The 276225-nt window shown below is 39.4% G+C and overlaps 4 protein-coding genes across 5 annotated transcripts; 2 read left to right on the top strand and 2 right to left on the bottom strand.

The window, feature by feature from the left end:
• The first annotated feature begins 10423 nt into the window (after positions 1 to 10423).
• mapre1b (microtubule-associated protein, RP/EB family, member 1b) lies at positions 10424 to 20301 on the top strand. Its single transcript, XM_063015774.1, has 7 exons — positions 10424 to 10467; positions 13443 to 13565; positions 13725 to 13870; positions 15156 to 15354; positions 15822 to 15928; positions 16685 to 16837; positions 18742 to 20301. The coding sequence occupies exons 2-7, from the start codon at positions 13445 to 13447 to the stop codon at positions 18790 to 18792; spliced, it is 777 nt and encodes a 258-aa protein (XP_062871844.1). The 5' UTR covers positions 10424 to 10467; positions 13443 to 13444; the 3' UTR covers positions 18793 to 20301.
• A 31724-nt stretch (positions 20302 to 52025) lies between these two features.
• On the top strand, positions 52026 to 211403 carry lama5 (laminin, alpha 5). Its single transcript, XM_063016164.1, has 80 exons — positions 52026 to 52313; positions 57681 to 57833; positions 91904 to 92021; positions 94622 to 94740; positions 94923 to 95093; positions 96089 to 96186; positions 107487 to 107602; positions 108931 to 109049; positions 109146 to 109236; positions 109381 to 109515; positions 110393 to 110455; positions 110536 to 110676; positions 111367 to 111504; positions 111662 to 111796; positions 111894 to 112028; positions 114209 to 114346; positions 114463 to 114515; positions 115596 to 115695; positions 115808 to 115860; positions 115957 to 116062; positions 116158 to 116257; positions 116374 to 116530; positions 118805 to 118943; positions 120729 to 120871; positions 121007 to 121110; positions 121494 to 121647; positions 121743 to 121906; positions 122778 to 122886; positions 123191 to 123288; positions 124484 to 124685; positions 125346 to 125472; positions 125753 to 125892; positions 126710 to 126825; positions 127039 to 127250; positions 127711 to 127912; positions 128968 to 129112; positions 130856 to 130996; positions 132891 to 133052; positions 137369 to 137476; positions 140797 to 140880; positions 142746 to 142976; positions 143141 to 143254; positions 143976 to 144106; positions 144585 to 144665; positions 147511 to 147725; positions 147877 to 147977; positions 148062 to 148245; positions 150169 to 150309; positions 151202 to 151353; positions 151488 to 151598; positions 152969 to 153080; positions 153175 to 153345; positions 154848 to 155044; positions 156760 to 156876; positions 171920 to 172074; positions 172174 to 172315; positions 175115 to 175217; positions 179600 to 179713; positions 179817 to 180002; positions 180103 to 180245; positions 180321 to 180497; positions 181370 to 181506; positions 182548 to 182695; positions 182953 to 183086; positions 186604 to 186766; positions 186952 to 187086; positions 188324 to 188481; positions 189109 to 189241; positions 190203 to 190352; positions 193887 to 194017; positions 194144 to 194323; positions 194395 to 194518; positions 200754 to 200914; positions 201001 to 201190; positions 202004 to 202153; positions 202265 to 202409; positions 204351 to 204481; positions 204565 to 204658; positions 208422 to 208541; positions 211131 to 211403. Exons 1-80 carry the CDS (start codon positions 52059 to 52061, stop codon positions 211277 to 211279), a joined length of 11055 nt encoding a protein of 3684 aa, XP_062872234.1. The 5' UTR covers positions 52026 to 52058; the 3' UTR covers positions 211280 to 211403.
• A 1725-nt stretch (positions 211404 to 213128) lies between these two features.
• On the bottom strand, positions 213129 to 219282 carry adrm1 (ADRM1 26S proteasome ubiquitin receptor). 2 transcript variants are annotated; one of them, XM_063016161.1, is made up of 4 exons: positions 219006 to 219282; positions 214942 to 215099; positions 214755 to 214857; positions 213129 to 213286 (listed from the first exon to the last, which is right to left on the bottom strand). In XM_063016161.1, the coding sequence occupies exons 1-4, from the start codon at positions 219040 to 219042 to the stop codon at positions 213180 to 213182; spliced, it is 405 nt and encodes a 134-aa protein (XP_062872231.1). In that variant the 5' UTR covers positions 219043 to 219282; the 3' UTR covers positions 213129 to 213179. The 2 variants fall into 2 exon arrangements, with proteins under 2 accessions (XP_062872231.1, XP_062872233.1); XM_063016163.1 differs by lacking the exon at positions 219006 to 219282 and adding an exon at positions 216385 to 216445.
• An 8664-nt stretch (positions 219283 to 227946) lies between these two features.
• osbpl2b (oxysterol binding protein-like 2b) lies at positions 227947 to 265403 on the bottom strand. Its single transcript, XM_063015679.1, has 14 exons — positions 265316 to 265403; positions 252951 to 253081; positions 250151 to 250274; positions 249887 to 249962; positions 249662 to 249796; positions 246941 to 247038; positions 244023 to 244205; positions 243774 to 243881; positions 243479 to 243568; positions 242715 to 242841; positions 238958 to 239083; positions 238707 to 238830; positions 230126 to 230216; positions 227947 to 229639 (listed from the first exon to the last, which is right to left on the bottom strand). Exons 2-14 carry the CDS (start codon positions 252985 to 252987, stop codon positions 229537 to 229539), a joined length of 1422 nt encoding a protein of 473 aa, XP_062871749.1. The 5' UTR covers positions 252988 to 253081; positions 265316 to 265403; the 3' UTR covers positions 227947 to 229536.
• Positions 265404 to 276225: the final 10822 nt, after the last annotated feature.

Genomic DNA, 276225 nt, shown 5'->3' with positions numbered 1-276225 from the left:
TATACGTATATATATATATACAGTGTATCACAAAAGTGAGTACACCCCTCACATTTCTGCAAATATTTTATTATATCTTTTCATGGGACAACACTATAGAAATAAAACTTGGATATAACTTAGAGTAGTCAGTGTACAACTTGTATAGCAGTGTAGATTTACTGTCTTCTGAAAATAACTCAACACACAGCCATTAATGTCTAAATGGCTGGCAACATAAGTGAGTACACCCCACAGTGAACATGTCCAAATTGTGCCCAAAGTGTCAATATTTTGTGTGACCACCATTATTATCCAGCACTGCCTTAACCCTCCTGGGCATGGAATTCACCAGAGCTGCACAGGTTGCTACTGGAATCCTCTTGCACTCCTCCATGATGACATCACGGAGCTGGTGGATGTTAGACACCTTGAACTCCTCCACCTTCCACTTGAGGATGCGCCACAGGTACTCAATTCAAGTCAAGTCAAGTCAACTTTATTTATATAGCGCTTTTTACAATAGACATTGTCTCAAAGCAACTTTACAAAATCCAGGACCAACAGATACAAAAAAAAACCCTGTTGAGCAAGCCGAGGGCGACTGTGGCAAGGAAAAACTCCCTGAAAATTACAGGAAGAAACCTTGAGAGGAACCAGACTCAGCAGGGCCTATCCTTCTTGGGTGGCCAGGAGGATACTTTAAATAAATAAACAATTTACACAGAGCATACGAACCCAGAATTAAATGATCTAAAAGTTATAACTGGTAATAAATAGATAAATAATAATAGAGTTGTTCTTCGCTGTAGTCTTCAATAATGTCTGTAGTGATTTCTTGTCATTCTTGGTGCAATTACTCCAGACCAGTCACATCCGGCAGGAGCAGCATCGTTGTCACGGCAGTCTCGACTTTAATCCTTAACCTCGGCGGGTGAACAGGTTTCCATCAGAACGCCTTTGGAGTAAAACAACAAAGAATGTAGTTAATAATGTACAATGCTAGTTGAGTAAAACAGTTTTACAGAGAGTTTTAGACTCCGGCAGCCCTAATTATTACAGCATAAAAGGGAGAGCGAGCAGGTAACAAGGTCATGAAGGCTTTCACAGGACATCAGCGTCCACCTCTCCTACCCAAACCTGAGTGATTGGACAAGAGAGGCAGAACGACAGCAACCCAACATCCCTGATCACCACAAGTTTCTATGACCAAGAACCCCCAAGCTCTGCGCCTTTGTCTATACTAATCAAAAGCCTGAGAAAATAAATATGTTTTCAGTCTAGACTTAAACATTGAGACTGTGTCCGAATCCCGAATAGAGGCAGGAAGATTATTCCAGAGTTGTGGAGCTTTGTAAGAAAATGCTCTTCCACCAGCTGTGGTCTTTTTAATTTTAGGAACTATAAGTAATCCTGCATCTTGTGAATGAAGTGGACGCGCTGGATTGTAGTGATTAATAAGTTCACTCAGATACTGTGGAGCCAGACCATGTAGCGCTTTATAGGTTAGTAAAAGTATTTTGTAATCAATGCGGAATTTAACTGGCAGCCAGTGAAGAGATGATAGAACAGGACTGATATGATCAAATTTTTTAGTTCTAGTTAGCACTCGAGCTGTTGCATTTTGAACTAACTGGAGTTTGTTTATGGATCTACCAGAGCATCCAGTTAGAAGAGCATTACAATAATCTAACCGAGAAGTTATAAACGCATGGATCAGTTTTTCAGCATCATTAACAGATAGTATATTTCTTATTTTAGAGATATTACGCAAATGATAGAAAGCAACTCTAGTAATGTTATTAATGTGTGTATCAAAGGAAAGATCTGAATCTATTGTGACACCCAAGTTTTTTACATCTGGGCTGGGAGTAACAGAGAAAGTGTTTAGGTTTAGCACCAGGTTAGACAACTTGTCTCTTGCAGCTTTAGAGCCAACAAGTAAAACCTCAGTTTTATCTGAATTAAGTAAAAGAAAATTACACGACATCCAGTTTTTTATGTCGTTTACACAATCTTCTATCTTACTGATTGTGTCAGTATCATTTGGTTTGGCTGATATATACAGCTGTGTGTCATCTGCATAGCAGTGAAATTTTATGCCATGTTTATGAATAATTTCACCTAGTGGAAGCATATAGAGTGTAAATAATAGCGGTCCAAGTACCGACCCCTGTGGAACACCACACTTTACTTTTGTAGTTTCCGAGCATTTATTATTTACATAAACAAATTGCGAGCGGTCAGTCAGATATGATTGAAACCAAGAGAGTGCGAGTCCTTTAACACCTACTGTATTTTCTAGCCTCTCCAGTAAAATGTTATGATTGACCGTATCAAACGCTGCGCTAAGATCTAATAGAACAAGAAAAGAGACACATCCATTATCAGAAGATATTAACAACTCGTTAACTACTCTAATTAATGCGGTTTCGGTACTATGGGTCTAAATCCTGATTGATTAAGAGCATAACTGTTTGGAAACGACTTTTTCTAATATTTTAGAGACAAAAGGAAGGTTTGAAATTGGCCTATAATTAGCTAGTACATGTGAATCAAGATTAGGTTTTTTAATCAGGGGTTTAATAACGGCACTTTTAAACAATTTAGGTACGTACCCAAGGCTAAGGGATGCATTGATTAATGTAAGCAGGGGCTCTACAATAGCTGGGAGTAAATCTTTAAGTAAACGAGTTGGAACAGGATCGAGTATACACGATGATGACTTTGATGATTTAATCAACATAGTTAGTTCATTTTGGGAGATTGGATTAAAGGAATTTAGTTGGATTAACTCGTTACTATTATCACCAATGCTGCTCGGAGTGAGTCCATACTTAACATTGGCAAGTGACACACTTTGACTCTGAAGTCGTATTTTTTCTATCTTGTCATTAAAGAATTTTAAAAAATCATCGCTGGTACAGTCAGGCGGTATATTAGATTCAGTTTCATTGACGTTTTTAGTTAATTTGGACACTGTCTCGAAAAGGAATCTGGGATTGTTTTTATTTTTCTCTATTAGGGACAAATAATATGAAGATTTAGCTTTTATAAGTGTATGTTTATACTCAGTTAGAGCATCTTTCCAAGCAATCTTATACACCTCCAGTGTAGTGTGACGCCACTTGCGTTCTAATTTCCGTGCTGCTTGTTTAAGTGCGCATGTGTGGTCATTGTACCAAGGAGCAAGTTTTTTCTCCCTAATCAGTTTAGTTTTGAGTGGGGCTACGTTATCTAAGGTTGTGCGCAGTACGGTTTCTAGGTTTTGAGTTGCCTGATCTAGTTCTTTAGGTTCTGATGCTGGTATATTTGGTAATTCTGGTAGGCAGTTTATGAACGCTGCTGCAGTTGCAGATGTAATAGTGCGCTTACATTTAAAACGATGTGGTTGCTGTATATTATTGGACAGGGACACTTCATATATCAGTAGGGAGTGATCAGAAATTAAGTCATTCTGTGGTACAATTTCCAGGTTGTCTATGTTTATACCATAAGTAAGTATTAAATCTAAGGTATGTTTACAGCGGTGAGTGGGTCCTGTTACATTTTGGGTTATGCCTAAGGACTCTAAAATAGAATCAAACGCAATTTTGAGTGGATTACACTTATCCTCATAATGAATATTAAAGTCACCAACAATTAAAGCTTTCTTAGTTGATAAGACTAGTCTAGAAAGAAAATCGGCAAATTCGTTAAGAAATTCTGAGTAAGGACCAGGAGGTCGATAAACAGTAACCAGTTTAAACATACTAGTTTTATCAGATGAACATTTATTGGTTATGTCAGAGATAAGAACTTCAAACGAGTTTGTTATGGGAGATGATTTTACAGTAAGACCTACAATGTCTTTATCATAAATTGTGGCTATTCCTCCACCACGACCGCTAAGATGTGGCTTATGTTCATAACTGTAACCCGGAGGAGATGCTTCATTTAAACTTAGATACTCATCAGGTCTAGCCCAGGTCTCGGTTAAACAAAGTGCACTAAGACTATTATCTGTAATTATTTCATTTACAATTACTGTTTTGCATCAAGTGACCTGATGTTTAGAAGTCCTAACTTTAGTTTAGCCTTACTAGGGTTTTCATGATGCTCATTTAGATTAATTTTAATTAAGTTATTATGACATACTTTTTGATTTTGTTTTGGCTTACACCTGCCACGGTAAACAGACACAGTCTCAATGGTTTGTGACCTAAGGATTCCGGGTGACGTCCGATGGCGACTCGCAGACAGTCGGTTAGGCCTGTTTGTCTGCTGCCTGGTCTTGGCTCTGGATAGTCATTTAACACTATCTGCCGCTACACTAACGCGGTGGTAAAGCCTGTCACCTATGCTGCAAGAAATGCGAGCAGCACCCTCCCACGTGGGGTGGACACCATCCCGCTTCAAAAGACCAGGCCTTCCCTCAAAGGTGGACCAGTTATCTACAAAATCAATGCAGTTTTCTGAGCACCATTTAGACATCCAGCGGTTCAGCGACAACAACCTGCTGTAGGTTTCGCCACTGGGTCGAATCGGTAAGGGGCCAGAGCACACTACTGCCTCAGACATCGACCTCAATTGGGTTTAGTCCATCACCTTTACCTTCAGCTTCCTCAGCAAGGCAGTTGTCATCTTGGAGGTTGTGTTTGGGGTCGTTATCCTGTTGGAAAACTGCCATGAGGCCCAGTTTTCGAAGGGAGGGGATCATGCTCTGTTTCAGAATGTCACAGTACATGTTGGAATTCATGTTTCTCTCAATGAACCACAGCTCCCCAGTGCCAGCAACACTCATGCAGCCCAAGACCATGATGCTACCACCACCATGCTTGACTGTAGGCAAGATACAGTTGTCTTGGTACTTCTCACCAGGGCGCCGCCACACATGCTGGACACCATCTGAGCCAAACAAGTTTATCTTGGTCTCGTCAGACCACAGGGCATTCCAGTAATCCATGTTCTTGGACTGCTTGTCTTCAGCAAACTGTTTGCGGGCTTTCTTGTGCGTCAGCTTCCTTCTGGGATGACGACCATGCAGACCGAGTTGATGCAGTGTGCGGCGTATGGTCTGAGCACTGACAGGCTGACCTCCCACGTCTTCAACCTCTGCAGCAATGCTGGCAGCACTCATGTGTCTATTTTTTAAAGCCAACCTCTGGATATGACGCCGAACACGTGGACTCAACTTCTTTGGTCGACCCTGGCGAAGCCTGTTCCGAGTGGAACCTGTCCTGGAAAACCGCTGTATGACCTTGGCCACCATGCTGTAGCTCAGTTTCAGGGTGTTAGCAATCTTCTTATAGCCCAGGCCATCTTTGTGGAGAGCAACAATTCTATTTCTCACATCCTCAGAGAGTTCTTTGCCATGAGGTGCCATGTTGAATATCCAGTGGCCAGTATGAGAGAATTGTACCCAAAACACCAAATTTAACAGCCCTGCTCCCCATTTACACCTGGGACCTTGACACATGACACCAGGGAGGGACAACGACACATTTGGGCACAATTTGGACATGTTCACTGTGGGGTGTACTCACTTATGTTGCCAGCCATTTAGACATTAATGGCTGTGTGTTGAGTTATTTTCAGAAGACAGTAAATCTACACTGCTATACAAGTTGTACACTGACTAAGTTATATCCAAGTTTCATGTCTATAGTGTTGTCCCATGAAAAGATATAATGAAATATTTGCAGAAATGTGAGGGGTGTACTCACTTTTGTGATACACTGTATATATGGCGTAATGCTACCCACTACGCCATGCCGTCCACCCGGCATTCATTATTTCCAAAAAGAGTTAAGGGTGGAATTGTCCGAAGACATCACACCCTTCAAATTGAGCACAGAAAAGGATGTGGCTTTTCTGGATGTTGTTGATGCATGGCTTCTGTCTTGCATATTACAGTGCATCTGTAAATTCAGTAACAAACTTTGTTAACTAACAAGTGTTTTCCGAAGTATTCCCGAGCACATATGCATATCAATGCTATGAACTTTGAATAGTAAAATCTCAAAGTGTTTTGCAGTCGTACATTAAGAAATTTTGTTTCCATACTGTGGCAAACCTTGAATCATTCTTGTTCCTGAAGGACTAAGATTTTTTGGGATGTGTTGTAGGCACTAAATTAGAAATAAGCATAGGTTGCTTTGTTTTTTAATCATTAAATGTAAAAAAAAAAAAAAAAAAAAATGTTTGAAAAAAAGCATACACTTTTTTGCTTTATCCTAATCAGGGTCATGACAGGTCCACCCTGCCCCCTTTTTTACATGCCCTGCAACTCAATATCCCAAAAATGCAATGACACACATAATCTTACAAGTGTGTTTTTAACTTTGATTTAACTTTAACTAATCAAGAGTAGCATATTGACTGTTCTAATTTGTCTTCCCATTTTGCAAAGTATACTTTAGCTCATTTGTTTTAATTGTATGGGGTTGCATTAATGTCCACAGCATTGGTGACTTGCATATGTGTAAAGCTACCAGTGCAGTGGAGGCATTTAATGGGATTTTAGACACATATGCTTTTATTGGACTTACATATTTTATTGGGAAGTCCATGATTATTATAGCAAGACATTGCCAGGCCTCATTCTGCATGCTCTACAACAGCATGGCTATGTAGACACAGAGTGCCTGTGCTTGACTGGCCTGTCTGTATGTGGGTCAAAGATGAGACGTAACTTTTTAGTGTCCCCACTTGATAAATAATATACAATTATATTAATATAAGTGGATATACCTTCAATCTACTCCATTTGTACATCTTTACTGAAACCTAAAGTAATTTTTACGGAAAATGTATGATTTTTGAAAAAATAACCCTTGAAACCCCCAAAATGTCATTCAGTGCAACGGTCCTCATACCTCTTTAAGTAATAAAACATTAAGAAAAAACTAATTAATCTTAAGTAAAACTTAACATTTACTGCTTTGGCATAATTGTACAGTACAAATGTCATGTGTGACATATTAAATAATATTCAATCAGATGTGTTTTTTAATATTAATAATATTCAGGATACTTTCAGTCCCCATTTTCCCAATCTTCAGTTGTCATTCAGTACAACGTTAATAAAAAGCCTTATTTTAATATGCAATCAAGCTACTGCAGTCATGTGACCAATTATAACAACAAAAGAAGACTCCTGGGGACCCTTCAGCACACACACGAGGTCAATGCATTTTAACATTATTTGATAAAAATGTCTTTTACTGACACAGTACATTAAAGAACAAAACTGAGTGTCATTCAGTACAACACAGAAAACTTAATATTATGGTTAATCTTGTAAACAAACAAGGTTATTAACATTTAAATGTGAATATGTGTAGAAATGTCTTTGAGCTAAGGTCAATGTTAGCTTTTGCTAACCACTGGGATATCTGTAAAATGTGCTAAAGTAAAATTTCTGTCATTCAGTACAACAACAGTCATTCAGTGCAACAGAATTTCACTGTTGCACTAAATTGACAATGACATTGTTATACTGACTTTATAATGTTTTAAAATTATTTTTAAATATTAAAACCACTTTTTTCCATTCTAGTCTTCCTTAATAAGAGCAGTAATTACAATGAATATTAATAATTATGTTTTTGATGAAGTGGTCCCTGAGATTTTGTTATTGTCAAGTACGATGACCTGCCATTCGTTGGGCAGGTACTGCTGTCTGTAGGAGATGAGGTGCAAGTTAGCTGCATGCTACAAAATTGAAACAGAAATTCCTTTGTGTGGCCAAATCCACCTGATGAAATTTACTACCTTAAGTCTGATGTCAAAATCATAATCGCAGCACCAAAGCCATGTACAGCAAGAACCTCAAGGTTAACAACAAAAGACTGGAAAACATTTGTTCAGTTCATGAAATAAAATGCGACTTCAAATGGTTTTCACGGCTGAATGAATTTAGATTTACTGCAGCAACTTTTTCACGTGTTATGACACAAATTCCACACTTCCACACTGTTCTGGTGCCTTACAAGTTGTTATGATGGCTTCATTAGCTATGTTTTTCATTGCCTTACTTTTTTTATGATGTAGTAATATTATAACACATACATACTTGCCACTGGTGTGGCATATTTTCATTCTACTACTGCTACTTTAATCAATAAAGAACTTAAAAACAAATTAAGTCATGAATATTCTGATGTAACAGGATAATTTAGAGTATGTCATTCAGTGCAACATAAAATCATCATACAGTGCAACAAAAACATTTGCTTAAAATAACTGTAATAAGTAATTATTATATATTTTTTTCATGTGAATGCAAGAGAATCCAGGCCTGCTTCATAGAAAACAGAGTTTGATTAGGTTTCAAATAGAATAGAATGTGTAGCAAAAACATCTTGTATACAAATAAACAAAATCCCAAGACGCATTAGAGTACAAACAATGCACAGAAAATTCAAAACAGAGTAAGTACAGTTTCTTCTGAGGTTTTAAATCTTTTGTAAGAGATACACTAAACTTATAAATTTGAAATGGCTAAGATTGTTCCTTGTGTGTGTATTTTGTCATAAATTAGTCGTTGCACTGAATGACATTTTTGTGCCCTTGTTGTGTGTCAACAACACTAAAATTATCAAATAAGCTAAATGCTGAGAAAAAAAATACATATTTACATAGGTGACACATTTGTGCACAATATTAAATTAAAAAATTATACAATTTAACCATTTTATTTTTTTGGTACCTATTCGTCTTTCACCCATGTATGGAGTGGATGAATATTCTTAGCATTGCAATTACACAGTAATAACATAGTAGTGTGTGTGTTTTTCTATTGATATAAGGTGTGGACTGTGTCTTGTGATCAGAAAGTGCTCACTAATAAAGAACTATATGAAAATTAATACACACTGTGAATGAAAATCTCTAGTCTCTTACTGTACTGTGTTCTTAAAGAGGCCTGTAAGTTTAAACATTATTTGGGTGGCGCAGCAAGTACACATGTCGAAAGAGGCGTGTACAGCGACGTGCTCTCCTCGGATGCAATCTGGTATCTCTCAGCAGTGAAAGACAAAATTGAGTGCGCTAAATCGGGGAATGGGGAGGAAATTTAAAAAACAACAACATTATTTATCAATCCCAACCCTGCTGCATGTGATACACTCATACCAAAACAACACATACTATCAGGTGATTACCACGTTAGTGTTATTGCAGTGCTGAGAATGATCCACCACACAAACATTATCTGGTCAGTGAGGGGCCCTTTTCGATTGACGATTGGGGTACAGGTAGGGTGTCCATACGTCCTTTGGAAGCTTCATATGCTTGTAACTATCATAATTAGTTTGCCTGTCATTGGCTTATGAACATGTCAAGAGAAATGACTTGTATTTAATTGGTTTAAAGATACCACTTTTCATGAAGACATCCACCACTTTATTATGGAACATCCAGCCTTGAAATGCTAGATAATTACCCAGTTGTAATAACTGTTCACTCTGTCGACATGCCAAAACGAAAAACAACGTACAGCTCTGAGTGGTCGGCTCAGCACCCTTTCATTTGGAAGAGAAGAAAAGATTAATTTTATAATTTTTGTACTAAAGTATCACAAGCAGACTCTAAATGTGGTGAGTAGAACATTCATTAATATGGTAACTTTCTAGTTCATTTGGTTGCATCACAATTATATAAATACAGTGGTACCTTGTAACTCAGCGTCCCCAAACTCGAAATCTTTAAAACTCGACGCCCTTCATGGAGAAATTTGTTCTCTTTAACTCAATGTTTCCCTTAAACTCGACATGTGTGTGACTGCCGTTTTGTTCAGTGCGGTAAACGTCAACAAAGTGTGAATATATTTGTGTGGAATAACGGTCAAATCCACTCTGAAAGCATCCGCATGCATCTGTGTTTAATAGAATTTTCCTCCTGTTTTACTTTTAAACTTGTGTGTTAGCTCGGGGTGCTGAGAAATGGTGAGAATCAGCTTTTCCGAGAGAGTCTAAAACGTTTATTGTTAAAACAAAAAAACCTAATGTGACTTAATGTATTATAAAAGAACGACATGGGAACACTAAATCTTTATTAATTATTACTGCTCATAAGTTCTCTCCACTAATGAAATTCCTCACTTGTTTATTGAACAGAATACAGATCAAGCATCTCCACGATTAAGAAGCATAGGAAAACAATAAAGAATTTAAGATAAAGAGCAGGTTTTGTTAGTATTTAACTCTTTTTCAAGTGTACAGTGTTTTTTTATATTATATTTTTTATTTTCAGTGTATAAGTGTCAAAAACAACCCCATTTCTTTACATTAGCCTAACACTCCGTGAATGTGTAAATACTGAAGTAATTACATTCATTTTTACTGTAGTTAATTTTGTAAGTCTTTTAATTTGGCAGATGCCTCCCATCCATGTGCACCTTTTCCCCACTGTCTTTCCGGTTCAGACTGTTACGCCATGACGTCACCTGCCTGAACAGACCGACGCAAGATCAGAAAAAAGGGAGCGCCAGTCGGCACAGAAGAGGTAACATACAATTTAGTTACAAAATATGCCTTTTCTATGCTTCATATATTCAACTGATATATTAAATAGCTCGAGTATTTCAAAAAGAATAGAATTTATGTTATTTTGGCAATTGTGGACGAAACTTAGTGTACTTATGGTGGAGGAAGCTCCAGCTCGCTAAATACAGGAGTGAGATGATTGGGTGGGACAAAGCATATAAGTGTTGTCTAGAAATTTGTCGAATAAACACGTTCTGATGCCACGCTCGCATTAGATGTTGATAATGGCTATTAGAATTATTCCGATTTTGTCGGATTAGTTTGTTTACCATTCCGAAATTTCATCAAACTGGCATGTATGGCGTTAAAACGGGCTAACTAGTTAGCGCCGTTATTCACGTAGGCTAGTGTGAGCTAGCTACTCAGCCGGCGTTTCTAATTAGACGTGCTTTAATGCTGTGTTCCAAACCGCAGGCTATTTACTAAATAGTGTACTACGTCCGACTAGTAACGACACTATTAGTGCGCTAATTTGATGTACCATTTAGTGAAATTAAATGCTGTTTGGGACGCAGTTTTTGCTTGCTCTGTATGCAGCTGGCAAACATTACTTCCCTTTTCTATGTGTAGGAATTGCTTTGCTGTGTCGCCATTTAAACAGAGCAGTTAGCTAGCTCGCTGTTTGCAGTTCCTATGTTGTTTTTTTATTTTTAATAAATCAGAATAGTCATGTTTGGCCCTTTTTAATTGAAAATGCTGGTGTAATATCAGAGCTTTAAAACATTGTTTCTTTATAACCATAAATAAATCATTGTATCAAACGGTAAAAACATAGTATGCCGTTGTCCTTGCGTATTACACATTCATGAATGCCATTTTTCCATTTAACTGGCGTTGACTGGCTTTGTCTTGCAAATAATTTGATTACACTAATGCAATTTTGGTTTTAAATAATAGCAATTGACATTTTGAGACAGTGGCAGGCTAGTCGGTAGAGCTGTGGGTTGCCAAATGGAAAGTTGTGGGTTCGAAATCCGGCTTTGCCATGTCATATGTATACATAACAAATAAAGGCATTCAGTTTGCCCAAGATTATCGTTATGGCTCCAATAATAAATAAAAAAAAAGCCAAATGTGACTGCCCTCCAATAAAAGTGCTTGTTTTTTCGGACCAGACTTATACTATCAACAATGTGTATTTGATAGGAGACAGAGGTAAAGTTGTGGGGGTTACCATTATAATAAAAGAATTAAAACGACTTGTACAAATACATTATAGGCAGTTTTATGGTATGTAGCGAAAAAATTGTTGTATGGTCTCCAATGCTTAGTTAATGTCTTACCTGCATTTTAAAGTCTGTTTTATTTAGTGATTAAGTGCTTTTAAAGTTACAAGCCAGTAATCACTCTAATCTAAACAGGAATACATACATTGAAGATCAATTTTAGCCCTACATTAACAGTCCTTTTTTTGTTTTTTACTGCACTGCGAGCAAGAGATTCTTTGTAATGTTTTTAAAGTGCAGAATGTATTGCAAATACTTTTTTATGCATCCCTGTGTAAACCAAGCAAATAAAAATCTTCTTATGTAAATTGATGCCTTTTCCTACAGAGTGGCATTCATGCAGTCAGCGTTATGTTAAATTTTACTTTAATAATACCTTAACGAATGTGTCTAATTAATACATAACATGTTACAGTAGGTTTAGTTTCAGCACAAACTTAAGAAACTTGACTTCAGCTGGTGATATACAGTAGAGGTAAAACAACAGAATGCCTTTATATATACATATACAGGTGTACAGTACTACAAAATTCTTTTTTTTTTTCACATATCCCAGCTTGTTTGGAAGCTGAGGTCAGAGCACAGGGTCAGCCATTGTGTGGTGCCCCTGGAGCCGAGAGGGTTAAGGGCTTTTCTCAAGGGCCCAACAGTGGATTCGAACTCTCAACCTTTTGATTGACAGCCCATAGCTCTACCCACTAGATTACCACTGTCCCATGAAATGTACGCTTGTTACCCTAGCTTGATCATTTTCATTATGTGAATTAATTTTGTAAACCCATTTGCTTAATAAATAATCATATAATGAATTTTGCACAACAGATCGGCTGTTTGCTCAGGATATATTACTAAACTATTGATAATTCAGTGAGTCAATTAAGCAGGTTTCTCATATTTTAAACGAAGAAAAAACACAATTTTACAATTTGGCTTTGTTTGATTATTATATTATACAATATAACTATGCTTTTAGTGTAACCATTTTTTCAAGTGAGTATTTTTTAGTGAGTTTATTCCTTGAAGCTGCCTGTCAAATAAATCATGATTTAATAAGGAACCTATGACAGATCAGCTGTTTGCTCTATCTGTTTGCTATGTCTGCTCTCGTTGATATCAGGGTTAACCTTCACTGACACAGTGTACCATACCAGTGTAGAGTGTCTTAAAAATTCACTCTTCCTTTTTCTTTATTGAGTTGCCGCATATTAGGTTTTCCCATTTCCAAAAAATACTGCCAGCTCAATTGTCTGTGTTATTTTGGACCCGTAATAGAAAAAGTAATGAGATGGGGAAGTGTCTGAAGGATTACTATTACTTAACATTCTTAGCTGCTGGAAGACTTGCTTTCAATATATTCAAAAACTTCTACACAGCTTATGTGATTCGTTTCGAGGGAGCAAAAAAAGTGTCAACACAACCAACAGCTTCTGCTTTTTGGCACAGCTTTATTATTTTGACCGTTGTAACGATCACAAGAAGCCCATAATGGCTTAGAACAACTAAACTTTTTGAATTTTGAATATTGGTTAAGATGGACTGTTTGTTCTTCACTTGAAGGACAGAAATAACATTAAAATACAACCATATGTTCAAAAGTTTGTGAACCTCTGACTATTAGCTTGTTGTGTATTTTTCTCTTAGTTATTGACTGATCAAATGTGGTTCAAACTGTTTAATCTAGCTTTCTTTTTCTCTGTTTATTTGTAAGAAATGGCTGTAAACGTGTACTCCACTTCAGTGACAAGCGACAACCTGAGTCGCCATGATATGCTTGCATGGATCAATGAGTCTTTACAGATGAACTTCACAAAGATTGAACTTCTATGTTCAGGTATGCTGATCTGTGCTGTGCGCCTGTGTTGTTTGTCACATAAGCATGCCAAAAGCTGCTTTGTTATATTAATTATTTTAATATTTTATTGCCACCTGACAATGGGTGTTTGTTCAAGATGTCTAGAACAATTTAAATTATTTTTTATTTGTCTCACAGGTGCTGCATATTGCCAGTTTATGGACATGCTCTTTCCTGGTTGTGTTCCTTTGAAGAAAGTAAAATTTTCAGCAAAGTTAGAGCATGAATACATTCACAATTTTAAGATATTGCAAGCTGGATTTAAGAGGATGGGTGTTGACAAAGTAAGTAGTCTCCAGAATTTTACTTTATTTGAAATTCATGTTTTAGGAATGTTAATAATTAACCAATAAAGATTTATAGTCATTTCATTCATGCAGTAAGTTAAAAATGTTAAATTGCTGAATTTAGACTCACCCTAAAAGCTTTAGTTACTACTAGTTGTAAACATATAATGTGTGCTGCAGTTCTAACCCAAAATGCATTTGTGTTATTTGAATAAATACATGTTAAAATCACCAACAGACAAGGTTTTAAGTCAGTATGGAGTCTGACTGAATGTTAAACTTTGCACTCATGGAGACCTTGAAGCTTTATCACCTTTGTATACCTACACTAATATTGTCAGGATGTGCTTTAAGGTACAGGCTGTGTCTTGTCTTAATTAGCAAGTGTAGTTAGTTCTTGTAATGAACTGTTTGTCATCAGCTTCCATTCAAATTGCTGGTGGTGAAAAGGTGTTTTTTATTAAATAAAGCTTTGTTGATGGGACACACTAATGCGAGTTCTGTATGCTTTTTGGTGAGTGGTTAGCTCCCAATTAATAATAATTGGTCTAAAGGAATCGGCAAACTTTGCAACCCTATTTTCATGCATTTTTTTTCTAAATTTCATGCCAGAGGGCACACAGTGCTGTCTAAACCTACTAAGCTTTGCTGACGATAGTTAGCTACATAATTAAACATTTATAGTTAGGTTTGAGCAATACCAGTAGTGGGTTCATGTTTGTATTTCAGTGGCTGCACGTTGGCTTTTGGGTCTATAGTTGTAATTAGTTAAACAACATTGTTATTCATTAAGAAGAGTTGTAATTACATAAAAAATATTTTCATAATAAGTTTCCACAGATCCAGGGTGTTGCAGATCTGAGTTTGACTAACCTCCAGAAAGCTGTTAGGTGGATTGAATGTTCTAATTGTAATAATAAATGGGTGATGGCCCTGCAAGGGATTTTTGTGTTTACCTTAGTTAGCCTGGCTGCCAGATCACCAGTCAGACAGTCTAGTGTTTGTTCAAGGAATTAAAAATTCAAGATGGGAAGCAACAAAGTTTCACAGTGTGCAGAGTTGGCTTTGACTCCTGGTTAACTCGTCTTTGCAAGGGAGCTGTGTTTGTACTCTCTTTTTATAAGATTTTTTAAAAATATGTGTGATGTTGGCAGTGCAGGACACAGGAAATAACAAGCATCGCTAAACTTTCCTTGATTTTTTTTTTCCAAAGCCTGAACATTCTATCTTTTTGTATGATAGTTGGCTAATTGGATTTTTGTTTAACTCTCTTCTGGTTTAGATCATCCCTGTTGACAAGTTGATAAAGGGCAAGTTTCAGGACAACTTTGAGTTTGTTCAGTGGTTTAAGAAGTTTTTTGATGCCAACTACGACGGCAAAGAGTATGACCCGGTGGAAGCGCGCCAGGGTCAGGACTCCGTGCCAGTCCAAGCCCCACCCATGCCTGCCCTCAACAAGCCCAAGAAGATCATGAATGCAGGTTGGTTTCCATGGATGAGATTATGAATTTAGACTAAAATAGATGTAAAATAATTTTTTCTTAGGTTGTTCTTATAATTAATACGTCTGGGGCACACTGCATACATGAATACAGGCTAACACTAAGCACACGCTCCACTAAGTGCTTACTTTAAGAAACTAAAGGCCAAGTTGGAATGTTTGCCCTGTAAATAATTTTATCAGCAACAGGAAACACGGCCTATGTGTTTATTGTCAAAATATACTGTGGTTGTGTGGATGTACCTGTCTAGCACATCAGAGTAAAGAAAGATAGTTATAGTGTTTAATAGACTATTCCTATTTTACTTAGTGTGACTTAATTATTCGTTCCTTGTAACGTTCTGGGGCAAATTCAGATGCATTATTGGAGATGTACTGTTCTGTTACCTTTATGTTCCCTTTTGAAACACTTAAAGTAAAATGTGCATATCATTTATTTCCTTTCAGCACCACCGAGGGCGGCTGTTGCTAAGGTAACGCCCAAAATGGCTCCCAGTTCTGCGCGAAGGCCAGGTGCTGGTGGGGATGATGAACGAGCAGAGCTTATCCAAGAGGTACATAGATAATACAATTCTTTCTTTCTTTCTTTTTTTTTTTTTTCTTTTTTTTTTTCTTTTACAGAACCACAATATAATGGTGTATAATATGTGATTTAGGCAACTTAGAAAATTGACAATTTAAATGAGAGATCATGTCTAGGGTTTAAAAAATACATCTGTGTACTATATGATGGTAGAAATGTTTCTGCTGCAAGAGGTTCTAGCATTAATTACTTTAGTAGAGCAGAGATTTAATACACAACTGTCAGCAGACTGAACACCACACCAGACTGGACCAAAGGTTTCATCTAACAATGTTAAAATGAAAAAAGCTAAATTATTAGTTAAGATACAGTGATATTGAAAAGATTTGTATGTCAAAGCCAGTCACCCTATATGACATATTTAGATTGATGAAACGTCTATTAATTAAAGCAAACAGTGACTTTAGAAGTACCTAGTATTATTACAAGTACTTGGATTTAGTGTTGTACACCAAAAAAAGGAAACATTTTGAGAACTGCTTTTGGTCTGCTGTTTTTAAGTTCTCATCAATTGTGCAGTTTGAATCGCACATTAGGCATGGCACAGATAGTTGAATTTAGAGGCATACCATATTATACTGTGTGGTAACGCACACTCATGGGAGTAATATGCTAGCTCAACACCGCCAAGTGTTATTGATCTGTCCCAGGTGCTCAAAAGAGACAGTTAGCAGTGTATCAGGGAGTGGAGGCTGACACTAATATTTTTTTGTCTTCACTCATTTAGGTAAACATGCTGAAGTCTACAATCCAGGACATGGAGAAAGAGCGTGACTTTTACTTCGGCAAACTGAGGAACATCGAGCTGATCTGTCAAGAGAAGGAGAGTGAAGGAGACCCCACCTTACAGAGGATTGTGGATATCCTCTATGCCACAGATGTGAGTTTATTCATAGCGCAGACTCAAATGACTGCTGTGGGGTGCGCCTGTGTGTGCGCACATAATGCATTTTAAAGTAGCTACATTAACAAGGTCAAGTTTTCATGTTTCAGCTTGTAGTTTGATCAGTATGTGTTTAAAATACCCTTAAAGGATAGTCAGAAGGTTTATGTTTATATTACACATTGACTGGCACCTTAAGCTATCTAATACAGCCCTTACTGTATATCATGTTTTCCTTAAACCTTTCACCCTGCTTATCAGTATGATCCCTTCAAGGCTGTCCTGTAAACATTAGTGTTGTGATGTATACTAGTATGGTGGCACATAACAAAGTGTAGTCCAGAGCATTTGGGTTTTATTCTCTCTTCCAAATACTGGTCTGTAAAAAAAAAAAAAAAGAAAGAAAGTTTCTCTTTGTCCACATGGGTTTTCTTTGGGTAATTAGTTTTCACCCTCCTCTTAAAATGTCAAGAAGAGCATTACCTTTAGGTTTAATGAAGTACCAACAATTTCTAATTTGGTATTGTTACCATTTCATTTCTTCTTAAAATTGAAAATGGGTCTCTTCCCACTACTTCTGTGGTATGCAATATTTGGGACTGGTTCAGTCGCCTGCACGAGGTGTGGGGAGTGGGGGTTTACATGGAGCCTAGTCCATGTGGAACCCAACACTGGCAGATGATAAGAAGCAGCTGCAGATTGGACATGTGTCAGTGAGGGCATGTGGTGAAACAGCACTTCTTGATCAGATTAGGGGTTGTGCCAGTAGCAAATGTACATTCAGGAAATGGAAATGACCAGATTGGGAGATAAAGCAGTGCTATAAATCAGGGCCAGGAGCAGTGTCACTCTTACCCACCCTCAGTGCTCATGTTTAGAGTTTCTATCATTTTAACCTGAACAGTAATTTTATGAGCACTGGAACTATTGTGCATTAAAATCCAAAGCTGTTTTGCTTCAGTATGAAGTCTGACTGCACATGTGAATGTGTTTTTGTTGTTGATGATTTTGCATAAAGTTAGGACTTATAGTAACTATACTGCTGTTGACAAGAAAAGCTGTAATAAATCAAGAGTATCTGATGTAAATGATAAACATTTAAAATCTACCTTGATTAACTAGTTTTGCGCAGGGTTTTTTCTACTGCATTAAGCTGTTTTTCATTAAATTAAGCATAAAGACTTACTATGAAGCTCAGCAATGTAATTTTGGTAATACACTTAGTAAGACCCTACCTAGTTCGCGCTTGTAAAAATCACTTTACAGATCGTAAAATTACCCGTTTTCTGTGTGATATGTAATTTGCTGTTAAATTCAAACTTTAGGGTTTGTGTTTAGTGATGCAACTTTTTTCATTTGCGTAGCCTTGAAGTGCCTCACGTTCACTGATTCATTTGCACTATGAGGCAATCCTACGGCAATTCAGTTGAGAATTAAGACAGAACCGCCTCACACCGTTGCTGGATGTTTTAGGTTTACATTCAGCTATTAAGGTAGGCTGTGCTGTGTGTTGTAGCTTTTCTTTAAAAAAAAAATCTGTGAAATCTGTGATTTTTGAAAAACAAGGTCTGTAAAATTAGGAACATTTTCCCGTGAATTTAGTAGGGCCCTAGCTATAAGCTTGTAGGCTGACTCTAAACCATAGACTAATGTCGAATAGTCAATTGTTAAAAGGAATTACTTTGCAGCCCTGTTTTTAATATAACCTATAAGTAAATCATTGCTTTTAAGTCAGAGCAAGTAGGCGTAATGCTAACTATTGCTTTGTTGATTGGAATCATTTTAGATAGAAGCACCCTGTCATTCTATAGAAAGGACCATGAGCTTTTATATAAAAGTAATAGCATATATAATTTACTAGAAGACCTTTAATTAATACTTTTTTATGCTTTACTTTTTAGGAGGGCTTTGTTATACCAGATGCTGAAGGAGAGGACCAGGAGGAGTTTTAATATATAACCTGATTCAATTCTGCCCTGTCTTCTCCCTCATCTCTACACATTCACTCCCTCCTGCTGTCTCCGATCATTTTATGCATTTTGGAATCAACGGACACTGTATGGAAAGTTATTCGGGTTGCATACAGAGATAAAAGTAGCTATGTTTGAAGAACCTTCTCTGGCAGCTCAGAAAAGAGCGCACTATGGCCAGCGAGTCGACCCTGCATGGTTCAGAAGCGGCAGAGCATTTGTTTTCAACATTCAGCGTTGTCTTAAGTTCCTGAAACTTCAGGGGAGTTCGCAAATGTATTCATCATGTATAACGCCTGGTTTTTGACACTGTTTTTATTTGCCACTGATTGAAGAGGTTAGAAAAAAGTTTCTTTCTACCTTCACACATAAGTTGGCATGTGCTTCACAACTATGCTATACTAATCATGTTTTGCCTAGTTAACATTTTTGTTTGTATCTAAATCTTTTTTACTCTTGATTCAGAAATGAATTAGTAAGAATGTTGTTAGAAACATGCATCATTACGCATCATCTGTATTTGTATCAGTTTGAATTGCCTTTTATTTTATTACGATCAATTTTCTAAAGGCTAGTAGCAGTCACTTTTTTCCTTCAGCTTTGAGCCTGTGACTGTGCCTTATAGACTGAGCAGAGGGAGTACCAGTCTAGGAATTTGTGTCATTTGTTTGTGTATGTATTTGTTTGTCTGTAGAAATACTTTTGCCAGAAAAAAAATGGTCCAAAAAAAGGGTTAGTTAATTCTGACCGTTCCAAATTTACCACAAACTGCCGTAATTGTTATCAGCAATGTAAACTTCTCTTGGTGCTTTTTTGGGATGCTGGTGTTACTGCGACGTCCCAAACTCAGCTGCAAAACTCAAACTCTTTTGTAATTTTACATAGCATTTTAACCGTTTTCTCCTTTTACTTTCTTCATTGGAAGAATTGATTGCATTTTCTATCTGTAAATTTTGTTTAAAGCAAAATTTAAATTTTCTGCTTTTTTTTTTTATTAGTGTTTGACCAGGTTTTGGTGCAGATTTGTTCACTCTAATCTCTCTCACCAAGATAAAACAACTGTTTAATAATTATAACTATTGTCCATTGTTTAAATTGTTTTCTTTTTTTAGAGACTACATTCCAAACCTCACGGCAAATAAAAATCTAACTGCAGTTAATTAATACTGATGCAAATGTTTAAACATTCAAAATCCCAGTTCATGCTGATTGCTGGACCCTATCACATCCTAAATGGATAAGGCGATTTTTTTTAGCCTTTTTAATTAGGTAATTAGTCATTTTTGATTGTACAAAATGTGTTGTGGAAATTCCGGAACTACTAATTCTTGTTGATCACTGTGCCAACTGTGTTCTTACCCTTCAACTACCATGTAGCAGTAAATTGTATCAGCACTTCTGCTTTTATTTACTGGTTGTTGTTTTATTTGCTGATTTGTTTTGAGCAGATCTTTTAATGTGTACTTAATAAATCCATTTATTTCTTGGCAATGTTACATACCATTTCTTGCTTATCTTTAATGAGTTTGGGCCCCAGTGTCACTAACGTCTTGTGTTTTCGTGAAACACGTCCAGACTCAATGACTTCAGCGATTCTTTTGCACCTGTATAACAGCTTGTTTTTGCTTAAAGTAATAATTTTATTTCATTAGAGTATAAAGATGATCAGGTTCTGCTAATGCTACGATGCTTTTAAAAACTTCGTTTATCAATCTGACCATGACATCCTAAAGCGATGTTTTGTTATGGAAATAGCAATCACGTTACTGATTATTGTACTCGACTTATCTGATGCTGAATACTTTAAAAATATTTTGTCATCCATACAAAAATCAGTGTGCAAATAATACACACCTCTAGCCTTAGAGTGCAACCTATACTGTGAGCTCAGTGCCATTTTCTTAGTTGTATTTTTCCTTAATAGTCTAAATTACAGGTTCTTCAGACATGTCTGTGTGGTTTTTCTCTTTTCAACTGAAATTCTCTAGTCAGTTTCATGAAAATAAAGCAGTATTACCTTTTTTATAATCATTGTTTTATTGCTTTTGTGTCCTTTTTAACAATAGCAGTAATTATCGCAATCGTCATCTTTTTTATATATATTGTTCTTAAATAACCCAAGGCAGCTAGCAATAAATAAACATTACACAACTCAATCTCAATTAATACACATGTAGGAGACATGTACACTGAAGAGCCAAAACATTAGGACCACCCACAGAATGTTCTGTCAAAACAGCTCTGACCCGCTAAGACAACACTGTTAAGTTCTATCTGGTACCAGGACATTACCAGTAAGTAGTTCTTCCCGCTCCTGTATTTGGCAAAGTGGATCATGCTACAGTGCCTCCTGGTGTCAGCTCTTTTCTGGGCTAGCTGTGGGCCCAGCCATCCAACTGATTGTGGACAAAACCAGATTCTTTGAACTAGTTAATGTTCCTTTAATGTCCAGATCCAATGCCTGTGTGCACATTGTAGGTGCTTTGGACAATTGCCAGGGGTTAGTACAGGCACTTCGGCCTGCAACTATGCAGCACAGAAGGGTTCTATGTGCTGTGAACAGAGTTGTGACACATTCACCTAAATACCAGTATTAAAATGATTGTTAATTTTAGCCAGTCTGTTGGGTCAAACCAGACGCTAAGCCTTAATGTCCTCTAGCATAAATAAGTCTTGGCCGCCCAACATCCTGTCGGAAACTTCTTTTGTCCCTTTTGTCCCGGTGGGTACTATTCACGGCTTTGGATTGCAAGAATTTGCCCAACTGTTCCTGTATTGTTGCTGTTAAACATACAAAAGAAACGTACATAAAAAAGAAAATGTTACAAGCACAGTCTTGTATTTTTACTTTTCAGAGTGTTTGCAAACTTATAATTTGTATGTCTAGATGTGTGCTCACCAATTGGTTTGTGTCCTGACTATGTTAAACAGCAAAATTTAGTGCACAGCTTACTTGGTGGTGCTTCACAGTGAACTGATGCCAACAAGGAAAATAAAAAGAAACATTGTGACTTATTTATTATTAGTAGTAGTAGTAGCATTATTGATATTACAATTATTCTTTATTGTAAGAGATTTGACTATTGTGTATGAGATTTGTGAACTGGGAAGCTTAAATATTTGTTTGTAATAGGTTATTTTGAGTCATTAAATGAGTTTTGTATTAAAGAGAATTTTGCAACATCCAACCAAAAACCACAGCACATCAAACTTCAATTCAGCTAAAATTTGGCCAAATTTTTTTATGGGGCATTGTCATGTTTAAACAGTAAAGAGCCTTTTTTAAACTTTTTTTTTTGAGGGCCAGATGGAGTAAAAAATGTGCAAACACAGGCCACAGACTTTTTTGTAATAAATTAAAATATAATAGACCTACTGTCTGCTGGTGGGGATCCCTGATTTTTTGCAGTTGAGGAGGGTATATTGCTGCTCACACCTCCAACGACCCGCGCACAGCCATTAATGGAACCCTTTTCCACCCATGCACTCTGCACAGGCACCTCTATCAGGCAATTATGGTCCTTACACAGCATTTGAAGACCCCGCCCACATATTTCGGTCATCTCTCCATGCAGGCACTGCCAATTATGCCCACTAGATGCACACTGAGGAGTTCAGAATCTTACCTGGGCGCCCCGAAGATTTCTTATTTAATTATACATACACACTTCCCTCTCAGTGAAAAAAATATTCACTTTCCCAGTGCATCTGAAATCTTCTGCATTCCGCTGTCTAGTTTTTAAGAGTAATGTAGATGTAACGTTAATGTTTTAGTTTTGTTTTTTTGCATTTTTCCCCAATTTACCTCTTAATCTAGTTGCATCCAATCATCCTATTGCATTACGCTTCCTCTCTACTAATGTTAATCTCCACCCTGATTGAGGAGAGCCGTGACTAACACACGCCCCCTCCGACATGTGTGCAGTAGCCGACTGCATATTTTCACCTGCATGAGGCAAGTTCATATGCAGATTAGCGTAGTGTACAGTGAGCCACACCCTGATCGACGCATTATCCATAACCTCTGTGCAGGCGCCATCAATCAGCCAGGAGAGGTCAGTTTTGAGGTCCCGTTTGGCACCCACCCTGTATGAACAACAGCCAACTGGATGGCAGAGCTGAGTTTCAAGCCAACAATTTCGAAATGTCAGCTCGGGTGTTAGCATGTTTTAACTGCTGTGCCATGTTAATGTTTTAAGTTGGGGGAAGAAGATGGGAAGCGTTTTGTATTTGTTTTATGTGATAGCAACACCCAAAGTTTTAAACCTGCTTAAATAACAGGCTAACTTAAATTTTATTTCTAAAATGCCTCACAAAACATTTTTTTTTTAAAGTTAACGGGCCGCAAATGACCCACAGTAGTGTGCGAAAGCTATGGTGATTTAAATGGACTGTTATGCAGAGCAGGTCATTCTGACGGTGTTGTTACTACGCTATAAAAGCCTCAGTGTTCGGAGAAATGCCTCAGTGCTGAGACAGTTAAATAAAAATGGTATGTGGCTTATGGCTATTTAAAGAACAAAAGCAGCAGTTAAATCAGCCCCGGTTCTGGACTGCTTTGCTTGGGGGGGCAGTAAAACCTAATGAGGGGGCATGTTGATAGTCATGTTTTTGAAGCCAGAAATATATTCAAGGCTTGATTTGTGCATGAATGATGACAGCCAAGCTATTGATACTGGCTTAAAGTGATGTATGAGGTAAAGAAATAAAAATGCATGTTTTCGAACTTAAACTTAAAACCCAATAATTAAAAAATACATGTTGATTATGTAAATGGAGAAAAAAGATTATCTAATTGTATTTCATTTTAATACGCCCCCTTAATTAAATTGCCATTACTAATAGAACAACTCTATTTCTTGAAAGGCTTTAATACAAATTTAAGTCAAAGCTGACAAATGTACCTACACACAGACTGAGAATATTCAAACGTGGAAATAGGAATGAGTGAGAATATTTATATTATTGGGAAATTAAAATATAAAGAAAACAAAAGAATACTAATTCTGTAAAAAAAAAGTGTTTACCAGTATACCTGCCTCTCGCTCACACTAACAGAACATATACTGCCGAACTGAACTGTTTGGGGCAGTCTGCCGATTTTTATATGACTCAAAGAGCCAATCAGGAATAAGCAAGGAAATATCTTCACACTGTAAAACAAAATGCATTTTTGTGATTGGTTCAGAGATAATTTTAAAAATAGCCGTTGCTTGCATTGTGCTTGGGGGGGCAAAGACACAATTTGGGGGGGCAATGCCCCCCTCAGCCCCCCCCTAGCGCCGGCCCTGAGTTAAATGGTCAAACATGACACATGCAAAATGAACAACCCAACACACAATTGCACAATCCTCTGTAACATTGTGTGTCTCAGAATTCTGCTCACAATTTCCAAACACACTGACCTTATTTTACCCCACCAGATCTAGATATGGTTTCTTCCATTTTTATTCTTGGCATATGTTAAAATGCTGAATATTATTCTGTTAAAATTATAAAGATACTAGTGTTTTTTTAATATAAACCCAATTCAGAAGAAGTAGGGACAAGATAGCTGTCTTTTTAGTCATTTGATGTCTACAACAGCGGCCCCCAACCTTTTTTGCACCATGGACCGGTTTTTATATAAGATTTAACAAACTGTGAGAAACAGACTCCATGAGGGTGGCATGAGAGCCCAACATTCTCTAGTGAGACCTGTACTCACAGCTCAGCACCGTGCAGCTCGATTGACATTCACCAGTGAACACCAGAATATGCAGGTCCACCATTGGCACCCCATCATCCAACATGACTGGTTTGGTGGTGGGTCAGTGATGTTCTGGGGAGGCATATCCTTGGAGGGTCGCAGCCAACGGTACCCTGAATGCTGTTAGGTACTGAGATGAAATCCTTAGAGCCACTGTCAGACCTTACGCTGGTGCAGTGAGGTTCCTCCTGGTGCAGGATAATGCCCGGCATCATGTGGCCAGAGTGTGTAGGCAGTTCCTGGACGATGAAGGCATTGATGCCATTGACTGGCCCACACGTTCCCCAGACCTGAATTGAGAACCTCTGGGATTTTATGTATCAGTTCATGCGATGCCGCCAAGTCGCACCACAGACTGTCCAGGAGCTTACTGATGCCCTGATCAAGGTCTGGGAGGACATCCCCCAGGACACCATCTGCCGTCTCATCAGGAGCATGCCCAGACATTGCTGGGAGTGCATACAGGCACGTGGGGGTCATACACACTACTGAGTAACATTATGAATTGCCGTGATGAAATTCACAGAAATTGGATGAGCCTGTGATTTCAATGTTTTACTTTGATTTTTGGTATGGATTTGAATCCAGACCTCCATGGGTTGATGATTTTGGTTTCCATTGACTGTTATGTTATTTTGTTCTTAACTAATTAAACAATTTATATCAGTAAAGATTCTCAACTTCTGTCATTGAGATCCGATGTGTAATTTAAGTGTTCCCTTAATTTTTTTGAGCAGTGTATATTGGGGGGACTTGGCCAATACAGCTGTACAATATGTTCTGCTTAAATATACTCAAAATTCCCCCACCTATATATAATATGGCCCCGGGGGGGCCCTGGCCCAAAACATTTTGCGATGCCTATCAACATTTATGATACAATATATTTTTATTTCCGAGGGCCCTCCATTTTAAGGATCCTCTGACTATTAGGGACTTTGACCCCAGGGCCTCTTGGGGGCCCTAGCCATGCTTTTGGGGCCCCTAGCCATGGTTTTGGGCCCTAGCCATGCTTTTGGGGGCCCTAGCCATGCTTTTGGGCCCCTTATGAAAATGGATGAGGCGTTGTGGCACTGCTCTGACTTCGACTTCTGGCTATTAGGGGTCCTAGGAAAGAGGGGGGCATATTTTTAGTGGTTATGAGAGCCCCTACCAGGGGGCCCTAAAGAAGAGCAGGGCATACCATTAGAGGGCCCTTGATCACGAGGGCCCCTGCTATGGGGCCCTTGACTTCCATAGAAGTCGTTTACCATGGCTCCTTGACTTTCTAGGGACCTACAAATTGCCAGGCAAGCTACCATATTTCATAACAGACGTTTTGTTGCAAATATGCGATTCAGGCCCTTACTTAATGTTTCTGAATTTGTATTGTTTCAAAATTATTATGTTCAATTTCTATTAAGTGCAGAGACACAAATTAATTTAGCAATTTTGCAATTATTTAAATTTAAGACAAGCAATTTGTCTGATGAATGCTATCTTTGACACCGATTAAATTGAGTGAATTTGGCCAAGGGTGTGATTTCACTTATGTGAAAACAACAAGCCATTTGACTAGTTTCATGTTTCCCCTTTAATAAACAACAGTAAAGAGACCAGTGGTCACTCTAGCTCTAAAGGAATGCATGAAAGGACAGAACTGCAACAGAACTGCAAGCTAATTTTACTGAGTAGCACAATTTTGGTTTGGTGACAGATGATGAAACAGCAAGTGGTTTTGTTGTAGTAGCTGTGGCTGCGTATGCGTGTAACCCTGATATTTTGTTTGATGATTATTTATTGGAAAACATATTTTATTCAGCTTGTTATTCAATGACTATTCAATGACAGTTTGACATGACTTGACATGTTTCAAGGCAGTGTGAAGGGGTCTCGACAATAATTAAACTTGATTTAATATCATTAACACAGCATTTTTAATATACTCAAAACCTTCCCCCTGTCTCCCTCTCCATGCCTCTCTCTCTCTCACACACACACACACACACACAAAACAGCATTTTTTGTAGTAGATAGTGGCTGCCCCTGCCCCACTCTCTCACTCAGTGGTGAAAAATTGTTACATTGCCCAAAATTCCCACGGGGGCTGAGCCAATCAGGTGTTGCAAGAACTTCCAAGTGAATATGCAAGATCTATATAAAACCCCCTGCCAGTATCAAAACTCCTCACATTCAGACAGTTCAGCTTGCGAACTTGCTCTGTGCTTTTACTACAACTTTTACCTTGCTATTACCAGATCAGCAACCAACAGCCTTTTTAAAGGCTCATTGCCCTTTATACTGCATTATATTATTTTATAATATATATAAATATTTTTATATTATATTATACTATACTATATTGCATATATTCTGTTACATTCTTTTCATAGTCTTTTCAAAGGCTTATATATTATATTATATTATATTACATGATATAACATTATATTACTATATATACTATATTAAACTTTGAAAGGTTCACAGCCTTTTTCAAGGCTAGTGTAACGTTGCTAACTAGCAACTCACAGCTTTTTTAAAAGCTTATTGTTATTTGCATATTACATTATTGATAATAGTAGAAGTGTAAGCTTTATAATATTAGTACATACAGTGTATCACAAAAGTGAGTACACCCCTCACATTTCTGCAGATATTTAAGTATATCTTTTCATGGGACAACACTGACAAAATGACACTTTGACACAATGAAAAGTAGTCTGTGTGCAGCTTATATAACAGTGTAAATTTATTCTTCCCTCAAAATAACTCAATATACAGCCATTAATGTCTAAACCACCGGCAACAAAAGTGAGTACACCCCTAAGAGACTACACCCCTAAATGTCCAAATTGAGCACTGCTTGTCATTTTCCCTCCAAAATGTCATGTGATTTGTTAGTGTTACTAGGTCTCAGGTGTGCATAGGGAGCAGGTGTGTTCAATTTAGTAGTACAGCTCTCACACTCTCTCATACTGGTCACTGAAAGTTCCAACATGGCACCTCATGGCAAAGAACTCTCTGAGGATCCTAAAAGACGAATTGTTGCGCTACATGAAGATGGCCAAGGCTACAAGAAGATTGCCAACACCCTGAAACTGGGCTGCAGCACAGTGGCCAAGATCATCCAGCGTTTTAAAAGAGCAGGGTCCACTCAGAACAGACCTCGTGTTGGTCGTCCAAAGAAGCTGAGTGCACGTGCTCAGCGTCACATCCAACTGCTGTCTTTAAAAGATGGGCGCAGGAGTGCTGTCAGCATTGCTGCAGAGATTGAAAAGGTGGGGGGTCAGCCTGTCAGTGCTCAGACCATACGCCGCACACTACATCAAATTGGTCTTCATGGCTGTCACCCCAGAAGGAAGCCTCTTCTGAAGTCTCTACACAAGAAAGCCCGCAAACAGTTTGCTGAAGACATGTCAACAAAGGACATGGATTACTGGAACCATGTCCTATGGTCTGATGAGACCAAGATTCATTTGTTTGGTTCAGATGGTCTCAAGCATGTGTGGCGGCAATCAGGTGAGGAGTACAAAGATAAGTGTGTCATGCCTACAGTCAAGCATGGTGGTGGGAATGCCATGGTCTGGGGCTGCATGAGTGCAGCAGGTGTTGGGGAGTTACATTTCATTGAGGGACACATGAACTCCAATATGTACTGTGAAATACTGAAGCAGAGCATGATCCCCTCCCTCCGGAAACTGGGTCGCAGGGCAGTGTTCCAGCATGATAATGACCCCAAACACACCTCTAAGACGACCACTGCTTTATTGAAGAGGCTGAGGGTAAAGGTGATGGACTGGCCAAGCATGTCTCCAGACCTAAACCCAATAGAACATCTTTGGGGCATCCTCAAGCGGAAGGTGGAGGAGCGCAAAGTCTCGAATATCCGCCAGCTCCGTGATGTCGTCATGGAGGAGTGGAAAAGCATTCCAGTGGCAACCTGTGAAGCTCTGGTAAACTCCATGCCCAGGAGAGTTAAGGCAGTTCTGGGAAATAATGATGGCCACACAAAATATTGACACTTCAAGAACTTTCACTAAGGGGTGTACTCACTTTTGTTGCCGGTGGTTTAGACATTAACGGCTGTATATTGAGTTATTTTGAGGGAAGAATAAATTTACACTGTTATATAAGCTGCACACAGACTACTTTTCATTGTGTCAAAGTGTCATTTTGTCAGTGTTGTCCCATGAAAAGATATACTTAAATATCTGCAGAAATGTGAGGGGTGTACTCACTTTTGTGATACACTGTACATACAATACATTTACAATAACTATTGAAGTTTCAAGTGTTTATTCAGAACGAAAACGAAACTTACACAGAAAAAAAACATACAGGGCGTCACCAGGTGGCAGCACTTCACATTCTTGACCTCCATTGTGAAATTACTGAATTACAACACTCCCACTTAATTTTACAATGAAATTAAGAGGTTTTTTTTTTTGTTTGTTTTAATAAACCAAATTCTATCACTTAGAATTGTTAAACCTGAACACTTTTGGAACAATAAGTCCTATTAACTAAACTTAGAAAGATTTCCCCTTCTTTACAGTTCTTACAGTTCTCTTAACTTAGTAAACAGTACAATCAGTACAATTTATCAAAATTACACTGCGCAAAGTCCAATCTCTTTCCTAAGATACTCAAACTTTTGCTTTGCTAATGGCTTGGTCAAGATATCTGCCTTCATGTCATCTGTAGGACAATATTGTAGTTGAATTTGTCCATTCTGCACACATTCACGAATGTAGTGGTAACGAATGTCTATGTGCTTTGTCCTTGAATGATCAACTGGATTTTTCGCGATGGCAATAGCTCCTTGGTTGTAGAGCGACGGTCATCTTGATCTCCAGTCCAGTCAGCATCTGAGAACCCGACTAAAGTTTTAGACTCTGAATGCTCATACTTGAGAGCGAGGTCCAAAGTCCCCTTCAAGTAGCGAAGAATTCTTTTCACAGCAGTCAGATGTGCAGTATTTGGATCTGCATTGAACTTTGACACAACACTCACTGCTTGTGCAATGTCTGGTCTTGTAGCCATTGCAGCGTACAGCAAACGACCTACAATGGACTGATAGGTACTTGGGTTCACTGGCTTACTGATGCCATCATTTCTTTTTAACTTCACATTTGTGTCAGCTGGAGTTGTAACTGGATTGGTTTTATCCATTCCATATTTCTGAAGAATAGCTTCAATGTAATGCTTCTGATGAAGAAACACACAGTTCCTTGTCTTGTCTTGGACAACAGAGATGCCCAATATGTAGGACAGCTCACCCATGTCTTTCATCTTGTAGCGGTTCTTCAGAGCAACTTTCAACTTATTCATGCTTTCAATTGATTCTGTAATCAAAATCAGATCATCAACATCAACAGCCAATATCTCTAGTTCCTGTCGAGATCTCACAAACACACAGGGGTCTGATGTGCTCTGTTTAAATTCAATATCCTTCATGAACTCTGTGAAAGCCTTACTCCTATTGTCCTAGTTCTCTGGTCCACTCAGCTTCTCTATAAACAGCTTATCTTCCATTGTGAATCCCACAACACCGTTTATATCACACAAACACCGTGTAAAACAGCTGTTTTTAAACTACATGACTGGGCCCATAACCTATTGAAGTTTCACGTGTTTATTCAGAACGAAAACGAAACTTACACAGAAAAAAAACATACAGGGCGTCACCAGGTGGCAGCACTTCACATTCTTGACCTCCATTGTGAAATTACTGAATTACAACAATAACAACAATTTATAGCTAAATAGTTATAGGTCAGCCTTTTTTTATTACATATTGTATCTGGTTCTACAATTTTGTGATTGTATTTTTTTCCTGAACATACAACATAGAAACAACATAGTAAGTATTGGATAGGAATAGGAATTTGCAAGACAAGCTTCTATATTTGCATCTTAAGAAACACTTGCCATTAATAACATGGATCCCAAACAAAAAAGTGGTGCCTCAAAAAGAAAAGCAAAAAAGATTAAGGAAGCAAATCAGGCAGATTTCCTGAAAAGCGTTCCTTTGATCTCAAACTTCTTTGAGAAACCGCTGGATATGAGTGAGACAAGTATTGCTGATGTTAGCAGTGATCAGAGTTCTAGCAATGAAGATGTGATCACCACTGGCTTAGTGTCACCTGTCAGTGACTATGTACCTTTGCAGACCCAGTCAGGTGCAGAGCAGGAATGCCAGCCCTGCCAGGCTACCACAGACCAGCAGCAGAAAGACCATGAAAGGAAAGTTGCAGGTGTGTCAGACCCACAATCAGACCAGCCAGCTGCATCGTGTGAGTGTCGTTTTTCAAATGAGGAGGGCAAGGACCCCAACTCCTGGTGTGAAACGGTCAACGACCCTGCTTTATGGCCCAGTACCATTACCGACCAAGCCAAGTCGATTCTTGTTAGTAGAGGAGAAGCTGCATTTCAAAACAGAAGTGCTAAGTACCCAGCCTCAGTCAGGGATAGAGGCATTGGGGGTACCAGTAGGAGCTTTACAAATGCTCTACTCAGTTGCTCTCTACCCAACGGGCAAACTGTGACTAGGCAGTGGCTACTTTACTCTCCTTCAACTGGCTGTGTGTATTGTTTTGCTTGCAAACTGTTTTCCAGTAAGCACAATACTTTTGTTCATGGATTTTCTGACTGGAAACATTCAGAGCGGATTGGTGAGCATGAGGGGAGTGTGGAGCATAGGGCTTGCATGCTAGCATTATATAATCGCTCCAGAGGCACAGCAACAATTGATTCTGATATTGTCAAACAAATTCATGCAGAAAGACAATACTGGCGGGAAGTTTTGAAAAGAGTTGTTGCAGTCATCCAGTTTTTGGGGGAGAGGGGACTTGCTTTCAGGGGAGATGATGAGCTATTAGGATCAGCCCACAATGGTAATTTTTTGGGCATCATAGAACTCTTAGCCAAATTTGACCCATTCCTAGCTGAGCACCTCCAAAGGTTTGGAGGTAAGGGAAAAGGTTCTGTGTCCTATCGACAGTGTGTGAAGAATTTATCCATTTGATGGGACAGAGAACAAAGCAGGCAATTGTTAAAGAATCAAAATACTTCTCTGTTACAGTTGACTCCACTCCAGACCTTGCTCATGTGGACCAACTTACTTTTATTTTCAGGTTTGTTAATAATGACGGACAAGTAGTTGAGCGTTTTCTAGCTTCAGAGCCTATTGAAAACCATAGTGGGGACAGTTTGGCAGAGTGTGTCGTTGCTATGGTGGAGAATCTGGGCCTAGACTTATCCAACTGTAGGGGCCAGTCATATGATAATGCAAGTAACATGTCGGGAAAGTACAATGGAGTCCAAGCTCATCTTAAACAAAGAAACCCTTTGATTTGTTATGTCCCCTGTGCAGCACATTCACTGGATTTAGTTGGTGTCAATGCTGTTGACAGTAGCCCAGAAGCTGGACGTTTTTTTTACTTTGTACAGGCAATGTACACATTTTGTGCATCATCTACACACAGGTGGGGAAACTCACTTGATATCAAACTCACACTGAAATCACTGTCAGGTACTCGATGGAGCGCACGAGCTGAGTCAACTAAGGCTCTTTGGAAATATTATGCACAACTGAGAGAGGCATTGAATGATATGTCTAAAGATATGGAGGAGAAATGTGTAACTCGAAGTGAAGCCTCTGCACTCTGTGACAAATTGGACACGTTGGAGATGGCCTTCATGGCATACTTCTGGGACACAATACTACAGAGGTTCCAAGCCACAAGCCTGCAGCTGCAGAAGCATGATATTGACATATGTACAGCTACACAACTTCTCTTGTCTTTACGAGACTTTGTGGCAGCACAGAGAGATAACTTTGAGGTGTTTGAAGGGGCAGCTTTAAATGTCACCACTGCTGTCTCCCAAGAGTACAGGCATGACCTCCAGCGTACAAAGAAGCGCAAAATTATGTCTGATGATAGTGCAGAGCCAGGTGTAGCATTTAACGGAAAGGACACGTTTCGGATCGAAACTTTCAATGTTGTCATTGACAAACTTGTGTCCTGTCTCAACCACCGTTTGAATGCATACACACACTTAACTGAGCTATTTGATGTTCTTTTCATGCCTGACAATATGTCCAACAGTGAGCTCACTTTAAAGGCTAACTCACTCGCTGCAGCATATCCTTCAGATCTGAACATGAGCCTGGCAGATGAATTGATACAATACAAATCATTCATAACAGAAAAAGAAAAATGTCCTAGTAAAATGCTCAAAACCATGATAAGTTTGAATTTACAGTCAACCTTTCCAAATGTCTACATAGCACTTAGACTTTTTTTGACTGTGCCTATCACAAATTGTGAAGGGGAGCGTTCATTCTCCAAACTGGCTCGTATTAAGAATGAACTCAGGATTAGGATGCGCCAAAACCGCCTGAACTCACTGTCACTTCTGGCCATTGAATCAGATTTGGTCAGACAGCTTAATTTTGATGAATTAGTGGATGACTTTGCAAGAAAGAAGAGTAGAAAGAAACTTATATAAAATAGATTCTTGTGTTAGGGTTAGTTATTGACAGGTTGTTTAATGTATTAATTTATTTAATTAATACATTAATTAATTGCCCAGGGGCCCAGACTATCCTTAATCCGTCCTTGACCAGAGCTCCCGGAGTACACGAGGAGAACATGCAAACTCCTCTCAGAAAAGGACCCGGACCGCCCCACCTGGGGTTCGAACCCAGGACCTTCTTGCTGTGAGGCGACAGAGCTGCCCACTTAGCCACTGTGGAAAAGTATGTTACAAGCAGATGGAAAATGAGTACTAGTCAGACGTTAGACATATACCGTAGTATAAGAGATGAGTCAATTTTTCTTGATATAATAATTGCCTATTTGATCAGATATTGTCAATACTCCATATCTGAACATAATCGTAAGAAGTACCAGTTGTTTACTGATAATATTTCTTTAATGTTCAATCTGGTTCGTTTAGTGAAAAAAGAATGAGAGTGCAAGGATGCTGACAGGGCAGTAAGAGCAGGTGACATGGAGGTGAGTGAAAATGGAGCCAATATTAAAGAAGAGATTAGAATATAGGACTATATGTCTAGTCAGACGTTAGACATATACCGTAGTATAAGAGATGAGTCAATTTTTCTTGATATAATAATTGCCTGTTTGATCAGATATTGTCAATTCTCCATATCTGAACATCATCGTAAGAAATAGCAGTTGTTTACTGATAATATTTCTTTAATGTTCAATCTGGTTCGTTTAGTGAAAAAAGAATGAGAGTGCAAGGATGCTGACAGGGCAGTAAGAGCAGGTGACATGGAGGTGAGTGAAAAATGGAGCCAATATTAAAGAAGAGATTAGAATATAGGACCAGAGAAGAGGAGGAGAGAGGGCTGGAGAGAGGAAGACAGGTTGAGAGGAGAGCAGAACAGAGCTGATGTCCCTGCTGCCCACCCAGGTGTACTTTTTTGTAAATAAAAACAATAGTTTCCTAAACCTGGGTCACAATAGCTGCACTTTTATTCATTTAACAATGCATTGATTTCTGTTTATATGGTTATGGCTGTACTTTATTAATCCATTTTCTCTGCCTTTACAATTGACTATTAAACATAACTTTTTTTTATTTTTATGTTAGTGAATTTGTCATGTCAAATCACCACTCTGCCCTAGCGCTCTCACCTACTTTACTTTAGTTAGTATCTTTTACTAACTACATTTGGGCAGCACGGTGGCTTAGTGGGTAGCACTGATGCCTCACAGCAAGAAGGTCCTGGGATCAATCGAACTACTTGTTCTGTCATAAATGTAACCAAAGTGTGTACAGCTCAGCATGACATTAAAATCCTAATAAATAAATAAATAAATACTAACTAAATTAACATCATGTTTGGTCAACTTTTGGGAAATTCAATAAATGGACGTCTTTCTTTGGCTACTGCATCTTTTGCAACGACTGACTTGTCCACGGTTCCTCAAGAAAGTTCACTCAGCAAAGGTTATTCTTTCTGTTGGAACCTAAACAGAAGGCCAAGGAGGAATACTTTCGAGAGGCATTACCCCAAATATATATCCACCCATCTACTTTACCAGCAGGGGAGGGATTCTTTTTTGTGGGAAACAAGGACAGGGTCTTGTGTTCCTGAATTGACTACAAAGGCTTTAACAAGATAACCAGTAAAGACTCATGCATTTGATTAACACTGCGTTTGAGTTGCTGCAACAGGCTTTAATTTGTACCTAGCTGGATCTTCTTCGCAGTGCTTACAACCTACATCTTTGCTACATGCATAAAGGGATAATGTTTAGAATATCAGTAGTCTATAACCGATTATGTATCTGTTAAAGAATCTGTTATTTTGGTAAGGATTTGCCATTAATGTTTGTACACATATGAAAATAAGCAATTGAATGTTGGACAATAACTATTTAAAAGTGCTTAGATATCCGCTAGAGGGAAGCATGGCTTTATTCTAAAACTAATAATATTTAGTCATCATCAGTTATACGTTAGAGTTACAGTACATGAGAACAGTTGATTTTAATATGTTTAGATATATAAATTATTGATTAATCGACTAGACTAGATACACATATGCCTAATTATTACCAGCATGTTAAATCTAAACATAACAAAATCGTTTAAGCAATGTGTAGTTGGCTAAAAGGTCTGTTACTTACACTGTAACAGTGTACAATAAAATATTACTGCTTTCCTATGTATCAGTGTTACATTCTGCTCTTCAGGACAGCAAGTAAATGAATTTAATACACTATATGTCTAAAAGAATGTAGTCACCTGACCATAAAGTTATTAGAGCACCCATTACCAATGATGGGCATTAATATGGAGTTGGAAATTAATTAGTAATAATACATTTATAAATAGGAGCCACATACTTAAAAAATATAATAATTGTTATTATTATTATTATTAATTTATTCATTCATTGTCTAAGTGTTAATCAAATCAAGTGTTATTGTAATTTATCGGGCAAAAGGAAGGAAACACCAGTCGCCAATCCATTACAGGTCAAACACACTTACACACACTTGCGGGCAATTTAGTATCTCCAATTAGTCTAGCTGCATGTCTTTGGACTGTGGTAGGAAACCCACACAGACACAGGAAGAACATGCAAACTTCACACAGCAAGGACCCAGACCACTCCACCTGGGAATCAAATCCTGGACCTTCTTGCTCCGAGGCAACATTGCTATCAACCAAGCCATTAATTAATTAATTAATTAATTAATTAAGTCCCTTAGTCTCACTCAATCCTCCCACCCAATCCATCCCATCTCCCACTTCATCCATCACTACATCTGCCTCATTCTTCCCAACCCTATTCTTCCCAAACTCCTACCCTATCCATCCCAACTAACCTACCCATCCCGAATAATACATCCATTGTTAAACTAAACCATCCATCCAAACCAATACCCATTTCCCAAATCAACACCAAAGGCACCCTTCAGTGCCACCCACCTTCAACTCTGGAACCTTGCCATTTACTACCTAGGTAACCACACAGCATGCAATAATTTCAATCATGCTAGATGGTTTGCATGATAACGCAAGTCCATACCGGGACACGGCCACATACTTTTAAGTTGCCCAACACCCAACACAAAAAATCATCTAAAGTAATATCAACCACACGCCCAGGTGGTGCAGCGGGATATTCCGCTTGCACATCAGCACTAAGTTTCTGAACTCCCCGGTTGCCACCGGTCGGCTGGGTGCCATCTAGCGGGCATAATTGGCAGTGCCTGCAGCAGATACTAATTGGCCACCGTATCTGCAGGGTAGGGGCCGGACAATGTGTGGGTGGGTGTGTCTTCATACGCTGTGTAAGGACCCTGATTGGCGGAAGAGACGCCTGTGCAGAATGCAGGGGCGAGAAGAGGAGGGCTGTGCAAGAGGCGTGTACAGAGACGTGTACAGGCATGTACCACATCTATCAGCAGTGGAAGACAAAAATTAAGTGCGCTGAATTGGGAGGAAAATGGGGAGAAAATGCATTATAAAAAAAAAAGTAATATCAACCAAAAGCAACACTTCTACTCTTTCTACTGACTTCACCAACAATCCCAATCACTCATTATTAGCTATCTGATTCACAGCCTCACCCTCAGCACCCCTAAATACAAATACCCAGAGATATCCAAAGGCTTATGAGCGGCCTATTCACTCACCATTCATCAAACCTATAATTACAGTCACACATTAATACTCCCTCACAAGAGGATCACCAATAATCCCATTAACCTTTAACATCCCTCTCACAAGTTTCTCCTTTTTAGGCTTGAATCAGCATCCAGATATAGCCCACCAGACCACACGCTTCTTGTTTAAGCACTATAATAATGAAACCTCAAGTGTTTAATACTTTTGTGCTCTATTTATTTATGGCTAATTGACTATGTGCTTTAAAATGATTTGTTAATTTATTTTGTGTAAACTTATTTTTTCATACAGAGGCAGTAAAAACCTGCAATATGATAAAAGAAATTTAAGACCATCAAGCCATGGGGAAATTTTGCTCCATTTCCCCTCTGATTTTCACTATAAAGAAGAGTTTTAGCCGTTAATCAGCAGTTATGAGTGAACACTAATAGTAGGGCGCTGAGTAATGAGAGGGCTTAGGGTGATGCTACAAAACCTAAACAGTCATCATCAGTGAGGAACTGCAGCTGGATCACAGGATGGTTTAACTGGGACTTATCTCCATCCGCTCTGCATTTCATCTGCCATAAGCCAAGTGTTCTGGCAAAAGTACAATAATATTAATAATCATCCTTCTCCCTTTCCTACTTCAAGGATGTCATTTTGTTTTGCTCTCATGGACCATTAAGTTCTGCCTTTTTCTTAAAATGTCTCTATAAAAATAAATAAATAAATAATAATAATAATAAAACATGACCATGTTTTTGTAATACTCCTCATTTGGAAGTCGTTGAGTAGTCAGTTATTACACACATACAACTATGTGTGGACATGTCAATTTAAAAAAAATGTTTCAACCATTTGGTAGGATAACTTTTTTATAGCTAACAAATGACACAAGTAAAAATTGCATTACAGGTAGCATTAACATATTTAACAATCCATATTTAGATTTCCTCCAGTATAGCTGTAATAGGACAGCTAATTTAGCTAGTGTAATCTATCATTAAATGACTGCCTTGGTCTAATTTTGACATTTAGCATATTGTGGTTTTAATAAGTCAGTTGGAGATTGTGTGTTTTTATCTCTTTTAGTTTAAAGAACTAATACATTATATTTAAATTATTGTTCACTTGAATCCACAGCCAAGTGTATATGAATTAATAATCTGTGACAAAATTACCAAAAACATAGGGTTAGGGTTTTTTTGTTTTGTTTTGTTTTGATTTTTTAACAAAAACTGTCAGAAATATATCTGACGTTTGCCATTTGTCTATGCCACTGAATAAAAACAATCATGAGCCACAAGTATTTGCCAAAATGTAAATATTTAGTAAATGAAATATGGTAATTTAAAGAGAATTAATAGTCTAAAACACATTCCTTGCTTCTATTCTGCATTTTTGGTTTAGTTTACATTTGCAGCATTTAGCAGACGCTTTTATCCAAAGCGACTTACAGTTGTGACTAAACAAGACTTGAGCAATTGAAGGTTAAGGACCTTGCTCAGGGGCCCAACAGTGGCAGCTTGGCGGTGGTGGGGCTTGAACCAGCCAGCCCCTGATAAGTAGTTCAGTAACCACTGATCTACCAGTTTATTTAGGTGATTGTCAAATGGAAATGAATACTAATTCTGCTATTACTTTTTATCCCATATTGTGTGTACCTGTACCAAACAAATCACAAGGTTACCCTTTTATTGTTCTAGGAAAGTTACTTATAGGGCATGAAGGTATAGTATTTTAAGCAGGGGCGGCTCGTTCCTTAGGGCGATCGGGCGACGCAACACCAAAGGGCGAAAGGGAGGAAATTTTTTTTATCACATTCAACCATTGTTAAACTAGCTGTGACAGTCTGTCTTGCCTCAGAATATCGCAGTCCAATCAGCGTCGAGCTGTGTTCCGTACAGTACCGCCCATTTTGGGGCGACTTCAGTCTGACTGAAAATCGCCCCGGATTGCTCTCATAGACTCTCATGTTAAGGCTCTTTTTTTCGAACTGCAGGCACTGCAATGCATTTTGAATGAGTTCTGGGAGGGCTCGCACTTACATGCTTGCGTCACACGTAATCGTTCCTTATTTGGAAACTAAACGTGGTGTTCCGTATTTTTATCAATGAGAGAGAAATGCTGCAGAGTAGACTGAGACAGGGCGATATGTATGAAACAGAAGGAAACTGCTGCTACCATGGGAATTAGAAAGCGTTTGGTTATTATTTTTAGTAGTGTTCACTTTTAGTCTTAGTAACGCCGTGTGTGCCCAGGCATATCAGCGTAACAACCTGTTACGTATTTTTCCGCACTAGGTTCGAATCCGGCTTAGGGCGAAAGTAAAGTAACACAAGCAGGGCCGGCATTTTTCTCACTGCCCCCTAAGCAACGCAGTCCAGAACCGGGGCTGCATGTCAGTGTGAAGATGGATTATGTAGAATATTGTTTGCACTATTGAGAAAAAATGTTACATGATGTTCTTTATGTTGTTTTGCCTAAAATATGGTTCTGATTAATTATTATAAAGATTGAAAATAATAAATGTTAAACAGCCTAGATAAAACATTTTGATAATGTTCCTATGACTGTGTAAGACCCTAACCGCCTACCCCCCGCTCCCGCTCAGGTAAACACCCGCCATACCACCCCCCACCCTATGCCTTCCGCCAACCCATCAGCCCAGGGTGTTAACATGTTAATTATTTAAGCTTTAATTTACCCATTGAACGGGTCATCTTGGCCATCATCGCAACAATTGAGAGATTTGGCAGGAGTCGCCACAGATTTTAAGGTTGTGTTGTTACTCCTGTTTTATGGTCTGTTATTTTTATATTAGAGCACTTTTATAAACCATTTTTGATGGTAAATCACTGTGGACAAAGCAAAATTTGTGCATTGATTGAAGTAACTGGTGTTTTGTGTGGTATATTTCTTTGAAAGTGCTAAAATGTACTAATATTTTTGCATAATTACTTGACATACTGGCACTTTGCTAATGTCACAAACTGATAGAACATCTAAACAGCAGTAAGAATAACAAAACAGAACCACAGATACTGCAACAGTGCTTGTTAAGCAATGCATGTTAAGTAAAGAATGTTAAGTAACGTCCTGGCTGCCCAACCATACTGTTTAAAGATTCTGGACTGAATGATTACAGACCTGTAGCCCTGACATCTGTAGTCATGAAGGTCTTCGAACGCTTGATCCTAGCCTACCTGAAGACCATCACAAATCCTTTACTGGATCCCCTGCAGTTTGCATACAGAGCAAACAGATCTGTCGATGATGCAGTCAACGTGGCCCTGCACTTCATGCTACAGCATCTCGACAGTCCTGGAACCTACGCTAGAGTTCTGTTTGTGGACTTTAGCTCGGCTTTTAACACCAGAGTGCCAACTGTGTGTGCCGGATGCCATCTGCCGGTGGATCATGGACTTTCTGACAAATAGGACACAGCAGGTACGGCTAGGAAAACACATTTCAGACCAGCGGAACCTAAGTACTGGTGTACCACAAGGCTGTGTGCGTTAACCCCTTCTCTTCAGTGTCTATACAAATGACTGTGTTTCTAAGGAACCAGCTGTAAAGATCCTTAAGTTTGCTTATGACACCACTGTGGTGGGCCTCATAACCGATGGTGATGAGTCTGCCTACAGAAAGGAGGTCAAGCTGTTGGTCTCCTGGTGCAGCGACAACCACCTGCTGATCAACACGCAAAAGACTGTAGAGATGGTGGTGGATTTCAGGCGCAACGTGCCGGGTCTGTTAAATATGTTCTATGTTACATGTCATACATGTGTAATTATCTGTACTATTATGTGTATTGTTTGTACTACTGTGTGGACTATTGTGTGTATTATTGTGTGTATCACCAAAGCAAATTCCTCGTATGTGTACCATACCTGGCGAAATAAAGTGATTCTGATTCTGATTAACTAACAAGCTATAACATTGACAGTGTCATGACATTAGTCATAAATAAGGTGAAAACGAAATAATGCATACTCTATTCAAAATATTTTGCCACATCTGAAACTGCTAGTGGAAATTAATAAATGCAAGTAAATGTCTGGAACATTTATGTAGTTTTTGACAAACTGCTGACCTGTCCTTGACTATTAACTTGACAATAAACATGCTGGCCATTTATGTGCTTTAGCGTTAGCACCATCACTCTCACTTCAGAAAAGTTTTCATAAACAGATTATAAAACCTAATCTAATTCATCAAATTCAGTCCAGAGGGGTTAAAAATAGTTAATAAGTTTAAACAGTTTGCTCAACTTTACAGTTTTTGTTGCCCTCCATCACAAGCAGTGTATAATCTGGAAATACTGTACAATACTTTCATTAAAATGCTTGTTTTGTATTTAAAAAGCCCCATTTAAAGGGTAAATAGAAAATCTTCATACTTCTTTGAAATATTAACTTTTTTGTCTTATAGCCTGAAAAACTCACAAAAATATTTTGACTTACATAATTTAAGTAATAAAAAAGGTGGTAATTGAGAACTACACTACAACACTTGAGCCCTTCTATTCTTACATTGCACCAGTCATAAATTCTTGACCATGGCCTATAAGTTGGTGTTAGATAGACAGACAGGCAGATAGATGGATAAATGGATGGATGGATGAATGAATGAATGGATGGATCATTATACAAATCACCACATTTTATTTTTTATTTACATTTTACCCACTGCCCCAACCTATTTGGAAATATGTTTGTACAGAAGCTGCTTCTAGGCATACCATCATTAAAAGAGGGATGGTTCTGTATTGGATATTAGTAAATATTTACAGACTGTTATTTTAGTGAGCAAAGGCTTGGAGATGTTGTGATGTTCTTTTCACATTTTCTAGATCATTTGATCATATGATCATTTCCTCTTAAACTAATCAAACATAACATCACTGGACCCCACACCTGAAGCTTTATATTAAATTATTAAATGGATCATTTGAGCATACAATATTATCTCTGCCATGATTACCAGACAAACCATTTTACAGACATAATTCAAAAGAGCAATCACTTATCACAGCAACATGCAGGCTGTGATGTCATACAACTGTGATGTTTTACATTGATGTGGACACTGATATCCCCTTTGCTTATCAGATGTCTGTTCTTATGCTAAGTGCTAGTATTGTTTGTGTGTGAGCTGGTGTGGACTCTTTGATGTCTGGCCAGAACAGCAGGTACTGGCATGTTGTGTTTGAGCTTTTTGCTTGCCCTGTGCTACTAAACAATTTCTTTTGCCATCATTGTGCTCTCACCCCTTCTATCTCGTTCTTTGAAGCTCATTGCATCTGAAAGGAGACAAAGAAAATTCAGGGATGTGTAATAGAGTTCTCAGGTTGCAGAAAGAGAAGTGCATGTTACAAAGAGCATGCAGAACACACTGATTACTAATTCTATTAATTTTAATAGAACATGAGGTACCTTTAGATAAGCGTTTCGTCCACACTACGATTAATACATTCAAAAAAATGTTTTTCTTTTTTAAATATACTATGTTAACTGTAAATCCCAAAGGTGTATAATTATCATCGTCATTATTATTATTATTATTGAGTTATGTTTATGCCACAAAGTAAATATATATTTATATATATATATATATATATATATATATATATATATATATATATATATATATATATATATATATATATATATAGTTTTAATATTTATTACTAATGTTGGATGAAATATCCTGCCTTGCATTTTACATTCTAATACATCTCGAAGGTGTCCGTTGGGGTTGAGGTTACGGCTCAATAGATGAGTTAACACTGCCTCCGGGCATAGAGAGTAGGGGAGTGTAGGGTGATCTTTTCCGGAAATGGAGTTTGTATATACCTGTTAGCAATGGGTGTGGCTGAAATACCTGAACTCAATAGTTAGGAGGTGTGTCCACACATTTTAGGAAGTCAATAATTGAAAGGGCCTTAACAATGGGAGCTTGATAAACTTCTAATCAATAGTCCTGCTGAGCTAACACTAATCCTCAGACATAGAAGGTGGTAGATTGTGGGGCTACTATTAAGTGTTGATACTGTACATCAAAAAATAATGTTCCGTAAAGTTATATAATGGAGCTACTTTGCTTTACTGGGTCACTACCATTACCACATTGTACCACATTGTACCACATTGATCAAAGACCCTTTGTTTTCTATTATCTGTGCCCAGTGACGGGATAGAGATAGACCTTGGATTTACTGTGATCATAACTTTGCCATATATTTAACATCAACTGCTATTTTCGGATTTCCAGCACCCATGTTTTATAAAGTAATTCTGAACTCAAAAAATTATTGGGAAAGGTGATGGAACACAGAGATAATCATGCTTCTCTGTAGTGTGTTATAGGCATCAAATTCTTCTTCTTTCATCAGATCAATAAAGATTCAAGAGAATTACCAAATTACAGATTCTTGTTTTTACAGCATTTTACAAAACATTATATTACTACTACTAACAATAAGCAGATGCCTGTGCTTTCTGCACCTCTTGATTAGCTATGTGCAGAAAAGGTGTTGAGAGGCATTCAAAGATGACCTCAGTGGGAACAGATGCAGCAGGTGTGTCCTGTGTGTTACAGCCATATAAACACAGAGACATCAGTCAGGTTTTGTTTTACTGTCTGGTATTTCAAATAATTTTTACCTTCTATTTCTGTCTCTTTTTAGTTCATCATGCCATCTTTCAGTTGTCTACATATGACCTCAGGCATTTTCTCACCCGGGAGGTCATATGTAGACAACTGAAAGATGGCATGATGAACTAAAAAGAGACAGAAATAGAAGGTAAAAATTATTTGAAATACCAGACAGTAAAACAAAACCTGACTGATGTCCCCCCCCCCCTGCATGCAGTGAATGAATTGTAAAAAATGTTTAATGTTGGGTTTTACCAACTCAGGACACAAGAAATTCACAGGACTGTAAAAACGCAATAACCCCTTTTTCAGTGGCTTTTGTTAGTAGGTATTCGTCACACTGAATAATATTTAGCTTAATAAACTAAACATGAGATTACATAAAAAGAACATTAAAGGATAAGAGGATCATCAGATGCCCTCTGCTCTCTTTGAATGATATTGCCAGTTTTCAATGCCTTAGCTCCTCCATCCTTAGAAATCCCGCTTTTCATTTGATTGACCTGATGCCTCGGGTCAGGTTGCTGAAAGCTTGTACCCCCGGGTTTAAGAGCAGTTTCTTTCCCTGGTTGTTTGTTTTGTCTGTTTATGTTGATGTTACCTGTTTATTTAAACTAAATGTTCTTATGTTTGTTTGTACGCACTCGGGTTTTAGCTTCTGCAATTTCATTATATGAACCATACACTGACAATAAAGCCCTTTCTAATTTCTGCTTTCTGAAAGTAAATGGAAAGTAAAACAGCACTTAAAAAACAGAATTTTATTCATTTAAGGATTAATTGATTGCTATCCAGTTAATGTTTACCATTAATTTAATTAATAAGATGATTTAGATAGTTAAGGAAGTCTCATTTATCTTAAACCATAAACATTTGAATTTCCACAGAACACTATGTCACCATCTCATAACATTTAAACAAACATGGCAGTGGTCGTGTGATAAAGTAAAGCTGTCTGCCTTGCTGTGTCATGATCTGAAAGCCTTTATCTCATTTAAAACCTAATTATTAGTAAATTCTTAATGGGAATATAGAATTAATCAGTATTTGAGATTTAGCTGAGGTGTAATTGGGTTATGCCTAAGTATTATATAAAAAAGCTAGTTTATAGTAACAAGCTAGTTATGAACAGTTGTGTTTTAAAGTGGTCTTGTAAAATCATGCCATGATGAGTCCTGAAATAAGCAATTGTGCAATTGTTAAAACCATTGTAAAACAGTGGCAGTATGTTTGATTTAAAGGATTTTTTTTTCATTTTACAAAAATGACATGGTTGGTGAATAATATTTATTTATAGTTTATTAAAGTGTTATTAATAAATAATAAGCCATTTTTACTAATCAATCTACCCATTAGAACTTTAATAAAAAAAAAACACACACACAAATCTAAAACTGAAAAAAAGCATTTAGATCCAATATTCAACAATTTGTTAAAGCTACTTTGACAGCAATTAGGCTGCAGATCTCCACAAGCTTTGCTAACTTGGATTTTAGCAGTTTGTTTCATTTATCATGTCTAGGGCTCTACTACATTCACAGGAAAATGTCTTTCAGAAAATGCAGATTTTTAAAGAAAAGTGCCATATTGCACGGCAGTCATTAAATTACACTTATCAATTGCCATATGATTGCTGGGACTGCATCATATTGCATATTGCGCCTTATATTTTATATGCTACACGAATGAAAAATGTTAAATCGCTAAACACAAACCTTACATTTTGAATTTCACAGCAGATTGCATATTACATGTGAAACGACGCATTTCACTGTCTGTGACGCAATTTTCACGGCCGTGAATTTGGTAGGGCCTTAATCATGGCAGATCCTCTCAAGCTCTGTCAAACTAGATGACTGTTATCTGTGAACTGCCATCTCCAGGTCTCTCCACAGATGTATGTTTTGGCTAGGACACACATTCACAGACTTGCCCCACAGCCACATGTTGTTTTAGCTGTATGCTTTGGGTCATTGTTGTGAAGAGGTTTTCTTCAGGGATGTTGACGTATTTGGCTGCATTCATCCATCCCTTAATTCTTATCAGTCTCCCTGTCCCAGATGCTAAAAAGCACCTCATAGCATGAAGCCGCCTTCAGCATGTTTTATCATAGGAATTATATTAGCCAGGTAATAAATGTTTTTTGGATGACATAGTGCTTGGTGATTTGCCCAGATGACAGTGACTTTCCTCCTGCCTCTCTGCTCTAAAGGTCTGATTTATGGAGTACTGTGGAGATAGTTGCATGTACAACCCATTCTACTGTCTCTGTACAGGACTTTTGAAACTTTTTAGAGTGACCACTGGGTTCTTTCCTACCTCCCTGACCATCGCCTTTCTTGCAAATTTTAATAGCAAACTTTACGAAGGTTCAAGGTTGTGTCAGACTCCTTCCATTTTAAGATTATTGAGATCACTGTAATCCTGGGAACACTTAAGGCCACATATATTGATTTATATCTGTACCCTAAGCTATACATTGTCAGAGTGTAATCACAGAGATCCACAAACAACGCAGTTTCATCAATACTGTGTAAATTGTCAGCCCCTGTGGTCCCAAGTGTGTGTCATTCCAAACTTTGTCCAATCAAACTGCAATAACTGCAACTTCAAGAAGAATTAAAGCAAACAGTAAGTACCTAATGTCAATTTGGAGTACCAGCAAAGGGTCTGAATACTTTTTGTGAATAGAAGAATTCAGCTTTTTAATTTTTAATTTATTTTCACCATAACTGAAAATATTTTATTTCATCATTCTGGATGATTAAATGTAGATTAATGGGCAAAAAAATTAAATTATATTTATTCAGAATTTGAAATCACACACACACACACACACACACATACCCTCCAGCAACATTTTTTTGTGGCCCTGAAGTTAGAGTTTATAATTCCACTGCTGTGTTATCTCTTCAGATCTGAATCTCAGGCCTGTCTGCTCATGTTCCCTCTACCTGCCCTGCTGCTTTTAAAATGCTCATACCAGAGCTTTGCAGTAGACAAGGCACACTTACACTGTAACTTACTCTGAACTTTATGCTGGAAGTTCCAACAGAGCTCAGTTTGCTGGAGAAGACGGGTTGATTTTACCTACTGTATTGTACTCTTAAGGTTTCTTATGGTCACTGTAAACATAAGGTCCTAAGGTTCCAACTAAGAAGAACAAAAGTAATTTTAGAGGAATTGAAACTGTAAAGTTGCATGAACCTAGAAAAAACAGAAACAGAAAAAAAACAGAAGAATGACAGTGTATATGTAGTAAAGCTTACTCGAAGTGGCATATTTTGACATTCTGGTATGTTTTTTGCCTATATTTTCATCAACAATAAGTTTTACTATGTATGTACAGTGTGTGTGTGTGTGTGTGTGTGTGTGTGTGTGTGTGTGTGTGTGTGTGTGTTTACATGAATGCTCAACAATGAGATTTAATAGAGAAGACTAAGCTGATTATAATTGGCAGGGTGTTTCCAAGACGACCAGCGTCTTATTCTCAGCCTCTGTAAGAACTCCATTGGTGTGCAGGAAGTCACTTTGTCCTGAGACCCGTTAAACTAATATAATGAACTGACAACCACTCTTGAGGAAAAATAGAGAGCGGTCAAGCTTTTTTCACCCTTTGAGGTCACCCTTCTCTTTTTTAACTAAATATGTTACAGCTAAACACAACTTCCTCCATTATTCTCTTAAAGACATGTCAATCCCTTCTTCTCTGCTTCTGCTGTGTGGAATTGGTTTTTGTTTATCAGCAAACAGAAGCATTGAGTTAACAGACTAGCTCCAGACTTCCGAAATCTAACAAAAAGCTGACCCCTGCTGCTTATGCCAAACCACTTCTTAAAACAGAGGCCAAAGGTCATTGTGTTAGAAAGACCAAGGCAGAAAGAACTTCAGTGTGCCAATGAGAAATGAACAACTGCTTTACAAAGTTAATCAGCATAAACCAGGAGCAGTGCAGTGGTTTTAACTTTAGTTTACATTTACTTTTTATCATATTAAATAATATAAATAATTCATAATTGGAAAACTTCATCAGTTGTTTGTTTATTTATCACACTTTTCATGTGATTAAGTTTGTCACAATAGCTCTTTCATGTTACAGTAGGTTGAATCAGATTGTAAACCAGACATACTCAAAATTTTTAGTTTTGTTACAATTCTATATCAGCAATATTTCTGGGGGCAGTTTACTCTCCCAGGGTAGTTCCTTTGTGAGGCTCAACATGCTGCAACACTGGGGTGAGCTCCCAGTAGACCAACAAAGAACTGGCAAAAAAGACAGAGAGAAGCTGTGATTTATAGAAAATCTTCCACCTGAAGATTTAACACTTAACACAACACTTATGAGGCACAGGTGATAGCCAATCAAGAGAGATTGACAGATCACATGCAACTGAGCCTCCGTGCCCCATCTGCCAGTCAAACTAGGCAGCGAAGAATGTGTTTTTGTGTAATTTTATATATACTGTATATATACTGTATATATATATATATACAGTATATATATATATATACGTATATATATATAGATATATATACTGTAGATATATATAGATATATATAGATATATATATATAATATTCTCTTACTATGATCCAGGTGGGCAAAATAAAGAAGTATGCTCTCTTTCTTCTTCCTCTTCTTTTTCTCTCTCTCTCTCTCTAACCCTCTAACTTCCCTTTACTTTGTTCTCTGGAGCGCTACCATTAAATTAAGCTACAGGTGCAGTGGCCTGGAAAATGAAAGCCTGTGTGCGTCTGTAACATGTAGAAGAATGTATGAGGCTAGTCTGTAACTGTGGGAAAAATACAGACTGCAAGACTTTTGATTGTATTGTAAGTTATATTATGTTAGAGAACTTGCTACAGGAACTATGAATTCTATACTTGTAAATGGTTACATGTGCTTTACTAGCAACAGGAACGAAGGGTTTATATAAATCTGTAAACAAATCTGTCATTTACACACTATAATTTATTTAAAACAGGTGGCATTCTAAATTATGCTTAATTCAACACCCTGGGCTGACACATATGGCTCAGGGGTATGGTGTATGACAACTTTATTGTAAAATACAGAACTGTATACAACATCATATACTGTATCACAGAGAAATGATTTGTGTCTATACAGAGAGAAGGATCAACATTTTATTTTAAAGGCTTAAAGCTTTCAGTATAATTTAGCGGTGTCCAAAACCTTTTTTTTTTGGGGGGGGGGGGGGGGGGGGCTTTAATGCTATTCCATCGTTAGAAAGTGTATATTCTCTCACATTTGCCAGAAGACGCCTTAATAAATATTTAGTCTATAGAAATCTCTAGAAATAATAAAACTTATGAGATGAAAATGGAACTTTTTAAAATACATGGGTTGTGTTACATCTGGAATAAAGCTAAAACAGCATTTCACATAAGAACATCATACTCACAGTCAAAAATTATGATGGTAGTGTAATGGTGTGAGGATAGTTTGCAGCTTCTGGGCTCTACCAGAAAATGTTTACTAGTACAATGTACAATCATCAGTTTGTGATCTGAAACTTATGTGCAACCTATTTATGCAACAAAACAATGACCACAGCAGCAAATCCACTTTAGATGGTTTGGAAAATACTAACAACAAAGGTTTAAGAGTAACTTGATCAAACTACTCACTTGAGACTTATTGTGTTATGGCAGGAACTTAAGCAGGCAGTTCACAAACAAAAGTATTCAATGCCACTGAATTAAAGCAAATCTGATAAAGTGGTAAGCCAAATAATAAGGAGTGATCATTTTTTGGAAGTGTTTGTACTTGATGTTGCTTGAGGCAGCACAGCTTTTTTGCAGGTGGCAAAGGTAAAATAGGTGTTGCACAAACTTTTTATTTAATAAAAAAAACCTCTTTATACATTGTTACATTTGCTAATGCTCTACTATCTTATAGTAGATTTTGTGTAAGGATCACAAACCCTTTAGTAGTACCAGGACTTATTACAGGAAAGTTTCATGTAATTAATCAAAACAACTAAATGTCATTGTTTCAACTGGACAACAACCTAACATGTAGCCAAAATAATGTAAGAATGGTTTTAAAAGTGTCTTGCATGGCCTAGAGTGATTTTTATATAGCTGAAAATGCACGAAGAATTTTTAAACTACTCGTCTGTCAGAGAATGAAAGACAGTTTGCCAAGAGAGTGAACTGAGCTGAATCACAATGCTGCAAAAAGCAAATTATTTCTTATTGTATATCTCCAACCATGCCTTTGCAGCAAACTACAAAGTATTTTAATTAATGCTGTATGAATGATGTAATACAATTAAATAATTAATAAAACAGCTCTGGAAAAAATTAAGAGACAATTCCACATGTTTCTAAAAAAAAACAGCATTTTGTCAAAATTTAGCCATTGTGTAAAAGGCAGTAAAAAAGCGTTGATGTGTTTATTCTCATGAATCTTTATTTAACTGATGAAAGAAAAAAGAAAAGGTTTTAATGTTGCCCTGATCAGCTTCACTGTATTTTGTAAATAGAAACACATTTGGATTTCATGCCTGTACCACACACCAAAACAGATGGGACAGAGGCAAAATAAGAGTCAGAGGTTTATAGACTATTCAAGTTACAATGTTTCACAATAAACAGGTGAATTGGTAACAGGTGATGGAATCATGATTGGGTATAAAAGGAGGATCCACCAAAGGATCAGTCTTTACAAGCAGTTGTGGGTCGTGGCTCACCACTTTGTGCCAAACGTCATGAGAAAATTGCCAATCAGTTAAAAAAGAACATTTCTCAATGCAAGATTGGATATAACTAAGTCTTTAACATCTACTGTTCATAATATTGTGGGAAGATTCAGGGAATCTCAGTCAGTGTATGACAGTCAGAAACCACTTTTGAATGTGCGTGACTTTTGAACTCTCAGACGGCAATGCATGAGAAACTGTCATGCTGTTGTAGCCAAATGGGCTTGGGAGTGCTTCAGAAGAACATTGTTACTTAAAACCAGCACCGCTGCATAAAAAAAATACAATCTGAATATTCATAACTCTGCTTTCATTTTGCTTGCTTTCTTTTTAATTTAATAGTGTTTTTCATTACAAGTTTCAAAGCTTAAAATTTTGCAACAACTACTGGAACATCGTATATTAAGGATTGCTGATTATCACAGATTTCCTTCCAAAGTCACCTGAACTAAATTCCATTAAGCATTTACAGTGACACTTGAAGGCAGAAAGCCAAGCATTCAGTGACATCACAAGTTCATAATAACATTAGACCATGCTGTAATTTAGAAATGTATTAATTGTTATTAAAAGTTCAACTTTTCAATTAAATGGTTGTAATTTGAAACAATCAGTAACAATGCAAAATAGATTAGTTTCACCAGTGGTTTCTGTCTTTGGCCACTCACCAAGAACTTTATTAGAAACGTCTGTCTTGAATGTACATGCACTGGCCATTTTATGAGCTACACCTTCTATATACTGTAGATGCACTGTGTGGCTTTATAATTATAGACTATAGTCTATTTGTTGCTCTGCACACCATCCAATAATGAAAGGGACTTGAGAGGACACCCACTAAATATATATTTGAATGCTGGACCACTTTCAGCACTGCAATGATACTAACAAGGCAGTGACAAGGCCGTGTGTTGCACTGGTATGAGTGTATCAGGTGCAGCAGTTTTGTTGGTGTTTTTAAATAGTGTTTTACACATTACGTTAACACACATTGTTGGTGTTTAGTTAGAGAGTGGAGCTGTTATTTTTTTCCCATATTTTCCTCTAGTCTTTTATGTGTGGACACGTTCTAATCACAGGATCCTACTGGCTTCAAAGTCTATGGAGCACCAAACCTTCTTCCTAGCTTTGCCAATGAGGTTAAAAAACCCCAACATCTAAATGGACTACATTTAGCAATTGTATATTCACACAGTGCATTTACATGTAGCTCATAATATGTCTAATGAACGCACATTCAATGAAAGTGCTTCGTGAATGTAAATTTGACACATTAGATTTTGTCATAAATTCATATCCCATCCCCAATTAACTTAGGAAAGAACTTCTAAATGTTTGTTTTCACAGGAAAAACAACAGTTGCAGAAATCAATTCAATTTGAAGACTTGCCATGTAGGTAAACTTAAAACCTCAACTGTTTGTGTATTATGTTATAGGTATTATGGTAATGTGTGTAGAATTTAGAGTATAGAATTTTGATAACAAGTTGACATAACTTTGGGTTTAAATGAAAAACTTCTAGTTCTTCTGACAAATGTCCATGTTTACTATTATTTAACCCCGGCCTCAGTACTTAGTGGAACATTCTTTTGCCTTGATATCATCTAGTAAGCAATTTCGGTAAGTGCTAACTAGTTTCTGACACCTCTCGAGGAACCTTCACCTATTCTTCTCGTGCAGAAGCTTGTCGCGTTAGCTTTATTGGCGCGAGACAGAGCGCCCGCGCGAGAAAGAGAGAGAGAGAGAGAGAGACTGATATGAGGAGAGTTTCCGACCAAGTGTGAGAGTGCCAGAAAGCCTATAAGGGTTGTAGGAGTTAACATTTTTGGCTCTGTTGTCTCTCATGTCGCTCTTTAACGGCACGGTAACTCTTTAGCACCGTCTCTAGTCTTGTCCCTCCATTAGGCCTTTTTTCAGCTCACATTTAGCCGGTGAAGCAGCGCAGCAGTACAGGGGGGAAGCGCAGGTGAAAGATGGCGAGAGAGCGGACGGAGGACAAACTCTTTCTGCTTTTTTTGCTGCTTGTTTGCAAAACCTCTGCTCAAGAATTACCAACAGACGGGGTAAACGGATTTAGCCTCCATCCGCCTTATTTTAATTTAGCTGAAGGGACTAAAATCACAGCGACAGCCACCTGCGGCGAGGACGAAGACGGCCGACCGGTGCAAGACCTTTATTGCAAACTAGTCGGAGGACCTGTATCGGGGGATCCCAGCCAAACCATTCAGGTGCATTTCTATTTTGCGTTGTGGTTTTAATCTAGCGTACTATACTATTTAAAATGCATTAACGATGTAGTTAATCACTTTATGACTTGGGTAATGAGTCCTTAGGGTGGCTTCCTTTCATGACTTATAATGCAGTTTTACCGGGGGTTACCGGAGCCTTTAAATAGACTGTGCAGAGACCTGGAGGTACAGGTACTCAAATTAAAAATGGGGCACATGCAGGAACATCACACACACGCATTTTAAGGGAAAAGTTTTACAACTTCATCTCTATGCGATGTATAAGTTTGCGAATTTAAACGGAATTATGTTTGGAAATCGACTCCAAAGCTTCAGGTGCGAAGATGACTCTTTATTCTTTGACTCTTTATGGATTCGACTCTCAGCCATTCAATTCAATTACACCATCTATGGTTTTGTATTTTAAGATGAAAGGTGTGCACAATACCTTTTTTAATAAGTAAACAGTTAAAACATAAAAAACATGACATTAAATCAATAGTGTGTGAATTGTTTTCTGTAATGAATTTTTTTGCACTGGTGCATTGGACAGCCAAAGAATTTACAGACAATTTATTCTGCGAGAATAAATTCAGTACTGAAAATGTTTCTTCTGCATTAGGTACTGATTTTTGCTGTGTTTGTTTTGCAGTGGGGCTTAGGCTTAATTGGCTAGAGGGAACCCCCCACACACACACTAAGTCTGGTGGTTAGCAAGTCTGTGAGATGTTTAAACATTAAGTGTAAAATCCAAGCCCAGTGAGTTGGGACTGTTGGCATTTTCTTTTTGAGGTATTTTTGGCATTCCATTAGTTCATAAGGCCTTGGGGATTTGGGATATGTACCTTCAAGCTATCTCCTACTCAGATAAAAACTTCTACATTTATAAGTGAAAAGCTAAGATCTCAAGGCAGTATTTAGTTAAGACAAATACTCCAGAATGGGCAAATATTATATTTAATCATTATTAAAGATGGGAAACTATTCCATTTGGCAATCTGTTAATTAAGTCATTTTATAGTCAATGTTTGGCTGTTGGCTTTCATCCAATGCAAGTACATTGGATTATATTGGTTGATTGTAGTTGTAGTTTTTTTCAGTAAAAGGAATGAGTTGGGTAAACAAATTATATATGGAAAATAATTCATGTTGAATTATATCAAAAGTATTTGAACACCTGACCATGAGACATTGGACATCCCATTTAAAAAGCAGATGGTATTAAAATAAAGTCAACTCTCGGTGATCTGTTTAGCTACAACAACAGCCACTCTTCTGAGAAGGCTTATCACAAGACATTGAAATGTGTCTGTTGGAATATATATATATATATATATATATATATATATATATATATATATATATATATATATATATATATTCAGTCAAAAGAGCATTTGTATGGCTGGGCACTGATTATGGCAAAGAAAGACAGTTGTTTTTTCCAGTTCATTCAAAGCTTTATTAGGTATGAGATCAAGGCTCTGTGAAACCAAGGTTCCTTAAAAAAAGGTTTGTTTTTTCAATTTTAATATAAAACTATCTAAGGTCTATTTTTGCACTAGATAGGTGAGTTTGTGATATATGTGAATTGCTGCTGTAACACAGCAATTTCCCTTTCAGGATCAATAAAGTAATCAATCAGTCAATAATCAGTCAACCATGTCTTTATAGACCTTGTTTGTGCAAAGGGACAAGTCAAGTCAACTTTATTTATATAGCGCTTTTTACAATAGACATTGTTTCAAAGCAACTTTACAAAATCCAGGACCAGCAGATATAAAAACCCCTGACACAGTCTTGCAGGAACAGGAAAGGGAACCTTTTTTATATAATTGATTTAATACACGTTAGCAACTGTTGTGACTGAAACACATTCAATTCAGTGAACAAAAGGGGTTTCCCAGTACTTTTGTTCATGGAGTGTACTATTCTTAATCCTGGATGAATATGTCACTAAGGCAGTCATGGCCAACCAAAGTTCATCTTTCACTTTTGATGCAGAGAATTTACTAATGTGTATTTAACTTTGCACATTTGTTTCTGATTCAAGTTTTTATTGAGACTCAGAACAAGTGCAGTCTCTGGAATACAAATTTTTAATCCTCCTAAAATGATATTCTGTTGTGTTCTGTAATCCCAGCTGTGGACTACACTCCACAGTGGTGTGCTACACCCAGCCCCGGTTCTGGACTGCTTTGCTTGGGGGGGCAGTAAAACCTAATGAGGGGGCATGTTGATAGTCATGTTTTTGAAGCCAGAAATATATTCAAGGCTTGATTTGTGCATGAATGATGACAGCCAAGCTATTGATACTGGCTTAAAGTGATGTATGAGGTAAAGAAATAAAAATGCATGTTTTCGAACTTAAACTTAAAACCCAATGATTAAAAAATACATGTTGATTATGTAAATGGAGAAAAAAGATTATCTAATTGTATTTCATTTTAATACGCCCCCTTAATTAAATTGCCATTAGTTCATTAGCCTAACCGCTAACGGCTAATAAAATAATTTAAGCAACACCTATGTAAGAGGTAAGTAACATTAAAGCAACGAAAAACCACAGTTAAGCAAATATTACCATGTGGAAGTCAGTTTAAACTCAGAAGAGTGTTTACCAGTATACCTGCCTCTCGCTCACACTAACAGAACATATACTACCGAACTGAACTGTTTGGGGCAGTCTGCCGATTTTTATATGACTCAAAGAGCCAATCAGGAATAAGCAAGGAAATATCTTCACACTGTAAAACTAAATGCATTTTTGTGATTGGTTCAGAGATAATTTTTAAAATAGCCGTTGCTTGCATTGTGCTTGGGGGGGCAAAGACACAATTTGGGGGGGCAATGCCCCCCTCAGCCCCCCCCTAGCGCCGGCCCTGGCTACACCAGACATTAGACCGCTGCGCCACCCAAGTGGGTTAAATTTAGTAAAAAGCATAGTACAAAGAGTTGTCATCTAGGAAGTGTTATATCTGTCTTAACAATTTCCTTTAAGTAGCACCTTTTTGTACTAATACCAGAAGCTATCATTAAAAACAACCTGCAGTAAAGGGTAAAGCTCTAAAAACATTTATCATTTGTAGGTTTGTTAAGGCATTTTCATCAGTCTGTGCAACGACCCTTTGATGGATTAGCCTGATAATATAACTGAATTCTTTTACCTCCCTGCTCTGTCAACTGTCAAGATACATGACCTGTTATTTTACTGTGTGTATGTGTGCTGTAGTTAATTAACAGCAGTTAGGGGAGTTAGTGCACTTCCCCTATGGAGTATTTGTTCAAATCTCTTTACACTGCACTTTTCCCAGACATTCATTACAGGATGTAGTAGCTTTTAAAATGTAGTCATTTGATTTGATTGTCATTCTATTCCTCACCCATCATATCTGCAGCAGATGGAAGATCCATATATCCAAGGCAATAATTTTTGAGGCAAATTAACTTTATACATATGTTAAAAGGGGTTTAGAATTAAGGTTAAATATATACATGTCATTCAGAATCTAGAAAGTATTCAGACTTTTCTTACACATGAATGGATATATTTGCCATTAGGCTCTTAGGTGAATTATGCAAGCCCACTACCACTGAGACCAAGGGTTTAAATCCTCAGTGGTGCTAGTGGCTGGTTGGACATCTACATACAGACATAATTTGCTATATCTGGGATGGCTGAGGCCCTGTGATGAATCAGTGTCTTTTCTGGGGTGTTTTGCTGCACCCAGTGATTCCAGAGAAACCAGACCCATCACAACCCTGACCAGAATAAAGCAGTTTTAAACATCATTTTTTTACTTACTGATCTATACTTTTGAATAATAAATGATGAAAATGATGAAAACCTATTTTTGTAGTTTTTCAAAAACTCAAAAACAAACAGAAATTGCTTGTTTCCAAAACATATTTAAATGAATCTCATGTGGAAACCTTATACGGCAGCTATTACAGCTCTATGTCATCTTGAATACAACTCTACAAGCTTTGCACACCTGGATTTGGGCAGTTTATCTGATTCTACATGACAGATCCTCTCACGCTCTGTCAGACTGGATAGCGAGCATCTGTGAATTGCCATATTCAGGTCTCTCCACAGATGTTTGTTTGGGTTAGTTTAACAGCCTTTAACCGGGCTAATCAAAGACATTCAGAGACCTGCCCTAAAGCCACATCTGTGTTGTTTTGGCTGTATGCTTCAGGTCTCTATTGTGTTACTCAAGTCTTAGGTTTTTGTCAATAATGTATTCCTGTATTCGACTGCATTATCTGTCCCGCAGTCTCCCTGTCTCTGCCGCTAAGAAGCAGCCCATTGCATGATACAGCCACTACTGTTTTGTCACAGGGACGTGATTAGCCAGGTGATATGCAGTTCACCTGATAAGTGTTTGCTGCCCAGTTTTTTATCCACCAAAGGCTCAGTCCTTGCACGCAAAAATGGATCATGGCTCACCACTGTTCTTGTTTGCGAGAGTTCCTCATAACAAAGATTAACCATTCAGACTGTCATCAGCTAAAAATGCTTTTCTTGTACAAAAAAAGGCCATGGCTAATCAGCTTCCATCCACAAACACTCATAGCATAACCTGGGGCTTATACTTGTGAGGTTGAAGCTATAGAGCAAGTGCTCATTAAACTGCACCACTCAAGCCATAAGGTGGTGTTTTAACTTTAGATGGGCAGTTACTTCAAGCCATTAGAATTGACTTGGGTTGTGTAGATAAGTATTTGTCACACATCATCTAACTTCTTTTTACTTTAAAATGGTAATTTATTGGTACATCAATACCCATTAATAATAGAAAATACCATGTCTAAGAGAAATGATTGATCACTTGGACAAAAGCAGAGTAATCACTGTAGTTTACAGTAAGAAACCATGAGAAACTATTATTTGAGACACATGCTGCCATCAAGGCAAAATCCATGGTAATGTCAGCAAGACACTGCTAGGCCTCATATGGCATGTGCTACAACAGTGTGGTTTTGTAGACACAGAGTGCATGTGCTTGACTGGACTGCCTGCATTCCAGATCTGTCTCATAGTGAAAATATAAGGAGCATTATAAAGAGGAGAATCAGACTATAGTGACCATGGATAGTTGAGCAGATTTATTTTTTAAGCAAGTATGGCAAATTACTTGCAAAACTGCAACAATTAGTTTTCTCAGTTCTTAAACAATTAAAAATGTAACAAATAATTTCTTTATACTTTTGTCTATTAAATAAAGGTTCAAAAGAATGAACAAATGACAGATTTTTGTTTTTATTGCATTTTACAAAATGACCCAACATTTTTCCAGAAACAGGACTGAGAGGTAAATGGTGTAAATGTAATGTGGATTTCGGTGTGTGTGTTTATTTCAGGGCCAGTATTGTGACACGTGTGACACAGCAGATAGTAACAGAGCCCACCCTATCAGCAACGCTATTGATGGAACTGAAAGATGGTGGCAGAGTCCTCCCCTTTCTCGCAGCTCTGAGTACAATCAAGTTAACGTCACCCTGGACTTGGGACAGGTGCGTCATCTCCCCTACAAAACACGCACACACACACACACACTTACACAATGGATTTGCGTCCTGTCTGGGGTGTGTTACTGCATTTAGTTCAGTGATTCCAGGGAAAGTGGACACACCATGACCCTGAACAGGATAAAGAACAGGATATATTGGTCTATAATGGCAAAGTATTTGCCAATAAGTCAATAAGCTTACCCAAGGTTTACTGTAAATATTTATTTACACATTCAAAGGACTGCACAGTTCCAGCAAGCTAGGGGGATTAAAAGAGAACATCATATTGCTGCTTTTATACAACAAAGGTGCTTGACAAAGGTTTGCCAAAGTAATCCCTTGCCCATGTGTTTATATCAGCTATTGTTGAGTGGCGGTCCTTGATGCAGTGCTGTCTGAGGGTTCTAAGATCCTGGGCATTCAGCTTAAGCTTGAGCCCTTGGCCTTTACGCACTGAAATTCCTCCTGATTCCTTGAATTGTTTAATGATATTATGCACTCTAGAAAGAGAAATATGCAAATCCCTTCCAATTTTTTTGAGGTACATTGTTTTCAAACATTTCAATAATTTTCTCATGCTCAATTTGTTGACAAACTGGAGATCCTCTGATCATCTTTGCTCATCAAAGCCTTTCCTGGATGCTGCTTTTGTACCAAACCATGATTATAATCACCTGTTTGGAATCACATAATTATTTATTGTTTATTTACATGTTTTTTCACCTCATTACTAGCCCTAAATTGCCCCCGTCCCAACTTTTTTTGAAATGTGTTGCAGGCCTGAAATGCAGGAATGGAGATATATTAACAAATGAAATTAATTTGAGCAGACAAAACATGAAATATCTTGGGTTCAATCTGCCTGCAATCAAATAAAAGGCAAAGTAAATGTAAGGAACACTGCATTTTTATTTTATTTGCATTTTCCATACTGTCCATACTGTCCCAATTTTTTATTAATTTGGGGTTGTAGTATTAGGATGATTTTGGCTTAAAACGTATTAGCTTGAAAGGCCCGCCCCCGATCATGATGTGATTCCTAGAAAGCACTCTGCCAGCCATTTAAATCTTTACAAGCTTCAAACTTGTGTACAGGCTTGGAAAAAAGGTGCTAACTGCCTGCTTCCAACTGCATGAGATCATAGACACCCAGCAAGTGGTGGCTGGTGCCACATGATTGATAGGGTATACAAAAATGCTTTTCTCCTACAAAAAGAGCATGGCTAATCAGCTCCCAGCCACAAACAGCTAAGCCAAACAGTAAAGCCCGGGGCTCATACTTGTGAGGTTAAATCTATAGAGCAAGTGCTCATTCTACTGCACCACTTAGGAGCCATAATATGATGTTTTAAGTTTAGTTAGGCAGTTATGTCAAGCCTTTAGAATTGACTTGGGTTGTTTGAGATAAGTATTTGTCACACATCATCTAATTCTTTTTCAACCAGCTTATTAAAAAGTGATAGAAGGGTCACCATTCATGGTTGACCAAGCAAACAAGAAAACAGAGAAACTTGAAAAAAATGGTAAAGCAGTGGTCACACCAAAAATTGTGGGTGTGGTCAGGCTGAGACTAGAAATGGTCAGTGATTGGCATTCAGTTATCAATTTAGCCCTGACTAAGAATTAAAACCAGGTTTTACTTAGCTTAAATGCTCTTTCTGCTTTTGCAAGCTTCATAAATGCAATTTAACATATTTTGTGTGCAGGAAAAAATTTAAATGTGCTTTAATTTTAGCACTGCTCCCTCCAGAGGTCAACAGAGCTTAACAGCTGTGCTATATGTTTTAAGCCCCAGTGTTTTTTTAAACATGGTTTCCCTGTCAAATATCATTTGCAAACCTGCTTATTGCCTCATATTTCATTCAAAGAATGACATTTACCCCACATATAATTTGCAGGTAAAAAGATTTCAGCAGTCTGTCAGGTAGGAATGTAGAGTGAATGGGGCCAGGATGTTTGCACTTGTGTATGTACACTTGTGTGTGTGTGTGTGTGGAGTGCATGCAGTGGGGTCTTTCTGACCCCCTTTGCAAGAGAATGAGCTTGGAATGTTGGATTAAACCTGATCTGTCTCAACCTGCTTTGGAGCTTAGCCGAAATTGTGTGATGCGTGCTTTATTTCTCTGCTTGTCTTTTTTGGCTGATAGCTTTTTTGCTTAAATTGTGCATTTAGCTTATAGCCAGATATTTATCTTTGTGGTACAAAAGATTACAATTAGAAAATAATTAAACCATCTTTAAACATTGACAATTCCCATTTTATAAATGTTCCTCTGAGGAAAGTGTTTACTGTTTAGTTAATATACACAATATTGCCAAAAGTATTCACTCACCCATCCAAATCATATAATTCAGGTGTTACAATCACTTCCATGACCACAGGTGTATAAAACCAAGCACCTAGGCATGCAGACTGCTTCTACAAACATTAGTGAAAGAATGGGTCGCTCTCAGGAGCTCATTGAATTCCAGCGTGGTACCGTGATAGGATGCCATCTGTGCAACAAGTCCAGTCGTGAAATTTCCTCGCTACTAAATATTCCACAGTCAACTGTCAGTGGAATTATAACAAAGTGGAAGTGTATGGGAACAACAGCAACTCAGCCATGAAGTGGTAGGCCACGTAAAATGACATGCGGGGTCAGCGGATGCTGAGGCGCATAGTGCGCAGAGGTCGCCAACTTTCTGCATAGTCAATCGCTACAGACCTCTAAACTTCATGTGGCCTTCACATTAGCTCAAGAACAGTGCGTAGAGAGCTTCATGGAATGGGTTTCCATGGCCGAGTAGCTGCATCCAAACCTTACATCATCAAGCGCAATGCAAAGCGTCTGATGCAGTGGTGTAAAGAACGCCGCCACTGGACTCTAGAGCAGTGGAGACATGTTCTCTGGAGTGATGAATCACGCTTCTCCGTCTGGCAATCTGATGGACGAGTCTGGGTTTGGCGGTTGCCAGGAGAACAGTACTTGTCTGACTGCATTGTGCCAAGTGTAAAATTAGTTTTGACTACATTTTTATCTTTTAAACTTCACTTGATTACATTTTGAACCAGTTTGCCGCTTATATTTTCAAAGCGCCTTTAAAAAGGTGAATTGTGTGGTATTACGAGATAAAAGTGACCCGGACAGAACGAACACCGCTTAACATGAAAAATAAAGCATGAAGCTTTTTCAACTCCCCGAGCTGCATAAACGTACGTGAAGTAAATCCAGCTAAACACAGATACATGTGGTATTTTAGAGTGGATTTGATGTTTATTTCACACAGATTAATGTTCATGTTGTGGAACTTTAATGATGTTTCACCGCTCAAGCTGAGCGCTGAGCAAATCGGCTATTTGCGCCGAGAGTCGCGGTGAAAGCGAAGCGCAAAACTCCTCTCACGTCAATAAACTAAAGAAAACAACAACTGAGACAAACAAGTCACGTCTTCTTATCACCGATAGTTAGATCGCTGCTTTTTACATAAAAACAAACATCTGTAACAGCAGCACAAATGCTCGCACGTAATCCACACACTCCGCCATGTTATTACTACTCTTAACTCTTAGTAAGTAACGCCCACCGATGATGATGCTGCTTGGTTCTCAAAAACTGGTGGAAACGCTCGTCGGTTCTCTACAGAACACCAAGGTTCAGAGAAACCTGAACAGAACCGGTTAAAGAACCATGTTTTTTTTGGTGGAAAAGGGGTATTCGTGAGCCACAGCTAATAAACATGTGGTTGGCTGACAGCATGTTTCTCAGAGAAAGCACATACTAGCCCTTGCCCTTGTGGTTGTTGTGTGACAGTAGGAATATGTCTAAATTGTAGAGAAAATACTGTCCTCTCACACCAGCTCTTTCTCTTTCGCTTACATTCAAATATATTTTACATTACACCAGCACAGTTAGTTTTCTTTGAAATGTCACACATTCTTAGATTTGAATGTTGTATTTCTTATTCCAAGAGGGAAAAGTGGTGGACTTTCCCTGTGCCCTTTTACTGTGCTAAAATAGCAGCATTACTGTGCCAGTGTGAGTGTCATTGGCAAAAAGTGCCCCATTGTGAATCATGTGCAATATGAGGCATAGTGCCAACCATGAGAACTATAAAGGATATACTGTACAGTCTCCTTCCACTGGGTGAGCCATACCTCTATTCATAGTGCCCACTCTCGTTCATTCTCTCACTTTCTGTCTGATGGGAAGGGAGTAAATTAAACTCTGTGCTTCCTCTTCGGCTTCCTCTTGTTTATTAGATAGCACTTTTACCGTGATGAATGTAATCTGGGTTATTCTTGCCAAGTCTACAACAATATGAAGAATGTGAGCAAAGATCTCAAAGGGGGCAAGATCTCAAAGGGGGCAAGTGGGGGCAGTGATAGCTCAGTGGTTAAGGTACTAGACTAGAAAACAGAAGGTTGCCGGTTCAAGCCCCGCCACCACCAAGTTGCCACTGTTGGGTCCCTGAGCAAGGCCCTTAACCCTCAATTGCTCATCGTGTTCCGCTCATTGTGTAAGTCGCTTTGGATAAAAGCGTCTGCTAAATGCTGAAAATGTAAATGTAAATGTAGATCTGGAGTAGGGATGTTAATGATAAATTGAATAAATGGCAAATCAGTCATTGATTGATGCATTCCTACAGTTTATGGTTAATTCAGGTGTTACACTGAATTATATATCATGTTTACAGTTGTATTACTTCTGGAAAAGCATGCCGCCGTTCTAACTCGAACAGAAAAACTTTTATGCATTGACATTTTGATTAAATAACATAACTTATGCATTAAGACTATAAATGGGGAACCTATAAATGACTTAAATAATTAAAACCATAAAGGGGAAAGGTGTTTTGTATTGGTATGGACTGGAGTCCAAATGTTAAACACTGTGAATTTGTAGGTGTGTGTAAAGTTTTTTTATTTATTTATGCTTTGCTAAACTTGCCTTGCTTCCTATAATGGCTGTTATTGTGAAGTGCAAACATCTAGGAGCAACCAACTCACAATCATATCTACTGAGTTCCAAACCTACATTGAAAGCAACATCAGCACAGAACTATTAAAGCTACATGATGGAGCATTGATGGAGTGGTGTAAAGCATGCCACCATAGGACTTTGGATCTGTTTTTGAGTAATAAATCGTATGCCACCTTCAGTCTAATAAAAGGACTGTTGTTTTTGTTAGTTTGGGCCCTTGATCCAGTGGCTTCCAGATTTGTAGAAACAGATTGGAATGGGCCTTTCCTGTATGTCCATGATGTCCCTAGACATGCAGATAGCAAGCTCCATTAAAATTGCAAGGTTTATTGTGGAAGACCTTGACAACAGAGCCCTGACTTCATCACTGACTGTCAGCCGGGGTTTATTGGCCAGCATCAAAAAGGTTTTTGTAGAAGAGTAAATAGTGTTGTAGTTGTAAAAAGAGGCAAACTTTGTATTTCCACCCATAGTTTTGGAAAGTTATCCTTAACACTGCATATTGATTTTGTGATTGAGATTGAGTGTCCTTATGCCTACCTATGTTTGGGCATTTTGCTGTATGTGTAAAAATGCAGAAGGCTTTGATGTCATCTATTAACTTTTGTAGATATACATTATGTATAAAAATAGCTTAATGGAAGATTCATCCACAGATACAATCCAAAGATTCATGAATTGAATGGACAACTTACTTCAAACCATTATCATAGGCCCATTATAACTCTGCAGAAATGCACCAGTATCATCAAAACTTCATCATAAAGCTATGATATCTCTGTAGAATGCACAACTTACTCCAAACATCCATCAGAGGCCTATATCACTCTGCAGTAGCCTGTAATGTGGAGTACTAAAAATGATTTAGAGACAGTAGCTTTTATACAACGTGATAGCAGTATATGATAGTGTGTGTTCTGTTGCCACAAAGTCTCAAATACTGTGTGGTCCTCATACCACGGCAAACAAGTTCTTATTATGCCACACAATGGGTCTGTTTGAAAACATAGTTGCTGCCTATTACCTACCAAGTCAGCTAAGTAGAGAGAATTCTAATAAGTCATCGAACTTATAAAGCAGATTATTGAGACACACTACTTAGACAGTAATTACATATTTGTATTTTTTTTAGAAAAGTTGTGCCGCACTGAATGCTGGGGTTGTCTTCACCACTAAGGAAGCATCGGACGCTCCCCTCGTTATTCAGTCAGTTTATTGCTTCAAAATAAGGCACCTTAGTAGGCAGCATGTTAAGACATCTAAGAATTAGGACAGCCTTCTTCTTGGCAGCGTGTAGGATGACAAAAAATGCTGTTTTCAGACAGACCCCTTATTTTCTTTCTTTGTGTTGGCTCTTATGATTCTGTGTTTTAACCTCATATTATCTTTTTTTATATGTGGTTTACTGAGAGAAAGGTCAAATACAGTTCTCTATCGTACCATTGATATTTGTTTTGTGGGTTATCCAAGCATTCTTTTTGTACATGAGCACACACACTCACACACTCCTGACTAATCCACTCACTCTTCAGCTGTGTTTTGTGAATAGGAAAATGACTGGGACTGATAGCAGTATAGAGATGAGAGAGATGGTGCAGAACATGTTGACCTTAATAGGGATAAACAGTAGTACAGAGCTCACAAGTGTGTGTGTGTGTAGGTGAGTGTGTAAGTCAGGGGTGTCAAACTCACGGCCCGCGGGCCAGATCCGGCCCGCCGCGTCATTTGATCCGGCCCGCGAGAGCTTAAACGACTGTATGATTGTTGTTTTGGTTCGAGTCGTTACAGAGACGCGCTTATAATTTAATGCGCTCCTGCACCTTTAAGAGACAACGTGACATCGTAGTCATGGCAACTAACTTTAACCTTCGCTAAGAAGCCATGTGACTTTTACGGCAAAAGAACGCGGGGTAGCGTAGTCAGTAATGTAAACAATAATAAATAAATACAAATAATTATATTGCAATATAATACCCAAGCATTGTCTGTAAGTAGTGGCGTTTATATTCTCAGTTGTTAGTAAATGTTTAGTGAGTATATCACAGCGTTTTAGTTACAAATTTACCGTAATTAAATACAATTGTTACGTTACTATAGCAATTAGTATCTTTACACACAATTTTAACTCCTTATTTTACGTTTGGTTAAATCTCATATTGTACCAGATGTAACACTTGACTACAGCTGTGTGCTTTTACTGTATTAGGTTCTTTATTGTTTTTATTGTTTGTATTTTTACTTCATTTTGATGCACACAGCTGGGGAGCAAATAAACCGACTGTATTCTGAAGGCTGATTTTGTGACCTGCAAAGTGACAAAAATATAATTAAGAAAATTAAGCATAAGGAGGAAATTTTATGAAAGTGAAAACAAGTTTGTGCTTCAGGAAGAGAAACCGGTGCGTCTCTTGTGTTATGAGGCTGTGTCTGTGGTAAAGTAGAACAATATAAATGCAGAATTCAGCCTCCAAGAAAAACAACAGACTGCAATCACAGCAGGATACGTTACAATCGGCCCTTTGAGGGCCACCATAATGCTGATGTGGCCCTCGGTGAAAATGAGTTTGACACCCCTGGTGTAAGTGATAGTTTATGGTCGTTTTAAATCAGTTGTAAAACTCATCAGTAAGGAATTTGCCTTTCTTCGAGACCTTTTCTGTCTTATTACACATGTGTCTAACATCCTAACAGTCTTGCTGGTACGGTAAACTGTGTAGTGTATAAAGGGGCATTGTTTTTAAGGGGGCAATGAGTACTGGTCTAAAAATCTAAAATATTATTTATACTGTGAATGCACACAACAGTGACTGAAACAAATCACCCATAACAGAAAAAATAGACACATATATGTATGTATATTCATAATCTAATATTATATTATATTTTAGCATCGCATCTTGGTTTGGGTCTAGTTTACCCAGAATTACTAGGTGCAGTGAAAAACACACCCAGACAGGACTCCAATCCATCACAGTGCTTCTTCCAATGTATTATAATATTTGTCTATTTCTACCAATCTGGGTACTTGACTGCTGCCAGCTTGTAAGTGTAAAGCTTTACACATACTTCATGAGAAACACTTTACATTGCTGCAAATGGAATGTTTCAGTACATCTTAGGGCTGCTTTCACATGACAAGCATTTTGCGCTTCGTTTACCACAAGGCTGGATGCATATAGAAGCTTACACAAGGCGCTTATGCCTTTCACATGATACATGGCAAAACTGTTTTCGACTGGCTGTGCCACTGAGCGTCAGGCTGGAAAACAATACACAGTATTAATATGACAGTATTGACTGAAACATAAAAGCTTTGGCAATGGACATCACTTGGAGGCAAGAGAAGATAAGAAAGGGGAATGGGTTCATGAAACCCATTTTTTTTTTTCATTTGGGGAATTAAATCTTATTAGGGGTTTATTAAAGATTAGTAAACATGGGGTTGCTATTAAAAATGCGAATGCAAACTTTGTCTCCATACTTTACAGCTTGCTAGTCACCATGCCATATTTTTTCACAGTTCAAGGTTTGTGAAACAGTCTGTGCTTTGCTTTTTAATGCAGTTTAATGCACTTGAAGGGGTAGCATTGCTGATACTACTAGCCAACAACAGTCGTGGTCCTCTAGGGTTTAATCCTTCGCTTGAGCGCTGTGAAGTTGTATAGTAACTTGTTGCTCTTACAGTGTCCATGCTAATTTTTTCTTAGTGCTTGATAGTCACTCGTACCTGATTTCGCTCCTATATACCATTTTGCTCTGTATTTTCTAGAAATATACAAACTAACCAAAAGCAAACAGCTCTTGGTCACCAACAGCACTGATTTGCTTATTTACCCCTAACATTCATATATACAGTGCTGTGAAAAAGCATATTTGTCTTACTTATAACACAAGAAAACACAAAATGCTTTTTTAAAAATGATAATGTAATGCATTGAAAGGAAATGCTGTAAGTAATTGCAAACTATTTATCCAAAATTAGACAATTGGGAGTAATTTACTAGTCATACTCATGCATAATTATTGTCAGACCTGGTGAATCTAAACATCACTTAAATAGAATCTGTCTGGAACTGTGAAGCAAGTTTGAAGGTCTCAAAAAGAAGACTTACATCTGGAGTAAATCTAACACTGCATTCCACCATTAGAACATGGAAGTACCTGGACTCATGTCATAATTGATAGAACCATGAATTCTGCTTTCATTAATTCTGTCAGAAAATCTTGAAGTAGAATGTCTATCTGTCCCTTTGAGATCTAAAGCTCATGCACAGGTGGTTTATGCAGCAGAACAATGATCCAAAGCACACAAGCAAGTCCACCTCTGAATGATTTAAAAGAAACAAAATTAAGGTTTTGGAGTAGCTGAGTTAAAATCCTGACTTGAATTCCATTGAAATGCTGTGGCAAGACTTTGAGCAGTTCATACTTGAAGACCCTTTATTGTAGACAAATTAAAACAAATTTGCAAAAAAAAGTGGCCAAAATTCCTCCAAAGCAATGAAAGAGACTCTTCACATGTTATTGCAAACGTTTGATTGCAGTTATTACTGCCAAAGGTTAACCAGTTATTAGATTTAGGGGGCAGTTAGTTATTTACATGGTGATGTAGGTTTTAAGTAAATCTTTAGTTTTAACAAATAGAATGACCATTACTTTTATCTTCTATTAAAATAAGCTGGAATATCTGAAAGATTTCCATGTGACAAATAAGCAAAAATAGAAGAAACTGGGTGAGGGTCAAATAATTTTTTACAGCACTAGCTCTTTAACAGATTGCTCTTGTCTCATATATAAATGAGAAAACTGACAGCCAGGTCAGAGTTTCAGTCACTCCCTTTCACCAAGATCAGAGCAGGATATCAGTTGTGCTCCCACAGACAAAATGGAAGAAGCAATGATGAAAAACTTCCTCTGACAGTTTTCAAAAATGCAGCTGAAGAACATTTGGAAGATTGAGGGGAGAGAGGAAGAGCTAAGGAAGCTAGTTTCAGGGGGCACAAAGGGAGTTTGACCACAGACAGATAGCATTTAGGAGGAGTGAGAGGCAAGGAACATAGGCTGAATGATAAAATATTCACTATGCTGAGCAAAAATGTGAAGGTTAATGTGGAATTCATTTTCAGATTTTCAACGAGGGTTTTTAAAAAAAAAGAATTTTATTAGCATGATCTGTACGTGTATAAACCTAAGTGAGTTCTTGTTTGGCACATATTATTATTATTGAAAATAAATTATTGTACTGCATATGTGTTTGGCAAATTTCCATTGTAATGAACAACATAAGGGTTTTGGCCAAAAGTATGTCGAAACCCTTATAATTATTAAATTCAGGTGTTTTTATTAACACTGATTGCTAAAATTTACATTTACATTTTCGGCATTTAGCAGACACTCTTATCCAAAGTGACTTACAGTAGTATGACAGTTTACTGTCTAAGCAATTGAGGGTTAAGGGCCTTGCTCAAGGGCCCAACAGCGGCAACCTAGTAGTGGTGGGGCTTTAATCAGCGACCTTTCAACTAGCCTAGAACCTTACCCACTAGGCTACGACTGCTAACACGCACTGGAAATCATTTTCTTTAACCGCTTTATCATAGTCATGGTCACAGTGTGTCCAGTTTCAATAGGTCGGAATCTGGCCAAATCTGGCAGATTTGGGCATCTGAATAGGAAGGGCCTTGGTCAGGTAACTAAGAAGCATTGGTCAGGGGTGCTTAGGTGGCACAGTGGTCTAATGCACTAACACAGCTGAAATCTTAAGCTCTTGAGTTAAAATCTCAGCTTTGCTATCAACTGGCCAGGCTCCTAGAGTGTGTTTTACATACAGTTGACACAACCTTGGAGTGGCTTTGGAGCAAGTCTCTGATTGTCCTTTTTAACCCCATCGAATCTGTGGAGTGACCTGAAGATAGAAGTTTACACCTGCCACCCAATTTTACAAGGCTTCACAGGATCTCCAAGAAGAATGGGATAAACTGCCTAAATCTAGGTGTGCAAAGCTTGTAGAGGTGGATTAAAAGATGACTTGCTGCAGGAGGAGCTTCCACAAAGTAAATAAGAGATTTAATAAAATAAAAAAACCCATGAAAAACATGTTTTCATGTTGTCATTATTGGTGATTTGGTATAAATTAATAAGTAAAGTTTTTGCCATAAAATTCACAGTATATCAAATTAGTAAACTATGTTGCAAAAGTCAGAAGGTCTAAATACTTTCAAAATCTACTGTAAATGCACTTAGTGTGGTCTAAAGGCTGTAGGTCTATAGTTGGTGGCTTCGAGTATGTGTAAGGGAGGGGGTGCAGACATTGTGATAATGCCGCCGTGAGCTTCGATACTTGTTGAGACCTGCTTCTTAGTGCCTTCAAAGTCCTCCAGCTGAGGAGAGGAGGAACCAACCTGCTAAAGCCTTTTATCTCAATGTGTACATTTGTATGTGTGCTAAAACAAAGTGCAGCTCCATAGCTTTTTGATGACTGTGTACACAGCCCCAGCAATGTGACCTACCCTATCTGCTCTCCAGATGGGAGATAGCATTCTTTACAAGGTGACAAGCATACACGTGATCTAAAGATACCTTATTATTCTAAACTTGTAGCTATCCATACACAAATTGGTAAGGGTGGCGTTAATGTATGAAGATAAAGAAAATATGTTTAAAAAGGTTCAGTCTGTTCAGTGGGTTTAGCATTACATACATCCATACTTCATCTAATGCACTAGATACTAAGAGGCACTTTCCCAAACTTGTTGGCAATGGTAAATCACATGTTATACATATTGTGTCTCAGTTGTTAGCACAATGCATCTGGATTCTTGATGTTCATTTGGTAAACAGAGCATTAAGATTAAAACAAGCGCTACATAAGGACGCAGACTGTTTGTGCTGCCCTCCAAGCCTTTTTTAGAACCTACACATGCTGTCCACATTGGACAGAAGAAGCTATGATAGCAGTTAGGATAAATCATCGGGTGATAGCTTTGTGTGTAGAGCTTAGGGCTATCAGTCAGAAGATACTGCTATGCAGACTTTGTTGGGTCCTAAAGCAAGGGCAAACTGTAGCCTAGTGGTTAAGATACTGGACTAGTAATCAGAAGGTCGCTGGTTCAAGCCTCAAAACTGCCAGGTTGCTGCTGTTGGGCCCTTGAGCAAGGCCCTTAACCCTCAATTGCTCAGACTGTATACTGTAACTGTAATGTAAGTTGCTTTGGAAAGAAGTGTCCGCTAAATGCCAAAAAATGCAAATGTAAACCTTGTCTGATCCAGGGGTGCCGTACAATGGCTGACCCTCTTTCAAACAAGCTGGGATATGCAGAAAATGCATTTTATTCTACTGTACATGTGTACATGTGTGGTTGTAGCAGTGAGCAAAGTATCATGTCATTTGAGGCACTGGTGGTTCAGTGGTTAAGGTACAGGGCTAGGAAAGATTGCTGGTTTAAACCCCACATCTGTTAGGTTGCCACTGTTGGACCCTTAAGCAAGGCCCCAAACCTTCAATTGCTTGCAATGTATACAGTCACAATTGTAAGTCACTTTGGATAAAAGCGTCTGCTAAATGCCAAAATGTAAATGACAGTACTATTACCTCATAAATTAGCTGATCAGAAAAATTGGACTATTTTGCCTAACCGGTGTGTTCTGTTGATTTAATTTAGTTTCTGATCGCTATCACTCACAGTGGTATAAAACATTGTCAGAAAAGTGTTTGCTCAATTACATTTTGATTAAGATCTTTAAATAATGTCTGTTATCCTCAGAATCATCCAACAGGCTTCCGGCACAGTTTTTTTTTCCTTACTCTGTGCCTGACCACACAAAGTAACAGTAATGTTGAAACCTAAGGTCATATAGGCAAGTCAGGAAAAGATTAATATTGTAATGTGTTTTGTGTGGAGACAACAGCTTCCTTTTCTGGAAATTATGGAAATTTATGTTCCTTCCTGATTTCCCAAACATGCCACTATAAATAGGCTTAGAATTAAGGGGGCTTTTGAGTACAGCTGGTAAAAAATCACTATCATAGTGAAAAACTCACAAAAGAATGTAGCTGTTGTAATGGCAACATTAAAGTTTACTGTGACATAGTTTGTTTAATTGCTTTCTTTGTATTTTATTTACTTTCAGTTTCTGTTCTGGCACCGTTTATGCATTTTGTTTTGTCTGTCACTATAATGATATTTGATGGGGACTCTTGAAAAGGTGCAAAGACATAAAAAAGGCATGTCATGTTAATGAGAGAGTAAATGTTTGTTTTTGCCTGGTCAACATTAATCGTTGTCTGAGTCTGGCCATTCACCCGCTTAAAAGCTCATTGTGAAGGAAATAAGTGGGGAGGGGATTGTGAAAGACAGGTCAGTTGTTATGTGGGCATTATCGGGGTGTAAATACCTTTCCATCCTCCCTTTGCCCTGAAGCAACCTGTGATTTATGACTAACACTCACCAAAGGCCCTTTTCTGATTTGAACCTTTAGAGCAGAGGAACTTAAGCTCAGTGTACTGCATGTTTCATGCCTCAAAATCACTGTGCAGGGCTGCACACACTACACAATCCAGTCAAGGCAAATGCGCCACACATAAAACCTAGCAGATTTACATACTGTACATTTACAGCATTTAGCAGACACTTTTATTCCAAGCAACTTACAATTATGACTAAACAGATTTGAGCAATCGACGGTTGAGAGCCAAACAGTGGCAACTTGGCGGGGGTGGGGCTTGAACCGCCAACCTTACTAGTCTATTACCTTAACAACTGAGCTACCACTGCCATAAATTTAGAGTGTCTGACCATAAACTCCTGCTGTTCTCACAAAAATACATTATACAGCTAAATATGTTTCAGCCTCACCCCTTGCTAACAGCATATATATAAAAAAAATGGGGAAGGCGCTATTTTTAAGCATTTCAGTCCCCTGTTCACAAAGTAAGGTGCATGGAGATGGAGTTTGATGAGGTTGATGTCTGGGCCTAGTGATTTTGGGGAAGCTGGACTCCGTGACCAGGATGAAGTGGTGGTAAAACATATGGCTGGGTAGATGGATCAATAAATAAATGAATATTTCAATTGGTCATGATATAAATAATATAGATAAAAAATGAAGTTTTCCTTTTTGGGTTAGAGCTCCAACTCACACTCTATGCAGTTATAAGCAGGACTGGCACACACACTGAGGGTGATTGAGAGTGAGTTTCTATTTAAATAATTTTATCTTTAAGATTTTAGACAAGCTTAGTATTGTAATTTACTTTGCTTTTGCTAAATAAAATTCAGACTGTCTGATACATAACGTCACAAGATACGTCAATGTCCATCATAACTGCCTGACTTCTTAAATGCTTTCTTTGATTTGATTGGCACAAATTTAAACAGACACACTTCAGAACCTTATGAAAAGTCTTCCTAAAATTGTGCATTTTATTATATCAGCTGGGGGTGGAGGGGGATTTGGTTATGATTTGGTGAGTTTTTGACAGATAATGTCTGTGGTCTTGTCAGTCTGTCAGAAAAAGGGGCAGTTTCATGTATGAGCTTTGATCTATTGCCAGTGGAGGCAGGCTGATCATTCTAAAATCATGTCTAAAACAGCAGACATCTGTAAATGATTGGGCAATAAAACATGTTACAGTATATTTCCAACAACATCTCTGTAATTGCCCTGGTTGGCTAAATTGCCCTTCTTATCCTGCTTGCACAATGACAAGTTTAATGTTTTTGTTAGACAGCTTAAGTCATCTAACTGTTAAGACTCTCCAAAAAAACCTGAAGGCACTCAGGTGGTGCGAAGCTTTAATGCATTAGCACACCACTGCTGAGAGTCAATGACTTGGCCGGGCTTCCACACAAGCACAATTTGCCATGTTTGAGGGAGGGAAAGTCGGACAGGGTCTCTTCATCTTTGGGGGGTTACCAGGAGCTTAGCATGCCTCTCCGTATGTGATACTGCTCTGTGTGGGAACCCAACACTGCCAGGTGATAAGAAACAGCCACAGATTGGACACTTGTTGGAGTGCGAGTGTGGTGATCCGGATCTCCTTGATCAGACCGGGGGTTGTGCAGGCATCAGCGGATTCACAATCGTGAATTGGGAATGCCTACACAGGGAGATAAAGATGACAGTGTTTCAGTTTTGTAGTGACTATTTAGCAAATAAGTGCTTTTGTTAAATTAAACATTAGAGGATCAGATTTACTTAGGTTTTATCCATTTCATTGCTGCATAAGCTCAGACAGCTTTGAGCATGTGAACTTGATCAGAGGATGAATAAAGTTATAGATTTACAGCCTAAATACTAAAGAATTAAAAAAAATTGACCTGGTCTAATATTGATCTATGAATTTAGGCCAGTATTACATAAAAGTATTTTGAACATGCTGGCTGGTGTGGATGGTGTTTTATTGAGCTTTCCAGCTGTTGGCCCAAATGTTCTTTTTGCTGAGCCAAATATCTGGTGTCTGTGTTTAGAACTGAAAGTGTTTTGAATGTGTGTATGGGCATCTGGATCATTACCAGAAAGTCTGCAGCTTAGATGTTTTGGTGCTGCTCTTTTTCAGAGCTCAAATGAAAAACACTTTTATCTTGGAGTCTCTCACTCTCACGCTGGTGGTTTCCTTTTTTATCTCAATAGTTTATTCATTTTTCATGCCTTTACCCCTTTATTTTCATCTGACACATACATTGTACAAACCCCACTTGAAGAAAAGTTAGGATGTTTTTTTTAATGCAGTAAAATAATGTAATTTTTTAATTTTCTTTATTTAACTCATAGATAGATTTCAACAACATTGAAACTTCACTGTATTTTGTAACTATAAACTCACATAAAATTTGATATCTGCAACACACTCCAAAAAGTTGGGGTAAAGGCACTGTGTTCCATCAGCTTTTCAAATAATGAGACTTTGTAATGGTTTGGGAACTGAGGACACTAATTGTTGCAGTTTTGCAAGTGGAATTTTTGGCCATTCTTGCTTGATACGAGGCTTCAGCTGCTCAACAGTCTGTGGTCATTGTTGTCTGATTCTCCTCTTCATGCTGCAACCCTCTGAGACACTCTGTGTCTATGTTGTAACACATTCAGAATGAGGCCTGGCATCATCTTGCTGATTGAAATACACGTCTCCACATCAATGGTACCTTTACACATGTCCAAGTCACCCATGGACACTGATGCACCCCCATGTCGTTACAGTTGTCGGCTTTTGCAGCTTTCACTGATAACAGTTTAGATTATCCTTTTTGTCTTTAATGAAGAACTTAATGTTTTTTTCCCCAAAAAATAAGCTGAAACATGGGCACATCCGACCACAGCATGTTTCCACTGTCTTTTAGTCAATTTGAGACAAGTCCAGAAAACTGTATAAAAATAATGTTTCTCTTTGTGTAATAGAGGTTTAGGTTGCATTTCTTGGTGTAGCGGTTTTCTGTACTCCTGAGCCCATGTGGTTACATACCTATCACAACATAACAGTTTTTAGTTCTCAAATGTCACGCACCTTCGGAATTGGTTTCAACCATGAGGTTCAAGGACTGACATTTCTCTAGATTCTCCGAATCTTTTTACAATATTATATAAGTTAGCTGGACAAACACCTAAACTATTTGGCATCTTGCATTGAGAAATGTTCTTTTTGAACTAATTGACAATTTTCTCATATAGTATCATGTCATTGCTTACACAGCCTGGGCTTTTGGCTTTTTTTATGCCCAATCATGATTCTCTCACCTGTTACCAGTGCACATGCTCATTGTGGAATTTTTCAGAACACCACACCTTCAATATTTTATTAACCTTTCACTCTTAACTTTTTTTAAGTGTGTTGCAGGCATCAAATTCTAAATATGTTTACATTTACAAATTATAATGATCAGTGAAAACATTGCAAATCTTTTCTTTCTACTTTTATTATTCAAGATCACAGATTCTTTTTTACTGCATTTAACGAAACGTGGTTTGTAGTTTACAGCTCTTTCTTGCCAGCAGCTACCAATGCTACCTTGCTGTGTTGCTCTTTTCTCAAGGCCACGGGAACCTCATTCAAAGAGATAAACACCAAAGCAGCAATAAGTGTGCATTAGTCTCAAAACAGGTGTGGAAGACAGAGATAACACCCAGCCAGAAATAGCTAATTAGCAGAGTCTGGAAAGCATCTGGAGTTTGGAAAACAGCCACTGAACTTTCCCAGAGACACAGAACAGAAGGTAGTGGAAACAGACGAGATAGCGCAGGACTGTTGGCCATGTCAGTTAAGTCATACTGCTACCTTTAATATTCCACAATTAGCAGAAACATTGTATACATATTTATTAAAAGTAATGCATGTGTGACTAAAATACAACTGAATAAATAAAAAAAACCATTTAAATACAATTCATGCAATTGAGAGTTAATGGCACAGCAATGACAAGCTGGCAGTGAAGGGGCTTAAACCAGCCAGCTTCTAAATGCTAGTCCAGTACTTTAACTGCTTAGCCAACCCTTACCCCACACTATGTAGGCTTCCCACATAACTAGTGAGTTCAGGTATTTCTCTACACCCACTGTTAACAGGTCTATAAAATAGAAAATCAACTACCAGCTTATCCTGGTCAGAGTCGTGGCAGGTCTCGTTCCACCTGGAAACACTGGGCGCAAGTAAGGAAAACCCTGGACAGGATGGCCATCCCCCCTTCAAACATCAAGTCTGTTTAGATGCCCTGGGTGGCCGATAGCAACTGTAACAAGGAAGGTCCTGTACCTGCAAGAATGAATGAATCCAAGTGCAAGATGTTTTAACCAAGGTAGAACAATACTGCAGCTGAAAAGCCACTAACAAAAATGGGATAGTCGCTAATAAATAACAGAAGCAAAGTAACAAATGAAAGACAAAATAACCATCTGCAGCCCGCAACAGGAACAGTGAATAGAAATAGGATAGTGCAGATAACTCCCTCCTAAAGCAAATTAATGCTTATGACAGGTGATCGTCAATTAAGAGAAGCTGACACATGAATCATCTGTGCCTCCATTCTCCCTCTGCCAGCCAAAATGGCAATGTAGAAGGACACAACTCTTTAACATGGCTTAGTGCTTTACTACTTCAACAGCTGCCTCTATAAAGCCATTGAGATTTGAATCCAGATCTCAGCGGTGGTGGGCTAGAGTAATAGACTGATGCGCCACATGAGCACCTTCAAATAAATAATGTAAATGAATTATATGCTCCCTATTAGTGGCAAACATTTAGGAAAATTTATTTTTCTTTTGTAGCATGACTATGCCCATGTGTTTAGAGTGGGATTTCTTACTACATGGTTTGACTTGTTTGGGGTGGAGAAACACTTTTGGAATGAATTGTGAAGCCAAACATCAAACCTTACAAAAATTTTCTGACTGGCCACAAAATTTACTCACATACACCTCAAAATCTTGTGGTTTTGTAATAGATGCAGCTTCATGTTGCTCAACAAACGCATGGTCAGGTGTCCGCGTACATTTAGTCATAAATCAATCCACTGACATTTTTTGCGAGCATGTGTTATATTTACTGACATAACAGATCATTCACATAAACCTACTACATTTTAGCTATTCAAAGCATGCCATTGTCACTTAGTTGCTGAGAGAATGCCAGTATCTGCTGAGAATTGGTACTGTTTGATGCAGTATTCTCTAATCTGTAATCCTTCAGAAATAGAACAAGTGAAATCAGTGATTCTGAAAGCAATACTAGACAGACTTCATGAGTACAGAGAGTGATAAGATGGAAAACCATGTATGTCCAAATCAGATTTGATGTTAAGGGGCCAGCCAGTCCAGGTGAGAAGGAAATTTATCACATGATGATAATGCTGTCTGGAATTTACAAATCCCTCCACTTCAGCCTCCCACACTGTCATGCTCATTGACCCAAAATAAAACCCGGGGAATCAGGTTAATCAGTGGTGCTTCAGAGAACTACCTGAAATTAATTTTTAAAAGTTTATTTTTTCTTTTACTAGATCAACAGGAAACTCTGAGTTGTACATTTGACAGATTGTAGTAAATAAGCAATATCTAGTATATAGTAGTAATATGTAAAAGCACACATTTAACTGCTTGTTTAAATAAGATGTCTGTAGGACAGTGTGATAGAGAATTAGCAACATTAACGCTGGTGGACTAAGCCTCAGGGCACATTCACATGAGAAGCGGCGAAACCTCTTTGTGCTGGCTGTGCTGTTTTTTATGGAGTGTGGCCTTTGCTGTGGTGGGCTGGCAATTTTTGCGCTTGCTACGCTGCTCATAGTTCATCTGATTGAACTTTACTCAGTTTGCTGCTGACTTTTCAAAGCGCTCCCAATGAGACGTTTTATATGATGCGGTAAATGTGACTCAGGCTGTATGAACGACGCTGAATGTGAACAAAGCTTAACATGATTTATTTATTAAAACAGCGACCAAGGAATTCCATTAGTGTACAAAACCTCTTTAGTGTTCATGTCTCGTTCTTTTAATACATTAAACCATGTTAAGCTTTTTATTAATGATAAGCGTTTTAGACTCTCTCGGAAAAGCAGATTCTATAAAAGCTGAGCTATAACACAAGTGAAACAGTGAGGAAAATACAGCTAAACAGGGCCAGTGATAGCTCAGTGGTTAAGGTACTGGACTAGTAAACAGAAGGTTGCCGGTTCAAGCCCCGCCACCACCAAGTTGCCACTGTTGGGTCCCTGAGCAAGGCCCTTAACCCTCAATTGCTCATTGTGTTCCGCTCACTGTGTAAGTCGCTTTGGAAAAAAGCGTCTGCTAAATGCTGAAAATGTAAACACAGATACAGTGGGGTCAAAAAGTATTTAGTCAGCCACTGATTGTGCAGGTTCTCCTACTTAGAAAGATGAGAGAGGTCTGTAATTTTCATCATAGGTACACTTCAACTATGAGAGACAAAATGAGAAAAAAAAATCCAGGAAATCACAATGTAGGATTTTTAAAGAATTGTTTTGTAAATTATGGTGGAAAATAAGTATTTGGTCAATAACAAAAGTTCAACTCAATACTTTGTAACATAACCTTTGTTGGCAATGACAGAGGTCAAACGTTTCCTGTAAGTCTTCACCAGGTTTGCACACACTGTAGCTGGTATTTTGGCCCATTCCTCCATGCAGATCTCCTCTAGAGCAGTAATGTTTTGGGGCTGTCGCTGGGCAACACGGACTCCACAAATTTTCTATGGGGTTGAGGTCTGGAGACTGGCTAGGCCACTCCAGGACCTTGAAATGCTTTTTACGGAGCCACTCCTTCGTTGCCCGAGCGGTGTGTTTGGGATCATTGTCATGCTGGAAGACCCAGCCACGTTCCATCTTCAATGCTCTCACTGATGGAAGGAGGTTTTGGCTTAAAATCTCACGATACATGGCCCCGTTCATTCTTCCCTTAACACGGATCAGTCGTCCTGTCCCCTTTGCAGAAAAACAGCCCCAAAGCATGATGTTTCCACCCCCATGCTTCACAGTAGGTATGGTGTTCTTGGGTTTTTCTTCTTGCTCCAAACACGACGAGTTGAGTTTTTACCAAAAAGTTCCATTTTGGTTTCATCTGACCACATGATATTCTCCCAATCCTCTTCTGGATCATCCATATGCTCTCTGGCAAACTTCAGACGGGCCTGGACATGTACTGGCTTAAGCAGGGGGACACGCCTGGCACTGCAGGATTTGAGTCCCTCTCGGCGTAGTGTGTTACTTATGGTCCCTTTGTTACTTTGGTCCCAGCTCTCTGCAGGTCATTCATCAGGTCCCTCCGTGTAGTTCTGGGATTTTTGCTCACCGTTCTCATGATTATTTTTACCCCACGGGATCAAGGGAGATTATCAATGGTCTTGTATGTCTTCCATTTTTTTTTACAATTGCTCCCACAGTTGATTTATTCACACCAACCTGCTTGCCTATTGTAGATTCACTCTTCCCAGCCTGGTGCAGGTCTACAATTTTCTTCCTGGTGTCCTTCGACAGCTCTTTGGTCTTGGCCATGGTTGAGTTTGGAGTCTGACTGTTTGAGGCTGTGGACAGGTGTCTTTTATACAGATAACGAGGTCAAACAGGTGCCATTAATACAGGTAACGAGTGGAGGACAGAAGAGCTTCTTAAAGAAGAAGTTACAGGTCTGTGAGAACCAGAAATCTTGCTTGTTTGTTATTGACCAAATACTTATTTTCCACCATAATTTACAAATAAATTATTTAAAAATCCTACAATGTGATTTCCTGGATTTTTTTTCTTCATTTTGTCTCTCATAGTTGAAGTGTACCTATGATGAAAATTACAGACCTCTCTCATCTTCCTAAGTAGGAGAACTTGCACAATCAGTGGCTGACTAAATACTTTTTGGCCCCACTGTACATGTGGACTCTTTCAGAGTGGATTTGACAGTTAATTCACACAAATGCAGATTTGTCTTATATTCGCACTTTGATGACGTTTTATCTCACCACTCAAGCCAAGTGCTGAAAAAAACGGTGATTTTTGTCAAGGCTCGTGGTGAACGAAGTGCAAAAACGCTTCTCATGTAAATGCACCCCTATTATGACAACCACTTTTTATTCTTACTCTTACGCATTTGTTTTGTGCCCTTTCATTTTGGCCACTTCGTACATTTTTTTTTTTTTGGTAGTGGCTCTTTGGCCATAGCTTGCTGGACATCCTATTCCAATGTGTGTGTGTGGAGAATCGGGGCTCATTCTATCACATGCGCCTGATTCTAGGTTTGATGAGACCTCGGCCGAGCGACTGTACCCTTGATCATTACACAGTTTGTAATAAATAATTTTGTTGATTCATAACTGAGCAGAGTGATCTTTCCAATTAACGAACACGACAGCCTCTTCGTACCTTTTTTTTTTCTTTTTTGGTAGTGGCTCTTTGGCCATAGCTTGCTGGACATCCTATTCCAATTCCTATTCCTAAGGATTCCTATGTCCACTTATATTTTAAGTCACAATTTTATCTTATTAACCCACTTTAGGCTTTAGAGTTGAGAGATTCATTCATAAAAGAACTACAAATAACTTCCTACTTTGTGTATAGCATATCTCTGAGAAGATCTGAAAGAAATTTTTTTATGCTACCCCTCCCCCAAATGATCTCAGAATCGGCCGTGAGTACAAACGCGTATTCAGGTCAAGCTAGATACAAGATAAGTATGGCTCCTCTAATTATTCCTCTCACCAAGGGGACCTGAATTCCTGGAGCCCCTTGATAACACTATTTTAAAGAAGGGGTGGAGCGGGAACACATAAGCAAAGCAGGTGTGAACAGATGGCCCACCCGCACCCCTCGGGCCAACAAACGCACACATACCTGAGCTGCCAGCTTTCTCAGGAAGCCGAGCATGATCATACATGTAGTCAGTGACAGCCCCCTTCTCTGAACACTGACAGACATTGTTCTTTTTTCCATATACCCTACAAGCACCATGCATGAGGTAACCATTCATACTCATTAGCTCTTCTTTACTGAGCAGGTCGGAAGGCCTTTAGGCCTGTTACCACCTATCTAAAAAATAAAAAGAATGAATGTTTTTTTTGTAGTTTTGTTTAAATGTTTGTCTTGAAAAGATTTGTTTCTCAACGAAATTGCAGGGCATTCCCAGGAACAGCTTAAGCCGTTCACTCAAGTTTTATTGTAAGATCCTTCAGATCTTGTTTAAATTGTTATACTGTATCTTTCAGTAAATTATGTAATTCTATCAAAACATCTGGTGTTGCCGCATTAAATCTGGTTCAAAGTACACATTGTTTAAGCTCAGGCCTTTAAACAATAACAAGGAATCCTGTGTGGTACGTAGTCAATGTGTGTTGTAACTCCAAAATCTGTTGAGCTTAGTTGCAAAAAGTAGATGCTGTGTGTTGATAAATGTTCAGGTAAATGCATTTCCTCCACTTTATACTAAGATAAGTTTTTTATATAAGATTTGTGCCTGTTAAAAACTTCCAAATGTGGTTTGTGTTTGTAAAAGCACAAAACAAAGGAATCAGTTTTTAATTTAATGTGAATAATGATAAGTAGTTTATGATGAGGTGTACTAGTACTGTTAGGACACATTCACATGAGAAACGTTTTGCGCTTCGCTCACCCCGAGCCTCAACACAAATTAACACTTTGCTCACTGCTTGGCTTGAGCGGTGCAGTAAAACGTCATAAAAGTATGAATATGAGACAAATATGCATTTTGTGTGGAATAACTGTCAAATCCACTCTTAAAGCATCCACATACATCTATGTTTAACTGGAATTTTTTTACTGTTTCACTTTTAAACTGGTGTTTTAGCTTGTGGTGCTGAGAAATTGTGAGAATCAGCTTTTCCGAGAGAGTCTAAAACGCTTGTTGTTAAAAACATACCTTACAGTGGTTTAATTATTAATAAAACAACACAGAAACACTACACTTCTCTTAATTATTACTAATTCTTACTATAAATAAGTTTTTTCCACTAATGAAATTCCTCGATTGTTGTTTTAATACGAGTCATGTTAAGCTTTGTTAACATTAAGAGTTCGTACTGCCTGAGTCGCTTTTACTGCGTCATATCAAACAGTTCGTCTTATTGGAGGCGCTTTGAAAAGGTCATCGGCAAATCGGGTTAAAGTTTAATCGGGTGAACTTTGAGCAGCACAGCAAGCACAAAAAACGTGAGCCCAACGCAACAAAAGTGCACAGTACACACCGCTCAGGGAAGCAGAGTGGCAAGCTAGGCAGCACCACCACAATCCAATGGCACAGCCGGCACAAAAGCATTTTTTCCGCTTCTCATGTCAATGTGCCCTTAGGTCTACTTGGTAACCTAGAACTGAAATCGTTGGTACTTGAACTGGAAACTTTTGCACCAAATCTGGAACCTAGTATTGGATTACACACTTTGTACTAAGGGACAGTGGCATCCTAGTGGGTAGAGCTTTGGGCTGTTACTCAGAATCACAATGCATAACTTAATGCAGCCCTTGAGCAAGGCCCTTAACCCTCTCTGCTCCAGGGTTGCCGTACAATGGCTGACCCTGCACGCTGACCCCAGCTTTTAAACAAGCTGGGATATGCAGAAAAAGAACTTCAGTGAACTGTACACTTGTATATGTATATATCACAAATAAAGGCATTCTTCTTCTTCTAAAAACATTTTTACAAGACCAGTGGCCAACAGTTTTGGACCTTTGTTTAGTAGAAAATGGCCAAATATTTGTACAGTTGTCTGACCTAAGACATGTATCTCCATGTGTATATGCACGAAATAAAGACCTGCAAAAATCTAACAACAAAAAGTTTTATATTATTCTATACTGTAAATAATATGCCTTGAATAACAGTCTCAAGCTTGTTTATAAGCTTGTATATTTCTGTGCATTTATGTTTATAATGAAACTTTTATTACATACTTACCTTTCAGCACAATTCTGTCTAATTTGTGTTGTAAAATCAACAACGCTGCTTCTTGTTGTCTTGTGAGGAAGGATACCCAAACAAAATCACCAAGTCTTTGGGACATTATTGGGGAACTAAAATATACTTGGGTTCTCAGATTGTGCAAGTTGTATTACTCTAACCCACCACCTCTGAGATTTGAAGTATTTGCTTAGGTTTGCTTATTGATAACAATTTATTTAAATTGTAATATTTAATTATTTAACCATTTTTCGGCTGACAGGACATTGTACTGATTGTACTTATCTGTGTTTATCTGTTTATCTGTTAACAAACTTTTTAACTTTCTCATCTTTTATCTTTGGCCTGTCCTTTTTAATTTTTTTCTACCTGGTTACATCATACTCTCAAAGGGCAAAATAAATGTTACTATTTACACATACTGGAAACAAAATAAAGACCCAGCTTGTCACTTCCACTATTGGTAATGCAGCCTGTTATCATATCTTTCTGTGGAAGAGGTTAGTTGGCTATAATTAGATGTTGTGATGTAGACAGCAGGAAGTGGTATAGCTCAGCTGGACTGGTAATGGAAAGGTCCCTGGTTCACTCCCCACCACTGCCAGGGTGCCACTGTTGGGATTCTAAGCAAGACTGTTTACCCTCAATTGCTTTGATTGTACAACCCCTGGCAAAAATTATGGAATCACCACTCTTGGAAGATGTTCTGTCAATTGTTTAATTTTGTAGAAAAAAAAAAAATCACAGACATGCCACAAAACTATCATTTTTCAAAATGTCAACCTTCTGGCATTAAGAAACAATAAAAAAAAGAAACAAATATAATAGTTGTGGTCAGTCACAATTGCTTTTTTTAGATCAAGTAGAGGAAAAAAATATGGAATCACTCAAATCTGAGGAAAAAATTATGGAATCACTCTGTAATTTGCAGTTTAAAAACAAAACATCTGCAGCAGATTAGATTTGCTAATTATTCTTCAGTTTAAAAAGAGTGCTTACACCTCGGAGAGCTGTTGCACAAAGCAGATTGACATGAATCATGGTTCCAACACAAGATACTGTATGTCAGTTGAAACAAATGAGAGGATTATAAAACTCCTTCAAGAAGATAAATCATTGTGGAATGTCGCAAAAGATGTTGGTTGTTCCCAGTAAGCTGTGTTTAAAATCTGGACCAAGTACAAACAAAATGGGAAGGTTGTAAAAGGGAAGCATACTGGTAGACCAAGTAAGACATCAAAGCATCAAGATAGAAAACTTAAAGCAATATGTCTTGAAAACAGAAAATGCACAACAAAACAAATGAGAAACAAGTGGCCGGAAAGTGGAGTCAATGTCTGTGACTGAACTGTAAGAAATCACCCAAAAGAAATGGGATTTACATACAGAAAAGCCAAACAAAAGCCATCATTAACACCTAAAAAGAAAAGAACAAGGTTAAAGTAGGCTAAAGAAAAGCAATCGTGGACTGTGGGTGACTGGATAAAAGTGATCTTCAGTGATGAATCGCGAATCTGCATTGGGCAAGGTGATGATGCTGGAACTTTTGTTTGGTGTCTGTCCAATGAAATTTATGAAGATAACTGCCTAAAGAAAACATGTTAATTTCCACAGTTGTTGATGATATGGGCCTGCATGTCGGGTAAAGGCACAGGGGAGATGGTCTTCAATAAATGCCAAAGTCCACATTGAAATTTTGGACGCTTTTCTTATTCCATTAGTTGAAAGGATGTTTGGTGATGATGACTTCATTTTTCAAGATGATAATGCATCTTGCCATAGGGCAAAGGACGTGAAAACTTTCCTTCAAGAAAACATATAATGTCAATGGCATGGCCTGCAAATAGTCCGGATCTCAATCCATTTGAAAATCTCTGGTGGAAATTGAAGAAAATGGTCAATGACAAGGTTCCAACCTGCAAAGCTGATCTGGCAACAGCAAGAGACAGTTGAAGGCAGATTGATGAAGAATACTGTTTGTCATTAGTTAACTCCATGCCTCAGAGAGTTTAAATCATTATAAAAGCCAGAGGTGGTGCAACAAAGTAATAATGGTGCAGTGTTTTCTAATGATTCCATAATTTTTTCCTCAGATTTGAGTGATTCCATATTTTTTTCCTCTACTTCATCTAAAAAAAAGCAATTGTGACTGACCACAACTATTATATTTGTTTCTTTTTTTATTGTTTCTTAATGCCAGAGGGTTGACAGTTTGAGAAATGATAGTTTTGTGGCATGTCTGTGATTTATTTTTTTTCTACAAAATTAAACATTTGAAAGAACATCTTCCAAGAGTGGTGATTCCATAATTTTTGCCAGGGGTTGTATATGGTCACAGTTGTAGATGCTTTGGATAAAAGTGTTTGCTAAATGCCAAAAATGTAGACAGTGTTTTGTAGAACACACATCTAGACATTCCAGGGTGTTGAATGAAATACTGTAGAATAGTAGTGGAATGTGAGTCATTCAGTCATATTTGCTAAGCGCTATGTGAAGCACAATATATAAGACCATTCCACTCAAGATAACATGCCTTGTACATGGCTCAAAGTTTACTTTATATAAGTCTTTTGTACCCCAGGCAGTCAGACTGTTCGGACGTAAACTCATACATATCGGTTATAATCTATACTACTTCTTCTGTTATATATATAAATTCATACCTATATTATTATCATAGTATCATAATATATTAATATAATTAAACACTATAATTATCATAATGTATATGGATAATACATATGTTTGTACATATTGTTCATTAGAATACACTGCCTGGCCAAAAAATAGGTCACCACCTGGATTTAACTAAGCAAATAGGTAAGAGCCTCCCACTGAATATTTACTGCATGGGTGATTATGTTTCAGCTGGCAACAAGTTATTTAACACTAACTGATGCAGTGAGTAGCTTCTCATTTGGTAAACAACCGTGTCGAAAGACACATCCTGTGGTCGTGGAAAAGATGTTAATCTGTTTCAGAAGGGTCAAATTATTGGCATGCATCAAGCAGAGAAAACATCTAAGGAGATTGCTGAAACTACTAAAATCGGGTTAAGAACTGTCCAACGCATTATTAAACAGTGGAAGGACAGTGGGGAAACATCATCTTCGAGGAAGGAATGTGGTCGGAAAAAAATCTTGAATGATCGTGATCAGCGAGCACTTAAACGTCTGGTGAAATCAAATCGCAGAAAAACTACAGTAGAACTCAGGGATGTGTTTAATAGTGAAAGTAAGAGCATTTCCACGTGCACAGTGTGAAGGGAACTCAAGGGATTGGGACTAAACAGCTGTGTAGTAGAAATATTAGAGTGTGTGACCTTTTTTTTGGCCAGGCAGTGTATATTACCATATAGAAGCACTTTGTAGTTCTACAATTACTGATTGTAGTCCATCTGTTTCTCTGCAATGGTCAGGATTCTCTCAGGACCACTCTGTAGTTAGGTATTATTTGGGTGGTGGGTCATTCTAAGCACTGCAGTGACACTGACATGGTGGTGGTGTGTTAGTGTGTGTTGTGCTGGTATGAGTGGATCAGACACAGCAGCGCTGATGGAGTTTTTAAACACATCACTGTCACTGCTGGACTGAGAATAGTCCACTAACCAAAAATATATCCAGCCGACAGCGCCCTGTGGGCAGCATCCTGTGACCACTGATGAAGGTCTAGAAGATGACCAACTCAAATAGCAGCAATGGATGAGCGATCATCTCTGACTTTAAATCTACAAGGTGGACCAACTAGGTAGAATGTCTAATAGAGTGGACAGTGAGTGGACACGGTATTTAAAAACTCCAGCAGTGCTGCTGTGTCTGATCCACTCATACCAGCACAACACACACTAACACACCACCACCATGTCATTGTCACTGCAGTGCTGAGAATGATCCACCACCTAAATAATACCTATATACAGTATATATATACTGTATATAGATAGATAGATAGATAGATAGATAGATAGATAGATAGATACTATTGCTGCTATTATTATTTTTAGTTGTATTCCAAGCAAGTGTCAGACACACAAACTGCACATCTATCTACTGCATTCATTTGCATATTATATACTGTATATATGCACATTATACGTCTGTCTATCTATCTATCTATCTATCTATCTATCTATCTATCTATCTATCTATCTATCTATCTATCTATCTATCTATCTATCTATCTATCTATCTATCTATCTATCTAATCTATCTATCTATCTATATGTCTGTAATATATTGACTTGCCGGTTTACAGAATAGAGATGCACCCGTTTTTTTATTCTGCTGTCATTTTCTCTTATATGTATGTTTGTTTTACTGTTTAAATCAGGAAGTTAAAATGAGTGTTTATTCAAGCTGGTCAGTGGTCGACATCACACTCTGGTCACTATACATCTGTGGTTTAAATGTCTGGTCCTCATCTTCAGAAGGCTTTTCGTATTTCCATGTATAGGTTGAGCACAGTGCCTGACTACTTACATTACATTACATTACTTACCAGGCTTTTTTTGTGCTTCATTGCTGGTGCTGATGTTGAGGGTTACAGCACTCTTGGTTTATCTCAGTTTATGATAGTTGATGCCTAAATCATTTGCTACACTACACACCAACATGTAAGACATTTCTAGTCTGTGCCAACAAATATACAGCACTATTTCAGTAGTGTGCAGACACAAGACTACATGATGTCACTATTCAACTAGATTAGATGATGTAACTGTTGTGTAAGATTTTCATTCACTGTATCGGTGCAAGACTTTCTGGCTTAACTGACAGACAAGTTACAAGCCAGAAAGACGGCACACAATCACACAACCAATGTACAAAGCTTTTATTCCTCTTCATGAACTCTTGCTTCTGCTGCAATTTCACACACACTGTGTATGTACCAGTTAAACAGTGATGCAGGCTGTGAAGCAGAAGAGACGATAAGAGAGTGCAGGCATGTTTTGTCTTCTTAAAACATCTGTCGGTTTGAGCTGTGTTCAGACATGCTTGTATGTAGCTGCTGCAGGTTTTTTTCCCAAATCAAATCCCAAGTATATTTGTCACTTACATAATCATGCACAGTACAACTAGCAGTGAAATGCTTTTATAACTGTCTGGTTAAATGAGTAATAAGATAGAATAGTTATAAAGGACACCAAATATACACAAATACAGTGGCTGGGGCGACAGATTGGCGACATTAGATAGGGATAAAAAAAAACCGGGTGAAAGTGGCAAAATAAAAAAAACAACAAAAAAATGGTATACTTATTCGTAGAAGTCATTGTCATTAATTAGAAAAAAGAACAATTGTGATTAAAGTCCTGGTTAACTACAATATTTTTACTCAACTCAGTCATGACCATGACCAAAAATCACTGACATGGCAATGCCAAATCAAGGACGAACCAGTAAACACTGACCACATGCATTTTTATACTCTATTACTACCTTATATATATATATATATATATATATATATATATATATATATATATATATATATATATATATATATATATACTGTATATATATATACTGTATATATACAGTATATATACAGTGTATCACAAAAGTGAGTACACCCCTCACATTTCTGCAAATATTTTATTATATCTTTTCATGGGACAACACTATAGAAATAAAACTTGGATATAACTTAGAGTAGTCAGTGTACAACTTGTATAGCAGTGTAGATTTACTGTCTTCTGAAAATAACTCAACACACAGAAGAGAAGAAGAAGAAGAACCTTTATTGTCATTATACTTGCATACAACGAAATTTAGTTAGACACTCTCCGAAAGATAAAAAGAAGAAGCAAAGTATTTACATAAGCATATGGTTATTTAAAAAGAGGCAAACATATTTACATAAGCATATGGATATTTACACAATAACCAGTACAATCTAAAGTATGGATTTCAAGATAAATAATAAAATAAAATATGGGTGAATATGAATATGTAAAGTGACTGTGCTGTGTGGAGATACCAGTTCAGTTTCAGAAATGATTTATGTTGAGTGGGAGAATGGTTGTATGAAGATGTGCAAATACGCAATGTTCAAGTTCACAGTCTATGAGGTGTTGGGAGGGGTGATGGAGGCCACTGCTCTTGGAAAAAAGCTGTTTCTCAGTCTGTTCGTGTGTGCACGAATAGCTCTGTACCGCCTCCCAGATGGTAGCAGGGAGAACAGATAGTTCCCAGGGTGTGTTGCATCCTTACTGATGCTGTCGGCCTTGTTCTGTAAACGGCTGTTGTAAACACTGTCCAAGTTGGGGAGTTCGGTCCCGATGATACGTTCCGAGATTAATGTCTAAATGGCTGGCAACATAAGTGAGTACACCCCACAGTGAACATGTCCAAATTGTGCCCAAAGTGTCAATATTTTGTGTGACCACCATTATTATCCAGCACTGCCTTAACCCTCCTGGGCATGGAATTCACCAGGTTGCTACTGGAATCCTCTTCCACTCCTCCATGATGACATCACGGAGCTGGTGGATGTTAGACACCTTGAACTCCTTCACCTTCCACTTGAGGATGCGCCACAGGTGCTCAATTGGGTTTAGTCCATCACCTTTACCTTCAGCTTCCTCAGCAAGGCAGTTGTCATCTTGGAGGTTGTGTTTGAGGTCGTTATCCTGTTGGAAAACTGCCATGAGGCCCAGTTTTCAAAGGGAGGGGATCATGCTCTGTTTCAGAATGTCACAGTACATGTTGGAATTCATGTTTCCCTCAATGAACTGCAGCTCCCCAGTGCCAGCAACACTCATGCAGCCCAAGACCATGATGCTACCACCACCATGCTTGACTGTAGGCAAGATACAGTTGTCTTGGTATTTCTCACCAGGGCGCCGCCACACATGCTGGACACCATCTGAGCCAAACAAGTTTATCTTGGTCTCGTCAGACCACAGGGCATTCCAGTAATCCATGTTCTTGGACTGCTTGTCTTTAGCAAACTGTTTGCGGGCTTTCTTGTGCGTCAGCTTCCTTCTGGGATGACGACCATGCAGACCGAGTTGATGCAGTGTGCGGCGTATGGTCTGAGTACTAACAGGCTGACCTCCCACGTCTTCAACCTCTGCAGCGATGCTGGCAGCACTCATGTGTCTATTTTTTAAAGCCAACCTCTGGATATGACGCCGAACACGTGGACTCAACTTCTTTGGTCGACCCTGGCGAAGCCTGTTCCGAGTGGAACCTGTCCTGGAAAACCGCTGTATGACCTTGGCCACCATGCTGTAGCTCAGTTTCAGGGTGTTAGCAATCTTCTTATAGCCCAGGCCATCTTTGTGGAGAGCAACAATTGTATTTCTCACATCCTCAGAGAGTTCTTTGCCATGAGGTGCCATGTTGAATATCCAGTGGCCAGTATGAGAGAATTGTACCCAAAACACCAAATTTAACAGCCCTGCTCCCCATTTACACCTGGGACCTTGACACATGACACCAGGGAGGGACAACGACACATTTGGGCACAATTTGGACATGTTCACTGTGGGGTGTACTCACTTATGTTGCCAGCTATTTAGACATTAATGGCTGTATGTTGAGTTATTTTCAGAGAGTTATATATGTGTAATCGTTTTCATATTCTGACAAAGCAGACAGTCAGCTCACAGAATCAGAAGAGGTAACAGATGTTCTCCCAGGATGATAAATCAAAGGGTGTAAGAAAACAAAACCTCACACAATGTGTGGTTTTTACATTTCCCCCAATCAGTCTTCATTATCATTAACCAAATATTAGTCAGGTCCAACTATGAGCCAAACATAATAAAGTATACAGTATATTAAATGTGGTACCGTGTGCAACAACCCTTGAAGAAGTGTTACTAACATTGCACAAATTAATGTTTGTGCAACAAACAAAGAGAGCACAGCTAAAGGAGATTGCGTTTCTCCCGGATTCAATGTGAAAGTACACACAAATGTACAACAGCAACAACAGCTATATCGAAATATACTGTATATATATATATATACAGTATATTTCGATATAGCTGTTGTTGCTGTTTTACATTTGTGTGTACTTTCACATTGAATCCGGGAGAAACGCAATCTCCTTTAGCTGTGCTCTCTTTGTTTTACAGTTTAAATGACAAAGTTCACTTTGACTTTAATTTGTCCTGTTGCCCAGGTTGTGGCTGGTTGTTTCTCAGGTCACACTTCTAATTCTGTGTCCGGAGGGTGGTGCCTAGCTGAACACATTACCATGGGAACCTCAGGAATGCAGAAAGTCACTGAAGGAATGTCTAATCATTAGGCTTTGGCTAGGGTAGACATTTATTGGATGCCTTAGGCCATATCAAACAGAACTCAACTTACTTCAGGGAGAGAAAAGGCTCAGTAGTTCATACAGGCTCTAAAAGTAAAAGTAACTTGTTTATTAATACATACGTTAAAATAATTGATACATTATAGTCTATTTGTGCCCAATCTAAAACTAATTGGTCCAACACTAACAGTGGTAGCTCAGTGGTAGTACTGAGTATTGGACTAGTAATCAGAAAGTTGCTGGTTCAATCCCCACTTCCACCCACTTGTCACAGCTGGACCCCTGAGCAAGTTCTTGCTTGCATTGTATTCAGTCATAAATGTAAGTCTTTTGGGATAAAAGCACCTGTAAATTATGCCTAGTTCACACTACATGACTTTTGCCCAGATTTTTTGCTTGCCAGCTCAGAGGCAAGTCAGCGTTTGCTTATCAATCACTCACAAACTCAGTGAAAATATTTTTCATGCAAAATATCTGGACCTGTCGCCAACTCAAAATCACGTAGTGTGAAAATTGTTGCGATCAGGTTGTGACTGGCAGTGAGTGTAGTGTCGAACTATAGCCAATGAGAACGCAAGATACAGAATGAGGGAAACCTGGGGGAACTGTACTGTACTGTGTGAACTGTACAGCGATCTGAACTTTGAAAAGTGTGAATTTAGCATAAAAGATGAAGATTTTCTAAGAAGAGAAAAGAAATGGTCCTTGAAAATGTGAGAACATGAGAATGGAAATAAAACAACAAGATTTCAAGGATGACACTGGTTCTGTATTAATTTGTGCAATGTTAGTAACACTTCTTCAAGGGTTGTTGCACACGGTACCACATTTAATATACTGTATACTTTATTATGTTTGGCTCATAGTTGGACCTGACTAATATTTGGTTAATGATAATGAAGACTGATTGGGGGAAATGTAAAAACCACACATTGTGTGAGGTTTTGTTTTCTTACACCCTTTGATTTATCATCCTGGGAGAACATCTGTTACCTCTTCTGATTCTGTGAGCTGACTGTCTGCTTTGTCAGAATATGAAAACGATTACACATATATAACTCTCTGGCCTCTTTGAGACTTCTCCATGATGATATGCTAACATGCGGACTGAAACCCAATATTGCATCAGTCATATGGGAGAGAAATGTTGTTTCTGCACAAAAAAACAGAATGATGTAAACCAGTTTTAATTTCTTTTACTATCAGCATGTATGTGTCTGAGTGGCGCAATGGTAAATTTGCTAGTTTACAGCCGCTTGGATTCTGAGTTCGAATTCCCAGCTGTGCTATCGGTCGGTCAGGGGTCTACATACAGACATGAATGGCTGTATCTGGTGGTGGAGACCTTGTAATGGATTGGGTTCCTTGTAAAGCTTATTTTTAGGGTTAATGTATCAAAGTAACATATTTTCTAATTTGTTTTTTTCTGGTTTTCAACAGCTCTTTCATGTGGCTTATGTCCTCATCAAGTTTGCAAACTCTCCAAGGCCTGACCTGTGGGTGCTGGAGCGCTCCATTGACTTTGGGATAACCTACAAGCCATGGCAGTTTTTTGCCTGTAAGTAAAGCAAGCACACATCTCATCAAAAAATCTTCTGAAATGACATAATCTTCAGAAACACACTCATTTTTCTCATTCTCACTCTGGGACTCACTGGGACCCTGAAACACCTTGGACAGGACGTCAGTCCATTACAGGGCAGACATACACAAACACATTCACACCTTAACACACACACATCTAAATTTTAGTATCTCCAATTAACCTCTTTGGACTGTGGGAGGAAACCGGAGCACCTGAAGGAAACCTATGCAGATACAGGGAGAACATGCAAACTCCACACAAAAAGGACACAGATTGCTTCACATGGGAATCAAACCCAGTACCTACTTGCTGTAAGGTGGCAGTGCCACCGAGCCAGCGTGCCATCCTGCTTTGCCCAAACAGTTGCTGCACATTTGGAAGCATATAATTCCCTTTCTATAATTAATTTATTACATCTATTAGCAATCATTGTGGCACATTAATTCAGTAATTAGAAGGGGTGTCCTGATACTTTTGTCCTTATAGTGTATAGAAATCAGTAGGAGATTAAACATGGTGGAAGCCTCTGCTTCATCCTAAAAGTGAATGGAGTTTAGCTCAGGGCTTTAACCAAGTAAGTGAAATACCGACACACAATATCCCAGTTGTTTCAGACTGGCAGTAAAGGGTATCACTACCATAGGTGGCAACACAATCCTGGCCCTTGCAGAGAGAAGTAAAAAAAAGCCTGTAACAATACAGGCCACTGACACTCTGGCTGACATTTCAAGCACTGACATTATCATCACACTGAAACTTAATACTCTGTCGTCGGGCAAAATCCATTTTTCTTCGCACCACATGCACCATGGTGACTTGGTCCAGAACACAGAGAACATGTGAATGTGGGAAAGGTTGGGCTGGAGAAAGGTGAGAAGAGAGGTAAAGTGGGTGAGGAAAGATTGTGTAGTACCTGGAGAGTAAACATATTGACAAAGTTTAAGCAGCAGAGCAAGCTTCTAGTATGTGGTTAATTTTTTAACTGTATAAGTACAAGTAGATGACACATTTAAGGTACACCTAATAAATGAGTAAAAACCACAAGTGGGGGGGATGCTGTTGGGAATGTTTTGTTGGTCCAGTTTGTTTGAGAAATGTCACTGCAAAGCACCAAAAAGGTACTCTGTTAGCTCTTTGCAATTGACGCGGAACAGGCTCTGTTCGATTTGTAAACTTGATTTTGAACAAGGAATAGGATTTGATATTGATGATTACTTTACATTAATGAATCGTGTCATGGTACACAGCTCAAACCAAGCGCTGAGCAAAGCAGCAATTTGTGCCGAGATTTGCGGTGAGTGAAGCACAAAACACTTCTCTTGTGAATGCACTCTCAATGGTGACAAACACGAGGAACGGAGTAACCTTTTACTTCTTTTTATCACCAATAGTTAAGTGAGGCTATTGCATGAAAACGAACATATGTAACAACAGCACAAATGCTTGCAGGTAATCTACGTGCTCCGCCACCTTGTTACTCTTTACTTTCATTGTGCAACGCCCACCATTGACGAGGCATCTTTGGTTCCCAAGAACCGGGCCAGTTCTTTCAAAAGTACCAAGGTTGTAAGAAGCCCAAACGGTACTGGTTCAAGAATCAGAGTTCTTTTGGTCGAAAAACGCTATGACTGATCACCTAATTATTATGATTCAATTGTAGATTTTACACCAAGCCCTAGTTTCAGTGGTTTAAGTGGCCCAGCGCCTACATAGACAGGTGTTGTTTCTTTGTGTCTTTTTTACTGTGGTTTTGGTTACCTTGTCATTAAATTTTTTTTGCACTTTGTTCACCGTGAGGCTGGGTGCGTATTGCTGCGTTTTTCACATGATACCCTGCAAAACCGCTTTCTGCTGGCTGTGGCACTGAGCAGCAAGCTTGAAAACCGTACACAATATACTGTAGACTGACAGTAGTGACAGTTTATTTACATGCAGATTTTTATAAAATATATTTGAGTTTAACAGAAAAAAGCTCTGGGAACAGTCATCATTTGGGGACGTGAGAAGATAAATAGGGAAATGGATTAATGAAATGTAATTGTTTTTATTAAAGGGCACACTAAATCTTATTAAAGAGTTTTAAAACCACAACAAATAATTCCAGGATTAGTAAATGTGGGATTGCTATATGCAAACCTGTTCTCCATGCTTTATAGCTTATTAGTTGCCATGCCATATTTTTACCTTACAATATTATGTTGAATACTACAGTTCAGGTTTTTGTAATACAGGAGAATCAGTTTCATCATACAGTTTCGACTACATCATATAAACAGTTAGTTTCATTGGACGATCGAGACAATGGTCAGTGGCAAAAAAAACAGCTTTAAAACCTTTATTATGTTTTGTGTCTTTATAATGGTAGCTTTTTGTATTATATTTTTATAATGCCACTGAAGTCATCTATAAAACCAAAGAGGTTGTTAAAGAGAAAATGTTTTGTTTATTATATTTTAGATTTTTATAAAAATGGTACATTCAATTCATGACTTTAAGTAAAAAAAAATCATATATCACTCTTATTAACCTTGCCTATTTGATGTAATGTTCATGTTTTTGTACTTTATTTACAGCATCCAAAAGGGACTGTATTGAGCGTTTTGGACAGAGGACGATTGAGCGCATTAATCATGACAATGATGTAATCTGCACAACAGAATACTCTCGTATCGTTCCCCTGGAGAACGGAGAGGTTAATACTTTTATCCTTTTGATATTTTAACCTAAACAATGCAAGAAGTATCTAAAAACAATATGTTGTCACAATTTAACAAGTGTAAGTGTAACATTAAACTGCTTGTACGATAAATAAAAGGTTTTATTCATTAGGATTATTTAAGATTGCATGGTTTTCTCCTGTGTCTTTACATACAGATTGTGGTGTCTCTGGTTAATGGACGACCTGGAGCCATGAACTTCTCTTATTCGCCTGACCTGAGGGAGTTCACCAAAGCCACCAACATCCGCCTGCGTTTTTTGCGCACAAACACACTGCTGGGTCACCTGATGGGCAAAGCGCTAAAAGATCCCACTGTCACACGCCGGGTAATATTAAGCATGTCAACAAAAAACAAAGCAAAATACATCAGTATGTTTAAAATCAAGCAAATGTATACAAAATATAAAAAATTTTCATCCACTTTGAAAATGTGACTATAGCTTAAGCATAAATGGAATGACAGCTTGCAAATAACACATAGCTTGTATGGTGTGGTTTAGCATGGGGTGTCAAGAAAGGACAACATTTGAGTTGAATGATTAAGATAAATTAGCAAGTTTTACATATAATATCTATTTCTTGTCCTCTAATTATTAACTTTCCATCCATCTTTGTGTTTAACCAGAATTAAACACCAGAAACAGAGTTAAATAGAAAGGTGGAAATGTTCCCTAGAAAGACTTTTAAATACACTTTTTCTTTTTTTAGTTGATTACTGAGCATTTAAGTCTGTGTGCACAGCTGTTTAGTCTTCACCAATGGTCATTTTCACACATATACTAAAGTGGAAACACATAGAAAGAGAGAAATGGGATTAAATAAAGCACATGTAATATACATTAGATGCAGCCCATGCTAAAACACACCACACCTGGTTTGTAGCACAAAAACATTTATATGGCAGAAACTAATGATGAATTTAATTAAATGAATAATCATTTATGTATGGTGAACAATAAATGAGAAACCATTCTATTCCAATTACAAAAATGTCATAAACCATGTCATACATTCAAAACCACAAATTAATGAATAGGCATTTTTGTCAATGTTTTGGAAGTTTATGTACTTTTATTAAACTGGAAAAAATGCAGCCAGAGAAAAGAAAGGGCATTTTAATTCTAAAATGACCTTGTTAGTATTTTAAAACTTAATCAAAATCCTAATCTGAATAGAACTATAGTAGGTAAAAACCAAAGCTAAATAGAAATGTAAGAAATTCTGAGAAAATCTGGGTTTTCATATTTTGGCTCCTTTTTTATGGAAAATTGTGCATTATTTAATTTCTGCATTGACTTATTGTCTGTGTTTTGATTTACAGTATTACTACAGCATTAAAGACATCAGTATTGGAGGGAGGTGTGTGTGTAACGGTCACGCTGAAGCATGCAATGCCAAAGACCCCAACGATCCCTTCAAGTAAGAGAACCTTAACTCATCAGACTTATGTAGTTCATACTGTAAATAAACTAGGGATGTATAAACTCTCTTATTGTTATTGTTTTCCTATCTTTAAATTTTCAACTAGGTGCCCTGCTATGGATTTCTGCAATGTCCAGGGTATTCCTGCTTTGTGCCCATAGTGCCCAATGGAAATGAAATAAAATAATTAGCATTAATTCTATGCATTTCAGCACAGATAACTGCTGGTTAACTGGCTTGACTCTCCCATATAAAGCACACACACATGGTCTGTTAAAACAGATTGCATAATTCATGTTTATATTTGTGTATATAAGTGTTGGTATTCCAATATAAAATGTGTACTGATTGGTACTACCACCTCTCCAACCTGCACATACAGGCTATATGTTTGACAGTCAACAACTGTAGACATATTCATGCTTAAAATATAAATTCACTCATCTGTTCACTTTCTCACACATGTGCATGCAAGACTTTTGAGTGCTTACCCTGAATTCTCTCTTTGAGGTTTGGGTTGCCTTGTGGTGCAGCATTTTTCCACATACGCATTAGACATGCTTGAATAACATATTGGCAAAGTCTCAACACTTAAGACTAGACATGAATAATACCTTAGCTGTGTCTGAGGTTCCCAAATTTCCATAGTAATGTAAATGATGCCAGGATCTTTATGTCCCTCTCAGCATGTGTGAATGTATCTGAGAAATGAGTTATGGTTGCCGCAGAGGGACAGTTTTATGCTGGATTTCTAGATTTATGAACATATTTGATAACTGTTTATCTTATAAGGTGCACATATCTGTTGCTTCTCATAACCAGACTTGAAATATCCTGCCCTGCACGTTACAATTTTTCTTGCTGTAACACATCCATGTTAAATCAGGAGAGACCCATCAAGACGTTGATTGGTTTAATCAGGTGTTAAATCAGGAAGCACAAAAAAGCACTGATTTATCCCCAACACTGAAAAGTTTTATGTTACATTAACATTTATGGCATTTAGTGGACGCTTTTGTGTAAAATTAATTACAAATGTGACTGGACACAATGCAAGAAATTGAGGGTCAAGGGCCTTGCATCGGCACTACAGTGGCAAATTGGTGATGTGCTCTACTTTAATAGTACACTCTATTAGTGACCTACATAGAACATTTCTGATAGGTTTGGGGCTCAATATTTGCTATAAAACATTATATAAAATGGTACAATCAGTATTTTGTAAGGTGAAGGTGTAAGGGGTGTGAAATAGGACAAACACCACACTTCTATACTGTGGTAACAATACTTTAAATATGAATAGTAAACACTATTTTTTGACTAGTGTTGTAACAGGGCAGATTGCATCTCTCTACTGAAGCACAAGATGAAGACCTGAACCTGCAAGAACTAAAAATTAACTCAATTTGCAGGTTGATTATCCAAGGTCGAATAATACTGTGCCTATCAACCACTAACAAAAATGAGAATAGGGAAAAAAAATAATGTGGCAAAAATTATAAAAACAAAGCAACAGATGAAAGATACTAAAACATCCACAGTCTGCACTGGATAAAACAGGGAGAGCACAGAAATAAGAACTGCTTGTTACAATATGACAGCACAACAACAACTCCAGCAAGGCAAACCAAAAACTGTATTGTTGTTTGCTATCGCTACTGTTTACAGTTACCATGACTTGATTTGCTCTCACAGCTTCTGGTGGAGATTCGACTTGAGTACCTTCGTGCAATCAGAAATAAACACTAACATATTAGTTGATGCATGCTTAATAATCCAGGTACACAAATCCACAAAGTTGAATCAGTTCATCTGGACACAAGTTTGTTGTAGAGATACGTTTCGTCACTCAGCTCAGACTGAAGAAGTCATTCGGATTGAGTGACGAAACGTATCTCTACAACAAACTTGTGTCCAGATGAACTGATTCAACTTTGTGGACTAGCATATTAGGTGCAGTACGGATAGTTCTGGATTTAGATATGTACAATATCATACTGTGTACATATTGTGTACTGCATTGAATAAAAAAAAACTAATAACATGGTTTTGCACTTACTGAACATAATAGTTAGTGTAATTACATGTGGTTTGGGACACTTCCAAAATGTCTCTTTTCAAGCACATCTATTCTGGACTAGCTTGTATTCGAGCCTGGAGCTCACTGGTAGTGGGCTAGAATATTTTACCTCTAACACCCAGTAAAATGTGTAAAAAAGCGCTCAGGTGGCGCAGCAGTAAAACATGCCAGCTGACATCTCAAACTCATTGGTTCGAATCTCAGCTCTGCTACCAATGATTGGCTCATTTTTAGGGAGGGTGCTGGAGGGGATTCCTCATATCTGATGCAGTTATGACTTTGCTGGCTGATTGATGGTGCCTGCACAGAGACGGGGGACAATGTGCACAGAGAGACACACCCTGATCCCAAAGCTGTTCCACATATGAACCTGCCTCGGAGGTCAACATTAGTAGAGAGGAAGCATAATGCAATCTGGTAATTGTATACGACTAGATTGGAAGGAAAATGGGGGGAAAATGCAAAAAAAAAACGTTCCAATACGAGTTTTATCATTTTATAGGCATAAAATAACAGCTTAGAAAGGAATATATATTAAAAAAAAAAGAAGCAGTATTAGGGTCGTGATTTGCATAAAAACTCTCTGAGATTTATGATTTAATAAATTTGGTCCAGTCCTGTTATTAATATCCTATTTTTTAGACTACTGTCATTGTAGTTATTCTAGGAAACTGTGTTTGGTAGCCCTCAGTGAGATCAGCAACAAAGAACATCATAACAACTACGTACAAGATAAAACAATTATAACTCTCAAACATAGTTATTTGCATATAATTTTCCTTTTATGAGCAAGTCACATTTTTAAATCACTTTAACGATAATCAAATAAAAGTTAGCTATTAAAACAAAACATGTTCAGAGGGAGAATGAAAAAATGCGAAATGGAACCTTCATTATACAAGCACTATAAATTATGGCAACTGACTACAAAGACTATTATACAGAATGTCATCAGGAATCATCTAGATAAGAAGCAGTTAATATAGCAGGATTTTTCTGGCTTTTGTCATGTGTGTATTGATGCTGGGAGTGTGGAATAACTATTTGCACCTTGCTTATCTCTGCAAGTTTTTGTATTTAAATATTCCTACTGTTATGGTCTGAGACCAACTGGACAGAAAGATGGAACCACAATGCAGAGAATAAGACTAAGACCAGGTACGGGGCGATAAGTTTATTAACAACAACTATAGCAAATACAAGGGAGGTAAAGGAACTGGTAGAGACTGGATGGGAACAGGGAGCTGACTGGCGAGGCTGGAAACATGGTAAGGGGGCCAGGAGGGCAGAGCCGGACGGACAGGCAGGAGGCAGAGAGTGTGGCGTAGCAGGACGAGACAAGAAGCTGGTCGACTGAATCCGGACAGTCAGGACAGGAAGGTCTTGGCGGCGAGGAACACAGCTGGGAGGTGGTACCACGGAGTTAAGCAGGAGGTAGGAACTGAAACAGGCAAAAAACAAGAGCAGTGAACAAACCAGGAAATACAACAGGCATAGGAGCCTAAAGGTAGCTTTAGCATTTCGTGCTTCAGCACAATACCAGCAACGTAGCGCAGACGATCTGGCAAGGAGTGGAGAGAAAGCTGCTGTCTTTATGCACTGCTTAACGAGGAGGTAATGAGGATCAGGTGAGAGGTAGCAGTGGCTAGAAGATCTGATTGGTGCTCTGAAGACAACTCGCTCCACCAATAGATCCCTGAAAGCCTGCACACGCCCACACACACACAACACACTCACAGAAAGGGACCGGGGTAAAATAACAAGACTTGGGGGAAATGGAGAGCTAAGGGACGTACTCTAACAGTACCCCCCCTTCAATGATCGCCTCCAGGCGATCCACCAGACTTGCCGGGATTTGCCCTGTGGAATTCACGGATGAGGTTGGGGTCAAGGATAGCAGAGCGGGGAACCCAGGATCGCTCCTCGGGGCCGTAACCTTCCCAGTCGACCAAATACTGGAGGCCCCTACCCCGGTGTCTGACATCTAACAGGCGACTGACCGTAAAAGCAGGATGACCATCAATTAGTCGGGCGGGTGGTGGGGGGTCGGAAGGAGGGCACAGATTAGAGGAATGAACTGGCTTTATCTGGGAGGTGTGGAAAGTGGGGTGAATTCTCATATGCCTGGGTAATCTGAGACGGACGGCGGTGGGATTAATTATCCTTTCTATTGGAAAGGGACCGATAAAGCGTGGGGCCAGCTTCCTGGACTCAGTACGAAGGGGAATATTGCGAGATGATAACCAAACTGATTGACCAGGGGAGTACTGGGGTCCAGGTCTCCGATGGCGGTTGGCAGAGCGCTGAGCGGAGAAACGGGCCTTGTGGAGTGCAGTTCGGGTCATCCTCCAAATCTTACGGCACCGCCGTAGGTGATGTTGCACAGACGGGACAGCCAGTTCCATTTCTTGTTCTGAGAAAAGCGGGGGCTGGTACCCAAGTGATGCTTCAAATGGAGACAGGCCTGTGGCCGAGCAGGTGAGGGTGTTGTGGGCGTATTCAGCCCAGGCTAGGTGGGAACTCCACTGTGTGGGGTTTTTGGCAGTTAGACAGCGCAGAGTGGTTTCGAGCTCTTGGTTGGCCCGTTCCGCCTGTCCATTAGACTGTGGGTGGAAGCCTGATGTAAGGCTAACACTGGTACCTATTGCCTTGCAAAACGCTCGCCAGACCTGGGAAATAAACTGTGGGCCTCGGTCGGAAACGATGTCCAAGGGTATCCCATGGATTTTAAACACCTGGTCGAACAGTAGGTTTGCGGTCTCTAGAGCAGTGGGGAGCTTGGGGAGAGCTAGGAGACGAACTGACTTGGAGAATCTATCAATAACTGTGAGTATAACCGTTTTACCTTTAGACTCTTGAAGGCCCGTGATAAAGTCCACGGCAATACACGACCAGGGGCGGCCAGGGATTGGAAGTGGTTGTAACAGACCTGAGGGAGGTAAGTGCTGCGTCTTATTGCGCGCGCAGACTGGGCAGGCCATCACATATTCCCGAGTGTCGGCCTCCAGTGACGGCCACCAGAAATGTCTTTTCAAGAGGGAGACGGTCCTGTTGGCACCAGGGTGACCGGCAAACTTGGAACCATGCCCCCATAGTAGCACAGCGGGTCTCGCGGAAGAGGGGACAAATAACCGGTTAGGGGGTCCGTTCCCTGGGTCAGGTTCTTGAGTCTGGGCATTCTGGACAGTGCGTTGAATCTTCCATGTCAGGCTAGCCACAAGTCGGTCCGGAGGCAGGATGGTGTCCGGGGGTGTCGAAGGGTCGTTGGAGGAGAATTGGCGGGAGAGTGCATCCGGCTTGATGTTACGTGAGCCTGGGCGGTAGGTGAGCGTGAAATTAAACCTCGAGAAGAAGAGAGCCCACCTAGCCTGTCGGGAGTTCAGCCTCTTGGCGGTCTGGATGTAGGCCAAGTTTTTGTGATCCGTCCAGACAACAAGGGGCTGTTCCGCGCCCTCCAGATAGTGCCTCCACTCCTCCAGGGCAAGCTTGACTGCCAACAGTTCCCGGTTTCCTACATCATAATTTGCCTCTGCAGGGGTAAGGCGGCGAGAGAAGAAAGCGCATGGATGAAGCTTGTTTCCTGGGCCGGAACGTTGGGACAGCACCGCCCCTACACCCGTGTCCGAGGCGTCAACTTCCACTATGAACTGCTTGCCGGGGTCAGGCTGGATAAGGACTGGGGCAGAGGTAAACAGTACCTTAAGGCGAAGGAAAACCTTGGCAGCCTCTGGGGACCAGCAGAAAGGGATCTTGGTAGAGGTCAACCGGGTCAGGGGGGCTGCCACCTTGCTGTAATCACGGATAAACCGTCTGTAGAAATTGGCAAACCCCAGGAATCGCTGTAGTTCCTTCCGACACGAGGGGGTTGGCCATTCAGTCACTGCCTGGATCTTGGCCGGGTCTGCCTGGATGAATCCCCTTCGAATTACGAACCCCAGGAAAGTCACGGTGTCTTCATGGAACTCACACTTCTCTGCCTTTACGAATAGCCGATTCTCGAGAAGCCGAGTGAGCACCTGACGGACATGGGAGATGTGTTCCTCCTTGGACCTGGAGAAGATTAATATATCATCTAGATATACAAAAACAAAGCGATTCAGGAAGTCCCTCAGGACATCGTTTACCATGGCCTGAAAAACAGCCGGAGCATTGGTGAGGCCAAAGGGCATGACCAGATATTCGAAGTGGCCCAAGGGGGTGTTGAATGCCGTCTTCCACTCGTCTCCCTCCCGGATGCGCATCAAATGGTAAGCATTACGGAGATCCAGTTTAGAGAAAATGGTGGCTTCCTGCAAAAGATTAAAGGCAGACGAGATGAGTGGCAATGGATATTTGTTTTTAATGGTGATTTGGTTCAGGCCCCGGTAGTCGATGCAGGGCCGAAGAGACTGGTCCTTCTTGGTCACAAAAAAGAATCCAGCACCAAGAGGAGAGGAGGACGGGCGGATAAGGCCTGTGGCCAGACACTCGGAAATATATTCCTCCATGGTCTCTCTTTCAGGTCGGGTCAGGTTGTACAGACGGCTGCTAGGTAAGGAAACACCTGGGAACAGGTCAATAGCACAATCGTAGGGCCGGTGTGGAGGAAGGGCCTTGGCACGGTCCTTGCTGAAAACCTCCCGGAGGTCATGGTAGTCCTGGGGGACTCTGGTCAGATCCAATGGAGGCTCTGGGCGAGATGTGCGGGAGTCTGGCCCTAGAGAGGGAATGGCAGATTGTAGGCAGCACTGATAACAGAAATCGCTCCAACCACTGATCTTACCTCGCCTCCAGTCTATTTGGGGATTGTGCTTGGCCAGCCATGGGTAACCAAGAACCAAAGGGGTCTTAGGAGCTCGGATTATGGAGAATGACAGGGTCTCATGATGATTGCCAGACACTACCAGGGTTATAGGGGGTGAGCGGTGCGTTACCTGAGCGATAAGCCTGCCGTCCAGGGCGCAGGCACGGAGAGGTGGTTCCAGAGGCTCTAGGGGCTCCCCAATCTTGGTAGCTAGACCCTCATCCATGAGATTGTCCTCAGCCCCCGAGTCGATCAGTGCGGTGGTGGCAATAGGCCCATGACGTAGGTGCAAGGTCACAGGTAGGAGGAGCCGGGGTTTGGTGGTGGGGGGAGGTTCAGAAGAAGTGCTCGCCAGTACCCCCACTTCTACTGGCGAGCTACCCCTTTTGGTCGGACAGGGCAGTTAAAGCGAAGGTGTCCTGGTTGACCGCAGTAAAGGCAGAGGCCTGACCGGAGCCTTCTTGTCCGCTCCTCAGGTGAAAGCCTGGCCCCTCCTAGCTGCATGGGTTCGGAGGTGTCAGAAGGAACCGGAACCTGAGTGACGAAATCCGGGGTCTGGGATCGAGCGGGTCCGGTGGAAGAATAAGCCTGTGCATGGACAGGGTGGTTAGTCCTTTCCAATCGACGTTCGCGGAGACGTCCATCCAGGCGTATAGCCAATTCTACCAGGCCATGGAGTTCCAGGGGCTCATCGCGGGCCACCAGTTCGTCCTTGAGCTGCTCGCTTAACCCCCGGCGGAATGCCCCACGGAGGGCGGAATCATTCCACCCGGAGTCAGCGGCTAGCGTCCAGAATTCAACGGCGTAGTCGGCAACTGCCCGGGAACCCTGGTGCAGGTTGAGAAGCCGGCTGGATGCAGTACCCTCATGGTCCGGGTGGTCAAACACAGTCCGGAACCGACGGATGAAATCGGTGTATGAGCCCTCCGCAGTGTTTACCTGGGACTGGGCGGCCTCTGCCCACATTAATGCCCTCCCACGCAGAAGACCAATAACATATGTAATTTTACTGGCTTCGGAGGCAAAGGACATGGGTCGCCGCTCAAACACCAGACTACACTGGAATAGGAAGCCCCGGCACTTGTGGAGTTCCCCATGATATGGTTCTGGGTGGATGGTAGGTGGCTCCATGGCTGGGGACTGGGGCAAGGGTGCTTGGGACGCCAGGGTTACAGGCACAGAAGCGGTGGGCTGACTAGAGGAGGACAGTGGAGCTTGGGAACTACCAAAGACCTGAGGGGAGGAAGGGGTGGCAGAGGAAAATTGGGCGACCTGCCTGGAGAGGTCAGTCATTTGCTGAGCAAGCAAGCGGTTACCTTCTAAGAGGGACCTGAGTAGCTTATCGTGCTGGCCCAGCCAAGCTTCCTGGCGGCTAACAGCCATCTCCAGGGGCCTCTGGTCAGCTGACTGAGACTCTGCGGGTTCCATATCAAGTGGCCAGATCGTACTGTTATGGTCTGAGACCAACTGGACAGAAAGATGGAACCACAATGCAGAGAATAAGACTAAGACCAGGTACGGGGCGATAAGTTTATTAACAACAACTATAGCAAATACAAGGGAGGTAAAGGAACTGGTAGAGACTGGATGGGAACAGGGAGCTGACTGGCGAGGCTGGAAACATGGTAAGGGGGCCAGGAGGGCAGAGCCGGACGGACAGGCAGGAGGCAGAGAGTGTGGCGTAGCAGGACGAGACAAGAAGCTGGTCGACTGAATCCGGACAGTCAGGACAGGAAGGTCTTGGCGGCGAGGAACACAGCTGGGAGGTGGTACCACGGAGTTAAGCAGGAGGTAGGAACTGAAACAGGCAAAAAACAAGAGCAGTGAACAAACCAGGAAATACAACAGGCATAGGAGCCTAAAGGTAGCTTTAGCATTTCGTGCTTCAGCACAATACCAGCAACGTAGCGCAGACGATCTGGCAAGGAGTGGAGAGAAAGCTGCTGTCTTTATGCACTGCTTAACGAGGAGGTAATGAGGATCAGGTGAGAGGTAGCAGTGGCTAGAAGATCTGATTGGTGCTCTGAAGACAACTCGCTCCACCAATAGATCCCTGAAAGCCTGCACACGCCCACACACACACAACACACTCACAGAAAGGGACCGGGGTAAAATAACAAGACTTGGGGGAAATGGAGAGCTAAGGGACGTACTCTAACACCTGCTGCTTTCGGTTTGAATTAAATCAGCTGGTAAAATGTCAGAGCAGTCAGTATGCAAACTCCTTACTGCCTCTAAGAGCAGATAATATTAAAGCCCAGAGGACTACACTAGATTATGCTGACATGTAGCAGATGTTTGCATGATTGCATGGATGTTTTGGCATAAGAGAGTAAGACTGTAGGTATGTTTCAGTGTACATGTTTCACCAAAAATGCATTCATATGGGACCTGATATCATAAAGCATTCACATTCTTTAAGCCACCTGTTGCATGCACATTTCTTAAAAATGGAAACCTTATGTCTCACACTTTATCAAGAAGGTGTTATGACTACAGACCAGAGAAACATGATCCTGACTGAGTGCATTTGAATGAGAGTGAATTTAGTTGAGAAGTTTTCAAAACTGGTGACTCAGTGGCCTGACGCACTAGGACATCACTTACAAGTTTAAATTTCAAAAGAGCCACCAACCTGGGTGGGTGTTCACACAAACACAATTGTCCGTGTTTGAGGGAAGGAAAGTCGGACGGGGTCACTTCCCACTGCTGCTGCAATATGTGATCTTTAGGACTGGTGTGGGTGCCTTCGCAAATTAAAAAAGAGGGTCACATGGACCATAGCGTGACTTTTTACACACAATACAGCTCTGTTTGGGAACCCAACACTGGCAGGTGATAAGAAGCAGCTGCAGATTGGACACATGTTGGAGGGGTTGTGTGGTGATCTGGCTCTCCTTGATCAGATTAGCAGCAGATTTACATTTGAGAATTGTAAATGACTAAATTGGGGAAAAAATAGTACTTAGGTATGTTGTACAGTATTTTCTTGCTCAAGAAATTCTAGTGTATCGAAGGGTGATTTGAACAGGAATTAGGAATCAACTTTATTAGTTCCAAAAAACAGACAAAATATAATGCTGCCACTGCCATGCTTCAATGTTCGTGTGTTGTTTTTTGATGATTTGCAGTATCACTGTAGTGCCACATTTTATTCACTTGTTAATAAGATAAGATAAGGTTCCTTTATGTTCCTTTTGTTCTTCAATGTCTTCAACCGTCTTCAACTGATGACCTTCACTGTGTTTTACGGTATATGTAATGCCTTGAAAATTTTTGTACCCTTCTCCTGACTGATTCCTTTTAAAAATTAGATCCATTTGATACCATGGTTTTTATTGTAAGATGCAACTAAGTAAATGTAGGAAAATCCTACTAGAACAGCTGAACATTATATGGGGTTAATCAGAGTCACTTTAATTGATGGCAGGTGGCACTGACTACTATTTAACATGAGTTTTAATGTGATTGGTTAATAATGAATGCAGCCACATCCACAATTATAAGAGGGTGTGCACATTTATGCAACCACATTCTTTTAGTTTTTTTTTTTTCTCTCTAAAAGATTTTAGATTATAGGTCATATTAAAGGTGGAAATAAATCTTAAATGATTTACTGTGGTCTGATTTCTTTACGTCACAAAAACCTGGCATTTTAACAAGTGTATGTAGACTTGTTATATCCACTCTATTATTCACAATAAAAATTACAGTGTGCCAATACAGTTTTGGGTTTCCATAATTTCTAAAAGGACACTAAATATAAAAATATATTTTAAAAAGAAAATGTAAGATTCAATTGATATTCAATATCAATTAAAGGCACATTTGTAAATTGCTCCAGCCCACTACCGCTGGGAACCAGTGTCTGAATCAACATACAGACATGATCGGCTATGTCTGAGGGAGGGATGTCCGAGGCACTGTAGTGCATTGGCATCCTGACCGGGGTATGTGACTGCATTACCCACAGTAAGTCAAGGGAAGCTGAACCCACCATGATCCTGACTATAGTCAGACTATAGTTTCTATAGAAACAAGCAGTTGTAAAACATGAATATAATATATGAAATAAAAAAGAAAATGTTTAATTGAAAAGTTATACACACATAAGCTTGTAGGATGCTGGATAAAACTTTACTTTTTTTTTTTTTTTCATTTTATTCTAATTTGGCTTTCTCAGGGTAGCAGTGAGGAGACATTTTCCACACAGCAGTGTATTTCAGCAGATATTTACCCACTTAATAAGGAGCATTTCACGTTTTTGTGCTGTTTGTATGATGCCCATTGACATGCCCATTCTTACTATCCTTCCTCGGACAGACAGAGAGTTAAAAGCTGAGCTTCTTATGTTTGGCTTTTAATGTAAATCTACCCCCCTCCCATTAGTTGCTAACACGTGTTATTTGTCTGTTTCTTTCTGCTTCATTTAAGGCTTCAGTGCGACTGCCAACACAACACTTGCGGCCCATCATGCGACACTTGTTGCTTGGGATTCAACCAGTTGCCATGGAAACCAGCCACCACTTACAGTGCCAATGAATGTGAACGTAAGTTTTTACCCCACTTGCATGCATGCTTGAAAAACTCAGCACTTCTCTGTGAGAGCAATGTGGTGCCAAACTTGCGTGTGTGTGTGTGCTTAAGAATTTTAGCAGGTACTTATTTTTTACATGACAAAATAAGTAGATGACTTTCATCCAACTTTTTATCAGTCTAGATAGAATCTCTTAATGACTGTTATTAGATAATGAGTGTAACATTACAAAGAGAACCAGTTTTAAAAAAGAGTCTGGACTAAAAGACCATGTCAGGTGTTAACTATGTTTTCTTCTTTCATGTGAACTACAACCTGCAATTAGCAGATCCAAACATCAAATGTGTCTGTGTGCTTCAGATATTTCTACAGCTTTGTTTGTCTTTAACATTGGCATTCATAATAAGCATGTCAGTGCCGCAGCTGCCTTTACTTTAACAGCTTTGAAAATAGTCATCATTTGTTCTTTAGCATGAAGATTGCTTTAACATTTCTGTTAAAAAACACACACAATTTCCTAGTTATTGAGACATCCTGCTTACATAAATAAACATATTTAAAATGCCCAAATGTTATATGTGTAATGGGGCGGATTGCACCTCGCCACTGAGGTGCCTGGTGTAGCCCCACACCTGCAGGAAAAGAAAATATGCAGGATACTTAATAAAGTTAGAACAATCCTGTGGCTAAAAAACAAACATAAAGGGGTAAAGCAAAATAAAAGCAAGCAAAAATGAAGGTCAGCAAGTGAGAGCAGCAGAGAAAGCAAAATGTGATTGGGTAATTGGATACAACTGGGGAGGAAAATTAGGGGGAAAAAATCAGATAAATTCATTAAAAAACAATTGTTATTGTGAATCTGATATTATTATACAATCATGTTAATTTGCCACACTTTATGCACTAGTGGTGCTTTCTGGCTATATCAGAAGTCTTAAATATATAAATTATTTTCCTGTATTTCACTATTTTCCATTATTTTCCATGAAATAATAACATGCTGCTGACAAAACATATATTCTCACTCCATTAAAACTGAATGAATGAATGATTCCTTTTGGCTTCTCCTTTCACTCATTATTCATCTGTATATTTGATTTGGTTCAGTTTTTACACTAGATGCTCTTCTTCATATTCATCCAGGCTTGGTATTGGCACTAAGAGTGCACTGATATGTGCAACCTTAGTGGTTAGGTTCACTGAACACCATGTGCCTTATGTATTTGATTTAATTTGAACCCACTTACCAGCAGCATGGCGGTTACCATTACACCACACAAGCTCACACTCTTCAAATGAAACCTATCGCCTTTAATAATAAATCAATGTGTTTCTATACAGAATGTAACTGCCATAGACACTCATTTGACTGCTACTACGACCCCGAAGTGGATCAGAGGAGAGCCAGTCTGAACATGCAGGGTGAATACAGAGGAGGAGGAGTGTGTATGGAGTGTCAGGTAGGCAAACACTGAATAAGCAGAATAAAAAGAGTTAAGTAATATAGATCAATTATTTAATGCAAGTTTTTAATCTTTCCATTTTTTTCTTTGTAGCACCACACAACAGGAATGAACTGTGAGCGCTGTGTACCAGGCTACTACAGGTCACCTGACAAACCTTTGGAGTCACCATATGCCTGTTCACGTAAGTGCAACCACACAATAATTAAAAACATGAAAAATAGGTTGTTTTTTCATTTCTTATTGGCTTAATGAAAAAAAACCATGTGTTACAGTATTTTTTATTATTTTTTCTGTTATTTTTCTGTTTTTGTCTGTTTTACTCCAGAGTGCCAGTGCGACTCACAATTTACTGATGGTACATGTGAGGATCTGACGGGTCGCTGCTACTGCAAGCCCAATTATACGGGCGAGAATTGTAACTACTGTGCAGAAGGATATGAGAACTTCCCAGACTGCTACTGTGAGTAAGCTCTTAAGACCATACCTAATCAACGATCGTGAAAATCGCATCACGAACCGTGAAATGAGCCGTTTCCCATGTAATATGCAATTTGCTTTGTTTTTGTGTTTTAGCTTTATTTATTTATTTTTTTTGCGTAGTGCCTCACATTTACTAGTTTATTAGGCGGTCCTAAAAATTCTACAGCAATTCAGTTAGCAATCAGTCAAAATGTCCAAGATGTTGAAGTGTAAAGCAGCTAAAAACACTACTTGGGTAACTAAGTTTGGAAAGCTTTCAACCAATTCTGTGGACGCAGAAGAGTGTGTGTCAAAACACGGACGAGCATTTTCATCTTTAAAACAGAACATGAAGCCTCGCACCATCACTGAATGTTCTAGGTTTACATTCAACTACAAAGTTAGGCTATGCTGTGTATTGTAGCTTCCATTTATCATTCAGTTTATGAGTGTTATTTTATGACTGCCATGAAATCTTTAAAAATCCGTTATATCTGTGATTTTTTTTAAAACAAGGTCTGTGAAATTGAGCACATTTTCCTGTGAATATTACTGTTTCATGTCACATCTCTTCTGCATTTGTTACTTTGTCAGATCTCCTATTTTTTGCAACACCCTGTAAATGGTTTGTTGGCGTAGAGGTGGTGCCTTAAGCCCCTTTTCCACATGCACCAAGAGGATAACTGAAAGTTTAATGGAAAGAAACTCCCGATCAGCCAATAGCATCGCTGAGATTTAAACCTCTCAGCATAAGTGGCCTAGCGTATTTTACCGGTGCGCCACCTGAACGCCCAAAACAGAATAAATATAACATATAAAAGATTTAAAAAATAACAAATACTTCTTATAAGTGACCTCTTTGTGTTTGTTTCCATCAGTTGTCACTCCAATCTTCCCCACTGATAACAACGGAGAGGCCAGGCCTGCAGGAGAGATCATTAGTAAGATATCAAATCTACCACCTGCCTCTTTTATTTTAGATGAAATGTGATGCTTCTAACTGTATCTTCAACATTCACAGACTGTGAGTGCAATGCAGCAGGTACTGAGGGGAATTCCTGTAGGCCGGACCTACACACTCGAACCTGTGTGTGTAAGGCCGGATTCACTGGTATGCACTGTGATACCTGTGCACCAGGATACTACAGCCACAACTGCCACCGTAAGAACAACACACACACACACACACACACACACACTCACACATTCCATATATCCATGAAACCACTGACTTGGATATTATTAATGTGTAACTGGGTGTGTTTCACCTTACTGTTTAAGCGTGAGGTGAAGCCCCATTTCTGCAATAATTAAAAATATATATTCACCAAGGTAGAACAATACTGTGGTTAAATACATATGTGAATAGTCTTTTTATAAAACCTATTGTCTTTATGTAATATTAGGAATATGTGACAAATTTGATTGTTCTGAAATGTTCTAGATTTGACTTGTTAGTGTACTGCACTGTTGCTGTGTGCGTGTGTGTGTGTGTGTGTGTGTGTGTGTGCGTGTGTGTGTGTGTGTGTGTGGCAACATAAAGTTTCTGGCCAGGTCACACATCAAATAAAAGGAAGTTTACTTTTTTAGGTTGATATTGCAGTCAACTGAGCAAATACACACACACACACCCAATCTGCTTGCCATTGCTGAACTCTGTGTGTGTGTGTGTGTGTGTGTTTGCTGTTTCCATCCTGCATATTTGAGACTTTTGTGTGAACAAATGGCTCACAAAAACAAAGGAAACTATGTTGGCACCAGTAAAACACACATGGATACACAAGCACACACACACACAAACATACACACATTGTCTCTCTCTCTCTCTCTCTCTCTCTCCCCCCCCCCCCAGGTTGCCAGTGCTCAGGTCCAGGTTCCCAAGACGGGTCATGTAATGTGGTAACAGGGGAGTGTGTGTGTAGACAAGGGTTTCATGGCTATTCATGCGAACAGTGCGCGCCAGGCTACTTTAACTACCCTTTGTGTCAACGTGAGTGTGTGCCTACTCTAATCTCTACTCTGAAACCTTTGGATCCTAGCTAAGCTGCACACACTTTCACTGTAGCAGGAATGTTTTCTGCATTTGTTAAGGTCATGATTAAGAGTTAATAAGTGATCATCATCTCTGTCTCTCTCTCACTGTGTAGTATGTGGTTGTAGTAATGTGGGTACTGTACCGGGTGGTTGTGACTCTACCGGTCAGTGTGTGTGTCGGCCGGAGTTCACAGGCCCTCGATGTGATCAGTGCGTGTCTGGCTACCACTCTTATCCCAACTGCGAGGGTAAGCACCTCACACACACACCCACACACACACAAACACACACATACACTTGCACACAGCTGTGTTCAACCCACACTTATTTGACTCTGTCTCCCAGTGTGCACCTGTGACCCACGGACAGCACTGGACTCCAGCTGCAGTGCAGCAGGGCAGTGTTATTGTAAACCCAATTACAGCGGCCCCAGGTGTGAGTCCTGTGCTCCAGGTTACTACGGCTACCCCACCTGCTCTCGTAAGTCTTATATTTACTAAATGCATCACCACCAACTTTCTCAAATGCCCACATGTTGGCTCACATACATAGCCACTGACCTACATACCCACCTGCCAAAATATGCATCCAACCATTAAGTAAAGTCAAGTCCAATTTATTTATATAGCCATTTTTACAATGGACATTGTCTCAAAGCAACTTTACAGAATCCAGGACCAACAGACAAAAAAAACCCCAATTGAGCCAGCCAAGGGCGACAGTGGCAAGCAAAAACTCCCTTAAGATTACAGGAAGAAACCTTGAGAGGAACCAGACTCAGCAAGGACCCATCCTCTTTGGGTGGCCTGGAGAATACTTTAAATAAATAGGATTTACACAAATCATACAAACATAAAATGAAATTGAACTGAAAGTTGTAACTAGCAAAAAATTATTGGAGTTCTTCATTGTTCAGTCCAGTCTGTGATAAAGTCTGTTGTAAGTTCTGGACATTTTGATGGAAACACGCCAGGTACCCATCCCATCTAGTAGGAGCAGCATTGTTGGCACTGCAATCTGGACTTGCAGTCTTTAACCTCGAGAGGGTAAACAGGTTTCCGTCAGAACCACCTCGGGGTAAAACAACAGAAGATGTAGTTACAGTGTGAAATTGTTAAGAGTAAAATGTCAGTTTTACAGAGCGTAAACCCCTAATTATTACAGCATAACTAAGTTTGCTTGTTTAGTTTGACAAGACTAATCAAAGACCTGAGTAAATAAATATGTTTTTAATCTAGACTTGAACATCAAGACTGTGTCCGAGTCCTAGACAGAGGCAGGGAGATTATTCCAAAGTTGTGGAGCTTTGTAAGAAAATGCTCTTCCACCAGCCGTAATCTTTTTAATTCTAGAAACTATCAGTAACCCTGCATCTTGTGAACATGCTGGGCTGTAGTGATAAATAAGTTCACTCAGATACTGTGGAGCCAGACCAGGTTGTGCTTTATAAGTTAAGTTAGTAAAAATATTTTGTAATCAATGCAGAATTTAATTGGCAGCCAGTGTAGAGATGATAGAACAGGACTAATATGATTACATTTTCTAGTTCTGGTTAGCACTTGAGCTGCTGCATTTTGAACCAACTGGAGTTTGTTTATGGATCTACCAGAGCATCCAGTTAGAAGAGCAATACAGTAATCTAACCGAGAAGTTATAAATGCATGGATCAGTTTTTCAGCGTCATTTACAGATATTATATTTCTTATTTTAGAGATATTACGCAAATGAAAGAAAGCAACTCTAGTAATATTACGAAACACAACTACAAAAAAAGCAAAGTTAAAAGTTGTATTTTTAATTAATAAAAGTTGACCATACCAGGAACATTCATGCTAGGCTGCTAACTAGCTTATTTAATGTAGATTAGGGTGACCATACGAGATTTCTAAATTGGCTTTTGTAGTCTGCACACACTTTTCTTTGCGTCTTTTTGCACTGATTTTACTTTTCTCTTTCTCTGATTCTGAAACAGCATAAACATTCTTTCTCAAATGTGCGTACTTAGAGAGAGGTTATTGTCAACACCGTGACAGCGCCACATTCTGGCAAAATAGTTCTACTGATAAACTATTGTATTTTACCACTAGTGTCCACTTTTTTCAAAACCAAAATATGGTCACCCTAATGTAGATGATTTACAAAAGTATCATTATTATAATGTATTTTGACAGGGCTGACTACTGTTATATGAATAGCTAAAAATTAAGGATACAAGTATGACACTAATACTATTTTTTTCTTAATGTCTGTTTGTGAAAAATGAAAGTTAGTGTACCAACAGTAAATTAACCGGCTAACATTCCCTACTATGAACATTCACACAACTGTGAGAAAGATAAATGTGTAAAGAGGTACCCAGGTCATTTCTGTTTTTTTTCTAGGCATTTAAAAACACACCATATTCACAATTAAGTACATCACTTGTTTTTAAGGGAATCCTTTTACTGTAAATAACTACACACTGTGTGATTTTGTCTTGCAGCTCTTAAATCTGTATCTTACATTTTTCTTTAATTTTTTCAAGGTTTTTTACTTAGTTGTCTTTTCTTTTTTTACCACCTTTCTTTCATACTGCTGTAACAAGTTAATTTACCCAAGGGGATCAATAAGGGAAAAAATTAATTATAAAGTACAGTATGTTTCTTTTGTATTTCTTTCAGCCTGCCAATGCTTACAGGAGGGTTCTCGCTACACAGAATGTGATTCAGTCTCAGGCCAGTGTGTCTGTCTGCCCAATGTAGTAGGACAGAGGTGTGATACATGCAGCTCTGGAGCCTATGGCTTCCCTCATTGTCAGGGTAATCTTTTGTTGATGCTTTGGATAAGCAACATCTTTCATAGTCTTCTGTTAGCAATTTTTTTAACTTATTTTTGCTTTTGTATTCCTTCCTTCTCTGTTTCTATAAAAATTTAGCTGGCACCTGTAACCCTGCTGGCTCTGTCGAGAATGAAATCTTGCCTGCAGTGGTAAGTAATGATTTTGATCTGTTTTGGAATTAACTGTGTTATTTTGTGAGAGAGTCAGTGGATGCGCAAGTAGATGGGTGAGTGGGTAGATGGCTGGATGGGTCAGCATTCTTCTAGCTTGATTTGCATCAGGGGTAAGTCATTGAAAAACACTGGACAGCAATGAAACAGCATTGCAATCAAGCACGGCCATACTTTCTTATCCCAGTTTTTAAAAACCCACCTAAGAGTAAAGATATTTCACACAACACATGCAAAATATCTTAAATTTATGAGCAAGTAATGAGCTTATTTTTGAAAGTGACTTCAGCAGCTCCCACCCAATCATGTCCATAGCCAGTCATGTCTGTGTAGATGCCTGGCTGGCTGGCAAGACCTCTGCTGTTCCAATCTGAATTTCAGCAGTTGTGGGTTAGCAAAATAGACCTCTGTGCCCCAAATAATCATGGGGTGAGTAATTTTCTTTTCTTTCGGTCACTTCCATATTTAGGGGTCACCACAGTGGATCATTCTGGTCAGCAGTTTTTACACCAAATGCCATTCCTGATGCAACCCCCTCTTATTTAATTCAGGCCTTAGACTGGCACTGAGAGTTCACTGACAAGCGCACCTCTCAGTGGCTTTGTTTTGATAAGCTTGGTTGCGGTTAACCACCAGCCAATGATGGTTGGTTATCGATTAAAAGAAAGTAAGCCACTTATCCTAACAGGGTCGCGTGGGGGTGCTGGAGCCTATCCCAGCTCTCAGTGGGCGTAGGGCACACAGAGACACCCTGGACAGAGTGCCAGTCCATCACAGGGCAGACACAAATATTCACACCTTAACACACACACACACACACACACACATCTAAGGGCAATTCTAGTATATCGAATTAACCTGACTGCATGTCTTTGGACTGTGAGAAGAAACCAGAGCTCCCGGAGAAAACCCACACGGACACGGGGAAAACATGCAAACTCCACACAGAAAGGACTCTACAGGGACGCTACACCTGGGAATCAAACCCAGGACCTTCTTGCTGTGAAGCTTAATCTAGCCTAACCTAGACTCCTAAACACTTACTGTTTCATTCTTCAGGGCTCTTGTGAGTGCAAGCCTAATGTGGAAGGAATAGCTTGTGACAAATGCAAACCTCTCTACTGGAACCTGTCACCTGATACTGTGTTTGGATGTTCAAGTAAGTAGGAAATTTTAATTTCTCACAGATCTTCTCCACAGGCCTAACACTACTGTAATTATTACCTTACTGTTACATATTCAACCATGAGTTTGTGTTTTGTGTTGTGTAGATTGTGAGTGTGACACTGCAGGAACTTTGAGTGAAGTGGCAGAGTGTGCTCAGGTGGGTGATACTATAACAGACTGGCATGATGGAATAAGGAACACAGCTGTAAAAAAGCAATTTCTAAAAAATTTCATTGTGCATGTATGTAATCAGAACAATAGACAGTGCTACTGCAAGCCTAATGTGTGCGGTGAGACGTGTTCTGTGTGCAAGGACGGCTTCTTCAACCAGCAAATACACAACTACTTTGGGTGCCAGGGTAAGGTTACTTTTGTAATATAGAAGTGTCGGTAGGTGAACAATAATCCCTTTAATATGATGACTGAACATGAGTTTGTGTGTATTTGTGTTTAGGTTGTCAGTGTGATATTGGAGGTTCTGCTAGTCTTTCATGTGGGGAGAGAAATGGCAGGTGTAGGTGCAGACCCAATGTGGAGGGACCCAAATGCAACCAGTTAGTCCAACCCCCAGTTTTATTCAAAATTTACTGCAAAAAGTGTTACAGCATAGTCTGCTTCAACCCGCAGATGAACTGCTTTCATGGTATCAAGTCCCTGGTTTGTTTTCTAGGCCACGTCCAGATCACTATTTTCCAGACCTGCACCACATGAAATTTGAGGTGGAGGATGGCACCATGTTTGATGGGCGACCTGTCCGTTTTGGCTACAATCCACTGGAATTTGAGGGCTTCAGCTGGAGAGGCTATGCTCTAATGTCCCCCATTCAGGTATGAGATTTAAAATAATTAAAAGTGTAATCTTGGATAAAGATGATATGATTAAATGTGGTTTTGTATGTTTTACTAAAATGGCACTGTTGACTGGTCCGCATCTGCGCTGATTCTTTACTATTATTATTATTATTATTTTGAGAAAGCAAACTGATTCCATAGATCATTTGGATTGCAAGCACTTACAGCTAATTTAATGACTATAAAATACATTTACAGCAAACTGAAATGCTTTATGCATTTACCTCAGAGATGAAAAATTTTGATGAAGCTACAATGCATTTCAGTCTTCTCTGTCAATTACTTGCCAATACTTGTACACACAAGTACACACACTGATCAGCCATAACATTAAAACCACCTCTTTGTTTTTGCACTCACTGTTCATTTTATCCACTTCACTTACCATATAGAAGCACTTTGTAGTTCTACAATTGCTGACTGTAGTCCATCTGTTTCTCTACATATTTTTTAGCCTGCTTTCACCCTGTTCTTCAATTGTCAGGACCACCACAGGACCACCACAGAGCAGGTATTATTTAGGTGGTGGATCATTCTCAGCACTGCAGTGACAATGACATGGTGGTGGTGTGTTAGTGTGTGTTATGAATGCTGGTATGAGTGGATCAGACACAGCAGCGCTGCTGGAGTTTTTAAATACTCTCACTGTCCACTCTATTAGACACTCCTACATAGTTGGTCCATCTTGTAGATGTAAACTCAGAGACGGTCGCTCATCTATTGCTGCTGATTGAGTTGGTCATCTTCTAGACCTTCATCAGTGGTCACAGGACGCTGCCCACGGGGTGCTGTTGGCTGGATGTTTTTGGTTGGTGGACTATTCTCAGTCCAGCAGTGACAGTGAGGTGTTTAAAAACTCCTTCAGCATTGCTGTTTGATCCACTTATACCAGCACAACACACACTAACACACCACCACCATGTCAGTGTCACTGCAGTGCTGAGAATGATCCACCACCCAAATAATTCCTGGTCCTGGGAGAGTCCTGACCATTGAAGAACAGGGTGAAAGGGGGCTAGCAAAGCATGCAGAGAAACAGATGGACTACAGTCAGCAATTGTAGAACTACAAAGTGCTCCTATATGGTAAATGGAGCTGATAACATGAGTGTAGAAACAGGGAGGTGGTTTTAATGTTATGGCTGATCGGTGTATATATATATATATATATATATATATATACTGTATATATATATATATATATAAGCTGTCTATATATAACAGATTATATTATAGATATGATATAAAATGTAATATTCATATCTTGATATTTTAATTAAAATTATAGATTATTGGTATAAGGGCCAAAACCATCCTAAAATTCTGGTTTGTTATTGGTTCAAATTTAGCACTATATTCCGATCTGGTTCACCAACATTTTTCATAAAGTGATTAACTTTGATCTTGACTGACATTATGCAAGCATCCACATGAACATGGCACAAACAAGTTGTGCATTACCTGCTTGCAAAGTCTTAATTTGAGTGCTGTGACAACATCAGTATCAGAGTTGCTTAGAGCCTTACTATCAGAATCTGATCTTTTAAAAATGGGATTGGAACATATATTGTATATATATGTATATATATATATATATATATATATATATATATATACTGTCACATGGACAGTACAATGAAATAGAGTCAAAGCAGTTCAAAATGCTGATACCGCTACAGACTCTTCTGCGCCACTGTGGTTTGGGTTAAAGAAATGTATTGGTTATTATACATTTTAAGTTGAAGTGCAAAGAAGCAGTATGGACAGACCCTTTTCTCCACCTGGAATTAAACATGTGCTAGCCCTCATCCTCACCTAGTGATTTTCTATAATAGCAACAAGTGAAAGACACATTTAAAGTTAAACAGATTATCACTACAAAGCATTAGTGCATTTATTTCTGTTATTTACATTTTCATGTAATGATATAATAATAGTGCTAAAATTTTATTTATGTGAAACTTGTGTGCAGGCCATCTAATGCATGTTCAAAGCTTGGAAAGTTCTGCAACTTGCTAACTTGCTGGGAATGATTGGTGCCTATGATGAAAGATAGCTTGGCTTTGCTTGTGGCTTTATACGATTGGTGCTAATATCGCTGCGAAGGGTTTGGTGCTTTGTATAAACTGAATGCTGTGATTGGCTGAATGCTGTAGTGCTGGTGGTGGTTTTAAGAAAAGGCTTTGCTTTTGTGCTTTTCTTGCTCTCTCTCTCTCTCTCTCTCTCTCTCTGGCACATTTTCACTCTCTAGCAACGGGTGTTAGTTGAAGTGGTGGTCAGCTCTCCGGATCTGTTCCATGTGGTGTTGCGCTACGTTAACCGTGGAGGCGTAGACGTCTGGGGACGTGTCTCTGTGTTAGAGGCCAACAGGCACTTTTTGTGCGGGAACTGTAAGTCCCAACCAACTTGCTTCTTCCCCTTCTTCTTCTTCTTTTTCTGTTATCTTTTCTTTGCTTTCTCTTCTATTTGCTTACTTTTGACATCCTGGCCCTCTTGCTGTCTCTAGGCTGTGCTTTCGGCTTTTGTAGCCTTTTCCCTCCAAACCAGTGCTAAAAAAGTTGCTAGAAGTACAAGAGCCCACACTGCTAGACTAAATTCACCTCCTATCACCAGGTCTAACATAGGCCTATGCTGTATACCCCCTTTCCTATGTCTCCCACTGTCTTTCTCTCCATCCTTTCTTCTGCTCTTCCCCCTTCTCTTTCTGTCTCAGAGTGCAGTTAAACTGACGGTGCACGTGGGTGAGGTGGACATGTATCTCACGCGCTTCATCCTCAGATACGTAAGCACTGAACCTGCCGTCTCTCACGGCAAAATCACAGTCTATCAGCACAACAGGAGAGGTATGTCTGACGGCTGCAGTAGCCAATGACAGCTCTGGATTTTGTTGTGAATATTTCAAATGTTGTATGAACTGTTAAATTTAAATCACATGGATGAGTCATAAAAAAATTCCAAATTAGAACTTATTGTTCATGTTTGTGTTTGGAATAATTCATATCATTTCATGGGCGGCATGGTGGCACAGTGGGTAGCTCTGTCACCTCAAAGCAAAAGGGGACTGGGTTTGATTCCCTGGTCATGCAGCCAGGGTCCTTTCTGGATGCATTTTCACCTTTTGTTCGTGTAGGTTTCCTTTGAGTATTGCAGCCAGGCTAATTGGAGCTACTAAGATTGCCCTGTGTGTGTGGCAACCCATCTGGGATGTTTGCTGCCTTTTGTCCAATGAATCAAGAACCACCGCGACTCTGGCCAGAATAAAGTGGTGGTACAACAGACAATAAATGAATTAGTCAATTTCATTTTCATCAACCTCTTTATCCTGGTTAGAGTCATGACCAAAAGAAGTCTGGTGGGAAACACAAGGTGCCAATCCATCACAGGGCTTTGGCCACCCCCCCACCCCCAGTCATAGCCAATCATGTCTGTGTAGATGCCCAGTTGGCTGTAACCCAGATTGTAACCCAGATCTCAGAGGTGATGGGCTAGTGGAATGGAGCGCTGCGCCACTCAAGCGCCTAAAATATTATTAATAACCAATCATAATATTGATTAATATTGTGCCAATCATCGCTACTTATTTAGAGGCCTGCTGCAAAAGCTGTTCCTAAGAAGTGGAAGCACTTTAAAGGGTCAGCCTGCAACAGTAGGTCAGTAGGTCCGGTAGAACTACTGCACTACTGAACTACTGTGCTCACCAAAAATCCTAGAGGCAAATGTGCTCATTAGTGGTAATGCCCTGAGTCGTTGCTTTATGCCTAGACACAGCCAGTAAGGTAGATGGCCAGTGTTGCCGTTCCGACCTGTTTCTCTCACCTCTAGATCTAGATATATACTTATTTATTTAATTCCTTTTCCTCATAGACCAATTAATTCACTGTGTAGAGCATTCATCTTTGACGCTCAATTAATGCGGTATCAAATCCCAACTCAGGCGATTGAATTTCTTGAATTTACTTTGTTTCTCATTCTAGTCAGCCCTTTCTCACTACCTTACCACACCAAACTGTCTGTGTGTTCACATACGGAATGTATTGTGCTATGTTCTAATTTATTAGTAATTTATAAATTATTTAAAGAAAAATAATGCAATTTCTTATTTTTAATATTCACAGATAAATGTTACTGTTTTTGGATGTTTTAATATTATTCTCGATTTCCTTTTGTTTTCTCAGGCTCTGAGCAGTCCAAACAGATCGTTTTTGCCCCTAGTTCGGATCCCACGTTCGTGAATGTGCCGCAGAACAGTTTTGTGGAGCCATTTGTATTGAACCCAGGCACCTGGACTGTAATTATCGAGGCTGAAGACATTTTGCTGGTACTGTTCTTAAACATTACAAAGAATTAATTTTTAATTATAAAACAATAGAATTGTCATTACCTAAAAATATTTGTTTCAGTGATTTGCTCATAGTGTATTTCTGTTTGTATATGTCTGTGCATATATCTGCAGGACTATCTGGTGCTGCTGCCCAGTGCGTACTATGAAGCTCCTATCCTGCAGATGAAAGTGACTGAACCCTGTACATACAGTCATTCACAGGATCCCAATCACAAGTCAGTATTACAACAAATACAGAGGCAGGATACTTAACAGTGTGTATGATGAGTCAGTTTGGCTTGTGGCAACTCAACAGTTAAGATAGTGAAGTATTTATATATATATCCAATGACATATACTATATAACAAAGGTACAAAATATATTCCCTTAAGGGTACCACTCCTGACAATAAAAAGTACATTTCAGTACACTGTCATAGTGTGCCTTATTATTTAAAGTTAAAAAAAAGTTTAAATTTTAAATTTATTTTCAATTCCCAAGATTAATGTTCCTTGGTGTAGTTGTAATTAGATTACACATAATCATAATCATAATCATAATTTTTGTTCAGTACTTGAATGTTATAGTAAGGTGTCTTTGTGCTGTGTTCCCATGTAGTTGTCTGCAGTATAAGTACCTGTCTCTGGAGGAATTTCCATCTCTCTCTGGTAAGGATGCCAGCTGCAGGTCAGACAATCATCTGCCCAGATTGTGCCAGGTTGAACAGATCACACCTCGCCATCCTAGCATGGCTGTGTGCAGCGGCAATGATGTAAGTGTGGCACCCAGAACAGTGGAACCTTATCTGTGTTTTGTGTTACATTGCTGACAGAATGATGTTAGAGCAATTTGTGTCTGTGAATGCAGATCAATGTGCAGCTGCGTGGGCGGCTACCTGTACCGGGTAAGTATGTGTTGGTGGTTGAGTACGCCAGTGAGGACGAAGCTCCACAAACTCTCTCAGTATCTGTTAACTCGCCCAGAGGACGTAACCAACAGCAGCATGTCACACTGCTCCACTGCAAGTACAGGTCTGTATGTGTAAGACTATAATCAATTAAGGCCACAAATGAATAACTAATGTGCATATGCAGGCTAATAGATTTAGTATTTAAACATTTTGCAAAAATCACTACAGTAGCCAAAACACCTTGAGTGGGTATGTGATGTTTTTTTCCATAGGTACAAGTAAAACATAAAATAAATTGATTAACTCTTATGCAAAATGTTGAGTGTGACATTTTTCAGTGAGATAAAAGGGTGCAGGGTGCCAATCAATTGCAGGGCTTCTGACAACCCCCAATAGACCGCTGTGCCACCAGAACGGCCAAAGCAAGCAGTATATATTTATTAATTTGGCCTAGGATGTTTCAAAGATGTTGACAGTTTATGTTAGGTTTTCCTGTGCACTCTGGTGATTTCTTCCTGACACACAACACCCTTGCTTAAAAGGGAGGGCTGCAGGCCAGCACATGCCTCCTCTGACATGTGTTAAGCCGCCAGCAAAATTTTTACACCAGGTAGAGGGTATTGGGAAGCTTCAGCACACACAGAGTACCATGGTAGTCTTTCGGTATTCTTTGGTTGCTTGTGCCGGCGTCTTAACTAGCCAGAGTGAATGTTCATTTCCGCAGTTGGACACAGCAAGTTGTGTCTCTAAGGACACAGACAGGCTGGTGCTGTATTAGACTGCTGTTCCACCTAAGTGTTAAAATGACTTTGACTTCTCCCTGCAGGCTGAAGTAGCGATGTCTTAACTGTAATATTTTTTAGAATCACTGTGTTACTTAGCCTATATGAAATGTGCAATCCTCTTTAAACGAGTTATTGTTAGATTGGATTTACTCTGTTCTATTATTGAGCATTTCAGTCTAATTCCCTGTTCGTGCTGTGTGTGTGCAGTTTCCTGTGTCGTGCAGTGTCTATAGATGAGATGCACCGCATAGCAGTTTTCACTCTCTCCACGGAGGCTGAAGTGCACCTCATTGCAGACCAAAGCAACTTCTTCTTGGTCAGTGAACATTTTTTTGTTTCTTTTGCACTCCATGGTAACACATTGTAAATTTCATATTTACCTTTATCTCTGTTCCTGTCATAGCAAACAAAAGTTGGATATTTGTGTCTGCTTTGTGACTGACTATCAAGAAACATGAGTCTGCAACATGTATCAGACAAGTTTTCCTGTATACAGCTGGAATCGGATCAATGTGTTTGACCTTCTGTCTATAATAAGCAGGAACTTGACTTGTGTATTCTGTGCCTGTTTAAGTCCTAAGGAAAAATAGTCTGACGTGTATATCTGATCTGTCCTTTAGCACAAAGTGTACCTGATCCCTCATGCTCAGTTTACGATGGAATACTTGAGACCCTCAGTGCACTGCATTAACACCCATGGAACCTTTGCTCCTGACAGGTAACACAGCATACTGCAGAAACTACCATGTGTCATGCAATTTGAATATGAAGATGCTTCAGCAGACTATCTCAGTTATACAATGGCTATTTACTGGCTTCTTATTTTATACCCCCTTTTAACTTAAAGGTAATCGTGGTTTAATCTACCAATAAGTTGCCTTTGTGGGTAATATTAAATAAAGCAATTTACATGTTTGAATTTCAAACTAAGGGCTGGGTGGCTTGGTGGGTAGCACTGTCGCCTTACAGCAAGAAGGTCCTAAGTTCGATTCGTCCGGGTCCTTTCTGTGTGGAGTTTCCCCTTGTGTCTGCGTGGGTTTCCTATGGGGGCTCCGGTTTCCTCCCTCAGTCCAAAGACAAATTTGTCTATGACTGTGTTTGATAAATCTTGGGTAACAAGTAACCACCTGTTCTGTCATTAATGTAACCAAAATGTGTAAAACTTGACATTAAAAATCCTAATAAAATAAATAAAAATATGTGATTAAGAAAGATTAAGGGTGATTAAGAAAACAAAGTAAAAATTAAAATCTCAGCCCAAAGCAGGACTCAAAAGTAAAAAGGACATGCACTGGAGCAGAATCACTGACAGGCTCAATTGAGTACAGCAGGCAGACACATTACAGAGTGCAAACACTCACAAACACACCAGCAGTCACACATAATGTATAATCTCTGACAACATTTTTGGGCTATGAACTGTGTTTTAATGCATTAAAATGTTGGCAGGGGAGCAAAGCTGCAATTGAAGTCTAAATGTTTTACTACTCGTTTTCTTTTTTACTAGAAAAAATTGCATTATGCAGTCCTGTAATCTCTACGCAAGGACAAAAAAAAGTACTATACTTTTATATTCAATACTATACTTTTTTAACGTCATTCAATTGCAAACTGGCAAAAGCTAAAAGAAATTTGTAATGAAAAGTTAGCTTCATATAAAATCAGATTTACAGTACATTAGGATTGAAGTATATGTCTGCTTGCTGTTTTTCCGTGCAACATCCTTTATTTCATGGAGAGCTCTAAGATCTCGGCATGGCAATAGTTTAGCAAGACTCAACTAGGCATCTAGTTGCATTCGCTGTATTGTGTTTAGCAAATCCTAATCCTTTCATTAGAAAATTGAAACCTGACAGATATTTATGAAGACGGTTGTTTTGTTCTTTGATATGTTTCCATCTCTTCTTTTCCAGTGCTTCCTGTGTTCCATCTCGATTCCAGACTCCATCTCAGTCCTTTGTTCTAAAGGTTGGCCAAGCTTCATCAGTCCCTCCTGGGTCAGTTTTGGCCTTGACACCTGAGCAGTTGCCTTCAAACCCTATTGACTGGCTTCCTCGAGACACACCACCAACAGCCATCAACGACGACGACCACATACGCCTGGACTCTGATCATGTACAAATAATACTTTTTTTTTATTATAAATCCTCATATCAAATATCTAAACAAGCATAAAATATAGTAACAATTATATTGTTCAAATCTTATTTTTTAAAGGTATATCAATTGGTAATTGGCTAACTTGTTGTGCTACAAACATCAGCAACTTAAAGTGAATGCTTTTGATAACTGAAGATCAGTCTCTCATATTGCTGTGATGGAATTTTAGCCCACTTTTTTGTACAATTGCTTTAATGCATTATGTGTCAGTCACATCTTCCTCTTAAGTCAATAAGTGTGTAATGGGACAGGTTGTACCTTGCATGTTTTCTATGGAGCTTGACACTGCATTTCCTGGAAAGTTGACAGTTGAAAAACGCTTAACATGAAAAATAGAGGTTAACGTGGCTTGTTGTACTAAAACAATGACCGAGAAATTTCGGCAGTACAGAGTACTTATAACCAGTAATAAATGAGAGAAATTTAGTGTCCTGTGTACATTAAGCCACGTAAAGGTTTTTTAGATGCCTTCAGTTTTTTAGAAGTTCATCTGGGTTCCCAGGACTACAAATTTAATTGATTTGATTTCTTCACTAATATATTTACGTTTTACCTTTACATTTATTTTGATTTTGCCATAATGTGCTGCTTATTGAGATCCCTTTGTTTTCGCAGAATGCAGTAGTGTTTTCAACCCCAGTGCACACCTTGGGCCGCTACGTGTTCATTTTGCACTACCACCAGCCCCTTCATCCGACCTTTGCTGTGTCGATTAACATTAACGGGGGGCGCATTTGGCAGGGTGAGCTACCAATACTTAAATCACTCTCATGCCTTCTGTAATGTCTTGCATTTAGGTAATGGACACAGTAGATGTAAATAGGCCAACTTGCATACGGCTTTTTGATCGGTCAGCTATCAGAATAAAGTTGAATAACAGGCACAGTAAAAATTGACCTTCATGGCAATGTAGCATGGGAATATGGTAATGTCAGACAAACAGGTTTGTCAATAAATACATGTTAATGGGTAATATATTTATGCTACTTAATTTTTAAACTGTTTAACCTTTTTGATCCTAGGTCATGCCAATGCTACCTTCTGTCCCCATGGCTATGGTTGTCGTAGTGTTCTAATCTCAGAGAACCAGATCATTCTGGATGTGACTGACCATGAGGTTATTGTTACTGTCCGAGTTCCAAACGGCAAAACTTTCTGGCTGGTGAGTCTGTTTAGAAAGGTTATATAATAGGGCTCACAATGCTAATATTTTTGTAAAATGATACAGTTTCAGTACAGTGAGTTAGGGCTAAAAAGTGACTAAAAAACATCTCGGTATGCTTAAGATGGTGATGATGAAAACCTTAACAATGTATAATGTTAAAGTATTAGTATTTATTTTAACACAAAAAGAGCATGCTGTACTATAACTGTACCTATCAAACTTATTTAAATATAACTATATAAATATACAGTAACTATGTTATATTTAAAATAATAATAATAAACCTAAGACAACTGCACACCCAACATACTTGTAACTTAAGTGAAGTCGGTTGCTTGCAGCATAAAAACAATTCTGTAGGCCCTACTTAAATAAAAAAGTAGTTTTCGTACATAAATAAAGATAACAAAAACAGTGTGCAATATAAGAAAAGATGGAGGGCCAGAGGGAGAGCTTTTACCCCTCTTTTCTTCTTCGCTGTATTTCACTGACTCAGCAGACTGCATTGGATGACGTTTGAAATGCTGAAATAAATTCGTTATGCTGCTGCCTTTAGTTGCATTGTTTTTACCACATAATTTACACACAATTTTACTATGTTGCGCATCATCCCTGCAGAAACCAAACAATACTAAAAATACTATTAAATATATCAATATTTGCGATATACTACCCAGCCCTAGTGTGAGTGTATGATACTAATGCAGGGATTGTTAGTGCTTTAATAACACTGACATTCTCTGCCAAGAATATATATAAGCTAAAAATGTTTTTCTGTGTGTGTGTGTGTGTCATATTTAAATTTGTGCAACAGGACTATGTTTTAGTGGTGCCTGAGAGCAGCCACAGCTCCAGTGTCATGTCAGAGGAGTCACTGGACAAATCTTATGACTTCATCAGCCACTGCGGCCAAATCAGCTTCTACATCGAGTATGTATTAATAAATAAAATGTGTTACACAGTTTCGAATGAATACAATAACAACTATTTAGTGATAAAAGACGGAGTCTATAAAAATGTGTGTCCTGTCTGTATTTTAGGTCTACTATTGCCAAACATTAATTTAAATTATGGCTTGTATGGCCTGTTTTGTTCTCTTTTGTTTTAAAACATTTTCAAAATTTTAATTTTCGTTTTCTCTAGCCCTCAGAAAGCCTCTCAGTTCTGCCAGTCCTCAGCAGCTTCTCTTTCGGCTTTCTTCAACAATGGTGCATTGCCGTGCGGCTGCCACGAAGCTGGGTCTGAAAGTGATACGTGCCAGCCATTTGGTGGGCAGTGCCCATGCAGGCCAAACGTAATCGGCCGAGACTGCTCGCAGTGTGCCACCGGTTACTACGGCTTCCCTAACTGCAGGCGTGAGTACTTACCCCAGAAAGGGGTAAAATAGAAAGAGATTTGGAGTTTGGGCTTATTAAGCACAATTTTGTTTTATCTTTTAATAATGTGTGCAGCAATGCTAATGTCTATTGATGTTTTTCTAAATGAAATAAAAAGGCATTTGGTATTTATAAAGTGAAAGTTTACAATTGTATTGATATAGAATAAAAATTAATTAAACTTACAATTATGGAAGTAGTATGATAAAGGCCTGCACTGTGCACTCATCATTAGAAAATCTTCAGTTTGCAATCTGACTTAAGGATCACATTGTCAACCAGCTAGCCATAAAATGTAAGATTGTATTAGCATTATGTCACACAATTAAACCGTTGAAATTCTTCTGAATTCCGTAATTGTGTAAACATAAACATAGCCTGTTATGAATAATCCTCTGTCTTTATCATCTTCTAACATGTTTTTTCCGTATATTTGCAGCATGCAACTGTGGCACACGCCTGTGCGAACCAGTGACAGGCCAGTGTATTTGTCCTCCCCGTACCCTGCTGCCAGAGTGTGTTCAGTGTGAGCCACAGACGTTTGGCTGCCATCCTCTGGTGGGCTGTGAGATATGCAACTGTTCCCGGCCAGGCGTTACTGCTCAGGACATCACCTGTGACACAAACAACGGCCAGTGCAGGTTGGAAAGAAAATAAAGAACACATACGAGGGTTCTTCAAAAATTTTTCCATGCTTTTTATATAGTCACCTTTCGATGCATTTTTCCCAGCGTCGTACCAACTTTTTAATGGCATCAGCAAAAAATTTTTTTGTTTGAGCACATAGCCACTGATGCACCGCTGCTTTCACATCATCATCACATGAAAATCTTTTTCCCCTTAAATCTTCTTTGAGTGGGCTGCTCAGGTGGCGCAGCAGTAAAACACATGCTGGAACCAGAGCTGGGATCTCGAATACATCGTACCAAATTTCAGCTCTGCCTGCCGGCTGAGGATGCGGGCCACATAAACAACGATTGGCCTGTTGTTCAGATGGGCGGAACTAAGCTGGATGTGGTCTCTCTCCCATGACTGGTGCAAATATGACCTCTGCTGGCTGATTGGTGGTGCCTTCACAGAGATGAGAAAAGAGTGCTCTTAGGGTGTGTCTCTCTGTACACAACGCTAAGCTGCACTGCACTCATCAAAGTGTAGGTGATAAGATGCATACGGCATGCTGCCCACGTGTCGGAGGGGGCATGGTTTAGCTTCGTTCTCCTCAATCAGAGCAGAGATCGGCATTGGTGGAGAGGAAGCATGATGCAATCGGGCAATTGGACGCGCTAAAAAGGGAGAAAAAGGGTAGAAAATGCATAAAGAAAATATATATATACAGGAGGTCCTCGACTTACGTCGGAGATCCGTTCCTACGGACGCGACGTAACGCGATTTTCGCCGTAAGTCGGAACCCACCTACATAAGCATCTACGTCACTCACATGGAGCACATACACTAAAGCAATAAGCCACGAGAGACCGTGCGTTACTGCGATTTTATCACGGGGAAGGCTGTTTTGGCACGACTCAAAGTCACTAAGGCAACATTGAAACATGCATTATATGGGAATTTGTTGTATTTGTTTCTGATTATCTGTCATTTTTTATTTAAAAAATGTGTATTTTTTTATCAAAGCTAAAAGGTGTTGCTGTGCATGTTGCTAATAATTTTTGATATATAATGGAAAAACTCTTTGCAGATGCAAAACAAACATCATCGGACGTCAGTGTGACCAGTGCGCCCCAGGTTTCTATGGATATCCCAACTGCAGACCATGTTATTGTAATGAAGCTGGAACTGAAAAGAACGTTTGTGACCCCGTCACAGGCCGATGTCTCTGCAAGGTACAAAATATAAAATAAAGAGAAAATGTCATTATAAATATTTAATAAATAATGCACTGCCCTGTATTTAACTGCAGAAAATGTAACGATTTCAAGTATACAGTGTATCACAAAAGTGAGTACACCCCTCACATTTCTGCAAATATTTCATTATATCTTTTCATGGGACAACACTATAGAAATAAAACTTGGATATAAGTTAGAGTAGTCAGTGTACAACTTGAATAGCAGTGTAGATTTACTGTCTTCTGAAAATAACTCAACACACAGCCATTAATGTCTAAATGGCTGGCAACATAAGTGAGTACACCCCACAGTGAACATGTCCAAATTGTGCCCAAAGTGTCAATATTTTGTGTGACCACCATTATTATCCAGCACTGCCTTAACCCTCCTGGGCATGGAATTCACCAGAGCTGCACAGGTTGCTACTGGAATCCTCTTCCACTCCTCCATGATGACATCACGGAGCTGGTGGATGTTAGACACCTTGAACTCCTCCACCTTCCACTTGAGGATGCGCCACAGGTGCTCAATTGGGTTTAGTCCATCACCTTTACCTTCAGCTTCCTCAGCAAGGCAGTTGTCATCTTGGAGGTTGTGTTTGGGGTCGTTATCCTGTTGGAAAACTGCCATGAGGCCCAGTTTTCGAAGGGAGGGGATCATGCTCTGTTTCAGAATGTCACAGTACATGTTGGAATTCATGTTTCCCTCAATGAACTGCAGCTCCCCAGTGCCAGCAACACTCATGCAGCCCAAGACCATGATGCTACCACCACCATGCTTGACTGTAGGCAAGATACAGTTGTCTTGGTACTTCTCACCAGGGCGCCGCCACACATGCTGGACACCATCTGAGCCAAACAAGTTTATCTTGGTCTCGTCAGACCACAGGGCATTCCAGTAATCCATGTTCTTGGACTGCTTGTCTTCAGCAAACTGTTTGCGGGCTTTCTTGTGCGTCAGCTTCCTTCTGGGATGACGACCATGCAGACCGAGTTGATGCAGTGTGCGGCGTATGGTCTGAGCACTGACAGGCTGACCTCCCACGTCTTCAACCTCTGCAGCAATGCTGGCAGCACTCATGTGTCTATTTTTTAAAGCCAACCTCTGGATATGACGCCGAACACGTGGACTCAACTTCTTTGGTCGACCCTGGCGAAGCCTGTTCCGAGTGGAACCTGTCCTGGAAAACTGCTGTATGACCTTGGCCACCATGCTGTAGCTCAGTTTCAGGGTGTTAGCAATCTTCTTATAGCCCAGGCCATCTTTGTGGAGAGCAACAATTCTATTTCTCACATCCTCAGAGAGTTCTTTGCCATGAGGTGCCATGTTGAATATCCAGTGGCCAGTATGAGAGAATTGTACCCAAAACACCAAATTTAACAGCCCTGCTCCCCATTTACACCTGGGACCTTGACACATGACACCAGGGAGGGACAACGACACATTTGGGCACAATTTGGACATGTTCACTGTGGGGTGTATTCACTTATGTTGCCAGCTATTTAGACATTAATGGCTGTGTGTTGAGTTATTTTCAGAAGACAGTAAATCTACACTGCTATACAAGCTGTACACTGACTACTCTAAGTTATATCCAAGTTTCATGTCTATAGTATTGTCCAATGAAAAGTTATAATGAAATATTAGCAGAAATGTGAGGGGTGTACTCACTTTTGTGATACACTGTATCATCATATTAAATCTCTTTTTGTATTTATTGTGACTTCTTCTTTCCAGGAAAATGTAGTGGGTTCTCGGTGTGACCAGTGTGCACTGGGCACATTTCGTTTAGACCCCACTAACCCTAAAGGCTGCACCAAGTGCTTCTGCTTTGGTGCTACTGATAGCTGCCGGAGCTCAGACAAGTACCGGACTCAGGTATAAAAACACACATGCTTCAATGAAATAAAATGAAATTAAAATATGTGATTTGTTTATTGTTCTTTACCAACAAAGTACAAAGAAAAGATTTTCAATGTTTTCACTAATCAGCTTTATTGTATTTTGTAAAAATAAATACATTAGAATTTGATGTCTATGACACTTACGCCTAAGATACAGTATACAGTGGGGAAAATAAGTATTTGATCCCCTGCTGATTTTGTAAGTTTACCCCCTTACAAAGACTTGAACAGTCTATACATTTACATTTACATTTTCAGCATTTAGCAGACGCTTTTATCCAAAGCGACTTACACAATGAGCGGAACACGATGAGCAATTGAGCGTTAAGGGCCTTGCTCAGGGACCCAACAGTGGCAACTGGGTGGTGGCAGGGCTTGAACCGGCAACCTTCTGTTTACTAGTCCAGTACCTTAACTACTGAGCTATCACTGGTCTATAATTTTTATGGAAGGTTTATTTTAACAGAGAGAGACAGAATATCAACAAAAAATCCAGAAAAAAAACATTAAATAAAGGTTATAAATTAATTTGTATTTAATTAAGGGAAATAAGTATTTGATCCCCTACCAACCAGCAAGAATTCTGACCCCCACAGACCGGTTATGTGCCCATGAGGCACACAAATTAGTTCTGTCCCTGTATAAAAGACACCTGTCAGAGAATCAGTTTCTTCCATTCAAATCTCTCAACCACCATGGGCAAGACCAAAGAGCTATCAAAGGACCTCGGGACAAGATTGTAGACCTGCACAAGGCTGGAATGGGCTACAAGACCATCAGCAAGAAGCTTGGTGAGAAAGAGACCACTGTTGGCGTGATCATTCGAAAATGGAAGAAATACAAGATCACAGTCAATCACCCTCGCTCTGGAGCTCCATGCAAGATTTCACCTCGTGGGGTAAGAATGATTCTGAGAAAGGTGAGGTCAGTCCAGAATTACACGGGAGGAGCTTGTCAATGATCTCAAGGGAGCTGGGAGCAGAGAAATGCTGGATATGACCCCAAGAACACCATCCCCACTGGGCATTTCTCTGCCTCCAAACACAGCGAGTGGAGTTGATGCCAAAGAGCTCAATTTTGGTCTCATCTGACCATATCACATTCTCCCAAGCTTTCTCTGAATCATTCAGGTGTTCATTGGCAAACTTCAGACGGGCCTGTACATGAGCCTTCTTGAGCAGAGGGACTTTGCGGGCACTGCAGGATCTCAATCCATTACGGCAAAGTGTGTTACTAATGGTTTTCTTGGTGACTGTGCTCCCAGCTCCCTTAAGATCATTGACAAGCTCCTCCCGTGTAATTCTGGACTGACCTCACCTTTCTCAGAATCATTCTTACCCCACAAGGTGAGATCTTGCATGGAGCTCCAGAGCGAGGGTGATTGACTGTGATCTTGTATTTCTTCCATTTTCGAATTATCACACCAACAGTGGTCTCTTTCTCACCAAGCGTCTTGCTGATGGTCTTGTAGCCCATTCCAGCCTTGTGCAGGTCTACAATCTTGTCCCTGAGGTCCTTTGATAGCTCTTTGGTCTTGCCCATGGTGGTCGAGTGATTTGAATGGAAGAAACTGATTCTGTGACAGGTGTCTTTTATACAGGGACAGGAGTAATTTGTGTGCCTCATGGGCACATAACCGGTCTTTGAGGGTCAGAATTGATATTCTGTCTCTCTCTGTTAAAATAAACCTTCCATAAAAATTATAGACTGTTCAAGTCTTTGTAAGGGGGTAAACTTACAAAATCAGCAGGGGATCAAATACTTATTTCCCCCACTGTATATGTATATATATATATATATACTGTATATATATACACACACAATTATAATTTTTACAGAATGTAAAACATTATATGTTGTCTTTATAGATTATGGACATGCAGGGCTGGCATCTGCTGAGAGGGGACAAGCAGGAGGTTCCCATGTCTTTGAACTTAAATGAAGATCTGGTGGAGGCAGATCTACGCGACGTCCCTGATGTTTATCAGGATCTTTACTGGCAAGCTCCTCGTGCATACCTGGGTGACAAGGTTTGCATTAATAAACTGTTCTATCGCACTAACGATTAGTAGTTATGTATATATGTATATTTATAAATACATATAAACACACACACACACACACACACACATATATATACACACATATGTATATATATAAACATATTATACAAATATGAACATTTGATCTTTGTTTGAACAGTACTGAGAGATGGAGCTTATATAACTAAACAAAAAAATTTGTAAAATGTTAGTTGTAAAATGTAATGAACAAAAATGGAAATTTATTGTGAGGAAAAAGTTAGGACACCCCCAGATTTATTACTACTTAAAATGTCTAAAATTAGAATCCGGTGCATCACATCAGCTGCAATGATTAGACCATTGTTAGAGGACATTGGAGTTTTATTTAAACCTTGATTGTTAAAGTGAGTAGTATCACCATGGTGAGATCTAAAGAGCTCTCTGAGGCCTACAGAAAGAAGGTTGTAGATGCATATGAGTCTGGGAAGGGATTTAAAAAGATCTTAAAACAATTAGAAATCAGACATTGTCCAGAAAATAATTTAAAAGTGGAGAACATTCTAAACAACTCTCAACATGGCCAGGTCAGGCCGTCCTTGCAAGTTCAGCCCAAGAGCAGACTGCAAGATGCATAAAGAAGTCTCCAATAATCGTACAATGTCATCATGGGACCTACAGGTAGCTCCTGCCACAGTTGATGTCAGGGCACATGCATCTACCATCAGAAAGAGACTGCACAAGTTTGATTTTCATGGGAGGTGTGCAAGGAGGAAACCCATGATGTCAAAAAAAAACAAAACATCAGGGCAAGACTAAAGTTTACCAGAGAACACCTAGACAAAGACCAGGACTTCTGGAACAATGTGCTTTGGACAGATGAATCCAAAGTTGAATTATTTGGGCACAGTAACAGAAGACATGTTTGGCGCAAACCAAACACAGCATTTGAGCACAAGAACCTCATACCAACTGTAAAGCATGGAGGTGGAAATGTCATGGTTTGGGGCTGCTTTGCAGCAGCAGGGCCTGGCAAGCTCTCCATTATAGAATCCACGATGAATTCTTCACTGTATCAGAGGGTGCTTGAGGAAAATGTAAGACCATCTGTCCAAAAACTGAAGCGGAGGTGGACCATGCAACATGACAACCCAAAACCTTCCAGTAAATCTACTAAGGAATGGCTCAAAAGAAAGAAATTAGGAGTTCTGGAATGGCCAAGTCAAAGCCCGGATCTTAATCCTATTGAGATGCTGTGGGGTGATTTGAAACGGGCTGTGCATGCAAGAAACCCCTCAAACCTCACACAGCTGAAGAAATTCTGCATGGAGGAGTGGGAAAAACTTTCTCCCAGTCGACGTCAGAAACTGGTAGATGGTTAAGGGAAACGTCTAATTAAGGTTATTTTAGCCAAATGAGAAATACCAGCTATTAGGACATAGGGTGTCCTAACTTTTTCCTCACAATAAATTTTTGTTCATTACAGTTTACAACTTGAGTTTAAAAGTATTTTTTTCAGTTTTATTTGTTTAATGAAATAAGCTCCATCTCTCAGTACTGTTCAAATGAAGCTCAAATGTCCATATGTTTAAATATGTTCAAAAAGACAAAGGTTCTCATGGAGCGTCCTAAATTTTCACATGACTGCATATTCACTGCCTGGCCAAAAAAAAGGTCACCACATGGATTTAACTAAGCAAATAGGTAAGAGCCTTCCATTGGATAATTACTGCATGGGTGATTATGTTTTGCTGGCAACAAGTTATTTAACCCTAACCGATGCAGTGAGTAGCTTCTCATTTGTTAAACAACCATGTCGAAAGTCACATCCTGTGGTCGTGGAAAAGATGTTAATCTGTTTCAGAAGGGTCAAATTATTGGCATGCATCAAGCAGAGAAAACATCTAAGGAGATTGCTGAAACTACTAAAATCGGGTTAAGAACTGTCCAACGCATTATTAAAAAGTGGAAGGACAGTGGGGAAACATCATCTTCGAGGAAGGAATGTGGTCGGAAAAAAATCTTGAATGATCGTGATCGGCGATCACTTAAACATTTGGTGAAATCAAACCATAGAAAAACTACAGTAGAACTCAGGGATGTGTTTAATAGTGAAAGTAAGAGCATTTCCACACGCACAATGCAAAGGGAACTCAAGGGATTGGGACTAAACAACTGTGTAGCCTTAAGAAAACCACTTGTCAGTGAGGCTAATCGGCTTCAATTTGCTAGGGAGCATAAAGATTGGACTCTGGAGCAATGGAAGAAGGTCATGTGGTCTGATGAGTCCAGATGTACCCTGTTCCAGAGTGATGGGCGCATCAGGGTAAGAAGAGAGGCGGCTGAAGTGATGCACCCATCATGCCTAGTGCCTACCATACAAGCCTGTGGGGGCAGTGCTATGATCTGTGGTTGCTGCAGTTGGTCAGGTCTAGTTTCAGCAACGTTATGTGCCCAAAGAATGAGGTCAGCTGACTACCTGAATATACTGAACGACCAGGTTATTCCAATCCATCAATGAATTTTTTCTTCCCTGATGGCACGGGCATATTCCAAGATGACAATGCCAGGATTCATCAGTCTTAAATTGTGAAAGAGTAATTCAGTTGGAATTCATGTTTCCCTCAATGAACCGCAGCTCCCCAGTGCCGGCAGCACTCATCATGAGACATCATTTTCACACATGGATTGGCCACCACAGAGTCCAGACCTGAACCCTATTGAGAATTCACCATGGAATTCACCAGAGCTGCACAGGTTGCTACTGGAATCCTCTTCCACTCCTTCTTGATGACATCATGGAGCTGGTGGATGTTAGACACCTTGAACTCCTCCACCTTCCACTTGAGGATGCCCCACAGGTGCTCAATTGGGTTTAGTCCATCACCTTTACCTTCAGCTTCCTCAGCAAGGCAGTTGTCATCGTGGAGGTGTGTTTGTGGTCGTTATCGTGTTGGAAAACTGCCATGCGGCCCAGTTTTCGAAGGGAGGGGATCATGCTCTGCTTCAGAATGTCACAGTACATGTTGGAATTCATGTTTCCCTCAATGAACCGCAGCTCCCCAGTGCCGGCAGCACTCATGCAGCCCAAGACCATGATGCTACCACCACCATGCTTGACTGTAGGCAAGAGACAGTTGTCTTGGTACTCCTCACCAGGGCGTCGCCACACATGCTGGACACCATCTGAGCCAAACAAGTTTATCTTGGTCTCGTCAGACCACAGGGCATTCCAGTAATCCATGTTCTTGGACTGCTTGTCTTTAGCAAACTGTTTACAGGCTTTCTTGTGCGTCAGCTTCCTTCTGGGATGACGACCATGCAGACCGAGTTGATGCAGTGTGCGGCGTATGGTCTGTCTTTAACCTCTGCAGCAATGCTGGCAGCACTCATGTGTCTATTTTTTAAAGCCAACCTCTGGATATGACGCTGAACACGTGGACTCAACTTCTTTGGTCGACCCTGGTGAAGCCTGTTCCGAGTGGAACCTGTCCTGGAAAACCGCTGTATGACTGTATATTTGTGGAGAGCAACAATTCTATTTCTCACATCCTCAGAGAGTACTTTGCCATGAGGTGCCATGTTGAATATCCAGTGGCCAGTATGAGAGAATTGTACCCAAAACACCAAATTTAACAGCCCTGCTCCCCATTCACACCTGGGACCTTGACACATGACACCAGGGAGGGACAACGACACATTTGGGCACAATTTGGACATGTTCACTGTGGGGTGTACTCACTTATGTTGCCAGCTATTTAGACATTAATGGCTGTGTGTTGAGTTATTTTCAGACAGTAAATCTACACTGCTATACAAGCTGTACACTGACTACTCTAAGTTATATCCAAGTTTCATTTCTATAGTGTTGTCCCATGAAAGGATATAATAAAATATTTGCAAAAATGTGAGGGGTGTCTATCTATATATCTCTATATAGATAGATAGATAGATAGATAGATAGATAGACAGACAGACAGACAGACAGACAGACAGACAGACAGACAGACAGATATGTGTGTGTATGTGTGTGTGTGTGTGTGTGTGTGTGTCACTTATTATAAATTTCTGCCCCAGAGGCTCCCTTCAAAAATATGTAAGGTAGCTTTACAATAGATAAAACAAGATACCTCAAAGAGTCTGCGGGTTGTACAGTGGCTCTACCTGCTTATATTAGCCTAACTAAAAGTCTAAAGTTTTTAGCTTAGTATATACTCAGAAATGATTAGGTTTACAAAAAATATAGGCATGAAGAAAACACAAAGTAGTCTGAATTGTGCTAAAATTATAGCTTTTATTCTTAACCTTCTTTTCTTTTTTTGCAGGTTTCTTCATATGGAGGCTATTTACGCTACTGGTTGCATACACAGGCCATGCGAGGAGATGTTATTTCTCTGCCCTCTGAAGCCTCTCGTCCTGACATTATTCTCAAGGTTTCCTTTACGTTCTCTGACTAAACACTCAAATAGCTACTGCAAAAGGAATGATTCAGACACGTACCTTTAGTTAATAGATTTTTTAACACACATTTGCCTCTGTTACACATGCCTGCTTACCAGGGTATTGACCAGCCATTTACTGGGTCAGTATTATGTATGACAGCAACCCTAAATAAAATGCAGGGTAAAGAGGCATGACAGTTTTCAAGTTTAAGGCTAAGAACAGTTGAACATAGGTTTTTTGTTTAAAAAAAACACCAGCTTCTTACACATGCCTGCTTACCAGGGTATTGACCAGCAGTTTAATGGGTCAATCTTATGTGTGAAAGCAACCCTAATTAAAAGCTTTATTTGTGAACAAAGCCAGAACATTTTTGGAAAAGTTCAATACTGAGCTAAATAAATTAAAAGACAATGCTGCTAAACCAAGTTTTCCAGACACTAGCATATTAGTATTTTATCTGCACTGTATCTTTACAGTAATGTTACTGATGCGCATCTGTAATGATTCAAGTATTGTCCCAAGTTGGGCTTGATTATTAAAGCGTGGTTGTAGCAACACACTCCAAAATTGTGTTTTGCTTATAGGGAGACAGTAAGATGAGTCTTACTTGGAGTGTCACGTCAAAAATAAAAAAAATATTTTTCTTCAAATTACAAAAGGAAATTTTTTTTAAAAAGTGTAAAAGATCACCAGGGGTTGTAATACACCTTAAGCAGGGTTTTTCAAACCCTGGGTCGGGTCGTAAGCCAAAAAAATGGGTTGCTGAAAAAAATAAGAATAAATAAACTAATTTTAACAGGCACATAAACACGAAATTAACCTAGTTTATAAATACCCACTTTTTGAGGCTTTACGTTACATCTTGTAAACCACAGTGGGACCAGATTGTAGGGCTGCAACTAACGATTATTTTAGTGGTCGACTAATCTGACGATTATTTTTTCGATTAGTTGACTAGTCAGCGATTATTTATGTCATACCCTCCATCTCTGCCTTAACATAAAACTCTGTTATGTTATTTAAGTTCCAATATCAAATTAAAATAATGACCCATGAAACATGAATATGAAACTTAAGCTTGATAGTTTAATTAAATATATTTGAAACATTAATACACAATCACAATAAAAAAAAATCAATGAAATAAGAAAGCTTTGGAAACTGTTATGTTTCAGAAGTTATCTCTCTGGAAGTCAAAAACATATATAACATGTCGTTGAGAAACATGTGAATGCTGTCTGTGAGGACCTCAGCCATTTGAGGGGTGCATGAACCTCTTCTCTTCTCATCCACACTCCATTGCTTAGTGCTATTAATAGAAAGAGCAAAAGAGAAAGCTGTATTAATTATCACAAACTGAAGGCTATATATCAGGGATGGGCAATTAATTTTCCAAGGGGCCACATAAGAAACTCGGACTGTTGTGGAGGGCCGGACCAATAAGGTGAACTTAATTCTACTCAATATTAATTTTATCTCTTTATTTACATTTACATTACATTTTCAGCATTTAGCAGACACATTTACCCAAAGCGATTTACAATACAGTTACAGTATACAGTCTGAGCAGTTAAGGGTTAAGGGCCTTGCTCAAGAGCCCAACAGCAGCAACCTGGCAGTGGTGGGGCTTGAACCAGCAACCTTCGGATTACTAGTCCAGTATCTTAACCACTAGGCTACAACTGCCCACTCTTTATGAAAAGCAGTGAATTGTACAGTTCTAATAAGCTGTTAATGTTTTGATGTTACATTTAGAAAATTAGAAGTAGGCAGAGTAAAAACATCAACATTATTTCACTATTTAAACAAACAAATGCAAAAACAAATGTGAACAAAATGTGCAGGTTTTTAAACTTTACACTATTTTGTTTTGAGTCTAATTACCACATTTGTTTTTCAGTCCTTTGTTATTGTTTAATATTATTTTTAAAATCACAAAGCTGGTCCTGACTGCTTCAGTTCTGGATGTGTTAAACTTTATAAAAAAGTCCTTGTTGCTTTTGCAGTTTAGTTAGTGAAGCTTCAGGTGTGACGCTCTGCATCGTTCATATGCACCGTCAGTCACACTCAGTTCTGTTCGCGTTACAGTGAAGCTGATACACTTGCGCACACACGCGCATACGCAAATCGAAACTTACGGAAATTTAAAGACACAGCGCTCCCGTCAAAATCAATCCTGTAATATTGCATGTTTGATGTACATTTATTTACATCTAATTTTTAATTGCCACGAACCTCATGCGGGCCGGTTAGGGATGTCTCGCGGGCCGGATGTGGCCCACGGTGCGTACAATGCCCAGGTCTGCTATACAGTATATCATAGTTTATTACAAATAGTGTACTGGCTATGCCAACTAAACCATAACAGGTTAAATACCTTAACTGAATTATCTGCTGAGCTAACTGGCTAGCATTAAGTGGATGAGGCTTATTATTTAAAATGAATGCTCTCATTAACGAGAGCAAAAAATATGGAAGACGAGACAGGGTAACGTTAGGCTATAACGTTAAGTTATATAATGTTACTCATATAAATGACTGATTAACTATTGCACTTAATGAGTTAGCTAGCAAACAAACCTGAAAAATAGCGATCTCTTAGATAGTTTTCCGACAAGTACTCTAGCATTAACAAACATTAACTACGTTGGTTAAAGCACAAAGCGGTGTAAAAACTTACCGGAATAACGCTGGTCATCACGGCTGCAAGGCGTTTCACCGGAGTGCTGGCGTGAAACCATAACTCTGCTTTGTAGTGTCTGCGTTCAGCTCGTTTCTTTGGGTTATTTTGGCTGAAATACTTTAGAAAGTTTCAGTCTCTTTATCTTTGCCTCTGTCTTCATAAACTCCCCGCTGCGCCATGGAAGCGATGCTGCGCCCCCTGCAGTTCCTTTAGTGTATTGCATCAATAACGACGCGTCGACAATGAAATTCCACGTCGACAAATTTTTATAGTCGACGTTATCGACGTCAACTAATCGTTGCAGCCCTACCAGATTGCCACCATTTTCAATAAATACATATATTTCGTTTTGTGTTTTGTTTTTGATGCATTGTTTGTGTTGCTTGGGTTGCGGTAAAACTCATGGACAATATGTGGGTAGCTTGAAAAAAAGTTTGAAAAACCCTGACCTAAAGATAGTATACCAAACAAATCCATGTGGCTTTATAATACATCATTAGTGTACTGTGTCATTCTGCATCATTCTGAAAATGCATAAGCATTAAAGGTTTTATGTAAATGGTTTTTTAGTGTAAGCATGGCTATGTTGTGCTATGTTACCAGCTTCCTCTGTTTTTTTGGATGCAGGGAAACCAGATGATTCTAGTCTACATGGAGAGAGAGTATTCCTCACCTAGAGATCCTCATGAAGGAGTTGTCCACCTAGTAGAGGTTAGAGAAATAAAACGTTTTATTAAATGTTATTTTATATAGATTTTAAATTTACACAAACCCACTAAAAAGCAAAAAAAAGTTTGCATAATCTGACAATACGCCTTTTAATCATAAAAGGTAATCATAAAAGTGTGTAACATAACAGTTGCTGATGAGAACAACAATGTGCATTTGTATTTTGTCTATGGAATGAAGATATTTTGTGTTTGTGTGTGTTTCAATGTGTATTATAACACAGTGTATTATATATGTAATATACAGTTAGGCCCATAAATATTTGGACAGTGACACAATCTTCATGATTTGGACTCTGCATGCCACCACATTGGATTTGAAATTAAACAACTGAGATGCAATCGAAGTGTAGACTTTAATTTAATTCAAGGGGTTGAACAAAAATATCCTATGAAACGTTTAGGAATTGCAACCATTTTTCTACAAAGCCTCCTCATTTCAGGGGCTCAAAAGTAATTGGACAAATTAACTTTACCATAAATAAAATGTTCATTTTTAATACTATGTGGAGAATCATGACCCGTTCCAAGCCTTCTCCATACTTTTTTCTTCCCATCATACTGGTACAGGTTGATCTTAGTTTCATCTGTCCAAAGAATGCTGTTCCAGAACTGGGCTGGCTTCTTTAGATGTTTTTTGGCAAAGTCTAATCTGGCCTTTCTATTTTTGAGGCTGATTAATGGTTTGCACCTTGTGGTGAACCCTCTGTATTTGCTCTTATGAAGTCTTCTCTTTATGGTAGACTTAGATACTGATACACCTACTTCCTGAAGAGTGTTCTTCACTTGGGTGGATGTTGTGAAGAGGTTTTTCTTCACCATGGAAAGGATTCTGCAATCATCCACCACTGTTCTCTTCCGTGGACGTCCAGGCCTTTTTGAGCTCCCAAGCTCACCAGTGCACTCTTTTGACTTGACTTGACTTTTCCCCCCAGAATGTACCGAACTGTTGATTTGGCCACTCCTAACATTTCCGCTGTCTCTCTGATGGATCTCTTCTTTTTTTTTTCTTTTTTTTTCAGCCTAATAATGGTCTGTTTCACTTCCATTGAGAGCTCCATTGACCGCATGCTGTGGGTTCACAGCAGCAGCTTCCAAATGCAAATGCCGCACCTGGAATCAACTCCAGACCTTTTACCTGCTTAATTGATGATGGATTAACGAGGGAATAACCCATGCAACCCATAAAATAGCTTTTGAGATAATTATCCAATAACCTTTGGTCCCTTGAAAAAGAGGGAGCTACATATTAAAGAGCTGTAATTCCTAAACCCTTCCTCCAATTAGGATGTGAATACCCTCAAATTAAAGCTGAGAGTCTGCACTTTGAGTCCATATTGATTATATAACTTGAATATGTTTTGGTAAACAGCTAAAATGCCAAAACTTGTGTCACTGTCCAAATATTTCTGGGCCTGGGAACTGATAATATGAATAATGTTATTATTTTGTTTAAATCTTAGTTTTTCATTTTTATTAAACATTTTATCCTGGTCAGGGTTGCGGCAGTTCCAGAAAACACTTGGCAGAAGACAGGAGTACCATGACAGGGTAGCAATCTGTCACAAGGCTTTGCTCATCCCCACTTTAGACATAGCCAATGATGTCTGTGTAGATGCCCAGTCGGTTGATAGAACCTCTGGGATTCAAACCTGCATCTCAGCTATTTTGGGTTAGCATAATAGACTACCACACCATTTAATATTAATAATTTTTATTATTATGGTTATCCCTGCACTGTTTACTTGTGGGTACGCCAGTCTCCCAAAACACACGCAAAAGGTGGATTTTTATAATAATACTGAAAACACTAATAAAAGTAAACAGATTTGTCTGGTCTTTCTGTAGGGGAGTTTCCGCCATGCTCAGACAGGAAACTCAGTATCTCGTGAGGAGCTGATGATGGTCCTGGTGGCACTGGAGTCTTTGCAGATCCGTGCCCTCCATTCTCTATCTGCTCAGTCAGTCTCGCTGCGTGCTGCAACTTTGGAAACTGCTGAGCACCAAACTTCCACTCGTCATGCCAGCAATGTGGAAATCTGCATGTGCCCGGCCAATTATGAGGGAGACTCATGTCAGGTATGTATTAAGCACCATTTAAACAGGGAATTTTTAACATGGCAACATCAGTAAAAAAAATAGCTTGATCTGATGTCAGTAATTTGATCATATATGCAGTTCTCATGTTAAGGTGGATTTGTGAAAAATAGTGCAAATGTTTTGAATTGTTTTTGCATCATCAGAATTGTGCACCAGGCTACTACAGAGACACCAAGGGGCTGTTCCTGGGCAAGTGTGTTCCCTGTAACTGCAATGGACATTCTGATCAGTGCCTAGATGGATCTGGAATATGTGTGGTATGTTTATTCCTAGTCAACGAGTCTGTTCGAAAACCTAGTGAGTTGCCTTGCTGCCTACTGCCTACCTTGGCAAGTAAAGAGGATTCTAATAAGACATCAAACTTTTAAGGCAGATTATTCAGACACTACCTAAACAGCGATTATGGCAAATATGTCACAGCTAACATCCTCTTCTGGTTACCGAAAACAGTTTGCAAATAAATGACACTTGTACACCTTTATACAAATTGAAAATCAATGAAGAGTTATTTACGTTTGAGAAGAGCTTTCTTTCGTTGCTTCGCATCTTTCCGCCATATTTGTAATTTGTTGTGCTGCACTGAATGCTGGGATTGTTTTCATCACTAAGAAAGCATCGGATGCTCCCTAGCTATTTAATCAGATTATTGCTTCAAATTAAGGCACTATTTAAGTCAGTATTTAAGTCAGTATTTAAGGCAGTATTTAAGGCATCTAAAAATTCGAACAGCCTTCTTTTTTGGGAGGTAAAATGCTGTCTATGTAGAGAGCTCAATAGGTTTTCGAACAGACCCAACATCTTGTCAATAAATATGCTGTGTTAAGACACTGAGTTTAATTGTGTGTTCTGATAAAGCTAACTAAAACTCTAATAGGTCCAGAACGTTGTGTATTTGTTCCAGTTGAAAAACAGTTGGTATAAAATGTTCAGAAAATCATCAGAGTTTGCAAATTCATATTTTATCCTGCTCACTTGCAGAACTGCCTTCACAATACAGCTGGAGACCATTGTGAGAAGTGTCGTGGTGGTTTCCACAGCAACAACACAGTGGATGGCCACGCTGTGGCCTGTTCTAGCTGCCCATGCCCACTGCAAGTGATATCAAACAAGTCAGTGCCGTTATCCATCTCTCTCATTCAGTTTTACTTTCTCTTTTTACTGTATTCTTTCTCTTTTGTTTATTCAGTTAAAGGGTTATGTACACTTGTAAGGGACATGTATATTCAGGTCCAAAAATTTTTATGATTTCGGCAACTGTTATTTTATTGGTGCAAAGACATTGTAAATGTAACGCTCACTTGACTGCAGACGTGGTCACAAATGCTCCAGCAGCTTCTAATTTTATAGCAGATGTGGTTTTCAATGGTTCTTAAATGGTGCAGTCAAATAGTCCTATTTATATGAGCACAAAAACCAAATGTAATCAATGATAATTACTAATAGGGATGAAATGAAATTATTTCCAAAAATTTGAAATATTGCTACAACAAACATCTCCCTTACTGGTGTATGTGAAATGTAGCTAAATATGCAGACTGAATACAAGAATCCCTCTAATTTTTTTCTTTGCATTTTTGTTTCGGTCAGTTTTGCCATTGGCTGTGTAGAGAAGCCCAAGCAAATGCAGTGCCTGTGCATGCCCGGCTATGCTGGACCTAAGTGTGAGAGGTGGGAGCATAATGTACTGCATTAAAAATTGTAATGGAATTTCTGTATTTTTGTAAGTATTTACTGTTGCTATGACACAGTGTACGTGAATTAGTTTACTAGAGCTGCCTTTATCACACAAAGATTTATTGTTACTTGCCATTTAAAACAAACCTGATCAAATAGATCTTGAGTTAATTTATTCAGAATTGTGCTTAAATCGTATTATAGTCTTTTTTCAAACTCTGGGTCGCAACTCTTGGATGGGTCGTGAGCCAAAAAAATGGGTCGCCCAAAAATAAATAAATAATTAAAATAAATATATTTTTAACAGGCTCACATAAACAGGATTGTTTTTAACAGGCACATCATGAACGCCCCCTGCGGGCTTTATTACAGTGCTGCAGCTCAGATCTGTGTTGAGCCTAGTTGCTGCTGTTCAAACCTTTTATTCAGAATAATATATACAGTGCTGGCCAAAAGTATTGGCACCCCTGCAATTCTGTCAAATAATACTCAATTTCTTGCAGAAAATGATTGCAATTACAAATGCTTTGATATTAAAATGTTCATTTAATTTGTCTTCAATGGAAAACCACAAAAAGAATTGTCAAAAAGCCAAATTGGATATAATTCCACACCAAACATAAAAAAGGGGGTGGACAAAAGTATTGGCACCCTTTGAAAAATCATGTGATGCTTCTCTAATTTGTGTAATTAACAGCACCTGTTACTTACCTGTGGCACATAACAGGTGGTGGCAATAACTAAATCACACTTGCAGCCAGTTAAAATGGATTAAAGTTGACTCAACCTCTGTCCTGTGTCCTTGTGTGTACCACATTGAGCATGGAGAAAAGAAAGAAGACCAAAGAACTGTCTGAGGACTTGAGAAGCAAAATTGTGAGGAAGCATGGGCAATCTCAAGGCTACAAGTCCATCTCCAAAGACCTGAATGTTCCTGTGTCTACCGTGCGCAGTGTCATCAAGAAGTTTAAAGCCCATGGCACTGTGGCTAACCTCCCTAGATGTGGACGGAAAAGAAAAATTGACGAGAGATTTCAACGAAAGATTGTGCGGATGGTGGATAAAGAACCTCGACTAACATCCAAACAAGTTCAAGCTGCCCTGCAGTCCGAGGGTACAACAGTGTCAACCCGTACTATCCGTCGGCGTCTGAATGAAAAGGGACTCTATGGTAGGATACCCAGGAAGACCCCACTTCTGACCCAGAGACATAAAAAAGCCAGGCTGGAGTTTGCCAAAACTTACCTGAGAAAGCCAAAAACATTTTGGAAGAATGTTCTCTGGTCAGATGAGACAAAAGTAGAGCTTTTTGGGAAAAGGCATCAACATAGAGTTTACAGGAAAAAAAACAAGGCCTTCAAAGAAAGAACACGGTCCCTACAGTCAAACATGGCGGAGGTTCCCTGATGTTTTGGGGTTGCTTTGCTGCCTCTGGCACTGGACTGCTTGACCGTGTGCATGGCATTATGAAGTCTGAAGACTACCAACAAATTTTGCAGCATAATGTAGGGCCCAGTGTGAGAAAGCTGGGTCGCTCTCAGAGGTCATGGGTCTTCCAGCAGGACAATGACCCAAAACACACTTCAAAAAGCACTAGAAAATGGTTTGAGAGAAAGCACTGGAGACTTCTAAAGTGGCCAGCAATGAGTCCAGACCTGAATCCCATAGAACACCTGTGGAGAGATCTCAAAATGGCAGTTTGGAGAAGGCACCCTTCAAATCTCAGGGACCTGGAGCAGTTTGCCAAAGAAGAATGGTCTAAAATTCCAGCAGGGCATTGTAAGACACTCATTGATGGTTACCGGAAGCGGTTGTTCGCAGTTATTTTGTCTAAAGGTTGTGCTACCAAGTATTAGGCTGAGGGTGCCAATACTTTTGTCCGGCCCATTTTTGGAGTTTTGTGTAAAATGATAATTGATTTGACTTTTTTTTCATTCTCTTTTGTGTTTTTTCATTGCAAGCAAAATAAATGAAGATATTAATACCAAAGCATTTGTGATTGCAATCATTTTCTGGAAGAAATTGAGTATTATCTGACAGAATTGCAGGGGTGCCAATACTTTTGGCCAGCACTGTATATATCGGAGCTGAAAAATGAATAGGTCAACTGCCAAGAAAAAACGACAGACTGAGACAGTGGCTACAGAAACAACTGAAAAGGTGTGCAATCTTCAATAGCAAACGGGAGAAAGATCAAGAGGAGAAGGCAGTGAGCTACAAGCCAATCGCGTTGCTACTGAGCCAGTCAAGAAAAAAACAAAAAACGAGTGCCAGGGTCTATAAAGATAGTTTGGATCTGTAAACTGTTCCCCTGCTTTAAGGGCGGCACGGTGCACTGTCGCCTCACAGCAAGAAGGTCCTGGGTTCGTCCACAACATCATGGAGTGTCCGGGTTCTTTCTGTGTGGAGTTTGCATGTTCTCCCCGTGCCTGCGTGGGTTTCCAAAACCCTGTACAGTAGTTATTTTAGCAGGTACAGGGTCTGTCAGGGCTGAACTGCTTCTGCTATACCCATATTTTTATATAAATTTCATTTTTACCATGGCTTTCTCCTGCTCAGGGTTTCTATGTGTCCTGTTTTCTGATTTGAGGTTGTATCTAATACCTGACATTTTATTAAAGACATAACAAGAAGTTGTTAGCTTAAGACATCTATATTGTTTTCTTATAGATTGTTAAGTCAGTGTGTAAACTAATACCATAATAACAATAATGACTTTAGTAAACTCAGAATGTGTTTGATTGTTGTTATAATTAAGATGATCAGCTGTAGCTTAGCTAAAAAAAACCTCACAACTAAACGTTGTTGTTAATATATGTAACTTTTTATGCTGCTGTAGGTGTGCCCCTGGTTACTATGGCAATCCCATGGTGATTGGAAGCAAGTGCCAGCTATGCAATTGCAATGGCAACTTAGACCCCAACATGCTGTTCAGTGACTGCCACCCCTTGACGGGAGAATGCCAGGGCTGCATGTACAACACAGCAGGTCCCCACTGTGAGATCTGCGCCCCAGGCTTCTATGGGGATGCCATCACTGCCAAGAACTGCACCAGTAAGAAATGTTACCAATACAATATTTCTAAAGCATTAAGGAATCTGAAAAAAGACATTAAAATTACTTGCACCTGGTTAATTATGTTAATTTGTTTTGAAAAAAATAATCAATCAGTCTCAAACCCTGTTTTCATTACTGTATTATTCAGAATGTAACTGTTCTCCATGTGGCATGGCTTCATGTGATCCTCACACCGGTCGGTGTCTCTGTAAACAAGGTGTTACCGGTGTTCACTGTGATCGCTGTGAGGTATGCCAGCTGTTTTACTAGTTTAACTTGGGTAAGCAATAGTAGGCTCTGGTCATTGTTGTTGATATTATTTTATTATTTTAGCATGGCAAATTTGGATTTGAGTCCTGTCATGGCTGTCGTGGATGTGACTGTGAAGCAGTTGCTGCTCTGGTCCAGCCATGTGACCCGGTCAGCGGGGCATGTGCATGCCAACCAGGTGTGAGTGGGCCCAGTTGTCGCCAATGTAGTACTGGATTCTGGGACTATGGTCCTAAAGGCTGCAAAAGTAAGTTTTCTGCCAGGCAGATTTTAAAATCAGTTGTTGAGTAATGCAGGTACTGAACTCATTGAGGTGAGAGCTATGAGGCTTAATGTCAAATATATGTCAAATTAATGTTACAACATACAGTAACTTTACCCCCTTACAGACTTGAACAGTCTATAATTTTTATGGAAGGTTTATTTTAACAGAGAGAGACAAAATATCAACAAAAAATCCAGAAAAAAAAAATTAAATAAAAGTTATAAATTAATTTGTATTTAATTAAGGGAAATAAGTATTTGATCCCCTACCAACCAGCAAGAATTCTGACCCCCACAGACATGTGCCCATGAGGCACACAAATTAGTCCTGTCCCTGTATAAAAGACTCCTGTCACAGAATCAGTTTCTTCCATTCAAATCTCTCAACCACCATGGGCAAGACCAAAGAGCTATCAAAGGACGTCAGGGACAAGATTGTAGACCTGCACAAGGCTGGAATGGGCTACAAGACCATCAGCAAGAAGCTTGGTGAGAAAGAGACCACTGTTGGTGCGATAATTCGAAAATGGAAGAAATACAAGATCACAGTCAATCACCCTCACTCTGGAGCTCCATGCAAGATCTCACCTGGTGGGGTAAGAATGATTCTGAGAAAGGTAAGGTAAGTCCAGAATTACACGGGAGGAGCTTGTCAATGATCTCAAGGGAGCTGGGAGCACAGTCACCAAGAAAACCATTAGTAACACACTTCGCCGTAATGGATTGAGATCCTGCAGTGCCCGCAAAGTCCCTTTGCTCAAGAAGGCTCATGTACAGGCCCGTCTGAAGTTTGCCAATGAACACCTGAATGATTCAGAGAAAGCTTGGGAGAATGTGATATGGTCAGATGAGACCAAAATTGAGCTCTTTGGCATCAACTCCACTCGCCGTGTTTGGAGGCAAAGAAATGCCCGGTGGGGATGGTGTTCTTGGGGTCATATCCAGCATTTCTCTGCTCCCAGCTCCCTTGAGATCATTGACAAGCTCCTCCCGTGTAATTCTGGACTGACCTCACCTTTCTCAGAATCATTCTTACCCCACCAGGTGAGATCTTGCATGGAGCTCCAGAGTGAGGGTGATTGACTGTGATCTTGTATTTCTTCCATTTTCAAATGATCGCACCAACAGTGGTCTCTTTCTCACCAAGCTTCTTGCTGATGGTCTTGTAGCCCATTCCAGCCTTGTGCAGGTCTACAATCTTGTCCCTGACGTCCTTTGATAGCTCTTTGGTCTTGCCCATGGTGGTCGAGAGATTTGAACGGAAGAAACTGATTCTGTGACAGGAGTCTTTTATACAGGGACAGGACTAATTTGTGTGCCTCATGGGCACATGTCTGTGGGGGTCAGAATTCTTGCTGGTTGGTAGAGGATCAAATACTTATTTCCCTTAATTAAATACAAATTAATTTATAACTTTTATTTAATGTTTTTTTTCTGGATTTTTTGTTGATACTCTGTCTCTCTCTGTTAAAATAAACCTTCCATAAAAATTATAGACTGTTCAAGTCTTTGTAAGGGGGTAAACTTACAAAATCAGCAGGGGATCAAATACTTATTTCCCCCAATGTATATCTGGCTAAATAACAAGCCTCATTACTTTGAGATACTAAATCATTATTTTAAGATACTAAGTCATTATTTAATTCTTCATACATGATGCAAAATATCCATATTAGTTTTGTATAAAAAATAATGTTACACAGAGATCCACATGTGCAGAGTTTAACATGCAGACTCCATTCTGACACCAAATAGCTTTACTGTTTTAACATGTAATAGTTCTGTCATTAATTAATTAAAAATATTATTGCATACATTATTTAGTCATTCGTGCACTGTTAGCTGTTCATTTTCAATAAGAATTAGATATTTAGAGATGACCGTTTTTCTGCTGCTTGCCTTGCAGAATGTGAGTGTAGGGGAGGACACTGTGACCCACGTACCGGAGAGTGCCGCTGTCCAGATGGTTTGACAGGGAAACAGTGTGACCGTTGCACTAATCAACACAGCGTACTTGTGACTAAAGGATCTAATGCCCACTGTGAATGTCAGTATTCACTCACACACACACACACACACATTGCCATAAATTACATAACGTGGTGACTGTAAAGTTTTTGATCTGGCATGAGGAAATGTTGAATCATTTTAAACAATTTGCTGTGCCCAGTGTTACTACCTCATATCTGTCACTGCTGAAGCTCACTGATTTTCATTGTGGCAATGTTTTAAAGTAGTTGTAGAAAATTTATTTTAGATATTGATCATAAAACATCTTGCGTAGCTGTAAAAAACACCTTTCTACTAGGAAGAGTTGTGCCCCGCTACTGAAGCGTGAAATAAAGTCCTGCACCATCAAGAATGAAAAGAAAATATGCTTAGGATGCTTAACTAGGGTAGGAAACAAATTAACAAATGAAAGAGACGAAAACATCTGCAGCCCGCATCAGAGAAAGTGGATAGAACAGGGATAGTGCAGAAGTAAGAACTGGTGGTCACAATATGACAGGGCACCTGGAAAAAAAGAAAAGGTAGGGAACCCTCAGAACAAGCTGGGATGGCAATGCATGAGCAGCACCCAAACCCCACCAACTGCGCATGATGAAGATTTACATGCAGAATGCCGAAAAATGGGATGTCCCGCCCCCTCTGGGGCAATCACATGCCGCTCTCCCAGGGTGTTCTTCAAAAGTGCCATGAAACTAAGTGAATTCCCAAACAGAGATGTATGCTGGCATCACACGCCAGGGGAAATCCTGACCGGACCAAGCCCTGAGTCACACAATCATGTTTTCTTCATATTGGTGTAAATACATTAGCCGTAACACATTCCAGTACTAACCCAGTTTACCGCTTACAAAATGCAATCATCATACAAGAAATATAATATCAGCTATAGTACGCTTGTCTGAGTTGTTGGTTTGTGTGTGTGTGTTTAGCATGTGACAGCTGCGTGGTAGTGCTTCTGCAGGATCTGAACAAGACAGAAAAAGCCTTCCTCTCTGTGGATCAACAATTAAAGAACATTAGTGCCAGTGCCCTTGTGTGGGCACAGCTGCACAACCTTAACAAGTCTATGGAGGAGATTGCTGTGAGTCTCTCTCTTTGACACACACCCACACACTGGCAGGAATAACATGCAAGAGCATTTTTTGTCAAACCTTTGCACCCAGCTTCTGTGTATGCAATAAGGGTTTTTAACTATATCTATTTGTGCTTTTTCAGGATTCCATAAGTAACTACAATGGCACCTTGGTTGGAAGCTATGACCAGGCAGATTTGCTAGACAAAGAGCTGCAGACATTTGACTCAGATATCTCTGAGCTAGAGAAAAAGGTAGACCTGACTGGATAAACTGACTTTTGATTTAAATGGCATTAAACCGGGGACAAAACAAGTGCAGGCTGCACCCACAGGCTTTCTTTCATAAACCAATCACTGTAAATTTTGTCATGTAAATAAATTTTCATTTTTATTTGTCATGTAAATAAATTTTCGTTTTTATTTTCTGTTGGAGCCGTGATGGGTCTACTTCCACCATGAAACACTGGGCGCAAAGTAGGAATACATTGCGCATTGCAGGGCTTTGGCCACCCCCTTCTTAGACATAGCCAAACATATCTGGGTAGACACCCGGCCAGATCTCAGCAGTGGTAGGCTTGTGTAATAAACAGTTATGCCACCCTAATGCTATTCATACTTATTTGGGCACACATCCTAATTAGGTCTTGCAATGAATTAGCATCCTTTCTGGGTTGTGTAACTGCATTGTTCCCTGTGATTCTGGGGAAGCCTTACCCACATAGACCCTGACCAGGATAGAGCAGTGGTAAAAAAAAAAAGAAAATGAAATGAATGCAGCATTGTGCATAATTATAATGAAGCATAACCATAGCAAACACCATGTAAATATGAACACTCACTGAACTGCCCTGTTGATAGTCAGTATACCAGACTCTGCACAGTTTTTGTATAGCGGATGCCCTGCCTGATGCAACCCTTCAATTTTTATTTGGCTTGGGACTGGCGCTAAAAAGTGCACCTCTTAATGGCTGGGGTGTTTCAGCCAGCCCCCTCCCTTAGATATAAGCCAAGAGCGTCTGTGAAAATACCGGATTGGCCAATAGCACTGCTGAGATTTAAACCCAGATTCCAGCAGTATCTCAGCAGTAGTAGGGTAGTGTACTTTACTGCTGCACCAACTGAGCATGTAATGTAACATAACGTGGCGTTGACACAGTCAGCAATGCATCAATAACAATAATTTTGCTGAGTTTATTAAAACTCATTCACTTACTCATATCAGTGGGCAGGAAAAAGGACAGAATACCTCCTTTTAAGGTTGATGATACAGAAAAAATGGTAAGCAAATGCTAGGGTAATCAAACACACAAACACAAGTGAAATACGTACACAAATCGATTCGTTTTATCTCACAGATTACACTGGTTTGAGTCGTTTTTACCCAATCACACACACATAGAGTGAATTATCTTTATTCTTATGCCACCATTTTAACTGGTGGCATGCTGCCTTCTGGGAAGACCATGCCCCTCATCTACTTAATAAGCAGCAGTGCACTCTGGGAATTTCAAGATGGGGACGGTTTACATTGGTGGCATAGCGAGCTAGCTGACTCAGCACAATAATATACAATTCCAAGCTAAAATTACAGAAAAAATTGTGTGTGTGTGTGTGTCTTTCAGGCATCAACATCAGCTGTAAAAGTAGATGAACTTCAAGACAGCACCCAAACCACACACAAGAGAGCTCAAAGCCTGTTGGATGTTATTAAAGGCAGCATTAAAGATATAAAAGGTTGGAAATTAGGAATCTTAAAATGGTCATTGTCTTGTTTAAAACACTCTTATAATGTGTTTGTTAAAACTCTGTTGTCTCTCTGTGTGGGCAGCCTTGTTACAGCTGGTGAAAAAGGCAGCACAAAACGGCTCTAAAGAAATAGATGAAACCATTTTGTCCCAGATGCTGACTGAGGTATCGGATATGTTGAGGGACATGCGCTTTCAAAGCGCCCACTATCAGAAGACATTAGCAGAGAATGAGCTCAATGAAGCCAAGAACTGTGAGTATTGTTTTTTTGTTGTTTTTTTAGAAGAGTACCATGAAGTTATTTTCTTTCTGCAGAGCGTAAGTAGTAGAAAAAAGTTATTTAAGATTAGACACAGGAAGCCATGCTCTAGACACTATAGGTTATGGTCAGCATTGGTTTGCATTAACTATCTTTGAGATGTGTTTAGAATTTACTTATCATTGCAGTCCACCTGTCGCTATTTAAATTGAGTGGACATAATTTGGTGGTCTATAAGGGCCCAAAATTTTACACTGCATTGTCAGGACAAAAACCAAGACATGAAGTCTGACATGATGTCTGTGGATCTCCACATGGCTGACATTGTGGCAATGTGGCAATTCTGTCAAACAATTTCTAAGGCTTTATTTGTTTCCAGGGCCTCAATCATTATTAAATGGAAGGAGCTTGCACAAGGCCGGACTCTTCAAAAGTTAGAAGAGGGATACTAATCAAACTAATTAACACTCAATGAGGTGCAGCTGACTTTTAATTAAGAGGAACTGACATGTCAATTATCTGTGCCTCCATGCCCCATCTGCCAGCCAAATTTGGGAAGGCAAAATGCCATGATTCCGTAACCGAACCATGCCACCGAGTTTTATGGCAGGTGGGCTTGTTAAAATAAAACTCAGGAATGAAGAAGACACAACAAACATAGTTTAAACGGATTTATTACCAAATGAATCATCCATTGCAATAAAATCTGTTAGTAGTGCACAGTTTAATGGTTAAATCCAGCATTATAGTGGGTGTTTTAGTCTTAGGGTGCAGGTTTAGAGTAAGAGTTACTGTTGCAGTAGCAAGAAAGTGAATTTCTATGTCCTTTTCTCTCTCAGACACATTCAGATGTGTTTGTTAAGAGCCTATCCAGGCCAGTGGTACCACTCAGACTCAAACTCTCATCTGAGTGCTTTCTTCAGCATTTTATCTGTACTACAGTAGTACCTTGTAACTCAACGTCCTCTAAATTAAAAATCTTTGAAACTCTTTAGCACAAACTCTTTTACTTCCATTTTGGTCCAGATGTCTTAATTTCCTTCGGGATTAATAAAGTATCTATCTATCTATCTATCTATCTATCTATCTATCTATCTATCTATCTATCTATCTATCTATCTATCTATCTATCTATCTATCTATATGTTTATAGTGTAGAAAATGCTAGTAATTTGAGCATGTGTAACATGTGTGTTACATGTGTGCACATGTGTCTAGGAAAAGACTCTTATTAAAAATTAAAGCATTTTGGCTATAAATCCACCAATTCTGATTACAAACAAGCAAGTCCTTCCATTTTTCAGAATGGGAAAACATTGCTTTTGGTAATTACACAGATGCTTCAAATGCAGTATATACTGTAGAAATTACATTGAATATTTTAGTATGAATTAAATTGCACTGAAAGAGTTACAATTTCATGCATTATCTGATTTATTTAGATTGTCTTCTTGTTTGACCATTTTTTCCATCTTGTTATGCTTTCCCCTTTTTAGTGATGGACAGGGTAAAGACAGAGATAGCCGATCGTGTGGCTGCGAACCAAGATACAGTGAAGTCTATTCAGGAAAAACTGAAGAAGTTTCACGAGGAGCTTATGAACATGAGAGATTTTCTCAATGAGGCTGTCAGCAAAACAGCACTCACCACAGAGACCAACAACATCAACCAGAAACGCTTAGAGCAAAACAAGGTGACTCATGCACATGCATACACACACATATACAGTGTATCACAAAAGTGAGTACACCCCTCACATTTCTGCAAATATTTCATTTTATCTTTTCATGGGACAACACTATAGACATGAAACTTGGATATAACTTAGAGTAGTCAGTGTACAGCTTGTATAGCAGTGTAGATTTACTGTCTTCTGAAAATAACTCAACACACAGCCATTAATGTCTAAATAGCTGGCAACATAAGTGAGTACACCCCACAGTGAACATGTCCAAATTGTGCCCAAATGTGTCGTTGTCCCTCCCTGGTGTCATGTGTCAAGGTCCCAGGTGTAAATGGGGAGCAGGGCTGTTAAATTTGGTGTTTTGGGTACAATTCTCTCATACTGGCCACTGGATATTCAACATGGCACCTCATGGCAAAGAACTCTCTGAGGATGTGAGAAATAGAATTGTTGCTCTCCACAAAGATGGCCTGGGCTATAAGAAGATTGCTAACACCCTGAAACTGAGCTACAGCATGGTGGCCAAGGTCATACAGCGGTTTTCCAGGACAGGTTCCACTCGGAACAGGCTTCGCCAGGATCGACCAAAGAAGTCGAGTCCACGTGTTCGGCGTCATATCCAGAGGTTGGCTTTAAAAAATAGACACATGAGTGCTGCCAGCATTGCTGCAGAGGTTGAAGACGTGGGAGGTCAGCCTGTCAGTGCTCAGACCATACGCCGCACACTGCATCAACTCGGTCTGCATGGTCGTCATCCCAGAAGGAAGCTGACGCACAAGAAAGCCCACAAACAGTTTGCTGAAGACAAGCAGTCCAAGAACATGGATTACTGGAATGCCCTGTGGTCTGACGAGACCAAGATAAACTTGTTTGGCTCAGATGGTGTCCAGCATGTGTGGCGGCGCCCTGGTGAGAAGTACCAAGACAACCGTATCTTGCCTACAGTCAAGCATGGTGGTGGTAGCATCATGGTCTTGGGCTGCATGAGTGTTGCTGGCACTGGGGAGCTGCGGTTCATTGAGGGAAACATGAATTCCAACATGTACTGTGACATTCTGAAACAGAGCATGATCCCCTCCCTTCGAAAACTGGGCCTCATGGCAGTTTTCCAACACGATAACGACCCCAAACACAACCTCCAAGATGACAACTGCTTTGCTGAGGAAGCTGAAGGTAAAGGTGATGGACTAAACCCAATTGAGCACCTGTGGCGCATCCTCAAGTGGAAGGTGGAGGAGTTCAAGGTGTCTAACATCCACCAGCTCCGTGATGTCATCATGGAGGAGTGGAAGAGGATTCCAGTAGCAACCTGTGCAGCTCTGGTGAATTCCATGCCCAGGAGGGTTAAGGCAGTGCTGGATAATAATGGTGGTCACACAAAATATTGACACTTTGGGCACAATCTGGACATGTTCACTGTGGGGTGTACTCACTTATGTTGCAGCTATTTAGACATTAATGGCTGTGTGTTGAGTTATTTTCAGAAGACAGTAAATCTACACTGCTATACAAGCTGTACACTGACTACTCTAAGTTATATCCAAGTTTCATGTCTATAGTGTTGTCCCACGAAAAGATATAATGAAATATTTGCAGAAATGTGAGGGGTGTACTCACTTTTGTGATACACTGTACACATGCATATGCAGACATGCAAACACAATTTGCACAGACATACTCTTGCAATTGACTTTGCTCTGGAACTTTCTTTTTGTTCTTCCTAGCAAAATATGATTGATGTAAGGACCAAGCAGAAAGAGGTAGAGGGACTAATGCAGATGGCTGGTGATGATTTGTCTCAAGTTTTGGACCTGATATCCATGCTTCAGGACTCCAAAGAGGTCAGAAAATACACACACTACAACAGAAATGCCAAAGCATATGTAAAAAATAATCATATAATTATAATCAATAATCATAAATTAAAATCACTGGTACAGGTATGTACTGTTGATAAACTTTGTAATGAGAAATAAAGCAACATTAAATATTTGTTACATTCTTTACATAAACTAATCTACAAACCTGTAGCATAATTGTACAATTAAGGTTTTAAGATGAGACAAACATAAGAGAACTTTCCTAAAGTGTTGTGTCACATGTTAATGGTAAAATGCTACTTTTGTTAATTAGTTTTACAGAAACTTTTTTAAGAATTATTTTCTTTCTGGAGAGCATAGGGAGAAGAAAAAAAGAGTTGACACAGGGAGCCATGCCAGGTGTATCCTGTTCTCATCAACTATCTTTGAGATGTGTCTAGTGTTTATTGGACTGATTGGAAGTAGTTTGGAATAGTGTGCACCTAGGTCTATTTTACACAAAAAAGTCATGATATCTTAAAGTGATATCTGATGTCTAAAATGGTATAAGCTTGTCCTAGTTGTGGATCTTCGAAGAGTTGGAACATCCAGAAAACCAGCTCACACTGGGGCAACAGTTAACTTTTTACCACCATAATGACACAATACAATTAAGCCTTATCTCATGCTTTCATCTAGTCATTATGTGAGATTGATTGGTTGTTGGGTACAAATGGCAATTATATATTTTCCAAATTAAATCCGCAATATAATAAAGTTTGCAAAAGCTCAAGGGGTCTGAATACTTTTTCAATGTATATGCTTCTGGATATGCTTGATTTAACAGACTAAAAGGGACGAGCATGGGTCTGTAAAGGGGGTGCGAAAATATATGAAAACATAGCGCTAAGGCAGAGGCGATTTAACCTGCCGGTGGGCCCAGGGGCTACGGCTGGTTGTGGGCCCCCACGTATAGTTTTCATAAAATCAGTACACAACGCAAGACAACAGAGTTCAGTGGCGTAACTAGGAGCTCATGGGCCCCAGTGCAAAAAAATTTATATATATATATATATATATATATATATATATATATATATATATATATATATATATATATAGGTCTAGTAACGTTAAGCAGGTTACACATATTCCCCTGCAGGTTACACAGAATCCCTTGCTGTGCACTCACTGTGTATTGTGATTACATATATTCTGATATTTCATTGTCTTTTAGTTATTTTTTATATTTTACTTAACGAAAATATTGTCGTGTTTTTACTTTCGCTATCGCGGCACTTTACCACTAGCATTAGCCACTTGCTACCGTAGAGGGTGTTGTATCTGATGGATCTTTTCTAGGTAATTGATCAGGTCTACACACTCATATTATAATTAAGAGGTTTATTTAAAAGTTGCAAAGAAATCAGCTCTCCCCAGGCTCTCAGGCTGCAGCGTTCTGAGTCTTCACCCCTCGCGGGAAGATGAAGCACAGACCGCGTACTGTGCATGCAAAAAGATGGTCCACCTTTCTTGAACAAGGGTCGGCTCACCTAGCCGCTGTCCGGTGGGGATGCATGGGTCTTTTGCTGTGCGGTGGTGGAGGTGTGGGAATAAAGACACCCGACAGGGTAAAGTCACTTTAACTGTTTAGTCAGGACTTCAATGAGCGTTACAGCACTTTAGACCGCCTAGTTCCAGAACCCGAACTCCCATGCTTGGACTATAAGGCGAGTCTCATATACAAAACTAACCGCAGAACGACTCGTCTCCGAACCAGTGTTGCCAACTCCTCAGTAAGGAAAGTAGCTATTGGCTGTCCTAAAAGTCGCTAGGAGTCGCTAAATGACGTCATTGCCTAATTTGCATATGATCCATTTGCATGTAGTTGACGCTGTAGAAGAGGAATAACATCGTGGGAAAGACAAAAAGTGGGTAAAAAAAACCACCCTAAATATGTTTAGAACTACAAATTGTTGAAAATAATCGTGTTCTTTTATCCAGGAAAAGAATAAATACTCATTTGTCAAGAATACAATTTATTAAGTATCAAAATACATATATTGGTAAAAGTATATTCTGAGCTCAGGTAGCTTTGTACACACACACCCCAGCGGCTGATGTATCGCAAAAGCCCGCCTTTTCCTCGTGTCTCGTTGTTTTTCTTAATCTTGACTCCGCCTTCTCTTACAGTATTGCCAATAAACATCAAGACAGTTTCTTTAAAATATTGAACTTATGCACGTACACAGCAGTCAATACAAAGTTTGTGGTTTTCTGTTTTTAGATATCTTTGCTTCACTCATTGCAAAGTCAAGAGAATAAACACCCACACACGTCCTGTTCTTCAGACACCCTTAAAGGTTAAGTTATTCTTGTCAGCTCGTAACAGGTGCAGAAGTCATCCAAAGTCTCAGGTCGATCAGAGTTCAGTCTACATAAAATCAGACACTCTTTCTTCTGCATGTAAGAATTCAACTTACAATAGGGCAGTAATAAAGACACATAAAATCTATTAAAACAAATTACATGTATAATCGATAATACCCAACAATTTCCCCCCTTAATTGTCCTTTTAGGACAATTACAAATCAGATGAATGCATAGAAATACAATTTTCCTAATATAATATGAAAATTAAAAGATTAATCTAAAAATAGTGCTATTCAGCTTCCCGTTATACGGAAACCGGGCTGAAAAGCACTCAGTGACTATGTAACAAAAGCCCGAATAAAAACAACCTAAGCTACAGTAGTATATGAGGATAAACATAAGAATGAAACATAAAATAGAACGGGAGAAGGATCGGCATTAGCCAACTGTGGAGTAGTCAGGTCCTCGCAACCCGGAATTGTCCGATTGAGATACAAAACGCTATTTTCACCACTCTGGACACAGTGAAAGGGATTAACAAAAAACAACAAATTAGTACACAGGGTTAAGCAATAATAGAAGAAACACAAAATTTTTTTTTTTTTAACCTCCACTTCAAACTTCCTCCAATTCAACTTCTTCTTCATTTTCAATGTCTTGTGGTCCTAACAATGGAGTATGCTGTTGGAAAAACTGGGACTTCGGTTCTCCCCCCTTGGAGATAGCAGTCTCAATTAGCCTGGTAAAAAGAGATCTAATGCACGGAATGCAGCAGCAGCCGCACAGCACGAGCAGAGCCAAAGCACAGCAAATTGAGGTCATTATACTTAAAAATAAGGCTTTGTACTGACCAAACATTTTGGTCATCCAAGTGTTAAATGGATTCTCAATACCACTGTTTTCAGCTAATTCATTACTTAAGGAGGTCAGACCCTCAAGAGCCCTAGTTATTGTCCCATCAGGGGCTGTATTGTTAGGAATAAATGTGCAACACTGTTCCCCAAACATCTTACACACACCGCCCTTTTCAGCTAATAGGAAATCTAAAGCTATCCTATTTTGCCATGCCATTAAGCTAGTTTTATCCAGTTGTTCATGAATTCCTTTAACTGCATCCCTTGTATAGTTGACAAAACGTTGCTGGTTATAGTAAATGTAATTTATCCAATCCACATTTTTGTTAATAGTAGACCACCAAAACAACAAACTTTCGAAGCCGGCTGCGACTTGATCCCTTGCTTTAAACTCATCAGGGACCCCCCGGGGCACTCCGATATAATCAATATAAATTTTTGGATCGAAGGAGCCTGATGGGCCCGCTACTGTTCGCTTAACTCGGCCATGTGTGTTTGTGTCCTTCCCCACTGGCTCCCCACCCAGTGGGAGCACATACAAAGACATCACTAATTGCACTATCGCACAATTCCCGCTCCAATCCTTAGGAAGCTTAGATCTCAATACTTTGAGATCACATAGCCACCATACATCCGCTCGGGAAACACTCTGATCGCTGAACCACTCGGACTTGAACCCGTCTGAGTTGTTTTCGACGTCCACAGTGTCTCCACACCATTTCAGCCGACCCACCTCAACGGTCCCCGAGTTCCTAGCAAAACAGGTGTAGTTCCCTTTGTAGGGCATGTATGCTGGGGGTACCACCCTCTGCTTCACTTCTGGGAACAGGTAGTGCACAGTGGTGCAGTTCCCATAGCCTGGAGAGCCACCGAACAAGGAGACCACACATTTTAGACCTTCTAGATCATTATGTCGATTTAATGGGAAAGGTGCAGTACCCAGGTGTGGTCTAGCTGAGGAGCAAGCATAGCAATTAGTCTTACCAGCAGCACGAGCTGTGTACATAATCCAATTTAACCACTGATTTTCATCCTCAAAACCTGTCTCTACTGAGAATGTGTCTTTTAGGTCAGTTATGTTTATTGTCTTTATCAGTTCAGGCGTTTCCGTGGGAGGTCCAGTCACAACACTACTGTTGTCTGGGATGACAATGGTTGGCTTAAGTTTTGCCTTAGGAATCACTGTCAGCTTAAACACCCCCAGGTTATCAGAGCCCGACTGATAGGATCCTAATATCATGTATCTACTGTCGAGTAATTTTGGGTCAAGTAATATTAACGTTAATGGGTTGCAATTCCCATTCTCACATGGGTGTTTGGCACTGGCTTTCCTAAGGGTTAGCCTTCGCCCAAAATCTATTCTCCCTGTTTGACCAGCATGCTCTGTTCCGACATAACCTGCATATGGCCATCTAACAGGACCAGTGTTAGCGAATGCAGAATGCCATTCTGTGCAGCTACAATATCTGGTTGCCACTCTACTTATTTTCATAAATTTTCCTTTCATTGTGAAGGCTCTACTCTTACTACATCCATAGTGGGTGTTACACAAATACTTTTCGGACTTTGCTAATTTGCTTTGAGCATAACCTTTACAGTCTGAAATCTTACATAAATCAAACCTAGCCACACAAACTTCACCTTCAGTACATGTAATGGTTGGGGGACCACTGTTCACACTGCGGGAGACTCTATGAGTAGTCTGGTTACTGTGGGATTCTGCTGTAGCTAGGAAGATAATGGACAGAACAACAGCAATTATTATGAACAGCACACACATTGTTATTTTCATGGAAGCACATCCTAGTCTCCTAAAAGCTTGGACGGTCACATCAGACGGAGGGTTAAAAGGCATTTTTTTTTTTTTTTTTTTAAGAAGTTGTACCTTTGGCAGGTTTGAAGTGTATATTATTGGGTAGGTATCAGTCTTCCACCCTCTAATAGACAGTGGAAATGCACTTATGTGTTTTATGAATCAGATTCTACAGTTTTGGTCACACTGTCTGCCAAATTTTTCCTAACTTCCTGCAATGAGCGGGAAGGTGCTGGAGCGGGTACACAATGAGTTAAGTGGTGCCAAACTGCCCCTTTTTTACCTTTTACTTTGACGGTGTGGGATGTTACCTCAGTGACTTCCCACGGACCCGACCACCTGGGCTCAGACCACTTTCTCTTGTGGACTTTCACCCGTACCCAATCGCCAGGCTTGACAGTTTTGAACTCCAGCCACTCGCCGTCGTCTGCTGGTGGTTCCGGAGGGGGCTCACTCCGCTGGACCTGTGTAGACAAAGCTTGAGTAAGATTAGTTAAAGCTCGCATGTACTCATCTTCCTCTGTTTGCCAAAGATCCAGAGCTGAACCTATAATGGCTCTACCGGGCCCTGGCATTTGTCTTCCCGTTAACAACTCATGTGGGGACAAATGCGTTTTCTCCCGTTCAGTTGATCTCATGGACATAAGGGCAAGCGGTAGTGCATCTACCCATGTAAGTTTTCCCCCATGACAGACCTTTGCAATCTTGTTTTTTAATGTCTGGTTTGCCCTTTCCACTAGTCCCTGGGAGCTGGGATGATAAACAGCTCCAAACTTGTGCACAATTCCCAAGTGTTCCTCCACTTCCCTCAAGTGTTTGCTTGTGAAATGTGTGCCATTATCAGACCTGATCAATTTAGGTACTCCATATCGTGGAATGAGCTCATTCTTGAGCCATTTTACCACTGTTTTAGCATCCTCTCGTCTGGAGGGTATTGCTTCCACCCATCTGGTGTATCTGTCAACCATTACCAGAATGTACCTAAACCCCCTTACTACCTTATCAGGTCCCATGTCTGTGAAATCAATGCAAATCTCCTTGAAAGGAGCGTCTGGAACTGGAAAATGTCCCATGGGCCTCTTAAAGGGCCGCTTGATGTTAAATTCTGAACAAGTGGGGCATTCTTCCACGTAATTTTCCACCATTGCCATCAAATATGGGTGCCACCAGTGTAATGCCACTTCTTTCATGGTACGCCTGGGTGGGTCCATGGGCTTGTCTAATTAGCAGGGTGCACAGCTCTGCTGGAGCCACAAGCCTCCCATCTAATGATCTCCAGATTCCATCCCTTTCTACTGCTCCCCTAGCTAACCACTGGTTTTTCTCATAGGCACCACTGTTCTGTTGCATCTCACGCACGTTATCAAGTGATAAGTCAGGTACTCTTACGTCAGCCCTTACAGTCATTTGTACAGTGTAACCTCCGGCCTTTTTAGCTGCAGCGTCTGCTGCATTGTTTCCCAGTCCCTCCAAGTCACTTATCTTAGAGTGCCCTTTGCACTTAATTACCGCTACTAGTTTGGGCAACAGAGCAGCACTTAACAAAGCTTTCAGGGCTTCTGCATGTTTTACAGGAGTATTTTGAGAGGTCACAAATCCTCTCCTCATCCACTGCGGTCCATCCACATGGATTGCGCAGTGGGCATAAGCAGAGTCTGTGTAAACGTTTAGGACCCTGTCTTTTCCTAATTCTAGGGCTTTTGTAAGTGCTACTATCTCAGCAAGTTGGGCTGACGCTGGCTGGGGTATGATTTCTGCTACTCTAGTGACAAAACCTTTCCCCTGTTGTTCGACAACAGCAAACGAGGCCACATTCCCTGCTTCCCCTCTATAACAACAACCATCACAAAAAAGTACCACTTCAGGATTTTCTAAAGGGTCACTACCCAGGTCTTCCCTGAGTCTCAGGTCTCTCTGGGCCACAAACTCACAATCATGTGGTTCCAAGTCAGTGTGTGGTAGTTGTTTTGCCATATTCACCGTGTTTTTGTGTGTGAATGTGATGTGTGGTTGTGTCAGTGTATCGCTGATCCTCATCTTTCTAGTAGGTGAAAGGGTGAATGCTGTAGAAGTAAGAAAGGCAACAACACCATGGTTTGTGTTGACCACTAGAGGGTGACACATGACTAAATGAGCAGTTTTGTCAACAGCCTTGGCTAAGGCAGCAATCTGTCTAGTGCAATGTGTTTGGCCCTGTTCCATTACATCTAGTTTTGAGCTGTAGTACATGAGAATCTGTCTATTACTTTCCCTCCCCCCTTTCTGAAAGAGAACGGCATTAATTATACCGTTCCTTTCAGAAACATCTAGGAAAAATGGTTTTTCATAATCTGGGGCCTGTAAATGTTCAGCATACGCCAAGGCTTGCTTTAAGTCAATGAAAGCTTTTTCGGCGTCTATAGTCCAGATTAGTTTTGCTCTAAGGTTCCTATGGCCTACCTCGGCTAGACAGTCCCTTAGGGGTTGTGTCAAACCCACATAGTCGAAAATAAAATGACGACTGTAGCCTGTCAGACCCAAAAAAGCCAGTAAGTCTTGCACTGTGCTGGGTTTACCATGGTGTAGGATAGATTGTCGCTGTGTGACTGTCAGAGTATGGCCATCAGCAGAAATCTGGCGTCCCAGAAAGGTCACTACTGGCCTGGCGACCTGCAATTTGTCTTGTTTGACCTTATACCCAAAGTTAGCTAACAATGTTAACAATGAGATAGTGGCGGTCAAGCAGTTTTGTGCGTCGGGAGCTGCTATCAATAGATCATCAACATACTGGATTAAAACAGTGTTATCAGGTAAAGTCAAACTGGACAGGTCAGCTTTAAGAGCACTATTAAACAGACCTGGGCTATCCTTATAGCCCTGTGGCAGCCTGTTATAAGTGTATTTCTGACCCTCATATGTGAAGGAGAAGATGTCTTGGCAGCAGTTGGCCAGTGGGATACAGAAAAATGCATTTGCCAGATCAATGACAGAGAAATAACAATGGTCAGGTGTTAGATTCTGCAAGGCCAGGTATGGGTCTGGGACAGCGATATTTTCAGTGACAGTAACTTTATTAATTTCCCTTAAGTCATGCACCATACGCCATCCTTTTCCTTCTCCTTTGGAGATAGGTAGGATTGGGGTGTTCCAGTCAGAATTGGAGTGTCTGAGAACACCGGCAGTCAGTAATCCTGCTATTGTGTCTTTTATGCCTAGAGATTGTTCTGTTTTCAAAGGATACTGAGGTTTCCATACTTGGAACGCATCAGGTTTCAGACGTACTGTAATGCAGTGATCAGTCACCAGACCTACGTCAAACGGGTCGATGGTCCAGATACAAGGTGGAACCTTGGCTAGGTATCTGCTGGTCAGTTCGTGGTTGGTGTGTTCCCTACCATGGTGTCTGGACAGCAATTGTTCTTCCAACAGGGCTTTGTCTTTACAATGATTGTCAATTTTCCAGTACGAACCATCTGATGATCTGCTTAAATAGGGAATCTCAGTCGGGGTATATTTGGCAGTGATAGCTTCCTTTACCATCGGACCTAACGACCTAGCCTCATATCCTTTACCTATGGCTAGAGTGACATGAGGCACAGTTGGGTGACCCTTAGTCTCCACAAACCAGGTCAGTTGATCTGGACTGAGAGAGACATATGCGGCCACTCCAACTGTTCCTACATATAGGTCAGTTATCTCCAAATGTTCTACTCGACCCTCCCTTTCCTCCTCCCATGCTTGTTGGTACTGTTCATCAGTACATCGCAAATAATTGTAGGTACAATGTAATGGGTCAATGGTAGGGCAGTAGGCCCCAATGGATAGAATCCAGGGCTTCCAGGACTGATACGTACGCAAAAGACTTGGTGTGTCTGGCCCGTCGGTCAGCAGTCTAGACCAATAAACAGTAGCATTAGGTGTGGGGTTGTCTGGTGTCAGGGCGTTAGACATGAACAAAATCTGGGCTGTATTAGGCGGACGATGACCTGCTAAGCACAATTTCAGGCCCTGATCTGTACAGTAAATGGTGGCACCTAATTTAGTCAGTAAATCACGGCCCAACAAATTAACAGGGCATTTTGGAGCAAATAAGAAACAGTGAGTTAGGGTCTGATTCCCAACAGCAGTAACCAATGGCTTTGTGTATTTTTGAGTTTCAATTTTCCCTGAATATCCAATTGTGTTAAGAGTCTTGTCAGTCAGTGGTGGTTGCCAGCCCCCTGCACCCGTAAGACAGGATGCAGTGGCACCAGTGTCCACCAACAACTGAACAAGGTGTCCTTCCACATGGCAGGTGACCAATGGTTCTTTTTCAAAAGTTTTTTCACCTGCTGTTGGATACCCTGGGCCCCATCAATATGAATCACTATAGACCCCACCCTGTCCTGACAGGACTGGGGCCTGGTAGGTCACTCCAGGTGCTAAACCAGGATTTGGGACATGACCTTGGGCCACAGGCTGTGTTATGGCGTATCTCGGGGCACCCTGCAGCTGAGCATTAGGAAACCCTGCAGCCTGCTGGTGACCTGGTGCTGGCTGAGGGACAGCCATCATTCCAGGTTGTATTTGGATGTACTGGTTCGGGCAGCTTTTGGAGAAATGGCCAGGTTGGCCACAGGAAAAGCACGTGTTGTCCCTTTTGTATTGTTTACCATTAAACCTCCCTCGCCCACGGTTGGTCAGTGGCCTATACCCATGGTTTTGGTCATTTAGGTAAGTTGGCTGGTAAGCACCTGTCGGATAAACTGTTGGATAAGTTACTACAGGCGCAGTTAGAGGCTGTACTGGAACGATCGCCTGTTGCTGAGTTTGTTCTTGTGGTTGTATGGCCACCAACTGTTTTCTATCTCGTTTATTCTGGGTGGCTAGTTTATCTTTTTCAGCAACTTCAAGTTTAAGCAGACGTCTTGAGAGGACGTCCAACTCATCCTTTTCCTGCTGTTGGGCTTCCCTATAGCGACGCACATAATGGGCCAGAGTAGCTGTCCATTTTCCATCCTCCATGTCAGCCAAGTCAATGACATCCTCTAATTTGGACTGTAGCTCTTTAGGTAGTCCCCTTAATACTTGAGCCCTGTATAATAACGTGGTAGCGTCAGTCCTGTCATGTCTCTCACCTGTGTTCTCTAACCACTGCTCTGCACTCCTTTTTAGGTACACATGAATGTCTTCAGAGTCCTCTAGTTTCAGAGATGATAAATTTGTCAAGTTTCGTGTAGTAGGAAACAAGGAACGTATGGAATCCCACAGGAAGTTCCTAATGCCATTAAGGGACTGGTCAGATGTCAATTTATTGGTGTTGGACAATTGTTCAACTTGAGCCAGCTTGTGTTTTCCTTCAGTACGGAGCAGAAGAGCTCTGATGTCACCTAAGCACAGAGCATCGCCAGCTGTGAACTTTTCAAGTTGTGTGATCCAATTTTGCCCACCTTTATGTAAAGGCGGCAATTTGTTCACTAGCCCTTCCATATCCCTGTGGCTCCAGGGGACATATTCAACCCCGGAGACGGTGGTAATTAGTGGGAACTGCCCAATTTTGGACTGGACCTTAGACCGAGTATTTGCAGCTGGATGGTCAAGTTCCAGCTCAACTAATGGTCCAGTGGCAGGGTCAGAATTTGAGACAGGTCCTTTAACTACAAGGTCCGTACCTGTTATTATTACACTCTGAGAATGTCCATGATTACCGTGATGAAAGGCCAGAGGTTCTGGTCTATTATGCACTTCAAGACCACCACTTAAGACACTACTTTCATCATCAGTGTCGCTAGCGCAGCTTTTTAGCTGTTCTCTGTCCTGTTCTCGGTGTTCCGGCACGCCTATGGAACTGTGACGCATGTCTTCGGGAAAAGGATCGGGCCTAGTGCCATAAACGGCAGACATTGGGACAGATTTTGCATTTGGTGATTGGCAATTACGTTCAGGACAGTCTGGTCTCCCGGACCTGTCTATTTCAGTCAAAATCATGTGTTTCAGTCGGTCTATGTTTGCACATTGTTCTGTAACTAACAAATTCAGTCCATCAATTTGACGTTGTTGGTCAATTTCTCCCTTAATTGTTACTTCCAATTCACCTTCTTTTACACCCAATGTACCACTATTTATCTGCAAGATTGGGGCTTGTAATTTAAGCTCAGGAGCAGATACTATAGGAGACATTGGGGCAGGTAAACCTGGCAGCAATTGATCAAAACAGTGAACTGTTTCATTATAAGCGGGAGGTCTCGCTTGTTCGGCCAATATTGGGTAGATTTTACGAATCATTGGGATTAAGGGATCAAAAACGTGGTTCCCAGGACAGGTATTTTCCTTTGTTTTCTCAAGATTATAAATATCCTCTGCCCTAAATTGGGCAGATTCATTATGTGTATCTTTCTCAGGTGGATTATTTGGTTTTACAGTGACGGCCTTCATGTGTAGCAGTAAATCAGTGACGGTTGCCAACCGATCATTGGCTTTATCCAGAGCAAATTTTAACTGACCAAATCTACGTTCTCCTCCCCTACGCCATTTAGCCATACTTAAACCTTGATTTCCTGTCTCTACAGAAAGTATACGCTTTCTGTGTTCCCCAGTAGGGGCGGGATTTGAATCTGCCGGATACAGACCCTTATCCTGCCACTCCAGTAGCAATTTTTCAGCCTTCTTGATTTTAGATTTTTTGTCTTTTGCAATACTGGTACTTTCAATTCTACTGAAAATACGTCCCTTCAGTTTTCCAGCTGTATCTAATTCCTTTTCAATATAACCAGACATGATTTTACTTTGCCAAGAAATTCATATAATACACCACAATCACAATGTAATACCACTCCGTCCACACAACGAACCCAAGTTCCTCCTTATTAAACCTTATTTTCTTTTCCAAATGACCCAACTTCTATTACGTGGTCAACCACTTATTAGTAAACAAATGGTCAGAACAACAAGATCCTTTTATTATGTTTACAATACTATATTAATCCTATTTTTCCAATTATCTGGCCAGTTCTATTAATTTTTCTGTATCATTCAAAACAACAATATCACAAAATATATATATTTCCTAAATACATTCACAACACATTCCCATTACAAAAATGATCAATGCAATAACTGTGATTACAGTAATCCACATTCTAATTGATTAAATCACTGAAATAGACAGACAAAAACAAACTTACAAATGTCTAGGAGATTATGTATTTCCCGACATTGTCCTTTAATACTTGACAAACTTGACAAACAATGAATCTCGAGGAAAGTCTTCAATTAACTGACCCCGCCAATGTCGTTTGACATTTGGCAATTAACGAATATCGAAAGAAATCTTTTATTTCTCCCGCCAATATCCTTTGATACTTGGCAATTAACGAATATCGAAAGAAATCTTTTATTTCTCCCGCCAATATCCTTTGATACTTGGCAATTAACGAATATCGAAAGAAATCTTGTATTTCTCCCGCCAGCAGTCAATCCTGAACTGGCATTAAGCATAAATAATAATAAATACTTTTACCAATGTCTCTAAAGGACAATTTTTTAATTTCATTGAATCGCAATAATTTAAAGACACTTACTGAATAAGAAGAATTCACACAATCACATCTAATATGTCCTATGTAATCTATGCAGAAATTCAATTGTAATAGGTTTTCTGCTTACCTTCGTAATTGACCGGTCTGTGATTGTGCAATTTCCTCCAATTCAAGGTCTGAAAACTCCTGTTTCCTTCTCCCAGATCACGTCGGGGTCACCAATTGTTGAAAATAATCGTGTTCTTTTATCCAGGAAAAGAATAAATACTCATTTGTCAAGAATACAATTTATTAAGTATCAAAATACATATATTGGTAAAAGTATATTCTGAGCTCAGGTAGCTTTGTACACACACACCCCAGCGGCTGATGTATCGCAAAAGCCCGCCTTTTCCTCGTGTCTCGTTGTTTTTCTTAATCTTGACTCCGCCTTCTCTTACAGTATTGCCAATAAACATCAAGACAGTTTCTTTAAAATATTGAACTTATGCACGTACACAGCAGTCAATACAAAGTTTGTGGTTTTCTGTTTTTAGATATCTTTGCTTCACTCATTGCAAAGTCAAGAGAATAAACACCCACACACGTCCTGTTCTTCAGACACCCTTAAAGGTTAAGTTATTCTTGTCAGCTCGTAACAGGTGCAGAAGTCATCCAAAGTCTCAGGTCGATCAGAGTTCAGTCTACATAAAATCAGACACTCTTTCTTCTGCATGTAAGAAGAACTTACAATAGGGCAGTAATAAAGACACATAAAATCTATTAAAACAAATTACATGTATAATCGATAATACCCAACAATTTGAACATTCTTCTGTTAATTCGTGGTTTGTTTTTGTTTTTTAAGAAAACACTGAGCTACTCTGGGCAGGATTGCCAGATTGCGACAGTAATTTTCAGCCAAAATGCATGAAAAAACGCCCAAAACACAGGATAAGCAGATGGTGTTTAGCATTTCACAAATAATAAACCAGTTAAACCATCATGACCTACAAATTAATATCTTAAAATGTACAGATCAGTAATTATACATTATAAAGGACACATTTTTTTTGCTTGCATGTCTTTAAAGTAGCCTGCCAAGTTTGTAAAATGCATTATTTGTTAGGACACACAACCCTTTGCATGTAAATAAAAATAAACTTGCAAGCAATGAAAGTTTAACCTCTCGTACATATGAGACTTGATTACCTTCATATTCAACTCAAATCACTTGTCTAACATATGAATCACTGTATTGATGGGCGTGGCAACAGTGTCTTGGACTGGAAAGAATAACCTGTCAATCAAACTTTTGACAACGGGTTGGATGTGGTGGGAGAAGGTAGGGAGAAGGGAGACCTATTTATATTCCACCTGCTTTAGCAATAGCTTTTTTTTAATATATTTTAAGCTGCCAAAATAATTACAAACCAGCCCAAATTTTGTCCACCTGCCAAAGTGTGTTTTTCCCTGCCAATTTCCAACATAATCCGCTCATTTTGGTTGAAACCCGCAACACTGACTGTGATACTGACCGCCTGTGCTTGAGGACAGTAACTGCAGAACAATGTGTGTTTCCAAAAGTCTCCAATAACACCAGAAAAAGTCGCTAGATTTGTCGCTAGTCGCTTTTTTGAAAAAAAGTCGCTAGAGGGGTCTGAAAAGTCGCTAAATATAGCGACAAAGTCGCTAAGTTGGCAACACTGCTCCGAACACACGTCTATAAAGCTGGTACTGCTTTCTGATTGGCTGAGCTGAATGTCACTCACATACTAGCTCTAACGTTTACGTTGCTTAACTGAAACCACCAATCAGAATTACAGCAGCTCGTTAGAGTTTATCTGGCCAATCAACAGTCAGAAACATGAATAACGTGTAATTGATTTACAAAATCATTGGTTTGTAAGCTTTCCCATTCTTATTAACCAAAATAACTAACAAAATAAAAAAAAAATAAAACAGCCAATCCGGGGCCCTCAATTATTCGGGGCCCCTGGGCTGAAGCCCATGTAAGCCCGTGCATTAAATCGCCCCTGCGCTAAGGTCCACAAAAGTGCTAAACATGCTTATATGAAAAACATTAAAATGAATAACGTAAATAGATATGTAAATATGTAATGTAAAACCAAATTTTACTGCGTACTCCTTAAATTTTTTTTAGAACTACGTATATCATTCACTGTTTCTTCACACCATATTCCTCACATATGCGAGCCACAGAAACACCGCTATCCACTTTCTTGATAAGTTCTACAGTTTCAGCAATACCTAGATGCACCCTCTTTTGCTTACCACTTCCCTTGTCTTTCGAAGCCACTGCTAAGAACTAGAACTTTAAACATAAAACACTGAGAAAAAGTCAAGAACAAAGCGAGCCTCCCGGCAAAACAAAGTCTATCACTCATGTAAACGGAGAGACGTGCACTGGATAGCAGACAATTACTAAACTACTCATCTTGGTACGCTTCTCACGGTAATTTTAAACAATCGGACTGGACATTCGGCAGATTTTGTCTCTTAAATTTAAAATCCGTTAAATGAAGGTCTTTTAAATTCTTTCTGTACAGGATTATGAACGTCTTACTGCTCAGCTGGATGGAGCAAAGTTGCCTCTTGCTGAGAAAGTGCAGAAGTTTGCCTCCTCTGGATCGAAAATCCCCCTGGTGGAGAAGGCCGAGAAACATGCTGAGCTTCTTGACTTGCTCGCCAAAAACCTTTCCAGGTACCTTTGGGAATATTTTATCTTTTTTTTGTTCACACTTTGTCAATCTGATGTTAATTGTGTGTGTGTGTGTGTGTGTGTGTGTGTGTGTGTGTACAGCGTCATTTCGAATACAAACCAGGACAGTTTTATTCGGAGGGCTCTGAACGCATCTCAGTCATACACCAAAATCATCGACAGTGTGCAGGAAGCTGAAAAACAAGCCAACGAAGCTATTAATGCTGCTATGAAGGCTCTGGAGGTAAAATTATAAGCCTAAATTACAAACACACCTCTGTCATCAAACTGCATTATTTGTTGGCGAATAAAGCGAATCCATACCTGGGTGTGTTTAATCATCACACATAACTTCCAGTTTTTATTGTGTCATGTTTGGGAATGAATTTGTTTTAAAAACAGGTAAAACATCAGAACTATTGGTGTGAAAAGCATCTCGTCATAAAAAAATATTAACGATTTGGTTAACGTTAATATATTAAAATCATATAAATTGTATCATCTTGTTTAGCCTCAGATTTACCTCACATACAGATGATAGTTTATATTATAATTCACATATTTTATGTAATAACCCCTAAAATTACACTACCACAGCTACGGTTAACTGTTGGTTATGTTCTTACTATGAAATGCTGTATTTGCTATTTGTAGTCTTAACAAACCCTTGTAGTCCATGTTATGAGTCCTCTCTCCATAGCACATTGTCTCATTAGTTTTAAGCATTATCAGGTGTGTTTTTTATTTTATTCTCACTGATCTCCTGGTTTCTCTTGGTAAGCTGTGGTTTTCTTCCATGCTTCCATAAATTATATTGTGATTTTTTTGTGTTCAAGAATTTTCTTGTCTTTGGGAATAATAAGCTCCCACTGTGGTCCAATGGCTCCTAAAACTTCTCAGACTATCAACTTTTCTTACCTTTTCTGACATTTTCTTAGATTGTAACAATGTTTTGTAGAAATTAACTGCTTGAGTCAAGGACGGATTAAGGATAGTCTGGGCCCCCCCCCTCCAAAAACATAAATAAAGTTTCTTCCTACTCTTCTTTCTTGCAAAGTCATCCACTAATTCATCAAAATTAAGCTGTCTGACCAAATCTGATTCAATGGCCAGAAGTGACAGTGAGTTCAGGCGGTTTTGGCGCATCCTAATCCTGAATGAAATATGAAATATGGTAGCTTGCCTGGCAATTTGTAGGTCCCTAGAAAGTCAAGGAGCCATGGTAAACGACTTCTATGGAAGTCAAGGGCCCCATAGCAGGGGCCCTCGTGATCAAGGGCCCTCTAATGGTATGCCTCGCTCTTCTCTAGGGCCCCCTGGTAGGGGCTCTCATAACCAGGGCCCTCTAAAAATATGCCCCCCTCTTTCCTAGGACCCCTAATAGCCAGAAGTCGAAGTCAGAGCAGTGCCACAACGCCTCATCCATTTTCATAAGGGGCCCAAAAGCATGGCTAGGGCCCAAAAGCATGGCTAGGGGCCCCAAAAGCATGGCTAGGGGCCCCAAGAGGCCCTGGGGTCAAAGTCCCTAATAGTCAGAGGATCCTTAAAATGGAGGGCCCTCGGAAATAAAAATATATTGTATCATAAATGTTGATAGGCATCGCAAAATGTTTTGCCCTCAAGGGCCCCTGGGCGCTGGCCCCACTGGCCCGGTCAGTAATCCAGCCATGGCTTGAGTTCAAGTATGGTTGTGTTCAATTTTCTTAAGTTGACTGACCATTAAATTTGGAATAACTGGTTGATTGAGTAACCAAGGGGGCACATATTTTTTTCCAGGGGTTATGGGTCCATGTACCTTTGGTAATTCGTTTTTCATCTCAAATCCCAAAGTTGAAAAACAAGAAAACGGGTCGTTTTTTTTTTGTTTCAAAAATCAATATTGAAAAACGGGAAAACGGGGCGTTATTCGTTTTTCGTTTTAATAAATGAATCTGAGTGGATTTGGCAACACAAACAGTATATGGCTTGTTCTGCAGTAAAGTGGATGTTAATTAATAATTTTGTAATGCAGCGTGGGTGTTATGTTTTGTAGAGGACGATCAAATCAGAAATACTACGTGTGTGTGCCGGTGTATCCTGATATAAACTATATCCTCTTCTGCATTTCCCCTCACACCGTGACATGTCACTCATTCCCAGTTGCCCATCTGAGATCAGATATCTGACGTGCTAGAAAACTCGATCGGGTCGAGTTGTTGGATAGTTCACACATAGCGACTGAGAGCCGAGTTTTGATCGCCGAGTGAACGCTGAGTTGCTCCCGACCCGGAAAATCAATCGCCGACCAGTCGCCGAGCGAAAATCAGGGCAAAAATCGTGTAGTGTGAACTAGGCATTAATCAATCTCAATCAAGATGTCAGTACAAGTGACTCAAGTGAACCGAATCACATCACTGAGTGACTCAGACTAACCCGAGTCCATAAAATGAACCGAATTTACCAGCACTATGTGACATGTACGATCAGTTATGCCTGTATTACAGAATTGAGTCCTATACGGTAATAATAATAATAATAATAATGTAAAAAATAATGCAGCATTCTTTTTTCTTAGAATAGCACCCTATTTTTTTAGGATAAATAGTTCTTGTGTGAATTACAAGGGCAGGAAAAAGTACGGCAGACACAAAAGTCGGAACAGGGGACGCGGTGTAACGTTATTATGACTTTTGCTCCGTCTTCTCAACACTTGTACCTGAGTTACAGTTTATATGAAGCATGTATACGCACATCAGCACGTGCACGCGCTCGCACGTTTATTTCTGGTTGAACTGATAAAAAATTTTGATTTTGGAAAATTAAAATACGACCCGTTTTTCAATTTCTGCTTATTTGTTATTTGATTTTTGATCTTAAAACGAATAACGCCCCGTTTTCCCGTTTTTCAGTATTGGTTTTTGAAACGAAAAACGACCCGTTTTCTTGTTTTTCAACTTTGGGATTTAAAGTGAAAAACGAATTACCAAAGGTACACGGACCGTTATGGGTGGAAAGCAGTACATTGGAAGCATGTACCAATTAGGTCTGTTGACTTTTGGCACAGGGTATCAAGGATCAGGACCTTCCCCAGCAGGCCAGAATTTTAAAGAATCAGAGTATGACACTAGATGATGAGACATCAGCCCTGCAGGAGGATCTCTCTAAAGGTAACTCATACTGAGTTTTAGTACAGCACAGTACATTTGATGTTCCTAATACTGGAATTATCAATACTAAGACCAATTTTTAGACTCCTTCAGTATTACTTTTTTAGCTCACATAGCTTTGTATCATTTTACGAATAATTATCACACAAACATTAATTCCTTTTTCACCTGAAACATATTTTTTGTAAAGATTTTCACAATGTATTATTCCTGCTTATTTTTTGTATCACAAATCCAGTCGCCATCCTCTGAATGACATTTCAAGTCAGATGTAAGATTTGGCTTTTAACAGAGCTGAAAACTGCCACAACATTGGAAGAGTTTAATCCACAACATGTGCAAAATGTCTTGAGCTTAAGTAAATAGTCCGAGTCTTGAAAGTGAATAGGCATATTATTTTATTTATTTCTTTTGAAGGTACTCCATTGTTCCTAATTTTTCGGAATCCTATCACTTTGACATCATGTACAAATATTTTTTTCTTATTCTACAGCATGGTATACAGTTTATATGTTACAAAAAAGTTCTATGTTGTTTTAGTGTATTGTTCTTTTACTTGAGAGAAATGAGTAAATACTTAACCAATGTTATTTGCTGATTTCTTTTTTCATGCAGAAATTGTTCACAAGTGATTTACTGGCTGCATCCCAAACCTCATTATATTTCCTACATAGAATAATACTGAAATATTTAATGACCACCTTCTATTACATACTATTTAATTCAATGTTGTGCAATTTGAGACACTGTTGAGCTCAATTTAAACAGAATTTGATGAGCTTTCACCTTTAAACCTGCATATGTCAGACTATCTTTGCATTAATTAACATAAAAATGCACCTCACTGTTTATACCAGCATTTGTTATTCCGAAATAATGCTCTGGCATCGTACAGAAGGAAGTAATTAGTTGTCGCATACCTTACTAATTTAGACAAAACAGAAAAATTGTATGTGGAACATTAAGGTAAGTTCATAAAAGTAAAAATGGATCAATTTGAATTATATCATTTCATAGCCTTACAACTTATTTGATGCCATTTGCTATCATTTGTTTTCCAAACCCCAAAAAGTACCACATAAAATAAATATAACCCGAGTTAAACAGATTTGGCTTTCTTGTGTAATTTATGCCAAATAGATTGTGGGTACTTTTAATATGCATTGCTTGAAATTAGGGCTGTCACGCGATTAAAAATTTTAATTGAGATTAATCGCGATTAAAGAACAAAATTAATCGCGATTAATCCCAATTAATCGCAAACTAATAATTAAGCAAAATTTGAACAGTTATGCACATTTTTATTGCAGGAACATGTTTACCAATAAAAACATTCATAAAATATGATAAAATTATTAATTCTAAATTCATTTTAGAAAGCACATTATCTGACAAAAATGAGGATATTTTCCTGTTCATAACCCTGACACTAAAAACAGGTGCACCAACCCCCCCCCCCCCCCCCCACCCCCCCACAGTTACGTCCCTGTGCATCTCGTATAACGTCATGTACACCCACATCGTTAACTGTGTTAAAGCGTTTATACCAGTGGTGTCCAAACTTTTCTCGAGGAGGGCCAGATTTGATCATGTGAAAGTGCCTGAGGGCCAGCAATAAAATATGCATGGCTACTTTTGGAGTATTTCCTGGCATACAGAACCATAAGACAAAAGAGAAAAAAGAAATTCATATTGAACAATCCTTGACATTTTGCTTAAGTTTTCTGGCTAACTCAGAAATCATGCTTTTCGAAATATTTTAATCTAATATTATGCATCAATAAAGCATCAAAACACAGATATGATTATTTCATAGATCTGTTAAGAAAACCTTTTAATACTGTGTTTGTGCAGAAATAAGACTGGGAAATACTGTTCTACATTACCATTTAAACACCTATAAATACCTAAAACAATCAAGTTACCAGACATTATATATAAGTTATTGACTGTAGCTATAAAAAGTGTTAATTAATACAGTCCATGTACACGCTTAGTCCATATAAATATCAAATACAAATGTGTTTTAAAAAACTACAAACATCACAAATATAAATCATGTACAGGTCCTTCTCAAAAAATTAGCATATTGTGATAAAGTTCATTATTTTCCATAATGTAATGATAAAAATTAAACTTTCATATATTTTAGATTCATTGCACACCAACTGAAATATTTCAGGTCTTTTATTGTTTTAATACTGATGATTTTGGCATACAGCTCATGAAAACCCAAAATTCCTATCTCAAAAAATTAGCATATCATGAAAAGGTTCTCTAAACGAGCTATTAACCTAATCATCTGAATCAACGAATTAACTCTGAACACCTGCAAAAGATTCCTGAGGCTTTTAAAAACTCCCAGCCTGGTTCATTACTCAAAACTGCAATCATGGGTAAGACTGCCGACCTGACTGCTGTCCAGAAGGCCATCATTGACACCCTCAAGCAAGAGGGTAAGACACAGAAAGAAATTTCTGAACGAATAGGCTGTTCCCAGAGTGCTGTATCAAGGCACCTCAGTGGGAAGTCTGTGGGAAGGAAAAAGTGTGGCAGAAAACGCTGCACAACGAGAAGAGGTGACCGGACCCTGAGGAAGATTGTGGAGAAGGGCCGATTCCAGACCTTGGGGGACCTGCGGAAGCAGTGGACTGAGTCTGGAGTAGAAACATCCAGAGCCACCGTGCACAGGCGTGTGCAGGAAATGGGCTACAGGTGCCGCATTCCCCAGGTCAAGCCACTTTTGAACCAGAAACAGCGGCAGAAGCGCCTGACCTGGGCTACAGAGAAGCAGCACTGGACTGTTGCTCAGTGGTCCAAAGTACTGTTTTCGGATGAAAGCAAATTTTGCATGTCATTCGGAAATCAAGGTGCCAGAGTCTGGAGGAAGACTGGGGAGAAGGAAATGCCAAAATGCCTGAAGTCCAGTGTCAAGTACCCACAGTCAGTGATGGTCTGGGGTGCCATGTCAGCTGCTGGTGTTGGTCCACTGTGTTTTATCAAGGGCAGGGTCAATGCAGCTAGCTATCAGGAGATTTTGGAGCACTTCATGCTTCCATCTACTGAAAAGCTTTATGGAGATGAAGATTTCATTTTTCAGCACGACCTGGCACCTGCTCACAGTGCCAAAACCACTGGTGAATGGTTTACTGACCATGGTATTACTGTGCTCAATTGGCCTGCCAACTCTCCTGACCTGAACCCCATAGAGAATCTGTGGGATATTGTGAAGAGAAAGTTGAGAGACACAAGACCCAACACTCTGGATGAGCTTAAGGCCGCTATCGAAGCATCCTGGGCCTCCATAACACCTCAGCAGTGCCACAGGCTGATTGCCTCCATGCCACACCGCATTGAAGCAGTCATTTCTGCAAAAGGATTCCCGACCAAGTATTGAGTGCATAACTGAACATAATTATTTGAAGGTTGACTTTTTTTGTATTAAAAACACTTTTCTTTTATTGGTCGGATGAAATATGCAAATTTTTTGAGATAGGAATTTTGGGTTTTCATGAGCTGTATGCCAAAATCATCAGTATTAAAACAATAAAAGACCTGAAATATTTCAGTTGGTGTGCAATGAATCTAAAATATATGAAAGTTTAATTTTTATCATTACATTATGGAAAATAATGAACTTTATCACAATATGCTAATTTTTTTAGAAGGACCTGTATATAACCATGTGATAGAATAACCTGAATAAACTGTAGAGACCGGAGGGGAAGGAGGCGGAGATATGCGGTTTTGATGGACAGGTCTAGCAGCCAATGGAAATACTCGTTAAAAAGATTGCGTGATTTCATTCATCTTTTCATCAACACGTAAAAAAAATTAAAACCGCTAAAAGTAGTTTTTCATCGGACAGCGACGATAATTTATTACTTTTTCTGTTTGAACAATTTAAGACAGAAGATGCGGGCCGTATAAAACCCGATCGCGGACCTGCCTGCTTTATACAGTCCATTGTGATCCATTTAACAGCAGTGTTTGTAAAGTTCCATGTACAGTTCATGAGCTTTACATCCTAATTCATCTGAAATACAGTTAATTACCACAGAGACACATATGTATGTGGCACAAACAGACAAATAAAAATAGTTCGATTAAAAATGTTAATCTCGATAAAAAATTTTAATCGCGATTAAAATTTTAACGCATTAATTGCGTTAATTAACGCGATTAACGACAGCCCTGCTTGAAATATTTAAAAATTACATTTATGTTTACATTTATAATTCTTAATACCTCACAAGGTATTCACCCAGTGGATTGTGGTAGTATGGCAGGGTATTCTTATACTTTTTTAACAACAGTAAATATGCATATGGTATGTGTTTTTTTATTGGATACTAAGACTTGACTTAATATTATTTAAACAGATGTAAAACCACAGCTGCAGGATATCAAGAGCAAAATCCGTGAGGCAGAGGAGAAGAAAAAAGATCTAATGAAAGAGCTGGCTAAGGTGCAGAAGGCCCTAAACTTCCCTCAAGGTCAGTACTTTATTTACACATCCTGTTTTTTTCATTTGTAATTTTGTACCCAACAGTTATTCAAATTGGAGTGGTGATTTTGCATGTGTGTGTGTATGTGTAGACAACACAGCAAAGGAGCTCCAGGAAGCTAAGGATGCAGCAGAGAAGGCTAACACTACCGCTGCTAATATTCTAAAGAAGCTGGCTCCGATAAAAAAGCAGCTGGACGAGTGGAAAAATAATTATGGCTCATCCAACACCACCAATGCTGACTTCAGTAATGCACTTGACCAGGCCAACAACTCAGGTGTGTGTTTGTGTGTGAGACACAAAGAGAGACAGTCTTTAGTGTGTTCATTACAAATCAGTAACCTTTATTATTTTGTGTAAATACATGTTTTCGACAGTGGGGGCCCTTGGCGAGACCATTCCGATGTTGCTAAAAAAGCTGGATCTTTTGCAAAATAATTCCATCCAAATGCCCAACATTTCAGAGAGCATCTCAAAAGTCCGTGAACTCATTGCAGAGGCGCGAAAGGCTGCAAGAAAGGTACAACTCACATCGGAAACAAACTTGCCTAAACAGAAGTGTCTTATTTTTACTTATTTTTACTGTTTTCATTAGATTGCCGTGTCAATGAAGTTTAATGGGAATTCAGGAGTGCAGGTGAGGAATCCGAGTAATCTTGCTGACCTGGCTGCCTACACCGCACTTAAGTTTTTCATTAACGTACCTAACCTTCTACGCAAACGCCGACAAGATGAAAACAACCAATTCGTCTTTTACCTAGGCAGCAAGGATGTAAGTAAACATTTATGTTTTTTTTTTGTTTTTTGGCATGTTGCACACGAATCAGAAATTTGATCGGATCAGATATGGTGGAAGTACACAAATTTTTTACTTTGTCAAGAATACAAATTAATAAATGATTCTTTCCGGCTGCTTGTGTTAGGTGTTGCCACAGCGGATCTGCATGTTCAGTTTGGCACAGTGTTTACTCCAGACGCCCTTCCTGATACAATTCTCCTATTTATCCTGGCTTGGGACCACCAAGAATGCACTGATGTGTCCCCCCATTAGATAGGTTCACGTAACACCATGCACTCTCTGTATTTGTGAGCCCAGCCCAGGATTCGAACCCCTGGAACAGAGACACTGCTGTTACCAGCAGTTTAGCTTTTACCATTATGCCACATAAGCTCACAGTAGCAGTACAAAATATCCCCCAAATATCTATTCTAAGTATAAGTAGGTTAAAGTATGATTAATTTAGTTAAGTAAAATAAATATAGAACATGTTTATAAATTTACTTGAAGTAATTGTAGGCAATTGTATTTCTTTTATTTATTAAACACACTTTTATAAGTTAGCAGGCACTAAGCCATTAAAAATTAATTAGAAAAACAGCCACATTATGGCTATAGAAATTAATAAGGGTAATGATTAAAAATAAAAGTTAAAGTATATTTGAAGCTCAGTCTGGTCTGGTCTGTTTGAATGTGATGTCATTAAATGTTATGAAATAAGTTTTACTTTTTAAATATTGGCTTTTCTGTTTATAATGGTGCTCTGTGTTATGTCCAGGTATAATATGTAAAACTGTGTTTTGTTTTGTTTTTTAAATAAAATGCATGTGAAATTTGTGTGTGTGTTTGTGTGTGTGTGTGTGCAGTCAAGTAAGGAATTCATGGGGATGGTTCTGAATGGTTCCAAACTAAGCTGGCTCTATAATCTTGGAGATAATACCGCACAGATCATCACACAGGAAAATGTCGTAAAAGACAAATTTATTGCAATGTCTTTAAAGAGGTAAAGCAAATCAACCTGTACACTTCATAATTATCACAGTTGTCACCTTCATTATGGTAATTCTAATCATTTAAATTGTCATCACTTTAATGATTAGTCATCACCACTAGTAAAGATGGACATGTCATGTTTTTATAAGCTAATATTTGCATTTAGCTAATCCCATTGTTAGGAAGGTGGGATAATAATGCAACTCTTATGTACTTAAACAAAAGATGCCAAACCCTGTTTAAGCTGGTTTATTAACAGCACATCTAAAAGAAGTAGGCTGGTGTAACAGTTTTGTGGTTAAAAGCTGAATGCCCGACAGGCTGGGCGCCTACACGAACAACGATTGGCTGTTGTTCAAGGAGAGTGCCGGACGGGACCCCATGGACTGATGCAATTACAACCTCTGCTGGCTGATTGATGGCGCCTGCACAGAGACGATGGATAATACGTTGATCAGGCTCTCCGTACACAAAGCTAATTCACATATGAACTCGCCTCGTGCAGTCGGCTACTGCTCACGTGTCAGAGGGGGCATGTGTCAGTCTCGGCTCTCCTCAACCAGGGTGGAGATTAACATCAGTAGAGAGGAAGCATCATGCAATCGGGTAATTGGATATGACTAGATTGGGAAAATTGGCCATTACTTACTATCACTTTAGCCTGAACATTTACCTGGTTATATTTGAAGAAACGCCAGCCAGTTGCAGATTCTGTCGAGAACTTTTATATTTATCACCATCATAATGTTTACATGAGGCACCAGCATAATTATTATTACCATAATTATCATTATCAGCATTATCACCAGCATCATACTTTCTGTTATGAAATTATGAAAAGATGACAACAGTGAAAATTGTGATAATGTAATATCAATATATTACATTATCACAATTTTCACTGTTGTCATCTTTTCATAATTCTTTTAGGGATTCAGGTAATATTTTTTTATCATATTACCATAAGCATGACTACTGTAATGCCATCCTTATTAACTAAAAAGTAATTGCTTCATGAATAAATACTATATGTTTGTAAATGTTTGCATAGGATTCTGCAGTATGGTGAGATGAATATGGCTGTGGATAAAAGACTTGCATTTATTAAGAATGGGGAGGCAGAAGGAGAAAAAGGACTCCTGCACCTCCCGAAAGATGATACAGTTTTCTATGTTGGTGGATATCCCAGCGACTTCACGGTAAGAATATAGAAACTAAATTAATATACAATATATGGCCAAAAGAATGTGGACACCTGATAAAAAACCTCTTGGACATCCCATTTCCAAACCATGCACACATGTTGCTCACTGCCCTTTGCATCTAGAACAGCCTAGACTTGTCATCTAGTTGGAAGCATGTAATATATTATTGATTTTATACATCTTTTAGCTATAGGTGTGGCTAAAATATTTAATTAATTCATTTGAATTAATTAGTTTTTACTCTTCTACAGCCCCCTCCTGAGATGCAGCTGCCTTTTTTCAAGGGATGCATTGAACTTGAGAGTCTGAATGAGGATGTGATGAGCCTTTATAACTTCGAGCAAACATTTAATCTCAACACCACAGAAGACATCCCCTGTTCACGGTAAGCACATTTTCTACAGTCAAATTTTATTTAGGAATTTGGCCCAGTCAGATTCACCTATGAGGAGGTAGCTTCAAAGCTAGTAAAATTGAAATCAGTGAAATATACTACAACCAGGATTCCAAAGTATTAGGCAGTTGAAGTGTTACATCAAGAAAAAAAGAGAAAAAAATAGGTGTCCACGTTTCCAAAATGATTACAATACATTGTTCAAAAGAAGGCTGGTGTAATACAGCAGTAAACATGTCCTTTTTCCAAATATTTTTTAAAATGAGTTCATATATGGGTCAAAGACGAGACGTAACTTTTTAGTGTCCCCACTTGATAAATAATATACAATTATATTAATATAAGTGGATATACCTTCAATCTACTCCATTTGTACATCTTTACTGAAACCTAAAGTAATTTTTACGGAAAATGTATGATTTTTGAAAAAATAACCCTTGAAACCCCCAAAATGTCATTCAGTGCAACGGTCCCCCTACCTCTTTAAGTAATAAAACATTAAGAAAAAACTAATTAACCTTAAGTAAAACTTACAATTTACTGCTTTGGTATAATTGTACAAATGTCATGTGTGACATATTAAATAATATTCAATCAGATGTGTTTTTTAATATTAATAATATTCAGGATACTTTCAGTCCCCATTTTCCCAATCTTCAGTTGTCATTCAGTACAACGTTAATAAAAAGCCTTATTTTAATATGCAATCAAGCTACTGCAGTCATGTGACCAATTATAACAACAAAAGAAGACTCCTGGGGACCCTTCAGCACACACACGAGGTCAATGCATTTTAACATTATTTGATAAAAATGTATTTTACTGACACAGTACATTAAAGAACAAAACTGAGTGTCATTCAGTACAACACAGAAAATGTAATATTACGGTTAATCTTGTAAACAAACAAGGTTATTAACATTTAAATGTGAATATGTGTAGAAATGTCTTTGAGCTAAGGTCAATGTTAGCAGGTACTGCTGTCTGTAGGAGATGAGGTGCAAGTTAGCTGCATGCTACAAAATTGAAACAGAAATTCCTTTGTGTGGCCAAATCCACCTGATGAAATTTACTACCTTAAGTCTGATGTCAAAATCATAATCGCAGAACCAAAGCCATGTACAGCAAGAACCTCAAGGTTAACAACAAAAGACTGGAAAACATTTGTTCAGTTCATGAAATAAAATGCGACTTCAAATGGTTTTCACGGCTGAATGAATTTAGATTTACTGCAGCAACTTTTTCACGTGTTATGACACAAATTCCACACTTCCACACTGTTCTGGTGCCTTACAAGTTGTTATGATGGCTTCATTAGCTATGTTTTTCATTGCCTTACTTTTTTTTTATGATGTAGTAATATCATAACACATACTTGCCACTGGTGTGGCATATTTTCATTCTACTACTGCTACTTTAATCAATAAAGAACTTAAAAACAAATTAAGTCATGAACATTCTGATGTAACAGGATAATTTGGAGTATGTCATTCAGTGCAACATAAAATCATCATACAGTGCAACAAAAACATTTGCTTAAAATAACTGTAATAAGTAATTATTATATATTTTTTTCATGTGAATGCAAGAGAATCCAGGCCTGCTTCATAGAAAACAGAGTTTGATTGGGTTTCAAATAGAATAGAATGTGTAGCAAAAACATCTTGTATACAAATAAACAAAATCCCAAGACACATTAGAGTACAAACAATGCACAGAAAATTCAAAACAGAGTAAGTACAGTTTCTTCTGAGGTTTTAAATCTTTGGTAAGAGATATACTAAACTTATAAATTTGAAATGGCTAAGATTGTTCCTTGTGTGTGTATTTTGTCATAAATTAGTCGTTGCACTGAATGACATTTTTGTGCCCTTGTTGTGTGTCAACAACACTAAAATTATCAAATAAGCTAAATGCTGAGAAAAAAAATACATATTTACATAGGTGACACATTTGTGCACAATATTAAATGAAAAAATTATACAATTTAACCATTTTATTTTTTTTGGTACTTGGAACACCCTATTCGTCTTTCACCCATATACAGAAAACAATTCAATTGTTTAGCTTTAGTATATTTGCAGACATCCCAAGTCTCCCGGAAGTTCCGGGAGTCTCCCGCATATACATAGCGGCTCCCTGATGCCCGCAAGTCAGATAAAATCTCCCAGAATCTAGAACGAGTGGCCAAGAGCGACACACACGCGTGCACGCAGGTGACACAGACTTTTTTCCCCGATCACGTATTAAATCCGTTATCTGATGTACAATCTATCACACTGTGTAGGGAACATAAATCATCATCTAGTTATACTTTCTAGTGCACTATGTAGTGAACATGAATGCATTATCTAATACACTATCTAGTGCACTATGTAGTGAACATGAATCCGTGATCTGATATACAATCTAGTGCACTGTGTAGGGAACATAACCAATTGTCTAATTCACTATCTAGTGCACTACGTAGGGAACATAAATTCATATCTAAAATACTATCTAGTGCACTATGTAGGGAACATAAATGTGTTATCTGATATACAATTTAGTGCACTATGTAGGGAACCTAAATCCGTTAACTAATATGCTACCTAAAGCATACAAAGCATACAAACTTGTCTACATACAAACTTGAAACATAAGTCTATTATCTAGTACACTATCTAGTGCACTAAGTAAGGAACATAAATCTATTATCTTTAGCGCACTAGTGCACTATGTAGTACACAGCTCGTAAAAGTTCTGTTATCACCCATATCCTTTGGTGAGGTTTTTTTTTTTTTTTTTTTTTTTTGTGGGGCTTGCGGGGTCTGGGTTCGGGGGTACCTCCCTGAAATGAGTTTTTGCAACTTGGGATGTCTGTATTTGTAACATGTTTAATTGAATACAGGTCAAAAGGAAACATTATTGCTATATGTTTCTATTTACATTTTCCTGCCAAAAATCATTTCTAGCCCTAAAATTCAGTTAAACTGCTCAAATTATGTGATTGTAAAAATTATTTATAAACAGAATTTGGCAATTGTACTTTCTGGGGTACAACGTGTCAATAAGCACCAGTGAGGAGGTAGCTTTGAATAAGCTAAAAGAAGTACAATTCAAATCAGTGTATAGTTATAATTTCAAAGATAACTTTGAATATTTGATAAATCTAGTGTTTTTTGGAACATGTGAATGTAATATAATATTAAATCGTTTTTGGATATATTTGGCATACACTTTTATACAAAAAAGTCAGAAAAAAGAACGAATACAATCTAAACAAAGTAACTGTATTAACAGGAATTTTTTTAAATTGTAGTAAATGTTTGTATGTATTTAAAAAAGAGCAATGCAAGTATCAAAATTATATCAAGTGAGCCAGGCATAAATTGCATATTTAAGAGCTTAAATGTAAACAAAAACAAATTAAAAGTGTTGGATTTAAAACTAGAACTCTCCTCTGACCATGTAAAGCCTGTTGCAGAGGATCTATAAAAACTGTGTGTGTTTGTGTATTTTATTACAGACCTAAGCCTTCATTACCCCAGCAGTGGATGGGAGATTCATATTACTTTGATGGGACAGGCTATGCCTTTATCACTCCTAAGGGGACGTGTGCAAATTCACGCTTTGAACAGAATATTAAACTCATCTCGCATGATGGAATTCTGCTCCTGCTCCAAAATGAGGTTGGAAACATTTTTTTTTAATAATTATATTTTTGATAATTCTATTTAAATAACAGGGAAATGGAACGGTTTGCATTTGTATGTGTATTACTTGTATATGTTTGATTAGTAGAACTACAGGAAGTTACAAAGTTAAGTCAAAGGATCTAAAGACCAACATGACCTTACCTTTCTGCCTCTTACAGAATGACTTTGTATGTCTCGCTGTGCTCGGAGGGGATCTAAAGCTTTTCTACAGCTTTAATGGGACATTTGTGGAGGAGAAGTTCATTGGTAAAGATCCCGAAATATTGCGCATTAGTGGTGCCACGTCTAAAACGGTAAGTTTACAGTTTACTCCTACTAACAAAGTTGTGACAGTAGGTAACATGCAAATAAAAACAGAAAACAGTGATTTGTAAACTCATTTATGAATTTCTTTTTATATTTTATTAAAAACACATCAACAGCTTTCTTATTTTGAGGCAAATTAAGACCAGGATTATTGTGAAATGTTAAAAAAAGAGGTAATGCTGTTATATGTATAAATAATGCATTAATAAAACATTAAAAAGGCTTAGTTGTTCACAACTGATTAGACTTGAATAGACTAACAGTCTAAACTACAATGTTTCACAATGTTCAACTGAAAGGACTTCATGGATTTCACCATATACCATTTTTAACATTATTAAAAGATTTAGAGATTTAGGAATAATTTCTGTTATAAAGCACAAGGCCAAAAAAACTATATTAAGTATCTGTGGCTTTTAGTCCTTTTAGTAATGAATATAACAATATGGGCTTTGGGAAATCCTTGTCAGTAAGTACATTTAATTGCTACATCTACAATTCAAGTAAAAACTATGCCAAGCAAAGCGCAAGGCATTCAACATCCAGAAAAGCAGCTGACTTCTCTGGTATCAAGTTCATCTGAGATCGATTGTTTTTAATATAATTAATGAAGATTGTGTTTTTTGGGCCAAAAAGGATTGTTATCAATGCAAACTTTTAAAGTCAGCGTCTGTCATGGTATGAGTGTGTGTTAGTGCCAGTGACATGGGTAACTAGCACATCTGTTAAGGCTGAGTGCAAGTGCCATGTGCAGGTGCTAGATGGCCTGTCTGCAGTCCAGACCTATCTCCAACTGAAAACGTGTGATGCATTATAAAGTGAAATATACTACAACCAGGATCCCAGACTTGAGTGTAATACAGTAAAGAATGAGTGTAATACAGTTGTAAACATGTCCTTTTTCCAACTATTTAAAAAAATATATTTTAATATATTTGTAACATGTTCAATTGAATGTTAAATTTCAAAAGGATTAGCACATCATTGAATGAATACATGCCAAAAGAATTTGCACATCATTGCTTTATGTTTGTTTACATTTTACTGCCAAAAATCATTTCTAGCCTTGAAAGTCAGTTAAATTGCTCAATTATTTATGGAGAAAAAAAAATTTATGAACAGAAATTGGCAATGCCTAGAACTCGTACTTTCTTGCGTTCAACGTGTCAGTAAGCAATCCCTATCTAAACAGTTATTCCATAACATCTATTGTTTTTTGTGAAGGTGGAAGTGATTATTCTCCCAGCAGCAGACGATAGGCCACAACGGCTATTGGTGAGGAAACAAAGAGTCCCCCTGTACCAGGTTCAATCTCCAGACATCCCCTGTTTCTTAGGCAGCTTCTATTTGGGTGGTGTACCAGAGGACAAAATACCTGAGAGGTAAGTGCAAAGAACTCCAGCTTTTGGTATGCTAGGAATAAACTGCGTTCACATTAATAAACTGATTGTTCACATTAAATGTTCTTCAGACAAGTCTTTAAGAAACAAGTAGTGGACTCATGGGTGGCACAGCCCTGCAGATTGTTCAAACTTGCAAGTTTGAATCCTTGCAGAGCCACTGAACTGGCTGGGCATCAACATAAACACAATTGGTTGTGTTCAAAGGAGGGATCAAAAATGGCTTTGTGTACACACAGAACCTGAATCGGTCCTTCAAATTGGTTAGGATGTTACAGTGCATTTGTGAACCTTGCAAAACCAGAATGATGTTGACTATGGCTTAAATGATTAGTCACAACTAAATTGCTGAGCCACAGTGGCGGACTGTATTAGCTGATATCTTTTAGTCTCAGCTTGACCATGCCCACAGTGCAAAACAGAACAAAAAGTTTCTAAGGTTATCAGGGTTTTAATTAGACAGTTAGCCTTTGGTCGACTTGGTCTTCTGGAAGCCTATTTGCAGAATAAACAAGCTTTGTTATGAAACTGCTCAACCACAGGGTAATAATTGTTTGCATTGATATTGTGTGTGTGTGTGTCTGTGTGTGTACGTGTGTGTGTGTGCAGTTTGAAGCCTTTGTTTGTAAAGCAGGGCTCTTTAAGGGGATGTTTCAGGAACATTAAAGCCTTTGGCACTTTTGTAAATTTGAGGAACACAAAGACTTCAGGGGTCAGCTATGGCTGTTCTGATGACCTGCTGGTAAGAGCTCATTACACATTTGCTAACACACTACAATGCAAAAAGCAGGTGAAGCCATGTGCCTTCTATGTTTCAGAGAATGAACCAAATTGCAGGACATCTAACCACTGTAGAACAATACTGTGACTAAGGAGCCATGGAAAAAGAGAAAATAATAAAACTAACTTAATAATAAACAAAATAAATCAATGACCTGTAATTTGCACCCTGTAGGCTTATATGGCAGGTTAGCCCACTACATTTCATAACACAAGCATTAAGAAACAATGAAAAAACAATTCAAAAAACAATTCACAAACAAGCATCAAAAACAATTTGATATAAAAACATGACAAATTATTGCCAATAAAAATCTTATTGGCAATAATTTGTCATGTTTTGATATCAAATTGTTTTTACTAAGATCAACAAATGGTTGATCCCCAGAACACCATACCAACAATGAAGTACAAAGGTGAGAGCATCATGATATGGGGCTACTTTTGTCCAGATTATACTGGAGCATCAAAGGAAACATGAATGAAGCAGCTATTCATGCTGCAGGCCAACATCTGTTGGACAATTCAACTGCAAAGGCGAAACACCAGAGCAGACCGCACGAACATGCGACACATAACAATAATAATAATAAAAATATTAATAATAATACACTGCCTAACTAGCAGCATAACATGCTGTAACTTCAAGAACATATGAACTTTTTACTCCTATTTTGCTTCTATCCCAACTTTTTGGAAAGTGTTGCAAGCATCAAATTCTTATTGTTGTTCTATGTGCAAAATACAATTAAGCTGATCAGTTAAAACATCTTTTCTTCCTACTTTAATCAGTTAAATAAAGATTTAAGAGAATTAACACACTACAGATTACTCTTTTTATTGCATTTTACAAAACGTCCCAACATTTTTGGAAATAAAGTTTGAAATAAGTATTTAATTCAGCTCCCTGTTGTACCTTTTAGGTGGCTCGTGAGGCCTATTTTAAAGGACAAAGCTATCTGAACCTTGATCTTAACAATCGTCCAGACATTAAGGATGAGTTCTATGCTGGCCTCGGCTTCAGAACAGATCAGAACAATGGTCAACAACTGCTGCTGCAACACCAAGCTTTGGTAAGCTTTTTTTGCATGTTTCATTAGCTCAACAACAAAAATTCTAGTGTGTTTTTTACTTGCAGTTTTAGCATTAGTGTTTGACTAAGGATATGTTTAAATTTTAAATTCTCACTAAACTTAAAAATGTCTATTTTCTGTAATTATTCTAATTATTTGCAACCACAAGTTTGCGACCACAGCCTAAAAAAAAAGTCTAAAACTTTCTGCATACTTTATCAACAGGTTGTTGGCTGCCTGCTATGTGCAAACTATTTAATTTCCGCTAATTGTGAAATGTTTTTAATGTTTGTCTAAGAGTATAACAATGTACATTGAAACTTTGTCATCCAAATTCTTATTGTTTTTATCAATGATTAATGCTTAGTATGCTGTTTAATTGCTACACAGTGCACAGTATGAAATTAAAAACAAATCCAAGCTAGCAGGACAGCAGCTGTGTCAGAATACAGTAGACCCTTGAGTTACGAATGGTTTACCATTCAAACATTTTGGGATCTTTTTCAACTGAACGTACAAACAAATTTCGGATTACGAACCTCCAACCGTCTCTCTCTCTCTCTCTCTCTCTCTCTCTCTCTCTCTCTCTCTATATATATATACAGTGTATCACAAAAGTGAGTACACCCCTCACATTTCTGCAGATATTTAAGTATATCTTTTCATGGGACAACACTGACAAAATGACACTTTGACACAATGAAAAGTAGTCTGTGTGCAGCTTATATAACAGTGTAAATTTATTCTTCCCTCAAAATAACTCAATATACAGCCATTAATGTCTAAACCACCGGCAACAAAAGTGAGTACACCCCTAAGAGACTACACCCCTAAATGTCCAAATTGAGCACTGCTTGTCATTTTCCCTCCAAAATGTCATGTGACTCGATAGTGTTACTAGGTCTCAGGTGTGCATAGGGAGCAGGTGTGTTCAATTTAGTAGTACAGCTCTCACACTCTCTCATACTGGTCACTGAAAGTTCCAACATGGCACCTCATGGCAAAGAACTCTCTGAGGATCTTAAAAGACGAATTGTTGCGCTACATGAAGATGGCCAAGGCTACAAGAAGATTGCCAACACCCTGAAACTGAGCTGCAGCACAGTGGCCAAGATCATCCAGCGTTTTAAAAGAGCAGGGTCCACTCAGAACAGACCTCGCGTTGGTCGTCCAAAGAAGCTGAGTGCACGTGCTCAGCGTCACATCCAACTGCTGTCTTTGAAAGATAGGCGCAGGAGTGCTGTCAGCATTGCTGCAGAGATTGAAAAGGTGGGGGGTCAGCCTGTCAGTGCTCAGACCATACGCCGCACACTACATCAAATTGGTCTGCATGGCTGTCACCCCAGAAGGAAGCCTCTTTTGAAGTCTCTACACAAGAAAGCCCGCAAACAGTTTGCTGAAGACATGTCAACAAAGGACATGGATTACTGGAACCATGTCCTATGGTCTGATGAGACCAAGATTAATTTGTTTGGTTCAGATGGTCTCAAGCATGTGTGGCGGCAATCAGGTGAGGAGTACAAAGATAAGTGTGTCATGCCTACAGTCAAGCATGGTGGTGGGAATGCCATGGTCTGGGGCTGCATGAGTGCAGCAGGTGTTGGGGAGTTACATTTCATTGAGGGACACATGAACTCCAATATGTACTGTGAAATACTGAGCAGAGCATGATCCCCTCCCTCCGGAAACTGGGTCGCAGGGCAGTGTTCCAGCATGATAATGACCCCAAACACACCTCTAAGACGACCACTGCTTTATTGAAGAGGCTGAGGGTAAAGGTGATGGACTGGCCAAGCATGTCTCCAGACCTAAACCCAATAGAACATCTTTGGGGCATCCTCAAGCGGAAGGTGGAGGAGCGCAAAGTCTCGAATATCCGCCAGCTCCGTGATGTCATCATGGAGGAGTGGAAAAGCATTCCAGTGGCAACCTGTGAAGCTCTGGTAAACTCCATGCCCAGGAGAGTTAATGCAGTTCTGGGAAATAATGGTGGCCACACAAAATATTGACACTTCAGGAACTTTCACTAAGGGGTGTACTCACTTTTGTTGCCGGTGGTTTAGACATTAATGGCTGTATATTGAGTTATTTTAAGGGAAGAATAAATTTACACTGTTATATAAGCTGCACACAGACTACTTTTCATTGTGTCAAAGTGTCATTTTGTCAGTGTTGTCCCATGAAAAGATATACTTAAATATCTGCAGAAATGTGAGGGGTGTACTCACTTTTGTGATACACTGTATATATATATATATATATATATATATACACAGTGAGTGAACATTCAGACAGCGGACAGTGTTTTTCCGGTGTTTTTTTTATATTTTGTAAAATCCAATTTAAAATGTCCCCAGAGAAGGTGCAGAGAGAGCGCAGTTTTTTGTTTTTGTATAATTACTCCTGCCAGTAGCTGTCACTGTGTATCAGACAGAGGGGACATTGAGTAAGAGAGAAGAAGGAAGTTATTTTTTCGTGAAATTACACCTACAAAATACAACGCTATTGAAATAAAGATGGAAATAATAGAGAAATATGGGAGTTATTGTTGTCTCTGGTACATACAATGTATTCTGGTGTATGGTACAGCACACGTACTGTACTGAAATGTGATGTGTGTTTATGTACAGTACAGTACTTCTGTGTATTGTTGTTTATTATTGTTTATTATGGGAATGTCTATTTTATAATTTAAGATTTAAGGGCAAATATACTTGTATTTATAACAAAAAAGACCATTTAAGACATTAGAAAGGTTAGGTAAGGGGGTGGTTTGGGAGGTCTGGCATGGATTAATTCTATTTACATGATTTTTTATGGAAAAAATAGGTTTAACTAATGAACATTTTGACTTAAGATTAGCCCTTCAAAACCAATTAAATTCATAAGTCAGGGGTCCACTGTACTAGAACACCCTCAGTGTACTCTTTGTAATATAGTTATTGTAGTGTAACCAATGTAATAGCTTATTGCTTAGAGATTGCTGTTTTTTGTCGCAATACCGCCCTTAATTCTTACGTTTTTGAGTTTTTTTGTATTTGGTCATAATTAGGGTCCTACTAAATTCACAGGAAAATGTGCTTAATTTCACGGACCTCATTTTTCCAAAATCACAGATTTCACAGATTTTTGAAGAAAAGTGCCACATATTATGGCAGTCATTAAATTACACTCATAAATTGAATGATAGAATTAATGGAAGCTACAAAACACAGCACAGTCTACCTTAAAGGTTAAATGTAAACCTAAAACATCCAGCAATGGTGCGAGGCTCTGTCTCCAAAATTCTCGTCCGTGTTTCGACCCCATCCCTCTGCGACCACAGAATTGGTTGGGAGTTTTTCAAACTTAGTTACCAGAGTAGTGTTTTTAGCTGTTTTAGACTTCGACATCTTGGACATTTTGACTAACCGATTGCTAAATGAATTGCTGTAGGATTTCTAGAACCACCTCATAGTGCAAATGAACCAGTGAACATGAGGCAAGGATGGATTAAGATTTTTTTACATTACTGCTTTTATGTGTTCTCTCCAGAGTGGTGTGTGTCAGGTATTATTGGACGAAGGCCATGTGGTGGTGAGGGCTGGCAATAAAGAGGTCCGTACTAAGAAGACCTACAATGATGACAACAGTCACTACTTGGCTTTCTACAGCAACATGTCTGGGTACAGCAACATCAGCATTCAAAAAAACAACCTCATCCTACTGTTGACACCTTATCCGCAACAGAATTTATATGATCATATAAAGGAGAGTGTGTAATTCTGGGTTGTGTGTTTATCTTTCTATAGACTGCGTGTGCTTGTAGATGACATGCCTGAGCAGAGTCCTAACATTGATGTAAACATCAACAATTTGACCCTAGACAGCAATGTGGTCTTACTTGGCGGCACACCCGAGTTCAGTGACATCGCCAACCTCACTGGCTGCCTCAACAACATTTTCTTTAAAGTGAAAGGAGAAAAAGAGAGGTACAAAGAAAATCATCCTCAATCTTCTTTAGATTCCTGATTAACATGGTGCTAACTTGTAATTTTTTTAGGACAAAGCAGGAGGTGTTGGACCTGCTAACAGCCAGAGAGAATGTCAATGTTTCACTGGTGTGTCCTGCTAGTGAGAAACCACAGGAAATACTGGCTTCATCTCCACGCACCAAAGCCCCAAAGGTACAGTAAGAGCCAGATATTGGGCTACCGATTTGGCAACATTATTTTAACATTGTTATTTAAGACCACTGCTTGAATGAGGCATATACTGCAGCATCCTACATCACTAGTAGTGCATTGTGTTATGTGTTGGCATTGTAATGAAACAGTTTCCCTTTAATACACTTTTTAGTGCTCTAATAATAACTTTATGGAACTTTGTTAGCCCGTTCAGCAATCAGCCAAAAAAAATCAATACCAGACAGAAATCCAAGTATCTGTTTTGATTATGTATACATGACCATTGGAACAATCAGATTACTGACAAAAACTGAGCTTGGTCATATTATTATTGTGCATGTAAACACACTCAAGGTCAGCAATTTCTAGGTACTGATCCAATTCTGACATTCTCACAGAAACTGTACTTTGCACCTAACTATTTATCTAATTATCCAGTCTGCCAGTCATCTGGCAGTATTAAATCTTACAGACATTGATCAAAAACTTTAAATAATGAACAGGTTCCTGGATGTAGGATTTGAGTCAAGGTTATTTGAGTAACATAGTCTGTGGTCTGGTTGTTGGTGTTAGACTGGTTTAAGTATATTAGAAACTGCTGAACTGCACAGCCATCATTAGAGTTTACAAAAAATGGTGCAAAAATATTCACTGAGTGGTTTGAAAATGAACTTAGAAAGTGCTACAAATAGTATGTTTGAACCGGTGTGTATTTATTACATCCTTCATAGCCGCATTCACGAATGCAAGTTAAGATTGTATTATGCTTAATATGTCAACATCATCCAGAAATTCTGAATTCTTTGGGCCTGAGCTCACTTTAAATGGACTAAAATTTTGATCTGTTTATGTGACAAAACAAAATAATTATTCAGAAGTTACCAGCATAACATACAAAAGCAAGGTTTAGGCATGTGTACCTTACAGTCAAGCCAGAAAGTCTGCACACCTTCTCCACGTTTTATTACATTACAGACTCATTCTATAATAGATTGAGTTTTTTTTTTCTACACAAAATAGCCCACAATGACAAGGTGATAGCCCACAATGACAAAGTTTTTAGACATTTGTGCTAATTTATTAAAAATCAAAATGTAAAATATCATATGTACACAAGTGTGCACACCCTTTGATATGACACCCAAAAGTGAGCTGAGATGCTTTTTGTTTTCACTGATACTGCTTGAGATGTTTCTACTATTTAATTGGAGTTTACCTGTGGTAAATTAAATTGACTGGACATTGGGGATTGCCAACACCTGCCTACATAAGGTTCCACAGTTGACAGTGCATATCAGAGCAAACTCCAAGCCATGGGGTCAAAGGAATTATCTGCAGACCTCAGAAACATGATTGTGTCAAGGCATAGATCTGGAGAAGGGTACAGAAAAATTGCTGCAGCATTACAGGTCCTAAAGAGCACAGTGGCCGCCATCATTTGTAAATGGAAGAAATCTGGAACCACCAAAAATCTTCCTAGACCAAACCGAGCGATCAGGGAAGTCGGGCCTTGGCCAGGGAGGTGAGCAGGAGCCCGAGGGTCACTCTGACAGAGCTCCAGCATATCCTTGTGGAGATGGGAGAACCTATCAGAAGATCAACCATCCAGGCAGCACTTCACAAATCACACCTATATGGTAGAGTGGCCAGACGGAAGCCACTCCTTAGTAAAAGGCACATAAAAGCCTGCTTGGAGTTTGCCAAAAGGCACTTAGAGGACTCTCGAACCATGAGAAACAAGATTCTCTGGTCTGATGAAACCAAAATTGAACTTTTTGGCCTGAATACCAAGCGTCATGACTGGAGGAAACCAGGCACCGCTCATTACCTGGCTAATGCCATCCCTACAGTAAAGCATGGCGGTGGCAGCATCATGATGTGGGGATGTTTTTCAGCAGCGGGAGTGATTTCTTGTCGTTGCAATTACTCCAGACCCGTCACATCTGACAGGAGCAGCATCGTTGTCTCGGCAGTCTCGACTTTAATCCTTAACCTCGGCGGGTAAACAGGTTTCCATCAGAATGCCCTCGGGGTAAAACAACAGAGAATGTAGTTAATAATGTACAATGCTAGTTGACAAACAGTTTTACAGAGAGTTTTAGACTCCGGCAGCCCTAATTATTACAGCATAACTAAAAGGGAGAGCAAGCAGGTAACAAGGTCATGAAGGCTTTCACAGGACATCAGCGCCCATCTCCCCACCGTCATCAAACCTGAGTGATCGGACAAGAGAGGCAGGACGACAGCAACCCAACATCCCTGATCACCACAAGTTTCTATGACCAAGAACCCCCAAGCTCTGCGCCTTTGTCTATACTAATCAAAAGCCTGAGAAAATAAATATGTTTTCAGTCTAGACTTAAACATTGAGACTGTGTCCGAATCCCGAACAGAGGCAGGAAGATTATTCCAAAGTTGTGGAGCTTTGTAAGAAAACGCTCTTCCACCAGCCGTGATCTTTTTAATTCTAGGAACTATAAGTAACCCTGCATCTTGTGAACAAAGTGGACGTGTTGGGTTGTAGTAATTAATAAACTCACTCAGATACTGTGGAGCCAGACCATGTAGCGCTTTATAAGTTAGTAAAAGTATTTTGTAATCAATGCGAAATATAACTGCCAGCCAGTGTAGAGACGATAGAACAGGAGTAATATGGTCAAATTTTTTAGTTCTAGTTAGCACTCGAGCTGCTGCATTTTGAACTAACTGGAGTTTGTTTAAGGATCTACCAGAGCATCCTGTTAGAAGAGCATTACAATAATCTAACCGAGAAGTTATAAACGCATGGATCAGTTTTTCGGCGTCATTAACAGATAGTATATTTCTTATTTTAGAAATGTTACGCAAATGATAGAAAGCAACTCTAGTAATATTATTAACGTGTGTATCAAATGAGAGATCTGAATCTATTGTGACACCTAAGTTTTTTACATCTGGGCTGGGAGTAACAGAGAACGTGTTTAAGTTTAGCACCAGGTTAGACAACTTGTCTCTTGCAGCTTTAGAGCCAACAAGTAAAACCTCAGTTTTATCTGAATTAAGTAAAAGAAAATTACAAGACATCCAGTTTTTTATGTCGTTTACACAATCTTCTATCTTACTGATTGTGTCAGTATCATTTGGTTTGGCTGATATATACAGCTGTGTGTCATCTGCGTAGCAGTGAAAGTTTATGCCATGTTTATGAATAATTTCACCTAGTGGAAGCATATAGAGTGTAAATAATAGCGGTCCCAGTACCGACCCCTGTGGAACACCATACTTTACTTTTGTAGTTTCTGAGCATTTATTATTTACATAAACGAATTGAGAGCGGTCAGTCAAATATGATTTGAACCAAGAGAGTGTGAGTCCTTTAACACCTACTGTATTTTCTAGCCTCTCCAGTAAAATGTTATGATCGACCGTATCAAACGCTGCGCTAAGATCTAATAGAACAAGAAAAGAGACACATCCATTATCAGAAGACATTAACAACTCGTTAACTACTCTAATTAATGCGGTTTCGGTACTATGGTTGGGTCTAAATCCTGATTGAAATTTTTCATGAATACAATTTTCATTCAAATAAGAACATAGCTGTTTGGAAACAACTTTTTCTAATATCTTTGAGACAAAAGGAAGGTTTGAAATTGGCCTATAATTAGATAAAACATGTGGATCAAGATTAGGTTTTTTAATCAGGGGTTTAATAACAGCACTTTTAAACAATTTAGGTACATATCCAAGGCTAAGGGATGCATTGATTAATGTAAGCAGGGGCTCTACAATAGCTGGGAGTAAATCTTTAAGTAAACGAGTTGGAACAGGATCGAGTATACACGATGATGACTTTGATGATTTAATCAACACAGTTAGTTCATTTTGGGAGATTGGATTAAAGGAATTTAGTTGGATTAACTCATTACTGTTATCATCACTGTTCTCACCAATGCTGCTCAGAGTGAGTCCATACTTAACATTGGCAGGTGACACACTTTGACTCTGAAGTCGTATTTTTTCTATCTTGTCATTAAAGAATTTTAAAAAATCATTGTCAAGTTTCATTGGCGTTTTTAGTTAATTTGGACACTGTCTCAAAAAGGAATCTAGGATTGTTCTTATTTTTCTCTATTAGGGACGAATAATATGAAGATTTAGCTTTTATAAGGGCGTGTTTATACTCAGATAGAGCATCTTTCCAAGCAATCTTATACACTTCCAGTGTAGTGTGACGCCACTTGCGTTCTAATTTCCGTGCTGCTTGTTTAAGTGCGCATGTGTGGTCATTGTACCATGGAGCAAGTTTTTTCTCCCTAATCAGTTTGGTTTTGAGTGGGGCTACGTTAGCTAAGGTTGCGCGCAATACAGTCTCTAGGTTTTGAGTTGCCTGATCTAGTTCTTTAGGTTCCGATGCTGATATATTTGGTAATTCTGGTAGGCAGTTTATGAACGCTGCTGCAGTTGCAGATGTAATAGTGCGCTTACATTTAAAACGATTTGGTTGCTGTACCTTATTGGACAGGGACACTTCATAAATTAGTAGAGAGTGATCAGAGATTAAGTCATTCTGTGGTACAATTTCCAGGTTGTCTATGTTTATACCATAAGTAAGTATTAAATCTAAGGTATGTTTACAGCGGTGAGTGGGTCCTGTTACATTTTGGGTGATGCCTAAAGATTCTAAAATATAGTCAAACGCAGTTTTGAGTGGATTACATTTATCCTCATAATGGATATTAAAGTCACCAACAATTAAAGCTTTTTTAGTTGATAAAACTAATTTAGAAAGAAAATCGGCAAATTCGTTAAGAAATTCTGAGTAAGGACCAGGGGGTCGATAAACAGTAACCAGCTTAAACATACTAGTTTTATCAGATGAACATTTATTGGCTATGTCAGAGATAAGAACTTCAAACGAGTTTGTTATGGGAGTTGATTTTACAGTGAGACCTATGTCCTTGTCATAAATTGCGGCTATTCCTCCACCACGACCACTAAGACGTGGCTTATGTTCATAACTGTAACCCGGAGGAGATGCTTCATTTAAACCTAGATACTCATCAGGTCTAGCCCAGGTCTCAGTTAAACAAAGTGCACTAAGACTATTATCTGTAATTATTTCATTTACAATTACTGTTTTGCATGCAAGTGACCTGATGTTTAGAAGTCCTAACTTTAGTTTAGCTTTACTATGGTTTTCATGATGCTCATTTAGATTAATTTTAATTAAGTTATTATGACATACTTTTTGATTTTGTTTTGGCTTACACCTGCCACGGTAAACAGACACAGTCTCAATGGTTTGTGACCTAAGGATTCCGGGTGACGTCCGATGGCGACTCGCAGACAGTCGGTTAGGCCTGTTAGTCTGCTGCCTGGTCTTGGCTCTGGATAGTCATTTAACACTATCTGCCGCTACACTAACGCGGTGGTAAAGCCTGTCACCTATGCTGCAAGAAATGCGAGCAGCACCCTCCCACGTGGGGTAGACACCATCCCGCTTCAAAAGACCAGGCCTTCCCTCAAAAGTGGACCAATTATCTACAAAATCAATGCAGTTTTCTGAGCACCATTTAGACATCCAGCGGTTCAGCGACAACAACCTGCTGTAGGTTTCGCCACTGGGTCGAATCGGTAAGGGGCCAGAGCACACTACTGCCTCAGACATCGACCTAGCTAACTCACACACCAATTTAACATTACTCTTAGTAACCTCAGACTGCCGTAAACGAACATCATTAGTGCCGACGTGGATAACAATCTTCGAAAATCTACGATTAGCATTAGCCAGCACTTTCAGGTTTGCTCTGATGTCAGGCGCCCTGGCCCCCGGAATACAAGTGACTATGGTTGCTGGTGTCTCTATGGGGGTTGCAATACGCACGTGTCGGAGCTGAGAATCTCCTATAACCAGAGCACTTACATTACACCTACAGGAGCTTTCATAGCATCCCTAAATCCTTGGAATTGTGTTTGGTGATGTAAGGCTTGCATGCAGCTGCTCACCCATGGAAACCCATGCCCTGAAGTTCCCAGCACAAAGTTTTTGTGTTAATGATAATGCCAGAGGAGGGATGCCCGTGAATCTTACCCTATGGTAGACAAGGTGCCAGTGAGTAAACACTAATGCAACTATGTAAACCAAGTCTCTCAAGTTCTGGTGATTGGAACAAATAGGGGTGTAAGGTCATGAAGTCCGTTATAAGGTTCACTTATGTATTACTTTAAAACTGTGTATTTTGATATGTGTTAGCTCGGGAGGCAGAGGAAGCCTCTGGCTGCACAGAGAGGCCGCAATATTCGTGAATCCTGCCAAGGAAAGTTGTTTGAACAGGAGGCCGACACCCACCACTTTAGTGGATCCGTGTACAGCTACATGCGTTTCGATTTAGTTCCGCCAACCTTCAGCAAAACGTGAGTGATCTTGTCCTTCATTTCTTACCCTGGAACTAAAATAAATAAGTTTTTATTGGTTCACACCATGTTTTTTGGTCCCTCAGGCCTCATGTAGCGGTGGGTGTACGTGTAAACTCTTCCACTGGCCTCATCTTCTATGCAGCAGGAGAGAGAGGCAGGACAGGCATGACTCTCTCTGTATCTGAGGGCAAGCTGATGTTGCAGTTAAATGGAGGAAAGAAAAAAAATAGCATTGTGACCAGCAACAATTATGACGACGGCCTCTGGCACACGGTGAGTGTGTCTGTGTGTGAAGGTGCTTCTGTGTTGTCTTTATGATGCTTTATTAATTTGTAGGCACATGAGGTCAGTTATTGTAGTGATATATTATGAGGTTTAATTAACATAAAAGCTCATGCCTAAATGAATGCAGAGCGTGTTTGTAATGCACTACGATATTAACCTTAAAATTAAAGCTTCACTGCAATCAAATTTTTCATGTGATTTAGAAGTAATTAAGCTGGGTAGCAGGGGATGTGTCATTATGTTATTATTATTTTTGTTCTTCTTAACACTGATTTCCCTTAATTTTATAATTTTTAATGGTGACCTGTATTTAATAAGCCTTTATTGTGTGCCTCAGTCACCGTACAGAAGTTACGTCATTTAGATTTCAGTTTGTGATAGGAAATGTTACATTTGGATAAATATAATATCCGTTATTCAATTTCTGTTTGTTATTTGATTTTTCTGATCAGTTTGTGAAACTGTAAAAAATACCAGTTTTCTCATTTTTCAGTAATGGTTTTTGAAATAAAAAATTTTTCATTGTTTCTTTTTTGTGTTTTTCATTAAAAAAAATTTCCAGGACCTTTGCGGCTTCTGTTTTTTAACAAATAAACTTATATTTACACCTAAACCTTTTTTGGACATTTGGTGGTGGTACGGCAGCGTTTGTATGTTTGGTGTGGTGCAAGTAACAACACTATGTAGAAAATGACATTTGAAAAAGTCTGCATATAAACACAGCTCTCATTTTAGTTGTGTAAGGTCCTGTATTGTTTTAATATAAATACATTTAACCTTTTTATTTTCCCCTTTGTTCAGGTGTTTATAAGGGTTGAGAGAGAGAAGGCCAGACTCATTGTAGATGGCATTAATGCCCAGAGCAGAAAAGTGTCATTCTTTAGTGAGAGGAGTGCACTGAGTGGTCCAGTTTACATTGGTGGCCTTCCTTCTAACCACAAAGCAGCAATGGTAAATATACACATTACTGTTGTATCCGGTCCAATGGTGTCACACTTCTGCTTTATCTGGTAAATTTCTGTTGCCAGCAAGATTTATTCCTATTTTTCTCTCTCTCTCCAGTCTGGCTTTGTAGGCTGTATCAGGAATCTAAAGGTGAATGAGGTGCTTTTAAGCCCTACCCACAGTGTAGGGGTGGTGCCCTGTTACCAAGAGCCCCTCCAACCAGGCGTCTATTTCTCCAGCCAGGGAGGACACATAACCATTGGTAAGCAGCTGTTCTTTACAGTCAGAACCTGACCACACACTTCCTAAATCTAGGACTGGGCAGTAAGTCAGAGCACTAGTGAAAATGCTTCTATTTTGTATATTTCTTGAATTAATGTAAAATAGTGTTTTAATCACAAATCATATCAGAAAAACAATTCAAAATTGCATCAAAGCACATGCTTGAATTGAAATGATAAAACTTAAGGAAATCTGACAGTTTGTACAAGGGAACTGACATGGTCAATTGAATAAACATGCTTACTTGCTTTTCACTAGTATTTATAAAAATAAAAAAAAAGACATTGTTTAAAATTTTTAAAAATCACAAATAGTAGCATTTTCCCTAGTGGTCTCAGACTTTGGCCCACCCTGTACCTAAAAGACATAAGATAGGATTTGACCTAGAATTAATATCACAACATACAGTACATTTAACTTTGCAAATTATTAGTTATACGTACCTGTCTGTTTGACAGACAGCTTTTAAAATCAAGTTTTAACAACTCTATAGCAGCTTGTAAAGATAAAATGCCTGCAAAAAGCTATAACAAGCACCGGACAAATATAAAAGGTTTGATTTACATAATTTATTATAAAGAATGAGAGGTTTTCATACAGATACAGCTCTTTACTACAGACGTATGTCCGATCTATTCTTTTAGTATTGAAATTTCTAAGACTTCCTATTTTCATCAAATAAAATGAATTTTTGACAATTATTAAGCATGATGGCATGGCTAAAGGTAACAGATGCCAATTTGCAGAACAGATCTAATGCATCAGACCCACCTTTTTAAAGAGGTGTACATCTGCCACCTATGCAATATCTGCTTTTCATTTTAACAAATACACCACTGCTAGAGTTAGCAAATAACAACATAATGATAAAACTTAACTGATATCACTTGGTGATTCTCTTTAAAAAGATCAAAGACCTCAGTGCTAACTCTCTCTCACACACACACAGTTATACACAGTAGTGTGCATTATTTAGGAATTAGTGAGCTTTAAGACTTTTGCTAGCTATCTCTCTGACATTAAATGCTATACAGCCTTTGTTCCTCGTCACAATGTGACTGTACCCGAGCCTCATGGCCTGAGTCATCCAGTCAAATGATTAGTAGTTAAGTTTTTGTCCATTGCTTTCTGTAGAGGTTCAGTTTGCTACGTAAATCATTCAAATAAAAAAGTTCCCAGTTTTTACTGTACATTTGAGTAACAGATGATAGAACAATGTTTTAATTTAATCATCAAAAATATGTGTCAAAAACTGTACATTACAGACGCACTTTTAACAGAACACCCATTTTCATTTTGATGTTATCACAGAACAAAAAATAAAACTATTAAATAAATATCATACATAATAATAGACACAATGTAGGTAAAAAGTCCTACATGCAGTCAAGCCGGAAAGTCTGCATACCATTTTCACCTTCTCCATGTTTTATTACATTACAGACTCATTCTACAGTATAATAAATATATTATAGAATATATTATAGAATTTTGTGACAAAAAATTAACTTAATAGAGTTCACATGCAGCCTAAATAGGCCCCCTCACCCATTACTTGCTGGGGTATTCAGATATGTCATTTTCCCTTTCGTTTCTGACATGTGATGAGAAATGAGTGTCCTGCGACTTTTGACTCACCCTGTAGAATGAGTCTGTAACGTAATAAAACGTGAAGGGATGTGCAGACTTTCCAGCTTGACTGTATATGCATCATACTGTAATTGATGTTACTGTTTTCAAAGAAAACAGAGTATATAGAATATACGGAATAAACTCACCAAAATTTCAGTAAATAAAAATTATAATTGCCCCTTTCTGTTTATCATTGGGAAAAGGATTTTTACTTTATATTGCTAAAAAACAACTGTTCTAGATTGTAGTTTTTAAACCTTTAAATACCTGATGTGTTCCTTTATGTTAGGTGAGTCGTTAGTACTGGGTCATGATCTGGAGCTTGAGGTAGAGCTTCGACCTGTGACAGACTCAGGACCTCTTCTCTACGCTGGAGTGAAGAAGAACCAGCAGCTCAGCGTCTACCTTAACCAGGGAGAGGTTTGTGTTGTTTAAATGATTTTTGTTGATGGGTTTTAATGTTAAACATCGGTAAGCATGGCCCAGTTTTGTTCTGTTTGCAGGTCTTCGTGTTAATGAACAGTGGAAGTGCTGAGTTCTCTGTTTCTCTCAAACCAGAGGATTCGTTGTGTGACGGGAGCTGGCACAGTATCGTTAGTGAGTATTACTACACCAGCATGCACTTTTACCAAAGGTTTCCATTCTAAATTATATAGAAGGTCATTCTGACTCTGCCCAGCCACCTCTGTTGGGCTTCTGAGAAAGAACCTTACAACTAAGCTATGCATTTAGAGGGTTAGTAAGCTTTAAATAAAAAAACATCTGCCGGTCATTTATATAGCAGGGGTCAAAAGCCTGAGACCATTAATAAAATGCTTCTGTTTTATTTTTCTAGAATTTAAAATGTGTTTTATTAAAAGTCATATAATCAGCAAAATCAATTACAGTGGGGCCAAAAAGTATTTAGTCAGCCACTGATTGTGCAAGTTCTCCTACTTAGAAAGATGAGAGAGGTCTGTAATTTTCATCATAGGTACACTTCAACTATGAGAGACAAAATGAGAAAAAAAAATTCAGGAAATCAAATTGTAGGATTTTTAAAGAATTTATTTGTAAATTATGGTGGAAAATAAGTATTTGGTCACCCACAAACAAGCAAGATTTCTGGCTCTCACAGACCTGTAACTTCTTCTTTTAGAAGCTCTTCTGTCCTCCACTCATTACCTGTATTAATGGCACCTGTTTGACCTCGTTATCTGTATAAAAGACACCTGTCCACAGCCTCAAACAGTCAGACTCCAAACTCAACCATGGCCAAGACCAAAGAGCTGTCGAAGGACACCAGGAAGAAAATTGTAGACCTGTACCAGGCTGGGAAGAGTGAATCTACAATAGGCAAGCAGGTTGGTGTGAATAAATCAACTGTGGGAGCAATTGTAAGAAAATGGAAGACATACAAGACCATTGATAATCTCCCTCGATCTGGGGCCTCACGCAAGATCTCATCCCGTGGGGTCAAAATGATCATGAGAACGGTGAGCAAAAATCCCAGAACTACATGGAGGGACCTGATGAATGACCTGCAGAGAGCTGGGACCAAAGTAACCAGGCTACCATCAGTAACACACTACGCCGAGAGGGACTCAAATCCTGCAGTGCCAGGCGTGTCCCCCTGCTTAAGCCAGTACATGTCCAGGCCCATCTGAAGTTTGCCAGAGAGCATATGGATGATCCAGAAGAGGATTTTGGAGAATATCATGTGGTCAGATGAAACCAAAATTGAACTTTTTGGTAAAAACTCAGCTCGTCGTGTTTGGAGGAAGAAGAATGCTGAGTTGCACACCATACCTACTGTGAAGCATGGGGGTGGAAACATCATGCTTTGGGGCTGTTTTTCTGCAAAGGGGACAGGACGACTGATCCGTGTTAAGGGAAGAATGAACGGGGCCATGTATCGTGAGATTTTAAGCCAAAACCTCCTTCCATCAGTGAGAGCATTGAAGATGGAACGTGGCTGGGTCTTCCAGCATGACAATGATCCCAAACACACCGCTCGGGCAACGAAGGAGTGGCTCCGTAAAAAGCATTGCAAGGTCCTGGAGTGGCCTAGCCAGTCTCCAGACCTCAACCCCATAGAAAATTTGTGGAGGGAGTTGATAGTCCGTGTTGCCCAGCGACAGCCCCAAAACATCACTGCTCTAGAGGAGATCTGCATGGAGGAATGGGCCAAAATACCAGCTACAGTGTGTGCAAACCTGGTGAAGACTTACAGGAAACGTTTGACCTCTGTCATTGCCAACAAAGGTTATGTTACAAAGAATTGAGTTGAACTTTTGTTATTGACCAAATACTTATTTTCCACCATAATTTACAAATAAATTCTTTAAAAATCCTACAATGTGATTTCCTGGATTTTTTTTTCTCATTTTGTCTCTCATAGTTGAAGTGTATCTATGATGAAAATTACAGACCTCTCTCATCTTTCTAAGTAGGAGAACTTGCACAATCAGTGGCTGACTAAATACTTTTTGGCCCCACTGTACGTGAAAAAACATACAGTGTATCACAAAAGTGAGTACACCCCTCACATTTCTGCAAATATTTTATTATATCTTTTCATGGGACAACACTATAGACATGAAACTTGGATATAACTTAGAGTAGTCAGTGTACAACTTGTATAGCAGTGTAGATTTACTGTCTTCTGAAAAAAACTCAACACACAGCCATTAATGTCTAAATGGCTGGCAACATAAGTGAGTACACCCCACAGTGAACATGTCCAAATTGTGCCCAAAGTGTCAATATTTTGTGTGACCACCATTATTATCCAGCACTGCCTTAACCCTCCTGGGCATGGAATTCACCAGAGCTGCACTGGTTGCTACTGGAATCCTCTTCCACTCCTCCATGATGACATCACGGAGCTGGTGGATGTTAGACACCTTGAACTCCTCCACCTTCCACTTGAGGATGCGCCACAGGTGCTCAATTGGGTTTAGTCCATCACCTTTACCTTCAGCTTCCTCAGCAAGGCAGTTGTCATCTTGGAGGTTGTGTTTGGGGTCGTTATCCTGTTGGAAAACTGCCATGAGGCCCAGTTTTCGAAGGGAGGGGATCATGCTCTGTTTCAGAATGTCACAGTACATGTTGGAATTCATGTTTCCCTCAATGAACTGCAGCTCCCCAGTGCCAGCAACACTCATGCAGCCCAAGACCATGATGCTACCACCACCATGCTTGACTGTAGGCAAGATACAGTTGTCTTGGTACTTCTCACCAGGGCGCCGCCACACATGCTGGACACCATCTGAGCCAAACAAGTTTATCTTGGTCTCGTCAGACCACAGGGCATTCCAGTAATCCATGTTCTTGGACTGCTTGTTTTCAGCAAACTGTTTGCGGGCTTTCTTGTGCGTCAGCTTCCTTCTGGGATGACGACCATGCAGACCGAGTTGATGCAGTGTGCGGTGTATGGTCTGAGCACTGACAGGCTGACCTCCCACGTCTTCAACCTCTGCAGCAATGCTGGCAGCACTCATGTGTCTATTTTTTAAAGCCAACCTCTGGATATGACGCCAAACACGTGGACTCAACCTCTTTGGTCGACGCTGGCGAAGCCTGTTCCGAGTGGAACCTGTCCTGGAAAACTGCTGTATGACCTTGGCCACCATGCTGTAGCTCAGTTTCAGGGTGTTAGCAATCTTCTTATAGCCCAGGCCATCTTTGTGGAGAGCAACAATTGTATTTCTCACATCCTCAGAGAGTTCTTTGCCATGAGGTGCCATGTTGAATATCCAGTGGCCAGTAAGAGAGAATTGTACCCAAAACACCAAATTTAACAGCCCTGCTCCTCATTCACACCTGGGACCTTGACACATGACACCAGGGAGGGACAACGACACATTTGGGCACAATTTGGACATGTTCACTGTGGGGTGTACTCACTTATGTTGCCAGCTATTTAGACATTAATGGCTGTGTGTTGAGTTATTTTCAGAAGACAGTAAATCTACACTGCTATACAAGCTGTACACTGACTACTCTTAAGTTATATCCAAGTTTCATGTCTATAGTGTTGTCCCATGAAAAGATATAATGAAATATTTGCAGAAATGTGAGGGGTGTACTCACTTTTGTGATACACTGTATATGCATTCACAATCTTTTGGTATTTGGCACTAGTAAAAAGCAAGTAAGCACACTGATTGACTGACCATGGCAATTTCTTTGTACATAAGGTCAGAATTCTTTAGTCTTCCACTTTCCATTGAAGCACATGCTTAAAGGACTTTGAGCATGTGGATTTGATCTACTATTGTAAATAGTACCATGGCTACAAAGTTAATGTGGATGCTTTAAACCTTTACAACCTCTACATGCTTCTTTAAATACTCAAATGCGTTTTTGTGTTTTAAAGTTGTGAAGAAGAGTAACGTGATCCAGTTGCGTGTGGATGCAGTGAGTGAACATGGCGTCGGCCCCAAACAGTTCAGATCTAATGGAGCTGGTGTGCCTGTTTATCTGGGCAATGTGCCAGGTATTGTAATTTATATGTTACATAATGATGTAGTTTTCCTCCAATTGTTTAATGAATAAGAAAAATTAAATAGTGAATTACGTATAGTTATGTATAGTTCATGTTCAACATTGTTTTAATGTGCTGGGATTACACAGTTAATTACAATCACTACTTTCGAGTTCCTTTGAAAATCATGATGTTAGTTTAGCTAATTGGACACCCATTCTAATTATTGAATTCATGTGTTTTAGCCACAACAATTGTTAACAGGTGTGATAAATCAATTATACAAAAGAAATTATGTGCTTCCAATGTTGCAGCAGCAGTTTAGGGAAGTCCCTTTCCTGGGGCCTGCACAGAGCTAATAAAATTAACATTTTATTAAGGCTTTATTAACCAATATCAGTGCCCAGCTATAATGAATGTTCTTTTGACTGAAAAAGCACAAATTCCCACAGACAAGTCTTTAAGAAGCCTTCTCAGAAAAGATGCTGTTGTTATAGCTGAAATTATCACACAGAGGTCACTCTGTTTTAATACAATTTGTTTTTGAAATGAGATGTCCAACAAGCTTATGGTCAGGTGTCCAGATACTTTTGGCCATATAGTGTATATAACTGGCTTTATGCATTTCAGCACTAGCTACCTATTCATATGTTTTCACTATTTGGTTTCACATTGTGCTGCTTTTTATTTGTGGTTTACTATAAATGAATATGTGTTAACAATTATTTATTATGACTTACCGTATTTTCCGCACTATAAGGCGCACCTAAAAGCCTTACATTTTCTAAAAAATCGGCCGTGCGCCTAATAATCCGGTGCGCCTTATGTGTGCACCGAGTTCCAAAATCTGAAAAACTACCGGTATGCTAAGGACCCCCGAAAATGGCGCCAGTGAAGAGACATGCTTACGAGGCACAATTCAAACTACAGGCTATCAGGTACGCGGTTGTAAATGGGAATAGAGCAGCTGCGAAAGAATTCAACATCAATGAATCTATGGTTCGGAAGTGGAGGAAACAAGAAAATGAACTGCGCCAAGTTAAGAAGACGAAACAGAGTTTTCGCGGGAACAAAGCAAGGTGGCCACAGTTAGAAGACCAACTTGAACAATGGATTATTGAACAAAGAACAGCCGGGAGAAGCGTATCTACAGTCACCATTCGACTGAAGGCAACAACGATAGCACAAGACATGAAGATCGAACACTTTCAAGGAGGTCCGTCTTGGTGCTTTCGTTTTATGAAAAGGCGTCATCTCTCCATCCGCGCAAGGACTACCGTGGCGCAGCAACTGCCAACGGATTACAAAGAAAAGTTGGCTATCTTCCGCACCTACTGCAGTAACAAGATTACCGACAAAAAGATCCAGCCCAACCACATCACCAACATGGACGAGGTCCCCCTCACTTTTGACATCCCCGTGAACCATACTGTGGAGAAAAAGGGGACCAGCACGGTATCGATTCGCACCACAGGGCATGAGAAGTCGGCTTTCACTGTTGTTCTTGGTTGCCACGGTAATGGACAGAAACTACCCCCTATGGTCATTTTTAAGAGGAAGACGCTGCCAAAAGAAAACTTTCCAGCCGGAGTCATCGTTAAGGCCAATCAAAAGGGCTGGATGGACGAGGAGAAAATGAGAGAGTGGCTGAGAGAGGTGTATGTAAAGAGACCGGATGGTTTTTTCTGCGCATCACCGTCCCTGTTGATCTGCGACTCCATGCGCGCCCATCTCACCGCTACTGTGAAAAAACAAGTGAAGCAAATGAATTCGGAGCTTGCCATCATTCCGGGAGGATTAACAAAAGAACTCCAACCGCTGGACATTGGTGTAAACAGGGCGTTCAAAGTGAAGTTGCGAGCGGTGTGGGAGCGATGGATGACAGACGGCGAACACACCTTTACTAAGACTGGGAGGCAGCGCCGGGCGAGTTACGCCACCATATGTGAATGGATTGTGGATGCCTGGGCTAAGATATCTGCTTTAACTGTTGTCCGAGCTTTCGCGAAAGCCGGCATCATTGCTGAACAGCCACCTGGCAACGAGACTGACTCCGACAATGATGAGAGGGAACCCAGCATGTTTGATGGCGAAATTGCCCAGCTGTTCAATTCAGACACAGAAGATGAGGGCTTTGATGGATTTGTGGGAGAAGATTGATTAAAAAATGTGAGTGTATTGTTAAATAGTAGAATAAAGTTAAACTAAACTCACTGTTTTGCTTCCGTTACCTTTTTTTGTAGACCGTATGTTTTAGCATGCGCCTTATAATCCGGTGCGCCTTATGTATGTGTTAAGTACAGAAATAGACCCCGTAATTGAGACCGCGCCTTATAATCCGGTGCGCCATATAGTGCGGAAAATACGGTATTATGAGTTTTGGATTTTACTTTGAAAAGAATAGTAAACCATAAGGCAGTGTAATGAAAAAGTACAGCTCATTGTTGTGTTGGTTACTTTTTTCTACTGCAATGACATAAGTCCTGCCCTTTCCCATTTCCCAAGTAAGAATTCCCATGCAGCTGTTGTAAAAAAAAAAAAAACTGGAAAAAGTTAAGATGTGAATTGAACTAATTACTTGTCTTTCTCGTGTGTTGATAGATGTTGTGGAGAGCCCTGCTGTCCTCTCATCTCTTCCTGCTTTCCATGGCTGTGTGAGAAAAGCTAACCTGAATGGTCGACCTGCCATGCTCTCCAAACCACTCTCAATCTCCGGTGCAGTTGGCACTCAGGGATGCCCTGCAATGTAGCCCATTATCCATAACCAACAAATCAAAAATAGCTTTCTGATAAAAATCAACAGGTGGTGGGTTTACCTATGTGATAGATAATTTAAAGAAATTTATATTGTTTTAATAAACAAATATATATGTACATGTTCACAAAGATTTTTTTAAAGCACCAAGTGTAATGCCATTCAGAAAGAAGTGCTGTAGCCTCTACAACAGATTTTTTCAACTTGTAAGACCTTGGCCATTTACAGACCCAAAAAATGTATGCAGGTCTTTTCTGTGTATTATTGCATGTCTTGCAAAAGCCTACAAGACTGGCTTTTGACCATTGCTGGGCCCAGCCTAAAAACCCTGAGAATCACTGCTCTACAGGTTTATTTCCACTATAAACTATTACATCACCACAGCTGAGGGCTATACCACAAAGCTTACCTAATATTCCCCCGAGGTCCTCATTTTAATGATACTAATGAAGCAAGACCATTAAATGTCAACCCATGCTTGAACCTTGTTTTAGTGTCAAATACAATGCATGAGTGTACACTCTTTGGTAACAGATTATCAGTAAAGATGAGTTATGTTGCATATTCCACCTTCTACATTCTCTCAGCAGTGTGACCAGCCACTCAGGCATCTACACAAACATGATTGGCCATGTCTGGGGGATGGCAGATGCTCTGCAGTGAATTAGCTCTCTGTCCAAGGTGTTCCTACTTTGTGCCTTTTTTTCCCAGTGGAACTGGACCCACCGCAACCTTGATTGGGTTAAAGCAGATGATGCAATGTATATAGAAAATACTGTTTTATGCTGTTTACCAAAAGATAAAATAAAAGGCAGTTGTAGACACTTGTCCTGGCCTTTGGCACTGTTGAGACTCGAACCAGAGGCTCGGAAGTGAACTAGCTTTTTTTCAGACTGTTTTGCCACACATGTGCTCAACACACAACTGGCTGTAAAACGTAGTCACCGCATACTAGCTGTTCAATGGCAGCTGCACAGACAGGAGATAAGATGCAGGTGAAAAAAAAGAGGTTCACTATGCACTTGTGTCAGAGGGGGCGTGTTTTAGTCACATCTCTCCTCGGTCAGGAGTGGAGGTCAGCAGCAGCAAAAGAAGTGAAATGCGATCAGGTAAAAGAGAAAATTTGGGGGAAAATGCATTTCAAAAAATCGTATCAACCTCTGCCCAAAAAATCTAACCAGAGACAAGGATCATAACTAGGTCACAAAATCATGATGCTGTGCAGAACCAGTACTATCGGCAGCACCGACATTCCAGTTTGGATAATTTTAGAGAACTATAGTCTTTTGACAGAACTCTTAATTTTATTTCATTTTCTTCAACCGCTTTATCCTGATCAGGGCCACGGTAGGTCCTGTTCACCTGAAAACATGGCAGAGGCACAGGGCAGAAATACCCTGGAGAGGTTGCCAATCCCACCAGGACATAGCCAATCATATCTGTGTAGATACCCAGCATTATCACTCTAAACATATAATTAGGGGGCCAACCACGCTTTACATCTGGATTTAATTTTGTTTCACTTAATGAACTATTAGGCTAAGAGCTGCCCAGATTTGAAACTTTAAAGCTATCTTCTTAAACACTGCAGCAGTGCATCACTTATGTGATTTATTTTTGTATTAATGATCACTCGAAAGTAAAACTCAATTGTAATTCTGTTCATACTATTTTTATGAAATCCCCACAAAAATATTATTGTATTATTAAAATATGAAATAAACATTTTTGATATAAATTAGTTATTGAACTTTGTATTTATAAAACTTGTAAGTTTTAATCTGATAAAGCAGAGACTTTCATTATGTAACATGTACAAAACATACAAGCATATTTTAGACCTGCACAGTTCACAAACAACAAGGACAATGAGTGGACCAACAACCTAACATTTACTAATCCAAACTCATGTCCTCATCATCATCCTTCTTATCTTTGGATTTACCAGAATCGTCCTTTTTTCCAAAGCTGCTTTCCATGGCCTTCGCAAAAGCCTCCACATCTACACAACAAAGGAGAATTTATTCAAAACAAAATCAAAAATACAACCCCAAATCAGAAAAAGTTTTATGCAAAACACAATAAAAAAACACAGAGTTTCTTACATTTGCATTGACTTTCATTTAATTGCAGATAGGATGAACCTGAGATATTTCATGTTTTGTCTGGTCTTTATTTCATTAATTAATTAATTAATAAACATCCATTCCTGCATTTCAGGCCTGCAACACATTCCAAAAAAAGTTGGGACAGTAAAGCATTTACCACTTTGTAATGTTGCCATTCCTTTTCACTACACTTAAAAGCTGTTTTGGCACTGAGGATACCAGGCGATTTAGTGTTTCAGTCCAGTACCCGTACCCTCTTCCTCTGCAGCCTTGCCTTTGTAATGTGTGCAGCATGTGGTTTTGCATTGTCTTGTTGAAAAATGCATGGACTGGAAAAGATGACGTCTTGAAGGCAGCATATGTTCCTCTAAGATCTCAATGTTCTTTTCTGCATTAATGCTGCCATCACAGAAGCGTAAATTACCTTTGCCAAGGGCTCTGACACAGCCCCATACCATGACAGACCCGGCTTTTTTGACTTGTTGCTGATAACAGTCTGGATGGTCTTTTTTTTCTTTGGTCCGGAGCACACGGCGTCCATTTTTTTCCCAAAAAAGAACTGGAATGCTGATTCATCTGACCACAATACACATTTTCACTGTGTGATGGTCCATCCTAGATGCCTCAGAGCCCAGAGAAGTCGATGCTGCTTCTGGACATGGTTAACATAAAGCTTCTTTTTTGCACAGTAAAGTTTTAAGTGGCATTTGTGCATGTAACTCCGTATTGTAGTGCTTGACAAAGGTTTGCCAAAGTAATCCCTCACCCATGTGGTTATATCAGCTATTGTTGAGTGGTGGTTCTTGAAATTCACTGAAAATTCCTTGAATTGTTTAATGATATTATGCACTGTAGAGGGAGAAATATGCAAATCCCTTCCAATCTTTCTTTGAGCTACATACGTTTTTAAACATTTCAATAATCTTCTCACACATTTGTTGACAAACTGGAGATCCTCTGATAATCTTTGCTTATCAAAGACTCAGCCTTTCCTGGATGCTGCTTTTGTACCAAACCATGATTACAATCACCTGTTGACATCACCTGTTTGGAATCGCATCATTATTTAGTTTTTTAACCTCATTACTAGCCCAAAATTGGCCCTGTCCCAACTTTTTTTGGAATGTGTTGCAGGTCTGAAATGCAGGAATGGAGGTATATTAACAAATTGTTGAGCAGACAAAAGATGAAATATCTTGGGTTCAAACTGTCTGCAATGAAATAAAAGTCAAAGTAAATGTAAGGAACACTGCTTTTTTATTTTATTTGCATTTTTCATACTGCCCCAACTTTTTCTGATTTGGGGTTGTACATCAGCACTGGAATTTACTGTGTCAAACTCAAACAAAAAAAAAGTCTGACCTCCTTTGTTAGCTGCATCCACTGCTTCGGCCGGCAAACCAAACTGGTTCATGAGAGGACCGAGCTGCCCAGAGGCCAGTGCACTGCTGAACATGCTCATGGCCTGCACACAGACATGCATACATTTTATCAAACAGGTCATGCTGCGTGTTTACTTTGAAATCTTTAGAGTGAATGTGTGTATAACCTGCTGAAACTGTGGTGAGGTAAATGTGTTCTGGATCTCCTCAGCACTCTGTGGTAGTGATTCTCCTGTAGGCAGGTAAGGCTGCAGTCTCTGCTGTACCTCAGAATTCGCTAAAATGGGAGCCATAATATCAGGAGTCAACACACTCGCCAGGTCCACTACAGAGACAGGAACAGACAGATAAACATTAAAGTTGTTAAATAGAATGACAGGGAGATTATTTAGCACCACGGTTTTTATCACAACATTGGAAAATATACTTGTTTTTTTTCTTTAGTTTGTAGTTTTACACACACTGGCTTCATTAAGTATTAATACCTTATGATTTTATTTTGAATAGATATAATGGCTAGTTTTATACCCATCAATCTACATATCAATCAAATATGAATTTATAGGGGTCTTGGGTCTATACAATTGAAGACAAACACTTTGACATGGACTCCAGAGCTGCTGACTTGATTTTACGTTGCAGGCAAGTCCCTAGAGTCCAAGACTCAGGCACGTGCACAGATAGACCCCTAGTGGTACCCAAGCACCTGCCCTTTTGCCTTAGATGAGAAAAGTGCCCTTTCTGCTGGAGCCCAATTTTTTTCTACATTCATCAATATTTAAAAATTAAAAATTACCCTCTCTGTCATCAATTCCCCCCAAAAGTGTTTTGATATCTGAGGGGCATTTATTTGAGTTCTTGTGAGAATTCTGCCCCGATCTAATCCCCGCCTTGCCCCTCCCTCCTCCTCCTCCTCATGCGGTGCTGAGCGCCAGGCCAAACCGCTGCTACACTACAAACAGGTAATGACAGTGTTTCATACAAAGAGCATCCATGCATAACGCATCGCCTACACTAGGGCTGCAACTATCGATTATTTTTGTAATCGAGTATTCTATCGATTATTCCAGCGATTAATCGAGTAATCGGATAAGAAATACTTTTGCTTTAACAAAGAGCAAAAACAAATACATATTAGATTAAATAAGACATGTTTCTTAAACCAAACTGTACATTTGTATTCCTTGCATACAGGACAGTTTAACATTTTTTAAATGCAAAAATAAATAAATCAAAAATAAATCAATTTACTTTTAAAATGTAAACAGGCAACCTGAAACATCAGGTCATCAAGTCATAAATAATAATAAACAAAAATACATGAACATAAGCCTGTAATTTGTGCAACTTTCAAAACTCAAAGTTTCAGCTACAGCTCACGCAGAACATAAAGCTTTAATATTTTGTTGGGAGGTTTTGTAGTGTTTGTAGGGGGATAAAAATCTGTCAGGATTGTGTCTCTAGATGAGGTAGATCTGGTGTGTGTGTGTGTGTGTGTGTATGTGTGTGTTTGCCTAAATCTTCATTAAAGCCTGTGGTGGTTGAAACGAAGTAAAGTCAGTAAACATGAGTAAAGTAAACACGACGCTCTGATGGTGTGGATGTTATACTGAGTTTTAGTTTTATCAGCTTAAAATGATCTCAAACTTTCTGTGGTTTTCTCTGTCCAGTCTCCTCCTGTTCGCTATTTTCTCTATATATTTTGCAGTCCGCGCTATCAAATCTCGGCTGCGTCCTAAACTGATACGTTCAGTTCGCAGGAGCGGCGAACGTGTCCAAATACGTAGTGTTCATTAAACTGTCCGCAAAAAGAACCCGGATTAAGTCCTGTTAAATTCTGTTTATGTTTAAGATATTTGGGACGCAGCCCTCAGATTCTTCACGTCACCTGCACACAGCGTTAAACACGCTGCGCAAAAGTGAAAGTCGTCCGTGTAAAACACCGTGAGCTGTACATGGTTGTGCGGATTAAACGATTCCTCGATGCAAAAAATTTTAATCTATGATTTTTAGTAATCGATTTACTCGAGGAATCGTTTCAGCCCTAGCCTACACGTTCTGTACTCATGAGTCATGAAATACGTGATTTCAAAGCCTTGTCCAGCTGTTCACCGATGTTTGTCATATTTAATGAAGGTGGAGGGGGACAAACTGCAGTAGACAGATAGGCAGAGAATTTAAAGACAGTTTAACTGTTTTACAAATTAGACAAGTTCACTAGTTTTGTTTCATTTAAAGTCTTACTTATTTTGATGTGAAAGCCTGAAGAAAAAAAAGCACGAGCACAAACATTTTGCAGGAGAATGTCAAATAACTGCGGTAAAGTTTAATATTCAACATTCGTTTGACATTCGCTATTCCGATCTATATAAATGGTTGAAAAAACACGTAACACCTTCTTATTTTACGAATTCTTACACAGATGAAAGTAGGCTACATACTACAAAAACTATTTTATAATAATTTTAAGGTTAAATGTAATTATTTAAAGAAACATTAAAATAAAACCGCTGATCAAGCGCCAACTTCAGCTTAGACGTTAGGGAGCGTCATCAAACTAACAGAAAAACGTAGGGAACATTTACTCTGCACTCATTACAATAAATCCATTCAAATCTTTTAATATATTGATGGAATCATGTCAAACTATTTTTTTATAAACACAAATTAATGTTTCTCACAACCTACAAACCTTGTTTTGTAATTACTGCTTTTATTTTTAATTTATTTTAATTTATACTTAAGATCAATGAATCCATAACAAGTGTATATCAGGGATAAATCGATTAAACTGTGATGTAGTTTAATACAATAAAGTCAAACTATTTTTAATATACACATATTAATATTCCTCACAACCTACAAACCTTGTTTTATAGATAATGCTTTTTATTTTAATTTATAGTTAAAATCCGTAAATCCATAATAATTGTATATTGTAACTAAAATAATCTATTAAACGCTGATATGATTTATTATAATAAACCCAAACTATTTTTTATATACACATATTAATGTTCCTCACAACCTACTAACCTTGTTTTATAATACCTTTATTTTAATTTAATTTTAATTTAAGTTAAGATCAATAAATCCATAATATTTTTATATTGGAGACAAATAAATCTATTAAACTCTAATGTAATTTATTATAATAATGTCAAACTATTTTTAATATACACTTATTAATGTCCCTCACAACCTACAAACTTTGTTTTATAAATACTGCTTTTATTTCAAGTCAAGTAGCTCTCACAGTAAAGTGTTGAAAATAGACACAAACCTACAATATTTTATAATTACAGCATCCTGGCCAAAACGCTGTGTAGGAAAAGTCACCTTTAGTCAAGGAGTTATTTTCATGCAAGCATTTATTCTTCAACAGTTGAGGTTTACAAATGAGGAATAATCAACATTACAAACTAATATATGTAGAAGGCGAAATATAATGCTCTATAAAATAGAACAGCGTACAAACAATGATGAATAAATAGGAAAATGTTATTTAGCTGTCTATTTTATTTTATTGGCATAATAATAGGCCCATTGTTAACATTAACTACCCAAAGCGGGGTTCTGATTTGAAATCAAAGGTAGGTCTTAAGTTGAGCTACATGACAGTCTGGTGAGGTAAATTGATACTAGTAATGGTATATTATTAGTGTAATGCTTCAACTCTGTCAGAAAACAGTAAAATGATGTATACCCTTTATGGAGATTCAGTAAGTCACTCTTGATTATTATGCACAACATTGATTCATCTCATTTACAAATTTTGCAGCAATAATGCCAAGAAAAGAAAAGGTTACAAAAGCAGAAAGAAAAGGAACTACAGCAGCAGCTCAGGGTAGCAGCTCTCTTTTATCCTGGATTAGGCCATCTACCAGTAAAGCAAATGAGGGAGACGTATCAGTATCAGTTGTTTGGTTATTAAAAAGCGCACACAATATGGCCTTGTTTTTGCCTGTTTTTCATTTATTTATGCAATTTTATCATTTGAGTTATTTGATTAGATGTGTATTGATTGTGTTAACAAAATAAATATATAAGTTAAATATTCTACTGTGTTTTTTATTAATAATTTTGGAGATAAGTTATCTTTTATATCTTTTATCTTTTTTTTTTGGCTTGAGCACCTGCCCCCAAAAATGTCTGTGCACGTGCCTGCCAAGACTGCTGAGAAAAATAAATATCAAACCATTGTAACAGGTGAAGTCATCACCTCTCTTACCTTCCTGGTCCTCTGAAGTCATGGCAGGCACATTCATGGTGGCTAAGATGCTCTGGAGGTCACTCAGTTGGATGTGCTGTGTTGGACTCCCCACTTCTGCAGCCAGGGAAGAAGACTGGTGGGCCGGAGTTGATGGGGGAGTCTGAAGATATGGCAGCAGTGGTCACTGGGGTGGTGGGAGCCTGAGTGGAGCTCTGACGTGCAGCAGAGCCTGAGGAGAGTGTAGCAGCTGCAGACTGGCTTTCAACATAAGTGATGGTTAGAATCATGGCTGGATTACTGACCGGGCCAGTGGGGCCAGCGCCCAGGGGCCCTTGAGGTCAGGGGGCCCCGGGGGGGCCCTGGCCCAAAACATTTTGCGATGCCTATCAACATTTATGATACAATATATTTTTATTTCCGAGGGCCCTCCATTTTAAGGATCCTCTGACTATTAGGGACTTTGACCCCAGGGCCTCTTGGGGGCCCTAGCCATGCTTTTGGGGCCCCTAGCCATGCTTTTGGGGCCCCTAGCCATGCTTTTGGGCCCTAGCCATGCTTTTGGGCCCTAGCCATGCTTTTGGGGGCCCTAGCCATGCTTATGGGCCCTAGCCATGCTTTTGGGCCCCTTATGAAAATGGATGAGGCGTTGTGGCACTGCTCTGACTTCGACTTCTGGCTATTAGGGGTCCTAGGAAAGAGGGGGGCATATTTTTAGAGGGCCCTGGTTATGAGAGCCCCTACCAGGGGGCCCTAGAGAAGAGCAGGGCATACCATTAGAGGGCCCTTGATCATGAGGGCCCCTGCTATGGGGCCCTTGACTTCCATAGAAGTCGTTTACCATGGCTCCTTGACTTTCTAGGGACCTACAAATTGCCAGGCAAGCTACCATATTTCATAACAGACGTTTTGTTGCAAATATGCGATTCAGGCCCTTACTTAATGTTTCTGAATTTGTATTGTTTCAAAATTATTATGTTCAATTTCTATTAAGCGCAGAGACACAAATTAATTTAGCAATTTTGCAATGATTTAAATTTAAGACAAGCAATTTATCTGATGAATGCTATCTTTGACACCGATTAAATTGAGTGAATTTGGCCAAGGGTGTGATTTCACTTATGTGAAAACAACAAGCCATTTGACTAGTTTCATGTTTCCCCTTTAATAAACAACAGTAAAGAGACCAGTGGTCACTCTAGCTCTAAAGGAATGCATGAAAGGAAAAGTGCCTTTTCATACAACAGAACTGCAAGCTAATTTTACTGAGTAGCACAATTTTGGTTTGGTGACAGATGATGAAACAGCAAGTGGTTTTGTTGTAGTAGCTGTGGCTGCGTATGCGTGTAACCCTGATATTTTGTTTGAGGATTATTTATTGGAAAACATATTTTATTCAGCTTGTTATTCAATGACTATTCAATGACAGTTTGACATGACTTGACATGTTTCAAGGCAGTGTGAAGGGGTCTCGACAATAATTAAACTTGATTTAATATCATTAACACAGCATTTTTAATATACTCAAAACCTTCCCCCTGTTTCCCTCTCCATGCCTCTCTCTCTCTCTCTCACACACACAAAACAGCATTTTTTGTAGTAGACAGTGGCTGCCCCTCCCCCACTCTCTCACTCAGTGGTGAAAAATTGTTACATTGCCCTAAATTCCCACGGGGGCTGAGCCAATCAGGTGTTGCGAGAACTTCCAAGTGAATATGCAAGATCTATATAAAACCCCCTGCCAGTATCAAAACTCCTCACATTCAGACAGTTCAGCTTGCGAACTTGCTCTGTGCTTTTACTACAACTTTTACCTTGCTATTACCAGATTGCCCTTTATACTGCATTATATTATTTTATAATATATATAAATATTTTTATATTATATTATACTATACTATATTGCATATATTCTGTTACATTCTTTTCATAGTCTTTTCAAAGGCTTATATATTATATTATATTATATTACATGATATAACATTATATTACTATATATAATATATTAAACTTTGAAAGGTTCACAGCCTTTTTCAACGTTGGTAACTAGCAACTCACAGCTTTTTTAAAAGCTTATTGTTATTTGCATATTACATTATTGATAATAGTAGAAGTGTAAGCTTTATAATATTAGTACATACATACAATACATTTACAATAACAACAATTTATAGCTAAATAGTTATAGGTCAGCCTTTTTTTATTACATATTGTATCTGGTTCTACAATTTTGTGATTGTATTTTTTTCCTGAACATACAACATAGAAACAACATAGTAAGTATTGGATAGGAATAGGAATTTGCAAGACAAGCTTCTATATTTGCATCTTAAGAAACACTTGCTATTAATAACATGGATCCCAAACAAAAAAGTGGTGCCTCAAAAAGAAAAGCAAAAAAGATTAAGGAAGCAAATCAGGCAGATTTCCTGAAAAGCGTTCCTTTGATCTCAAACTTCTTTGAGAAACCGCTGAATATGAGTGAGACAAGTATTGCTGATGTTAGCAGTGATCAGAGTTCTAGCAATGAAGATGTGATCACCACTGGCTTAGTGTCACCTGTCAGTGACTATGTACCTTTGCAGACCCAGTCAGGTGCAGAGCAGGAATGCCAGCCCTGCCAGGCTACCACAGACCAGCAGCAGAAAGACCATAAAAGGAAAGTTGCAGGTGTGTCAGACCCACAATCAGACCAGCCAGCTGCATCGTGTGAGTGTCGTTTTTCAAATGAGGAGGGCAAGGACCCCAACTCCTGGTGTGAAACGGTCAACGACCCTGCTTTATGGCCCAGTACCATTACCGACCAAGCCAAGTCGATTCTTGTTAGTAGAGGAGAAGCTGCATTTCAAAACAGAAGTGCTAAGTACCCAGCCTCAGTCAGGGATAGAGGCATTGGGGGTACCAGTAGGAGCTTTACAAATGCTCTACTCAGTTGCTCTCTACCCAACGGGCAAACTGTGACTAGGCAGTGGCTACTTTACTCTCCTTCAACTGGCTGTGTGTATTGTTTTGCTTGCAAACTGTTTTCCAGTAAGCACAATACTTTTGTTCATGGATTTTCTGACTGGAAACATTCAGAGCGGATTGGTGAGCATGAGGGGAGTGTGGAGCATAGGGCTTGCATGCTAGCATTATATAATCGCTCCAGAGGCACAGCAACAATTGATTCTGATATTGTCAAACAAATTGATGCAGAAAGACAATACTGGCGGGAAGTTTTGAAAAGAGTTGTTGCAGTCATCCAGTTTTTGGGGGAGAGGGGACTTGCTTTCAGGGGAGATGATGAGCTATTAGGATCAGCCCACAATGGTAATTTTTTGGGCATCATAGAACTCTTAGCCAAATTTGACCCATTCCTAGCTGAGCACCTCCAAAGGTTTGGAGGTAAGGGAAAAGGTTCTGTGTCCTACTTATCATCGACAGTGTGTGAAGAATTTATCCATTTGATGGGACAGAGAACAAAGCAGGCAATTGTTAATGAGATCAAAGAATCAAAATACTTTGTTATAACTCTGTTATAGTTGACTCCACTCCAGACCTTGCTCATGTGGACCAACTTACTTTTATTTTCAGGTTTGTTAATAATGACGGACATGTAGTTGAGCGTTTTCTAGCTTCTGAGCCTATTGAAAACCATAGTGGGGACAGTTTGGCAGAGTGTGTCGTTGCTATGGTGGAGAATCTGGGCCTAGACTTATCCAACTGTAGGGGCCAGTCATATGATAATGCAAGTAACATGTCGGGAAAGTACAATGGAGTCCAAGCTCATCTTAAACAAAAAAACCCTTTGATTTGTTGTTGTTTGACTGTGCCTATCACAAATTGTGAAGGGGAGCGTTCATTCGCCAAACTCGCTCGTATTAAGAATGAACTCAGGATTAGGATGCGCCAAAACCGCCTGAACTTACTGTCACTTCTGGCCATTGAATCAGATTTGGTCAGACAGCTTAATTTTGATGAATTAGTGGATGACTTTGCAAGAAAGAAGAGTAGAAAGAAACTTATATAAAATAGATTCTTGTGTTAGGGTTAGTTATTGACAGGTTGTTTAATGTATTAATTTATTTATGTTTTTGGAGGGGGGGGGGGGGGGGGGGCCGCGCGGGGTGGGGGTGTGGGGGGTGTGGTTCCTGGGCAACTCCTTGCCCAGGGGCCCAGACTATCCTTAATCCGTCCTTGGTTTTCAAGTTTGCTTGGAGTGAGATGGTGGGTGGGGTGGGGGTGTGCGGTCCCTCCCAGTGTCCCATCAGCATAAACACAATTTGCCTCAAATGGGCCCCTTGAACAGCAGTGGTCATTGTCATTGTTACACTAATTTCTGTAATATTAAATAAATTGTTTTAGCTATGCCTTTCTAAACAAACAAACAAAAAACAAATTAAAAAAAGAAAAACAAATGGGCCCCTTGAACAGTGTTGGTTATTCTGTCCCTCTGTGTGTGTTTGTGTTTATGAGTGATCTTGTGTGTTGTAAGTGTTTGTGGCTGATTTTGATGCCTTGATGACCGATATTGGGGGCTCCCATTTAAAGCACTGTGGTTCAATGTCAGCCATTTTCACGGTCATGATGGATGACAGAGTTCCATCCAGAGCCAACATGTTCCTGGTTTTGGTTTTATTAAGCCCCACCATGGAAAAAACCCTCTCTGCATCTGCATTTGAGTGTGGCAGAACTAATACAGCCTCGGAAATCTGCTCATACCAGTCACCTTTAAAAAAAATGAACCAAGGAAGCCTAATTACACTCCTACATATTTTTGCAGTTATTAATAACAATAATAATAATAAGAATAGGGTAAGAAATATTCAGCATTGACATGAGCAACTTAAGTTGCTCATGTCAATGCTGAATATTTCTTACCCTATTCTTCAGTGAGGTCATATTCCCCCAGAAAGACTCAATGTCAAACATGACTGAGTCTTGGGGCATAGGGATGTCCATCAATTGGTAGTCCAGGACAAGGGTTTTCAACCTTTTTAGGCATGCGCGCCCCTTCGTGTGCCAAGCGCGACTTGCGGTTGCGTGTACCAAGCACTGCTTCTGCTACGCCCCCCTCCCCTTGTTGAAGCGCGGCGCGAACGCGTATGCCAAGCCCTGCTTCCGCCACGCGCCCCTCCCCTTGATGAAGCGTGCACTAGCGCGTGTGCCAAGCGCTGCTTCCGCCACGCGCCCCTTCCCTGGATGGGGCACGGCTCAAGCACGGATGCCGAGCACGGCTTTCGCCACGCACCCCGGCTCAGTCGCGGATGCAGTGTTGCCAACTCCTCAGTAAGGAAAGTAGCTATTGGCTGTCCTAAAAGTCGCTAGAAGTCGCTAAATGACGTCATCGCCTAATTTGCATATGAGCCATTTGCATGTAATTGACGCTGTAGAAGAGAGGAATAACATCGTGGGAGAGACAAAAAGTGGGTAAAAACACCCTAAATATGTTTAGAACTACAAATGAACATTCTTCTGTTAATTCGTGGTTAGTTTTTGTTATTTAAGAAAACACTGAGCTACTCTGGGCAGGGTTGCCAGATTGCGACAGTAATTTTCAGCCAAAATGCATGAAAAAACGACCAAAACACAGGATAAGCAGATGATTTAGCATTTCACAAATAATAAACCAGTTAAACCATCATGACCTACCTTAAAATGTACAGATCAGTAATTATACATTATAAAGGACAAATTATTTTTGCTTGCATGTCTTTAAAGTAGCCTACCAAGTTTGTAAAATGCATTATTTGTTAGGACACACAACCCTTTGCATGTAAATAAAAATAAACTTGCAAGCAAAGAAAGGTTGCCCTCTCGTACATATGAGAGGTTGTATGTACGAGACTTGCTTACCTTCATATTCAACTCAAATCACTTGTCTAACATATGAATCACTGTATTGATGGGTGTGGCAACAGTGTCTTGGACTGGAAAGAATAACATGTCAATCAAACTTTTGACAACGGGTTGGATGTGGTGGGAGAAGGTAGGGAGAAGGGAGACCTATTTATATTCCACCTGCTTTAGCAATAGCTTTTTTTATTTATATTTTAAGCTGCCAAAATAATTACAAACCAGCCCAAATTTTGCCCACCTGCCAAAGTGTGTTTTTCCCTGCCAATTTCCAACAAAATCCGCTCATTTTGGTGGAAACCCGCCCAATCTGGCAACCCTGTCTGTGATACTGACCGCCCGTGCTTTGGGACGGGGGAGGGGCTCACGGCAGCTCGACCCGCTGCTCGTTGAGGACAGTAACTGCAGAACAATATGTGTTTTCACGTTCGAGTCTCCAAAAGTCTCCAATAACACCAGAAAAAGTCGCTAGATTTGTCGCTAGTCGCTTTTTTGAAAAAAAATAGTTGCTAGAGGGGTCTGAAAAGTCGCTAAATATAGCGACAATGTCGCTAGGTTGGCAACACTGCACGGATGCCTGGCGCGTCTTCCGCCACTCTCGTGTGCCACCGGTTCATTATGATGATCTCGTAGTGCCACGCCCCCGGTCAGCCGCTCGCGCCTTCCCAGACGAGTACTACCTGGTCCAGGAACTCCTCACCCAGCAACAAGAAATTCTATTTTCTGATTGGGTGATAAATTCTATTTTTCTGATTGGCTAAGAAATTCTATTTTTCTGATTGGCCGATAGGTCGCTAATTCAAGACAGCTGTATGAGCGCAGAGTAGTCTGCCTTTGACTCGTTTGTAGGATAAGGCTATAGTCATTTCTGTGCGGCGAAGTCAATCATTTCTCAGCGTGAGAAATGCCATATGTGGTGTGTGAGCTTGTTGAAATGCGTGATACTTGAGAGCCCTGGTGTGTACCCTAATAATAATAAATGTATTTATTTAAAGAAAAACAAAACAACTCGCTGTTCAGGCCCACTGCTCATGAATAATCCATATTTTACGGGAAAAAGAGGACGTATGGTCACCCCAACTTAAAGATATTCTAAGACATATTCAGTAACACTTTGAAGGGTGCTTGGGATCATTGTCCTAATGAGCTTACTGAGGCATCTATATGACATTTGGGGCATTCTCTCACAGCCAGGCAGGTTTGCTGCTGCGCCAAAAATTTGGAACCTACAATAACTCACAATCGTGTCTCTAGAGATGTTCAAGGTCATCGAAATCGTATATGCCTTACCATTTGGTGCAGTGAAATTATCCCCTCTTTAGTTACCTAAATTTACCACGCTTGCAACACACCTTGAACACATTTAGTGTTGATATACCACACACAGGGTGTTTATATACCACACAATTGGACTTTCCAGAAGGGACAAGTACAGCCAAAGCTTGGTTAAGGAATCAGTTCTGGAATAACCTGAATTGGCCTTTTTAGTCTCTAGATTACATTTACATTTTCAGCATTTAGCAGACGCTTTTTATCCAAAGCGACTTACACAATGAGCGGAACACAATGAGCAATTGAGGGTTAAGGGCCTTGCTCAGGGACCCAACAGTGGCAACTTTGTGGTGGCGGGGCTTGAACCGGCAACCTTGTTTACTAGTCCAGTACCTTAACCACTGAGCTATCACTGGCCCAGATTAAAAATCCCACAGGCAGTGTTCGGCAGAATTTAAAGAAAGCAGTTTCAGCGCAAATGCAGTTGAACCCCAATAATCTGAAAGCTTTTGCACAAGAATAGAAAGAAAGTCTTGAGGCCAGTCCAATAAACACATTGTACAGTAGGGGTGTAACGATACATCGTTTCACGATGCATCGCGATGCAAAAATGTAGCGATGTGCATCGTGGACATCTGCGCGATTGTACGAGTGCACGTGCGTTCTGTAATTTATTAGTGATGGGTCGGTCGCGAACAATCCGGCTCTAAGAGTCGGCTCTTTAAAATGAACAGCAGGATTCGGAGCCGATTCGTTGTTTTTTTTTCCGTTAAAGCCGCACGTGATTGGTCAAGATGCGTGGTGACGTTTGTGTGTTTACACTGAGGAGGAGGGGCGGGGTTACACACACACGGACAGCGTGCACATGAACAGGAGGGAGTGAGACACAGAGAGAAAGAGAGCACTTGATGAAGTTTTACATTGCGCTTTACGTAGCCAGACATTACACGCTGGAGGAGGTGAGGAAAATGAGCGACAGGAAACAGTAAAGTTTGGACACGAGGAACCACTTTAACAGAGACGTTCAGACCCACATCTTATACATGTCACTGTGTATTGTAGCAACATCTGTCCCCTCAGAGAGAATCTTTTCCAAAACAGGGCAGATGATAACAGAAAGGAGAAACAGGATCAACCCCTCAAAGATGAGCTCGGTTTTTCTGAATGCCAATCTTCACTAAATACTTACAAATACTATCACCTGGATGCTGCTTTTTCTTTTGCACATTTTTATTTATATTTTGTTGAGTGATGCTTTGTTGATGTGTTCTTTCACTCTAGATGCAAATTTACAAGTAATATACACAATCAGACCTTTTGGTGTAATTGAAATGGGTCTTTGTTTTTGTATTTTATAATTTATTGTTGTAGCACTCTGTTCCATGTTGAGTATATAAATAAAGCCATTTAAATAATACACATTTGATACAATGTTTTTTTTTTTTTACATTAGTAATTCATTTTACATGTAATTTGTTAATACATTAGTTCAAGCAACAAAGAAAATTTGTTTAAAGACTCAGCTCAGCTCAATGAGCTTGTTTGATTACTTTGATTTTCAATTTAAGATGTCAATAAGTAACTTAAATTTGGTAAACCTGTTAGGTTACAGTAAAGTACTCTGTTCTTGGTAATTACCTTTAATTGCAAGGGACTGAAGTTTTTTTTTTGTTTAAAAAATTTACAAGAAAATGTGCATTGTTTTGCACTGTTTACACTTAAAAAAAAAATCGTGAGAAAATCGAATCGTGAGCTCAGTATCGTTAATCGAATCGTGAGCAGAGTGTATCGTTACACCCCTATTGTACAGTAATGACAATGCTAACCATACAAAAAGAATTCACACAAAGCCAAATAAAATCCACATTAGTTTTATATTGCTAGTTCTCATATAATTAAAGGTACATTTAAATGAAGACGCAAGTAAATTAACAAGTACAATCAAGTAGTGTAATAGACTGTACATGGGTACATTACACAGTGTGGGTAAAGACATTTACACACACATTTACAAATTTAAGGACTATTTAACTGTGGAGGGGAACTACACTGAAGGATGGTCTTTAATCTTAAAACACCAATGACACTGAATAAAGGACAAATTAATAAAATCCACGATTATTAATGACAAATTCAGGCACAAAATTAAAAAATTAAAAAAGGGAAAAGAAAAAGCATTACTGTGACTCCCAGATGTTAATGCAGTGAGAACGCTATAGAGTTCCAGCAGTCAGCACACAAAAAAAAAATGATAGAAATGAAAGCAGATTAAAATAAAAAGGGGTGATGATTACTACAGACTGCAAATACTGAAAAGGGGCAATTATATATTTTGCTGGAGCTCAACACTCACAAACTGATACGTGTTTATAGACTGGATACCATACAATTGCAAGATAATATAATTTGATTTAAAATCTGATAAGTTGCATAGATTTTGTGCAGTATGGGTCAGTAACAATGAATAGTGTTACCCATAATATTTAATATCAACAGTGACTTATGTGGATACCAGCAAGTCTAAGAAATATGCAGCATTATAGAACAGTATTAAACAATGACACCAAATCACCACTAAAGAACGTATGACAGATATATAATACAACAACATTAATCTTTTTAAGGCATAACAGACTGCAGTGTTTGGAATGACTAAATGATGGGACATAGCAACATATTAAGAAGCATATCTGACATTCTGCAAAGAAAAAAAGGAATGTAAATATTTAACATTTCTTAATATTTCTTAAGATTTAAAAATATTAAGGGCACATGTGATAAAGGTAGGGCTTAACAAAATTGAACACACAGAATGTGCAGACACAATACATTAAATAATCACAGTTCATTATTAGTAGTAGTTACCAGCATAATTGAATTTACTCTAGACTACCTTGAGGTGAGCTCAGCTCAGTGCTATCCAATGTTGAAGACTGAAGTTGTTAAACCATGCATTTAAGTGTGGACCAAGGGCAAATTTACAGACTAAATCTATTTCCAAAAGTGCTAAAGTGAAATTTAGCAAAATGTAGTAAGGGTATTGAGTGTTTTAAGGCAAAGAAATGGCAATTCTTAGAAACCTAGCTAGCATCTGTACCCTTCTCTTGCTATTTACAAAAAATGTAGTTACCTCCAGTGCTTTCACATCAGCAACGTAACTATTAAAATTCAGTCCAAGTGTTGTAGTTTGCCCTCTTCTTTTACCACTAACTTTAGAAATTCAGAACCTGTGTATGTGAAAGTGCACTAAAATCACAGGTTGTCTTGCTAACCACCGACAGTAATGAAAAAGTGAAATGCAAATCTCTAGATGAGTGAGCAGTGATGGGAAACCAGCTAGAATTGCCACATCTGTTTCAGATGGACACTATATTACGATATGAAGTTCAGTAAAAAAAAAAAATGCTATGGGTATGAAGGGCAGAAAGTGATTGCTGGTCCCTCATTAGTAGATATCAGGACAATTTGTATATTTCCTATCAAAGTATCCTCCCGTATAGAGCCAGTCCTGTGCTCCTGTGTATGGATTTGTTCCCAACTCAAACCACCTGCAGAAATAATAAAACAACAGAAACACCAATTAAAGTAATTAAAGACAAACATTGTCATAATAAATATGTAGTCAGTAAAAGCCACTGCTGGTCTTGTAAAGTCTAAACCTAGAATGCATCACTGATTCAAATAAAATATAGGAAGCTTGGTGTCACTGACAATGGTTTACTGAAATAATATCTGGTCAGCAGTGGTCTTATGAAATGTTTAGATTCATTGAGTCATAACTCAAATTTGGTTTATTACATTTTGTAGGTTGTCATTATGAAATCTTTGAAAAAAAGAATGGAAAAAAACATCAACCAGCAAATTAAAAACTACCTTTAGCCATAGGCTCAATATGGCCCATTATTTTCCTATTTCCTGGAGATGTTTAAAGGAAGGCATTTGATTTTCTAAGAATAGGCTAAGCAATAAATGTACAAAAAAAGTTAATGATTCATGCATAAGCAGTTAAACAGTGTTGTGTGTTCAAAGCTTACCTAGTGGTCCAGTCCTCATTTTCCTTGGCCCTATCTTTACGGGCTGCTCTCTGCTTTTCCTCCAGTCGTTCCTTTTCTCTGCTGGCTTCATCTGTGTGCAGATGACACACACATCCATTAGTATACATGTGTAAACACATGGACACATGAATATATGTATCAATAAATAATTCGTAATTTTGGCATATTATAAACACAAAACATTTTGTCAATCTTTAAAAAAATAACCTCTTTAAAATCAATAACGAGGTGAAACTCTAAATAAAAAAAGTCTGTCCTGGTGATGAATAGATGAAGAACTATTTAATTCTTTTCATTTCTCCTAAAAACTTTTAATTGTAGCCTGACCTGAACACGGCACAGCTTCGCAGCATTATCATGACATTTTGTCCTAATTTTGCCCTGAGATCTGCAACAATTCATTTTGTCTAGCCTGGAGGTTCATTAAGATTAAATTTTATGGTGCTCGAGTGACACAGGTCTAGCGCACTAGCACACCACTAGGGGTCAGTAGAAAAAAATGAAAGTTAAGTTTATTTGGAATATTGACTGGGCAGGATGCACCTCAAAAGCACCCACAAACTGTGGTCAAAAGCTTTGCAATAGGGTAACGAAATATAATGCTGCCCCCTCAGTCAACATATTGAGGTACTTAGTGTGTCAAAATGTTTGGATTCTTATATTATTACAGTTGCACTTTTAGTGCAGATTTTTTTTATTGCTTTAAACATGCCATACCCGCAATTTCATACCTAAATTTAGGATCGAATATAAATTAAATATATACACACTGGGTACACACACACACACACACACGGGTACACACACGGGTACACACACGGGTACACACACACACACACGGGTACACACACGGGTACACACACACACACGGGTACACACACAAGTACACACACACACACACACACACGGGTACACACACACACACGGGTACACACGGGTATACACACGGGTACACACGGGTACACACACACACGGGTACACACACACACGGGTACACACACACGGGTACACACACACGGACACACACAGTGGGGGAAATAAGTATTTGATCCCCTGCTGATTTTGTAAGTTTACCCCCTTACAAAGACTTGAACAGTCTATAATTTTTATGAAAGGTTTATTTTAACAGAGAGAGACAATATCAACAAAAAATCCAGAAAAAAAACATTAAATAAAAGTTATAAATTAATTTGTATTTAATTAAGGGAAATAAGTATTTGATCCCCTACCAACCAGCAAGAATTCTGACCCCCACAGACATGTGCCCATGAGGCACACAAATTAGTCCTGTCCCTGTATAAAAGACTCCTGTCACAGAATCAGTTTCTTCCGTTCAAATCTTTCGACCACCATGGGCAAAACCAAAGAGCTATCAAAGGACGTCAGGGACAAGATTGTAGACCTGCACAAGGCTGGAATGGGCTACAAGACCATCAGCAAGACGCTTGGTGAGAAAGAGACCACTGTTGGTGCGATAATTCGAAAATGGAAGAATTACAAGATCACAGTCAATCACCCTCACTCTGGAGCTCCATGCAAGATCTCACCTGGTGGGGTAAGAATGATTCTGAGAAAGGTGAGGTCAGTCCAGAATTACACGGGAGGAGCTTGTCAATGATCTCAAGGGAGCTGGGAGCACAGTCACCAAGAAAACCATTAGTAACACACTTCGCCGTAATGGATTGAGATCCTGCAGTTCCCGCAAAGTCCCTTTGCTCAAGAAGGCTCATGTACAGGCCCGTCTGAAGTTTGCCAATGAACACCTGAATGATTCAGAGAAAGCTTGGGAGAATGTGATATGGTCAGATGAGACCAAAATTGAGCTCTTTGGCATCAACTCCACTCGCCGTGTTTGGAGGCAAAGAAATGCCCGGTGGGGATGGTGTTCTTGGGGTCATATCTAGCATTTCTCTGCTCCCAGCTCCCTTGAGATCATTGACAAGCTCCTCCCGTGTAATTCTGGACTGACCTCACCTTTCTCAGAATCATTCTTACCCCACCAGGTGAGATCTTGCATGGAGCTCCAGAGTGAGGGTGATTGACTGTGATCTTGTATTTCTTCCATTTTCGAAATTATCGCACCAACAGTGGTCTCTTTCTCACCAAGCTTCTTGCTGATGGTTTTGTAGCCCATTCCAGCCTTGTGCAGGTCTACAATCTTGTCCCTGACGTCCTTTGATAGCTCTGTGGTCTTGCCCATGGTGGTCGAGAGATTTGAACGGAAGAAACTGATTCTGTGACGGGAGTCTTTTATACAGGGACAGGACTAATTTGTGTGCCTCATGGGCACATAACCGTGGGGGTCAGAATTCTTGCTGGTTGGTAGGGGATCAAATACTTATTTCCCTTAATTAAATACAAATTAATTTATAACTTTTATTTATAAAAGTTGATATTCTGTCTCTCTCTGTTAAAATAAACCTTCCATAAAAATTAGACTGTTTAAGTCTTTGTAAGGGGGTATCATCAGCAAGGGATCAAATACTTATTTCCCCCACTGTATATACAGTGTATCACAAAAGTGAGTACACCCCTCACATTTCTGCAGATATTTAAGTATATCTTTTCATGGGACAACACTGACAAAATGACACTTTGACACAATGAAAAGTAGTCTGTGTGCAGCTTATATAACAATGTAAATTTATTCTTCCCTCAAAATAACTCAATATACAGCCATTAATGTCTAAACCACCGGCAACAAAAGTGAGTACACCCCTTAGTGAAAGTTCCTGAAGTGTCAATATTTTGTGTGGCCACCATTATTTCACAGAACTGCCTTAACTCTCCTGGGCATAGAGTTTACCAGAGCTTCACAGGTTGCCACTGGAATGCTTTTCCACTCCTCCATGATGACATCACGGAGCTGGCGGATATTCGAGACTTTGCGCTCCTCCACCTTCCGCTTGAGGATGCCCCAAAGATGTTCTATTGGGTTTAGGTCTGGAGACATGCTTGGCCAGTCCATCACCTTTACCCTCAGCCTCTTCAATAAAGCAGTGGTCGTCTTAGAGGTGTGTTTGGGGTCATTATCATGCTGGAACACTGCCCTGCGACCCAGTTTCCGGAGGGAGGGGATCATGCTCTGCTTCAGTATTTCACAGTACATATTGGAGTTCATGTGTCCCTCAATGAAATGTAACTCCCCAACACCTGCTGCACTCATGCAGCCCAAGACCATGGCATTCCCACCACCATGCTTGACTGTAGGCATGACACACTTATCTTTGTACTCCTCACCTGATTGCCGCCACACATGCTTGAGACCATCTGAACCAAACAAATTAATCTTGGTCTCATCAGACCATAGGACATGGTTCAAGTAATCCATGTCCTTTGTTGACATGTCTTCAGCAAACTGTTTGCAGGCTTTCTTGTGTAGAGACTTCAGAAGAGGCTTCCTTCTGGGGTGACAGCCATGCAGACCAATTTGATGTAGTGTGCGGCGTATGGTCTGAGCACTGACAGGCTGACCCCCCACCTTTTCAATCTCTGCAGCAATGCTGACAGCACTCCTGCGCCTATCTTTCAAAGACAGCAGTTGGATGTGACGCTGAGCACGTGCACTCAGCTTCTTTGGACGACCAACGCGAGGTCTGTTCTGAGTGGACCCTGCTCTTTTAAAACGCTGGATGATCTTGGCCACTGTGCTGCAGCTCAGTTTCAGGGTGTTGGCAATCTTCTTGTAGCCTTGGCCATCTTCATGTAGCGCAACAATTCGTCTTTTAAGATCCTCAGAGAGTTCTTTGCCATGAGGTGCCATGTTGGAGCTTTCAGTGACCAGTATGAGAGAGTGTGAGAGCTGTACTACTAAATTGAACACACCTGCTCCCTATGCACACCTGAGACCTATTAACACTAACAAATCACATGACATTTTGGAGGGAAAATGACAAGCAGTGCTCAATTTGGACATTTAGGGGTGTAGTCTCTTAGGGGTGTACTCACTTTTGTTGCCGGTGGTTTAGACATTAATGGCTGTATATTGAGTTATTTTAAGGGAAGAATAAATTTACACTGTTATATAAGCTGCACACAGACTACTTTTCATTGTGTCAAAGTGTCATTTTGTCAGTGTTGTCCCATGAAAAGATATACTTAAATATCTGCAGAAATGTGAGGGGTGTACTCACTTTTGTGATACACTGTATATATGTATATACAGGTCCTTCTCAAAAAATTAGCATATTGTGATAAAGTTCATTATTTTCCATAATGTAATGAATAAAATTAAACTTTCATATATTTTAGATTCATTGCACACCAACTGAAATATTTCAGGTCTTTTATTGTTTTAATACTGATGATTTTGGCATACAGCTCATGAAAACCCAAAATTCCTATCTCAAAAAATTAGCATATTTCATCCGACAAATAAAAGAAAAGTGTTTTTAATACAAAAAAAGTCAACCTTCAAATAATTATGTTCAGTTATGCACTCAATACTTGGTCGGGAATCCTTTTGCAGAAATGACTGCTTCAATGCGGCGTGGCATGAAGGCAATCAGCCTGTGGCACTGCTGAGGTGTTATGGAGGCCCAGGATGCTTCGATAGCGGCCTTAAGCTCATCCAGAGTGTTGGGTCTTGTGTCTCTCAACTTTCTCTTCACAATATCCCACAGATTCTCTATGGGGTTCAGGTCAGGAGAGTTGGCAGGCCAATTGAGCACAGTAATACCATGGTCAGTAAACCATTCACCAGTGGTTTTAGCACTGTGAGCAGGTGCCAGGTCGTGCTGAAAAATGAAATATTCATCTCCATAAAGCTTTTCAGCAGATGGAAGCATGAAGTACTCCAAAATCTCCTGATAGCTAGCTGCATTGACCCTGCCCTTGATAAAACACAGTGGACCAACACCAGCAGCTGACATGGCACCCCAGACCATCACTGACTGTGGGTACTTGACACTGGACTTCAGGCATTTTGGCATTTCCTTCTCCCCAGTCTTCCTCCAGACTCTGGCACCTTGATTTCCGAATGACATGCAAAATTTGCTTTCATCCGAAAACAGTACTTTGGACCACTGAGCAACAGTCCAGTGCTGCTTCTCTGGTTCAAAAGTGGCTTGACCTGGGGAATGCGGCACCTGTAGCCCATTTCCTGCACACGCCTGTGCACGGTGGCTCTGGATGTTTCTACTCCAGACTCAGTCCACTGCTTCCGCAGGTCCCCCAAGGTCTGGAATCGGCCCTTCTCCACAATCTTCCTCAGGGTCCGGTCACCTCTTCTCGTTGTGCAGCGTTTTCTGCCACACTTTTTCCTTCCCACAGACTTCCCACTGAGGTGCCTTGATACAGCACTCTGGGAACAGCCTATTCGTTCAGAAATTTCTTTCTGTGTCTTACCCTCTTGCTTGAGGGTGTCAATGATGGCCTTCTGGACAGTAGTCAGGTCGGCAGTCTTACCCATGATTGCAGTTTTGAGTAATGAACCAGGCTGGGAGTTTTTAAAAGCCTCAGGAATCTTTTGCAGGTGTTTAGAGTTAATTCGTTGATTCAGATGATTAGGTTAATAGCTCGTTTAGAGAACCTTTTCATGATATGCTAATTTTTTGAGATAGGAATTTTGGGTTTTCATGAGCTGTATGCCAAAATCATCAGTATTAAAACAATAAAAGACCTGAAATATTTCAGTTGGTGTGCAATGAATCTAAAATATATGAAAGTTAAATTTTTATCATTACATTATGGAAAATAATGAACTTTATCACAATATGCTAATTTTTTTAGAAGGACCTGTATATATATACAGGGGTTGGACAAAATAACTGAAACACCTGTCATTTTAGTGTGGGAGGTTTCATGGCTAAATTGGACCAGTCTGGTGGCCAATCTTCATTAATTGCACATTGCACCAGTAAGAGCAGAGTGTGAAGGTTCAATTAGCAGGGTAAGAGCACAGTTTTGCTCAAAATATTGCAATGCACACAACATTATGGGTGACATACCAGAGTTCAAAAGAGGACAAATTGTTGGTGCACGTCTTGCTGGCGCATCTGTGACCAAGACAGCAAGTCTTTGTGATGTATCAAGAGCCACGGTATCCAGGGTAATGTCAGCATACCACCAAGAAGGACAAACCACATCCAACAGGATTAACTGTGGATGCAAGAGGAAGCTGTCTGAAAGGGATGTTCGGGTGCTAACCCGGATTGTATCCAAAAAACATAAAACCACGGCTGCCCAAATCACGGCAGAATTAAATGTGCACCTCAACTCTCCTGTTTCCACCAGAACTGTCCGTCGGGAGCTCCACAGGGTCAATATACACGGCCGGGCTGCTATAGCCAAACCTTTGGTCACTCGTGCCAATGCCAAACGTCGGTTTCAATGGTGCAAGGAGCGCAAATCTTGGGCTGTGGACAATGTGAAACATGTATTGTTCTCTGATGAGTCCACCTTTACTGTTTTCCCCACATCCGGGAGAGTTACGGTGTGGAGAAGCCCCAAAGAAGCGTACCACCCAGACTGTTGCATGCCCAGAGTGAAGCATGGGGGTGGATCAGTGATGGTTTGGGCTGCCATATCATGGCATTCCCGTGGCCCAATACTTGTGCTAGATGGGCGCGTCACTGCCAAGGACTACCGAACCATTCTGGAGGACCATGTGCATCCAATGGCGGTGCCGTGTATCAGGATGACAATGCACCAATACACACAGCAAGACTGGTGAAAGATTGGTTTGATGAACATGAAAGTGAAGTTGAACATCTCCCATGGCCTGCACAGTCACCAGATCTAAATATTATTGAGCCACTTTGGGGTGTTTTGGAGAAGCGAGTCAGGAAACGTTTTCCTCCACCAGCATCACGTAGTGACCTGGCCACTATCCTGCAAGAAGAATGGCTTAAAATCCCTCTGACCACTGTGCAGGACTTGTATATGTCATTTCCAAGACCAATTGAAGCTGTATTGGCCGCAAAAGGAGGCTCTACACCATACTAATAAATTATTGTGGTCTAAAACCAGGTGTTTCAGTTATTTTGTCCAACCCCTGTATATATACACATATACACATACACACATACAATATTTTTAGTTGACATTGCCTTACACTCGAGCAATAGCAGAAACCTGTCTCTCGTAAACCTAAATGAAATGCAACCCTAATTTATGTCATTGCTAACACCTGTATCTGTTCTACTTTTTCATGTAAAACTGACTTCTGTGAAAAAGGTATTTTACAGCAGGTTTGTGCAAGACATGTGTGAGCATTACATACACATGTTGTATGAGGGGAGAACATGCTGGATCATGTTTATACAAACATTCCTATCACATACAGCTCAAAGCCCTGCCACCACTTCAGCTACTCAGACCACATCTATGTTATGCTAATTTCAGCATACAGACCACTCGTCAAGACGCTCAACATATGACGGTTCCACTAACCTCTAGCAGATTTTTGCCCTTCATTGCTAGACTATGCAAAAGCTTTTTGCCTTAGTATCAATAGTAATTTTCTAATATTAAATGTACTTAAGTATTGCAAGAAGAGGTACAAGTAAATGCTGTTAATAAAAATGCAAGCGGTCAACATTTTGAAAAATATGAAAATTGTTCTTTTAAGCATGGTAGAGCTTTGGGCTATCAACTGAAAGGTTGCGAGTTCGAATTCCAGCTCTGCCATGCAGCCACTGTTGGGCCCTTGATCAAGGCCCTTAACCCTCTCTGCTCCAAGGGCGCCGTACGATGGCTCACCCTGCGCTCTGACCCCAGCTTCCAAACTAGCTGGGATATGTGAAGAAAGAATTTCATTATACTGTACATCTGTATATGTATATATGGCAAATAAAGGCCTTCTATTGTAAACCACCTTAACAATGGAGCCTACTCTATACCTACAGAAAAACAAGGTCTTCACAACATAAGAATGTATAGAACAATTTATAGTATACATTTTCTTTCTTCCCTCTAAAAATTATTTGTGCCAAATCATGATTACAGAGTAGTCAGAGTTTACTTTTATAAAAGTATATTTCTGGTAAGATACTTATACTTTTATACTTTGTACTTGTGGTGGATCATTCTCAGCACTGCAGTGACACTGACATGGTGGTGGTGTGTTGTGCTGGTATGAGTGGATCAGACACAGCAGCGCTGCTGGAGTTTTTAAATACCGTGTCCACTCACTGTCCACTCTATTAAACACTCCTACCTAGTTGGTTCACCTTGTAGATGTAAAGTCAGAGACCATCGCTCATCTATTGCTGCTGTTTGAGTTGGTCATCTTCTAGACCTTTATCAGTGGTCACAGGATGCTGCCCACGGGGCACTGTTGGCTGGATATTTTTGGTTGGTGGACTATTCTCAGTCCAGCAGTGACAGTGAGGTGTTTAAAAACTCCATCAGCATTGCTGTGTCTTATCCACTCATACCAGCACAACACACACTAACACCACCACCACCATGTCAGTGTTACTGCAGTGCTGAGAATGAAAATGGACAGTGAGTGTAGAAACAAGGAGGTGATCATAATGTTATGCCTCATCGGTGTACATACATACACACACATACACAGTAATGTGTCTTGTCAAAAGTCTTAGGCCAAATAAATTACCCATGTCCCCATTCTCCATGGCTCTGATGTCAGGCCGTAGGCGGCAGTCTGTTGGAGCCAAAAGTCCCTCCATGGCAGGCTCTAATTCATTCAGTGTGATAGCAAAATTGGTGAAGTTATACATCTGTCAACAAAAAAATTAAAATTACATAGTAAGTTTTCCTAAATTTAAGAGTTTAACAAAATGTTAATGCAAAATATTCAGCATTGGTTAGTATGATATGTGCATGTGTGAGTGTATTTCCGTGCACCTCTGCTGAATCAGGTGGTCTAGAGGAGACCCTCCATAACAGAGTGCTCCCAGGGATAACAGCCACAGTCTCCTGTAACTCCGGCATATCATCTGCTTCATCATTCTCTGCATTATTTGCCTCTTCCTACACACACACACACACACACACACAGACAGACAGACAGACAGACAGACAGACAGAAAGAAATAATAGCCTTAAACTTAAAAAATTTAACTTTAAACTTTTAAATAGCCACACTTTGTCCAATATTATAAGTAGTTTAACAAAAACACAGATTCTGGCTAAAGATAGCCCAAGTAAACAAAATACTTTTAAAAGATGATTCCCTTTTTTAAGGTAAAATGCTGTTCTGTCCTATCTGACCTATCTCTGCAGCAACAACTTAGTAAGTAACCAGAAATACAGATGCACAGCTAAACAACTGCAAAGGTGAAACTTTTTGGAAAGCATGGGTCCTATTACATCTGGCATAAAGCTAACACCACATACCACACTAAGATCATACCAACATGAACATGGACGACTTATCATCATTGATGGAACCATAAATTCTGTTCACTACCAGAAAATTCTAAAGTAAAATGTCCACCTGTAAGTTTGTGACCTGAAGCTCAAGCACAGCTGGGTTATGCTAAAGGACAAAGTTCCAAAGCACACATATTAGTCCACTTCTAAAAGCCTCAAAAGAAACAAAAGGTTTAAAGTTTTGAGTCAAAGTGCTGTTCAAAAACCCGCCAACGTAGCTAAATTAAAACACAAAGAGCGAGTCAGAATTCCTCCACAGTAAAGCAGGAGTGTAAATGCAAGTTATCACAAACGTCACAAGGGAGATATATATCCTGAGAAAATCTTTATCCTCAATAAATCGAATAATCATTTAAAAGTTGTATTTTGTGTTTACTCATGTTGTCAGATTTCAATGTGACAAATGAGCACTTCACTTGTAATTTCACAGTTGGACTACTGCAACTCCCTCCTGGCAGGAGCTCCCATGTCCACTATTAAACCCTTGCAGCTCATTCAAAATGCAGCTGCCCGTCTGGTTTTTAACCAGCCCAAACACTGCCACATCACCCCACTGCTGCGTTCTCTTCACTGGCTTCCTGTAGCTGCACGCATTCAGTTTAAAACACTGATGCTCGCCTACAAAGCCAAAAATGGACCAGCCCCAAGCTACCTTTGTGGTCTAATCAAACCCTGCTCTGTACAACTCAACCTCCGAGCCACTAGTCTCGCTCGACTTGAGCCTCCACCCAAGAGCATCAAGGCTCTTCTCTGTTCTAGCCCCCAAGTGGTGGAATGAACTTCTTCTGTCTGTCCGAACATCTGAGTCTCTTGCTGTCTTTAAAAAACGATTAAAAACCCACCTTTTTACTAAGCACTTAAGCTGACTTGTACTTATTTACTAACATTTCTCTTCCATTTCCAAAAAAAAAAAAAAAAAAAAAAAAAAAAAAAAAAAAAAAAAAAAAAAAAAAAAAAAAAAAACACTTTGGTTCTAACAGGTTTCAGCAGATTTGTTCTTCGACTGTTTACTAAAACTTGAGAAATAAAATGTTTGCTATGGAAGCACTTCTGTAAGTCGCTCTGGATAAGAGCGTCTGCTAAATGCAGAAAACGTAAATGAAAATGTAAATGAGCAAAAATAGAAGAAATAAGAGGGTCAAATACTTTTTCACAGCACTGTATTTCCAATTACAAAGCAAAATAGCTGAGACCGTAAATTAAAAGTAAAAATTAACTTTGTTATGTTCCAGTTCGAACACCATTAATAAATAATTTAAATTAAAGCTTGTCCAAAAAATACCAAAAACAGATACCTTTGTATTATTAATGAACTTTGGTTTTAAACCAGAACCATTATGTCTTACTACACGAGAACAACCACCACCTTAACCAGCTGATTAAATTTTGTCTTTATGGGGACTGTTGAGTAGCCCACATTCAATTAAAAGCTATTACCAATGACTACATTGCTATTAAGTATATACTAGTCTTAGTGTTTAAAATTGAGTGCACATATATACAGTGTATCACAAAAGTGAGTACACCCCTCACATTTCTGCAAATATTTCATTATATCTTTTCATGGGACAACACTATAGACATGAAACTTGGATATAACTTAGTCAGTGTACAGCTTGTATAGCAGATTAGATTTACTGTCTTCTGAAAATAACTCAACACACAGCCATTAATGTCTAAATAATGTGAGTACACCCCACAGTGAACATGTCCAAATTGTGCCCAAATGTGTCGTTGTCCCTCCCTGGTGTCATGTGTCAAGGTCCCAGGTGTAAATGGGGAGCAGGGCTGTTAAATTTGGTGCTTTGGGTACAATTCTCTCATACTGGCCACTGGATATTCAACATGGCACCTCATGGCAAAGAACTCTCTGAGGATGTGAGAAATAGAATTGTTGCTCTCCACAAAGATGGCCTGGGCTATAAGAAGATTGCTAACACCCTGAAACTGAGCTACAGCATGGTGGCCAAGGTCATACAGCGGTTTTCCAGGACAGGTTCCACTCGGAACAGGCTTCGCCAGGGTCGACCAAAGAAGTTGAGTCCACGTGTTCGGCGTCATATCCAGAGGTTGGCTTTAAAAAATAGACACATGAGTGCTGCCAGCATTGCTGCAGAGGTTGAAGACGTGGGAGGTCAGCCTGTCAGTGCTCAGACCATACACCGCACACTGCATCAACTCGGTCCGCATGGTCGTCATCCCAGAAGGAAGCTGACGCACAAGAAAGCCCGCAAACAGTTTGCTGAAGACAAGCAGTCCAAGAACATGGATTACTGGAATGCCCTGTGGTCTGACGAGACCAAGATAAACTTGTTTGGCTCAGATAGTGTCCAGCATGTGTGGCAGCGCCCTGGTGAGAAGTACCAAGACAACTGTATCTTGCCTACAGTCAAGCATGGTGGTGGTAGCATCATGGTCTTGGGCTGCATGAGTGTTGCTGGCACTGGGGAGCTGCGGTTCATTGAGGGAAACATGAATTCCAACATGTACTGTGACATTCTGAAACAGAGCATGATCCCCTCCCTTCGAAAACTGGGCCTCATGGCAGTTTTCCAACAGGATAACGACCCCAAACACAACCTCCAAGATGACAACTGCCTTGCTGAGGAAGCTGAAGGTAAAGGTGATGGACTAAACCCAATTGAGCACCTGTGGCGCATCCTCAAGTGGAAGGTGGAGGAGTTCAAGGTGTCTAACATCCACCAGCTCCGTGATGTCATCATGGAGGAGTGGAAGAGGATTCCAGTAGCAACCTGTGCAGCTCTGGTGAATTCCATGCCCAGGCGGGTTAAGGCAGTGCTGGATAATAATGGTGGTCACACAAAATATTGACACTTTGGGCACAATTTGGACATGTTCACTGTGGGGTGTACTCACTTATGTTGCCAGCCATTTAGACATTAATGGCTGTGTGTTGAGTTATTTTCAGAAGACAGTAAATCTACACTGCTATACAAGCTGTACACTGACTACTCTAAGTTATATCCAAGTTTCATGTCTATAGTGTTGTCCCATGAAAAGATATAATGAAATATTTGCAGAAATGTGAGGGGTGTACTCACTTTTGTGATACACTTTATATATATATCTGATATTTTATCATAATTACCAATTGGAGTAATTTGAAAAACTCTTGGATTCACAGCAGGCTACCTAAATTCAGTAAAACAATGAATAGTGGCAATTCTAACTATGCGATTAAGGTTCTTGATAACTTTGCTGTTCTTACCGGCTTCTGTTTCTTGGTGTCTGCTGCTCCTTTTTTATCATTTTTTCGATAAGAGTCGTAAACTTGTGCATCCACACTCCAAATGCATTCTGTCCATTTACCATATATTACACAGTGTTTCTTCTTGCTGCCATACACAGAAAAATCAAAGAAAGAAAATAAAAACAATGCATTGTGGCAACTCTACTTTTCAGATAGGCACTGAGCTTGCATTACAACTAAAGCTGCACAATATATTGTCTACCTGACGGCAAAGCAACAAAAATCAAAACACTGAAAACTGTAAACATAGACATTGTGTACTTCTACAAAAATGCTGAAATTGTTTTGATGTGCAGTATTTTCATTTTTATAAAAACTGTATTACATGCACTAATAATGTAAAACATTATATATTATTTTTATAAATATTGTTCATGTTTAATGGGCAGTATTAATACTTAAAGATATTTTTCTGAATTTTTCTCGCTTTCTGTCACAATGTAGTCATTTACAATTCTTGATTGTGGATTCTTCAACATGTATTCAATTTGCAGCCGCTTTTTATCACCTGATGGGTTCCCTCAAGGAGACATATTACATCCAGAGAGCCATGCTAAGCTCCATGTGTCCCCATCCCAGCTAAACTTGAGATGTCAGCACTGGTGGGCTGACATGTTTTGCTGCACCAACATAGCCTCATTTTTTAAAGAATTGACAATTACAGGGTCAAGGTGATCCACGCATATCCACAGTCAATGATCAAAGGAAATGGGGAGTCTCACCTTTTGTCCTGTATGTAGCCCTCCACTCTGTGCAGCTCTTTGCCAAACATCCCACATGGTTTAAAGTTCAGCACACACTTATCTCCAGTACTGTCCATTGAGCCAGTAAAAGCACATAAAATATTACAGTTGCATCACAATACATTATGACTTTTGCTTACTTGTTCCTATCCGATTGCTACATGATAACATCACATGAACTATGTTAGAGTAGATATGTTCTGAGAGACCTCAGTATAAATGTGTTCTTTTCATGTTATCCAGATAATCTGTTTTTAAATACAAAATAGTATACCTGTGGTTCAATATCTCCACTGTGCCGTATTGCTCAATCCACAGTTTTCCTACAATTACATTGTGTACACAACAGAAAGGGTTCGACCATGTGTACGCCTCTTTGTGCCTGTAAGAAACACACACACACACACACACATCAGCATGTGATTTGCCAGTTACCCAGCAACTTTGGAAATCAGAAACCTCAATATCCTGACTAACATGTATTAAGACACACCAAGCTAAACATAAACAATGCATGACTTACTTTAGGAGTTCTAATGTGATGGTTCCTTTGGGTTCTGCTTCCACACTCTTGCCCCAGAACTTGAGCTTTGGGTATATAGAACCGTGAAACAGGAAGTCCTCGGCTAGACCCTCAGCATGGAATGCACTGATTGGTGGGTGGTGACTCACCTGCTCTGAGATCAACCTATAGCCCTGGTTTTCTCTAAAAATGAGAAACAATAAGGAAAATGTAGCACTAAAATAATAACAGTTTGTGATGCATCTGTATCAGCTTATAAAAAGTACCAGCACAAAAACTACCTCTACATTACAGTTGGGTGATATGGCTAAAATGTTAAACTTTCTTAAATTCTAAACTTAAAAATAATAATAAACATAATGAAAACTTTGGGGGGGAAAAAAGGCTCAGGAGGAGCTTCTTCCCCCATGCCATCAGACCCCTCAACAAGGACATGCCCACCAAAATCAACCTTTCCAGACTGAAACTTGTACTTTCTTGAAGGTTTTACCTTTTACTGCAGGTTGTAGCCTAGTGATTAGAGTACTGGGCTAGTAAGCAGACCGTTGCTGGTTTAAACCCACCACTGCCAGGTTGCCACTGTTGGGCCCTTGAGCAAGGCCCTTAACCCTCAGTTGCTTAGACTGTATAATGTAAGTCGCTTTAGATAAGAGTCTGCTAAATGCTGAAAATGTAAATGTTGTATGCTGTATATAATTGCATATGTTACAAATCCTGAATCTTATGGTGACTATTTGTACAGTGGGGTCAAAAAGTATTTAGTCAGCCACTGATTGTGCAAGTTCTCCTACTTAGAAAGATGAGAGGTCTGTAATTTTCATCATAGGTACACTTCAACTATGAGAGACAAAATGAGAGAAAAAAAATCCAGGAAATCACACTGTAGGATTTTTTAAAAATTTATTTGTAAATTATGGTGGAAAAAATAAGTATTTGGTCAATAACAAAAGTTCAACTCAATACTTTGTAACATAACATTTGTTGGCAATGACAGAGGTCAAATGTTTCCTGTAAGTCTTCACCAGGTTTGCACACACTGTAGCTGGTATTTTGGCCCATTCCTCCATGCAGATCTCCTCTAGAGCAGTGATGTTTTGGGGCTGTCGCTGGGCAACACGGATTCCACAAATTTTCTGTGGGGTTGAGGTCTGGAGACTGGCTAGGCCACTCCAGGACCTTGAAATGCTTTTTACGGAGCCACTCCTTCGTTGCCCGAGCGGTGTGTTTGGGATCATTGTCATGCTGGAAGACCCAGCCACGTTCCATCTTCAATGCTCTCACTGATGGAAGGAGGTTTTGGCTGAAAATCTCACAATACATGGCCCCGTTCATTCTTCCCTTAACACGGATCAGTCGTCCTGTCCCCTTTGCAGAAAAACAGCCCCAAAGCATGATGTTTTCACCCCCATGCTTCACAGTAGGTATGGTGTTCTTGGGTTCTTCTTCTTCCTCCAAACACGACGAGTTGAGTTTTTACCAAAAAGTTCCATTTTGGTTTCATCTGACCACATGATATTCTCCCAATCCTCTTCTGGATAATCCATATGCTCTCTGGCAAACTTCAGATTGGCCTGAACATGTACTGGGGGGCACGCCTGGCACTGCAGGATTTGAGTCCCTCTCGGCGTAGTGTGTTACTGATGGTAGCCTTTGTACTTTGGTCCCAGCTCTCTGCAGGTCATCCATTAGGTCCCTCTGTGTAGTTCTGGGATTTTTGCTCACTGTTCTCATAATCATTTTGACCCCACGGGATGAGATCTTGACCCCAAGGAAGATTATCAATGGTCTTGTATGTCTTCCATTTTCTTACAATTGCTCCCACAGTTGATTTATTCACACCAACCTGCTTGCCTATTGTAGATTCACTCTTCCCAGCCTGGTGCAGGTCTACAATTTTCTTCCTGGTGTCCTTCGACAGCTCTTTGGTCTTGGCCATGGTTGACTGTTTGAGGCTGTGGACAGGTGTCTTTTATACAGATAACGAGGTCAAACAGGTGCCATTAATACAGGTAACGAGTGGAGGACAGAAGAGCTTCTTAAAGAAGAAGTTACAGGTCTGTGAGAGCCAGAAATCTTGCTTGTTTGTTATTGACCAAATACTTATTTTCCACCATAATTTACAAATAAATTCTTAAAAAATCCTACAATGTGATTTCCTGGATTTTTTTTGGACATTAGTCCATGTTTATTAATCACACACTGAAAACAACAGTGGATACAATGTGGATATTAGATTATTTAAACATGTCAGAGTGGTGTTTGCATTCTAAACATAAATAGGGAGGTGTGTGTGTGTGTGTTTTCTTGTGTATGTTTTTGGGTATCCAGTCAGTGAGACGAGATCTGAATGCAAAAGCACCTGTCAACGAAACAGAAGGGTGCATCTACACACCTATTCAAAACTAATTTGTAGAGCAGAATAAAGGGAAACATAACATTCGAATAACAATATTACCAAAAACAACAACTTGACAACAGAAGCATGTTTTGCTATAAAAAATTTTTATTAATGCTTTTAGTAGTTGAGCTGCCATACATAAAACCCACATTAGAAGAACTGCACATTTAGATCAGATAAGTTAATTCATTATTAAGAGTGGGCAAGTTATAATTTGTGTACACCAAAAAAATGGTACAAGCAAGGTTTTGCTGTGGGGACATTCTGACAGCATAATTTTCATCTATCTGTCCGTTTAAAAGTAAGGATAAGTAAGGCTCTTGATAAGAATGGCACTTTCGCCACTATACATAGGGCACAAGTGGTAACCAAGTAGAGGCTTTAATCTATATAATGGTCCAATAAAGCTGTTCTATTGGTTTGTGTTGAACCAACAATTTTTTTTTTTATGTATACTTTGGCTGGACAGAATCAGTAAAGCATTTGACATAAATCATAGGTTGTTGTTTTTGTTGTTTACCTTGTAAGCTCATAAGTCTCCCCTAAGAGGGGGTTAAAAGGCTTTCCAGTCCTGTCCCACTGAGAGGCCACAGCAGACACAGCAAAGGCAGCTACAGCCTGAGGAAAGGGAAAAGTAACACAAGAAAGGAGAAGAAAGGTAAATGGTGGGGTCAACATAACATACTTTAAATTAGATAGCTTTTTGTATAGATACAGTGTATCACAAAAGTGAGTACACCCCTCACATTTCTGCAGATATTTAAGTATATCTTTTCATCGGACAACACTGACAAAATGACACTTTGACACAATGAAAAGTAGTCTGTGTGCAGCTTATATAACAGTGTAAATTTATTCTTCCCTTAAAATAACTCAATATACAGCCATTAATGTCTAAACCACCGGCAACAAAAGTAAGTACACCCCTAAGAGACTACACACCTAAATGTCCAAATTGAGCACTGCTTGTCATTTTCCCTCCAAAATGTCATGTGACTCGCTAGTGTTACTAGGTCTCGGGTGTGCATAGGGAGCAGGTGTGTTCAATTTAGTAGTACAGCTCTCACACTCTCTCATACTGGTCACAGAAAGTTCCAACATGGCACCTCATGGCAAAGAACTCTCTGAGGATCTTAAAAGACGAATTGTTGCGCTACATGAAGATGGCCAAGGCTACAAGAAGATTGCCAACACCCTGAAACTGAGCTGCAGCACAGTGGCCAAGATCATCCAGCGTTTTAAAAGAGCAGGGTCCACTCAAAACAGACCTCGCGTTGGTCGTCCAAAGAAGCTGAGTGCACGTGCTCAGCGTCACATCCAACTGCTGTCTTTGAAAGATAGGCACAGGAGTGCTGTCAGCACTGCTGCAGAGATTGAAAAGGTGGGGGGTCAGCCTGTCAGTGCTCAGACCATACGCCGCACACTACATCAAATTGGTCTGCATGGCTGTCACCCCAGAAGGAAGCCTCTTCTGAAGTCTCTACACAAGAAAGCACACAAACAGTTTGTTGAAGACATGTCAACAAAGGACATGGATTACTGGAACCATGTCCTATGGTCTGATGAGACCAAGATTAATTTGTTTGGTTCAGATGGTCTCAAGCATGTGTGGTGGCAATCAGGTGAGGAGTACAAAGATAAGTGTGTCATGCCTACAGTCAAGCATGATGGTGGGAATGCCATGGTCTGGGGCTGCATGAGTGCCACAGGTGTTGGGGAGTTACATTTCATTGAGGGACACATGAACTCCAATATGTACTGTGAAATACTGAAGCAGAGCATGATCCCCTCCCTCCGGAAACTGGGTCGCAGGGCAGTGTTCCAGCATGATAATGACCCCAAACACACCTCTAAGACGACCACTGCTTTATTGAAGAGGCTGAGGGTAAAGGTGATGGACTGGCCAAGCATGTCTCCAGACCTAAACCCAATAGAACATCTTTGGGGCATCCTCAAGCGGAAGGTGGAGGAGCGCAAAGTCTCGAATATCCGCCAGCTCCGTGATGTCGTCATGGAGGAGTGGAAAAGCATTCCAGTGGCAACCTGTGAAGCTCTGGTAAACTCCATGCCCAGGAGAGTTAAGGCAGTTCTGTGAAATAATGGTGGCCACACAAAATATTGACACTTCAGGAACTTTCACTAAGGGGTGTACTCACTTTTGTTGCCGGTGGTTTAGACATTAATGGCTGTATATCGAGTTATTTTGAGGGAAGAATAAATTTACACTGTTATATAAGCTGCACACAAGACTACTTTTCATTGTGTCAAAGTGTCATTTTGTCAGTGTTGTCCCATGAAAAGATATACTTAAATATCTGCAGAAATGTGAGAGGTGTACTCACTTTTGTGATACACTGTAAATGTTTTCTAAAGATTGGTTTTGGCTTCTTCTTTGACAAACCACCTAATTTTAAAACAGCATATTTCAGCTTTTTTGATCATATTAGTCATTATAACACAGTTGGCAGTGTAGTAACTTTATACTTGGGAGTCAGAGGGAAAAAAACATTTAAAAAACCCCACACATTTCCACTTTCCAAAATTTAATATACTACAAGCCATCTATACTAGACAGCACTAAAGAATTTCTGTCCTGTTTTGTCCTGTTATGCAGGTTCAACCACATCAGCGCTTACTTATGCAGATGTATATTTTGTTTGTACTTTAACACAGACATAATTAAGAGCCCACAGTGTCAATACAAGTACTGTCATTGTTAAAGGATTTTCATCATCCCAAACAGGACCTATTCGTCTCAAGTGCTTGTTCAAAACATCAGACTGTCACTTTAAAGCCTGAAAAACATTTAATGACATTCACACAACTTAGGGACACACCAGTCTAATGTGTTAGCTGAGCACCCAAGTCTGAGTGTCAGCGGTGCTCCCAGGTCTTGTAGGGCACTTAGTAGATGTAGTTGGCTGTGTTTGAGGAGGGGAAAGTCGAATGGGGAGTCAACTACTTGCTGCTGTAACAGCAACTCTTATTGTCTAGTTGATAAGTAAGCACAAGTGACAGAGAAATAGAGAAAGCAAAGAGTGTTAGGGTAGTGTAAAGAGGTAGCTAGTGGCTTCATGTGTTAGCCTACAGCTCTCACTGGCCTTTAAGGGGATTGTGCAAGCAGATGCATATGGGGAATTAGATATAACTAAACTGGAACAATAAAATAAAGAAGAAAGACTGAAAGAGACAAAAAAGAGACATAAAAGTGGTGTGACACAGTGTATATTGTTGACCTTACCTGCATCCTTTCTATGGAGTCAGACTCTGCACAGGCCTTGTGGATAAGGTACGTGTGCTCCATGTACTCGCTGATTCTCTGAAGAAAGCTCAGTGGTTCATTGAACACAATGGGCATGGTGATTTTGGACAACTCCTGCAAAAGCAACAAAACTTGTCATGCCCACAGCCAAAGAGCAAAACATTTATTTGCTTTATTTGCAATATTTCAATTGTACAGCCTTACCAGTCCAATACATTTCTTTAGAATGCTCCATATGCTGAAATTATTTCTGGAGAACATAGGAGCAGGAAGTGCTGACCTGAGAAACAAAAAAAACACACTTAAACTTCACACAAAACACCTAGGTCAGAGAGCAATTATTGACACCATCAATCACACAAAAAATATGCTGACAGCAGGTATTTCTGGCCTATGTTGTTTAAAGCAAGTAAACAGGATAAGTGTGAGACTGAGAAAGAAGAATTCAGCCAAGGAATCTGACTCTACCTGTGCTTTTTGATTCCATTCTCCTGTGGCACAGTACCATTCCTCTTCTTGGCACCGGCATCCACTACAGCATCTTTAAAACTGGCCTCTGAAGTGCCCTCACACGACTCGTCTGAATCCAAGCCTGTCATACAATGAAACAAACATGAAAGTACAGCACAGTGTATAAGCTGTAAACAGAACATAAACGGTGTAATTGAGGCTAAGGTTCCACACAAGAATATAAAGAAACCACGTCACAATAACGTTGCTTTACAGTGTGATTGCTAAAGCACTTGCAATACATATAAAAAATATATATATAATAATAAAATAAAAGCTTATCTGAAATATCTTTAATGAGCAATAACAAGTAGAACAATTGTGGATTTATCAAACCAATCAAACGTCTTTAATTGCCCTGATATCCAACTCCAATGTCTGTGATCCAATTGTAGCTGCTTTGTACGAAGGACATGAGTAAACAAGGGCAATTTGACTGATCTGCAACTATGCAAAACCATACACAGAAGGGTTTGATGCATTGTGTTGTGACATTTGGCTCATCACCAGTAAAAAAAAAAAAAAAATAATAAAAAATAAAAAAAACCCACAACAAATTAACCCGACACCCCCACCCCCCACGGCTGCCTGTGAACGCCCCTTGATATTTTTAGCCATATCTGCTACATTCAACACTTGTGAATGTAGTGAATGTAACCATCAGCAGCCCAATATTTTATATATCCTTGACTTTGACATGCATAATTGAAATAATACACTTAGTATGCTAGGATATAACAGGTCTAATAGGTGCATTAGCGATTTCACTAAACCAGTGTGACTGCCATCATCTGCAAATAAAGATAACATGGAACAGTGATAAATTTAAACAGGAATGGCCACAATGAAACACTAGGGTCTCATTATGTCTGCAAAAAAGTAAATAGGGCATGTTATGGTACAAACATTACACTAAGCATCAAACATGGTAGTGGCACTGTGATTGTGTGATATGTACTTTGCTTTGTCTGTACCCAAACAATGTGTATTTAGAAAACAAGAAATTCCACTCTCCATCAAAGATTAAAGAGGAGAACTTAGTTATTTATTTGGGAGCTAAACCTGAAGTGCAAATGGTTATGCAGAACAACATTGCAAATAACAAAAGGATGTTTGCATCCAAGCTTAAACTTGAATCCAATAGAGATGCTTTGCCGAGACCTAAAACCAAGAGTGACATAAAAGACTAATATCAAATTATCACAAGTGTTAGATGCAATAACGGCTGTGATCAGTGATGCAGCCTACTAGTATTAGGACTGCAATTTCTGCATTTCATTTATCTACTGCTTATTCCTGTTTAGGGTCAAGGCAAGTCCAGTTCAACTGGGAAACACTATGCGCAAGGCAGGATTATTCTGGACAGTACACCCCCCTCCAAGACATAGCCAACTATGTATGTTATATGTGTGTGTAGATGCTGATAGCACTGCTGAGATTTGGACCTGAATATTAGCTGTGGTGGGCTAGTGTAATAGATGGCTGTACCACACAAAAAGCCTCTTAAATTATTTTTCACATAAACAATTTTTTAAATGCACAAGAAATTATTTTTTAGATGTGAGCAAGCACTGGATTAAACACAAAGGGCATTGTGTTGAGAAGAGAAGCATTTTTCCTCGGTCCAAACGTCTACCCACAGAGTGTTTTTTCAAGTAGAATTGTATGTTCTTTTAACTACTAGCAATCAAACAGTGCAGCAATACTGCTAATCACTACAAACTGGCAACCTAGCCATCTCTCACACTCTTGTACATAGTGTGTGACTAATAGAATAAAATGTCTTTATTTGTCATATATATCAGTGCCCCATGGAGCAGAGAGGGTTAAGGGCCTTGCTCAAGGGCCCAGCAGTGGTTGTGCATTGATACACTACAGGTAATGCACTAACACAAGGTTTGGGAAGGACCAACAAAAACAGTTTCTCAATTTGTTTTGAAACATGAAGATAAATCAGTTGTAGTAAAAAAAAAAAAACATATTATACCTGCATAAAAATTTTTTAGTTGTTATGCAAATAGTATCAGTCTTACTACTGGATGAGTTTAATCAGGTGTTACATATTTTTAAAGCATTTCTAACATAATGTCACAATATTTTGGGATTATTTTGCAACAACAAAATTAACTGACTATTTAAATGTCACATCGTCTCATTTACAAACTACTTCCAAACTACATTTACAAACTAGAAAAAACTCTATACTAACAAGTGCATGTTTAAATAATGTAATTATAATCTTACCTTAATAAACTAATAGTCTACTTCCACATGCTGCATACCAGTGCAATACATTCAACACACTGACACTCCCTTACTAAATTTACATTTATGGCATTTAGCAGATGCTTTTATCTAAGGTGTTTTTTAATACTATAGAAGGTTAGTAAGTGCATGTTAGTTCTCAGCTTTAGTGCTTAGTAAAGAGGTGGGTCTTTAGTCGTCTTTTAACAATGGTGAGAGACTCAGACGTTCAAACAGACATGGAAAAGTTCGTTCCAGCACTTGGGTGCTAGTACAGAGAATAGGCTTGATGTCAGTCTTTCTCAAGTTTTGGGTGGAGGATCAAGACAAGCGAGACTTGTGGCTCGGAGGTTGTGTGGTACAGAACAGGGTTTTATGAGTTCTAAATGTGTCACAGTCAATATAATGTCTGCAAATCATATCAAGCAGTTTATCAGTTTTGACAAAAATGCAGCTTTTAATCACAGCATTAGTAAGGCGTCAGGCAGAGAGTCACTGATTAATATTTGCTCACCTGTGATGGCATCATAGAACTCATCTTCATTGTTCATTGTAGAGACCAGGCAGCCACCACGAGACTCTAGAACATTGTCTCTCACGAAAGAGACAGATGCCACAACTGCACTACTCCCACTGCAGTTTTACCTGAAAACACACATACAGATGAAGCAGTGTAAATGCACACAAATAAAACAAATAGAACTTACAATTACATATAAAAAACAAAATGTGCCAAACACAGCAACAAAAAGTATAAATGAAAAACATATCCATTTATATAGGCCAGTTCTGGGTTTTCATAACATAACTAATATCTTAATTAACCACAATATGCATTAGCAATTTTAATAATAAAATATTATTTTTCGCAACATCAGTCTTACATGGGCACTACATGGCTACTCAGGCCTTGAGAAGTTTGTGCTTCATAGCATTTGCCCCACACAATTAAACACCGAATTAAACTGCAAGAAGTAGAAATAGGTCTCCTCCCATGGGCAGGTATACCAACGCATGTTTGATCTAGGATTGAACTTTGGACCTGAACTATAGGACAGCCTCCTTGTCTGCAGCTGATGGGCAGATAAGTTAACACGAACAAGAACACACTCACTAGGAAGCAGGCCGTTAGCTGCAATTTCACCACCAAAAAGTAGTGAGCTACTGCTGAGTAATAGGAATGTTATATTTTTTATTTTTCAATTATATACAGTGGGGAAAATAAGTATTTGATCCCCTGATGATTTTGTAAGTTTACCCCCTTACAAAGACTTGAACAGTCTTTAATTTTTATGGAAGGTTTATTTTAACACAGAGAGACAGAATACCAACAAAAAATCCAGAAAAAAAACTTTAAATAAAGGTTATAAATTAATTTGTATTTAATTAAGGGAAATAAGTATTTGATCCCCTACCAACCAGCAAGAATTCTGACCCCCACAGACCGGTTATGTGCCCATGAGGCACACAAATTAGTCCTGTCCCTGTATAAAAGACACCTGTCACAGAATCAGTTTCTTCTATTCAAATCTCTCGACCACCATGGGCAAGACCAAAGAGCTATCAAAGGACGTCAGGGACAAGATTGTAGACCTGCACAAGGCTAGAATGGGCTACAAGACCATCAGCAAGACGCTTGGTGAGAAAGAGACCACTGTTGGCGCGATAATTCGAAAATGAAACAAGATCGCAGTCAATCGCCCTCGCTTTGGAGCTTTATGCAAGATCTCACCTCGTGGGGTAAGAATGATTCTGAGAAAGGTGAGGTCAGCCCAGAATTACACGGTAGGAGCTTGTCAATGGTCTCAAGGGAGCTGGGAGCAGAGAAATGCTGGATATGACCCCAAGAACACCATCCCCACCGGGCATTTCTCTGCCTCCAAACACGGCGAGTGGAGTTGATGCCAAAGAGCTCAATTTCACATTCTCCCAAGTTTTCTCTGAATCATTCAGGTGTTCATTGGCAAACTTCAGACAGGCCTGTACATTTACATTTTCAGCATTTAGCAGACGTTTTTATCCAAAGCGACTTACACAATGAGCAATTGAGGATTAAGGGCCTTGCTTAGGGACCCAACAGTGGCAACTTGGTGGTGGCGGGGCTTGAACCGGCAACCTTCTGCTTACTAGTCCAGTACCTTAACCACTGAGCTATCACTGGCCCCTGTACATGAGCCTTCTTGAGCAAAGGGACTTTGCGGGCACTGCAGGATCTCAATCCATTACGGCGAAGTGTGTTACTAATGGTTTTCTTGGTGACTGTGCTTCCAGCTCCCTTGAGATCATTGACAAGCTCCTCCCGTGTAATTCTGGGCTGACCTCACCTTTCTCAGAATCATTCTTACCCCACGAGGTGAGATCTTGCATGGAGCTCCAGAGCGAGGGCGATTAACTGTGATCTTGTATTTCTTCCATTTTCGATTTATTGCGCCAACAGTGGTCTCTTTCTCACCAAGCGTCTTGCTGATGGTCTTGTAGCCCATTCCAGCCTTGTGCAGGTCTACAATCTTGTCCCTGATGTCCTTTGATAGCTCTTCGGTCTTGCCCATGGTGGTCGAGAGATTTGAATAGAAGAAACTGATTCTGTGACAGGTGTCTTTTATACAGGGACAGGACTAATTTGTGTGCCTCATGGGCACATAACCGGTCTGTGGGGGTCAGAATTCTTGCTGGTTGCTAGGGGATCAAATACTTATTTCCCTTAATTAAATACAAATTAATTTATAACCTTTATTTAATGTTTTTTTTTTCTGGATTTTTTGTTGATATTTTGTCTCTCTCTGTTAAAATAAACCTTCCATAAAAATTATAGACTGTTCAAGTCTTTGTAAGGGGGTAAACTTACAAAATCAGCAGGGGATCAAATACTTATTTTCCCCCACTGTACAGTCATGGCCGAAAGTGTTGGAACCCCTGAAATTTTTCCAGAAAATGTATTTCTCCCAGAAAATTATTGCAATTACACGTTTTGTTATACACATGTTTATTTCTTTTGTGTGTATTGGAATAACACAAAAAACAGAGAAAAAAATGCAAATTTGACATAATTTCACACAAAACTCCAAAAATGGGCCTAACAAAATTATTGGCACCTTTTCAAAATTGTGGGTAAATAACTTTGTTTCAAGCATGTGATGCTCGTTTAAACTCACATGTGGCAAGTAACAGGTGTGGGCAATATAAAAATCACACCTGAAACCAGATAAAAAGGAGAGAAGTTGACTCAATCTTTGTATTGTGTGTCTGTGTGTGCCACACTAAGCATGGAGCATGGAAAGAGGAGAAGAGAACTGTCTCTGAGGACTTGAGAACCAAAATTGTGGGAAAATATCAACAATCTCAAGGTTACAAGTCCATCTCCAAAGATCTTGATGTTCCTTTGTCCACGGTGTGCAACATAATCAAGAAGTTTACAACCCATGGCACTGAAGCTAATCTCCCTGGACGTGGACGGAAGAGAGAAATTTATAAAAGGTTGCAACGCTGGATAGTCTGGATGGTGGATAAGCAGCCCCAATCAAGTTCCAAAGAAATTGCTGTCCTGCAGGATCAGGGTGCATCAGTGTCAGCGCAAACTATCCGTCGACATTTGAATGAAATGAAACGCTATGGCAGGAGACCCAGGAGGACCCCACTGCTGACACAGAGACATAAAAAAGTAAGTAAGCCAAAATCTGAGTAAGCCAAAATCCTTCTGGGAAAATGTCTTGTGGACAGATGAGACCAAGATAGAGCTTTATGGTAAAGCACATCATTCTACTGTTTACAAGTACTGCCTACAAAGAAAAGAACACAGTACCTACAGTCAAATAGGTTCAAAGATGTTTTGGGGTCGTTTTGCTGCCTCCGGCACTGGGTGCCTTGACTGTGTGCAAGGCATCATGAAATCTGAAGATTACCAAAGGATTTTGGGTCACAATGTAAGGCCCAGTGTCAGAAAGCTGGGTTTGCGTCCTAGGTCTTCCAGCAGGACAATGACCCCAAACATACTTTAAAAAGCACCAGAAATCGATGGAAACAAAGCTCTGGAGAGTTCTGAAGTGGCCAAAAATGAGTCCGGATCTAAATCCCATTAAACACCTGTGGAGAGATCTTAAAATTGCTGTTGGGAGAAGCACCCTTCAAATATGAGACCTGGAGCAGTTTGCAAAAGAAGTGGTCCAAAATTCCAGCTGAGAGGTGTAAGAAGCTTGTTGATGGTTATAGGAAGCGATTGATTTCAGTTACTTTTTCCAAAGGGTGTGCAACCAAATATTATGCCAATAATTTTGTCCAGCCCATTTTTTTAGTTTTGCGTGACATTATATCAATTTTTTTTCTCTGTTTTTTGTATTATTCCAATGCACACAAAGGAAAGAAACATGTGTATAACAAAACGTGTAATTGCAATAATTTTCTGGGAGGAATACTTCATTTTCTGGAAAAATTTCAGGGGTGCCAACACTTTCGGCCATGACTGTATAAATTCCTGATCAACGATGCTGAGGCTACAGCATAAGCTTAAGAGTCAAGTTAAGAGCTCACCACAAATTTTGACAAAACTTTCAATTTGCCAGAAGGAGAAGGCAAATATTCCCTAATCTAAGTGTGCAAAACATGCAAGAGACATAATCCAAACAGACTAGTGGCTGTATTTAAAGCTGATTTAAGGTGGTTTTACAAAGTAAGAAATCTGATCCTTTTTTATTCTAGTTTTTTGTTTATAAATGTTCAGGACTGGGGCAGCATGGTGACATAGTGGGTAGCGCGGTCACTTCATAGCAAGAAGGGCTTGGGTTCAAATCCCTGGCTAGGCACCCAGTGTCCTTTCTGTATGGAGTTTGCATGTTCTCCCTGTGTCCAATTGGGTTTCTTCCAGGTGCTCTGATTTTCTCCCAGTAAGTCCAAAGACAAGAAGTCAGGCCAACTGGAGCTACTAAAAACTGCCCTAAATGTGAGTGTCTCTGCTTTGTAATGGACTGGCAACCTCTTTGCAATGTTAACTGCCTTTTGCACAATGAATCAAATAATGTAGCTTGCTTAATTGGTTTCTAATTATTATAACCAGGTACCAGAGCCCTTTGTAGATTACGAGAGCCCCGGGGACATGCCAAGTTTAAATGTCTAGGCAAAAGACAACTGGATAAATAAGCTCAGAAACAGAAGTGTGCAGATGTATGCTTATTTGAAAACACAAGCAACATCATTTTAAATAAAAAGCCAGTTGTTTACTGAACACAATTCAAAAATAGCACAATAAACACCAGATCAGATTTCACTAGCACACAGTGGTGAAGCTAGTGTTAATTCAGCCATGGTGCTTGGTACATTTTCAGTAAGGGAAAACCAAGGACTGCCTTACAGAAAAAGCTGAAGTTGGTCTCCAGGTCACCATGATTCTTTTTTAATAGCTGTGAACTGTGTGTGAAGCATACTTCATGTTCCACAAAAGTGCACTGCTGAAAAAAAGTGATGCCCCTTAAACAAGAACCAACACAACTACAATGCCAACCTTAAAAAAACATTTAAAGACATGTACAGTCATGTGAAAAAGTTAGGACACCCCATGAAAACCTTTGTCTTTTTGAACATATTTAAACATATGAACATTTGAGCTTCATTTGAACAGTACTGAGAGATGGAGCTTATATAACTAAACAAAAAAAATTTTTTAATTACTTTTAAACACAAGTTGTAAAATGTAATTAACAAAAATGGAAATTTATTGTGAGGAAAAAGTAAGGACACCCCCACATTTAATACTACTTAAAATGTCTAAAATTAGAATCAGGTGCACCACATCAGCTGCAATGATTAGACCATTGTTAGAGGACATTGGAGTTTTATTTAAACCTCAGACATACAGTGGGGTCAAAAAGTATTTAGTCAGCCACTGATTGTGCAGGTTCTCCTACTTAGAAAGATGAGAGAGGTCTGTAATTTTCATCATAGGTACACTTCAACTATGAGAGACAAAATGGGAAAAAAAAATCCAGGAAATCACATTGTAGGATTTTTAAAGAATTTATTTGTAAATTATGGTGGAAAATAAGTATTTGGTCAATAACAAACAAGCAAGATTTCTGGCTCTCACAGACCTGTAACTTCTTCTTTAAGAAGCTCTTCTGTCCTCCACTCGTTACCTGTATTAATGGCACCTGTTTGACCTCGTTATCTGTATAAAAGACACCTGTCCACAGCCTCAAACAGTCAGACTCCAAACTCAACCATGGCCAAGACCAAAGAGCTTTCGAAGGACACCAGGAAGAAAATTGTAGACCTGCACCAGGCTGGGAAGAGTGAATCTACAATAGGCAAGCAGGTTGGTGTAAATAAATCAACTGTGGGAGCAATTGTAAGAAAATGGAAGACATACAAGACCATTGATAATCTCCCTTGGGGTCAAGATCTCATCCCGTGGGGTCAAAATGATCATGAGAACGGTGAGCAAAAATCCCAGAACTACACGGAGGGACCTGATGAATGACCTGCAACACACTACGCCGAGAGGGACTCAAATCCTGCAATGCCAGGCGTGTCCCCCTGCTTAAGCCAGTACATGTTCAGGCCAATCTGAAGTTTGCCAGAGAGCATATGGATGATCCAGAAGAGGATTGGGAGAATATCATGTGGTCAGATGAAACCAAAATGGAACTTTTTGGTAAAAACTCAACTCGTCGTGTTTGGAGGAAGAAGAAGAACCCAAAAACACCATACCTACTGTGAAGCATGGGGGTGGAAACATCATGCTTTGGGGCTGTTTTTCTGCGAAGGGGACAGGACAACTGATCCGTGTTAAGGGAAGAATGAACGGGCCATGTATCGTGAGATTTTCAGCCAAAACCTCCTTCCATCAGTGAGAGCATTGAAGATGGAACGTGGCTGGGTCTTCCAGCATGACAATGATCCCAAACACACCGCTCGGGCAATGAAGGAGTGGCTCCGTAAAAAGCATTTCAAGGTCCTGGAGTGGCCTAGCCAGTCTCCAGACCTCAACCCCACAGAAAATGTGTGGAGGGAGTTGACAGTCCGTGTTGCCCAGCGACAGCCCCAAAACATCACTGCTCTAGAGGAGATCTGCATGGAGGAATGGGCCAAAATACCAGCTACAGTGTGTGCAAACCTGGTGAAGACTTACAGGAAACGTTTGACCTCTGTCATTGCCAACAAAGGTTATGTTACAAAGTATTGAGCTGAACTCTTGTTATTGACCAAATACTTATTTCCCACCATAATTTACAAATAAATTCTTTAAAAATCCTACAAAGTGATTTCCTGGATATTTTTTCTCATTTTGTCTCTCATAGTTGAAGTGTACCTATGATGAAAATTACAGACCTCTCTCATCTTTCTAAGTAAGAGAACCTGCACAATCAGTGGCTGACTAAATACTTTTTGGCCCCACTGTAAGTTTGGTTTGCCTATGATTGTTGAAGTGAGTGGTATCACCATGGTGAGATCTAAAGAGCTCTCTGAGGCCTTCAGAAATAAGGTTGTAGATGCATATTAGTCTGGGACAGGATTTAAAAAGATCTCAAAACAATTAGAAATCAGCCATTCCACTGTCCGGAAAATAATTTACAAGTGGAGAACATTTAAAACAACTGCCAACATGGCCAGGTCAGGCCGTCCTAGCAAGTTCAGCCCAAGGGCAGACCGCAATATGCATAAAGAAGTCTCCAATAATCCTTCAATGTCATCACAGGACCTACAGGTAGCTCTTGCCACAGTTGATAGGAAGGTACATGCATCTATCATCAGAAAGAGACTGCACAAGTTTGATTTTCATGGGAGGTGTGCAAGGAAGAAACCCTTGCTGTCAAAAAAACATCAGGGCAAGACTAAAGTTTACCAGAGAACACCTAGACAAAGACCAGGACTTCTGGAACAATGTGCTTTGGACAGATGAATCCAAAGTTGAATTATTTGGGCACAGTAACAGAAGACATCTTTGGCGCAAACCAAACACAGCATTTGAGCACAAGAACCTCATACTCAACTGTGAAGCATGGAGGTGGAAATGTCATGGTTTGGGGATGCTTTGTAGCAGCATGGCCTGGCAAGCTCTCCATTATAGAATTTACAATGAATTCTTCACTGTATCAGAGGGTGCTTGAGGAAAATGTAAAAACTGTCCAAAAACTGAAGCATAAGTGGACCATGCAGCAGGACAACAACCCAAAACATTCCAGTAAATCCACCAAGGAATGGCTCAAAAGAAAGAAATTGAGACTTCAGGAATGACCAGGTCAAAGCCCGGATCTTAATCCTATTGAGATGCTGTGGGCTGATTTGAAACGGGCTGTGCATGCAAGAAACCCCTCAAACCTCACACAGCTGAAGAAATTCTGCATGGAGGAGTGGGGAAAAACTTTCCACCAGTCGATGTCAGAGACTGGTAGATGGTTATAGGAAATGTCTAATTGAGGTTATTTCAGCCAAATGGGGAAATACCAGCTATTAGGGCATAGGGTTTCCTAACTTTTTCCTCACAATAAATTTCCATGTGTTCATTACATTTTACAACTTGAGTTTAAAAGTATTTTTTAACATTTTTGTTGTTTAGTTATATAAGCTCCATCTCTCAGTACTGTTCAAATGAAGCTCAAATGTCCATATGTTTAAATATGTTCAAAAAGACAAAGGTTCCCATGGGGTGTCCTAACTTTTTCACATGACTGTATGTTAGCATAAGAGATAAGAATTGGGACATGTATAGGTCTTCATGATTTGTTTTAGTTTAAACTACACTTAAGTAACAATGGGAAAATCTACCTAGTGGCACCTACTTTTTATATAACTAACTTCCATTTCCTTGAATCTCAACACCAAACCTATTTACAATAAAACTTTGTGTCTTAGGCCAAAATGTCTGTTATATTACAAAAGACATCCATTGTTTGTTTTTTTTTTTTTTTTATCCCATCGGCAGGTAACTTACTGACAGGTATTTATTTCTATTTATTAGGATTTTAACATCATGTTTTTACACACTTTGGTTACATTCATGACAGAAACAGTTTCATGTCAAACACAGTCATGGACAATTTTGTACCTCCAATTCACCTCACTTGCAAGTCTTTGGACTGTGGGAGGAAACCGAAAGAAACCCATGCAGACACGGAGAGAACAACTCCACACAGAAAGGACCCAGACCACCCCATCTTGTGATCAAACCCAGGACCTTCTTGCTGTGAGGCGACAGTACTACCCACTGAGCCACCATGCTGCCCTTACTAGCAGGTAAATTTCACACAGTTTGTCAGGCAAGTAGGAAGCTGCTGCTTTTGTTTGGGCGAAAGGAACTTGCCAAAAACAATAGTCTACTAAATAATATTTACATACAGTTGTGTTACTTTTGTTTTTTAAATTACATAGTCTTATTTAGAGATGCAAATGAGGTAACAGATAACCAATTTCTTTCAACCTATATACATTGTTTCATATTAACAAGTTTGAAATGTATCGAAAAAGTATGCTACATAATTTTGTGGAGAATCAGAGAATCAATCACAAACTGTTGAGGAGCAGTTGAGTCTTATATGGGCAAAAAATACTTGCAAACTGTAACAATTACTGTTCTCAGTTCCTTAAAGATAAAGTGCGATTAACTGGAAAGGTGATGTAACAGTGGTTATTTATTCATTTATTGATTTACTGGTTTAACGTCATGTCAACACATTGGTTACATTCATGGCTGGATCAATATTTTTTCCTTGATGTAACAGTGGTAAACATGCCTCTATCCCAACATTTTGTGTGTTGCAGAAATCAAATAATATTTGTTTATATTTACAAAATACAATTAAGTTGTTCCATAAAAAAAATTGTTGTACCCTTGTCTATCAAATAAAGGTTATTGCTCCCAGATTCCTGGTTTAATTGTGATTTACAAAATGTCCCAACTTTTTACTCCTCAGCTCACTGTCAGTGGATGCTCACCCCAACTGCCTGTAAGCAACCCTTGCTGTTTCTAAAATACTTTAACCCAGCTGTTTGGCCATAATAATTTAAACCACATAAAAGTAGCTTGGATCTTCATGCTGGCCATACCTACTGAATTCAACATGTGTACTACAAGTAACTACCATCAACCCAACAATCAATACATCTCTGACAAACGATCAGTAAGCACAAGACCATGGGAAACTTTAACAGGAGCTGATCATCCCTTTAGCAAAGTTTCTACACACAGTTTACTTACTTTGCTTATCTAGCAGTCTACTACATAAGAATGTTGTTTTATTATTTATTTGCTTATTATTGAAAAACAAAACATGCATAATATTTAATTCTAAAACTGATGTTTTCACCAAATAAATTTGCATTACTTGTACAAAAACAACTCATATGGCTGCAGAGTTTAATTGATTAAACATGCTATTATATTTTAGTCTGTGGTTCTAAAATATGCCAGCGCTTTTTTCAATATAGTAGCATGTGCTTCTGTAAAGAAAATTTACCCTGGAGCTCTGCATAACTACCTCAACCAGCTTTCAACTTTACACTTATGGGCACAGCATTACTTCAGATTTATTAGCCATTACTAGGAAATAGCATGTGGAAACATGCATAACTGCATAACTCAGTGCCTGTCTGCATCATCCTTTAGTATATGGAATATACAGCCCCCTCAATAGGTTAGGCCCCCTGATAAGTAAAAAGAATATAAGAAATCCACCTTTTGGTAAATGTGCTTATTTCTTACACAAAAAATCCAGCTATTAATTAAAGAAAATTTTTTCAAAAAACAATTTCTTATCAGAGAAAAAATATTTTTAACAAAACCACACATGCAACAATTATTGGCACCACTGCATGTAGTACTTTGTTCAAACTCCCTTTGCCAATAAAACAGCTCTTGTTAAAGTCATGTACATTAACAACATTTCCAAGGCATTTAGAAAACACAGGCCAACATTACCACAGACCTTTCACCATACTTAACAGTGGGCATTTTTTTCAGTGAATGCATTCTTTCATTTTAGCCCACCTTGAGTGTTTGATGCCAAAAAGCTCTTTTTTTCATCTGAATATAGAACTTGGTTCCACTCAAAGCCCCAGTAGCATTTAGCCACTTGATTGATAGGAAAAGCTTGTTCCTGGCAAGACTTCAATTTAATTTGGTAGTGAAGGTGGCATTTGATTGTAATTCTAAGGACTTGCTGCCAAAATCTCCTGTATCTCTCAAACAGTGGTTTTTTTGCAGTTCCAGCTTATTGAAAGTTTTTTCAAGCTGTTCTATGGTAGCGATTCCCTTTATCAACAATTTTTTTTTTCTTTTTTGAATTGTGTTCTCTTGTCTTTCTATTGTTGAACAGAAATTCATGAATTACAGTCTGCTTCTAAACACTAATCAATTTAGTCACAAAATGTAACAAGAATTTCTTCCATTAACACTTAATTGTTTGATAAATTTCTAGGGGTGCCAAAAATTGTGGCAAATGTCGTTTTATTCAATTAATGAAATTCTTCAATTAAAGGTTAGGTTTTTCTCATCTCAAATGTGAGATTAACACCTTTTATTCATCTTTATTAGGAGTGCCAATAATTGTAGAGGGGACTGTATGACAATTCCAATTTTCTGGGACTGGGGGATACGCCAACAATAATTAATCATGGTATATACCATTTTATATCAACTAATTAGTGCATCACATTATTGTTTTGTAAAAATGTTGCCTATGCTTTTTCCCTCCTGTAATGTTGTATTTTTAAAACTCAAACCATACTTTTTCAAACGTTTAATGTGCTTTTAAATGAGAATAATTTTCTCATGTTGGTACAGAGAATAAACAAACTCTTTCGTTTATTATTTTGTGTTTCTTCGTTCATTTTGCATGCTCTAAACATGAATGAAACAGCACTATATTCTGCTGTAAACAAATTTGAAAAGGACATGCAGAGCCTGGTTATAAACTTGACACAAACTGTCTCAACTCTTTCACCATCACCTTTTTCAGGTTTTGCCTAACTTCAGTTTAAAACTCAAGTGCTTGCGCAAGACTATTATCAACTGCTCAAACCAATGCAAGGATTTAATCCTCATTTGTCTTATTTGTAATACATAAACTAAAACTCTTTCAACTTGATAAATGCTAATGTAATAAAATAATGTATACCAAATATATAGTGATTTTGCCTAACAGCTCGCTCTAATAGCTTTAAAGACAAGCAACATTTTAAGCCAACTGTTCTTCTATATTGATGTTAGAGTAATTAGAGTACAACGTAAATAGAGTACAACGTATATAGAACTATTTAAGTCTGTCAAAAAATGAAATTGTACTTTAATTAGTCTAAATAAAATATATGTATGGGTGGTGGACATCCCATTCAGATGACAGTGTTCCATACAATTGACCTTTATCAATGAGTATAGCCACGTCTAAGAAATAATAAAATATCACGATAAGCCTTTCATGTTCTTCAAAAAGTGGGAGAACGTCGTGTCAGTGCGGTTTAAAACACATGACGATAAAGGTTAACTACATGGAACACTGTGATCCTAATGTAATCCAACTTACTCGCACATCAAGTTTGTAACTAAGAAAGCAGCAGACTAAAATAGTTAGCTTAGCTACGCTCGTGTTGCTTCACATTATCTTACCCCAACGCCAAGAGGATCAAATAACATGTACATCACAACGTTACTACAATAAGGCACAGATGTCATGACAAGATCCCTCACAGAGCGGCATGTCACATTTGACAGGGCTACAGTGCTTATGTTAGCAAGTGACCTACGTTAAATTCAAGCTTTACCACAGCTAAATCTAACTAGCAGGCTAGCACCACTGAAATACCAACAGCCAGGTTACAGTCCTTAAAAGTTTTGGAAAACCAAATACTGTTTGTTCAAACATACTAAACAAACGTTTTAAAAAGTTTATGTCTTACCTGACCTGGCGTGAATATTGTACAGCTGAAGGACTAGTTCACTCTGCAGCTCTGACTCACTGTGCTAACTGACGATGCTATCAGCTCTGACACAGAGACGGAAGAAACAAAAGTAGGAGGGTTCAGTGGAGCGAGGATTAGCCAATCATGTTCGCAAGATTATGTCGCCTGACCTTAATTTATTGCACCTCACTTAAACGTGCCTATCAGGAGATTTAAATTATACGTGTGTATTTTAATTTGATTATAAATTAAACTCATACGAGGATATGTAATAAGAACATTTAACCAAAACTTAAACATTTGCTACTTTTTTCACTGTTTATGATGTAGCCTCCGTGTTTTATTCTATTCATAAAAAATTATTATACTGTATAATTTTTTTATTTTGTTACTTGAAAACAATATTTATTCATGTATGCATCTATCTATTTACTTTCTGTAAACTTAGATTTTTTTTATGGCCGCTCAGGTGGCGCAGCAGTAAAAAGACATGCTGCAACCAGAGCTGGATTCTGAGTACATCGTATCGAATCCAGCTCTGCCTTACCGGTTCAAGGCTGAGTGGCTGTATGAGCAACGATTGGCCGGTTGCTCAGTTGGGGGGCGGGACAAAGAACCGGATGTGGGTCTCTCTCTGTCAGAATGCGATTACAACCCCTGCCAGCTGATTAGAGGCACCTGCACAGAGATGAGGAAGAGTGCCCTTAGGGCAGGGTTCGGGTAACACCAATTACATAGTTTGTGGGCACATATTTATTTGAAATTATATATACTATAATAATTTTTTTACCAATTCAAATCTTGAGATTTTCAAAGATTGATTTTTTTAACATTTCTGCAAGCTTTCCATTTCTTTGACTAAATAAATTAAACAAATACCTTCTGATAAAAAAATATTTTACAAACTAGAGTTTCATAAGTTTTCATAAGTGTGTTGTGTCTTTAAAAAAGCATTAATCTTTTGGGTCTGAAATAAACATCAACAGCAACTTATAGATTATTATCTGGGCTGCAACTGACTTTCCCAATAGAAGAGGATATTCGCTAACACAATTTGTGCCATCTGTGATCTGTACATTGATAACCCTCTTGCAGTGTCACAGAGTCACTGCAGGACAGTGTAGTCCAAACAGATAGTAAAAGTGCATTCTAAAAGGTAATATTAGAGAGTAAGGACTATTCGTTAGATGGACAAAAACTCTTTTTCAATAGTGCTGTAATGTGTCTCCCTCACTGCATGCTTTCAGTTAATGTACATCACAGGACGATTTCCCCCTTTTTATTTTCTGTAAACTCCATGTAAGGAAGCATGATGCTCTTTTATTTAGGAGAATAGCCCTTTTATTTAGGAAAAATAAGCTCTTGTGTTAATTACAAAGGCGTGGAAAAAGGGGCCAAACCTCTCCCACTAATTGAATAAGTGAACATAAGACACAGGTCATCATACAGGGTTTAGAAAATACCCAATTTTATTTTACTGACAAAAATTGTTTAGTTAGGGGTTACATATCTGTACACACCACTAGCCTAATACTTGGTTGATGCACCTTTGGCAGCAATTACAGCTTCAAGACGTCTTGGGAAAAAAGCTACGAGCTTGGCACACTTGTTTCTAGACATTTTTGCCCATTCCTCTTGGCATATCCTTGCAAGCTCCTTCAGGCTGGATGGGGAGCGTCGGTACACAGCCATTTTCAGCTCCTTCTACAGATGTTTGATGAGATTCAGGTCTGGGCTCTGGCTGGGCCACTCAAGGACAATCACAGACTTTCTCCGAAGCCACTCCTTTGTTCTCTTAGCTGTGTGCTTTAGGTTGTTGTCATGTTGGAAGGTAAACCTTCACCCCAGTCAGAGGTCCAGAGTGCTCTGGAGCAGGTTTTACTTAGCTGCATTCATCTTTCCTGCTATCAGGACTAGTCGCCCCAATCCCACTGCTGAAAAAAATCCCCACATCATCATGCTGCCACCGCCATGCTTCACTGTAGGGATGGCATTAGCCAGGTGATGAGCAGTGCCTGGTTTCCTCCAGACGTAACGCTTGGAATTCAGGCCAAAAAGTTTAATTTTGGTTTCATCAGACCATAAAATCTGGTTTCTCATGGTTTGAGAGTCCTCTATGTACTTTTTGGCAAACTCGGGCTGTCATGCGCCGTCTAGCCACTCTACCATAAAGGTGTCATTTGTGGAGTGCTGCGTGGATGGTTGATCTTCTGACAGGTTCTCCCATCTCCACAAGGATATGCTGGAGCTCTATCAGAGTGACCCTCAAGTTCCTGCTCATCTCTCTGGCCAAGGCCGGTCTTACGAATGATGGTGGCCACTGTGCTCTTTGGGACCTGTAAAGCTGCTACATTCAGCACGTTTCTCCTGTTTCATCAAAGAGCAGAAACCATGTCTGTACACACACCGGCTCCTCTCACATCTTACATGCACACCTCACTCCTCCCCTCCTGCTCTGCTGTGTTTTGTTGTGGTACCGTCACGTTATGTTGTTAAAATTTTAACAGACATCAGTACATTGGTAGGCATTGGAAGATTGTAAGTTTTTAAATAGTTTGCTTTGCAGATACAGAAATAGGGGCGATTTATGGAAATAATAGTGTAACCTATACGTACGTAAAGTACGGACGCACCTTATGCACATGAATCGGAGTATGCATAGTGAGGCTCTTACTCCATGTTTTGGTGAATGGGAGCTATTGCTTTTGACTTTGTGTCTATAAATGTAAACAGAATAGCATCGATTTTTATTTTAAATGAACAAGGACACATGTATTGATAGCTTGGTGGTTAAGGTACTGGACTAGTAAGCAGAAGGTTGCCGGTTCAAGCCCCGCCACCACCAAGTTGCCACTGTTGGGTCCCTGAGCAAGGCCCTTAACCCTCAACTGCTCATCGTGTTCCGCTCATTGTGTAAGTCGCTTTGGATAAAAGCGTCTGCTAAATGCTGAAAATGTAAATGTAAATGTATTCGGTCACTATTAAAATTGTACAAATGTATTCACCCAGCAAGCACAACTATGCGTTAGCCACTTTGTGGTGATACACCATGATGGTAACGTTGTGAGAAAATAAAGCACCAGAAACAGGAAATTGGACCGCTTTAAACAACTGAATTTATTTACAACCCTTCTGAGAGCAGCAGCTTACAAAAAAATTATGTATTACAATAATACACTTAAAGGTCATGAAAATTTAATGCAATTTAATGATGCATCTACCTTAATTATTAAAAAGTATTGGTATCAGTATCAATATCGGAGATACTGGCCCTGTATTTACTTGGTATCGGATCGATACCAAATTTTGCAGTATCGCACACTAATGGTCATAACAACAAGGTCACACTTCAGGTTTAAATATCCTTAAAGCATATTGTGTTTGAAGATGAAGAACTCCTTTATTTGTCATATAAACATATACACATGTACAGTACAATGAAATTCTTTTTTCCGCATGTTTGAAAGTTGGGGTCAAAGCACAGGGTTAAGGGCCTTAAGAGCCTGGATTTGAACCACAATCTTCCAAATGATAGCCCAAAGCTCTACCCACTAGGCTACCACTGTCCCACTGTTTAAGGTTGTTGTCTACATTTTAGGACATTTTTATTAGCTAGTAGTTGCTGGTGTAATAGTCTCATTAACTGTGAAAATAGAATGCAGTGTAACAACTGACTTCTACAAAACACAATCTGAACCTTATTAGCCCTGTTCACACACCATCACTTCATTAATTAATATTGTGCAGTGAGCTAACAAGCTAGCACTTTTAGCATTTTTTTGCATTTCCCCCCAATTTTCTTTCCAATCTAGTCACATCCAATTACCCAATTGCATTACGCTTCCTCTCTACTGATGTTGACCTTCACTCTGACAGAGGAGAGCCATGACTAAAACACTCCCCCTCCGACATGTGTGCAGTAGCCGAATGCATCTTTTCACCTGCACAAGGCGAGTTCATACGTAGATCAGTTTGTGTATGGAGAGCCACACCCTGATCCTCATTATCCCCCGACTCAGGTGCCGACTCAATCAGCCAGCAGAGGCCGTAATTTCATCAGTTATGAGGAATCCCCTCCGGCACCCTCCTTTAAACAACAGGCAATCATTGTTCGTGTCGGCGCTCAGCCTGCCGGTAGCAGAGCTGAGTTTCAAACCGGTGAGTTAGAGAAGTCAGGTCTGGTGTGCTAGAGTGTTTTACCGCTGCGCCTACACATTTAGCATTTATTGTAAATTCAATTTGACATTCACTATATTCCTGGTGTGTATGGAATAAGGTTGTAAGCTGGGCTATATTAGCTGGGACATCCCGTTTTAGATCAGAATTTTTTTTTAGAATTTCACAGAACCTTAATTGCATGTATTAATATACGGTTGTTTTTGTTTTACCACATGCAATGTGTTTTTAATTTGCTATTGAGAAAATTAAAAATAAGGGGGCTACTAAAGCATAAGTCATATTATCAATTGCAATCAAGACCTGTCTTTATTTATATAGTCATGCACAGACACTGATGGTGAAAAATGGTCCCTGGTTTGGGATTGATGTTCTAGTTTATTCCAATGACATTCAATGTGCAGGCCACTGGAATTGCTTCAAACCAAACTGGTCAAAGCCCTGTCTTCATGGACCTCACTTTGTGCACAGGAATACAGTCCAGCTGAAATATACTTAGATAATAAAATGAAATGAACAAGCTGAGCTCGAACCATCAGAGTTTCACGACTTTTTAAACATTTTTTTGTGATCTTTTATTAACGACATGAACATATGTAACAACAATACTACCAAGTGATTTTCAGACAGTTTTACATTTTTCTCCTCCATATCTTTAGACATATCATTCAATGCCTCTCTCAGTTGTGCATAATATTTCCAAAGAGCCTTAGTTGACTCAGCTCATGCGCTCCATCGAGTACCTGACAGTGATTTCAGTGTGAGTTTGATATCAGTATCACGGAAAACCTTTCCCCACCTGTGTGTAGATGATGCACAAAATGTGTACATTGCCTGTACAAAGTAAAAAAAACATCCAGCTTCTGGGCTACTGTCAACAGCATTGACACCAACTAAATTCAGTGAATGTGCTGCACAGGGGACAAAACAAATCAAAGGGTTTCTTTGTTTAAGATGAGCTTGGACTCCATTGTACTTTCCCGACATGTTACTTGCATTATCATATGACTGGCCCCTACAGTTGGATAAGTCTAGGCCCAGATTCTCCACCATAGCAACGACACACTCTGCCAAACTGTCCCCACTATGGTTTTCAATAGGCTCAAAAGCTAGAAAACGCTCAACTACATGTCCGTCATTATTAACAAACCTGAAAATAAAAGTAAGTTGGTCCACATGAGCAAGGTCTGGAGTGGAGTTAACTATAACAGAGAAGTATTTTGATTCTTTGATCTCATTAACAATTGCCTGCTTTGTTCTCTGTCCCATCAAATGGATAAATTCTTCACACACTGTCGATGATAAGTAGGACACAGAACCTTTTCCCTTACCTCCAAACCTTTGGAGGTGCTCAGCTAGGAATGGGTCAAATTTGGCTAAGAGTTCTATGATGCCCAAAAAATTACCATTGTGGGCTGATCCTAATAGCTCATCATCTCCCCTGAACGCAAGTCCCCTCTCCCCCAAAAACTGGATGACTGCAACAACTCTTTTCAAAACTTCCCGCAAGTATTGTCTTTCTGCATCAATTTGTTTGACAATATCAGAATCAATTGTTGCTGTGCCTCTGGAGCGATTATATAATGCTAGCATGCAAGCCCTATGCTCCACACTCCCCTCATGCTCACCAATCCGCTCTGAATGTTTCCAGTCAGAAAATCCATGAACAAAAGTATTGTGCTTACTGGAAAACAGTTTGCAAGCAAAACAATACACACAGCCAGTTGAAGGAGAGTAAAGTAGCCACTGCCTAGTCACAGTTTGCCCGTTGGGTAGAGAGCAACTGAGTAGAGCATTTGTAAAGCTCCTACTGGTACCCCCAATGCCTCTATTCCTGACTGAGGCTGGGTACTTAGCACTTCTGTTTTGAAATGCAGCTTCTCCTCTACTAACAAGAATCGACTTGGCTTGGTTGGTAATGGTACTGGGCCATAAAGCAGGGTCGTTGACCGTTTCACACCAGGAGTTGGGGTCCTTGCCCTCCTCATTTGAAAAACGACACTCACACGATGCAGCTGGCTGGTCTGATTGTGGGTCTGACACACATGGCTGGATCACTGACCGGGCCAGTGGGGCCAGCACCCAGGGGCCCTTGAGGTCAGGGGGCCCCGGGGGGGCCCTGGCCCAAAATATTTTGCGATGCCTATCAACATTTATGATACAATATATTTTTATTTCCGAGGGCCCTCCATTTTAAGGATCCTCTGACTATTAGGGACTTTGACCCCAGGGCCTCTTGGGGGCCCTAGCCATGCTTTTGGGCCCTAGCCATGCTTTTGGGGGCCCTAGCCATGCTTTTGGGCCCTAGCCATGCTTTTGGGCCCCTTATGAAAATGGATGAGGCGTTGTGGCACTGCTCTGACTTCGACTTCTGGCTATTAGGGGTCCTAGGAAAGAGGGGGGCATATTTTTAGAGGGCCCTGGTTATGAGAGCCCCTACCAGGGGGCCCTAGAGAAGAGCAGGGCATACCATTAGAGGGCCCTTGATCACGAGGGCCCCTGCTATGGGGCCCTTGACTTCCATAGAAGTCGTTTACCATGGCTCCTTGACTTTCTAGGGACCTACAAATTGCCAGGCAAGCTACCATATTTCATAACAGACGTTTTGTTGCAAATATGCGATTCAGGCCCTTACTTAATGTTTCTGAATTTGTATTGTTTCAAAATTATTATGTTCAATTTCTATTAAGCGCAGAGACACAAATTAATTTAGCAATTTTGCAATTATTTAAATTTAAGACAAGCAATTTGTCTGATGAATGTTATCTTTGACACCGATTAAATTGAGTGAATTTGGCCAAGGGTGTGATTTCACTTATGTGAAAACAACAAGCCATTTGACTAGTTTCATGTTTCCCCTTTAATAAACAACAGTAAAGAGACCAGTGGTCACTCTAGCTCTAAAGGAATGCATGAAAGGAAAAGTGCCTTTTCATACAACAGAACTGCAAGCTAATTTTACTGAGTAGCACAATTTTGGTTTGGTGACAGATGATGAAACAGCAAGTGGTTTTGTTGTAGTAGCTGTGGCTGCGTATGCGTGTAACCCTGATATTTTGTTTGAGGATTATTTATTGGAAAACATATTTTATTCAGCTTGTTATTCAATGACTATTCAATGACAGTTTGACATGACTTGACATGTTTCAAGGCAGTGTGAAGGGGTCTCGACAATAATTAAACTTGATTTAATATCATTAACACAGCATTTTTAATATACTCAAAACCTTCCCCCTGTCTCCCTCTCCATGCCTCTCTCTCACACACACACACACACAAAACAGCATTTTTTGTAGTAGATAGTGGCTGCCCCTCCCCCACTCTCTCACTCAGTGGTGAAAAATTGTTACATTGCCCTAAATTCCCACGGGGGCTGAGCCAATCAGGTGTTGCGAGAACTTCCAAGTGAATATGCAAGATCTATATAAAACCCCCTGCCAGTATCAAAACTCCTCACATTCAGACAGTTCAGCTTGCGAACTTGCTCTGTGCTTTTACTACAACTTTTACCTTGCTATTACCAGATCAGCAACCAACAGCCTTTTTAAAGGCTCATTGCCCTTTATACTGCATTATATTATTTTATAATATATATAAATATTTTTATATTATATTATACTATACTATATTGCATATATTCTGTTACATTCTTTTCATAGTCTTTTCAAAGGCTTATATATTATATTATATTATATTATATTACATGATATAACATTATATTACTATATATAATATATTAAACTTTGAAAGGTTCACAGCCTTTTTCAAGGCTAGTGTAATGTTGCTAACTAGCAACTCACAGCTTTTTTAAAGGCTTATTGTTATTTGCATATTACATTATTGATAATAGTAGAAGTGTAAGCTTTATAATATTAGTACATACATACAATACATTTACAATAACAACAATTTATAGCTAAATAGTTATAGGTCAGCCTTTTTTTATTACATATTGTATCTGGTTCTACAATTTTGTGATTGTATTTTTTTCCTGAACATACAACATAGAAACAACATAGTAAGTATTGGATAGGAATAGGAATTTGCAAGACAAGCTTCTATATTTGCATCTTAAGAAACACTTGCCATTAATAACATGGATCCCAAACAGAAAAGTGGTGCCTCAAAAAGAAAAGCAAAAAAGATTAAGGAAGCAAATCAGGCAGATTTCCTGAAAAGCGTTCCTTTGATCTCAAACTTCTTTGAGAAACCGCTGGATATGAGTGAGACAAGTATTGCTGATGTTAGCAGTGATCAGAGTTCTAGCAATGAAGATGTGATCACCACTGGCTTAGTGTCACCTGTCAGTGACTATGTACCTTTGCAGACCCAGTCAGGTGCAGAGCAGGAATGGCAGCCCTGCCAGGCTACCACAGACCAGCAGCAGAAAGACCATGAAAGAAAAGTTGCAGGTGTGTCAGCAAGGACGGATTAAGGATAGTCTGGGCCCTGGGCAAGGAGTTCAAATTTATCATGGTTTTGAGCATTTTACTAGGACATTTTTCTTTTTCTGTTATGAATGATTTGTATTGTATCAATTCATCTGCCAGGCTCATGTTCAGATCTGAAGGATATGCTGCAGCGAGTGAGTTAGCCTTTAAAGTGAGCTCACTGTTGGACATATTGTCAGGCATGAAAAGAACATCAAATAGCTTAGTTAAGTGTGTGTATGCATTCAAACGGTGATTGAGACAGGACACAAGTTTGTCAATGACAACATTGAAAGTTTCGATCCGAAACTTGTCCTTTCCGTTAAATGCTACACCTGGCTCTGCATCATCAGACATAATTTTCCGCTTCTTTGTACGCTGGAGGTCATGCCTGTACTCTTGGGAGACAGCAGTGGTGACATTTAAAGCTGCCCCTTCAAACACCTCAAAGTTATCTCTCTGTGCTGCCACAAAGTCTCATAAAGACAAGAGAAGTCGTGTAGCTGTACATATGTCAATATCATGCTTCTGCAGCTGCAGGCTTGTGGCTTGGAACCTCTGTAGTATTGTGTCCCAGAAGTATGCCATGAAGGCCATCTCAAACGTGTCCAATTTGTCACAGAGTGCAGAGGCTTCACTTCGAGTTACACATTTCTCCTCCATATCTTTAGACATATCATTCAATGCCTCTCTCAGTTGTGCATAATATTTCCAAAGAGCCTTAGTTGACTCAGCTCGTGCGCTCCATCGAGTACCTGACAGTGATTTCAGTGTGAGTTTGATATCAGTATCACGGAAAACCTTTCCCCACCTGTGTGTAGATGATGCACAAAATGTGTACATTGCCTGTACAAAGTAAAAAAAACGTCCAGCTTCTGGGCTACTGTCAACAGCATTGACACCAACTAAATTCAGTGAATGTGCTGCACAGGGGACAAAACAAATCAAAGGGTTTCTTTGTTTAAGATGAGCTTGGACTCCATTGTACTTTCCCGACATGTTACTTGCATTATCATATGACTGGCCCCTACAGTTGGATAAGTCTAGGCCCAGATTCTCCACCATAGCAACGACACACTCTGCCAAACTGTCCACAATGTTTTTCAATAGGCTCAAAAGCTAGAAAACGCTCAACTACATGTCCGTCATTATTAACAAACCTGAAAATAAAAGTAAGTTGGTCCACATGAGCAAGGTCTGGAGTGGAGTCAACTATAACAGAGAAGTATTTTGATTCTTTGATCTCATTAACAATTGCCTGCTTTGTTCTCTGTCCCATCAAATGGATAAATTCTTCACACACTGTCGATGATAAGTAGGACACAGAACCTTTTCCCTTACCTCCAAACCTTTGGAGGTGCTCAGCTAGGAATGGGTCAAATTTGGCTAAGAGTTCTATGATGCCCAAAAAATTACCATTGTGGGCTGATCTTAATAGCTCATCATCTCCCCTGAAAGCAAGTCCCCTCTCCCCCAAAAACTGGATGACTGCAACAACTCTTTTCAAAACTTCCCGCCAGTATTGTCTTTCTGCATCAATTTGTTTGACAATATCAGAATCAATTGTTGCTGTGCCTCTGGAGCGATTATATAATGCTAGCATGCAAGCCCTATGCTCCACACTCCCCTCATGCTCACCAATCCGCTCTGAATGTTTCCAGTCAGAAAATCCATGAACAAAAGTATTGTGCTTATACACACAGCCATACACACAGCCAGTTGAAGGAGAGTAAAGTAGCCACTGCCTAGTCACAGTTTGCCCGTTGGGTAGAGAGCAACTAAGTGGAGCATTTGTAAAGCTCCTACTGGTACCCCCAATGCCTCTATTCCTGACTGAGGCTGGGTACTTAGCACTTCTGTTTTGAAATGCAGCTTCTCCTCTACTAACAAGAATCGACTTGGCTTGGTCGGTAATGGTACTGGGCCATAAAGCAGGGTCGTTGACCGTTTCACACCAGGAGTTGGGGTCCTTGCCCTCCTCATTTGAAAAACGACACTCACACGATGCAGCTGGCTGGTCTGATTGTGGGTCTGACACACCTGCAACTTTCCTTTCATGGTCTTTCTGCTGCTGGTCTGTGGTAGCCTGGCAGGGCTGGCATTCCTGCTCTGCACCTGACTGGGTCTGCAAAGGTACATAGTCACTGACAGGTGACACTAAGCCAGTGGTGATCACATCTTCATTGCTAGAACTCTGATCACTGCTAACATCAGCAATACTTGTCTCACTCATATTCAGCGGTTTCTCAAAGAAGTTTGAGATCAAAGGAACGCTTTTCAGGAAATCTGCCTGATTTGCTT

This window comes from Trichomycterus rosablanca, chromosome 19 (genome assembly GCF_030014385.1).
Source record: "Trichomycterus rosablanca isolate fTriRos1 chromosome 19, fTriRos1.hap1, whole genome shotgun sequence".
NCBI lineage: Eukaryota > Metazoa > Chordata > Actinopteri > Siluriformes > Trichomycteridae > Trichomycterus > Trichomycterus rosablanca.
This window is presented reverse-complemented; position numbering and strand designations above follow the sequence as displayed.

What these genes read in the sequence shown, in the direction of transcription:
- mapre1b (XM_063015774.1), top strand. Translation starts at nt 13,445, where the DNA reads ATGGCTGTAAACGTGTACTCCACTTCAGTGACAAGCGACAACCTGAGT. An exon ending in GATTGAACTTCTATGTTCAG is followed by an intron (nt 13,566 to 13,724) that starts GTATGCTGATCT and finishes TTTGTCTCACAG; the next exon opens with GTGCTGCATATTGCCAGTTT. An exon ending in CAAGAAGATCATGAATGCAG is followed by an intron (nt 15,355 to 15,821) that starts GTTGGTTTCCAT and finishes ATTTCCTTTCAG; the next exon opens with CACCACCGAGGGCGGCTGTT.
- lama5 (XM_063016164.1), top strand. Translation starts at nt 52,059, where the DNA reads ATGGCGAGAGAGCGGACGGAGGACAAACTCTTTCTGCTTTTTTTGCTG. An exon ending in AGGCTGAAGACATTTTGCTG is followed by an intron (nt 120,872 to 121,006) that starts GTACTGTTCTTA and finishes ATATATCTGCAG; the next exon opens with GACTATCTGGTGCTGCTGCC. An exon ending in TTCTACAGCAACATGTCTGG is followed by an intron (nt 194,018 to 194,143) that starts GTACAGCAACAT and finishes ATCTTTCTATAG; the next exon opens with ACTGCGTGTGCTTGTAGATG.
- adrm1 (XM_063016161.1), bottom strand. Translation starts at nt 219,042, where the DNA reads ATGAATGTGCCTGCCATGACTTCAGAGGACCAGGAAG. An exon ending in GACTTCAGAGGACCAGGAAG is followed by an intron (nt 215,100 to 219,005) that starts GTAAGAGAGGTG and finishes CTGTCTCTGTAG; the next exon opens with TGGACCTGGCGAGTGTGTTG. An exon ending in CCTCACCACAGTTTCAGCAG is followed by an intron (nt 214,858 to 214,941) that starts GTTATACACACA and finishes GTCTGTGTGCAG; the next exon opens with GCCATGAGCATGTTCAGCAG.
- osbpl2b (XM_063015679.1), bottom strand. Translation starts at nt 252,987, where the DNA reads ATGAACAATGAAGATGAGTTCTATGATGCCATCACAG. An exon ending in TAAAGAAATGTATTGGACTG is followed by an intron (nt 249,797 to 249,886) that starts GTAAGGCTGTAC and finishes TTGCTTTTGCAG; the next exon opens with GAGTTGTCCAAAATCACCAT. An exon ending in CATGGAGAATGGGGACATGG is followed by an intron (nt 230,217 to 238,706) that starts GTAATTTATTTG and finishes ATCTGCACACAG; the next exon opens with ATGAAGCCAGCAGAGAAAAG.